The sequence below is a fragment of the Tiliqua scincoides genome, chromosome 8, assembly GCF_035046505.1.
Source record: "Tiliqua scincoides isolate rTilSci1 chromosome 8, rTilSci1.hap2, whole genome shotgun sequence".
NCBI classification, from domain to species: Eukaryota; Metazoa; Chordata; class Lepidosauria; order Squamata; family Scincidae; genus Tiliqua; species Tiliqua scincoides.
The window spans coordinates 16,747,960-17,036,317 of NC_089828.1; the positions used below are offsets into that span (position 1 = coordinate 16,747,960).

Below are 288,358 nucleotides of genomic sequence, written 5' to 3' on the forward strand. Positions count from 1 at the left end.
TCATGCAACAAGGTTACAGCTGGCCACATGGTGTCATCGAAGAGGGCAATGACAACATGAGTTAGTCACTTACAGTTTCTGACAATTGGGGAGGGAGAGTTTTGGTTTGGGGCTCCCATAACAGCTAGAGGATTGCTAGGCAACTGTGGGGTCATCTTGGAGCTATGATTGGCCTGGTCTGGTTAGAGACACAGTAGTGGGTGGGTTGGAGGAAACAAAATATAAAGAAAATATGAATTGGTTTGATGGCGTTTCCCAGCTTTGTTGTTAGTACTTCTTGAGAATTTAAAAAGGAAAGAAAAAGGTTCACAAGCCCTCTCAGGACTGTACCCTTCCATCGCATCCTGGCCCTTTCCATCACACCCTGCCCCCTTCAAGGATTTTTACTTTGCTACGGACCAAATCAGCGGTCTGCATTGTATGGTTATGTTACTTCATAAACGCGTAGCCTGAGTCGTCACAACCTGTTTAAACCAAAGTACTGTAGATGAATTCAAGCGTATTTAGAGCTTTAAACGCAGTCGACCCAACAAACCATTTCGTTGGATTGCTAATGTTGCCTGAAGCCTGTTATGTTCACAGGGACTCTTTTTCTCCCTGCTGCTCCTCAACACCAAAGTTCCGGTTTAGTTGAATCACAGCTCTGTGTGTCATTGGAACTTGAGATCTGTGATTTAACAATGGTTTAGATCAGAAGCCACGAAATGAAACTGGGACCTCATTTATCTACCATATTACCATGTTGCGAACAGGTACCTTTCTCAGTCGAGTCCCAGGAAAACTTAAGGCAGGGTTGCATGTTGTATTATAAATGGTTGCTCTGAATGTCTCAGTATGGCTTGAAAAAGCTTTCAGAATATAGAAACTAATGTACCACCTCAACTAATGATGACTCGGTTGACCCTGGGCTGGAGTTGGACTTGGCCAGCCATTCTTCAGCTTGATTTGCATTTGGACAGGCAATTACAAGAGGTATTGGGAAGAAAGTTCCTTCCCCCCCCCCTTAAAGTTCTAAACGGAGTTGCAGTAGCTGTTTCCCCAAGCCCTCAACTCCCCTGCAAATCCCTTTGGGAGCCCCTAAACAAACTTACCAACTCTAGCAGCAATAGAGGCAGGGAGCAAGGGAGACCTCTTCAGCTTCCTCCCTGGCACAGCACCACTTTTGCTCCTGGGCACTACATTGTGGGCTAATGAAGATGTTATGCTGACTAAGGATGTATCCGATGACATAATAAATGAGGTGGATCACCGCCATTTGTTTGTTATGCTTAATGAGACATGATTAATATGTGATAAAAACAAAGCTCTAACAGTTTTTCCCTTTCAATTTCACTTTTAAGATATCGTGTGATTCATTGCTTGTGGTTTCTGGGGTCATGCTCGAGGTTTCTCCTTAAGTCTGTGCCCTTTTATAAAATGGCACTGTTGCATTCGCTGCATAGGCAGATGAAGGAGATGCCAGTACTTTAGAAGAAATCGCAAAGTAACTCTTAACATCTGTATTTGTTCTACATTTCCCAGCCATCCAGGCACCACCATTTGTTTGTTATGCAAGCAAGCACTGCCATAGCAGCTTTCCAGTCTGCAGAGGAGGAGAAAGAGCAAGAGATAGGGAGAAGAAGAGGGAGGGAGAATTGTGTGGCAGCTGCAGTAGGAGCCACAGCGAAGGCAAATAAAAGGATGCCCCCTTATCAGCGGGGGTTCCTTTCCGGAACTCCTGGAGGATAGCTGAATCCACAGATATGGGTGAATACTTGTTCCCATGGTCTGGACCCTGTGCAGTGCCCCCCTTGCCTCCAGAGGGGCTTCTGAACCCCACCAAGACAGTAGACGTCTGCCTGTGGTGTCGGCAGGCCTCAGAATGGCCGTTTTTGGCCTAAAAACATCACTTCTGGTTTTTGGCCGAATACCAGAAGTGACGTTTTAATGCCCATAAAAGGCATTAGGAGTGCCGAGGAAGCCGCAGGCTTCCTAGCGACTTTTATGGGCGAACATCTGCGGCTTCGGTGGGGCTCAGAAGCCCCTCCGGGGGCGAGGGAAGTGCAGGGAGGGGCTGCCCATATCCACAGATACATGAATCACAGCTCCCCTGTAAGTGGGAATGGAGGAAGGAGCACCCCACTTGCATAATTTTTCTCTACTCAAATTGTAATCCAAGCTAGAGAAGAACTGAGGTAGAGGGAGATGGGCCTGCTTTGGAATATAGTTAGTCATTATGAGTTTGCAAATGCATATTTGGAATTGGGCAATTACAATGCTCAGTGACATCACTAGTCTCGGTTTGCTCCAAGAATATGCCTTCATATCTCCTGTGCACTCAGCCAGTTCATCCCAGGCTTGGTTGGTTGGCAACCTTCAGTCTCGAAAGACTATGGTATAAGCCTACAGCACCCAGTATTCCCAGGCGGTCTCCCATCCAAGTACTAACCAGGCCTGACCCTGCTTAGCTTCCAAGATCAGACAAGATCAGGGTCAGGCTTGGTTAGTAACACACAGAATGCAGGCACAGTCCATCCATGATCCTCCACCCACCTACACTTTGCCTGTGAAAAATCCCAGGTGTTGTATAGATTCTAGCATCTCCATGGGAAAGTGTGATGTTGGTGGGGAAAACTCTTCACCACATTATGTATTCTTTTTTCCTGAATCATTGTGGACAAAGATGTTGTTGAATGGAGCAGTGATAGGAGGCTTTGCTTTTTAATTCCTTATTTGCAGTTCCTGAAACAACAGCAATTTGAACACAACTTTGATGCTATAGTTGTTGCACCAAATTGGAAGGAAGGAGAGCAGCAGCTCACGTAAGTGGTAGATGGACTCTACCACTTACGTGAGTGGTAGTGGTAGTGGTAGTGGTACAGGACTCTATGGCCACAGTCTCATCTGTGCTGATCATGGATAATTTGCTTTGATCACTGCCAATGGCCTGTACCAGCAGCAAGCAGTGTGAAAACTGCCACTGTTTGCATGAGTATAGGATACTATTTATCCTATAAATCCTATCCTGATTTATTTCTTCCACCCCTTACAAACCCCCCCCCCTTCTGGACCAGGGCTGGCCCAAGACCTCCTGGTACCCAAGGTAGCATGCCAAATGCCACCTACCCTTCTCAGCAGCATTCCAGTCACCACATTCACAGTTCTGCCTCCTTCTGCTTCCTGGATTTGCAAAGAAGGGAACAGAGTGGAAGTGTAGAGGAGAAGAGTAACTGGCTAGAGTGTCTCTGACAAGGCACACAGGGTTGTCAGTGTTTACTGTAAGAGTGCAGTTTATTCTACATTTGCCTTTATTATTCTAGACCAGAACAAGATCTTTCCATCAGTTTCCTTTTCTTTCTGCTTTCACTTTTCACTTCCCGTTTACTTTTGATGCAGGGGTCCGGGGCAGACACTACGTCAAGTGTCTAATGGTATGAGTCCTAGATTACTATGCAACAGGGGTGGCCAACCCACACCATGCCATGTGCCACTTTTTAGGCAGAGAATCTTGAGCGTGCCACTCCATCTTAACATCACTTTTAGCGATTACCAAGATGGCTAAATAGAGCTTCCAAGTTCAAGGGCAGTATGATTCCAAGTGGCAGAATGTACATACCAAGAAACACAGGAATGCTGTTGCCTATTTGGGGCTTTCCAAAGACACTTGGCTGACCGCTAATGAGGCCAGAAAGTTGGACTGCATGGACCTTTAGTTTGGTCCAGCAGTCTTGTTCAAAGGTCCATATATGGTGCATTCATTGCCCTGTGCAACCTAGCCCCATCTGCCTGCCTACCTTCTCATCCTCAAAGTTCTTATCTGGGATCTCAATAATGAATGATTTTCCTAAAGATGGTATCTCCACCTGGCTGGGCCACCTGGGCTTTGCTGATCTCATTGGCCATCTCTGTGCTACCCCACTTGGCCCCCACTGTCTTCTACAGCCTGCACCATGCCTCTTCAGCAGTTCACCAATACTGGCCTTCATGGGTAAGCGAGTTAGGGCACAAACCTGTGCATGTCTAATCTAAAGTAAGTCCCATTGGGGCTTACTCCCAGGTAAGCGTGGATAGGATTGCAGCCTTAGTGGAATGGTGCTCACTAGCTTCTGCCCTACTGGCTTTCTCTATTTTCCATCATTCTTTTACTGCCTTTCTCCCCATTCTCCAACCAGAGCAAATCAAGCAGTGGCTGCCCTGAGTGCGCCTATTGTGACATTAGAAACTTGGGGGCATGTTGTGTAAGGAGTAGCAAAGAAATCAAGCAAACTGTAAACTGCTGCAGTGCTTTCTTTGTTCTTATTTAAATGTTTTTAAAAAATATATGGTGACTTTTTGTGTGACACTTAGAAAGTGTCCATGTGTCACCAGCGGCATGCATGCTACAGGTTGGCCACCCTGCCTATACAAACTGAATATTATCTTTAACCAATTATCTTCACTGTGTGAAGAATTAGATCCTTTTGTCCGTTCTCAAAATCCTGCCAATCGGTTTCATCTCAGAATACAACTATTAGTACTAAACTCATGTGTATAGACACACCGAGTCTCTGTTCCAAAAAAGTGATGCATCTCTGCCTACAACTCCCAATGAAGAGAATGACAGAGAAAGGCAGATGTGCTTAAATCCTGTTTAAAGTCAATGAGTCAAATTAGGTGCAACTCAGCTACATTCAATCGATAACAATCACACAAGCACCATATACCTTTTGTAGATCAGGGCCATTCGGTATACATAAATATGCTCAAACACACCCCTTTAAGGGACCGGTGATGTTTATTAGAACAACAAGCAATTAATACTGACTTGGGAAAAGCCCCTAATAAACAGGATGATTCATTTCATTGCTTGTTTCTTTTTGGCTTATCACTTGAGGGAGGAGAGGGTTCGGTTCCAAGCACATTGGGACTGTATACCATTGAACTGGACACATGTGCAAGTACACATGTAATTTTTAATGGTTTTCATTTTCCACTCCAGTTTTTCCAGGTCTAAAGCCAGCCAAGTGGCACGGCCTCTAGGAAGGCCTGTGCCTCTCTGATGAGGAACGAGATGCCCATATTGCTCCCTTGCTAACCAGTAGCAAGCTCAGATGGTTTGGTGAAAACTATACCCGCATTGTTTCCTGCCTGCCGTGTAACTGCGGTAATATGGTCCACCAACGTCTTACCTGTTTTCAGGGCCAGGGTGAGCAGGGGTCAGTAGGGTCTGTTGGCATCTTTTGGCCGCTTTAGTTGGACCTTTAGCCTCTTCATGCCGATCTGGAAGCCGTTCATAGCCTGAATGGCTGCCTGAGCACTAGTTGGATTGTCAAAACTGACGAAACCTGGGATGGGGGAGTGAAGGGAGATTGAATGACAGGGGTGGGAATGGAGAAGGAAGGAGGGAGGAGGGAAGGACAGTTCAGCACCAAGAGCACCAGCAACCAGAGAAAGTTGTTTTTGAGAGCTGCATAATTGTGTTTTCTCAAGTCAGCTCATTTTTTAAGGACACAATAGGCTTCCTCATTTCAGGTGATTATTCTTGAGCTGTAGGAATTATATTTCAAGAGGTTCTGTTGTGGGAAGTTGTGAGTGTGAGGGTGTTCCCTAGCTGTATTGTGTATTATTATGGCCCTTTAGGGAAGAGCAGGTGTAGTAACAGGGCTGGCCCATCCATGAGGCCAGGGTGGTAGTCTCAGACAGTGGCAATCCATGCTAGGGGCATCCCACTATCCCACCTCCCACTCTCTGGATTCAAAAAGGAAAACGGAGCAGAAGAGGATCTAGACCACCACTCTTCTCTCCACCACCCTACGTCTTTACTCCAGTCTTTACTCCATTCATTCTCCTTTTGAGTACAGAAAGCAGAGAGAGAAGCAGTGTGGGTAGACAGTGGTTGGCAACCTTCAGTCTCGAAAGACTATGGTATAAGCCTACAGCACCCAGGATTCCCAGGCGGTCTCCCATCCAAGTACTAATCAGGCCTGACCTTGCTTAGCTTCCGAGATCAGGTGAGATCTGGCATGCGCAGGGTAACAGTTGCTGTGGGTAGAAAGTACGCCACTGGGTAAGACAGTACGCCACTGGGTATGGGGCAGGCACAGCACTTTGGAGGTCTGGCACCAGCCCTATGTTTTAAGTCAGTTCCATGTTCCATTCTATTGTTAGTTATGTCCAGAGAGGAGCATCTAAGTGGTTGCTCCTTATAAACCTAATATGAGGTTCATAAAAGGATGCTTGGCATGGAGAAAGTGGACAGAAGTTTTGTTTTACCTGTCCCAAAACACTAGAAAGGTTGAGTCATCCAGTGAACCTGATTTTCAGGAGATTCGGGAGAGATGTGTGAAGAAGTTCTTTTCTACTAGCGCATAATTTAATTTATGGAATTTGACACCACAAAAATGTGGGGATGGGCTCTGAATCTGATATCTTAAAAGGGGATTAAGCGAAGGAGCTACCACTGGCCATGATGTCTACATATGACTTTCAGTGTATACCTGAATACCGGTTTCTCTGATGCCTCATGGGCTGGATCAGGGTGAACACAGCTCTCACCATGGACAAGCAAGCACCAGCTATCAGGGCTTGTTTGCCCTGATCCTGTGAGCCACACCACTGCCACCTTCAAATCCCCTTTCCCCCTGCCCCAAGCTACTCCAAAATTTACCTTGGGCCAGCAGGAGGGCACCCAATGGCAGCAGTAGTGCTGGCCGTTCCAGACCCTGACAGAACATCTTTTCCCCACTGGGCTGGGACTCCAGGTTCCAGCCTGGACATCTTTGCTCTGCATACCTCTCAGAGCAAGAGGAGGGTCCCTGGGACTTGTAAACCCAGTCAGTACCCAGCAGCAAAAAGACACTCTGCCAGGGGCCTGGCATGCCCCATGAAGTGAAGGGCCATTATGCCACTATGGACATCTTCTTGGTTGCTGCTGCCAAGGTAAGTTTGCAGAAGGTAAGGTAGAGCATTTGTCACTGCTACCTCCACCATCACTGCTGCCTTCCCTCTGTTACTGCTGAGTGTCGATACGTTGGGTGTCAGTATGATCACTTGCAAAGGCTTGGGGTTCATAAGTGTTTTAATGGAACGTGCACAATCTTTGACCCAAGCTCGATTGGGCATGGTGGGTGTTCATCCATTCCTATCTGCAGGAAAGCAACAACAAGAGAAGGACACGTTGGCCTTTATGTCCCTCTACTGGGCTTTCTAGAGATACCTGGCTGGCCACTGTAGAATATAGGATAGTGGACAACGGACCTTTGGTCTAATTCATCAGGGATCTTCTAATGCTCTTATGGATTCTTTCACCTCTAGGCTATGTCTCCAAATGAATTATCACCATTTGGTGGACATCCCACTAAGACATCAAAAAGACTGGGCTACTGCTAAAGAGAATTGACGGGAAGGAGGTCGAGCCCAAGGGAGAGATGCACATTAAATTACTGCAGAGAGGCAAGGACTCTAAAGGATGGAAAGAGGGAAAAAGAAGGGGCCAAGGCAAAGAAAGATGAGTTGTATCCAGACATTGGGGATGTTGTTCATTCATCCATTCATGCACATCCCATCTTCACGGCCACAGTTCAAACAGATGCCTATCATCATGGCAGACGTCTTCCTAGAATGTATTTATTCTGGAATACGTCTGTGGCATTTTTGCCCAGGGCTTGTTTTTCCTTTGCTGACCCACAAAATGTGAGGTCCTAGGCAAGTGCCTAGTCTGGCTGTTGATAAATCTGACCCTGCATTATTCTTTAGATATGCTTACAAATGAATTGTTTAATGCTTTGGTCTAGTAACTTCCCAGGGATAGAAGTTCATTTAATGGACCTATAAATTCCCACTTTTAAAGTTGGACGTTATGTTTGCCTTTGTCCAGTCCACTGGAACCTCACCTGTCATGCATGATTTTTCAAAAATGATTGCTTCGTGGCTCTGAGATCCCTCTGGCATCCCAAGGTGTAATTCATCATGACCTGCTGACTTCCAATCATTCAAGGTAGGCAAATAGTCTTTGAACAGATCTTTTCCTACCTTAACCTTTGCCCCTCTCTCATTGTTTGTATCGATTCTACTAATCATCTGGTCACAATTTATCTTGCTAGTGAAAAACAGAAGCAAGCAGGCACTGAACAACTGAGCTTTCATTCTACTGTGGTTGAATGGCACACCTTTCCTGTTGAACAGTTTTCTTCACTTTCCAGTTGTTTCCAGACCCCCTTCTCACTTTTAAAATAAATTTTCATAGTCATAAAAAGACAGGAAACACACAGTGTCCAGTTTAAGTCCCTTGAGCCTAGATAGAAAAGGATGCAGCCTTATACCAAGACAGAAGACTAACCCATCTCACTTCCTGCTGTCTTGGAACTTGACCACTGCCCAGTTTTGCCTATGATTCATTGGTTCCTTGTTCGTTGCTCCGGAACTCAGCTCCCAGGGTGTACTGTGGGGTGTGGCTATGGGGCTGCTTCATGAAGACTCCTGTGAAAATTTTCCGCTATCAGTGGTTCCCAAGTTGTGCGCCGTGGATGCCACAGTAAACTCACAGGGGTGTTGCAGGGGATGTCCACAACAGCATCTTCATATTGGCTGTCCTGGGTGCCACCATCTTGAATTGCACAAGATCTTGCAAGAATCACGAAAAGATCTTGTGCAATTCAAGATCATGGTGCCTGGGAGAGCTGGGTGATGGCGCTGCCAAGATAGGGTGCCGTGATTGCGGTATGTTTGGGAAGCACTGCACTACATCATTGTTCATCCCTGACTTTTGTAGACCATGCACCTGCTTCTGGTCCACCTGGACTGCCAGCCAGCTCCCTGGAGTCCCTCGACCTGATGTCTGGGAGGCTTACCCTGGCTGAGGCTTACTCCTCTGCATCTTCTAAGCCTGCGTCACTCCATTTTTCAAACCACATCTGCAGGGTTGGATCTCCTTATGTAGTTCCTTATACTTGCCACCCGTAAAAACTTCCCAGCTCCAAGTGTCAAAGATGCTGTCAAGAGATTCCTGAAGTTGTCACACTGAGTACTCACCAAAGCATTTACTTTGGTTGGTGGCACGATCAACAAAGACTTTGGCAGAGATGACGTTGCCAAAAGGCAAGAACATCTGCATGAGCTCTGCATCCCCGAACTCCTGGGGCAGGTGATAAATGAAGAGGTTACAGCCTTCAGGACCTGGGACAACAACAGAAGTGCACACACAAAGAAAAGGACATGTGTTAAGAGGCCCCTCCTGCACCTTTTCCACAACATGCTGCATTCTGGACTCTCATTGCATTCTGCATCTGAATTGTCCTATTCTTTATGATTATTACACTTTATATTTCATTCCTATTTTGGCATTTCACAATTTTTTTCTCTCTCTGTGTTTTATGCCACTTTGAGTGCTCTGTTAATTGGTTGGGGGGGGGGAGTAAAACCAGGATATAGATAACCAACTATAGATAACCAACCATCCAATCCTAACCAACTTTCCAGCACCAAGGCAGCCACAATGCAGCCCTGAAGTAAAGGAACAAATGTTCCCTTACCTTGAGGAGGTCTCCTTGACTGTCCCTCCACTGTAGAATGCAGTGTACACCCCATTGGTACAGCTGCATCAGTGCTGGAACATTGGATAGGATTGAGCCCTAAGTAAAAAACATAAAATATCCACTTCTCTTCCTCTGCTGTTTTCTTTGTATTTCTTTTTTTCAGACTGCAAACCACTTTGGGAAACTATTGCACAGCCCAATCTTATTGTCCCTCCCACCATCACAGCTATGCCAAACTGGCAAATGCTGTATTCCATGGTGGGAGGGCAGGCCAAGAAGCTTCAGTGGGGAAAGGGGATTTTAAATGCCCTGCATAAACCCCTGGACCCACAATGGGTCTCCTTGGACCTGTGCCAGAAGATTGCCAGCGCCAATCCAAGGAGAGAAAAGGGGTTGGAGAGGCTGCTGCTGGAGAGGATAAAAGTCTGTGATGGATCCTCCCTACCATGAGACCTCTCCACCCCTGTTATTCCCCTCCCCGCCTGGTTTCGCCCCCTCCCCACCTCCGTCCACTCTTCTGCCTCTCCTGTTGTCTTACTTACTCCAGCAAGCGGGGACATAGGCGATGGCGAGAAGGCTCAGGCCTTCCCGCTGGTGCTCCTGGCAGTGCGCTAGTCTGCGCACTGTCAGAGTGCCTTTGCTTCCACTGTTGCAGGAGCCTAGCTGCCATTGGGTTGCAAAGTGACAACTGGGCTCTCATTCTTTGAAAAGCACCATGCGCGCAGATAGTGTTATAGAACCAATTAAATAATACCCTCTCCCTTTTAAAGAAAACCATCATTTTGACATCATTGTTAAGGAAACTCATACTGTATACTGCTTTTTAATAAAAAGTAGTTTACACAGCTAAATAAATAAATGCAATCTTTGTAAAGAGGAAAGCAATGTTCAACCCATCTGCTAATTCCATGAAATATAAGAGTTCACTCCAACTGAACATAAATCCAAAAGAATACATAGTTGACTAGCTCAACAATATGAATTACAATAAAATCAGATATCTCTTATTTGATGGAATCAAGATATTGAAATGCAATCTCAGATATAATACAGGGTATCTTATTTCCCAGGAGGTAAAAATATGGCTTCATCATGAGTTAAAGAATTCTGACCAAAATAAAAATGTCTACCCTCCTGGTACAATTGCCATCTCGGTTCCATGCACACAAATCTCTTTAGTGCAGCTCCTTGGAACTCACTGGTGGTACTGCCACCATAATGGCCAGGCTTTAAATAACTTCTACTCACAGTGGGAGGAAACTAAGATCAGCAACCTTTCTTTTCTGACTTTTACCCAGCCCTACTGCCAAAGCAGAGGAGACTTGGCTTACAGGCCAGACGAACAGCTGGAACGAGTACAGTCAACGATGAAGATTGCAAGTATTACAGGGGAAGAGAATCAAACTGCTCAGTCAACAACAAATGGCAGCCCAGAGCAAAACTTAACCCAGCACATTAATGCTCCATAATTTGGAACCTTCTCTTCTCCAAATACATGAAACTGACCTACCACTGTAGCCCAACTCTTTTCCAAGCTGATTTTACTCTGTACTCTTCTTCCTTTTCTAATCCAGGGAACAAGACATTCCATGTCCACCCTGTTTGATCTAGCTAAAGTTTCAGGGTGGAACTACGATGAATGTAAACTCCATATTCCTATTTTCTTTGCAGCGTCCAGGCAAACACAACACATGACATGGTGTCATGAGGTGGTGTGCACTGCTCCCATCCCAATTTCAGTGATGTGAGGGGAAGCAATCCATAGTGAGATAACGTCACAGCAAACACTGGGTTAAACTAGATGTCATAAGAAAGAGTGTGTGTGTGTCAGAGAGAGAGAGAGAGAGAGAGAGAGAGAGAGAGGATCCACTGCTATGTCTCTCAGAAGATCTGGTCCATCCTCACTCTCCTCCTCACCAAGTCCCAAGTCACATTTCAGAAGTATTGATATGTGAGGGGCATAGAGGAAGCGCCACTCAATTTCAGGTCAATTTCACAGGCGAGGATGTGACAGTTCCCCTTCTGCTGTGATGGAGAACCACAGGGAACATGAATGGCAAGTTAATTGTGCTCCATGCCCCTTCGCTTATTAACACATCCCCAATGGCTCTGAATCATTCAGGACCTTCTTCTCACCTACAACGCTGGCTTCGCCTTCCAACCCAGTTCTCTATCTTTCTTTTTCATTATTTCGAGCTCATGCATCAGGCTTTTGTTGCTTTATTTCCATTCTTCCTTTGGTAGGACTTCTTCCACCCTCCTGCCCACCCACATTTATGTATCTTCTAAGCCACTTGCCATCCTGTCAATATTTGCATCTTGGCTTCTAATCATCATCATGTCCCCCATCACCAATTTGCACATTCGCATCTACAGTAACAAGGGGACTTCAATAGACGATTTTTTTTGCATCTGAATATACCTGCAAACACATTGCAGAGACTAGTCAGGCATGTATTCCCCCCCCCCACACACCCGCTGTCAAATCTCTAAGCTGCCATCCTGTATTGTCTGGCATATAGTTCCCCAGTGCCTTGGGAAGCCAGTTGCATTTACATGATAAATACGGATGCGTCACAGGTAGGCAAAGGAATCAGTGGTGGACGATTTCATGTCTGAATTGGCCTTTGAAAGCCCATGAAAACATTGAGTGCATGCCAGTGGATGTGATCTACTTTCTCCTTCTCACTCTATCTATCCATCCACTTAGTTGTCTTTCAATCAGCTTTTTCTCAAAGAGTTCAACGCAGAGGACATCATTTTTTGCATTTATTCACCCGTTATCACTGTGAGGTATAATCAGGCTGAGAGATGATGGCTGGTCACTGAGTAAGCTTCATGGCCAAGGAAAGATTTGAACCCATGTCTCCCTGATCTGAAATCTGAATGAATCCCCTTAACAGCTTATTATTGTTCTTCTGCCGGGAGATGAACATTTTCCAAAGAAGCAGAAATTCTAGCTTAAACAGTGTTTCTTTGCAAAGCCATAGAGAAGTAAAGTCTAACTGAGGCTGCAGTCCTAACCACACTTTCCTGAGAGTAAGCCGCAATGAACAAAATAGGACTTACTTTGGAGTAGACCTGGTTAGGATTGTGCCCAAAGTCTTACATCCTACAAAGTCTAACATCCTGCAGCTTCCATTCTATTCCTGTATGTCCTTCCCACTGTATCCCTCCAAGTTGCCCAATCCCTGCAACCTGTCCAGGGTTCTGAAGATCTTATATCTAAAGCCTCTCGACTCCTATTCTGCCTTGAAAACTTGGCAGAGAGACTCAGAGTTCTAACCTCTCATTCCGTTTGTTGCTGTCCACGTCAGAACACTCTCTGACCTGCATCCTGTGATCTTCCCCATGGGTTCAGTCTTCCCCAGACTGGGCAACCATAGCTACTATTGCCATGTTCTTTGAAGGATCTTCACTAGGTGCTATGAGGAAGTCCCTTTGAAAATTTTAGGCTCTCCCCCCAAAATATATGTATAGTTTGGGAGGTCCTGAGCAAAGCAATCCGTTATTGATCCCGGCAGGATGCAACTCAGCACTCTTTGGAGTTTGCCCTCTCCCAAATGCTGTTCCTTCTCACCTTCTCTCTGCTGCTGGGGAATGATAGGAGCTTGCTGGGGGAAGGCCTGGCTGATTGGTGCATAGGCGGCTGGATATGCTGCTGGAACACAAAAACAGAATGGTCAGGGGACACGTAGCATCCTGTTTGCACTGAGAGCACCATAAACCACCTGGTAACAACATGAGATGCCCAGCCATGAATCCTGAGGCCGATATAACTCTGGAAATGAATGCATCACACAGAAATAGGTGGAGCAGGAGCAGACACTCTCAAATGATCATATACTACATTACAAGTTGGGCATCCCTTATCCAAAATACTTGGGACCAGAAGTGTTTTGGATTTTTCCATATTTTTGAATATTTGCATATACCTAATGAGGTATCACTATCTTGGAGGTGGGGCCAGTCTAAATACAAAAACTTTATGTTTCATATACAGTACACATAGCCTGAAAGTAATTTTATACAATATTTTTTAATAATTTTGTGTATGAAACAAGGTTTGTGCATGAAACACAGTTTGCGATTTTATTTCTTTAGGCCAGTGGTTCCCAAACTGGTGGGTTGTGATCCACCAGCCTGGGAAACATGTAGCTTCGGCCCCTTAAGGGGCAGGGAGGAGAGAAGGCAGAACCACAATCCTCAGGATTGTGCTGGAGAGACGGTATTTTTTAAACTTACCTAAGGGGGTGCTAGCTTCCAGGGTGGTGCGGGGAACCCTGAAGATGCACCTGCAGGCTCCCCAAGCCTCTATAATAGTAAAAAAAACTCAACTGAAAGCCACTTCCAGTTTTTGATAGAGAACAGGAAGTGGCTTTCAATGGCTTGGGGAGTCCTGTAGAGAAAACCCCGCTCCCCCCCAGCAGCAGTGCAATCCTGGGGACTGCATTGCTGCCTTCCCCCCTCCCCTGCACACACTTACAGTGCTCCCAATTCCTTTGTAGGAGTTTGGGAAGCACTGCTTTAGGCAAAAAAAGTTTTTTTAAAAAGTCATGTTGGCATTCAAAAAGTTCTGTAGTTCAGAATATTCTGTAGTTCAGAATTCTAGACAATGGGCAGTCGACCTGTATTATGCGAAAAGTTTAAAAATTGTGACATGAATACTTGGTAACTCAGAAAAAAAACCTCTTCAGTTGCATTAGGTCGAATGGGAAGAGCTCAATATATGAACATATGAAACTGATTTATACCAAGCCAGACCAGCATTTAACTGTACAAGATCTCAGACATATATTTTTCCTGGCACTTTCTGAGAACCTCATTACATAAAGTCTCGAGAGATGTGCAGTGCCCCCCACCCAATGGCCTCCTTCCACAAGCCCTGCCAATGCGTCAGTGTGATCCCTCAACACTTTCCTGAAACATCAATCACTTAATACTCCTAACCATGGCACACAGTCACTTTGCCAAATAACACCCAAAGGGCAGCAGGTCAGCACCAGCGAGGTCCATGTGGCTGCTGAAGCCCAATGTTTGTTGGGTCTCCAGCTGATGCCTTTTCCTCAGCAGAGATCCTCAAAGCAGTTCTTGCTAGGCAAAGCTTTGCAAGCTTGCTGCCTAGCCCCTTTCTCAACCAGGAATTAATTATAGTCTCTCTGTGTGTGTGCATGCGTGTGTGAAGCTTGGAGAAATTTGCTGGCTCTGTGTATAAACCAGGGGTGGTCAAACTGCGACTCATGAGACACTTGAGACTCTTTGATATATAATGTGTGGCTCTTGGAAATATGTTGGCTGAACTTCTTTTGGCATCACTACTCATATAAAAAGGAAAAATAAAGACATTTTCAAGCTTAATCCAGAGTCCACTGGATTAAAACAAACATATATATATATATGCATGCTTAGGAAATGCTTCCTAAGTATTGCAGCTCTTAAACATCTCTCTTGAGGCTCTCAAACATCTGAAGTTCATTGTATGTATGCTCTTATATTAAGCAAGTTTGGCCACCCCTGGTATAACACACACACACACACACATGTGTGTACACACAGAGAGCCTGGAAATGTCTCCAAAATCCTATGTTGAACTAAAAGACCCTACATGCATGCTTTTTTACTGGATATGCGCATGGACTGCATTGGGATTTTCATTCAAGCAAAGCATCACTTCAATCTGGTAGAGACATATCCCACAAACACCTTGTCTGTTCTGACTTTGTATGTACCACAAAAGAGAAAACAGGATTTCCAGAGGGCAAGGAGAGGTGAGATCTTGTCAGATTCCCCATGGCACCCTTTACACAGCTAGCGATTTGCCCACATTCATATCACAAAGATGCCATGAGCAGATGGAAACAAGGAAAGATGTGGGGAAAGAGGGAAAGACAGACAAGGGGCAAGGGATGAGGTGGCAAAGGACAGGCAAAGCAAAGTTTGAGACCTGCATAGTGCTGCATGCCTGCGTAGGCTTGTTGGAGGGGATCTGCCACAGTGGGACTTTGAGCTAGGAAAAGAAGAAAGAAGGAAAAGTAAGTCAACCAGAGGAGAATGGCTTTCAGAGCAGTACAGTCAAATGTTGGTGCTGGGGGTGAACCACTCATGATGTCTCCTGGACTTTCCATTCTGCTTCTGTCGCATCTCTTCTGCTGCTGGGGAGCAATACGTTCCTTTGCTGGCAGCCTGGCTACATGTTACACTCACCACCATGAGAGCAGTCACACCACGTGTGAGCTCTGTCTCTTGGAAACTGTGAAGGCTCACCTACCAACAGGCAGACAAAATGGAAAGAGTCAGAAACACAGCCATGGTGAACTTACCCATCTACACTGTGCTAAGCTACCCATCCACTAAGATCTTCAGCAGTGGTTCTGTTCGGCATGTCATCATTGGCTAAGGCCTGACTGGCAAATACATGGAATAGGGTGGCCCCATCTGCAGGGGGTTTGTGGTACCCCTATTCTCCCATTTTTTAAGAAAGTCCTAAGAAAATTCCTGTTCCCAGGAGGTTTTTGATAGGGGCAAAGTGAAATTGCATGTGTAAAGTCTCTCTGATTGATTTTACTGCCTGAGTATTTCTGGTTATGGCTTTATTGTATTATTTTATATTTCTTTTATCTTTTTTTGTGAGCTGCTTTGATACCTGTGGTTGGAAGGCAGGTAGCAAATTGAAAACAAACCGATCAATCATTAAGGTGCCCACTGGCTTTCCTTCCCTCCCATACCTTATTTCTCTTCTTAGGTGACTAATCAGCTGCTTGAGGAGAGATGAGGGGTAATAAACAGTGAAGAGAGCAAAGTGACCAGCAATCTCTTCTCGACTCTATGTGTGTATTTTCTATCCTCTCCAAATTCTGCAGTGCTGTTGGTGGGGAAGCTGGTCACAATTCTCAGCAGACAAAACTTCTCTCATATGATGAGTGTAACGTGTAGCCAGTTTGCTTGAAAAAGGCCATTGCTAGCTGTCGGGTACCCCTGTGCAAGTCCTGGATCTTAGTTTTTCTATAATGTTAGGCCAGCTATTTTCAGCAGTGTGCCACGGCACATTGGTGTGCCATGAATGGTTCACAGGTGTGCCATGGGAGTTGGAGGGAGGGTCATTTATTAGTAGAGATATTGGAAGATGCCAGTCCCTGCCAGCAATGTGGTACGCCTTGTCAACAGTCCAAAATAAATGGTGTGCCTTGAGAATTTTAGTACCTTCTCAATGTGCGATGAGATAAAAAAGGTTGAAAATCACTGTATTAAGTACTTCTAGCTATCTCCTTGTTTTGCCCCACTTGCCACCATAATCACCACATGTCTGAGACATGTCACAGCCAGCCAAAGGCCATGGAATATTCTCCCTGACACTAGACCTGGCCTTCTTTTTAAGAGATTGTGTGAACACACTGAAGAAGCCAAAGGCACCCTAAGGTCTCACACTGATTAGGGTGGCCAAGGGAAGGAACTTTCAGGAGGCAGATGCACACAACTCTTGAGGCATCATCTCCTGGAGCAAAGACACTGGTGGAGGAGGGGAAGCTGTGAGACATGTATGGAAACCAGATGAGGTCAGAGATATCTATAGCTGTTCTGTGCAGCAACAAACCATTTGGAAAAGACAGGAGAAACTGGGACTGGTGCAGGTTCATGGAGCAGTAAGGCTGCAACTGAGCATGAAACTGGCTGATAAGGACCTACGAGGATGCTGTATACTGAGCCAAAGCCTTGGTACATCCAGTGCATTACCATCTGCTCTGACAGGAAGCAGTTCTCCAGAGTCACAGGCAGAGGGAGGTCTTTCCAAGATCTGCTTCCTGATTTTTCTTTCATTGGAGATGCAAATTGGAAAGGTCAATTCTTCTCTCATAGTCAATAGCAGATGGTTCACACGACACACCTGTAATCAAGGTAATTCCCCCCTCCACTCCTTTCCTCAGTCAAAGACCTACCTGGGTATGGATGGATTCCATTTGTGTAAATAGTTTCTGATGCTGGCTGCCCATTGGTCTGTGGTGGGAGAGGGCTGAATCCATTCACCCCAATGGGTGTGGCTATGCTGGGGACAGGGGCTGTGCTGATCCCTGGAGGTGTGCTTGTACCTGAGCAGGAAGGCAGAGGAGGAAAAGAGAGGAATCAGAAAGGTTAACTTTTGCAATGCTAGTAGATTGCAGCTATAGGAACAGGGCCCCAGTGAGAGAGAGGCACATCTGTAGTCAAACCAACAGCTTAGCAGAATGTTGTACTGATGGCAACCAGAGCACAGGAAGCCCTGAAAGGTTCTCCTGTTACTGGTGTCTGTAATATTACAACAACTGCAGAGTTTGTGAAACTGTTGCCAAGATGATTAATCCTATGGAGCAATGGGTGCGCTACCATGGCACTGGCCTTGATTCAGTATTTGTAGCTTGAGAACTGCAGATATGTAATGAAAGACAGTGGAGGGGAAGCTTGCCTGAGAAAGGAAGAACATGATGCTGTCTTCTTAGCACCAACCCTTCCTCCGGTCCTACAGAATTAAAAGGAGGTGTGAAATTGACAAGACCAAAAACTGTTCTGAGACTGCTCTAGGAATGGGACATGGTGTGTATATATCAGGGGTGCCCAAACCCTGGCCCTGGGGCCACTTGCGGCCCTCGAGGCCTCTTAATGCAGCCCTCAGGGAACCCCCAGTCTCCAATGAGCCTCTGGCCCTTTGGAGATTTGTTGGAGCCCACAATGGCCTGATGCAACTGCTCTCAGCATGAGAGCAACTGTTTGACGTCTTGCATGAGCTGTGGGATGAGGGCTCCCTCCACTGCTTGCTGTTTTACATCTGTGATGCAGCAGTGGCAGTGAAGGAAAGGCCAGACTTGCTTTGTACAAGGCCTTTTATAGGCCTTGATCTGTTGCAAGTCCTTCATTCATTCATATAAGTTCATCTTTAATATATTCATTTATGTAAATTTATTCAAATTTTAAATGTAAATTACTTCTTTTTTCTCCCGGCCCCCAACACAGTGTCAGAGAGATGATGTGGCCCTCCTGCCAAAAACTTTGGACACCCCTGGTATATATGAACACAATCCAAATGGTTGCCTGATCCGGCACTGCACTGGCTCAGGGTATCGCAAATGTGCCGCAAGGAATGTTTGAGGCTATTCATGAGCCAGCACATGAGCACAAAGGCCTGCGCCGGCCCACGTTTGCCTCTATTTTGCTCCCCCTGCCTGGAATGGCTCTGAAGGGGAAGGGGAGGGGCCCCTTGCATGCTGCGATGAGGCTCCCTGCAAAACTTAGTGCTTTGCACCCCCTCTAGCTACACCACTGGTGCATGCATGAACAAGATGTTTTGCAACAGTTGAAGTAGGTATTAGACTTCTACACAGACCCTCTTCCCTACCTTTATTAAAATGCAGAGGAGGTCTTGCAAAGAGCTTCTGACTGATCCGGCGTCTCATCCCTTGCAAAAACTTTTCTTATGAAGAAAAGTTATGGTGCAGAAAGAACCACTTCCAATGAAACTGACACAGTTATAAAGTGGCTACCATGCTATGGAAGGAATCTCTGATACTGGCAGGTTTTCTTTTTCAAAGACAGACTGGTCCAAATTAGTAGATCTGCATGGATCATGCCTGCTTGTCAAGAATTATTCCCTTAATAGCTGGGCTGATCTGCAGCCATCAAGAAAACAGGGATTCATCATCCTGATGACCATAATGCACAAGCCCCCACTGCAAAGTCCAAATCTCCTGGGTCTTCCCATCTCAGGCCCTTGAGCAAACCACAATCGCTGCATGATAAATACCTGATGAGGGTGTCATGGGAGCAGCGACCAACCCGCTCACGTTAAAGGCGGCCATCTGCTGCATCTGGGCGGCTGCGATGGCTGCCATGGGGTTGAGGCAGGTTCCTTGTGCTGCAGCCATTAGCGCTGCCTGCTGCTGCATTATCTTAAGGAAAGAAAGACAGGCGTGGGGAGAGAGAAGGAAAAGAATAGGGGGTGGTGGTGGAAAGAGGAGGCAGCAAAGAGAAGGGAGAAGAGGACGCGGAAGGAAGAAGGAAGGAAGGCGTGAGTTAGTTTTGCCCACATTAGCCAGGTCCCTTCTCAGTCACTGTTAACACTGGGCACAATGTCTCCTAGAATGTAAACAGCAGTCCACAGGGTCCTGATCTAGACAGTGGCCTGGATAGCAGGGAGGGCTTTCACCTTCTCCTTTGCCATGATTCTGATCTGGATTCTTACTTCACTCAGAAACTGCTAATGGTCTATGCAAAACATCCCCAATGGTATCAATAGGGGCCAATTCCTCAGGACAAATAACAGCTGCAATGGGGTGTTGGATCAGGTCGCTGTGCAGCTGCCATTTATATTCGAAAAATCAGGCACGAAAGCTCCAACCATCCAGTAGGCATAACTTCTAGGCTGGCTCTCTCGATGGCCTGGAAATGGGAATAAACTTTGCTGCCACTGACCTCCCTGGCAGTGGTTACAACACATCAGAAGGGAGGGGAAGTTGTCACCCATGTCCTCATCTGCCACCATGTTTCTTGCCTAGTTTCCCAAGGATTGCAAGACTTTGTTCTTGGTAGGGCAGTAGCCTCAGGTGGTGGGTTTTGTGTGGGGTGCCTATATTTGCCCTTCCACCTGCCTCAATCTCTCTTCTGATCTGGGTGTCAAAAAGGCAGAAGACTACAGAACTAAAGAGGAAGTGTGGAAGGAAGAAGAATGGTGGGCTAAAGTGTCCCTGCTGCTCTAGCCCACCACTTTTCTTTCCTCTGCACTTCCTCGTTTTCTCTGCTCCTCTGAGGTGGCGACTGAAGCAGGTGGCCGGCCGGAGCAGGTGCCAGGCCGCAGGGGGACGTCAGAGAGGCCAGTAACGAATGGGGGTGGGACTGCAGCAGCAGCATGCCCCCACTCTGCAGTGCTCTAGGTGTTTCCCAGGCTCTTCGGGGGGGGGGGTGTGGGTGTGTGCTTGTTGCTTACAGCAGTAAACACAGAAAATTGGACCCATCTGTCCTCCTCATCTCTCTTGTACTCTGAAATGGAGCCCCTTTGGAAGCTGGGGAGGGTGTCAGATGCAAGCGTGGGGGTGATGCGGTAACGCAGGGGGGTGATATCACCGTGTCACTCGGCCCTGGGTTTTATTAGGCCCTGGGATGCTTCTGCTCCTGTGTCTTTTTGAATCCAGGGAGAAGGAGGAGGAGCAACAGCAGTAGGGCGTGGCTGCTGTGCCAGGGGGGTGATGGAATTGGTATGTTGCCTCAGGCACCAAAGCTCTTGAGCTAGCCCTGCTCCTTGAATATTAAGAGTTGGAAGGGGTGGTCAAGGCCATTTAGTCCAACCTCCTGCTTGAAACAGGAAAATCTTCTCTAGAGCATGCCCCAAAAGTGCCTGTCAAGCTTCATGTTGGTGTCCTGACCCTTCCCTGGGTGGCCACCTCCCAGTTCCAGGTTTCCTCACTGTCCTGCACAAGCCAGTCATATCTCATTGGTCCCACTGTCTTCCCAGATACTATGAAGTCATATCTTCCTAATTTCACAAGACCAACTGTAGGTTTGCCACCCCTGTTTTCTTTCCTTCCACCTACAATGGGCTGTTCTTGGCCGCCCACCACCACGCCGGCTCCCAGTGGCTAGCCCGTTTTGCTGTAAGCCTCTGACTCAGACGTGCAACCTGAACAGGCAGCATCTCCTACCGCTTGCGTATAAGCCCCGTAGGCTCCAAACTGGATCGTCATCGGATTAAAGATCCCCAGCTGTCCTGCCATCTGATGCATCCGCCGTAAGGTTCGCTCCTTGTCTGTGTCAGCAAACTTCACAACCAGGCTGGATGAAGCTCCCTAGCAGGGGGAGAGAGAGAGAGAGGCAGAAACAGAGAGAGTGGGGCAGAGTGTATCCACTGCTTCTACCTGCAGCAGTGGCAGCTGGTGCATTCCACAGATACCTCCGCACAAAGGGTTAATACTAATGAATACAAAGATTGGGACAGATTTTTTTTCCTCTTGGAGAGTCAGGCATACTTCAGGCCAGTCTCCCCGACCAAAGAGCACACTGACATACAGGTGTCTAAAAGGACTGCTTGAATAATCTTGCTCTGCTGTTGAGATTGAGAAGGGGAGGTGCTCCTCTGCGTGTCTGCTCAAGAGATTGCTAGGTATAGTGGCAGGGCCTTCTTGGTCATGGCACCCAAGCTTTGGAGCTCCTTGCTTTAAGAGGTATGTCTCATTCTGAGAGGCAAGATGGTGTAGTGGTTTGGGAGCTGGAGTTAGGTTCAAATCACCTCTCAGGCATGAAGCTTCCTGCGTAATCTTGGGCCAGACACTATCTTTTGGCCTCACCTACCTCACAGGGTTGTTGTGAGGACAAAAGGAGGACAAAAGGAGGGGAAGAACCATGTACACCTCCTTAGCATTTCAGAAATTAGTGAAGACTGTCCTTTTTTGGCAAGGCATCAAGTTGGATTGATGACCGAAGCCTGCACTTTGAATTTTGCAGCTGTGTTAACGTGATATATTTGTTTTGCACTGGCTTTCAACTACTGTATTGGGTATTTTTTTTTCTTTGTTGAAAACTGTACACCACCTTGGGACCTTTGGCAGAAAAGTGGATATAAATATAAGTAAGTAAAACAAAGGCTGTGAAATGGCCGCGCCATGCCGACCAATATTTGAAACGCGAAAACAAGGATTATCTATTATATTTGTAACCTTTCCACTAAGGAGCTCAAAGCAGTAACACATTTAGGTTCCCCTTTTACCCTCACAATGACCCTGAGAGCAGAGGGGAGATTTGACTCACAGATCAGTTTCTTTCAGTGGCTATTACAGGCCACTGAACCCCACATCTGTAGGGGTTCCTAAAACCGGTGATATGGGCGAACACCTCTCCCCAACTTTTCAGAGCCGAGGGGAACTCAGCTCTGGAACCGGAAGTGACATTTTTAATCACTTATAAGGCATTGGGAAGCCCAGGGAACTCTCGCCTTGGGATAACTGAATTGCAGATAAGGAACCCATGTATAGGGGGGCGGGGCGGGGGGCTCTATTTATTACACCAGTTCTAAACATTAACTGTTCTCTCAAGAGAAATATAGTGGAGGGCCCTTATCTATAAGCTCGGTATCCGTATATTTCTTATAAGGAATTGGGACGCCCAGGCCTCCTAATGCCTCATAAGGCATTTAAAATGCCACTTCCAGTTTCATGGATTTCACTTCCCTCGCATGGATTTAATTATCCATGGAATTTGGTATCTGCAGGGGGTCTTAGAATAGATCTCCTATGGATACCAAGGGCCTACAGAATTTCCTTTTTTAAGCTCTAGGGCTCACTCTGAGCCAAGCAGAGGCTGTAGACTGACATTCTTAGCCTCTGCTGGGCTCAGAGGATCCTCAGGTGGTGAGGGGAGTGGAGCTCCCCTTGTCCGCAGGGTAGGGCTTGGACCAGATCCGTGGATAACTGAATCTGCTGACACAGGATCCACTGATATGGCCCCCCCCCGTATATTACACCAGTTCTAAAAATTAACGGTTCTTTCAAAAGAAACACAGTGGGGGGTGTCCTTATCTGTGGGTTTGGTATCTGCAGATTTGATGACTGAATATCGGTGAATTCCAAGCCAGTGGTTGCAGGTCCTCCAAAGACCTCCTGGATGCAACCAGAAGACACTTCTGGATTGCTCTGGAGACTTCTGTTCGTGTCATAGGTGTTCTCCCCATGCCTCAGAACATCTCCAGATGTTACCAGAAGTCTTGGCGTGAACCCGAAGTGCCTTCCGGTCACATTTGGGAGGTCGTCTGAAAGTCCCCCCCATGGATTTAATTATCTACAGAATTTGGTATCTGCAGGGTGTCCTAGAATGGATTCCCCATGGATACTGAGGGCCCACTATTTATTTCTGTTTGCGACAGACAAAACTTCCTTTAGCTCACTGATGAGTGCGAAGCCCACTGGAAAAAGTTTTGGAGGAAGACTACTTGGAGTCTGAGACTCCAAAAGAGAATTTCTTTAACCCCAGTCACTTTAGATTGACTTGAGGAGATGCAGGAAAGCAAAGCCCTGCTCCTCTGAGTACTTATCCCATCCCTTTGATTTCAGCTGAGTGAGATAATTGTGATTAGCACATACAATAGTTTTTCCTAGCTGGTGCAATTCCTGCCAGTCACACCAGAGCAGAGTTCATCCTCAGCCCAGCCTCCCTGCCAGGAGCAATCTCTGATCAATGCAGGCCTCTTTTATAATCATGGAGATTCCCTGGGCTCTTTTCCCTTTCTCTCACTCTCATTTAGAACTGTGACCTTCATTGTTAATTAAATGGCAGCTTTCTCAAGTCAGTGATTGAATTACCTCCTAACACTTGCCTAGAGAGCACAGCTGCTGATCAGAATAAACGATGGACCTTGTGTTATTTTTACAACAAGTGATTTGATCCCTGAGATTCTGATCCAATCAAAGAGAGGATAAATTAGCTGGTGATTGGATTAAGTAGAAAACACTACCTTGTGGGGGGGGGGGGGAAGGGAGAGGGGGCCTCACCATAGGGTTGCCTATTTTTATGTGCTGTTGATGCCTCCTAAGGTCACTTTTGTAGGCAGCATTTAAAATTTAAAAAAACCACAAAAAAAGAAGGGAAAATGGCAGCCAGGCTACATTCTGGCTGCTGTATCTGAGAGTCTGTCTGCATGATGTTATTTTGAGTTAACAACCCCTGAACTCATTCAGGTAGTCATTAATCTATGAAATTCACTTCCACAAAATGGGATCACTGTCACTACCTTACATGACTTCAGGGGGACAAGTCTATTCATGGCCGCTAGTCAAGATGGCTGTATGTGACCTCCAGGTTCAGAGTATGCCAGGCTCTGAATAACAGCTCAATGCAAGGGAGCAATGGTGGGAGAGGAGTATACCTTCATCCCCTGCTTGTCAGCTTCCCAGAAGCATCTGACTGGCTACAGTGGGAAACAGCAAGCTAGAATAGATGGATCTATTGGCCAGACCCAACAGGGATGTTCTTAATCAGAAGTGGAAGAGAAAGTCATTTCCATAATTGAAATGATAGCAACAGTACATACTTGGGAATAAGGGGGGCTCTTTTTCCTGGGGGAAACAGGAGGGTGATCCAGACTGGAACTGTGGTAGTGATGAGAGGTTAACCTACCCCTCCAAAACTGAGTTCCTGATCCAGGTCCATGTTCTGTGTACCTGCTCTTTGCATTTTAGAAAACTAACACACTGTTTCCACACTGTAATGCAATAGGAGAGTCGTCCGGTTTGGCCTTCAAGATCAGTACTGGCTTTAAAAGCAAGAATGTGATGATGAATGCCTTCTGCTTGGCTCTCTTGCCAAATAAATGGAGGCTTTTTATAGGCCTCCTCCCCATTTGGGCTTTCACTCAGCACTTACCGGCATGGTCTGGCTGCCGTGGAGACTGCTGATAGCTGCTTGGGCCTCTGCATGGCTCCCATATTTGACAAAGGCACATCCTAGAGAGAGAGACAGAGAGACAGACAGACAGACAGACCAATCATCAGAGGCACATAGGAAAATAACCTTGCACATAGGAAAAGCAAGGATGAATCTCCATTCTTGCATTGTCAGTCATGGAATACAAGAGGTGGGCAGGAGGCTGAATGAGCACAGCTCTTTTCCCCACACTGTTAGGCATTCTTGGGGTAGCTCTTGTGTCTTATCCAATCATGTCCCTGATCACTTTTCAGTTTCTAAACATGAATTAAAAAATGACTCAAAATTAAATAGCAAAATACACGTGCAACACAATCCACAATGAATGGAACATGCACAACCAAGTAACTGGGTTTTCCCCATATGACACTAAAATCTCTGCCTTTCACCAATGGCTGCTTCTGGGTATGCTGCAGAGACACGTGAAGCTCTCCCACTGACATGTGCAGATAGGACTTGTTACCCACATTATAAAGAGGCTGAGAGTCAATTCACACTTCCCATTTTGGAACTAAGTACAGGGGGGAAAAAAAATCAAATGACAAAATGCCACATGGAGTTGGCAGTCATGTTCTTTAAACACAGGTAGTTTTGGTAGCCAAATCCAAAATCAGTGGGAAAGTTGCATGAAGAAGATTCATTAATGCAGAAGACTATTTATTAAAAAAAATTATATCCTGCCTTTCCCTCGGTGAGGCAAATGCCCAAGGCAGCTTACAAAGTTTTTCATTAAAGAAAACATAAAACAGTAAAAGTATGCAATAAAAACATACAATAAATAAAAACAGTTGGGGTCAAGGCCAGCTCTAAAGACATAGGTATGAACAGGAACACGTGAGATAATCCTAGATTTTTGGTCCATATTACATGTCACACTGAATCTGTAACTATAGTTAGGATTGTTGTTTACTTAGTAAATAACAGCACTTTGTGTGTGTGTGTGTGTGAGAGAGAGGGGGGGGGCGAGAGAAGGGAAGGGAAGGAGGGAGACAGAATGATCTAAATTGGAAGTGCAACCTGGGAGGAAATAGTTTTTAATTTTGCATGCAGAAGATCTTAGGTTCAAACCCTGTAATCTCCAGGTAGGGAGGCAAAGGGGTGGGTGGCTCTCTGTCTGAAACTCCAGAGAATCACTATCAGTCAATGCTGACAAATCTGAACTCAAGGAACTAATGGTCAAGGAACTAATGAAGCAGAAATCTGCTCCATCTGTTCAACCAATGGGAGCTTTCCTCTTGGAGCAAGGAGCAGCTGCAGGGGAAGGGATGGAGGAATCGGGACTTGGAGCACAAGGGGCAAAGGGTTAAAACTCCGCCCCCTCATGCCATAGCCCCAATCCAAATTGAATCCCCTCCATGGCCTACTGCATAGAAGAACGTCCATCAGCCTAATAACAGGCTCTTATAACAGTTTGGTTCTCCAGTGTGCTTTTGGGGGTCATCCTATCTATCTCCATGCACGAGTTTTGTATCTTCTTGTCATCATTTTGCCTTCTGTGCAAAATAATATAGCTGGTTCAGATACGGCTGCAAAAGCAGTGATTGCTGGTGTGAACCTCACCACAGCCCAAGCGCAGGTCCCTTTCAAGCAAGTGAGCTGTCACTCGGTTTCACTTCCACCGAACCACCCCCTCCTCGCCCACATCTCTCACCTTTACTGGCTCCATCAGGGCCTCTAAGAATGGTGCATTCTTCAATCTGACCAAAGGGCTCAAAGAGTCGCCGGACGTCATCCTCGCTCTGCTGCTTCCCCAGCATGCCCACAAAAAGCTTCCTGTCTTCTAAAAACAAACCAAACCTCATTAGCAAGAACAACGGACAGCCACATGGTGTGCAAAGCAGTATGTTAGAGCTGAAAAGGCAAAGGTTTCAGCAGTATATGGCAGCTCTGACTCTGAGAAGGTCCCTGAGAAGGTCCCTTGAAGGTCCCTCTTACAGCTTTGGTGGGGATCCTAGGTTTGGGGTTGCATAGAGTTACTGCTTCCCCCAAGATTCCTAGGATGTGGTTCTCAGGTGCACTGATAAGGTAGGACGTTCCAATGAATTCAGTGGGACTCAGTTCACATTCTCAAGATGGTGCTGTGCAGCTATATCCCTACATGGGTGAATACAGCAGTTTCTGGTCACCAACAGGGAGCATTAATGGGGTCGGGTGAGAGTGGACCTGTTTTGTCTGATGTGTGTATTGGTTGGTCTGTGGAACTCCTTGCCACAGGATGTGGTGATGGCATCTGGCCTGGATGCCTTTAAAAGGGGATTGGACAAGTTTCTGGAGGAAAAATCCATTACGGGTTACAAGCCATGATGTGTATGTGCAACCTCCTGATTTTAGAAATGGCCTATGTCAGAATGCCAGATGCAAGGGAGGGCACCAGGATGAGGTCTCTTGTTATCTGGTGTGCTCCCTGGGGCATCTGGTGGGCCGCTGTGAGATACAGGAAGCTGGATTAGATGGGCCTATGGCCTGATCCAGTGGGGCTGTCCTTATGTTCTTAAGGAGGAAGACCCACTCTTCGAGCAGGCTGGCCAATTTTTTTTTTTTTTAAATTTTAGGCCATTAAGAACTTGTGGCTGGCAGGTGCTTGATAGGTTCAGCCTTCCTAATCATTGCATCTTCATGTTAGATAAAGCAATACTGGTTGATTTTTTTTTTTTTTACCGTTGTCTAGTTGTCATGGCCAGCTCCAGGTTTGGGGGGCCCTTGGCAGAGTGCTTCCCAATGGGATCTCCTTTGCATTCATGGGCCTCCCTAAAGATACATTGGTGGCAGTAGCAAGAGCAGTGCTCCTGTCAGTAGACGCTGGCCATTCTCCCCCCTCCAACATTTGTCCCCTTGTCCTGAGATAAGCCCCAGCAGCAGCAACGGGTCAACTGACCTCTGCCAGCAATATCCCTGGCGTGAGTCCACCTTGATCTGTGCAGGTGGACTGGGCCTGGGAAGGGGCCCAGGATTTGGTGCGCGCTGCTGCTGATCTTGCCCTCCATCCTGAGCTCGATCTGTCTAGCCTACCCCTTCTCCTTGAATTGGGCCATGAGTGGTTTCCCAAGGGCAGATCCCAGAAAACAGGGACTGTTCCTAGTAAAACAGGGAGAGGAGAAGCATGCGCATTTGCTGAACCACCACACAACACAGCCCTCTCCCCAAATTTGCTCTGACACACAGGCACACACGCGCACAGAGAGAAATGCAAAAGGCAGAGCGGCTCTGGGCGGCAAGCAAGAACGAGAAATGAAGGAAGACAGGAAGGGAGAGAGCAAGTCTGTTAAGTAACCACAGTTGCATGGTTATGATTGACTACCCAAATAACCCACTGTTGCCAGCCCTGCCCAAGGGACATAAATAACTTAAACACGATCAGAGTGATGGTAAATAATGAGCGCTTCATGATTATTGCCGGCATCTGTCTTCGACGGCCCCTGCACCAGCACTGGGCTCTAATGGCGTCTGACAACGGAAATAAGGCCACCTGTCAGAGCACGGCCCGGGAAATAAATAAATAACGGCGAGGCCCGACAGCTGCTTTGTCAGTTCAGACACTGGGAAAATTAGTTAAGGGATCAGGGCTCATATATTGTCTAGTTACACATAAACCATCTCTATTTAAAAGAAGAAACCTGAGCAACCTGGCCTTGTATAGAGCTGTAGGCTTCAGCCTCGCTTAAATTTCCCTGACAGCTCTGTGCTGCACAGGGCAGCCATAAACAGCGCTGTTTTGCCAACTTTTTTCTGTTTTTTTCTCAGGCAAGTGGGCTACAAAGCTTAATCTCAGGCCACCTGGGGGCTACTGCTGGGTTCTGCTCCAGCACCAGATTTTTTCCTCAGTTTTTCCATTCTTGGCACCTGTGATGACACAAGGTCCTGCTTTGTTCCATCACCTTGCTGAGCCTGGGAAATTTCAGATTTTTGATGCATCTGACCAGGAACACCTGGTGGCTTAGGACTTTCTTGGCAAGGTTGAGCTCTTCTCCCAAGCACTTCCATCACTGTAGGCTAGGACATGGGGTATTGCTCCTAGTCAAATTCTTGCTGTTCTGAACAAAGGATTCTGGATCCCCTGGATGGGCAGGACCAGTGAGGTTGGGCTGCCTGATATGACAGAGCTGAAGGAGGTGAGACGAGGTTAGAATACTACTACTATTCAGGTAGTAATCAAGTCCCCATCCATTTGGCTCTAACAACACCATAGTATTGGGTGCTCCCACTGGTATTCCTGGAAGAGGAGCAAAAGCAAAAGGTTTTGCAGCCATGACTGGCTCTGAAGGCAAGGAGGAGGGGCCACTTTACACCAGCAGCCAGACTCCTGAAGAAACTTAGCACTTTGCCCCCCTCCAGGAACACCAGTGGGCGCTCCTAGACTTGGCAATATAGGTTTGCACATCTATGGATCTCTTCCAGCATTACAGTTTTACAACATTGGGATGCAGGCCTGCATCTTAAGAGGAGAGCAAATATAGTGTAAGATGAATAATATATGAAGACACAATGCAATGAAGCAGTATATAAGGGTCCCCCCATGTCTGTGGGGGTTGTGTTCTGATCCCCATACGGAGACGGAAACCACAGATAATGTACTGGCCTCTGTTCTTTCTATTCCTTGGACTGGAAAAAGGAAGAAGGGTACCAAGAGGAAGTGCGTCTTGGTGCTCTAGTTCACCACTTCTCCTCTGCTCCAACCCTCTCTTCCTTTTCTGATCCAGGGAGTGGGAACAGGAGGAGGAGCTGTGGAGGCAAATGAGCAGATGGAGATGGGCACCCTGGCCACTGGTTGCCAGAGGCGAAGGCTTCAATTGGCCTCCAGATGGACCAGTCTTGTGGTCAACACCTGGTTGGGTGAGAACATAGGAACCCCATGCAAGCTGGCCTGACTTGAGCTTCTTGTTGGAAGAAAGGCAGCCTACGAATATAGCAAATCAAAACATCTTATATTTGAAGCTCACCTTTTATCTACCAGGTTTGTGTGACTGAATGGGTCTTAGATCCCCCCCAATAGTGCCTCTCCTACCATAGTATTTTACCTGCCATATGCCTCCTTGCCATGGATCGCTTAAAGCACAGGAGCCCCCAGAAGTTGGCAACATGAACACAAGCAGATGGAATGGGGAAGTGTTGGGGAGAGAGAGTGCTGTCCTCTTGCAAAGGGATTTCGTCTCCTCAGAGCCCGGCTGAGGCAGCTTGCTTGTTCTTGCCTGTCTATTGATTTTTAATCCCTCACCAATTACATTCTGTAAGTGGGTAATTTATTTCCCAGTTCCCTTTGGGACACATGAAGCTTTTGCTGGCACCAGCTGAGTCGTGTTTAATAACTACATCTCTCTTTGAATACACTGTTATTTACCCTGTTCAAGCAACTGGATCCTGGGAATAAAACATCACTGGGTTTAAAACACCAAGCCTCCTGTACATCTTGGCTGGAGAAAGGTCCCTTTGGGAATGGTGGGGTCAGGGAGCAAGGTGTATAGAGAACATTTGGGGTGGGGCTGTGTACCTTGTTAGAAGCTGACAATATGTGGCTTTGATGCAAGCCATCCCTAAGGTCCTTCAACACAGCTTTCACAAAAATTATGGATGAGCATGTTCCCCAAGACTGAGCACCCTTTCTTTTCATGGAAGAGAATTCAAGTTAGGGTCAGATCCAAACCTGCATTAGCAATTCCCTGGGAATCTCAGGTATGTCCCCTTGAGTTCATCACTGGGAGATATGGTGGGGCTGTAGTGCAATGGGAGAGCACAATCATTGCATGAAGATCGTTCCACATTCCATCCCTGGCATCTCCAGGTAGGGCAGGGAAAAATTTATGTCTGAAAACCTGGAGAGTTGATATAAGTCAGTGTTGACAGTATGACAGTACTGAGCTAGATGGATCAGCAGGTCAACTCAGTATAAGGCAGTTTCATATACAGTTGGACCTCGGTATCCACAGGGGATACAATCCCGGACTTGCAGATACAGAGATCCATTGGGGGGGGGGGAGACACGGGACACATAAGACCTCTGGACGTGATAAGAAAGCCAGGGATTTGCTGAGAAACTGGAAGTCTCTCTCAGAGACACATGACATCCCTGTGCCTCAGAGAACTTCAGGAAGTCACCAGAAGGCACTTCTGATCATGTCCGAAGGTCCTCTGTGGGACCTCTAGCTGTGAGTTTGGAACCTGCAGTTGGTCAAAACGGCAGGTTCCAAATCCGCGAATAAGGAGGACCCATTGTTTTAATAGCATGGGCTGAGGTATGTCTGCTCAGACATAAGCACCACTGGACTTACTCCCAGGAAAGCATGCATAGGATTGCACGCTGGTGGTGACCAGACAGACAGCTTTTTCTGTCAAGGACGTCTGACTGCAGCACACTCTCTCATGACTATGTGCCTGCTCTGATATGAGCCAGGTTAAAAGCATTTTATCTGCATGGGATTTCAATAAGTAGTGAAACTGATTTTAGTGCTGCTTCTGAAAGTTTGCTTGTTTGTTATATCACTTATTGTTGAAAGCAGTGTTCTGTGTTTTATTCATTGTATTTCTAATTATTAATTTTATTTTATTTTAATAATGTTTTGATGGTTCTTTTTTGGGTGGGGAAGATACCTTGAGGATTTTGTTTTAATCTATTGGTGGGACATAAACACATTATATAAAAAAACTGCAAATGTCTCTCACCTCTTTAAGCACTCTTTGTTCTTAGTGTGGCAAAACTTTTTTTTGCTATTTTTAGTTAATAGCAATATTTTAGCGCATGCTTATGACTGGGATGGGAACTCTAAAGTGGTGTTTGTGAATGTGAAAATAGAACCTTGTGGGGTTGAGACAGACGAAACATTTTAGAGCAGCAGGGTTGCTCTGAAAGCATCCCCACCACAATCCTTTCAAACATACCTCTGCTCTTTAGAAAACAACATACTGCTAGCTTGAAGCTGGCAGCACACAGTACTGATTGGCTAGCTCCCTGAGATGCCACTAAATCCTTCCTCAATTCCTGGATCAGTGTTGTGCTTTGTTATTAAAGGTTCTCGCTGGAAAAGAAATTACTGTGGAGGCAAACGAAGACTGAAGTGCATATATATTTATGTGGGACTTGCAAAAATATGGACAACCCAATTCAAAGATGTGGAGAAGAGGGAGGGACAAGATTGACAACTGCGCTAGCATTTGATTGGCTGATAGGCATGGTTGTCATTTCAGTTGCAAAGTCAGGATGAAACCAGGCTCACCTGCAACTCAGGGACATGCTGTAAGTTTTCATTTTATATTCCATCTGCTTTCACTCCAGCAGCTATTCTAAATTAATCAATCCAGAATACATTTGATACTAGCTCTTTTTAACTGACTCTGACTGTGGCAGTTCTTCTTAGCAAAAAAGAAAAGAGTGATCTGGGGAGTACTAATGGCTAATGTCTTTCTGTGGTTAGCAGTGGTGTGGCTGAGGACACGCTTATACACAGTTTGCAATGTTCATTGGCCAAAGCTTTATGACTGCTAGAGAGAACCCAATGGCAGCCATTGAAAGCCATCCCCCCCCCCCCAAAAAAAAAACATAACCTCTGACTTTTGTTTTGGTGTGAGGATAGTAATCAGTGACTTGACTCTTCCCTACATGTTCATATGCACTGGGTGAAGAAGTGCTTCCTTTCTAGTATTATATATACAGAATGTCTAAACAAAAACACATTTTAATGAGCTCTGATTCAGATGTATATAGTGGATCTACTGTATCAGCAAATTTGGAACCCACAGATTTCATTATCTGTGGGTCCCCTAACCCATGGGTCAGACCCATATGGACCCTCCGGAGGTATTCTGAAGGCCAGGGATGCTGCATGTGGGGAAGCCCTCCCTGGCCCTCTAAAGGCCTTTTAAAGCATTAAAACATCACTTCCGGTTTTTACAAAAATCTGGAAGTGACCTTCTAAAGCCCCTTCATGTGCGGCCTTCCTGTTTCTCAGAACATCCTTTGGAGACAAGCTGAGCACTGTTTCCCTTGCCTCCAGAGGATTACAGGGTTCCCAAAATCTGCAGATTTCATTATCCATGGGTTTCCTTATCCACGAGGGTTCCTGGAACAGAACCGCCACAGATAATGCAGGAGGCCCTATACTTCATTGTAGCCTGTTTGCATCACTTGAACATGTAGGGGAGCAATATAAGAGATGTCGATATCCCAGTACATACATTGGTGGATGTCTGCAGATCCCTTTGTCACCAATGTTAGCGGTGTATAGATGCCAGTGGGGAACATTTCAAACACTTGGTTTAATTCATTAACTAATTAATTATTTTTAATTAACTAGGTCAAGCAACTGCTTCTGTGGACAACATATGCAGGATGTATGTGAATTACAGCATAATAAATTCGACACTATAAAGTGTGCATAATTTCCTGGAGTCACTTTATACATATGCAATTTTTAAAGTATATTTCTTGCCCTTGTGGTTGTCAAGATGATTTTGGAAAGGTGATGGCAACATTTTACAGCATGGGTCTTTGTGCTAAGGAAGTTGCCCAACCTTGTTCTAATCTAGGCGGAACCATTACTTAAATAAGAATACCCCAGTAATTCCCCTAGAGGGTGCTAGTCAGTCATTGGCTACAATTCCTGTAACTTTTGGAAGACTCAGAATTAACCGTGGACCACTTTAGCTAACTAAACCTGATGTTACTCCCAAGCGGTCAAGGCTAGATAATGAGAGAACATACATATTGATAACCCTTCAATAAAGAAGTTTTATTTAAAAACAAACAGGCAATTAAACAAACATTTTCTGAAAGTTTGAACATGGTTGTTCTGTTTGCATTTAGGGCTGACAGAAACGCACATTGAGGCTCCTGTTGTGAATGTGCGGAGAGCTATCTATTCCAGCTTTCTCTAAGTTCATTACTCCTGTTGTGGCATTGGCTTCCCCTTGGGCCGGCCCAAACACGAGGCTGACTGAGGCAGTTGCCTCAGGTGACATTGGTGGGAGGTGACCACTCCCCGCCTCGACTGCTTGCCTGTATCACTCCTCCACTACTCTCTGGATTCACAGAAGGGGAACAGATCGGAAGAGGAAGTATAGAGGAGAGGAGGTAAGAAAGAGTGACCCCAATACTCTGGCACTCCTTTCTCCTCTTCTCTCATCCACACATTATCTTCTGCTACATTTCTCCATTCTTTTGAGAATTCAAGGAGCAGAGGAAGGCTATGGTAGGCAAGAAGGACATTAGGTAAGGGAGGGCAGCAGTGGCAGTCTGCCTCAGGCAACTTGGACTGGGGAGTCATCAGGGAATCACTGCAGAATAGTCTAACATATTTTCAGGACCCAACACCGGATGCACTGCATTCATTCACATGGCTGCATCAGCGCAGGAAAGCTGGATAGGATTGGACCCTTAGGGCACAATCCTAACCCCTTATCTCAGCGCTTTCCAGCACTGACATAAGGGCAATGCAGCTCTGAGATAAGGGAACAAACATTCCCTTACTTTGAGGAGGCCTCCGTGAGTGACACCCAACTATAGGATGCAGCACAGATCCCACTGGCACCGCTATGCCAGTGCTGGAAAGCACTGACATAAGGGGTTAGGATTGCGTCCTTAGTGAGTAATTAAGTATTAGACTGCATACCTTCCCTAATACTGCACTACCAAAAGTCAGATGACAAGATTAACTTTTTAAAATGAAGACTGAACATTTCATGGGGGAGGGGGCACTTAAGAATTGTATGTGTAAGAACCTAGTTGCATAATTTTAAATTACATTTCTGTCCCAACATCCAAAGAGCTCAGGGTAGTGGACATCAGGGGTTAGCCATGTCAGGTACTAGCCAATAGCCCACCTGGCCAGGTTGACTTCTCTTGAACCCTCTGTCTGGTGCTTGCAGTACTTCCTGGTTGGCAACCTTGGTTGGCAACCTTCAGTCTCGAAAGACTATGGTATAAGCCTACAGCACCTGGTATTCCCAAGCGGTCTCCCATCCAAGTACTAACCAGGCCTGACCCTGCTTAGCTTCCAAGATCAGACAAGATCAGGCATGTGCAGGGTAACAGTTGCTGCAGTACTTCCTAGTGCACCATCAGCACGTGGACAGAGGCACCATGTACAGAGCTTTGATCCAGGGTACCCAGAAACCTGTCACCAGTACTGGCGTACATGGGTCTTCTTCCCCCTTCAGTCCTTACAAGAGCTCTGTTAGGTGGGTTAGGCTGAGAGATAGTGACTGGCCAAGGTCACCCAGAGAGTTCTGTTGCTGGGAGGGGATAAAAACCCAGATCTCCCCGGCCTGAGTCCAAACTCCTAATCACTACCAGACAATGACTCTTTCCATTCTGCAGGTAAGGGGCATATAACTGAATGAAGTTAGAGTCCAGTGGGGTTTAGTATAGGCCTTTGATAGCCCAATCCTATGCATGTCTACTCAGAAGTAAGTTCCATTAGTATCAATGGGGCTTACTCCCAGGAAAGTGTGGATAGGATTGGGCTGACACTCTTGTCTATTCTATCCTGCTTTATTTAAAAAAAAATTACAACTGTACATGGGGGAGGGGGGAGGGTTCCACATGGTCTTCCACTGTAGCACTGCCCAGGGCTAGATCTGCTTAGCCTCAGCAATGGAACTACATCATGTGCCATCAGACCATTTTCCAGGCCCTTCCCCCAGGCGATGCTTAATTGCTCAAATGCTCGCTGCTTTACAAACCATGAAGCACACGCTTTTGCTAATGCAAGTTGATTGCTTGCTTTGAAGATATATTTTCCTTTCCTCTCCTGACAAGCTACTTAGCCCCTGTTTTCATTCCATCTGCTTCACATTCATGGACAGCCGAAATTGACAAGGAAGGAGAAATGGGAAGATCTGGACTTTGGGGAACTGCTGCACATGAAGGAAGATGACCAGCTGCCTTGCCCTATTACTGCAGTTGTCACAGCACTTCAGAACTTCATGCAATTTTCGTGTCTACCACTTATGAAGAGTGTAAAAAGCACATGTGAGAGATCCACAGCCAGGCATCAAAAGAGACAGTTTAAAGTAGACAGTTTACAGCCTTATATAAAAATGCTACTGGCAGCCCAATCCTATGCATGCCTAAGTCAGAAGTAAGTCCCATTATAGTCAATAGGGCTTACTCCCAGGTAAGTGTGGCTAAGACTTTAGCCTAAGCCTAAGTGGTATATAAATTGCAACTGAGCACCCATATAGGCACAGCCCCATTTCTGTATAGCAAAGTGCTGAATCCTCCAAACCTCCAGGGCAGGGGTGTCAAACAGAGGGCTGGAAGTGATGTCATAAAGTAGGAAATGGTGCCATTAATCAGGTCATGATAAGCACTTTTTACTCAGGAATTCATTAGCTGCAAATGGAAAAAGAGAAAGTACACAAATCTTGATCATATTTTCAAGGTATGGGAGAGCCCAATTATTGGGCTGCCCTTTCTGCAGTGACACCTCAGCACAGCTCAGCAGCTGAGAGCAGCTGACGGTGGTGCTGGGAAAGCCCGAGGGCTGGATAAAGAGCTTCCATGGGCTGCATCTAGCCCAGAGGCCTTATGTTTGACATTCCTGCTCCACGGAGTTTCTGCAGTTTCCTGGTGCCAGAGGCAATGTGCCAAAATGCTGTCCCTTTTGCCTTGCCCAATGCCATCAGTTCCCTGGTTTCAGAAAGAGTGAGTGGAATGGAACATAAAAGGAAGCATAAGAGAGGCTGGCTAGAGTATCAGAGACACTCTAGCCAACCACCCTTCTTTTCTCCACACTTCTGTTCCATTTCACTCTTCTGTTCCATTTCACTCTTCTTTTTCTAATCCAGAAAACAGGAGCAAGAGGTGCTATGGTGGTGGGAAAGCATATAACCCCCCATCAATCCACTGCCTGATATAACCATCTTGTGGCCTTGTATATGGGCCAGCCCCATTCAAGGAATCACTTCAAGGCCTTCTAACCCCTTGCCAACATGGGATTCTACGATAGCTGCATTTAATCCTTCTTCAGTGTCCTCCTTTCCCTAGCTCTACCGCACTACCTGCTTGCAGCAGAGCCACGTGGGATCCCTTTGCTCTTAATTAATTAGTTTTTCTTAGATTAAGCAGCCAGGGCCTAGGAACAGGTGCAGGACGACTGTACAGAGTCTAAATTACATATGTGCAGCAGTCTTGAGAGTGAGAGCAATTGAACGGGGCTCACTCCGACTGGGACATGGGCAGCCAAAGGGAACAAAACCTCACCAACTGCAAGCCATTGATATAGTGCTGCTTGTAACAAACACGCAGAGGAAACCAGCACTTCCAACCCCCCTCCCCCCAGTAAACCGAAAAGTGAATCAGAATTATCCAGTAGCCAGAGACTGTTTGCTTTTCCTCCGAGAGACCTGAGGTTGAGTGCACAATCATTTCTCAGGCTCCATTCTGCAATCTATAAAATGGGAATGAGAAAAATCTACCCTGAAGACGTGTTCCAAGAACAAATATGATGTGGGGTGGTCCTTAACCCTTTTACGTTTTGACATGCTTCTGCTGCATGCTCCCTTCTGTCTCTCAGGACTTCTGCTGGCAAGAAGTCTCACAAGAGATGCACTCACCTAGCTGACGTGGTATAAGAGCGGTTGCATAGATGCCACAAAGACACAAAAGCCACTCAACTTGCCTCCTCCACCAGGGAGGTTGCCTCAGACACAGCACCCACACGCCTTTTCTTTCCCCACTGGTGTATCTTGTGTTTGGCACAGGAGGTGGAGCAGCTCATCCATAAATGGGGGGACCAGGCTGAGGCCAATTCCTCGTTGATTCCTGGGGTTTGGCTCTCCACATCTACTGTGCAGGTCTCTGACATTCTGAGACAAGAAACTGGGTCTAACCGCAGGCAGAAGTGAAAGTCACCTGCAGGCAGCCTCAGAGCCATGCTGCTTTGGAGCACAAAGTTCCTCGCACATGGGCTCCAGCCCAGCCCATAATGAGGTCAGATGGAGGAGGCAGGGAAAATACAGTTAGCTTTCCCTACTGCGAAGCTTTCCCTTCTGCCATTTTCTTATTGCGCATAATGCATACAAGTTTCAGAATTCATGGCACAGAGCTTTCCTTCTTGCTTGCTTTCTAGTGCCAACGCACACACAAGAGCGCATGCATTTGTGGGGCACTGTCTTTTCGGTAGCACCTTGACAACCTTGTGGGCCTCCTTGGGAATTCTGCTTTCTGAAAAGCTTCCTTACAACCAAGAAAGCAATGGAGGAGCTACTTTAGTGGACCTGCATCCTTAACATCTAGGGTTTGGACCATCCACGAGAGAGATTGAGGTGGTTACCTCAGACAGCAGATTGGTGGGGAGCACCTGCTGCTGTCCCCCTCTGTTCACCCACTGGCCTCTTCAGCTCCTCATCCTTCCTCCATACGCTAGAGTTGAAGAAGAAGTGGAATGGGACCAAAGAGGAAGTGTGGAGGAGAGTGGTAAGCTAGTGCTTCGTCCACACTTCCTTTTCCACTCTGTTCCCCTCTTCCTTTTTGAATCTATGGTGGAGCTGGGCAGCAGGTGGAGTAGGTACCCCCCCCCCCGTTGATTCACTGCTGAAGGCAACTCAGGGCCCAATCATATGCCAGCTACCAACAGCAGAACGGGTGCGCATGGGGTCGCAAACATGCCATTAAGCATGTTGCAACCCTGCAGAGGATGATGCCACCAACAGTGAGGCGTACATTGGCAGACCTCTGCTGGTACTGGAGTGTTGTCCACGCACCAGGATAAGTGCACTGCAGGGAGGCAGGGAAGTGGGAACAAGGCGGAACGGGGGCAGGGAGGGGGTGTTCCTGGATGGGGGGAGGGTGGCCCCAGGACGGTTCAGGCTCAAAAGGGGGGAGAGGATGGCAGCAAAGGCTGCTGCCACATCCTATCCCCCCTCCCGTGCCTGAAAGTCCTACACAGGCTACACAAATCTGAGCCAGTGATTGAGCTGGTGCAAATCTAGGTAGACCCATAAGGGCTGTCTGGGCCTGACTTAGGGTAAGGGAATCTAAGTTCCCTTACCCCAAGGAGACCTGCGGCTGCCTCCTTGGCCCTGCGTGATACAGCGGTGGTGGCTTCTGTGCCGCTGTACCGTGGGGAGGTAGCCTTGATTGGACTGGGCTGTCCATTGGCTTAATGGCTAGGCAGGCCTGGACTACAGTGCAACCTGCCAGGAACCAGAAGGCTGTGCAACGGAATACAGAGGCTGTTCTGTGAGCTGGCATCTTTGACATCAAACAGCCTCAAGTCCAACAGCAGTGGGACTTCCCAATATGTTTTACCTTTTTATTATTAATTGAATTGTAAGCTACTTTGAGAATCTACCCTGCAGAACATGGGGTTGCAGGTTGGGAATGAGCTGATGGTGAGAATAACCAAGGCAAAAGGTGCAGGTGGAAGCACTAAGGCAAGCCAAGCAGAATCCCAAAAGCTACTTGGTCTGTGGTTTGTAGCATCAGGTTCAGTATGGAAAAAGTATCTTTGCAAGCATACAGAGGTACAGCCCTGCTCCCAAACAAGCCACAAAATACACCCACAGGGGCAACCAGCCAAGCACTGTGTATGCAAAATGAAGAACCACCTACCTCCTCGGCCCTCACTATCCGCTGGCTTCACTTGGATTGGGCGATTCATCTGTTAAACAAACACAGGAACTCTTGGTTAGCGTCTAGCCTGGCAGCACCCTGCAAACCAGCTTAATTATAGCAAGGATAGAATCCTGGGCATTCAGTGCAATTTGGCAATTTGAGGATAGCCAAAAATAAAGGGCGAGTGTCATTGGCCACACTTAGTTCAGGTGAAAGCTATTGTGCAGTATGAAATTATTAATAGTCAATAATATTAATAATAAGAATCATTACCAATCAGGTTATTTGTAAAAAAAAAAAAAGACAATATAAATCACTTTATAATAACAATACTAACAATACTAACAATATATTAGCATGTCTACTGAGAAGTAAGCCCCAGTGAGTTTAATGGGATTTACTTCTAGGTAATTGTGTCTAGGATACCAACCTTAATTGATCTACTTAATTAATCAGCTGCTTTGAATGCTGTCAGGGAGAAAAAGTGGGGTTTACATTTGTAAAACAAAACAAAACAAATACTTCTCCCCAAACTTAGAAGCCTCCAGAAAAAACTTGATGTGATGATCCTTGCAATGGTGTGTCTCAGAGTCAAACTACGCATTATGTTTAATGTGTTATTAGAGGGTGTCACCTGACAGCATATGCTTTTGCCTTGACAATGTGCTCTGTCTCCTTTTGTATTCTGCTTGCTGTGGGACTGCAGAATCATGTCATCTGTGCAATTGCTCCACCAGTCCCACAGGTCTGCCTGCAGTCCAGTAGGTCCACAAATTCCCTCTTATGCTTGATGGGTCTCTCTTTTGTCCCTCCCTACACATCACCTGATTGGCAGCTGTTATTTGCCTATAGCTGTTGTCTTTTTCTCACTGGGCGGTGCTACTATGTTTTTTGAAAAAGAGGATGGATGAACTATACTTCTGAATGCCAGTTGCAGGGCAGCAATAGCAGGAGTCTGCCTTTCTCTCCCACTTGTGGGCTTCCCAGAGGCAAATGCTAGACCACTGGAGGACACAGGATGCTGGATTAGATGGGCCTTTGGCCTCATCCAGCAAGGATCTTCTTATATTAAGACAATGCCTAGGAGACTCTGCGTGGACAGTGAGTGTTTTACAGAGGGACTGGCTGTACCATGCTGGGCTGCCTCAATCTCTCCTTTTCTTTCCTGCAGAAGCTCTCCAGCTGGAAATCTTCCTCTCCAGCTGCCCCATCATGCTCACTTCAGTTGGATAACAGGGGTCTAACCTCCACCACATGTGTCTGGCTCCAGTCAGACATTGGCAACCCAAAAAGTGTCTGCCATTGATACGTTTGTTGGGCTGCACTGGAGAAGGCAGAGCTGGAGGATCAGGTCTGAACTAGGAAAGTTTCCAGCCTGATCCTATGCATGTTTACTCAGAAGAAAGCTCCACTGACTTAAGTGGGGTGTACTCCCAGGTGTCTGCATAGGATTGAAGCTGGACAGAATAACCCAATTGCACTCACTCTGGCATAACTAATAACACGAGAGAGCATTAATGATGTTCCCTCATCAACCCAATGGCTCTGGGCTTCAGCAGATCAGGCAAGCCAGGCAAGTAGAAAAAAGGACTCATCTGCCCGCCTCCTTCATGAACAACCTCTGATGCTGCCACTAATGGTGTGTGTGGGGGGGCGGGGTCATATGTGCATGCAAGTGCATGTGCATGTGTGTAAATAAATGATTCAGAGGAAACACCACTGAACTCCAAGATGCTTGCTACCAAGTAAAGAAGGGCTTGCTCTCAACAAGATGGGATGAGAGTTACAAGATCAAAGTGGTGATATACAGATTTCACTGATGAATGTCGTCCAAGTACCTTGAGGGGTTCCACCACAGAAGTGCAACTGGCTCTTTGGCAATAAACAGAGCAGTAAATCTCACACTGCAACAAGTGTGCTGGGGTAGTTATGAGTGTTAGGAACTCACCAGGACTCACACATTAGTCATCATGCGTGTAGTTTCGTCCTGGGGTCAGGGGAATGAAGAAAAGGATACAGTGGACATATAGTGGATAAAAAGGACATCTCAAAAAGGATATAGTGGAGATGGAAAAGGTGCAAAAGAGAGCAACAAAAATGATTACTGGGCTGGGGCACCTTCCCTATGAGGAAAGGCTACAGCATTTGGGCCTCTTCAGTCTAGAAAAGAGGCGCCTGAGGGGGGACATGATTGAGACATACAAAATCATGCAGGGGATGGACAGAGTGGATAGAGAGATGTTCTTTTCCCTCTCACATAATACCAGAACCAGGGGACATCCACGGAAGCTGAGTGTTGGGAGAGTTAGGACAGACAGAAGAAAATATTTCTTTACCCAGCGTGTAACTAGTTTGTGGAACTCTTTTGCCACAAGAAGTAGTGATGGCATCTTGCCTGGAAGCCTTTAAGAGGGGGTTGGACAAATTTCTGGAGGAGAAGTTCATTACAGGTTACAAGTCATAGTAGGTATGTGAAAGCTCTTAAGTTTTAGAGGCAGGCTGCATCTGATTGCCAGATGCAGGGGAGGGCACCGGGCCGCAGATTGCGTCTGTTGTCTTCTGTGCTCCCTGGGGCATTTGGCGGGCCACTGTGAGATACAGGAAGCTGGAACAGATGGGCCTTTGGCCTGATCCAGCAGGGCTCTTCTTACGTTCTTATGTTCTTAAAACACTGGAGGCTCTTTATTCTTCTTCCCTTAGGAGTGCCTCTAACTGGTTGGGATGTCAAAGCCTGAAAAAGCCCCATTACCCTGCTACCAAGAACAGAAGTTATAGATTCTGTATTGGGAAGGAAATCCTTATATATTTTGGATCGATTTTACTCTAGTTGCCAGGAAAAGCGGTTTTCACTTTTGCTGATAGTTGGAAAAATGCATGTTAGTTTGCTCTAAGGTTCAGTGGCCTTTAGGAGCAGCCTTGTGTGTTTGTGTGCAGCCTTCAAAGTTCTTCAACCTTCTGCATCTGTGGAAGCACTGGAAGTGAAACTGACAAGAGACAATGACAAAACAGACTAGGTATGCCTCACTATTCCAGCTGAGGGCACTCCAGGCAAAGTGTGGAGTTCCAACCAGTCCAAAGCAGCAGGCATGTTCTAATCTACACCTAGGTTGTAAGATACAAAAGAAATTTGGGGGAAGGAATTTGAATCTATGTTCTCTGGCATGAAGAAAGCCCTATGTTATGGAATAAGCACGTACAGTGTTCTGTTCATGCAAACCATTGAACTGGTTGAGTCCTTACTCAGATTTGTGCATATGCAACTTTTGGGGTGATGGAACCATTGGCCTATTCCATCATCCTTTGCTAAATAAGATTACAGTGCTCTTTGGCTGATCCTCAGCTCTTGTGGAATTACCTACGATTGTGGTAAGCTGGCTTGAGATAAATGTGTCCTGGACCAGCAAGCAAGGAGTAACGTGCAATGAGTATATAACCCTCCTGGGCACAATACCAAACAACGGTTGTTCTCAAAGACAGTTCCTCTGCTATGGTGAAAGATGCTGCTTCAACAGCTCCTCAGATGGCTATGTGGGTCTTTCACTGCCTCCCAGGGCCACCTGACCACTCTGCTCCTGCCAATCAGTCCTGCTAATTGATTTGCGTATTAGTAGAAGTTGTTGATGTCATTTGATGGCTATTAAAGTCAATTAAAGCTCCTTCGCCTCATCAGGGTGACAGATGAAAGGATGCTGATGTATCCAATCATTCATTTCTCAACGCCCCCACCTCGCCTGACACAAGCTCTCTCTCACTCAGATATGTACACATGCACACTCATGCAATAGCACAATGGTAGAAATGCTCCCTTGCCGAGGTCTCTGCAGGGCAACTGGGTGCTAGCTCAGAGCAGATGGAGATCTGTAAACCACAGGGCATCTGGACCTGCAAGCCTGGAGTTTCAGGAGTCTGCAAGATGCCAGTTCAGCCCCCAAGAGATGCAGGATTCAGTCATGCATGCAGCCTAAGTTCTCCTGTGGATTTCCAAGTGAGTGAGCGTGTGTGTAAGGAACACTTCTGAGAATGTGGAGGCACATTAATGTGAGGCCACTCAGTTTCTAGGAGTCAGCAAACGTTGGATGTAAAAAGCACGCATATTCTCTAGTGTTAAGATGCGACTCTAAAGCAGACTTCTGTGGAAAGAAGCAAAGGGTCACCGTGCCTGGGAGAAACCGTGACTTGATTCCTTGACAAATCCCCATGGTAGATGAAAGGCATGGTCTGTGGATGGGTGCTTCAGCTTTCCCATGCTAAAATATGAGACTGGACTTAGAGTGAACAGATTTTTGCGTCTTCTACACTCCTCTGTGTCTGAATTGCATATATATCACCTAGAGCGCAATCCTAACCAACTTTCCAGCACTGGCATAGCTGTGCCAGTGGGGCATGTGCTGCATCCTGCAGTTGGGGGGCAGTTACAGAGGCCTCCTCAAGGTTAGGCAATGTCTGTTGCCTTACCTCAAACTTACATTGCCCTTATGTTGGTGCTGGAAAGTAGGTTAGGATTGCACCCCTAGTTGTAGTATTATGCAAAATAGCCATCTTTTCCATATTTGCCTTTTCCAAATCTGTTACTCTGTTTGTTTCTTTAGGACTGCAACATTTTCATTCGTTAATCAGTTAGAGGCCCAATCGTATCCAACTTTCCAGTGCTGATGCAGCCGTACCAATGGGGGGGTGCACTGCATCCTGGCATGAAGGGACAGTCACAGAAGCCTCTTCAAGGTAAGGAAAGATTTGTTCCCTTACTTCAGGGCTGCACTGTGGCTGCATCAGAGCTGGAAAGTTACATAAGATTGGACCCTAGGTTACTCAACTAAAAGCAACTAAAAGGCACCATGTTAGAAGAGGCATGCCTCCACATAGGAGAGAACGCCTCATCTAAAACAGTTGCAAAGTGTACATACACCGCTCAGGAACAGAGAAGGCATTCTTTTAATAAGTAACTGTATGCAAATGTAATCAATTAATCATTCAACTAAAATTCATAAAGTTATTCAGTTAACCCATTTCTGCCAGTCCACAGGTGTACACATTTTATCCCTGTTGCGTATATGCAACACAGGGCAGAAATGCTTTAAGATTTCTCTACTTAGGTGAGCAGCGTTGCCAGTTTGCCAAAAATGGCCTTGTTTCTTAGATAGACGGGTGGCAAGGATCATGTGGGTTGTTGCTGGGCTCTATGCCCTTATTGCTGGTCATTACTCTGGTACCAAATTTCCATCTCTAATTTTTCAGGGGTTGCCAGTCTTGCAACATCATCAGGGCCCATGTATCACATAATCAGGCCCTGCCTCAGAGATCTCAGGGTTTTGGATGCATCTGACCTGACAAACCTACAGATGACTGCCCTACTGATTGTATTTCTGGCTCACTCTTCCCAAACTCATACCCTTATATTAAATCTGCAAACGACTGTATATGACTTCAGTGTTGCATGTATATATCGCAACAGGCATTCCATCCTGTGTGAAACTGGGGGGGGGGGGGATGCCTTTAAAATGGTCCCTGCCAGCTGTACTTTTTATAAGAACCTGTGCTTATAGGTCAGTCCTTATAGGGAGTCCTTAACTCATTAATTTATTGGTCAATTAAACAGCGATGCCTTTTTACAGCACAAATCTGTCAGGACCCACCAGAAGTGATATCATGACTGGAGGTGACATCATCAAGCAGGAATATTTTTAACAATCCTAGGCCACAACCCTACCCACACTTACCCAGGAGTAAGTCCCATTTACTATCATTGTTAAAAGAATATACATAGTAGCTTGTTAAAAGTACAGCAGCATGTTAATTTCCCCAAATGCAGTCACATACCATGGTAGCATCAAGTCTAATATATTAAAAATAAAATATTGAAATGAATGGGGTCCCACCTGAAATGAATGGGGACCCACAGTTTGAGAAACACTGGTCTAATAGATTAACCTACCTGACTAATGGATGAAAGCTTTCGCCCTAATGTGACATAATAAAACATTGGGAAAAAGCAAACATGGAGAAGAAGATTGTTTTGTATGATACTATAGTATCAATGAAATACCTACACAGAGTATCTTAAAAATGCAAAAGGAACATTTCTTTTACCAGTGCAATGTTCATCTTTGGAACTCACTGCTATCGGATATGGGGACTGGTCAATAATATTACTAGGATTAAGAAAACACCGAAAGGTAATTGCTGTGGATGTAATTCTTGCATTTTGTTGTTTGTAATTGGTATTACTATCCATTTTGGGACTGTGAGCACAATCCAAAAAAGGAGATAAGGCATGTTTGTGCTACTGAATGAGGAGGGGGGCCAGCCCCAGCCCTGTGGGGCTTGTGCCAAAGGTAAAATCGAGTGAGGCTGGTGCAGTGATCTGGGGTGGCGGGGATGAGCAGGAAGGAGGTGTTCTTTGGCAGGGGAGGGCAGGTGGACCCAAGGGCAGGCCACAGTTGAGCAGGGAGTGGGGCTGGATCTTGTGCCAGATCCTATCCCTGGTTCCGGGCAGCTTGGACCAGCTCCGGGCTGCTCGGATCTGTACCACCTCTTAAGGTGGCCCAAGTAGCCTCATTGGGGCTGCTGTGGTGTTACCTGGGGTAAGGGAGAAAGAATTCCCTTGCTCCAGGCTTAGCAGGTCTGCAGCCCCAACCTTGCTCTGGATGCTCTAGGGCAGGTTAGGATTGGGTGGTGTATGTGAAAGGCAGCATACCAATGAAATGAATGAACAAATTAGTGAGTGATCACTATCTAAGCATGTATATAGGTACATAAGAGAGGAGATGATTCTTAAAGTATCCTTGTCCAATGTTATTTAGGGACTTTTATAGGTTTGAAAGTTCCAGTCAAACCCCATGATTCTCTGCACACCTTTTTGGAGATTAGTCACAGGAACATAGGAAGCTGTCAGAAAATGAGGTAGTGGAGTTCAGTATCCTAAGCACTGATTGGCAAGTGGCTCTGCAGTGGTTCCAGTATAGCTCTTCCTTATTTAGTCTAGGGACACACAGGAGGACCTGTGTAACACTGTACACAGGAGAACCAAAATCTATTGAGGCCTGGGATGTAAAGAGCACAAGACCTTTACCCAAACTGCTGTTTGGGAGTTCGTTCTGGATGGAGCAAAGTAATGACTGAGCTAGTTGGGACTGAGGTTCTTGGGGTGGGTGGGAAGGAGCACACTGTCTGCTGGTGGTCCCTGATGCTTAAAGATCTCCCCCATCCCCAATCCCATCCCAGCAGACTGGGATGGGCAACCCAACCAAAGGACTGGGAATTGCAAACTTTGCTGTGAACATCTTGTTCGCCGGAGACCAATGACAAATATTTCCTTTCAATTACCCCTGGTTCATAAAGCTAATGTCTCTTCCAGGCGGCGGGCCGTATCTATCATTCCGCGGGCTGCCTCCTCACTACATTAGTTTTATGGCCCTCTGCCTATGATGGGCACCTCGGATCCTGCCAGCGATAAGACTAACAAATTAGTCAAACTGACACTGAGGGGAATTTTTACGAGGCCAGGCTCCAGCCTGTCTCCTTCCAACTTGGCCAGGGAGTGTACAGAGCGGCAAAGGCGGACCACAGGTACTGGAGAACCCAGCTTGGCTCCTCCCCTCATCCCTCACTTAACATCAATCAACTCTTTTGTATTCTGGAGGTGGGGTATATGTTCAGCCCTCTCTGCCCATGAGTGAAGGAGTCCCTTTTTACATACCCAAGTAGCACAAAGAGAGAGAAATTCCTGGGAAGCAGAAGGGAAAGCAATGAATCCATGCAAACCATTATCCACAGGTGAAGGCACGCAAAATATTGCAAGCACCAATGTAAGAATCTGGGGCAAAGAAATGCAAATCTACAGGCAACACACACAGAGTCCGGGAAGGAAAAATGCCACAAACAGTTTCTCTCACAATGAAACCAGAATATACTGTATTATATTTCCCAAATGGCTTCTCTCCAAATGTTTGTTTCTGTGTAACATTTTATCAGGATAGCTCTGAGCTCAAGTGATATAGCTAGGTGAGATACCAGCAGTCTTTCCAGAATAATTCTATTTCCCCCTCAGTGTCCAAGTATTTCAAAAAATAAAAAGCTGTAGGCAATGTTTTTTTCTGTGCCTTGAACATTTTATATTATTATTTAATAATAAATAGCTATCATCATTATCATCACCTGCCATCTCTAGCCAGAAGATGAAGATCAAGCCAAGATCAAGCCAACTTCAGTTCTCCAATATTGGGTATCACTAGGGCCCACCTGCCTGTATGGGATCCACACTCCAGAGGGCGCTCTTCCCCATCATCCACTTTGGTACAACCAGGATAACAGCGTCCATCATGATGCCAATGGCTTTCTTTTTCTTGAATGCCCATGCCAATAGCCCATAACTCCAGTTCTCTCCCTCAGCAAAGCTTTCCCCTGTCTGCAAAGGAGCTGCATCAGCTAGTCCACTCTCAAGGTAGCAGCTGGCAAAAGGCCAAACTGGGAGGCTGGGGGATGGACAGACAAAGTGCCTCTCTGGAACCTTCTCCTGATTCCACAAGAAGAGCACTATGTGGAGATGCAGCTAATGGTTAATCATTAATAATTATTTCTCACTGTGTTTGTTTCTCCAGCTCCTGCACTCCCAGAGGATATTTTCCAAATCCTGTTGACAGAGATTACATTGGCAGCAAGATACAGTCCTTGGGGAGATGAGGCAGCCTGGCAGCCCTAACAAAGCACACAGCATATGAAACCATTGGGAGGACTCAGGTCGGCAATCAGCAGATATAAAGCTATAGTTGACTACTATAGAGAAAGGGCAATGGTCTGTCTAGCCCAGGGCTGTTTGCTCTAGTTGGCAAATCTGAAGAAGTAGTTGGAAGCTCACAGTTCTTGCTTCCACCTCATTTGTATGCACCTTGCCTGTTGAAATTCAGCTGCTGATTTTAGGCTCTACACAGGTGTTGGAAACATAACTGGTTTCTTAACATGGTTCCAGAGGCATCACTAGGGTTTATCTCAACTGGTGCAAGAGCTCATTGTGTCACACACACCCCCATGGACCTCTTCCTGTACCAGACCATACAGAATATATTACAGTATCATACACACAGCCTAAATGCAGTGGCATCACTAGGGTTGGTGCAATCCCCATTAACTTTATTTTAATATATAACAGTACAGGTCATCCAACAAATCAGTAACCAATGAAAAACCAGCGGCCAACTTGATGGCACTCAGACAACTGAATAAGAGTTCCAGTGTTACCTCTGATACAAGGAAATGAAAGCTGACTCATACTAACACCTTACTGGGTCCCTGCGGTGTCATAACAACACCTCATTGGCTCTTGGAACAATCAGGCTGCAATCCTAACCACACTTTCCTGAGAGTAAGCCCCATTGAATAAAACAGGACTTACTTCTGAGTAGACCTGGTTAGGATAGTGCCCTCAGTCTTATTGGCCAGTTTTGAGTTAAGGAATCCACTTCTGACTGGTTATTTGGCTATAACTTTTAACAGAATACAGATTTTTCAATATGGTTTGTTTCATTGTATTCTGCATTAAATTACCCAATCAAAGGATATATAACATGATCGTATTACTGAAGAATATCAAGATGTTCACCATTTTGGCCAGTTGTGATATCACACACACATCACCTGGTGCGGTTTGCACCCCCCTAGTGATGCCACTGTAGGGTTCTAGTCTGGTTCTTGGCAGGGCACTAAGCAAAGGCCTCCAGCAATCTGGACAAGGTCTCACAGAAGCTTTGGTGAAAAAAGTTGTAGTCCACTGCTAGGCCTAGTTCCTGTCTAGTGCTTAAAAAGAGCATTTTAATCCCAGTGACTCTCCTCATCACTGATTTCAGGCAAGTAGGGAAATGGAAAGTAACGCACACCCAATCCCATTCATCACATCTCCATTTCCAGAAAGAGTCTGAAGACCCCCATGACTAGATTCCTAGCACAGCCCCACCACTCTCTCTCTCTCTCTCTCTCTCTCTCTCTCTCCCCTCTGGCCCACCTGCTACATAGTCCTCTGCCGAACCATTCAGCACAAAATTAGATAAACAGCTCTCCAATGAGCTAACAGAGTGTGAAATATTCTCTAAGGCAGACACTATCAATGTGTCCACTGTGTGCCACAACAGTGAAAGTGCAGCGAGGGGCCAGTACAGGATAGCATGGGAATCTGCACTTTGCTTCCTGAAAGTGCTCAAAGAGCACCTGACAGGGACAGAGAGGGATCAACATAAAAAGCTGATTACCCCAGTTGCTTTGCCTGATTTAAAATGTTCTCAATGTTTTCTCTACTTCTCCATGTCTCCTCTGTATCCCAGTGTTTCATTCATACGTTAAGGAATGGAAGTTTCAGCTCGGAGCTCTCCACGTGGCTTTGTAAAACGACACAAGATTCCGAGGCTCCCACAAGTTCTCCCAGCGCTTGAGGCAGGGCGCCAAATGCTGTCCCTGATCTAGTAGTGTACTAGCCACCATCATTCCCCCCCCCCACACACACACCCTGGAGTTGAAAAACAACAGTAGAGCTGAAGAGGAAGTGTGGAGACAGGAGAGGGATAGACTCAGTATAGCTACAGAGGTGGCGGCTCCTGCAATAATTACCGCGCCCCCACCTTGTAACTACACTACTGGATGGACTAAACTCCATCACTCTCCTCTCCTCCACACTTCCTCTTCTAAAGCTGGAAGTGTTGCTTTAGTCATGAAAGCATCCACTACTAATAATGCTCCAGCACCCATAACTCTCCTCCTCCTTCACAACTTTCTCTTTCGCTCCATTCCCGTCTTTACTGTTTGGAGTCCAAAGACTTGCTCAAGACACTACTGAAGGCCGTGAGCTGCGTGTTTTACACCCACCCACACAAAAAAGACATTGCACTCATGCCAGTTCGTATGATAGGCTGGGAATCTGACCTCTCCACCACTTCTTCACTGTACAGCTGGTGCTGGGACTGCTCTGAACAAATATTTTGCTCTTTGGGTTTGCCCTGTAACTCTGTGGACATCTCTTGGTAGGAGAGCAGGTATCTGGGGGAGGTACTGAACTATGAATGATTCTGGTGTTGCATACGTGATGATTTGCACAACTGTATATGTTTGCTTGAATGTGGTGAGTTCTTAAAATATGCTTTATAATCTAAAACAAATCAAGAAAAAAGGATGTTGTTTTTTAAAAACAATAACAGCCCAGAAACATTAGTTAAGTTCACTGGCAGGCAAAAATAATCTACCAGTGCTTTTTAAGAAAACCAATAACTGTGTATCAGCCATTTCTTCAGAGCAATGAGAATAGCCGGAAGGGATAAACACTTTCCTGGAAATTCTTGGTCCAACAATGTATGAATAAAATCCATTTTTGTATAAATTTATCCAATATCTCTTTTTCTTTTGATTTTTTTTATAAAATGTAAGTTTCACCATATATACAGTGCCCCAGACCTGCTTTAGAGCCCAATTCTATACATGTCTACTCTGAAGTAAGCCCCATTATAGTCAATGGAGCTTACTCTCCAATAAAAGTGGATAGGATAGCAGCCTTAAGTAGTCTATCGTTGATGGTAACTTCCAAAATTCAGCTACTGATATTTGTGCTGCTGTTAAAAGGTTTACAGTCAATTCCAGATCATCACTGAAAACTAGATCTTTCACATACCCTAGCACAGTGTTTCTCAAACGCTGGGAATTGGGACTCACTAGGTGGGTTGCAAGCCAATTTCAGGTGGGTCCCCATTCATTTCAATATGTATTTTATTTTTAATATATTACGCTTGATGCTACCATGGTACGTGACTGCAATTGGGGAAATGTGACAGATCTGTACTTTTAACAGGTTCATACATACCACAAGGGCTAGTTATGAGCCCCCTTTGATTGCTACTAGAGTTCCCTCTGAGGTATGTTTAGAGCCCAGACCCCAATCGAACATATTACACAGAGTAAGAGGGTACACCAAGGTGGTGGAACTCTGGACTATTCCATTCCAACTGCAGAAGGTGCGGAGTCACATGTTTGACTCTTTTCCTGTGCAAAAATACTTCCTGCACATTTCAGGTAGTAACCCAGTAGTACATCGGGGAGGGGACTGAGTTAAGCCTTACCACCAGGGTGCTCATTTACTACATGCAGTGAGTTTTGCATGGAGAAGCATTCAAAAATTCAGCCTCTCACCTGCAGCTTGGTGGAATCGTCCAGAATTCTAGCACTCGGCTTACCCCTTCCACACCGCACAATGTGTAGTTTGGGTCCCATTCCTATGCTGGCATAAGGGTATTTTCTTTCTTTTTTTAATACTGATATACATGTGAATCTTGGCACAAATGTATGTCTTATGTTTACCTTGTCTAAATCAGTTTACCAGTGCATGGATTCCACTCCCCCCCCCACGCCACCGTTTTCACAACCCCACCCTGAAGCCCCCCACAATTATTATCGGCTCACAAAGTAAATTGTTCATCTGTGACTGCCTACCCAGTTGCCATGGTTACCCTATCAAGCACACGACACATCTCCACAGCAACGTCGGGGAAGCACTGGCTGTTGCCGGAGCAACCGATATAATTGTGGTGCTTGTAGGATGGGGAGGGAGGGATCAAGTGCAAAAAGCAGGCGACAAAGCATGAAATTGCTCCATGGGTTCGTCAGAGGGAACAATGAAACAGCAAAACAGCCACGTCCCCTTGGTGCGAGCACAATAAAAGCAACTGACACCCCCTTTAATGTGCATGCGTGCACACCGTCGGAGGTCTCCTTGGGGGAAGGGGACATTCATCCTAATGGTGAATCCTAAAGGCGCAGGACCCGCAATGGGGCTACTCGAGTCTGCACCAGCTATTTTGCCTGTGCAGACTTGAGAACCTCTGTGTCTGGTTTTTCAGCCGACACAGAGGATAGAATCTGGTGGAGAAGGCCTCCACTGTTTGCACCCCCTCCTGCCCCAGCCCCTCTCCCCTTTTTGCCCTTCCCCCATCCCGGAATGCCTCCCCCCACACCATACAGCTGCATTGCCGGTCAGCAGTGCCATTTTCAGCCAGCCAGCATCCTTCTGGTGCTGGGCGGACACTCCCTCCTCCCGTGGTATCATAAACGTGCTTTATGGCACATTTACAACACCTAGTGCTGGCGCTGGAGCTCAGCACCAGTGCTACGGGCCCATAAGATTGGGCCCTAAATCTTCATGAATCAAGGAACCCCTCTAAGGTGCACTGTCAGGCTGAGCACGGTCAGTTGACTACAGTCAGCTAACACCTTGACTATTAATCCCACCCCTTTAGGTCAGCTTGCCAGTCTGAATAACTCATCTGAGCAGCAGAGCAGGTTCTGTCGACTCATCTGGTTCTTGACCACACACTGATTATGTCTCTGTCCCTCTAATTGCTTATCTCACTTGGTAGTTGACCCTGGCCTATCCTTAACTGCCTCTGCCCCCTCCCCATCACTGCTTGCCTAAACAGGATCTTCCTACCATGGCTGGTCTCAGTACTTAGCCATAGTGTGACAGAGAATAACACCAAAGAGCAAGCAGCATGCTAGCACAACCTACCATCCTACACACTCTTCCTTCTCCCATGTACATAGCCACATAACCCAATAGCCGTGGTTCCCAAACTGTGGGTCTGGGACCCACCAGTGGGTCATGACCCAATTTTTAGTGGTCCATGAAACTGACAGGGTTAGATTAGGCTATGTGCATCGGAGTTAAAGAAGCTACTATGAGGGGGGAACACTGGTGCCCAATCACCATTATAGCCACAACCCTTGGCATTTATCAATCAGGCAGCAGCCTCTAGGGCCTCTAAAATGTTTGAAAATCACTGTCCTATAGCAAACAAGAAATTTGGAAAACTGTCTAAAGTAGACATTTTTAACCACTGGGCCGTGTGTGACACACTGTGTGCCATGAATGGTCTGCAGGAGTTTGAGGGAGGGTGATACATTAGCAGGACCATTAGGGGATGTAAGCCCTCAGCTGGCAGTGCAGTGTGACTTGTCAATTGTAAAACAAAAAAAACTGATGAAGTGCATTGACAATTTTAGCACATTCTCAATGTGCCATGAGATGAAAAAGATTTAAAATTGGTGGTCTAAAGCAACTGAAACATTCCATTTTAAAATTTGGGTGACTCCCAGTTTTGGAGGAATGCATGCCTGCATCTTAAAGATGGTTGTTGGGCCATTTCGTAATATGGTTTGATTTGGGGCCACCTATTTAAGGGCACCAATTCAATCAGCACAGGTTCAATTTTTGGATACTTCTACTGGGCACAGATCTACACTCAGCAAATGTAATAATAATAATAATAATAATAATAATAAACTTTATTTATATCCCGCCCTTCTCCCCGAAGGGTCCCAGGGTGGCTTACAACATATTAAAAACAGTATAAAAACATAATTTAACCGCAAATAAAAACATATTAAAACACATTAACAGATACCCATAAAAACAGTAGTCAGATAAAAAGTCAGATAAAAAGAGCAAAACGCAGCAAATCATAGAGGAATCAGGCCTGTAAAAATACTAAAAGATATAGAAAAGATGTTAAAAAAGGCCATGAACTCAGAAGGCTTGTTTAAACAAAAAGATCTTCAGGCATCGCCGAAAAGTCTTAAGAGAGGGAGCCATTCTCAAATCAAGAGGAAGGGAGTTCCATAACGTTGGTGCCACTACTGAGAAGGTCCTGTTTCTTGCCGCCGCCCCACATACCTCCTTAGGCGGCGGCACTTGTAAAAAGGCCTTCTCTGATGACCTAAGAGGACAAGCCGGATTGTACTGAAGCAGGTGATCTCTGAGATACCCTGGCCCAGAGCAGTATAGGGCTTTAAAGGTCAAAACCTTTATTGTACTGAATAGTTCTCTGTCAGACCTTGAATCTGGGGCCTTCTGCATGCAAAGTATGTACCTTAGCACTGGGCTATAACCCCATCCCCAGACCACACAGGCCCAGGTTTCCAAGCCTAGAAGATTACAGGAGTTAACCTGCAACAGCTCCCTTATCCTGCCTGTACCAGATGGGAGGCAGAGAGACAGTGGCTTCCCTGGCAATAGAGCAGGGGGCCACATGGTGGCAGGGGGGTCATGTGGTGCCAGGTGACCTGGCACTATGTGGCATCCTGGAGTGCGCAGAAAGCCTACTGAACCTCCAGGGGGCCCTTTAAACAGTATTTCCGGTTTCCTGGAAGTACTGTTTAAAGGGCCCTTTGGAGGCTCAGAAGGCTTTCCAAGTGCTCTGGGACGCCACATGAGGCTCCGAAGCACCCAGATAAACAAGGCGGGGGGTGTCAGCCTCAGCAGTGGGGTACACTCTGCAGTCGTGGCCCTGGGTGGAATGTCTCCCAGGATTGCCACTGCAGAGAGAAAGGCAGCTGAGATAGAGACTATTCTCTGCCCTCGCTTCTCTCTGCTTCTTGCCTTGGACCCCTCTTCCTTCTTGGAAATGCTGGCGTGGATGTGATAAGCGGGGATGCTAATCTTCCTGCCTGGGTGGTTGAAAGCATCTCATTATGTTTCCACACTGTTACAGAAACCTCCAGCCAGAGCCCTGGACTCCACCAGCAGCAGCACAGCAAGCCCTATGATTGGGAAACCTCCCATCTGATGAAACACAGTGGAAACAAATACTTTTTTTCTTCCTGAAGTGGGGAGGGGAGCAGGTGAGGCCCACAGAGTGAGCTGCCAATCACCTTTATGAGTGAAATGGCCTTTGATGGAATCTATTTCCCCAGCCCCAGTGCTATATGCTTAATGTAATAAAACTCCAGTGAGTATGATTTAGAATAACATTTACTGAACAGGCCAATGTCATTTTGATGTGTCTCTCCGCTCTGCTCGCTGGTTATTAAACTCTATTGATTCTCTGGGACTGTCTGATGTTTATAAATGTCAAGTCGCCGTGTGTAAGCTGAACTTTGGGGACTGACTAACCTATGCAAGATGGGGAAACGAAGCTGGGGGGGGAGAGGAGGATGCTGACACTACGGGTAAGGGATACACGTAACAGGATTCCACCCACCCAATTCAGGCAGTGGTGGTCACCAGTTTTCCTGGACTGAAATGCTGCCCACTGCTTACTTACAGGGCCTGCCCATCACCGACTGACACTTGAGGTGGTGGGCTAAATGCCCCCCCTCCCACCTGGTAGTGCATCAACCACTGTCACTGCTCCTCCTCCTCACTGGATTCAAAAAAGCAGAAGAGAACAGAGTGGTGGGCTAGTGTGTTCATTCATTAGTAAGAACATAAGAACATAAGAACAGCCCCACTGGATCAGGCCATAGGCCCATCTAGTCCAGCTTCCTGTATCTCACAGCGGCCCACCAAATGCACCAGGGAGCACACCAGATAACAAGAGACCTCATCCTGGTGCCCTCCCTTGCATCTGGCATTCTGACATAACCCATTTAGTGGACATTCTAGCCCAGGTGTGTAAAACATAAGGCCCGCAGGCCGGATAAGCCCTGTGGAAGCTCTTTATCTAGCCCTCGTGATAATTGGGCTCTCCCAGTGCTGTCTTTTAAGCAGTGCTGCTTCTGATGAGGCTCTGGGAAGGAGAGATGGAAGGAGGCCTCAGAAGGCAAGGAATGCTATGGGGGAAGGAGAAGGTTAAGAGGGGTGAGAGGGGGGACACTGCTGAGACTCTGGGAGAGCCCTATGACCGTGTGGGCTGCCCCTTTAGCAGTGCCACTTCAGCTGAGGTGTCACTTCTCAGAGTACCTCTCAGCTACTAAGCTGTGAAATGATGCCTCAACAGATGTGTCGCTGTTGAAAGGCCAGCCCGTGTGGCAAATGGGCTCTCCCAACATCTTGAAAACATGATCAAGAGTTATGTGTTTTCTCTTCTGTCAATTGCAGCTATATGTGAGAACAAAAGTGATTATTTCTGGCCATCATCTGTTTAAAGACATCACCCCCTGCTTAATTACATCACATCCAGACCTCAGTAGGAGCCATGAATGCTATTTGGCCCCATATATGAAACAAATTTGACACCCCTGCTCTAGCACTTCACTCTCTTCTCCTTGACACTTCCACCCTGTTTCTCTCTCCCTTTTTCAGATTCTTGGAGCAGGAGGAGGAATGGCCAAGCGAGTGGATTGCACCAATCCAGCACCTGAGGAGACTGACCAAGGCAATCCCATAGATATGCTAAGCTTGCTTACTTACTATACATCAATTAAAACTGTTTATTTATGTATTATGCCCTGTTTTCCCATTTGGTGTCTAAGGTGGCTCACAGAAAACAATATCTTAAAATAACTTGGCAACAGCGTCAACAAAACAATATGAAATTAAACTGGAGAGAGGCAGATCTAAAAAAGTAATAAAAAGCCAGCCAGCCTAGAGACTAACCACGGTGAATTCAAAACCTGCCTAGAGAAAGATTTTCACAGTGTGGTGGAAGGCCAGGAGATGAGACGAGCCTCCCGGGAGTACTGTAAGTAACTATGCATGCTATAGGGGTAAGTATACCTTTCTGTGAAAAGCTGAGAAAGAAACTGGGGAGAAACAGTGGTGGTACCAGAACAAGAATACTTGGGGGAGGGGGAGGAATCACAAAAGGGAAATAAATAGAGGGAGAAAAGTCAACATTGGGATCAGAAGGCCGTTTCTGTGCAAAGCTCAAATATATATAAAAGATGCAATGAGTGTTTACAGCAGTAATTGGTGGTGATAGAATCTTCCCAACTTTGCTATACTAATTTAATTCTTGCAGTGGGGGAGCAAACTGTGGTCTCGGTCGAGTCAGAGAAAAACAGAATCAAACCTGCTAATAAAATTCTAGAACAGCAATTTTTAGAGCCTTCTCTATTATTCTGTGAAAGTGGGGAGAGGGGATTGTCAGACCTTACTCTGATGCGGTCTTTGGTCATGTACCCTAGGAAGACACAGACTCAGTGCCTGGCTTCAAAAACAAGCACTGAATGCACAGGTACACAGAGGGTGTGGCCAAGGAAGACATGAGGGCACAGGTGTGTGGTTAGCAAGCATGCTCCTGATGCTCGCCCCTTGCAAACATACGCTAAGTTGCCTTCTAAGGAGTCAGACCATTGGCCAATCTAGCTCAGTGTCTTCTGCTCTGATTGCCAGTGACTCGCCAGGGTTTCAGACCAATGTCTGCCGCAGCCCTGCCTGGCAATATCAAGAATGGAACCTGGGACCTTTTGCATGGAAAGCCAGGCTACAGCCCCATCCCCACTTAAATGTGGGCTGTAATGTATGGAGAGGTATAAACTTATCTGTGTGTGCATATTTGCTGCAACATGGTAGCATAGCTACCCCTCTGGAACTAGTCAGCAGAACACCTTGGGCAGACTTGTTTACCTAATTTTTATCCTGCTTTTCTCCCCAAAAGACACCCAAAGTGGCTTCACTACCCCTCCCTGGCTCTCTTTCTCTTCCAAATCTCCCTTTCCTCCTCAGCCCACTCATGCTTCCCTGTGTTTTCCTTTCCTGTTCTTTCTGTGCCTGTAGCGAAGTATCCAGACATCTCTCACCCAGCACCATCCTCTGAATACCAATGACAGGCTGCTTGACGTTGGCAGGGCAGCTGAGTGCCAGGTCAAAAACACACACCGTCACAGCCATGGCTGTTGGGCCCAAAGGGGCAACGCCTCTCCTTGCGTAGGGAGCCCCCTTCCCAACAACCATGCCTCATCCAGACTGATCCCTGCTGCTTGCCACCCCTGCGGCTGGCTCTGTAGCCTGGGTTGACTGCCTGAGGATCCTGGCAGGGCTAGGCCTGTGATGGATGCGGCTCTGGAGGGCCAGCTGCCAGGCTGGGAGAAATGAGCCCAGGGCTTCCAGAGTAGTTGCCAGGTGTGCCCCCAGGCAGTGCGCTGCCTGTCTGGCCTTTCTTGTCTTAGGCTGCCTGCCAGGCCAGGTTTTTTGGGGGGGGCCTGCACCTGCGGCAGTTGCACCTCTCACGGGCAGACCACCAAGGCAAGGGTGCTGAGCTGCAGGCTACTGCAGCAGCCACCAGCAGAAACCTGGGTGAGGGCACCTCTGGCCCCACCCCGCCCCCTCTGATGTTTGGCAGGGTGGGGCTGTGGCCTGCACCCGGTCAGAGGTCTCTGCTGTAGATCCCAATTGCCGGGCCGCGTACTGCTCCACCACAGCTTGCTGGCGCTTGCTTGGGGATGGCCTCACTGTGACTCGCTCAGGGACCCACCACAGCTGCTCTGTGAATTCCCCACAGGCAGCAGTGGGGGCTGCCTCCTGCCCAGCCCGCTTGGGGTCACCGTTGCAGTTGGCAGTGGGGGCTGGCACCTGTCTTCCCTCTCCCACAGACCCAGGTAAGCTGGGAGAACCCAGACAGCTGGTAAGAAAAAAAAAATCCTCCCGTCCCTGGCAGCAGCACAATCCTGATCCTCGCGACCACATTGTTGCCTTCCCCTGCCTCTTAAAGGGACAGGACTTCCCTGGCTAGAGCATCACAACACCCCATTACAGGAATGGTCAGAGAAAGCAGACCTCCACAAAGTCACATCATAGGTTGAACTGGAATTATGCAGAATGACTGACAGACAGTCCCCATTGTCTGAAGCTGAGGGAGCTATTCCCAGACCTACCTGGAGACACCTTTGGTATGGAAAGTAGAAGAGTGATCTCCACCACTGAAATACAGTGCCTCAGTGGCGTCACTAGGGTTCATGTCACTCACTGCGGGATGCCAACGCATCACCCCAATGCAGTGGGTGGGGCAACACCCCAGGTCGTGGGCGTAGTGATGTACCATCACTCCACCCCCACTGGTTTTTTGGCTGTACCATTTGATAGAACAAAGATAGAACACATTCTGCATGAAATGACGCATTGATTGATATATAACATGATGGTATTATTCCTCCAAATTATGATTTTAGTGATTTTGATCACACACACACACACCCAGGTGTCAACTTACTCACAACTTATTGCAGCAGTTCTCAAACTTTTAGCACTGGGACCCACTTTTTAGAATGACAATCTGTCTAAGACCCACCAGAAGTGATGTCATGGTGGAAGTGACATCATCAGGCAAATTAAAATAAGTATAAATAATTAAAGCAAAACAAATAATTAAATAAGCAGAAGCTAGCCCTGGTCCACCAAGTGAATTTCTTCTGTAGCCTGCCAGCAATAACACCCTCCCTCCAAAACCAATAAGATTTTCAGCCCTACCCAGTGCCCAGTTCAATTGAAGAACTTCTCTGTAAACCAGATCACTGTCAGGATCCACCTGGCTTTGCAAGTCTCGAAAAGGCTCACCATATCAGCTGAAGCCTCTGTTTTGATCCTTTTTAGTAGGGGGGGAGGCTGCCTTCTAGAGCATTTGTGGAGCTCCAGTCCCATTGGATCAGGACCATTCTGGTAGTCTTGCACTCTCCTTCACCTGATCTGCCACACCAGCCAAGGCATGTTTGCTTACTCGCAAGTAAATGCTTAAACCATAAGGCTTAGTTTTGCTTTCCATAAGGCTCAATACATTCATCTGCTTGGAGGGAGGGACTTCCTTTTCAGGTGTTTTAGGGGGCTGCATTCATTGGATCAGGACCATTCTGGTATTGTTGGATTCCTCTCAGCCTGCCCTTTCTGACGGTCTAAGACAAGTTTGCCTATTCATGGGTAATCGCACGATACAGCTCACTTTCACTTTCCATAGGGATCCATGCATTTTTTGTTCTCCAGTTTTTTGGCCATAACTTTTGATAGAAAGGAGATATTTCACTCTGGTTTTTTGCATTGCATTCCGCTTGAAATTCCACATCCAACAGTATATAATATGATGGGGTTACTCCTAACCACCGCGATTTTAGCATGTCACCCCCAGTGCGCGTCACCCGGTGCAGCCTGCACCCCCTGCACCCCCCTAGCGATGCCACTGCAGTGCCTGTCCCTGGTAAATGCTATCCACAGATTGGCCTTTCAAGGCTGCCTTCTTCACACTTTGTGAGCTGCTAATACTGTCAGGGTTCAACTTCCTCCCAGGCTCTTTAAAACTTAAATCTAAAATTTGGGAGGCATTTTAGCACTTGTACACCTGCACCTAAAGACATGCTCAGGAAGGTGAAAGCACTGTGCAATTTGCAGCCTGCTGCTTCTCATATTAAGCTGCTACTAAGATATATTTTGGACTGTTGATCAATGTCTTGTAGGATAAGTATATTTTCCCACCATAACTTTGAACAAAAGGACAAACTCATCTTGCCTTTTAAATCAATGGAGGACAGGGCAGAGTAAATTAATGCAGCAATGAGAATACAGTGGGCAGAGTAAGCAGCTAAAGACGGAGCGTTCAGGAGAGAGCCTTCTTATGAAAATAAGGTTCATAAAAGTGCATCCTTCATCTGTGACATACTGGAGGATGCGTACAACCTCTTTTCTCTCCATAACCCCAGCACTTAGGGACAAACGGCACACGACTTTAATCATATCATTGACCCTGGTACTTGCAAGACATGTCAAGTGGCACACCAGTGCCTAAGGAGGCAAACCAAATGCTATTGCTCTTCCTCCTGCTCCCTGGATTCAAAAAGGAAGAGACAGTGGCGTAGCTAATGATCGTGTAGCCTGGTGCCAAGCTCAAAATGTTGTCCCGGAAGTGATGTCACAACAGGAAGTGACGTCACCTCCGGGCTTTTTAAAAAGTGAAAATTGGGTGGAACCTACCTCCTCCCCCCAGCAGCTCACCACCCACTTGCTCTGCTGCCTCCCACCAATCAGTGGCATAGCTAAGGCATATATCTGCTACCCAGGGTCAAAGAAGATTTTGTAGCCCCCTGCATGATAAAATCAAATTTAATTAAGTAAATAAATAAAAAGCTATTGATTACATGCTGTATCATAACATCTCACTGGCACTCAGAACAATCAGTCTTATAGGTCAGTTTGGAATTAAGCAAGTCCACTTTTTGTTCCACAAGACCAGGGGTCTTCAAACTTTTTGGCCAGAGGGCCGCATCAAATGTCTGGCACGGTTTTGAGGGCCGGAAAAAAAATTTAAATATAGAATTTATATAAATAAATTAGAGGTGAAACTTAGATGTGTGAATAAATGAACGAATGGGCTCATTCATTCAACTTCTCTGGCCCTTGGAACACCCACCAGATGCAACCAGAGCATAGTTCCAGTCATGTTTGGCAAAGTGGGCCAGGGGCTTTCAGGGGACAAGAGGCTGGCCACGGGCCGGTTAGAGGCTCGCCGTGGGCCGCATCTGGCCCCCAGGCTGGGGTTTGGAGACCCCTGCACAAAACAGTTGTGTTTTCATTTTCTGGTTAATTGGCCATAATGTTTGATAGAATACAGATAGTCCAGTGCAATTTGTTTCATTGCATTCTGCATTAAATTAGCTTTCCAACGATATATAACATGATGGTATTATTCATACATACCAAGACTTCCACAATTTTGGTCACTACTATCAAGCTCAGCTTGTTGCACCCCTAAAGCTTGATGCCCAGTGTAACTGCTACCCCCTACACCTCCTTAGCTATGCCACTGGGAAGAGATGAAAGAACAAGAGAAGAGAGTGGTGAGCAAGAGCATCTTTGGAGGGTCAACGGATGCTCTAGCCCACCAATCTTCTCTACTCCACCTCTTTTCTGTTGCTCTCTTGTGAATCCAGACAGTGGGAAAAGGAGCAGCAGCAGAAAACAGAGAGGTCAAAGGGACTAGGTTTGCCAATTTGTCCCCCCCTCCCAAGACACCAAGGGATGCAATCCCCCAGCCCAGTCAATCCCTGACACCACTCTTGGAGACAAGCTGTACTCTTCCCCCATTCCGAGATTGACAGTGCAATCCTAGGCAAGTCTACTCAGATGTAAGTCCCACTGTGTTCAGTATTCAGTGGGTCTTACTCCCAGGAAAGTGTGTATAGCAGTGGTTCCCAAACTTTGGGTCAGGACCTGATTTTTGATGGGTCGCCAAAGGGTGATGGAAAGAGATAACTAATTGCCTGAAGCTCTGAGCTATTCAAAAATAGATAGTGTAGCTGCTAATTACCTTGCAAAGAGCTCAGCTCCTGCAGTTTGCAAGCATGTGTAAATATAGGGAGATAATGAGTCAGGGTTTTTTTCTGGTTATTATTACATATAAATAAATGTTTTATCTGTCTAGATCTCCTTTTTTAAAAAGTCTAGTAAACCTAGGTGGGTTCTGAGAGTGTCATTTTAAAAAGACGGTCCTGGCACTAAAAAGTTTGGGAATCACTGGTGTATAAGACTGCAACCTAAATTTCTACAGACCTCCAGGGAGAGAATTTTTGCTCCCAAGTTTTTGCTGTAGCAGATCTTGTCTAGCAAGGTTAGTAAACAATAATCCCTGACATCTCCCCCAAAAGCAAAATTAGGGAGAGGAATTTCAGGGAAAGATTCCACAAAATCACATTCCCCCCCCCCCCCCGGTAGATATGGATGGTGGGAGCACATGATTGCAGACACAAAAAATTGGAAGAACCATTCTTTACCCTTTCCAAGGGGTTCTGACAGTGCTCTGACCTACGACTGCCAGATTGCTTGAGAAGATGCTCCCAGCCACAACACTCAGTTGTGGACAGTGTGACCAGTGGCCTGTATTCTGGCAAGGGCAGAACAAAGGAAAATTGGTCCCTGAAGACCAAGCCCGTAGGCCTGGATGCTGTTCTCTTCACTGCAGCACTGGAAGCAGCAAGTTTGAGTCATACCTACATGCTTTTTTCCCCCCCATCAGGTTCTTGATCAGAGAGTTACAACTGGCTAACTCTCATGGCCAGTCTCTCCGGCTGATGTATTTAATTCATTCATAATCACCACTCAGCTTCAATGCTAGTCAATGGACAATTTACAATGCAGAAAAATTGACATTTTTAAAAACGTGCGCTCGCTCGACAGGAACACATTTGCATATGCATAGACTAATAAAGCCTTTTGGATTGTTTCTCTCTGCAACTAAATCCCAGATACCTTGTAGGCTGAATCAAAAGTGACTGCTTTGCACACTGTACTGCTCCTTTTCCCACTCACTCACTCACTCACTCACTCTTGAGATTCCACTTTTCAGAGGGCGCACCCCGATCAAACAAGCAGAGCAACTGCCAATTCATCACATGCATTGCTAATGCTGGTCAACTTTGGAAACAAGCAAGCCAACACAGTCTGCAAGGCAAGGTATATGCAAGCAAAATGCACCCAGGTCAAGTGCAAGATGTGTCTCCTTAAAGATCAGCAAAACTTGAAAGAGTCTTGGGCGATGATCTAGACAGAGGCCTATGCCAACACACATGCAAAACAAGCATCTGTCTAGACAGAGCATTTCCACGGGAAAGAACAGCATAGATTTAGGACAAGACTCACTTTTCTTGATTCTGTTCCATCGCACACATTTACATAATTTATCTGGAATATTTGAACAGAATTTGAATATTGTTTCCCCTCCTAGCAGAGAAAATTCCCCAAATAAATAAATAAGTAAATACTACTATAAGTGGTAGTTGTGGATGGCCACAATGGCAGAGAGTTGATGGACTTTGACATGGCTCCAGCAAGGGTCTTGTAAATTCTGAGATTTGGTGACCCTGCTTCTGCTCTGCCCTCTTTCTATGTCTCCCTTGAAAAGTAAGAAGAACTTTGCAACTGAAAGGCTCTTTGATACCAGTGAAAGTAGCAGGACATTGGTACCCCTACAACATAGATAATTTTGCATTTTGGCTTCTGTTTCTTTTAGTTTGTAAGCCATTTTGGCAGAACAGGCAGCACATACATAAAAGAAATAAACCAGAAAGCACTATGTCTGAGTGCAACACTTGCTACAAGTATTGCACTGCAGTCTAATTTGTATTTTTACCCTACCCTTGAAAAGCAGAGCAGCTTGAGTTGGAGTCTGCACTTCAACACAGAATGGTATCCGGAATGGGCACACCAATTATCCTTGCAGTGATTCCAGCTTCAGTGAATCAAGGCTTTGTTCTGCAGGTGTTTTACAGATTTCCCAGCCTTCCTGAAAATGGGTGTGGAGATTGAGCAGGCAGGTTCAGGGGCACATTGACACTTGTTTTTGCAACACAGAATGTGGTCCAACTTCCAGACTGGTATCTTGCTTCTCATGGGACGGGCGCCGCAGCTCAGTGGCAGAACATACGCATCCCTTGTAGAAGGGATGCAACAGGTTCGATCCCTAGCATCCTGACTCAGGGCTAGGAAAAATCTGGTCTGAAATCAGAGGCATCACCAGGGTTTGTGTCAATGGGTGCTAGAGCTCATTGCATCATGATTTGTTTCATTTTGTATTCTGCATTAAAATCAATTGTGCCCAGCCCACAGGTGCACATTTGATCCCTGTTCCATAAATGCAGCACTGGGTGGAAATGGCTTAAATTACCTATCAGATGATATATAACCACTTTTTGTTACATAAGGCGATTGTGATTTCCTTTTCTAGTTATTTGTCCATAACATTTGATAGGATACAGATATTTCAGCATGGCTTATTTCATTGCATTCTGCATAAAATTCCACATTGCATGATATATCACATGATGGCATTATTCAAAAATACCAAGATTTCACAATTTTGGCTAGAAGTGGTGTCACTACCACTACCACCCTCGAGTGTGTCACCTCATGCCGTCTGCACTACCCAAACCCTCCTAGTGAAGCCACTGTCTGAAGCTCTGCAAAGCCATTGCCAGTCAGTTGAGATAACACTGAGCTAGAGTGACCCATGGTCTGCCTCAGTACAAGGGAGATATCGTATTGTGTCGTATTCTGCATTTTGTTCCCCAACCTGAAAACAAATGTGGAGCTTGAGCTGCCATTCACACCTGAAGCACAGAACTTGGTCTTCAACAGGCATACCACATTTTATTTCAATATTTCAGGGCGTAATCATATCCCTTACCATGCTGTAGCATGCAGCAGCACCAATAAAGTGTGCACTGTATGCTTTTGTGGGGGTACAGGACCTGAAGGCAAATGGGAGTTAAGTAAAAAAAATAAATTACTTACCTCCACGTAAGCCCGCAGGAGACCTAAGGGCCTCATCGGACTATTTTGGTGGCATATGTCCAAGGAGAGAAAAGGGGCAGAGAGGTTTGGAAAAAGGTATAAGATCTGGCATGCCTAACTGTCATCAGATCCATCTCTTGCCCCCAGTTCCTCCCATAAAACCTTTCCTCCCCCTCCCTGCTCACAGTCCGCCCCCACTGCTGACTTACCAGCGCCCAGGGATCCTACAGGGCTGCTGCTTTGTGGCTTGCACCACTCACCATTTCTGGCAGCAGCTTGTGAGTCTATGACAGCACATGACTCTATGTTGGGCTACGCTGCAGGAACACAGATTCCAGCAGCCCAATGTTAGGATTGGGCTATCAGTTTTTAAATACATTGTATAATGAGGGCACACTAAGAATACCAAATGGGTGTGTCGAACCAAAAGTCTCATTCAATCAATGATTGATAAATGCGGAACCTCTGAGGTTTCTGGTGCAGGAGATCATGTTCTGTGCTTGTGTGGTGACTTCTCTCTTCTCCCTACACTCAGTCTGCCACCAAATCATGTCGCTTCTCCCTGAACAATTTCACAAAATATGGCCTTTCCTCTCTGCCCCCTCAGCAAAAACGTGAATTCACACTCTGGTCATTTCTCACCTTGACTACTGCAATGTCCTCCTCACTTGTCTTCCATTTGTTCATCTGAAGTCTCCTTACCTCCATCCAGCACTTTGCTGCCAAAATCATTCTCCTTTTTCATTACTCCAAACATGTCACCCCTTTCCTGAAATTCTCTACCTGCTACCTGCAGGTACCTGCTCCCAAATCCAACACAAACTCTTTGCTCTTACCTTCACAGCCCTCCATGGCCATGTCCCCTCCCTACCTCTCAGTTCTCATATCCCACTAGAATCCTACTCCTATCTAATCTCCTAAGGATAGGTACCTGTCCCCCTCATTGTACAAAGCACTATGTACTTTTAACGTCTACATAAAGATAATAGCAATAATAAAGCTAGGCAAGTCTAGATCTGATCGAGACTAGATTTGATTGATCAAACAAATTAATCACCACTTTAAAACAGGGGTGTTTCAGAGCTGTGGCCATTTGTTCTATGGAGCTGTAACATTTTAAAACAAGGAGGGATGTTCTCAAGGTCTTCTGAATGGGGAGGGAGGGAGGCAAATGTTCTTTTATTAAAAACAAACAAACAAAGAAGTGAATGTCTGGCAATTTTGCTGTCCTGATCTTCCCCAGACAGCATACATAATGGTTTCTTCTGGACTCCTGGTCCAAATTAAATAACAGTTCTGCTGGTGAGAAAACGGAAAGCATGTACACTTAGCAAGGATGAAAAGAGCAGCTTTACACAAGCATCAAGGTCCCGCCATCAGAGCATGACGGAGCTGGCTAACACAGATATTGGAGAAGCCCTTGAACAACAAAAGACAGGCAACTGTCCTGCAAAGCAAGAGAATGGCGTGAGATGATCCTTAACACAACCGCACCATGATACCCAAGACACCCTTCCTTGTGCAATCCACAAATCACCCCACAATTGGCTCAGGTGGGCAAGTGCCCGGCACATCTACCTGGCACAACGGCCAAATGATGTCGCCTGTAAAAACTCACAGAATGTTGATGACATAGAGCTTTCTAGTGTTCTTTCACCATGGTAACCCTGCCCCTTTGGCTTCAGCCTATTTGCGTAAGCTGCCTTGTTTGCAGCCCATTGGCTTCCCAAGATGCAACACAGTCAAACACTTTACCTGTTTCCCAAGATGCAATGCCGATTTCAGACCAGTTTCTGGTTCGAAAAGGATGTTAGCTTGGGTTTTGTTTCCTCGCTCCCACCCCTTTCTTCTTTTAAGGCTGCTTTTCTTACTAGGTAGGCTAACTGACATCCCAAAATGACGCCACCACAAAGCTCTTGCCGAGATAGCTTCAGTAACTGTGCAATTTATAAAAGTAAACGTGAGGAAGCTTAAATATGCAGGCTTTGAGGTGGTGATAAATTTCCCAATCCCGACGCGGTAATCTTTACAGGTTTTAAGCTTCTGTGCCTATGAATTTTGAAATGAAAATAAAACAGAGCAAGACTGAGAATGTTGACATATTTGTCTTCTCTTAAATGATCACCCATTTTGAAGAGGGTGATTTTGGAAGAGGTGAGTCCCTTCCTCTGGAACTCCCTGTCACATGAAGTACACCTGGTCTCTTTCCTGCCAGTTTTCAGAGGATGCTGATTACATTTTTTATTTTAGCTAGCTAGTCCCAATTTCTTCAATTCCTGCTCCTTGCAGTTTTTGCTTTTGCATTTTTCTTTGTACTCTCATTTTTTTTTCTATATTATTTTTGTTAGATTATTTTGGGTGTTTTCTGTTTAGGTTTTCTGTTCCAGTTTGATATTGCTTGTGTTTTTAAACTGTTATGAGCCCTCTTGAATCCTTTGGAGAAAGGTGGGTTATAAATCTTTGAAATAAATAATGACGGAAATAGTGATGTTGTCACAAATCACTGGGTTCCAGTGGTATGACTAGGAGGGTGTGGGGCGTACTGGGTAACACGCACAGGGGGTGTGACACCACTACTGGTCAAAATTCTTAAAATCATCGTACTTTCAAATAATACCATCATGTTACATATCATTTGATGCATAATTTCATGCAGAATGAAATGAAATAAATCATGTTGAAATGACTCTGTTCTTTCAAACGTTATAGCCAAAAAACCAGTGTGTGTGTGTGTGTGGGGGGGGAAGATGCATCACCATGCCTACTACCCAGGACATTGTCCTGCCCACTGCATGGGAGGAAGTTCATTTTGGGGGGTGATGCAAACCCTAGTGATGCCACTGCTGGGTCCAAAATGTGCCTTAGTAGGTGACAGTCAATGACCTAGTTTTTACAGATAACAAATCACCCTATTCACAAAAAAATTAGACTCCAGGAAAAGGCTAGGGCAGAAGCTTTCCCTCTGACATACCGTTTCCTATGGGAGGAAATTATTTTTTATGAAGGAATATTCAGTAAAGTGAGTCCCCGTTTGCATACTTAAAAGGTACAGCCCAGAACAGGTCTCCTCCCTCATCTGCTTTTCGTGAGAAATAGCTCAAGCAGTTCTCTATCTTGGATTCCATCTGAAAATGTTGCACACCGTGCACACTGAAGGTCTTCAACAGGTGGGTCAGAATTCAGAAGTGCATTGTGACCCAACCTCAGGTAGTTGTAGCAAAGTTGCCATCGCCATTATGTTTTATAGCTTTGGAAAACAGCTTTGATGAAGCCACCCGCCCCCAAACCTCAGTCTACAAGCTATTGGCCTGCTATCCCCTGCCATGGCACTTCCTCCCTTGCTTCCTCTTTCTTCTCTCCACCTTCATGTGCCACTCATGTGCCTCTCCTTGCAATTGGCTGGGAACAGAAGAAAGAGTGCGATGAAATGTAGCAACACACACCGATTGGTCACCACTGGCTGGGAAAAGGACTGGAACCATGGCCGCTGACCCCTCTGTGTGGTGGGCTCTTGAAAGTGGGTGTTGCAAGATGGGATTGAAGGTGGGTCTACACTGGCAGCGCTCTCCAGGGTTTGAGGCAGCCCTAACTGCAGATGAACCAGAGACTGTTAGCGCACAGGAGGTGATCTACCAACATGCTGTGGTCCACTGCTTTAAAAAAAAAAATTGGGCTTGGAAGCTGTCATTTATAATATTATAACTCCAAAATTAGTAAATCAATAATATAATGCACAGAGAATATTTTGCCCATATGCTAATCTTTGATTTAATGTGGAGATAGTTTAGTCATTATAGCTGCAGCTTGCACATTTCATTCGCCACTGAAATTGCATTGCAAATCAATCCTACCTGCCATCCCATCAAATCCCAGGTAAATTCTAAGTGATGTGTTCACCTGTCGTTTCTGCTACAGTCACGCAGAAGCTTAAGGGGGAGAAAAATATACAAAATCCTAACACACGCCATTTAAACGTTATTACTGAACATAAGTTCCATGCCTTTGCTTTATATTACCTATATCTGGGGAGGCTCAACTTGATTTGTGGAAGTTCAACATGCCGAAGTTTGAGAATCCGCAGACTGATACCTACCTTGACGACTTAAAACAAAGCTGCCGGCAACTATTGCTCACGTCCAAGCCCATTAAAAAGCCAATTCCAACACTTTAAATGGATGCCGTTTAACCTTGGGGGGGCTGCGGCCACATCTCAGTGACTAGCCGGCTGCCTGTTATCGCCCAGTCAAGGTTTCAAGGCAGTTTAAGCTGATGACATAATCATATTCAGCAGGTCAAACATTTCAGCCATCCGCAAATGACCGCAAGTGGACCGTAATCTGCCTGGAGCTCTGCGGATTCGAAGAAGCCTTTTGTCAAGACTGGAGGCCGAAGACTTGCTTAGGTGGCCACAGGGCTTTTTCGGCCGGAACAGGAGAGTGCAAGCTCTCTGCCATGAGGCTTGCACGTGCTTCTGGCTGGGTGCTTGCAGCCTCCTCCCAGACTGGCAAGAGAGTCCTGTATTTTCATGACTGTCCTGGCAGACTGGCTGAGCAGTCTCAGAAATTCTTCTTGGCTGTGTTTCAATAACTCTTTCCTTCCTTTAGTGTATTCAGGACTGACCTGTCTACGAGACTGAAACATGAGACCAAAGTTGCATCAGGTGGTGGATGATGGGTTGGGGGGAGCTGCCGGCTTGCCCACTTCGATTGTTCTCCCTCCTCCCACTCCCTGTATTGGGGAGAGGAGAATGGCATGGAAGAGGAAGCATGAAGGAGAGGAGAGCGCTTCTGATATTCTTGGCCACCACTGTTCTCTCCTCCACACTTCCCGCTCCTCTCTTCCTTTTCAAATTCAAGCATCAGGAGACAGGGTAGAGGTCCAAACAGCTTCTGTGCTGCTGGTTAAGGGGAGGGACATTTGGTGCATCACCTCATACAGAGGTACTGAGTCAACCCCGGTTGCATCTCTCAAACACACACACTCTACACCTACTCAGGGCTATTCCAGGTCTGAGGGGGCTTTGGCAAAGTACTTCCATGGACCCCCTCCAACATGTATGGTGGACCTCAACCCTTCAGGCAAGGCCAGTCCCAGACTGCCAGATGCTTGAGGTGGCATGCCAAATGCCCGATGAAGTGCCAGCCTCTGCTCCTCCCACTCGCCAATGTTCTAGCTCAGCTCTAGCCCTCCCATCCGCATTTCTTCCTCGCTGCCCCTCTCTTCCTTTTCCAATCCAGGGAGCAGAAGGAGAGGAGAGGCAGTGGAGGAAAGTGGGCAGGCAGAGATAAGCAAATCCTACCAATCAGCCATCAGCCAGAGGCTCATTGGAGATTGGGGGCTCCCTGAGGGCCGCATTGAGAAGCCTCAAGGGCCGCAAGTGGCCCCAGGGCCGGGGTTTGGGCACCCCTGGCTTATACCATAGACTTTTGAGACTGAAGGTTGCCAACCTAACCAATCAGCCATCTGAGGTGACAGCTTCAGTTAGCCTCATGAATGGGCCAGCCCTGGACAAAGAGTTCCACATTCTGGAAACTGCCACAAGTAGGTTGTGAAGAGATAAGATGGAATCTTGAGGAACTCCATAAGCTAAAAGTCATGGTGTTGAGCAGAAATCCTCCAGTACTACCTTGGGGAACCCACCCTCCATGAAGGGCCCAAATTATGGAAACTATGCTTCTGCTAGGTGCTCCAGAAGGCCTCTACGACCAATGGTACCAAAAGCCACCAAGACGTCAATCACAGTGGTTCTCAAATGCTTCAGCGTCGGGATCCACTTTTTAGAATGACAATCTGTGGGGGCCCACTGAAAATGATGTCATTAACCAGGAACTGATGTCATGGCTGGAAGGGACACCATCAAGCAGAAATATTTTTAACACCCCCATGCAATCAAATCAAATCAATCAAATTAAGTGTACAATAAGTAAATTAAGTTTACAATAAGTATAAAAATTTATTTCAAATAATGAAGAACCTTCCTAACCCCCTTTCCAGCAGTTGCTGATCTGTTGAAAAAAAAATTCCCCAAATATCCCAAAGATTGCAATCCTATTCACTCTTATCTGGGAGTAAGCCCCATTGGCTATCATTGTTAAAAGCATACACATAATAGCATGTTAAAAGTACAGATCTGTTACATTTCCACAAATGCAGTTACATACCATGGTAGCATTACGTCTAATAGATTTATTTTTAATCTATTGATTAAAATAAAATAGATTTATTTTTAATTCGCACTGAAATGAATGGGGACCCACCTGAAATTGGTTTGCGGCCCACCAAGTGGGTCCCGACTCACAGGTTGAGAAATACTGATCTATCAGAAACATCAGGGACACATTTCCTGTGTCTTGGATTGTCCACCACAGTGACCAAAGCCATTTCAGTCCCTGAACCAGACTGGAAATCAGACTGAAATGGATCAAGAAAAACCATAACACCCAGAAACCTCTGAAGTTGGGTTCCCACCATATGCTTGAGTACTTTCTCCAAAAAAAGTAATGTCCACATAAGACCTATAAGGGCTTCACTAGCAAACATTTTACTCCGGGTGCCTTCAAACTCTTTGCCATCACGCAAGCTCTTACTAGCACTGACATATTGATCGGTCCAGCTATTTTAGCGGGTTTGAGTTTATTCTTAACAAGCCATTTCACTTTGCCTTTTAAATCTCTTGCTACCCACCCCAAATCTTCAGGACCAAGAGGTGCAGTAAATTCAGACCACTGCACAGTCCTGCTGACTGCAAATGTCTGCTGCCTGGCTGGGGCTCAGGAACTCATGCAGATGACTTATGATGCTGCTGTCAAAAGACAGCTAAAGGAGGATGGCTGGAGCAGCAGCACATGCTAGGTCCCTGATTGTGCCTCAGAATGCACAGGGAGTGATGGCTGCATTTGACTCCTAGAGCCAACTGAAAAGCATAATTCTAGTCATGATTGCCTGGTGGGAGTGGAGGCAGCTACATGGAATATCTGGCACCTTGTGGTGTTTGAGAACATCTAGAGTGACCCATGAACACCCACTAACATGCATCCAGTCCTCACCTGCATCCTGCATCGCTGGAGGTCTCCTTGGGGAAAGGGGTCATTTGTCCCTGACCCCAGGATAAGCCCCAGTAGCTGCAATAGGTCAACACGAACTTGTGCCAGCAATATTGCTGGTGCAAATTTATGTTGATCCATGCAGGTGAATTGGGCTCAGGAAGGGGGCTAGGATACTATATGTACTGGTGCCGCTGATCCCCACCCCCTCCTGATCCTGGCCTGCCCTGCCCCTGCACTGGACTTACTTGGTCTGGTGGATGACCCTGCAAGCACTAGCATGGTTGGCTAGAAGTGCTATTGCAAAGCACTTTATGGTGCTTTTGTGACAGCATGGACCAGCGGAATGTGTGTTCCACAGGGTGCACCGGCTCAATAGGGTCAGGCCATTGGTGTCACTCTTGAATGCCTATATCCTGATGAACCTCTGTATCCTGCAGCTATTTGTGAATATCAGGTACATGCAGGTCAGAGGCAAACTGCCATAATGTTCCACCTCCTCCATCCAGGCCATTTGGAGGAGGTGATATAGCATGTCAGCATGTACACTATATGTCGAATGAAGGGGAGGGAAGGGAGGTGGCCCTCCACAACCTGAGTCCCAAGCCCAAACCCTGAGATCTGGCAGCCGTAGGTCCAAGGTCCTGTCCTTTAGTGTACAACACGGAATATTATCTGTGCTGACTCTCCAGCTCCTGTGTCTCACAGAAAGAAATGCCCTTGTCATGCTACCCTGCTCTCCTAACCATGCCTACCACATCACACTGCCTTCTGCCCCCCTGGCTGGCCATGCGCAGTCAGCTGTTGCCCAATGGATGCTGCCATTCGCTCGGGGCACTCTGTTGCGAGGGAAGTGCCGCAGTCAGCTTGCCTCTTTCGATAAATCCACTGCTCTATTAATAGCTGGCTCTGTTAGTGGGGAGCTGGGATTGGGTTGAGGGGAACGGTGGGGAGGGAGGAACGAAACAGGCTGCTTGGACAATTGTGGGCACAAGGCAGAGATGTGATGGGCTGGGCTGAGGGGGGATCAAACTCAGCTGGGAGCAACAGAAGGGAAAATGAAAGAGGAATAGGGCACACCCAGTAGCTGGAAGCGTATTCCTGCTCACAAGCTTTGTCACAGCTAAATGGCAAGAGAGAGCCCCAGGGAAGGACAGGCGACAGAACAGCTATTGACAGCGTTCTAAATGTGGGTGCTGTCCACAAGTGGGCCTGCCCCAAGCCCTGGGATTCCTCAAAAGGGTGCTTCCAGTCCACAGGCCCCGGCAGCATTATTATTTCCAGTAGAGGGCTGGTTGGCTGAGTGGCCTTTGGTTTCACTTGTCTGTTTGGAATTTCATGCATTTGCTTGCAGTTCAATCCCTCTTTGGAAAACGGAGAGCTGGTATGAAATCTGACCCAGCATTCAGAGGCCAATTCTACATTTGAGAGAGGGTGTTGGGCACTGCGGCCAGGGTCAGCCTTAGTAGCTGTGGGGCCCAATGCAAAACGGTTTTGTGCCCCGTCCCATGGGACCTCCCTACTCCCAGGATGAACTGCAGTGATGAGGTCCCAGGCAGTGGCATCACTGCCAACTCCTTGGGGGGAGGGCAATTTCAAGCCAATCAGAACTGGGGGTGGGTGGAAGGGACGGCTGTCCAACAGCAATGCTCCGCTCGCCTGGCTATGTGTTGGCACAGAAGATTCCATGCTGGAGCATCAGCTACAGAGTGATTTGCTGGCTGTGGCTGAGGGCATTCTGCTCGATGGTCCAGTGCAAAATCCCTCCAGGCATGGGGCCCAATTTGGTCAAATTGCCCTAAGGCTGGACCTGACTGGGGCTGAGTTGCAAATCAAGAAGTCCTCACTTGGAATCTCAGCCTGGCTGACTGCCGATGGAGATAATAATATCTTACAGAGTTGTTGCAAGGATTACAACAGGACAAATCAAGAGAAGTGCCTTGAATGCTCAAAATCACTCTGATGCACACATGCTAACTGTGCTTACATTTTTCGTTCAAATACAAGCTCATCAGTATTCAAAAGCACCTACCAAATCTATTAGATACCAAGTCTAATATTTTATTTGATTTCTCCTGAAGACTGAGCTGTTCAACAACAAAAATTGGGGCACACGTTCCAGACAGCATTCTTTGTTTGAATCATGAACCCCAGCTCAGCTCTCCACAGCAGTAGCGGTTGTTGTTGATTTCAAAGAGGCCAAGAAAGAAACACAATAGGACACATTCCTTGAAGACTGAGACACTATAGTAAAAGTTGGTGTGCATGTTCAGGATGACATTCTCTGCTTCAAGTATGAATCACACACTTGACCTTTGGATCTATTTTGAAACAAGACAGGCAAAATCTCATGCCACACAAGATGCTGTCCGCCTTGACAACTGACAGCCCAATCCTATGCATGTCTACTCAGAAGTAAGTCCCATTAGAGTCAATGGAGCTTACTCCAGGAAAGTGTGGATAGGATTGGGCAGTGAAACACTGCAGTGGAGGTTTGTAAGTACTGTACTGTTTGATGGTGGTCCTCAGCTGACTATAGATTACTTATGGGGAGAAGAGGCTGAAAAGTAGGTATGTTAGAATAATGTTGGCCCACTACCTCTCAATGCCAGAGGCAGAGCACTATATGCCACCCTGCCGCCTAGCTGCTTTGAATGCCAGCCACTGTTCCTTCGCCTACTGCTCCCTGGATTTGAAAAGGAAATAGAGAATGGAGCAGAGGAGGAAGTGTGGAGAAGAGGAGTGGTGGGCTAGAGCAGGGGTCTCCAAACTTTTTGGCCAGAGGGCAGCATCAAATATCTGGCGTAGTGTGGAGGGCGTAGTGTGAGAAAAAAAATTCAAATATAAAATTTAAATAAATAAATTAGAGATGGAACTTAGATGAGTGAATAAATGAATGAATGGGCTCCTTCATTCAACCTCTCTGGCCCTCAGAACACCCTCCAGACACAATCAGAGCACAGTTCTGGTCATGTTCAGCTGAGTGGGCCAGAGGCTTTCAGGGGACAAGAGGTTGGCCGCGGGCCGGAAAGAGGCTTGCTGCGGGCTGCATCTGGCCCCCGAGCCGGGGTTTGGAGACCCCTGGGCTAGAGTGTAGGGAGACCAGCGCTTTCCTGGCCTCCACAATTTTGCAGAGGTGAGGAAAGCCTGGCTTCTCACACAATTTATTTTTTAATGCTGGGAAACCGACTATACAACAGCTGTACAAAGAGAAGAAGAAAGGTATAAAAGAAACACAATAGGAGATATTTCTTGAAGACTCTGAATGCCTTGACTTTAAATTCTTTGAATTCCTTGAATACAACAGCTATATAAAGATATGAGCAAGGTACAGCTCTAGGGATGAGTCTATATATAAATATAGCTGAAGGATGCCATTCTTGTAGGACATCCTATATATATACTTGCCATGAGAAATAACCACAGGTTGGACACCCAAACATACCTACACATGAGAACACTTTGCCCAGAGTCAGTCCGGCTTCTTACCTTCAACTTGCATGTCAAAAAATCCACACTTCTGTTCATATGATTGCATAATGGTTTTGCTGCCTAAGACCCCAACTACTCGTTCTCCATCTTCTATATAGTTACCCTTCTTCTATGTAGTTAATTAGGTTAGACCAGCATTTCTCAAATTGTGGGTCGGGACCCACTAGGCGGATTGCGAGCCAGTTTCAGGTGGGTCGCATAGCACTTAGCTCAGCCTTCAATGAAGAAACAGGGCTGAAAATACAGGATTCAGAGCTGCTGGACAAGGCAGGTTCCCAGTGGGAGAGAGGCATTGTGCTTTGCCCTAAATAGGTGGAGACATTGGAAAGGGGGAAGGGTTGGGTGGATAGAGAAGGGTCCAAGTCTGCATTCTGCTTGGACTTTCGAGCTGGAGTGTTTGAATTCTGAGCTATGCAAATTAACAGCGCGACCACACTGTGTAATGGACCTTTGGCTGATTGCAGCTTAGGTTTGAAGTCTAAATTGATATTACCTCTTGCCATGACATCGTTTCCAGGTTAATGACATCACTTCTGGTGATGTCTGATAGACTGTCTCTATCAGGACTGAATCAGGACTGATTCTCTTGATAGACTGTCACATTCTAAAGAGTGGATCCCAGTGCTAATAAGTTTGAGAACCACTGGGTTAGGCTGAGAAATAGTGACTGACCAAGGTCACCCAGGGACTTCCTTGTTTGGTGGAGATGAGAACCAAGAAATTCGCAGTCCAAGCCCAACTTCCTAACCCAGTGATTTTCAACCATTTTCATCTCATGGCACACTGAGAAGGCACAAAAATTGTCAAGGCACACCATTGGTTTTTTGACAATTGACAAGACACACCACATTGACAGCAGGGGCTCGCATTCCCCAGTGGCCCTACTAACAAATGATCCTCCTCCAATCTCCCACGGCACACCTGTAGACCATCTGTGGCACACCAGTGTGCCATGACACAGTGGTTGAAAATGGCTGTCCTAACCACTAACACACAATGGCTCAACTCTTTCAGTTCTGCAGGTAAGGCGTATATAAATGAATGAAGTTCAATTACCCTCCATTCAATTAAGTCCAGTGTGGTTTAGTACAGACCACCACCTCTATCCTGCTTTATTTTTTTTAATTACAATTCTACATGGGGGAGGGGGGAGGGTTCCACCTGGCCTTCCACTGTGGCACTGTCCAGGGCTAGATCTGCTTAGCCTCAGCAATGAAATTGCATCATATGCCATTGGACCATTTTCCAGGCCCTTCCCCCAGGTGATACTTAATTGCTCAAATGCTCGCTGCTTTACAAACCATGAAGCACACGCTTTTGCTAATGCAAGTTGATTGCTTGCTTTGAAGATATATTTTCCTTTCCTTTCTCGACGAGCTATTTAGCCCCTGTTTTCATTCTATCTACTTTGCATTCATGGCTATCCAAAATTGATGAGGAAGTCGCAATTGGCAGGTCTGGACTTCTGTGATTTATAGATCCCCAATGCTGCTGCACCTGAAGGTAGATGATCAGCTTTCTTCCCCAATTACTGCCATTGTCACAACATTTCAGAACTTCATGCAATTTTACTGCCTGCCACTTATGAAGAGCATAAAAACCAAGGAGAGAGATCCACAGCCAGGTGCCAAATAAACGAGTTTAAAGCAGCCAGTTGGCTTGTACAAAAATACTGCCAGGCGTATGCAGGGTACAAATTGCAACTGAGCACCCATAAAAAGCACAGCCCCATTTCTGTTTCGCCTGTTTCTGTTTCACGCTATGTTGGATCTCCCAATCCCCCAGGGGGAGGCTACAGCCTCCCAGTGCCTGAGATAATGCATCAGATGCCTAAGCTTTCTTATTGCCTCTGGTTCAGGTTTCTCCTGGAACTGAAATCTACAGCAATTTTTGAGCCTGACACACAAAGTCTGGGAATGGGTAGGCAAGAGAGCACATTGGCTAGGGCAATGCTGTTTCCTTGTCACTCAGACCCCTTCTGCTATCACGATCCCACCTCAATCCCTGCTGGGACACTGGTCACCTCCACTTAGGAGCGCGGTGGAGGTGACAGTCATGGTTAAGGCAATTGGTTAAGGCAGTGATTTCCCCTCCCCTGTTGACAAGAAAGATTCTGCACATGCTGCTCTGCATGGGGTTCTCAATCTGTGGAGAGAGACAGATGAACCATTCTAGTATGAACCCCGGATAAACCAGATGACAGCAATGGAGAGAAAACACTTGCCAAAACTGGCCAAAAGAGAATGCCAATCCATTCTCTTCCCAACTCATGCCTGCCTCTGCTACAGCAGCAAGATAAGAACGTAAGCAGACCCTGGCTGGCCCAGCCTAAACATCCATCTAGATCAGTGTACTGATTGCAACAAAAGGTCAGCCTGATATCTTACAAAATCTTACTAGCAGGATGTGAATACAGCATCCTTGTCCTGTTGCTTGCATTCAGCACCTGGTCTTATCCTGCTTCTGGATTCGGATAGACTACCTCTGGAGTTGGAGGTTCCATTTAGCTATAGAGTTCCATTTAGGATAGAGTTATCCTAAGTTTTTTAGTCTTTTTTAAAAGCAGAAACGGAGGGCCACGCCCAACAGCAAGCAAGTTATAAGAGAAATAGGAGTTTCCCTGTTGTATTCTTTTAAAAGCTTAAAAAAATGTAACTATTCTGATGGAAAGAAAGAGTAAAAACAACAAACCACAAATCTTGTCAGAGGCAGAAGTTCTACAACCTGATATCCCGATATATGTGCCAATACACAGCATTCATAAGGTGATTTATGTTTGATTATTATTATCGATATAGTACCATCAATATACATGGTGCTTTGCATATCGAGTTAAAAAATAGGTCCCTGTTCCAAGAGGTTTACAAACTAGATATTGATCATGTTCACCGTATCTCTTTTAAAAACTAATGTGAGAGGAGCCAGCCCAAGAACTCCATGCACCTGAAACAGCACAGCAATTGCGCACCCACCTACCTGGCAAAGCGCCAGCTGCTGTCACTCCTCCTCATCTTTGGATTTAAAAAAGGAAGTAGGGCCCCAGAGCAGAAAAAGTGTGGACGAGTGGAGAATGGTGAGCTACAGAGTTTCTGGAGCTCTAGCCCACAATTCTCCTCCACCCTTCCTTTTCCACTCCATTCTCATCCTCCTTTTCAAAGTTGACAAGCAGGAGGAGAAGCAGAGATGAGTGGAGGATGGTAGGGAGGAAAGTGAAGGAGTCTTTCAGGAGCTGCTGTAGCCCGAGTTTGCTTTCATTTAAAAAGTGTGACGACCATGACAGCTATGATTGAAACCTCATGTGAAGGTAAGGAGAGGAAGCCCTTGCTTGGAACCATGGAGCTGACTTGGTACCAGACCTTTACAAGGTGATGCGCTATGTAATGTGCTTTCCTATCCCCAAAAGCAGAATGGGGCAGCTCTCTTGGGGGTCAATATTTGGACAAAGGAAAAGGACCGTCTTCATGTTGATGTTGTAAAGGCAGAGAGCACCAGGATCAATTCAATGCTAGCATCTCTGGTCAGGCTGCTGACTTCCATTACGATGCAAGCCAGATACTGGAGTTACTTAAGGCAGCTTCATAATATATATTTAAAATCAAATGAATTTTTCATTGAGTGTATGTGTGAGAGATGGCATAACTTGACATCTATTATTTATATATATAAAAATATGTAGGTAGAAGGTACAAGAAATAGGGACCAAGGAGTTGTCTGTTCCATTTTTAGTAACCGGTTTTTTAAATAAATATATATATAGGGACCAAGGAGTTGTCTGTTCCATTTTTAAGTAACAGAGAACCCATGCATGTGAAGGAAAGGAAGATGGGAGCAAAAGGGTAGCTGGATGAGGGGGGAAAGCAATTTAAAATGAAAACAGATTTTTTTTAGCATAGGACATGTCCACATCGCTCTCCCCCGCCCTGCTTCTCCCCATAATCACTCATCCTAGACCCCTGTGACTGATGCCCACACACCCAATTCAGACACATAGATTTCTTGTGCTGGCCAATCCCTCTCCTTCCCAGAATTCTCTCTGTTTGCAGCCACACCTTCACTCCTTGGTCCCTATTTCTTGTACCTTCTCCCTACATATGGGAGGAGGGATGTGGGATCTGGATTGCAGCCATATTTGGGGTCTTTTTCAAAGATTGGTGGGGGAAAAAAACCAAAATAGGGAACCCTGCTACTGCTAAATCAGGCCCCTGCCCTTCATTTTGACTCTTAATAGAAGTGGCACCAGCCACACCCACACACAGGGGCCTTCTTCGATGCCAACCGGCCGGCAGAGACACTTGGTTGCTCCCCCTTCCCTGAAGCAGAAGCTGCCAGGTCCCCCCTCCCAATTCCCATCTGGACTGGAAAATATCTGATGGTATATTATATATCACATGCATGCACCTCAGACATAGACAGGCATCCTTTGGCACACTAGGTACAGTCAAGTGGGGGGGGCAAGTTCCCCTTGGCACATCTGAACATCACCCCCCTGTTCTTATAGATACACTCTCCTAGATCTACTGGCCAGCATCTCCCCTCCCCCATGCCAGAAAGCTAGCTCTACCCCAACACATAGCAAAGAGATCTCTTCTCCCCCACCCATAATAACCAATACTCCTGGCTGTGTCAGTCACAGTCCCTCCCCCTCCATTCAGCAGGAGCCCCCAGAGAACCCTGACACATGCGGTGCTGTCCTCAAGCCCTGCTTCAACTGCCCCCCCCCCTAACTGGGCACAGTTCTCTAGGGAGGTGCTGTGCCATCTGGCAGGCCCTATGCCAGGCAACTGGGGGGGGGGTCTCCAGTGGCAGGCGGCTCTGGGGCTGCTCGGAGTTGGGTTGGCCAGCTCAGCTCAGCTTGAATCCAAACAAAGGCCAGAAAAGAGCCAGACAAAGGCAGGGTAGGATGAATGGGATCAGCCTACCTCGATGCAGAGGAACTTGGAGCCGGCTGGCATCCAGATGAGGGGCACCCGGCTGGCAGGGGGGACCATGAGCTGGGGTAGCTGCATGGTCCCCAGCTCCTTTGGCTTCCACGGTCGCTTTTTGGAGCCGGCGAGGTGCAGGCACATAGGCTCAGACACAGACATACATACAGGCACACACACATACACAAAGAGGCACACACTTGCTCACTCACTCTCTCTCTCTCTCTCTCTCTCTCACACACACACATCCAGCTCGCTGTGCTGCTGAATACATCACAGTGTCAGCCACTGGCAGGGATGGGGGATGGGTGGGCGTGGGGAGCAGCTCCCAGCTTTGCCAAGGAAAGTGCAGCTGGCTGCTTGGTGGAAGAAGCCTCTCGCTCCCTCCCTCCCTCCGCAGCCCCATGCCCTGCACTTTCACCCCTTAGCAGCCCCTCCCCAATTGTCAGCAGACCCATTACTGAAGGGAGTCTCATTGCAGGAGGGAGAACTCAAGACACCGAAGCTCCAGTTCCAGCTAGATGCAGAGCACCAGTGGTGGCTCAGGCCTTGAGCAGGCAGGATGTACTTTGCATCCCCTTTCCCACTCCCCACTCCCCCCCCCCATAAAAAAACCCAAATTCTGCACAGAGAAGATTCAAATTCTAGATGCTCTGCTTGGCCCAGACCTCCCCGCTTTTCAGTTTTTGGTTAAGACACTGCCTGGGTGTTTGCAAGCTCTCCTCCAAAACCATGAGGACTAACAACTTGAGTTGGACAAAACACAAAGGCCTCAAAACAAGTTGTTGTTTTTTTCCTGAGGATGTCAATGTCTCTTCCAAAAATTGGCTGCATTTTCACGGTGAACTTGCAGATAGGCAGAAAAACAAAAGAATGCTACCAAAAGTGTCCTGGAAGAAGTATGTCCTCAGCTGATTTTAGGAATCACCGTGGATGACAGGGAAGGAGGCAGGGTTGGATCAAGACCTCCCAGTGCCTGATGAGCACACCAAATTCTACTGCCTCCCTTACACAACCCCTTTCTGCATCAAATGTCAACCCCTCCTTACCTGGCAGCACACATCCTGCTGCCTCTGCAGTCCCCCCCCCTTTCCTGGATTTCAAAAAAAAGGGGGAGGGAATGGAGCAGAGGAAGTGTAGAGGAGAAGAGTATGGATGGGCTAGAACATCTCCAGTATTCTATCCCACCACTCTCCTCTTCTTCTGCTCTGTTCCCCTCGTTTTTTTTCAAATCCGGGGAGTGAGGAGAAAAGGATAAGGCAGGCAGGTGAAAGTGAGCAATGGGTGCCCCCTGCCAGAGGAAACTGCCTCAGTCGGTCTCTGGGTTGAAGGTAGAAGGTTGCCTCTGTGTAGATGGGGGTGGGGGGTGCTTTGCAGATTGAAATAAGCATTTAGGTTTGTGACTGGGAAGACACATGGAACCCCTGAAGTTCCTGGATCCACAGCTTAATGTGCAAACCCTGACCTGTCTATAAAAAGAGGCAGGCTGTTGTGTGCTCAGCACCACCTTCTCTCAGCTATTATTGGTAACAGAGGCATCTGCAGATATTCCCCCATAGATTCACAGGCACACTGACGGCTGTAAACAACCAGTATTAATGTTTCCTGCAAAACGAGAAACGGGAAATGGAACAAGCATTGCCCACCACACACACACACACACACGACGCTTGTCACTTTTCTAGAGTCCACCATCATCTTGACAAGCTAGATTCTCCCTTTTTAGGTTTCTATGGTACTTGCTCCCCCCCCCCCCCGTCATTTAAGTTCTGACAGTGCTAGGTCACATTTGACCCAGGGTTTCAAACACCTTTAAAGGTGTATTCAGTGCCCAGCACTGGAAAAAATAAGACTTAGAAGGTTTGTGGCTTAAGTGGAACTGGAAAAGGTGCAGAAAAGAGACGTCTCCAAAATGATTACTGAGCTGGGGCACCTCTCTTATGAGGAAAGAATACAGCATTTGGGGCTCTTCAGTCTAGAAAAAAGGTGCCTAAGGGGGGGACATGATTGAGGCTGCAAAAATACGCAGGGGATAGATAGAGTGGATAGAGGGATGTTTTTCCCTCTCACACAACATCAGAACCAGGGCACATCCATTAAAATTGAGTGTTGGGAGAGTTAGAACTTTAAAAAAACAACACATTTCTTTACTCAGTATGTAAGTAACCTGTGGAACTCCTTGCCACAGGATGTGGTGATGGCATCTGGCCTATATACCGTTAAAAGGGGATTGGACAAGTTTATGGAGGAAAAGTTCATCACAGGTTACAAGCCATGATGGTTCTAGAACTAGGCTGTTTCTGAATGCCAAATGCAAGGGAGTGGCAACAGGATGCAGGTACATTGCAAACTCCCTGAGATATCTGGTCAGCCACTGTGAGATACAGGAAGTGGGACTAGATGGGTCTTTGGCTTGATCTAGCAGGGCTCTTCTTATGGACCAATGTTCTGACTCTCAGAAGGCAGATTCACATGGCATGAATGGACTCTAAGAAGGCAGATTTACTTGCAAGGGCTTGCAGGTAAAAGAGTACAAGGCAAACTGGCGAGGGATTAGTTTATCATTGGCAGTAAGCCATAATAGCAAACTAGAACCTCTGTGTTTGCTTATGGCAGTCCCAGAGGCATCTGGGTGGCCAGTGTGAGAAGCAAGATGCTGGCCTGGATGGACCAGGGCTGGCTCATCTATAAGGCTGACTCAAATAATTCCCTCAGGCAGCCGGTTGCAGAGGACGCCTGTCTCTTTCCATCCGTTGCCTCCATTGTTCTTCCTCCTGGATTCCAAAAAGAAGGAGGGAAGCAGAAGAGGAAGTGTGGAGGGGAGAAGAGTGGGGGTTAAGCGACTGTGCATTCCTGCTGTCCAGCTAATTGGACCAGAAGGAATCAGGTGATCTGAGGAGCCAGTAGGGCTCCTGCAGGACTTATATAAGAACTTCCACAGGTTTAACTTTCAACCTGAGCTTCTCATTTCACAGAGAAGGCTGAGCACTGCTACTCTGGAATCTGACCCCTGGCATGTTGCTCCCATTCTTGTTGCTTCGAACCATGCTGGGCCATCATTTGGCTCCTTTCCAAAGCAATAAGTCAAAAAAATTTTTTAAGGTAGGGACTAGTAAGCTCAGACCCTACAAGTGCCATAAGTAAATGTGATATCAAATCAGATTGTTTTTCATTGACAACCCTCTCCAACACAACAGTCCATTATCTGATTGCTTTTTATATTTTCTCTGCTATCTGCTCAAACAGGCGTTTGTCAGATGATGTATCAGGGAAAACAATATTCCAGTCTTACCCGCTCTGGGCTCATCCTTTAGGCAGGACACACTGACCTCACAGCCTCAATTCCCCAAATGTAAAATGGATACATTGTGAGAATTTAAAAACTATAAAGCATTTGGTTGAAAACAATTATCCTGGTAAGGTATCACATTTTTAATAATAAGAAACAGGATCAATTTTAAGCCATCCTGTCTTCCCAGCATCCTATTATTACATGAACTGATCTTTTGAGTTGAACAAACAGTGCTTGAGTCTTAGGCCTGATTTAGACATAATGACAAAGCACGGTTTCTGAACTTACAGTGCAATCCTGGGCAAGTCTACTCAGAAGTAAGTTCCACTGAGTCCAATGGGGCTTACATCCAGGAAAGTGTGTATAGGACTGCAGCCTAACTATAGTTAGTTGGAAGGCTCAAACAGCAGCAGGGTGGGGGAAAGACTTGTATGCTGCCCTAACCAACTTCAGAAGGAGGATGGGATGAAAATGTAGTATAATAAAAAGCAGCAAATAAAATATTCTAACTTTACGGCTCGACCTCCATTTGTTGAAATGGTAAGCACAGATGGGAGTAGGTTTAACCTCTGTTTATAGGGTAAGAAAAAAAATCAAAAGAAACAAGTCAGGCTGACAACCACTATTACCCGGACACACTTGGATAGCCTCTTCCCCTTCCTCCCCCCCCAGTGAAAGGCTCAGAGAAATAGCTCCGAGGCTCTTTGAAGTGGAAATAAGATTTCCCCTTCTTTTCAGTACTGTATTTGCATTCTCTCCTGAAAAAATCTATGACTGAGGCAATAGCTGAAAAGGTCCTTCCGGCCACATACCCCATCAGAAGCATCAACACACACAAAAAAGTCATTTAACATCTCAGTGTGATGGCTTTGATTCCAAGAGAAAAGCCCCAAGGCCATTTATTTATTTATTACATTTATAACAACTAATTTTCCCACTCAAAGGTATTCAAGACAGCTCACAAGAATAGAAAAGAAATGATTCATCACTTTTTTTTTTTTATGACCCATTCTTCTCCCACAGAGCAGAAAGTAACATATATGATCCCCCACTCCCAGTTTTATCTTCACCACAACCCTGTAAGGTAAGTCAGGTTAGGATTGAGCAAGATTGCCCATTAAAGGTCTATGAGAAAGTATTTGAGCCTAATTTTGAGCCCAGTGAAAGACGTTGGCCAGTGCACTTAGGACAGACTTCCAACCCCTGAAAAATTGGGCAGAAAATCTGGTACGGGGCAGAGCCTAGCAGCAGGCTTCCAAATGGCCTGAGATTAACCTTTGCCACCTACCCACCTGAGAAAAATAGCAAAAAGTTGGAGAAATAGCATCTTTGGGGCCACTTGGTAACCCTAAATGCTTCACATTGTAATTATTTCCATAAAACATCCTCCTCAACTAAAAGAAGAAAATGCAATCACAACACATATAACTAACATCAAGACCATAAACAATGTAATAACCTGGACTACTAGTGATAAAAAATGCAGCTCTTGCTTCCTTCAGAGGCTGACATGAAATGTATCAAGTCAACCTAGGGAGAGAGTTTCAAAGGCTTGCTGCCCAAACAGAGGAGGCCTTGCTCCTATGCAACTGCAGAAGGAATATCCTGCAGAAATCCTTGCATACTGCAAGCACCCCAATGCTATGAGATAATATGGAAGAAGGGATTCCTCAAGGCAGTGATTTTCAACCTTTTTCATATCACGGAACACTGACAAGGTACTAAAATTACCAAGGCACACATCAGTGTTTTGACAATTGACAAGGTACACCATGCTGTTGGTGGGGGACTCACAGTAGACCCCAAAGGCCCTACTAATAAATGACCCTCCCCTAAACTTCTGCGGCACACCTGCGGACTGTTCACGGCACACCAGTGTGCCATGGCACAATGGTTGAAAATAGGTGCCTTAAGGTATGATGCAAAAATATGCATTGATCATTAGAAAATCTCATATTTCCTGGCTTAGGGACACATTATTTATTATTATTAACAGTATTTATATACCGCTTTTCAACTAAAAGTTCACAGAGCGGTTTACAGAGAAAAATCAAATAACTAAATGGCTCCCTGTCCCAAAAGTGCTCACAATCTAAAAAGATGCAAAAGAATACCAGCAGACAGCCACTAGAACAGACAGTGCTGGGGTGAGGTGGGCCAGTTACTCTCCCCCTGCTAAAAAAAAAAGGAGCAACCACTTGAAAAAGTGCCTCTTACCCAATTAGCAGGGGACATATGATAAGAGCCTAAGAAGAGGCCTGCTGGATCAGGCCCATTGCCCATCTAGCCTGGTGTCCTGTGCCCAGCACGCAGCTAGATGCCTCTGAGAAGATTGCAAGCAAGGTGTGCCCCTCTTCTACCGTTGCTCCTCTGAAATTGGCGTCCAGAGGCAGACTGCCTTTGAATCTGGACATTTCATGTAGCCCTCCTGACAAGCAGCCATTGATGGACTTCCACAATGAATTTATCTAATCTCCATTTCAAGTCATCAATCCAATGGCTTTGTTATATGCTAATCCAAATTGATCTGGAGTAAGCCCATCCAGCACGTGGATTCATAGAGCTGTTAAAGAAAGGCAGCCTGTGCTTTGTTACCTTCTTAAAGCTCAGTCTCAGTGCTATTTAACAGGCTATTTAAATTAGCATACCTAAATAAATTATGAAATGAATGCATTTCAAAGTATTAATTTATGTAAATGAACAGTGGCCATTATTTCCCCACTTCCAGAAATGACAGCCTGAGCACCATCTTGCATCATCTGTCGGGTTCTTGGGTTCGCCTGGTGGCTTGATAGATATGAGTTTTAAATGAATCTTTTGGGCATGACCCAGATTCCATTGGAGGGGGATGGTGCAAAACCAAGGAAGTCAAGAGTGAGTATGGTTAGAGATGGAGAGAAAAAGGCTCATCCATGAGGCTAACTGAGGCAGGTGCCTCAGGCAGCAGATTGTGGAGACCTGACTTCATTCACTCACCTGACCATTGCTCCTCCTCCCTCCTGCTCCCTTGGATGCTCTCACCCAAAGTGTGCTCCTAGGAGCCCTGGGGTTCTCAGAGATGCTTTCAGGGCTTCAAGAACAAACCATAAGTGTCTGCCATTGGTGCTGTGCCGATCAAGCAAGCTGGTGTGCTAGGGCTCCCCGAGATTCCGCACATGCACCAGCGGGGCTCCCTGAGATTCCATTTAGGAGTGTAAAGGGAACTGCTGATCTAGCCCATGGCTCTCTCCTCCTCCACACTACCTTTAACACTTTATTTCCCTCTTTCTTTTCAAATCCAGGGAGTAGAAAGAGAAGGACAGTGGAGGTAGGGACTGACCTATCAACAATTAAGGGGTGACAGCATTTGGTGTGCTGCCTCAGGCACAAGGAGCTGTTGCACCAGCCGCTTTGGAAAGGGAAGGGATAGGCCAACTTAGGAAATCTCCTCCAATATACCTTATATAAATATCTCATGAGTCACGGATAGGAAGACCGCAGTCACAGAGGGCAGCTTGTGTGACAACGAACTTTGGGCTGAGTGATGGCAGGATACAAGGAAGGCAGGCATGAATTCTTTTCTTTTCTACTCTTTCTGTTCCACCCTCTGTTGCTCCTTCAGTCCTGGTTTCTTGTCCTCTGCATGCATGGGCTCCATGCTATATATGGCAAAGGGAGATCTGGATTGTGCCTTTCACTGAATTTTTTGGACAAAAAATGAAAAGGTACCAAGTCACACAATTCCATGCATGCATATTTCATTAAAGGTAACTTGAATTAAAAAGGTACATATCTATGAAATGAGTGCAATCCTAACCCCCAGGTTAGGCCAGCAAAAATAACTTGTGCTGACTTGGGGGTGTCGCAAACGTGCCATAAGGCATGTTTGTGCTGATTTTAGAGTAGGGGGGGCTAGTGCAAGGAGTTGGCATGGCGAGTTTGTTTGTTGTAAGTTTGTTCACACAACCAAGTTCAGCTGACACAGGGATCTGGGGCGCATGGGGAGGGCAGGGAGGAGGCGTTTTGGGGTGGGGGAGGGCAGTCAGCAGGTGTTCCCAGGGGGCGGGTAGGTGGGGAACAGGAGGCGTGGCCAGGATTTGGCGGTTATACCGGATCCTGATCCTGTTCTTGGGCAGCGGAGAGCAGCCTCTGACTGCTCAGTTCTACTCAGATCTGAGCCACCTCCTGAGGTGGTTTAGATGCAAGTAGAATCATTGGGGCCAGTGCAGCATGACATAGGGTAAAGGAAAAGGTTTCTCCTTGGCCCTAAACTTGTGCTGGATGCAGCACAGGCCTGCTGGCCTGTCTGCTCCAGCACAAGTTAGGTTTGCGCTGAACATTACATAAATCTGTTTCCCAGCTTATACACCATAGTTCAGTGTGAGGAGGGACTATAGGTCAATGTTAGATCCCAAGCTTTATACGTAAAAAAAACCCCATTTGCAATCTCTGGCATCTTCTGGTAGAGGAGAAAAAGACCCTGTCTAACATCCCAAAAAGCTGTTGCCAGCAGCTTAGACAATCTGAGCTTGGTGGACCAATAGCAGCAGACAAGTTCATATGACAAAATGCTCTCTGCCATCAGGACATCAGTGTGAGCATAATCCCATTCATTTGTCCAGCTATGGCCCAGCAAAATACATCATCCATACAGTTTCTGCAAACAGGCGTAGCAGATTACTCAGTGTGTAACTTTGGAAAGGTTTGGTACAGAGTCAATTCTATAGTTTCCACACAAGAGCTTCCTCTGCTTATCTCCACATGAGATTTCAGCCATGGCTGTCATGGACGTCACCCTTTTTTCAGTGGACGCAACCTCTGAAATACATTTGTTCCACTTTTCTCCCTGCCATAGAATGACTGGTGCTGGGAGCTCAAGGGATCAGAGTCAAATTTTGGAGGCATTTTTACCTTGCAGACCAGCCATGGAAGAGAAGGGTTCTGGGGCTGTTTCTACCCTCCTCCCCACCAGTGGTGGTGCTGGCCACTGTGCTGCTCCAGAACAAGCCTGGAGGTACTGCCCCCCCCCCCCCACCGATTGTATCACCTTCATAGGTCTTCTGAGGTCTTTCTTTGGAAAACCAGAAAACCAGAATATTTTAAGTATCTCCAGAAAGCCTGAGAAGGCCTGAGAGGGCCTTAAAACATCACTTCTAGTTTCTCTCAAAAAGGGACATTTTAAGGCCCTCAGAAGGCCTCCAGATGGGAAAGCAGTGAGCATGGATGGCCCCCAGGACAGCATGGCAGGGGGACAGGGCTGCCCTCCAGTCGTGCCACCTGGGAGCACTTGCACCTTTGGATCTCACATAGGTACACCACAGATCCCCACCCCGTCATCACCCTGTTCTACCTGCCCCTCTGCACTCCTCCTGCCCCATTCAACCGCCTCCCCCTGCATGGGCTTACTCTCTCTGGCCAATGCCCATGTCTGTGGACGCACCAGTGTGGGAGGCCACTGTGGCCTCTCTACCAGAGAATCCGCTGCACTCATCAGTAATGCTAGTTACACCAGTGGAGGAGGGAGAGAGGACTGGGGCAACAGCATGTAAAGCACATAAAAGTACAAATTAATCAATATCTTTCTAATTCATTTTGTTTTCTTTCCCCCATCCTTTTTGTAATTAGATATAGTTTCTTTTCTTTTTGTAACTGTCACAGCTTGTTTTGTATATGTATTTTGTACTGTGCCTTCGAGCCTGCGCCTGTACTGTACTTTTTCTCACTAGAAGCAAAATAAAAAACAAACAGCATTTGAAATTAGAAAAAAACATTTTCAAATCTTGAAAATATCTATTTGGCACTTAAACACCCCCTATCTTAACAATTATTTGAAAATGCAATCAAGTTAATAGGAACTTGATAAATTCAATACTTTACAGCTGGTTTTTGTATATTTTACAAAAAAACAAACTTAAATCCAACATCATCCATAATGGAAAACTTTGCACAAAAATCATATTACATATGTATTTATTCCTGGTGTTTTTATCCTAGCGTTTGACAAAAATAATCAAGGTAGTTGGTCTATGTCAGGGATGCCTAAACCCCGGCCCGGGGGCCATTTGTGGCCCTCAGGGACCTCCAATCTGGCCTGCGGGGAGCCCCCAGTCTCCAATGAGCCTCTGGCCCTCCAGAGACTTGCTGGAACCCACACTGGCCCTGCGTGACTGCTTTCAGCGTGAGGGTAACTGTTCAAGCTCTTGCATGAGCCGTGGGTCTAGGGCTCCCTCCAATGCTGGCTGTTTCATGGCTGTAATGCTGCAGCAGCAGCAAAGGAAAGGCCGGCCTTGCTTTGTGCAAGGCCTTTTATAGGCCTTGAGCTGTTGTGAGACTTTTATTCATTCATATAAGTTCCATCTCTAATATATTCATTTATGTAAATTTATGTAAGTTTATTCAAATTTGAAATGTAAATTAATTCTTCCCCCCCCCCAGGCCCCTGACGCAGTGTCAGAGAGATGATGTGGCCCTTCGGCCAAGAAGTTTGGACACCCCTGGTGTATGTTTTACAAGCAACTTCAATTTTGGAAAATTTGCTTGGAGACATCCGTCTTGCCTGGTTCAGTCTGAATGCCATGGCTGGCTGGAGACCTCCTAGCATGTGGAGGAGGTGGGTCAAAACGTCACCTTACATTACCCAGTGGTATGCCAACTCCTCCTGCCAGTTCCTTTGCCATTCCTTCTTCCTTTCTCCGTTAGATTCAGAAAGGAAGAGGGGAATGCAACAGAAAAAGTGAGGAGGAGAAGAGAGTGGTGGGTTAGAGCTGCCATTTTCAACCACTGGGCCGTGGCACAATGGTGTGCAGCAAATGGTCTGCAGGTGTGTTGATCTCATCTGATCTCGGAAGTAAGCAGGGCCAGGCCTGGTTAGTACTTGGATGGGAGACCGCCTAGGAATACTGGGTGCTATAGGCTTATACCATAGTCTTTCGAGACTGAAGGTTGCCAACCAACTGTGTCATGGGAGTTTGGGAGAGGGACATTTATTAGTAGGATCAGTAGGGGTGTGAGCCTCCCAGCAGCAGCATGATGTGCCTTGCCAACTGTCAAAAAACTGATGCTGTGCCTTGACAGTTTTAGACATACATTCTCAGTGTGCTGTGAGATGAAAAAGGTTTAAAAAATCACTGGGCTAGAGAGAAACTTCCTCTTCTGCTCCATTCCCCTTTTCCTTTTCAAAGGGAGTGGGAGGAGCAAGGCCAGTGGAAGCAGGTGGGTACCTCCCACCAGCCTGCCACCCAAAGCAACCATTCATCCTTGTAGATGCTTCACGCCTGTTATAGAATAATGACACAAGGTTAGTTGTGATTTCCACTGAATTGTGAGCTAGTTTCATATAGTGGGAATATCTCATCATCAGCCAGAAAGAGCTCCTAGAAGTAGAAGTTGCTCAGCTATGTTCATAGGCAGTTCCCAACCAAATAAGAGTTGCTCTGCTTTGACCCCCTCCCCGGCACCCTCATACAAGCCGGCTAGCCTTCCTTTATGACTATAAGGGGATTGCCACACAGTTTCAGGCCTTCCAGTCCCATTTCCCACTCCTAGCTGACTCTTGGCTTCCTTCTAGGTCCCAGTTTCTGACTTTGCTTCTTCATCCTGGCTCCTGTCTTTCAGTCCTGATGTCTAATAAGAACATAAGAGGGATCAGGCCAAAGGCCCATTTAGTCCAGCTTCCTGTATCTCACAGTGACCCACCAGATGCCTCAGGGAGCAGACCAGATAACAAGAGACTTGCATCCTGGTGCCCTCCCTTGCATCTTGCATTCTGAGGGTAACTCTAGCTTTTTTCCAAGTCCTGATTCCTGAATCTCTTGTGGTTGCTGCCCACAGCCCAACCCTGACAGCAGTGAAGATGGAACGGGTCAGCTGGGCATCTCAGGACAAAAGTAAATCATGCATTCACCATGTGCAACGATGCCTCTAGGATACCACCAAACCTCATACAGTTTAAATCAGGGGTGTCAAACATAACGCCTGTGGATTGGATTTGGCACCCGGAAACTCTTTATTGACCCCCCATGATAACTGGGCTGCCCCAATGTCACCCTTTCAGGAGCACTGCTTCTGCCAAGGCTCTGGGAGGGAGAGATGGAAGGAGGCTGCAAAGGCAAGGAACGCAACAGAGGAAGGGGCAGAGCAAGAGGGGTGAGAGAAGAAGAAACTGCCAAGGTGCTGGGAGAACCCAATTATCATGCAGGCCTCCCTCTCGGCAGTGCCACTTCTGCCAAGGCGTCACTTCACAGACCACCTCTCAGCTGCTGAGCTGTGAAGTGACGTTGCGGCAGAAGCAGCACGTAATAATTTGGCTCCTCCATATCTTGAAAATATGATCAGAATTTTCACATTTTCTCTTCTGTCATTTGCAGCGCATGAGTTTCTGTGTGAGAACAAAGTGCTTATTTCTGGCCATCTGCTTTATGACATCACTTTCTGTTGAATGATGTCACTCCTAGCCCTCAGCAGACACCATGAAAGCTATTCGGCCCACAATATCAAACCGGTTTGACACCCCTGGTCTAAAGGACTTCCCTTTGCTAACTGACCAGAGGTACCTTTGACAGTGGTGGCTATCTTTTATGCAGCAACTGTTTCTGTTTATCCTTCCTAGAGCCTGTTACTGGTGTTTTATTGCGTTAACTTTTTTTTTCAGATTGTGAACCCCTCTGGGATAGATGACTGTCTCCTCATTCCTCTTGCTATGTAAACAGCTCTGAGAACTTTTCTATCTGCAAGTGATTTTAATTTACTCCCAAACAGAATTCTCCTGTCCTATGTCCTGTTAACGCATCACCGTTATACGAGCACAGAGATAACATGGGGATGAGCATGTCACAAATGGGTAGAACAGTGCAATTATATTATCTCTGCTGTTCATGGTGTTGGGAGACCAACAGACTGGCAGTTAGACAGACAGGATAGGACAACTGCACCACCTTTAATATAACCCAGCAGCAAATGCATTCAAGCCACAGAGTGGGACAGCCCCACTCCCTGCTAAAGGCAAATGTCCACCAGATGTGCATTTCTGTGCAGATAATCTATTGGGACAGTCCTGCTTGCTCTTATGTAATCTCTCTGCACTGATATTCAGGGGCTTAAACCTCTTGTTGTAATCATGAGCATCAGTAGCATTTCGGTGGAGGACGGCCAGCCCCACAATTCTTGGTCCAGCATTTCAATGTCTGTTAGAGAGCCCGCCTGCCAGGGCCCAGCATTCCATAGGCCAGGCGGGAGCCCAGATCTACCTGACAGGTAGACTTGGGCTCTGCACTGCCAGGACCATTAGGGAGCCCTGGTCTACCTGACAGGTAGACCTGGGTTCTGCAGTCTTTCCAGCCCTATGCAGCCACCTCCAGGTGGGGGCCCAGGTCTACCTTCTCAGAACACACAGGTCCAGCATTCCAACATCTATTAAAGATCCCGCTCTGCCTCCAGGGCCCAGCAGTCCATAGGCCAGGAAGGAGCTCAGGTCTACCTGATGGGTCTACCGCAGGTCTACCTGATGGAAAGCCCAGGTCCAGCATTCCAACGTCTGTTAGGGAGCCCTCTCCACCTTCCAGGGCCCAGCATTCCATAGGCCAGGTGGGGAGGAAGAGAGACAGAAAAACAATAGTTGACTGATAGTGCCATGATATAATGCAAGGGTCTCCAAACCCCGGCCCGGGGGCCAGATGCGGCCCGAAGCAAGCCTCTTTCTGGCCTGCAACCAACCTCTTGTCCCCTGAAAGCCTCTGGCCCATTCAACTGAATATATGCAGAACTGTGCTCTGATTGTGTCTATAGGGTGTTCTGAGGGCTAGAGAGGTTAACTGAATGAGCCCATTCATTCATTTATTCACTCATCTAAGTTCCATCTCTAATCTATTTATTTAAATTTTATATTTAAAATCTTTTTTCTGCCCACAACACCATGCCAGATATTTGATGCGGCCCTCTGGCCAAAAGGTTTGGAGACCCCTGATATAATGGAATGTGGTGCTGTCACCCTCTGATGTCAACGGTAGGGTGGAGTGATGGAAAGGTGAAAATCTCTGCAGGGAACCCAGGCAGGGGATATAGTAGCCACAGGGCCTGCTGCCTAGCAAGACTCCAAAGATGCAGCCCATCCACCCACATTCTAGAACCTGGATACCAAAAGTCTAATGCAAGGGCATCAAACTTGTTTCATACAGCAGGCCAAATAGCATTCAAGATGCCTGCTGAGGGCTGGGAGTGATGTCATTAGGCAGGAAGTAATGCCATGAAACAGGTCATACCTAGAAATAAGCACTTTTTTTCCTCACTTAGGAACTCATTAGCTGCAAATCACAGAAGAGAAAATACTCAGAATAGCCCATATTTCAGGATATGGGAGAGCCCAATTATCACATGGGCCGCCCTGGCAGGAGTGACAGCTTTGCACAGCTCAGCAGCTGAGAGCCGAAGGGCAGAATTAAAAGCTTCCACAGGCCACATCTGGCCCCTGGGCCTTATGTTTGACACTCCTGGCCAAACTTAGAGTTGATTCTCTAAGACAGCGATTTTCAACCTTTTTCATCCCACAGCACACTGACAAGGTGCTAAAAACACCATCCGGTTTTTTGACAATTGAGAAGGCACACCGTGCTGCTGGTGGGAGGCTCACATCCCCCAATGGCCCTGCTAGTAATAAATGATCCTTTGTCAAACTCTGATGCCCCCTCCCTGGAGACCATTTGCAGCACACCAAAGTGCTGCAGCACACTGATTGAAAATAACTGCTCTAAACACAAAAAGAATAGCGCCAAGGACAGCTGTAAACTCACACAAATTACACATTACTCGAAGCACGGCCTTCGCAATGTGATTTTTTTTTTAAAAGCAGCTGGATATGCTTGGTGGTGGTGTTAAGGGTGGTAAGGGGGGGAAGGAGAGGTAAGATGGTGGTGGTAAGGGGATTTAACCATACCCCTGCCAGACTAGTGTGCAATTGGTGTGTGCACTGGGAAGGGGACCCCTCTCAGTAGTTCTGAGAAAATTTCAGTCCCAGCATTTTGTCCAACTGGTGCATATCTACAGCAATGTGGCAGGCATCAGGAGGGGACTGGGAAGAGGGAGAGATGTCATTCCATTCTCTTGCTGCTGCTGGTGGAGTAAGGGGGTAAGAGGCAGGGGGTAGATGGGAGGAGGGCAGTCTTGAATGCCTTTCCAGCTCGGATTAAAATCTAATCTGGGGAATATTCTATTTGCAGGATGCTGGCCTTGCGTTAAGAGGCATTACAAACCTTGCATTACAAACCTGCCACTTTTGATTTCCAAGCAGAGCTTGGACAATGTTCATCAACATCATTGCTCCTGTGGCAAAGAGTCTTACAGCAATGTGGCCACTGCAGGGCAAAAGCAAGTGCTTACATGCTGAGGCAGCCAAATATGTCGCTCAGCAATTCACCGAGAATAAAGCAAAATACAAAAACGGAAATGGGTGGGCAGGGGGGAACTACCACTCACACAACAGACATTTTCATTGTCCAAATGCACAGAAAATAAGAAACCATTTGCTAAGATCTTAACTCAATGAAGCTAAGAGAGAAACTCACCCTGGATGTCCTGGAAGTCTATTAAATATTGTGCACTGGCAAACAACTGCAAGAGAAGCAAAGCTGGCCTCTGTTCTGTTCATTCTCACTAGCCAATAAAAAGGGTCTATTTCCCCACAAGGAGAGCCAGAAATCATTAGCAGCCTATGGTGGGGTCAGGTCATGTCAAGTGATTTTTGAACTTGGGAGAATTTGATTTGTGTAAAGCAGGGCAGAACATTTTCTTCCTAAAAATTATGCAAGTGAGATTTGACATCCCAACTACCTTTAGATCATTCAATGAAAATACTGCTCTGCCTGACTGCAAGATTGAATGGAAATCCCAGTGATGAAAACACTGATGGGTTGGTTGATACACACATCTAGATGAATTGGTGGAAGATAGTGGCTACGACAGGGGCGGATCCAGTGTTTGCATTGGGGGGAGGGCCATGAGCACTACCTTAACTTCAGAGCCTAGGCCAACCAGGCAGGAAGACCTGGGCTCCCAGATGAACTTTGGCCTCTGTGGCCAAGGTTTGCTGGGTCGGTAGACCTGGGCTCCTGGCTGGATTTGGAGCCCAAATCTACCTGCCAGTGGAGCTGCCTCTTCCAGGTGGGTAGACCTGGGCTCCCAGCCATACTTGGACAGTTCCCCATCCTGGAAGGTGCCCTTCCCTGCTGGTGTGACAGTTTGCGGGGGGCACATACCCATGACTCCCCCTTGGATCTGCCCCTGGGTTAAGACAGCAATCCTATACACCAGCGGTTCCCAAACTTTTTAGTATCAGGGCCCACTTTTTAAAATTTCACATCACCCACCCTGCAGCCCTAATGGCCGATGCCTGATTTATGAAAGTCAAGGGGTGTGGCTATAATTGGGTAGCAATGCTCTCCTCAGAAGCAGTTTGTTTAACCCTTTATGCGCATAACCTAATCTGCCTTGTCAGTTTTACAACCGACTGGTGGATCCTGGAGCTGCAGCTGACCAAGTGTTTTCAATTTTTTCCCCTCTATACTATCCTGAAACCAAGACAATATTCACACCAATCCAGGCAGCAAACAGTTCATGATAAAACAGGATATGTTTACACAATCAATTATCAAATTGCTGTCGTTTTTTAAAAAATTCAACTTACTTTAACCTTTGTTTTATTTACATATTTGAAAAGGTTAATCAGAAAATAGTGACACAGTGGAATCTTAACACAGTGGAATATTAACACAGGGGTTCTTCTGTTTCATAAAATGACTGATCAACCAATCGTGGACTCACTCAGAATTCAATACAAGCACACTGAGACCCTGTCACTAATATAAGCCGGGAGAAAGGCCCCTTAAGATCCAGTCGCCATCCAAGCAGGTCATGTTGGTTTATAATAACAATGTTCTGATCAACAGCTCTAGATATGCCTGCTCAGTTACAAAAAATACCCTGGAGCTCCCTATTTCCTATACCTGTCTTAACTGTGCTTTTAGATATATGAAATGATGATGATGCTGTATATTGAATCAGGTCACTGTTCCCTCTAGCCTGGTCTTTGGCTTACAGCAGGGACTCTCTTTTCCAAACCCTCCTGCCTGCGATTCTTTATAAATGCAGTTGCCAGGGACCTTCTTCATGCAAAATACGTGCTGTACCACAGACCTTGGCTGGTCAGAAGATGTATAGAATAATGTCCTCCTAGTTCTGTTCTGCTTCAGTCATTCCCACCCATTCACATCTCTCTGCGCATAGGATGGAAGACGTTGTGGGATCACCAGTGAGCTAATCTCAAGATTGAGCCTTTCTTTCCACCAATAATAGCATCACAGATGTTTCAGCTTGTCCCTATTTACCCGAAATAGTTCCTTTTTCCTGTCACTATTTAATTACTGTCCCTATTTTGGCCTTTGGGAGGGATGTCTTTTAAAGATATTGTAAGATGCTAGGGCTGTCATTCTTCAGGGTATAGCTCCCTCTCCTGGGTCACTGAAATCTGCAGGCGGAGGAGACCTCATTTTGTCTCTAGGACCACACATGCAAATCTATGCATGCACATGAATCGTAAGGCACCATGAATACTGTCATTTCATACTCTGCAGCCACTGAGGTCTGTTTTGAACTGCTAATCACATACTGTAGACCATTTCTGTTTTACTAGTCATCTGTCTAGACCAGGGGTCTCTAAACTTTTCGGATGAAGGGCCGCATCAAATGTCTGGCACGGTGTTGAGGGCCGAAAAAAATAATTAAATATAAAATGTAAATAAATACATTAGAGATGGAAGATGAATGAATAAATGGGCTCAAATGTCCAGGATTTCTCCAAACACAAACACAGCCCAAAGCACACACTTAAACAGACCTCCATTCCCCGACCCCACAAGCACAATTCTGGTTGTGTTTGGTGAACTGGGCCAGAGGCTCTCAGGGGATCAGAGTTGGCTGTGGGCTGGAAAGAGGTCCGCCATGGGCCGCATCTGGCCCCGGGCCGGGGTTTGGATACCCCTGGTCTAGACTTTGAAATCAGTGAAGTAGACCAATCAGATTTCTAGAAAATACGGAAGGTGATGGCATTTAGAGGGGATTACTGATAACCATTATTGTTTCTTAATGAAAAACCAGACTGAATTCAAAAAGGTAGGCTGCCAATGTTTATACCTGGCGGTTTGGCTGCTATCTTGAAAAAAAATAACTACCATTGTTAAAAGGAGAAAATTGGGAGGAACCCACCTCCTCCCCCTAGCAGCTTACCACCCACTTGCTCTGCTGCCTCCCCCCAGTCAGTGGCATAGCTAAGGCATCTGTCTGCTACCTGGAGTCAAAGAAGATTTTGTAGCTCCCCCTCCATGACAAAATCAGATTTAATTAATTAAGTAAATAAATAAAAAGTTATTGGTTCCATGCTGTATCATCATAACATTTCATTGGCATTCAGAACAATCAGTCTCATAGGTTGGTTTTGAGTTAAGCAAATCCACTTTTTGTTCCATAAAGGTAGTTGTGTTTTCATTGTCTGGTTAACTGGCCATAACTTTTGATAGAATACAGATATTCGTTACATTATATTCTGCATTAAATTACCTTTCCAATGGTATAGAACACGATGGTAATATTCATACATACCAAGATTTTCACAGTTTGGTCACTAGTATCAAGCTCAGCTTGTTGCCCCTCTAAAGCTTGATGCCCGGTGCAGCTGCTACCCCCTGCACCCCCTTAGCCACGCCACTGTCGGTAGACATTTTTGGTGCCATGGGAGTCTTGCGTGCTGGGCAGCTCAGGATTGGGCTGTTATTGGAGAAATGGGAGCGACTGGGTGTTCTTTATTGAAAGGAGTGTGCTGCATTCAAATATCTAGGCTGCCTGATTTAATATGCATGGTTTGACCACCATATTCGAAAATGGCAAACTACTGCAGAGCAAATTATTAATGGAGCATACATCCAGTGGGGCAGAACCTGTGTAATGATGGGGAGGAAACCTAGTTGGTGAAGCTTAGTATGAGAATCCAGCTGTTATATGTTCCAGTTCTCATCTGTGAAATATTGGCAGCTATGGTTTTTGAGGGTATGTATGGAGTAAAAAGCTATAGAATCAATTTGCACTAGCCCGGTTCCAGTCCAGTGGAAAGAAACATAGGAGATTGCATAATACAGACTTAGATCATTGGTGTATGTAACTCAGAATTGTATAAACTGGGTAATATAGACTGATTTCAGGTTACAGGGATTGAACTTGGGACCTTCCACATTCAGAGCAGGTGCTCTACCACTAAGCTCTGGTCCCTTCCCAATTTTTATAGAAAACAGTTCCTCCCCATCCTATAGGCCAGACTTCTACCTACATGTAATTTCCTGTCTTCCTTCTCTGGGACATACAGAGATAGGTCAGATCCTAAGACTCAAAACTCTGATTTAATTTGCTTAGTCCTTCATTGAGCTACTGGCTTGCTGACATGCCTGGACATTGTCCTTGCCCAAAAGATGGTAAGATGGGATGATAGATGCATCCTTCCCAGTGTCTGGCCAGAGGCCTGCCCTGCTATGACGTGGAGAGCTGTTATCATTGATGAGTCAGAGAGAGGCCGTTCAGGATGGACGCACAACCCTAAGCAATGCAGCAGTCCTTGTGAGTCCTTGAGAGCCAAGAAGACTTGGGGCATGAAAACATATCTGGAGCAGTCCAAGGTAGGCAGATATATCAGTTTGAAAATTAAAAGAGAAGGAAAATTTAATACCCCCCCCCCCAAAGCACCTAGCAAAGATCTGTGAGCTTTCAGAACCTGTGCAATGGATCAGGGCCAGCCCAAGACCTCTAAGGCAATGTGCTCCCCATGCTGGCTGAATCACCGCCCCTGCCAATGCCACCTCTGTGTGTTCATGGGCATGCACACAACTTCATGTATGTGGGGGCAGTGTGCATAAATGAGTGGGCACTCCTCTTCCCTTTACTGACAGGGTTCCCAATTGGCCCCATTTCCATTCATAAAACAGAAGTGGTGTGGAGCAGGGAAGCTGCACATTGAACTTCTGGTAAGCAACATGAAGGGAAAGGGGCACCAAAGCACCAAAATTATGCAGGGGATGGACAGAGTGGATAAGGAGATGCTCTTTACACTCTCACATAACACCAGAACCAGGGGACATCCACTAAAATTGAGTGTTGGGAGAGTTAGAACAGACAAGAGAAAATATTTCTTTACTCAGCGTGTGGTTGGTCTGTGGAACTCCTTGCCACAGGATGTGGTGACGGCATCTGGCCTGGATGCCTTTAAAAGGGGATTGGACAAGTTTCTGGAGGAAATATCCATTACGGGGTACAAGCCATGATGTGCATGCGCAACCTCCTGAATTTAGAAATGGGCTATGTCAGAAGGCCAGATGCAAGGGAGGGCACCAGGATGAGGTCTCTTGTTATCTGGTGTGCTCCCTGGGGCATTTGGTGGGCCGCTGTGAGATACAGGAAGCTGGACTAGATGGGCCTATGGCCTGATCCAGAGGGGCTGTTCTTATGTTCTTATGTAAATAAGTGGGGAGAGGTGATCTGGAGCATGGCAAGCTCCCCCCCTTCTTCCAGCAGCACCAGAGACAGAAAAAATACTGCTGTAGTTCCAGATCACTTTCCCCTGCTTACTTGGTGCTTTATAAGCACACTTGGAATCACAGCAAGCTCCGCTCCCCCGCTCCCGGGCTGGCCCAACTGAGTCTGCTGCCTGTCATCACTGCCTTTGCAGGAGGTACACACAACCCCCTCCAAATTCTTTGCCGTGCTCCATCTTTGCATGGGGTCTGGAGAGTTTAAAGAAAACTTAAACTTTAAATGCTGAATTACTATGAAGCAAGGGGAGGGGTTATTGAAGTGCTCTTTCCTTGCATGACACTTGGCTATCTGAGCTAAGAGGCACCTTTTAAATGGTAGCTTTCGTAGATTTACCAAGGTGAGAGCAACTGTCCCTATTCTTTTCCTGTGGCTGTTTGCTGGTGACTCTGTTTCTCACTTTATTATTTCAGATCATGGAAAAATAAAACATAAGGCTCAACAGAAGCCAGATAGTTCGTATTCCACTATATGATAAATAAAAGCCATATTTCAACCAGCCAATCCATCTGATCCTTAAAATAAGAACATCATGAGATATATGTTAATTTCGCAGATACAGCAGTCCCATTTTTTAAATCCAATCTCCTAATCATGGTGGTTCAGATTTTTCCCCCCAATATTTACTCATGCATGCATGTGACTGACAAAATATTTAATATCATCTCCAAATCCAGTTCGATATCATCTTCCATATGCAATAGCAAATTTTTTTGCTTGATTCTTATGATATTGACTATCCAGTAATATCTTTAATTATTTTAAGCACCTCATTCCAAAATTTTATGTACATCTTGATAACCTCCAGAACATATGTAAATAACTCACACTAGATACCCCACATCTCCAGCCAATTCCAAAAGAAATCTTATGCAAATTCTGAAGGTAATCAGGTTTTAGGAACTACTTCAGTTTGGAGAGAAAAATGAAATGATCGCAGTTTCAAATTCTGTTAACCAGCACGTTGTTATTCCATTTGGAGAGATGCTTGCAAAATTTTTGGAGGGGGCACATGTGCCACTGATGTTTCAGCTCTTCCAAAGCAGACACATTATTCTTTTGGTTAAAAATAAAGATTTGAGAGGGGGGAAAAAACAGCATTTGAACAGATTATTAGCAATAGTGTAAGCAGGGGATTTAGCAGAATTTATAATATCTTGTTAAGCATTACAGAGACGTGTAGCCTGATACAAAATAAAAGATAAATAAATAACTGGGAAAAGACAAACTCTTCAACAGCTGAAGATGAATTGAGAAGGATTTTTAACAAAGGTATATTAATATCTTTGATTAATAGGTATCAAAAGGTTGCAGGTATATTAATTTCACTAAATCTTTAAAACACTTTGAACCAATCCTATCCATCCCTCCCACTGGTGCAGCCATGCCAAAAACAGGCAAGCTATATCCAGTCGGGGGGGGGGGGTTCAATCAGGGGGCTTCAGCAGGGAAAGGGGATTTAAATCCCCTTACCCCTGCGTAAGCCTCCTGACATGCAACAGGTCTCTTTGGACCTGCTCTAGCGATTTCTCTTATGCAAGTCCGAGGAGAGAAGGAGCACAGGGAGGTAATTCCTGATGTGGAATGCTAAATGCTGTCCCTTTTACTCAGTGATGTGCCAGCTCCTCTGCCACTCCAATGTTCTAGCTCAGTGTTTCTCAAACTATGAGTCAGGACCCACTAGGTGGATCGCAAGCCAATTTCAGGTGGGTCCCCATCCATTTCAATATTTTATTTTTCATATATTAGACTTGATGCTACCATGGAATGTTACAGCATTTGGGGAAATGTTACAGATATACATAGTAGCCTGTTAAAGGTACATATGTTTTTAACAACAACAGAAAATGGGGCTTACTCCTGGGAACTTGTGGGTACGATTGCAGCCTAGGATTGTTAAAAATTTCCTGCATGATGATGTCACTTCCAGTCATGACATCACTTCTAGTAGGTCCCAACAGATTCCCATTCTAAAACGAGGTTTGAGAACCACTGTTCTAGCTCATAACTCTCCTCTCCTCCACTTTTCCTCTTCCTCTTTGTCCCCCTTGGCCTTTCCCAATGAAAGAAGGAGGAGTGGAGACAAGTAGGCAGATAGAAATTACAGTAGACACTAGCCTATAAGCCGATCTCACAGATAAGTCAGGGGCAGGTTTTGAGTCAAAAATCAAAGAATTTTCCATGACCCTCAGATAAATCAGGGGTTAAACTCAGGGGGGTGTTTAGTTAGTATAGTTAGTTATACTCTAACTATAGAGTATAAAAGTTTTGTTAGGTTTTGTCTAACTATAATTTTGTCTGATTTCACCCAAGGCCAGATTCTGAAAAATAACCTAGCAGTAATTGTTACCTAAGAACTGTACATTAATTCATTAAAAATATAGTAAAAGATAATCTCTCTCTCCCCCCTTCCCTTTCTCATATATATATATATATATATATATATATATATATATATATATATATATATATATATATATATATATATATATGAGGGTCAACATATATCATATAATTTATAACACATAACTGGGAGTGTGCAATTCAGTTTACAGTGGAGAGAAAAGGAATGAGCGTAAGCAAGTGCAGCTACACACAGTTGCAACCTGATTTACTTAGAAGTAGACCCCATTGCTTTCCATGGGAGTTATTCTCAAGTAATGGTGTGCTGAATTACAGCCTTCGACTTTGTTTCAGATGGAAAAGAGGATTACATCCTGGTGTTTAAAAAACCAGACCTCTGAAAAACATTTGAAAAATGGAAGGAGGGTGCAGAAGGGATGGGTGTGATCCTACTAAAGAGAGCAAGGCTTGCTCAATATAAATGGAAGCTTTGAGCCCTGGCTTACTTTATTCTCAGGAGGAGTGAAAAGGTTAACTTTGGCTGCAGCCTCCAGCCTCATTGCCCTGGAGATTAATTGCCCTGCAATTATCTCTGCATTGTCTTCTTGCTCTCTTCTGAACTTCTCCTGGCTTCCATGATCATATGATGTGCCTGAACAGCCCTGACCCCTAGATGACCCGCAGATAAGGTGAGAAGATGATTTACACTTGATACACATAAATTTCTCACCTTATAGGTGAGTATCTACAGTAGTTCCTTCTATCAATCTGTCACCTGAGGCAACAGCTTCAGTTAGCCTCATGGAGGGGCCTTGCTCTGCTTCCCTCTCAAGACTGCTGGTATCTCTTCTTCTTTGAGGACCTTTGAGATAGGAAACCATCTTTTCATTTACATAGTTTGCAGTGTAAACCACTTTGTGACCTTTTTGTTGGAAAGTAGTATATAGATATTTATATTTATAGTATATAAATATCTACCCCTGCTAATTGGGTAAGAGGCACTTTTTCAAGTGGGTGCTCCTCTTTTTAGCAGGGGGAGAGTAACTGGCCCTCCTCACCCCAGCAGTGTCTTTTCTAGTGGCTGTCTGCTGGTGTTCTTTTGCATCTTTTTAGATTGTGAGCCCTTTTGGGACAGGGAGCCATTTAGTTATTTGATTTTTCTCTGTAAACCGCTTTGTGAACTTTTTGTTGAAAAGTGGTATATAAATACTGTTAATAAAATAATAATAATAAAAAGAATAAGAAAAATAACTTTGAGAGAGCAGTTGAGCCACATAATGTTGAGTGAGTAAAACAGAGGGATGGAGTGAGAGGGATTTGACCTACTCAGGTCAATTACAGCTTATAGTAAGTATCCTGGAGGTGGAGATTAAGGTCAAGGAATGGACAGCATGAGGTTGCAAAAACTCTGCTCCCTGTACTATACAGGGAGGTGTCAGAAAGGAGGAAAGGTATCAGCCCACATGTTCCATCTCTGAAGAAACCTCTCCCTCATTGTGCTATATAGCACTAATGGACGATGGTTCAGGGCTCGCTGCCAACCACAAACCATGAACTTCATTGCTATATAATGGTGAGGAGATTCTCCTCCCTGTGAGCTCCATGGTGCTACGATAGCCCTGATCCAGGCTGGCTGAAATCCAGAACAGAAATATTCCTGTTAGGGGGCTGGGAAATTTTGCAATTTTGCTGGTGCCCACTTGTCTCTCTTTGTAATGCAAAAAGGCCTTCTGTAACCTTATTACTTATTTGCTTTTGACATTTTTCCAAGTCCTCGGGGTCAAAAGTTATTGCCATGTTTTCTTGCATAGATACATCCCAGGATTGGCCCCTGAAGATGGACATTCCTGCATCTCTTTCAGCAGCACTTAGCTCCTCAGATCTGGTTGCTAACAAGGTCCCAGGCTCTAGTCCTGGTGGATCTTTTTATTGCTGGAAGACATGGAAGGGTAACTAGAGTTCTCAGATATGCAAGATGAGATGTAGCATCCTGAGCTAAGTATTATCTCTTAACAAATGAGTAGGACCTCTAGTTGAAACCTTCTACTGACATGGTTCAGTAGAAGCAACCAACCATCTTTGCAGTCTATTAAGACAAGTGACTCTCTCCTTTGCCTGGGCTATATAATCCAAGCTGTGGCTGACGATCTCTAGGCAGGGCTTGCAATTGTCATTCTTTTACAATCCCCTACCAACAAGCAAAGGTTTTAACCAGAAGTCAAAGTCTGTCCTGTGAACATTGCCAGCCACAGCAGGCCTTACAACAGTGTTGCACCTGAAGCACAACTAATGCTCTTTCCCCACTTGGTTCTTAGCTCTTTCCCCACTCGGCTCTTAATGGCACTCAGAAATGGAGGGGACGATGTCATCCCCTTTGGAAATTCGCTCCTTGAAGTCGACGCCTTATGTCACTTCATGGTACGGCAAGTCCTATTTTCAACTCATTAGCGTGCCCAAGGTTTGATGCTGTGCCATTTGGCTGGTGCAGGGCTGATTCAGGTTAGCAGCACTGCATCCACATCATCACAAAAAGGATAACAGAGTTAGAAAAGGAACAGAAAAGGGCAAGCAAAGGGATCAGGGGGCTGAATCAGTTCAGGAAAGATGACAAGCTCTGGAGCATTTTCATTTAAAGAAAAGGCAATGACAGTGGGGGACATAACTGAGGTTTATACAATGAGGTGTGGGTGGAGAAAGTGTATCTCTCTCTTGTAATAGTCTCTCTTGTAACAGAATCCCAGGTCATCTAATGAAACCGATGGAGGAAAAAAGAAAAAGGGTATGTCTGTACACAGAGTATTCTTAATTTATGGAATTAACTGCCTCCACATGTGACGATAGTCATTAGATTACATGGCTTTAATTCCAAGAGAATGCCAAGAGATTTAAGGAGGGCAAGGCTATCTGTGGCTACATGCTACCTCTAGGTTCAAAGGCAATATGTTTATGAATACCAGTTTCAGGGGAGCCATGGCAGGAGAGGGCTGTTGCTGCCGAGCTCTCTGTAGGGCTTCCCAGTTGGAATCTGGTTGCCTATTATGGGAAAGAGCATGTTGGTCCAAATGGAGCTCTGGTCTGGTCTGGCCCAGCAGGAATCTTCTTATCTTCATTAATGGTCCAATCTAATCCCCCCCCCCCCAACACCAGAACCAATGCAGTTGCACCAAAAAGGTGCAACCCATATGGGGGAGCAATCCAAAAGAAAACAGGAGGGCAGTGGCAGTCCTGAGGAGGGGCAAACGTCCCAGGCACAATGCCTTTTTGCTCTGTGGGGGTGGCTTTGCTATGCCCACCACAATGGCATCACTGCCACCTCTGGAACCATGCTGCCACTTCTGCCCACCCTCCAGAGTCATTCTGGAAGCAGGCGAAGCCCCACACTGCGCCCACAGGCATTCTGTCAGCCTTCTGAGGCCTCCAGAGCACCCTTAACAGTACTTCTGGTTTTTGTCATAAAACTGGAAGTACTGTTCCGGTGGCCTCAGAAGGCTTTTGGTGCTCCCAGGAATGTTGTGCAAGGCTCTGTACAATGCTGGATTAGTATCCCAAATTCTATACAGCATTCTTGGACCTCAAGGGGGTTTTCAACTCCATTTATAGGAATCTACTCTGGAACAAATGATTAGTATCCCCAAGGACTTGGTGTGTTGCAAGGGAGGAGGCATGTTGTGATCCTGTGTCCCAGGGTGGCACAAGGGACAGGTCCGTAACTATAGGAGGTAAGTAAAAATAACGTTTATTTACCTCCATATAAGCCCTGGGGTTGCCTATGGATCTCCTTGGATGTATGTCACCTATTTTGGTAGCGTACGTCTGAGGATGGAAAAGGGATGGGGAGATTTATGAAAGAGGGGATAAGATCCAGTGTACACCATTGCCACAGGATCCACTTACTCCTGCCTCACCCCTGTCCCATTCCTCCCCCCTCTCTGCCCAAAAATGTTCCTGTTCCTCCTACCATCTGCCCTTACTGCTAGCTGGTACTGGTGGACAGTGTTCACCAGCCTGCACACGCGGCTGCCAGCCTCATTGCGCATGCCACCAGAACATTACTTCTGCCAGCGTCATTGCACTTTTTCCACTTTTGCCAACCTTCCACTAGCAGCACCAGCACATAGATGTGAGCCATTAATTAAGGCTGCAAACCTAAACACACCTACCTGGGAGTAAGCTCCTCAGGGGAAAATGGGGCTTACTTATGAATAAACATGCATAAGATTGTGCTGTAGGTGTATAGGATTCTCAGTTACTCCTAGTACAACTAGGTGATCCTGTAGTAAAAATCTTAACAGCCATCAGTAATTCAGTTTATTTCCCCCTAAAAGACCTTTGCTGGGTCAGAAACAACACTCTCTTTAAAAACCACCTATTGGGAGGATGTTGAGTTTTTATTCTCCAAATCCAATCTGGAGAATTGCTTTCTTATGCAACAGATTTACTTTTACTCAGATGTGATGCGGATTCAGATTGCTTTCCTCATAGAAGTGCTTCAGCTACGAGGAATATTATATTTTCCCAGCTCTTACAATGTAACCTTTTGTTATTGGGAAAATGCAATTCTTTAGCCAGGTATTGCCTCCATGGCTGTTAAGAGTGTTTAGGTGAAATACAGTTATGACCAAGTCACAGGCACCAATTGACCAGTGCCTGTGAAGTCAATCACAACTAGCAAAATATCTTTTTTTTCCAAATGTCCAGACCATTTAACTCACTTTAATTATTTTCTGGCACTACTTTTGAGGAAGACTACATCTCTCCTGGTTTTTAAAATAAAATGAACTATAGTCTCGCATGAAAAAAAATTCTCTACGACTTCATTATGTTGTGGACTGGATACAGTAACATGCTTTTGCTTTGGAATCTTGCCTTGTATGACTGCCCCAAGAGGCGAAAAAGCAGGCGGGCTCTTGAGAAGTCTCTTTAAGTGCTATCCAGGGTTCTGAAAATTAGCTAATTATTTGGGGGTTGATGAGCTCATTATGAAAGTGTTAATATCAGAATTATGTATTTGATACAAAAATGGCAAATAAAAACCCAGGGCAGAAGTCGATCACAATGCTTTGCCAACCACATTGCTTCAATTACCTCTGCCCAATTCAGAGCATAAGAGCTTGTTAAAAGAGAGGGGAAAAAATGATGACGATAATGAATAATTTACATAGCACTATCTGTGTGTATGGCACTTTACATAGAATTAGAAAGCATTTAACTACATATGCATTAGTTACATATGAATGTGCAGATGAGACATGCTGAATCAGACTAACAGCCCAGTCCCAATCAACTTTCCATTGCAGCCACAATGCACTGCCTGAAGTAAGAGAAGTAAGAGAACAAACATTCCCTTGAGTAGCCCTCTGTTACTGCCCCCCCAAAGCAGGATGCCACATACACCCTGTTGGCATAGCTGGAAAGTTAGGGCGCAATCCTAACCCCTTATGTCAGTGCTTTCCAGCACTGGCATAGCGGTGCCAATGGGACATGTGCTGCATCCTGCAGTTGGGTGTCATTCATGGAGTCCTCCTCAAAGTAAGGGAACGTTTGTTCACGTTCCTCAGAGCTACATTGCCCTTATGTTAGTGCTGGAAAGCACTGACATAAGGGGTTAGGATTGTGCCCTTAGTTAGGCTTGAGCTGTAACAGTGCAATCCCAGTAACTAAAATTCAGCGGCACACAGTTTCTAAACACAGAGGTTCTGTATAGCCATTGTGGCCAATAGCCATCGACAGGCCCTTCCTCTGTAAACATGCCGAATCTCCTCTTGAAAGTCATCTAAGCTACCAGCCACCATCACAATTTCTAATTCTATTATTACAGAATTTGTAATTCTGTAAGTTACGAATTACAGAATTGGTAATTCTGTAAATTGATTACACCTGGTGTAAAGAAATATTTTCATTGCTCTGGGCTGATTCCACAGCCTGTCAATTTCACTGGATAACCCTGAATTCTAATATTTTGAAAAACTGTGCAAAATGACTCTTTCCCTGTCTTTTCCCCATACCATGCATCATTTTGTAAACCTCAGAGATTCAACAGCAGGTGACAGCTAATGACATTCCACTGCCCATTCCCCAGATGACCCCAAGAAAGCTACTTTCTAAAAATGACAGGGCGTGCTTTCCGTCATACGAGTTCAGCCAAGGACAGGAGCTGCCTTTACTTATTCGGCAACAGCAACAAACAAGAGATCTAATGAACTTGGGCACTGGCCTGCAATATCTGGAACCCATGGTCCAGAAGGTTGGGCAAAATGAAATTCAGAGACGGACGCTTAAGAATGGGTTATACACAGATACTCACCGCCACCCAGTTCACCTGTAGCGCATAAAAACTGATGACCAGGCAGGAAAAAACTATGAACAGGGAAAGCCACTCGCAGTTGGAATCAATCGTACTGAGCTAGGCAGACCAATGAACTGACTCTGCAGAAAGAAGCTTCATAGGAAGCCCTGCTGCACTTGCCAGATTGTGAAGTACCTCGAAATGGAACTCATTGTGCTGGTTGAAAAGCACTTGCTAATGCTATCTAGCACTGAGGTGGCAAACTTAAGGCCCGTGGGCCAGATACAGAGGCCTTGAAGCTCTTTATCTGGCCCTGATGATAAATGGGCTCTCCCAACAGCACCATCATCTTCTCTCAGCTGCTGAGCTGTGAAGCGACACCTTCACAGAAGCCAAGCTGCTGCTTGGGTGGCTGTGTGATAAGTGGGTACTCCCATATCTTGAAAATATCCTATATCTTGAAAAATGTATTTCCGTATCTTAAAGTATGATCAAAGTTTGCATATTTTCCTCTTTTGTCACTTGCAGCTAAAGAGTTCCTAAGTGGGGGAAAAAGGGCTTATTTTTGGTAATCACCTGCTTAATGATGTCACTTCTTGCTTAATGACATCACTTCCAGCCCCCAGCAGGTGCCCTAAATGCTATTTGGTCCACTGAGTGAAACAAGTTCGACACCCCTGATATCGCACATTGGAAGGGAAGGCCTTAAATAAATTGAAAAGAACAAAGGTTCATTTTTATTCCGTCCACCCCACTTTAAACTCTCCCCACCCCTAGAGAGCTCTACAAGTCTCCTGTTCAGTCTCCTGAGCCAGTCTGAGGCCACAGGACACCCCAGAGGAGCAATGGTTGCAGAGAGGACATCCCAGAGCTAGGCATCCGGGAGGGAAAGACCCCCCCCCCCACACACACACCACCAAGTCTGATTGGGGTCTTGAATAGGATCACTCCTCTTAGGGAAGTTTTATTGCAGCACCCACATGTTCCATTTCCCTGACAGTATACACCAGTATACACCTGCCCTCTCTTCTTGTTGCCCAGTCAGTCAGGCTCCTGAACCTGACCAAATCAGTAAGCCAACCTCCATGCTGGCCCTTCAGAACAAGGAGACTTGCCTCAACCCTTGGCTGCGTGCCTCAAAACACATCACGGCATCCAAAGGTTCTTGCAAAGAGACAGAGGTCCAGCTGTGCACTAAATGGCGTCATCACAGACCCCACTGGGGAGGAGGGCTCCATCGGACAGCTTAGTCTTCTTCACACTTCCTCATGATTCGTGCGGCCTGTCAGGAAACGGCTTCCTCTGTCCCGCCTCCCTTCATTAGCTCCACCGATGCTAACAAGCAACAGTCGTGAATATCAGCAGGGTGGCCTCACTGTAATAACACTGGGCGAGGTCATAAAATCTCCCACTAACTGCGTAGTGGGAGCAGCTGCGTAGGGACGACAGTAGGCATGCAGAGCGCGTTTGAGTTCACAAAGGCAATATTCACATTTCCCCCCTCAACCCTTTGGGCAACTCACTGAGGTCACATTCACACTCAGTGGCAGGCAAATGTTGGCAAATGGCCATGCTGGTCCATTAGAAAAAAATTCAAATGTCATAACAGATGAAGATTTGGATTTGGCAAAAGCCTTCCATGCCTTTATTTGTAGGTGCATGCCTGGACCTCCCTCTCATCACAGCCCTCTCCTCCTTGATCGCCTGGCTTCTTCAAAGCAGAGATGGGAAAGTCTTCTGTTCTCAGTATGCTTACCCAGACAGTCTTGAAGAAGCAGGTGAGCAAGCAGAGAGAGCCACTGCAGTGAAAAAGACCCAGACTGCTCCACACCGTCTTCTCCACTGCATGGCCTCCTCTGGGCTTGCCCTGCTGAGTTTTCAAAACAGGTTGAGAGAACATGAAGGGAGAAGAAGAGGACATCCCAGCTTGCCTGATCAGCCTGCTTTTGAGGAAGCAGGCAGGTGAGCCAGGAAGAGACCATACAGTGGCAGAACCCTCTTTCGTTCACTCTCTTGAAGAAGGCACCATTGGGACAGGAGCACAGAGGCCACCTTCTTCCTCCCCCGACTGCACCACTGAAATTACTTGCTCGAACCAATGGCAGGGGAGGAAGGGGTGGGTTGCCACTGCTCCAATCCTTGTCTTGCCGGCTCTCAGCAATTGAGAAGAGAATCGGAGTGCAGGGAGAAGTGGGGAAGGGCAGGTGTGGGATCAAGGGAAGCAAAAGGCAGGCAGGGGATGCAGTACACATCCTCCAAGGCACTGCTTCCCCTAGCCTGCTGCCACAGTGGGTGTCATGGGTGAGCTGGCCATGGTCATATTTTTATTAGAAGACCAACAACGAGGACATAAGAACAAAAGCAGAGCCCAGTTGAATTAGGCCAAGGGCCATTACTTCGTTGTGACCTGGGCAGCGCAATCCAACCCCTCTAAGCCAGTGCAAGTCTCCCAAGTGTGGTGAACATCCCCTGGCCTAGCAGTGCTGGACCTGTGCCAGGGCAGGGAACATTTGTGCTAGCCTGGGCAGGCTGGCACGGGGGAAGGGGGTAGAGAGGGTGGTGGGAAGGCATATTGGAAGCAGGGAGGGGGCATTTTTGGGTGGGGGAGGATGGCCTTGGGGGGCTCATCAGACCTGGGAGGGGGGTGGGACCAGCCATGGTAGCGCAGACCAGATCCTAAGCCCTGGCCCAATCAGCATTGCACAAATCGCTTGGATTTGCACTGGCAAAATTGCAGGTGCAGATCCTAGTAGTCCCATAGGACAGGCTGGCATGCAAAAGGGGTAAAGGGAATAAAATCCCTTTACTCTGAGTTGCGCTCTAGCCCAGTTCTACCTTGTGCTGAATACAGCACAGGCAACCGGGCCTGTCTGTTCCAGCGCAAGTTTGGATTGCACCCTTAGTTGGTTCTAATCTAGACTCTGTGTCTATTCCCCTTCTCTGCCCCCCCCAACAATTTCAGTCATTCATCAATTCCCCACTTAAACTGCGCCATGTGCATGCAAAATATTCCAAAATTAATACACATAATGCAAAAAGCCTAAAGGTACTTTCCCACTTTCCCCTGGGGGCTGGGGATAAGAATAGGCCCTCAGTTTGGCTGTACTTGTCGTAAGAGGCAACTAAATAGCCACCGGGTAGATGGGACTTGTCAGCCTGGGAAGGCAGCTCATCGGAGAGAAGGAAAACTCTGATCCCAAACCTCCACTGCCTTGTGGCTACATCCAGTTATGGAAAAGGCTTCAGGAGTCAACCTCGAGGCAAAATCCGGAGCCGGAGTCCCTGAGGCAGTTCATGGCTGAACACAGTCACGTTCTGGCAACTCCTGCGACGCCGCTGGAACCAACCGTATTGGCCTCTGCCTTTCCATTGGACCATTTCAGCGACGTGGAGAGGGGGGATTTGCTGCAGGGGTAACAGCCTATCCTCCATACCTACTTTACCCAGGCTTCACGCACTGGAGAGGACACTCTGTTCCAGAACCACCATTCAGAGCGTGACACCATAGTCTTCCGAGACTGAAGGATGCCAACAAAACTTTGCCACTACTTTGTCTAGGATGCAGTCATAACTCAGTCGTTAAGTCTGTTTTGTGGGCTGAAGGGCCCAGGTTCAATCCCTGGTGCCTGCAGGTAGGGCTGGCCAGTATCCCTGTCTGAAATCCTGGAAAGGCATTACCAGGCAGTAGAGGCAGCAACCAGTTAGACTAGTGATTTGTCTGACACAGCCAGATACGTTCATGGCCAAGTCACTGCAACACGTGCTAGTCAACAGGCTTCTGAGTTCACCAGAACTCTTCTTCAGGCTGAACAATAAGGGAGAAAGTGGGGAAAGAAAATGTTGCATGGTGTGAAGACCCAGAAGTTTTGCTTACACAGTGGGACTTTCCTACCGCCTCCGCCATACTGTTGCCCTCACTGTCCCTGAAAATCTACTTCTTAGAGACAGGGACCCTACAGGACAGATGCACTGTGGGTGGCTGCAGCAAGAACCAGTGGCAGCGTCTGCTTACTCCATTCATGCAAGACACTTTTGGGTACAAGCCTCAACCACCTGCTTCCAAGAGGGAGAGAGGTATAAAGATGCAAACTACACTACATTAAACTATTTTGCAGCTAGGCCGGTCTGCGTAATAGGCTTCCTCCAGTCCGCTTCTTGCAAACAGGTGGCTGGGGCTTTTTCAGCCTGCCCACAAACACCTGTTTCTCCCATTCTGTTTTGCTTTACCATTCAGCCTGGTAAACTCCAAAATGTGCTCACTACTTTGTAATGTTTCACTGGGACCTAATTTCACTTTCCTGTTTCTTTAGGGTTTCTCAGAACTTCCTCTACAAACTTGGGTGGGACACTGTGTAATCTGAATTTGTGGCCACAGTGGCATAAGTAGGGTTTGTGTCACCCGGTGTGGGATGCCAGCACATCACCACCACAATGGACCTCCTCCCATGCAGTGAACAGGGCAATGCCCTGGGCGGTGGGCATGGTGAAGCACTATAGTCCCACCCCACTGGTTTTTTGGCTATAATTTTTGATAGAATAGAGATATTTCAATGCTGGTTGTTTCATTGCATTCTGCATGAAATTACACACCAAACAATATATAACATGATGATATTATTCAAAAATAACAAAATTAAAAAAATTTTGGCCAGTAGTGGTGTCACCCCCCTGTGCGCGTCACCCAGTGTGGCCTACACCTCCCGCACCCCCCTAGTGATGCCACTCCATGGCCACATTGACCAAACAGAATCTTTTTTTAAAATTTGCACACACACACACACACACACACGTGTGTGTAAATATATAGATAGAAAGATTCTACTTGGTTAGTGTGTTCAGTTAATGCATTCAGATCACACACACACACACACACACACACACACACAGCATGAGCGGTTTAGTCACTTTCTTCCGCCTTACATTTGTTACCTCTACTTTGCTTGTTTGTGTCACTTCTGAAATGCTCAGGAGACCTTTTCTAACAAAGCTCAGGGAACCACAGAGGACATTTGTATGTTGATTCAAGCCATTCAAATGAGCTACATTTGATGAGGATTAACTTTGCTGCAAATGTTTGCTCCAATTCCAGGCAAACAAGAACTCCGCAGAAGGTGCAATTGTCGATGATGACAGAGGGATTTATGGGGGTGAGAGGGAGGGAGGGCAGGAGAAGTAGCACACTCAAAAGGAGGGGAAAGGTTGGTTTGCATCAGATCAGAAATGTCAATAATGGACAGTGCAAAATCAAGGAAAATATCCCAGTTAGGAAAGCAGACAGGTCAATAGTATTGGACAAAGGGTCTGCCCTTGAGAGCTGGTGCAGCACAGTTGCTAAGAAGCTAGGCCACTGTTTTGTCAAATTCCTAGGCCAAGCTTCGCCTAGAGAACCTACACCCATGTTAAGCTAATTAGCTCCCCAACAATGGCCCTAGTTCTGCACTGCAGCACTGCTGGAACCCACCACCAGGGTAGCTTGCCTGTTCAACCTGCAGAGGTCCTCCTTCCTTCCCTCTCCTGCCAGCAGCTTCTCCAGCCACCACAGCAACACTGTGGTCCTCAGCAGGTCTTGGGCGTAGCAGCCACACACCAGTCTGTCTCCAGCAGTCTCTGGTCCGGTAATCCTCAGAAGTCCATTCACCCATCTGTCCATTAATCAGTAAGTCCATCAGGCAGTCCATTAGTTCCTTAGTCCATTAATCCACCAGTTTAGTTCTCTCTCCTTCCTTCCTCCAAGCTTTCCTCCCTCTACTATCTACACCTTTTTCCTTCCTGCAGGTGCTGCTTTTAACCCTGAGGGCCTTTTTGCCTCCAAGTGGCTGCAGCTGTGCAATCTGGCCCTGGTGTTAACCCCATGCTTGCTTGCCAGAGCAAGGGGCCACTGTTGATACCACACCCTATCTCCTCGAGGAATTTTGTGCATTTCCATTACAGCCACAAATTAGGAATCCCTGGTTCACATCTCACCTCTGCTGCAGATTCACTAGGTGACCTTAGGCAAGTCACTCTCACCCTGAGTTACAGTATGGGAACAATAAAGCCAACCTTACAAGGTTGTTGTAAGGATTCCATCAAGACAATACTTCAACATCTGAAAACACTTAACAAATGTTAAGCATAATTATGTTTGCAGGAGCAATTGCTGAGCCCCCCCTCCACACACTACAGTTCCCAGTTGTAGCCTCTATTCCCTTCTAGTTCCATACACTATATTTCCATTTCACTTTTGTACTTCAAAATAAATAAATAGATCCAAATTCTTTAATTGTCCAGATGCTGAAGACACCAGCAGAGATATGAAGAGCTCAGAAGTGGAGCAGGTCAAATTTGAACTGAATGCTCAAGGCAAATGTTACACCAGGGATGTCAAACTCCTTTCATACAGAAGGCGGAAGTTAGCATTCATATGGCGCCTCCTGAGGGCCAGAAGTTACATCATTAAGCAGGAAGTGACATAATTAAGCAGATGACAGCCAGAAATAAGCTCTTTGTTCTCACATAGAAACTCATTAGCCACAAATGACAGAAGAGAAAATGTGCAAATCTTGTTCATATTTTCAAGATATGAGAGAGCCCAATTATAAGGGGGCTGGATAAATTGCTTCTGGAGGCCACATTCAGCCCATAGATCTTAGCTCTGACACCCCTATGATAGACTTTGAAATTCAGGGTTTTGCTACAATAGCCCTGAAGTAAAGGGGCTATTGGAACGGTAATAAAATCTGCACCTTTCTTGGCTTGATTTCACTATGGACTCTTCTACATCTTGTAACAGTAGTCAAGGAGTTCTGGGTGCCTGGCTTGTGGCCTCATCAGTAACTTTCAAACAACATCTTGCCCTGTTCATGTTATCCCACTTCTTCTAGTGCAGGGGTGCCCAAACCCTGGCCCCGGGGCCACTTGCGGCCCTCGAGGCCTCTCAATGTGGCCCTCAGGGAGCTCCCAGTCTCCAATGAGCCTCTGGCCCTCTGGAGATTTGTTGAAGCCCACACTGGCCCAATGCAACTGCTATCAGCGTGAGGGCGACTGTTTGACCTTGTGAGCTGTGGGATGAGAGCTCCCTCCACTGCTTGCTCTTTCACATCTGTGATGCAGCAGCGGCAGCAAAGGAAAGGCCAGCCTTGCTTGGTGCAAGGCCTTTTATAGGCCTTGAGCTATTGCAAGACCTTCGTTCATTCATATAAGTTCATCTTTAATATATTCATTTATGTAAACTTATGTAGATTTATTCAAATTTTAAAAGTAAATTAATTCTTTTCCCCCCCCCCGGCCCCCGACACAGTGTCAGAGAGCTGATGTGGCCCTCCTGCCAAAATCTTTGGACACCCCTGTTCTAGTGGAATGGCGCAGTAACAGCAGAAGCAGCAGGTAAGACAGACATCTTTAGGAACAGAGTATCAAGACACAGCTGAGCTCCTTCCCCTACTAAGCAAATTGAAATTGGGAAATCTTTATACGTGCCCTGAAATTTAATTTTTTTAATCTGTGATATGGGCAGCCCAATCCTAACTTGCACTGGAACAGGCAAGCCGGTTGGTCTGCGCTGTATCCAGCACAAGTTTCGGGCTGCTTGTGGGTCAGTCCAAGGCAAGAGGAAGCTTTTACCCTGGAGAGAGCCACAGCAGCCCCAATGGGTCTAATCAGATCTGTGCCAACTGAACTGCCCTGGGCTGCCCGGGAACAGAGCTGAAATCCGGCATAAGTGCCAGATCCTGATCCTGCCCCCCACTACCTGCCTGCTCGCCCCCAGCAATGCCTGCTGCTTACCCTCCACCTTCCCTGAAACACCTTCCTCCCACCTCCTCCCCACCCTCCAGACCCATGCGCCAGCCCACCCCCAGACCCATGCGTGGCCGAGCTCGGCCGATACAACTCACCCATCCCTGAGTCCCGCATCAGCGCAGGGAGGTTGGCGCATGTTCGTGAGCCGACCTATCACCTCCCATGTTGGAGCGAAAGTGCTTTACAGCACTTTTGCAACAACCTTGGGCTGGTGCAAGGGACTCGTGTCGGCGCATGAGCACCTTTGGATTGTGCTCTAAGTATACTTAATATAATTGATAATTACATATCACCTTTGAAGACTGAATGAATTTTAATTGGAAATATGAATATTTATTTCTTCAAGAAAAGCAGCATAAATTACTGTTATATATTGAAAAAGTGGCTGCTAGAGGTTTGGAAACAATCAGCCGTTTCCAATGTTTAAGGTGATTGAAAAAGCAACAGAGATGGAAGAAGTGACCAGTACAGTTTTAAATGAGAAGGAAGGATGCTTGCAGATACATTTAACAGAGTATGGCAAAAGTATTGGGGAAATAATCACAGTTGTGAACATGGATATGCAAATCTTGATCATATTTTCCAGATATGGGAAAGCTCCCCTTTCAGCACTGACATCTCAGCAAAGCTCAGCAGCTGAGAGCAGGAGAGCCCAAAGGCCAAATAAAGAACTTCTGGGGGCCACATCCAGCCCACAGGCCTTATGTTTGACACCCTGATCAAAAGTGTAGATTTAGCCAGGGCCAGCTTACAGTCAAATCTCAAGGAGTCAGTGAGCGAGGGGAGGCAAAGAAAGGAAGAGGACAAGGGAGTCTGTCCTGCACCTCTGATGTTCAGAGTGCTGGCTAGCCTGGAATAAAAAATTCCATAAGGCCAGCAACATCTAGGCCGCATCAGCTGACTGCATAGAGCTCAGTATTTCCCCACAGAGGATGCCCTTTCCACAGGGTGTTTGGTTGAAGAGTATGGCTTGCTGGAGGGCTGCGGTGAAGGTGGCATAGGAAAGATGGCAAGACCTGGTTTGAGGTACACACACACACTCCACCCTGGTGCCCTGAAGATCTGGATGCGGAAATATCATGTGCAGCACAATCCTAACCCCCGGGTCACTTGTGCCACCCCAGGGGTATCGTAAACATGCCATAAGGCTGACTTTAGAGTCAGGAAGGCCAGCGCAAGGAGTTGCACTAGCCTCCCCATGCCAGATTCAGGCCCAGCAATGTAAGTTTGGGGTCTGGGGGGGCATGGAGGTGTTTTGGGGCGTGGGAGGGTGGGCGATGGGCTTTCCCAGGGTCAGGAGGCAGGGCCAGGATCTGGCGGTTATGCCAGATCCTGAACCCGTTCCCAGGTGGCCTCTGGCTGCCCTGCTGTACTCAGATTTGCGCCACCTCCTGAGGTGGCTCAGATCTGAGTAGACCTATTGGGGCTAGTGCAGCATTACACGGGGTAAGGGAAACGTTTTCCCCTTTCCTTGGGTTGTGCTGATTCTAGTCCCAAACTTGCCTTGGATGCAGTGCAGGCCCACTGGCACAAGTTAGGAAGCACCCTTAGTTATATGTGATTTTATCTTATACTGATTTGTCTAAATTCTGTAAGGTTTGTAGAACATTGTGGACTTGGTCTTACATTTTGGAAATGTCACATAAATGAAAAGCAAAAGAATAATACAAAGGTAATAATTTTAAAAGAAATGGGACAATCCTGCCATCATACATAATGAAAAAAGCCTGCAATTCAACAAAAATCCTAAGCCAAGGACGCTACAGGCTGCACTTCCGAACCCAGAACAAATATCTTTTCAAATCCCATGACAGCAACTCGCTTGAAGCAGCAACTCATCCATCGCTTATTTGGGTTTCGGGTTGTCAAAAGAGCCTCTGGTGACGTTCCTTATTGTTTCACCAGACCACAAACCGTAGAACGGAAGTTTTGCTGTAAGGTTCATTTGTTAAATGATGAAGCAGAAGCGCTCATCAATGGGGACTTGGACAATCACAGCTGACTATAACCAAGCAAAATTTTCACAATAGAATTACCAGCTGTGATTGAATAAGTTTTCCACGGTGCACTCTCAGTTTGAACCTGAAAATCTATTGACAATTCCTTTCAACATCAATAATAAGGAGCGGAGCCCATTTGCCACAGCCAGGCCAGAGAATCATATCCAGTCCTTCAAATCAAAGTATGAAGAAGTTGGAAGAGGTTTCAAAGTTCATCTGACCTGAACCCTGCTCTGGCAAGATCCCCCAGTTCTAACTCATCTCCAACCAGTGTTTCTGTCATATCCACGAGCAGGCCTGGCCTTCAGCTGATTAGCCTAATTTGACAGAATTTGACTCAGCGCTTTGAGGAGTCCTGCACCGGCAAGGTAAGTGGATCACCTGCTGTTGCAGCCAGGATCTCAGCATTTTTGAGGTGGCAAGGTGAGTAGAGCATCTGCATTTTCAGTCCACCTGACCCTGGGTCCAACTGGCCTCAAATGAGTCTCCCTGAAGCAAATGGCAGTGACTTGCTTTGTCTAAATGCCACTAGCATTTCTCTTGCAGCAGCTGTATGGTTAGTGGGGGGCTGCAGGGAGGACAGGGGCTCCATGGGAATACTCCTCATTTGGCCCTGATGTTCCTGAAGCCAGCCCTGACCATGAGATTATACTTGAACCATTGACTTCAGCAGCCTTCATCCAGAGGTTCTGGGATTAAAAACAAAACTGCAGCTGCTACTCCTTTTCTTTATGCTAACCTTTTTTGAATGGTTGGAAATGGTTCTTGGGTCCCCTCCACAATTTACTTATCTTGCAAAGCAAACACACTCAGAGAAGGCACCAGGAGAAGGCAGGCAGACTTCGAGAAGACATGCATTGGGGCTTGAACCTTGGACCTTCTACATGCACAGTAGTTCCTCTACCCCTGAGCTACAGCCATTGCTCAGCCTCAGCCATTGCTTCTAGCAGGCCATCTTTAGGAGAGCATATACAGCCTTCCATTAAAACCATGCAACGCCCTGGAGTCCACCACATTCACTGCTAGCTGATCTAATTGCAGCATAGCTCTGGGGACAGACACTGCACCTTGTATCCCATTAAAACGTCATTCACCTGTTCCAGCCATTCGATCCTGCGCAGTCACATCATATCCTGCGGTAGCCTTAAGAAACTAATACTACAAGTGCAATTCTCACCACCTCTTTCCCCCCCGCCCTCCCCACTGAGCACACAACTCAAGTGCCAGATTGCTCTGACCTTCCCTTTAATAACATTTGCCAGTGATGTTGACATGAGTGACAGGAAGGCGTTCAGGTGGAGGCTTGGTTATTAGATCTGTGAATATCCACTGAAGTTGCATGGAGCATCTTTATCTGCTGCTATCCCTTCCTCTTTCTCAATAGGAGGGGGAAAAGTCAATTCCTTTCCCCTTTTCCTGCAATATCCTGTGTCAGGACACCAGGCAAATAATAAAGTCCCTGTTTCAGGGAAGAGAGAGACCTGATGTAGAGCAGCACACAGACTGCTAACAAGTTTGCCTGTCTGACACAGGGATGAGAACAGCTGAGCCGCCCGTGACTCAATCTACATCTTCAACCATTGGGCTTATGAACAGAGAAAGCAGCACTGGCTTTCATCAGACTGGCTATCATTAAATTATGCATACATTTCAAATCCTATACATCTTCATTCATCAACTAGGGATGGAAAGATCTCTCTATTTGCATTCCATTCAAAGTTCTCATGGTTTCACTGGATTACCATTCTGCTCTCTTCCATTAAAAATTCCTGGATTTTTTTTAAAAACCACTCAAAATGTAATTCCCCCCCCCCCAAGTATTTTCATGTATTCCCTACCCAAACAGCTGGTGTGATAGGCAGTGGTGTTGCTAGGGGGGTGCAAGGGGTGCGGACTGCACCGGGTGACGCGCAAGAGGGGGGTGATACGCACTGGGAGGGTGACGCGCTAAAATCGCGGTGGTTAGGAGTAATACCATCATGTTATATACCGTTGGATACAGAATTTCGAGCTGAATGCAATGCAAAAAACAGGAGTGAAATATCACCTATCAAAAGTTATTGGCAAAAAGTTGGAAAACCAAAAATGCATGGAGCCCAATGGAAAGTGAAACCAAGCCATATCACATGTTTACTCGTGAGTAGGTGAATGTGCCTTCATCCATCTGAAAGGGCAGGCTGAGAGGAATCCAACAACACCAGAATGGTCCTGATCCAATGAATGTAGCCCCCCAAAAACACCCGAGAAGAAGGTCCCTCCCTCCAAGCTGGCGAATGTATTGAGCCCTATGGAAAGCGAAACTAAGCCACATGGTCATGTTTACTTGTGAGTAAGCAAACGTGCCTTGGCTCCTGGGCAGGTCAGGCAAAGGGAAATATGAGGCCACCAGAATGGTCCTGATTTGATGCAACTGGAGCTCAGCAAATGCTCCAGAAGGCAGCCCCCCCCCCTAAAAAGAATGAAACAGAGGCTTGACAGGGTAAGGTGAATTTTTTTCTGTTTTAGGCTGCAATCCTATCCACACTTTCCTGGGTGTAACCCCCACTGACTATAATGGAACTTACTTCTAAGTAGACAGACATAGGATTGGGCTCTCAGACTTGTAAAGCCTGGTGGGTTCTGATAGTGATATGCTTGAAATATAAGAACTTAAATTGAACTGGGTACTGGATAGGGGTGAAAATCTTACTGATGCTTTTTTGGGGGGGGTGTTATTGAAGGCAGGCTTCAGAGAAAATTCACTTGGTGGAACAGGGCTGGCTTTCCCTTATTTATTTATTTTACTTTAATTTATTTATAATTATTTATTTTAATTTGCTTTATGATGGGTCCTGGACAGATTGTCATTCTAAAAAGTGGGTTCCAGTGCTAAAAGTTCGAGAAGTGCTCCAATAGGGTGTTAGTAAGTTGACACCCGGGGGGGGAGGTGACACCACTAGTGACCAAAATCACTAAAATCACAGTTTGCAAAAATAATACCATCATGTTATATATCAATCAATGTATAATTCCATGCAGAATGCGATGAAACAAACTGCATTGACATATCTTTATTCTATCAAAAGGTATAGCCAAAAAACCAGTGGGGGTGGGGTGATGGTAGATCACCATGCCCACCACCTGGAGTGTTGCCCCGCCCACTGCAGGGGGTGACACGCTGGCCTCCCGCACCAGGTGACGTGAACCCTAGTGACGCCACTGGTGATAGGTTGTAAAGCACACATTTATATATACTCGTATGTTTGTGCCCAAGCATACTGAAACCCAGAATTCATAGGCTTCTCCATATCTTCAAAAAAAAATCTGATCCACCAGGGAGTGGGAGGGAATGCTGTGTTGAAAATGTTGGCAAATGATGATTTTAGTAGCATCCTTATCACCAACATTTCAATTCAGCAACAGAAACTGCAAAATCCTGGTTTTGAGATGTCTCAAAAGCTATCACCCACTGAAAGAAATCGTATGGCCCAATTTTAATAAAACCATGCGCTGGCAGAATGTGCTGCCAGAAAATAGCTGTAAAGTGCTTTGTGGCAGCGAAAAGCAGCCCAAGCACCGACAGGAAGGTCAGAGCGTGCACACTGGCAGATCGACAGAGGCCTGCCGGCAAAGGTAAGTCCACAAGGGTGATGGGGAGGGGGTTGAACGGGACAACTTCACCCCTTATGCCTACCTCCAGCAGCCAAAAGTCCCCCATGGGATGTAGCAAGAGCCACTCCAGCACCACTGCATCACCATATGGGGATTTAGGTAGGATTGGGCTGCCTGTCAGTTGATCATGTGAATGTTAGTCAATCGATTAAAGCTGCATTCATTTATTATTACAAAATAATGGGGGGAGGTGAAGCAAAAGGCATGCCTTCTTTGTTAGGTGATGCACATAGCAGGATGCGTCTTATTTATTTACTTATACAGGTATTTATATACTGCCTTTCTTTGGTCGTCAGATTTCTCCTCAGACTTTAATCAAAGGCGGTTTACATAGGCAGGCTGTTCTAAACCCCCGTAGGGATTTTTACAATTGAATAGTTCTAGTCTTTCATCGAACTCCTCCTTCCAGCTGGATTCCTTCCTGGTCTGGCCTCTCTCTGGCCCTTCGCTTCCCACGCTCCACTTGACGGCAACTCCTCTCTGCCACGGAGGGTCAGCTCATCAGTATATCAGCATGTCGTCAGTTCTCGGGTACTTCCGGTTGTTTCAAACTTGCAGCCTCAGATCTTCAGGCATACAAGGCGGCAGCTCTACCAACTGAGCCAGACCTCCTCCTTATTTGTCTTAGAATAAGGCACAACCAAAGACTAGTACCTGATAGGTATAGGAGACAATTTAATAAGGAAGAATCAATTGCATTTCAATCCATTTCATTTCAAGACAGCTGAAATGGGACTTTTCATCAGGAGGCATGCAAAATACAATTTTGTACACTAAATGTAACTGCTAAAAGACACATGTACAAAAAGGTTAAAGAAACTGTTGTATTTCATAGTATTTTAAGATGGTATATGATGAACATTGATTATATTTAGAATGCATCCTTCTAGTCCCCAGATGAACAACTGTCTGTCTCTCAACACTCTGGGACTGCAACTGAGGTGTTTCTTGTTAAATTGTCTCCTGCATCTATGAGTTCTGTTGCTGCTTGAGGAGCTCCCTGTTACTGTTAGCATCATCTTAGAAGAGGCATTCCCTTCTGAGCTTTAAGATGGTGTCTGCCATCGAAAGATTTTGTAAACACCTGTATTTTAAAAAGTGTGTGTGCAAGTGTGTGTGTGTGTGTGAGAGAGAGAGAGAATCTGTTGTCTGATTAACTGAAGTAGCGTTTTAGTCAATCAAAAGCTTTTAAAAATTGATTAATCTAATTAAATCTCACAGCTCTGATTGTCACCCACCCTGAGCTCTCGGAAGAAGTAGGAAAATCCAAATAGCTCAAATTTTAGTTTAAGTCCCATCCCAAAGCTCCACTTCCAGTGCCAGAGTCTCAATACTGTATGTCAGTATCCTCTGGCACCAGCTGTTTCACCTAAATCCCCTCATTGGTATCTCCCAGACTAGAACAAAACAACCACCAAAATACTAATTTCTGGGGTCATTCTACCTGACCCCATTAAACACTACATACATGGCCAACCAGTGTCGAAGTCCTTGGGTAGGTTCAGAGAAGAAAAAAGAACCAGTTTGCTGTTCTTTAGCACCTACAGAGTTCGTTTTTCTTCCTCTCCCCCAGGCAGGGACATGTTTCTTGTGTCAGGTAAGTAACACAAACTTTTGCAGGTTTATCTTGCACTGTCTTGATAGTGCAGGCAGGGAGCTGTCACTGTATGGCACCAGAAGGTGGGACTCAAACAAGGGCTTCCTCCGATGAGGCCCATTCCTGTATTACTGAGAAGGTCTCTGGCAGTTATTGGTTTGTTTTTTGCAGCACTGCAGTGCCACCCAGACGATGGCCTGGGAGGGTACAACTGCTCACGGACCTGGCCAGGTCAGGTGAACCAACAGGAGGCTCACTTGCCCTCTATCAGTGTTGCTCAGACTTGGCTCCTTATAGTCTGAGCAACTGTCTTGATGAGTAGCCTCACTTTGCCTCATTTTCCTCCAGTACACCATCTTTGAAAACCTGATCATCTGCTAGACCCGACTAGGTGAACAGCCTATGCCCCTGCCCAGAAAACCAACCTGTACACTGTTGTTGGAAGAGATTACCAGTCCATAAGTCCAACTGAGGTGGTTGCCTCAGGTGTGGAAGAATCCTGAGGGGTATCCATCACCTGCCTGTTTCCGTCTATCTCTATAGTGGGGAGGTGATAGCATGGAGAAGAGAGTGGTGGGATGTGATGCTGAGTATATATTCTTCTACATCAGGGGTGCTCAAACTTTCAACTTTAGGGATGTTGGACCTTTAACAAGTGTATAGAAGAGAGAATTTCAGCAGGTGCAGCTTGTCATCTTGCACCTGCTGAAATTCTTTCTATACACTTGTTAAAGGTCCAACATCCCTAAAGTTGAAAGTTTGAGCACCCCTGTTCTACATCATTCCTCTCTTTCCCAAGTTGCATTCCACATTCTGAATTTTCAGTGTTCATTTAAAGCCTCTAAAAAGTGGAACTAAATTTAAAAATTAGAAAGCCTTTCATCCTACATTTGCACATTTTTGGATTTTACCATTTGTACATAATTCACGATAACTGCTGGTATAGCCGAAGCAGAGAACAGTTCACTTCTTGGACCCTGATTTCATTTTCGAAGCGTCACTCACTAATGTAATATCTGTGAACCAGTCACTGTTCACTTTCCAATTGTCAACAACAAAGAAGGTAATGAGTTGGAGCCCCTCATTATTGGCATGGGTGTCCCTGGTCAGCTTTTTCACCCTGATCCATTCCATGCTTGCGGCTTTGGATATGGCAACCTGGTGGCATCTACCATTTAATAAAAGGTGAATAGTAATTGACTAGACAAGAGCCAATAAACTGACGCTCAGTTCAGACAAGACTGAGGTTCTTTTGGTATGGGACTGGAAAGCACTGTCAGAATCTTAAACCCTGCAGGAGGTCAGACTCTAGCTCACTCCTCCCTGCATCATCCTGGAGACCTCAAGCAGAAGACATTGGACTTGCCCTCAACCAGGAACAAAGCGGGGGCGGGGAGCACCAAAACAATAAGACATTGCTGAGCAGCCATGGTTTTATAGCCCTTCCTGTTTAGAGAGATCCAACTGCCAGCCTGGGTAGGTGGGGCCAGCCTGGAAGGTACAGACTTTTACTCTTGTTATCATTTTAGGTTGCAGTTCTGGCAGTTCACCACTGGGGGCAGACACTCATAGAATTTGAAGAGCCCAACCCAAAGCATGTGTACGCAGAAGTAAGTCCCATTAGAGTCAATGGGGCTTAATCCCAGGTAGGTGTGGCTAGTATTGCAGCCCAGTATTGCAGCTCAGTTCTACCAGCCACCATGTGTAACCTTCTCTGCTAGCTGCAATAGAGGAATGTTTTGCCCTTGGAAAGTCCAGCAAATTACGAGCCCCAATTCCCATGCTCAACCAATGTTGTGGGTGATGTTGGCAAAGGGCAGGAGTGGACTCCAGAGGAGGCAAGCAGTAGCAGAGGATGAAGAATACAATTGTCACAAGGTCCTCTAACAATCAATTGAGGTATGAACCATGGCAGCAATCCCTGCTGGTAGGAAATCAATGAACTTTGGCTCTATTATGTAGGACCTCAACACAGGTCTATCCCAATGTACCTCTTGGCTTCTCCACAAAGAAGAGCCATTCTCATTTGAGAGCCAGTCAGTGTTATACCAAAAGAAGAGTAACCTGCAGTGTCTTGAATTCAGCTCACATCTTGAGACCTTGGGCTGCAGGGAGGGAAATCCATCATAATATAACCTATCACAGCCCATCATCATCTAGTTTAGGAGAAACCAATATGTTGCCTTACAACTACCTGGCTGTCACACAGAAACACAGTCACCCTCTGCTACACACAAGCAATAAAAATGTGGCTTAGTACATAGAGTGCTGATGTGAGAACTGGGTTGAAATCGCTAAATGGCCTTAGGAAAGTCATTCAGCCTCAGTTCTCCCTATCTGTAAAATGGAAAGAATGCTTGACCTAATTTAAGAATTTTTCATTTTAAACATTACTACATAAGTAACTGAAATCATACTTATGAAACAGGCTAATGTCTATGCACGTGCATGGTACGCGCACACACATTTCTTTTACTGCTAAGTGCTGCATTTATGTGCAAGAAACTCTACTGCATCTAGAACAGGGGTGCCCAAACCCCGGCCCAGGGGCCACTTGTGGCCCTCAGAGCCCCCAATCAGGCCCTCAGGGAGCCCCCAGTCTCCAATGAGCCTCTGGCCCTCCAGAGACTTGCTGGAGCCCGTGCTGGCCCGAAGCAACTGCTCTCAACATGAGGACAACTGTTCAACCTCTCATCTGAGCTGTGGGATGAGGGCTCCCTCCACTACTTGCTGATTCATATCTGTGATGCGGCAGTGGTAGTGAAGAAAAGGCTTTGTGCAAGGCCTTTTATAGGCCTTGAGCTATTCCAAGACCTTCATTCATTCATATAAGTGCCATCTCTAATATATTCATTTATGTAAATTTATTCAAATATTAAATTGTAAATTAATTCTTTCTTTCCCGGCCCCTGACACAGTGTCAGAGAGATGATGTGGCCCTCCTGCCAAAATGTTTGGACACCCCTGGTCTAGAATATGCATGGTTGGCACACAGAGCCACTATCCATGGTGCTGAACATTTTCACTCACCGACAATACTACAAACTCATAGCAATGGGGCCAAATTACACATGACAGGCACATGATGGGCCTTTGTGTGCTTGTTCCCCCCCATTAAGAGCAACTTCAGGGGGTTAATCCTGATCAGGATCACGATGTCAGAGGGGTTAACACTTTGTCCCAGCTATGAACCTGATTGATATCCTCCCACAGTTGGTATTTGGCCCAGGAAGAAAAACTTCCATTTGTGTCAATGGGAGCTAGACTCATGAGGCAAAAAGCAGCCATGGGTGGTATGATTTGGAACGGGACTGTGATGGGACCAGTTAAAGCCCCCTCCCCCACTGCAATCCTGTCTGGATCAGCCCCTCAATAGTGCTATTTAGGATGGACCACAAACCCACAAAGCTAACAACATGCTTTTCATAACACATTTGTTTATGTATTTTTTCACATTTTTATACCAACCTTCCTCCAAGGAGCTCAGGGTGGTGTACACAGTTCTTCCCCTCCTTTTGTCCTCACAACAACCCTTTAGGATTGCATCAAGTCTAATAAAATTAAAATATTGAAATGAATGGGGACCCACCTGAAATTGGCTCATAACCCACCTAGTGGGCCCTGTCCCACAGTTTGAGAAACACTGCACTACACTATAGTCCCATCATTCCTGAAGTGTAAAGCAGTGAAGTGTAAAGCCCTCCCAAAGTGAAGAAAAGCAGTAACCTGGGGAGGGAGGAATTCCCTTCCACTTCAATGTTTGGTTAGAGTGTTCGTTTCTCTCTTTGGCAAATGCAGCATGGTTACCATCCACTTGTCTGCGCTGCCTGAAGTGAAGAATCAACAGACAATATTCTATTACCCACTATTTGTTTGCCTCCATTCAATCCTCCCCTCCAGAGACCCCTTGCCTGGGTCCTGAACATGAGTGAATACCATTTGGGGATGCTCTAAAAGGGATTTTTCTTCCCCATCTTAGGTAGCATCATTCTCATTAAAACTTTATCACAAAATCCCGAGAAGCTCTTCACTAGCCTGATTTTCCTATAATGGGAATGTGTTCAGATTCAAAACCTTCACATTGAATCCCCTCACTGTGTACCATGATTGCTTGCAGTAATAAAAGCCTGCTGAACAAACATTGCAATGCACACACTATCGCTCAGAGCCTGAAGTCTGCCTGACCCTCATTAGATCTCAAGATCTGACATGTTCCCACCTTGTGTTGGCTTGGCTGAAATTTGCTGGATTCTCTACAACACATACCCATCACTCACTATTGGTAGTCTATGACCTCGAGAGCAGCAGGCAACATAGCCATGGATGTGAACACCGGCCCTGAAAATTTTGTGTTGTTTGTTAGACTCAAACATCACTGTTGAAAAGCAATGAGATGCCAACAGGGCAGGCGTCTCAGCAACCCTAAAGGGCATGCTGTTTTTCCTTCATGCTTACAAGAGCATTTTCATAAGCAAATGCTTCCAGTGGTCACTGCAAAGTTGAATCTGTAAATCCCTGAAAGCTTCCTGATTGACAGAAGCCTGATGGAGCTCTTTGGGAAGACAGTTCAGGGGGCCCTCCTTATCCATGGGTTTGGCATCCATGGATTTCAGTATCTACGGATGCCAAGCCTGCAGCTGGAGGGCCTCAAGAGGACCTCCCAGATGCAATCAGAACTGTTCTGAGACCTTCCAGTGGCAGATATAATTATCCATGGAATTCAGTATCTGTAAAGGGTCCTGGAACAGCTCCCTGTGGATACCAAGGGTCCACTTTATCCAGTGCAGTGTTGTGAGAACTTTGCTAGGAGATTGATTACTAAAAACCACAGCAGGCGTTGCTGGGCTGAACAGTGGTGGAGGATTGTCACCTGCATAGCATTCAATAGCCTTTTGGGAATTCTCCACAGTGGCTTTGTAAGGGCCATTCTGATCCATTCACTCTTGTCATGTTCTCCACCCCAGACACCCCTACGATTCATCACTCCCTCATTCATTTTCCTTGCCAAGAAACTAGGCTTCAACAAAATATTCCAGGCACAGTAACATGCCAGCTATTAGGGCAGAATTTCAGCGTGACAGACACAAAACCCTAATGGCTGCTTTCGCAGGAGAACAGCTACTTCAGGAGAGAAAGAATGATGCACAGCAGAGATGTGGAGGTTGGAGGGGGTGATTCAGCCTATAATGCATTGTTGGGAGTCATGGACCAGGATCTGCCACATTAATTCGTGCACAAATTATAATTTGCCTATTCTAAATCTGGTTAAGTGTTGTAGTGTAAATAAGGGCACCTCCTAGGCTGTAGCAATTGTCAGCTGACCCCTCAGGCCAATCATGACTCACATGGGTCCAGTGGTGTCACTAGGGTTTGCATCACCCAGTGCAGGAGACCAGCGCATCACCTCCATGATGCACCTCTTCCCATGCAGTGTGTGGGGCAACACCCTGGGCGGTGGGCGTGGTGATGCGCCATTGCAATGCCCCACTGGTTTTTTTTGGCTATAATGTTTGATAGAATAGAGATATTTCAATACGGTCTGTTTCATTGCATTCCACATGAAATCACGCATCAAATGTTATATAACATGGCACAATTATTTGAAAGTACCAAGATTTTACAAATTTTGGCCAGTAGTGCCATGCATGCACCAGGTGTGGCTCACACACCCCATAGCAATGCCACTGCATGGGTCTCATACATCAACCTGATCAACTTGTCAGATGTGTCGTAGAAGCAACTGCTACAGACTCCTCTCTCCTATCTTTTCTGGAAGTCAGCTTCTGGACTGGTCCAGTTTTCAGCCCTGTTTCTGATCTGCCTATTTCAGCCCTAATCCTTTTGGTTTGGATCACGCCCTTGTCTCAGTACCCAACAACAGCTCCTTAGGCATAGAGAACAGGCCCCTACTGGTGCTTGACAAAGCTTTTCCCCCCCCTGAGTACTCCCTTTTCACTGCAACTCTGCACAAGCTACTTTTCCTCCATTAGGGTCTTAGCTGTGTGCATGCCCTAGCAAACACATCTGGAATCCCACAGGGGGCTGGCTTGAAGGGTGAGTTGCAGTGGAAAAAGCATGGCCACCTCTTCACTCCATATCTCCTGCCTCAAAGCAACCTTTTCTTCCAACAAATTTGGCCTTTGGGGGTTTACTCCACACATTTCCATGCAGTGTTTTGCTCCGCTCAGAATACAGAATGAAACCTCAACATACTGAAAAGCAGAAACATTCATATACACTATAAATACTGTATTACTTATCTGCATAAATTATTTTAAATACAGAAAAGGGAGCTTTTTTTCCTCCTCCAGATAATGGATTTCTTTGGTTTTTTTCAGAATTTGAAATTCGAGACTCATGTGCTCAAAAGAACCTTCACTGACATGTTCATAGCTATGGATCTTGGATGCACCCACAGGTAGCTATGCTTATGGCAACAAGTTAAAGGAGGAACTCATAGTCTACATCCTTGGCATCAGTGCTCATTCTGAGCTTCATGCCCAGTCCTGATCTTCCCAGCTCCATCTTACAGCCTGAATGCAGAGTATGCCCTCCAGTTCATCGTTGTGAGTTGTACTAAGTGTGCACTGTCCCTTTAAGAGCATCCCGGTCTCCAGCCTGCTGCAGGCCTGTGTTAAGAGTCCTGCTAGGAAGCTGCATATAGGCCCAAATCCTAACCAACTTACCAGCACTGACATAGCTGTGCCAATGGGGCATGTGCTACATCTTGCAGTTGGGTGGCACTCATGGAGGCCTCCTCAAGGTAAGGGCATGTCTGTGCCCTTACCTTGGAACTGCATTGCCCTTACCTGAAAAATTGGTTAGGATTGTGCCCATACTGTTATAAGCAGATCGGTTAAGTTACCAAAACCTGTGCAGAGCCTAAATTTAACAAACAAAATTTTACATGCTAATATTCTCATCTATTACACTGCAGCTCCAACATAAACAGCAGCTATTGTTTATCATTTAGTTTAGACACCTATACCCTGCCTTTCCCCCCACAACAGGGCACCAAGATGGCTAACAATAAAAATAATAAATAACAATATGAATATCATAAAGCAATAAATTAATAACCAGGCAAAAATTCATCAAGACTGAATAAAAGCAATATATACAAGCAGTAACCCTACATTTCATCATAGGTGGCTGCTGTTATTCTCTGGCTACATAGTAAACAATCTAGACCTGCTCTGGCTAGGGTCTTAGAATCTGGACTGCCTTGTTTCCCAATATTGAGGTACAGGAATAAGCAGTCAGAAGGGAGACAAGGGAATTAGGAAAATATTCTACTGAACAGCTTTGCTGCCCCCAGATACTCCGGCATTTGACACACAGAGCTTTTCCCATTTGGCTCAGTGGATCCGAGAGGCTTAGGGAGGCTCTTTGATACAAATGTCAAATTTACATAAACTGACACAAATGGGATGTAAAAATGCACCAGATTATCAGAACCCCAGGGTTTACATCGCAGCTGGGCACGTGGGTGGAATCCTAAAATGAGGGCTCCTATGCAGTCAAAGCAGGATTGGGGAGGGAGGGTTGGCTGGCCGGCTGCAGTGCAGCCTTGCATTGATTGGGTTGTGGGCAGAAGTGCACAGCGTGATGCAACAGGCAAGGCTTTTGTGCAGAGCGGAGCGTACCACTCAGTTATGAATCCATGCTGCCCAGGCCTGTGGAATCAGCCCCACTGATCAGCCCCACTGTTCCTGCAGTTTTACTGTCATCATTCATGATGGTGCACAGTTCTGTTCTGTTGCCTTGACTTTAAATTAACACTAAATTAATAGTGTTAATTTAACACTATTAAATGTTACATTTAATGCTAAGTTTTAGTTTTATTACAGCACAAGCCTAGGCATGTCTACTCAGAAGTAAGTCCCATTGTGTGAAATGGGTTTACTGCTAAGAAACTGTGTATAGGATTTCAGCCTTATTATGTGTGTGTATATACAATAGTAATCCGTGTGTGTATATAATATTGTGTGTGTATTATACAAACACGTGTGCGTTTCGATCCCTCTGAATAAAGAGAAAAGTTTTAATGTGAAAAAGGCAATTAAAGTTTTGTTTTTTTAAATTAGACATAATCAGTAGAGGAGGGGCCTTCAGTTCCAAAGGGACCAATGTACAGGTTGTGTCTCCTTATTTGCTGTTCCAGAACCCCTAGTGGATAAAAAAAAATCAGTGGATAAAAAAACAGTGGAAAAATAGATTTAAAGACCCACTTCCAGGTTTCTTGCCCCTCCATTGCTCCTAATAAGGTTGTGTCTTGACATTCATAGGAGTTTGATTCTGGGACTCCCTGCTGATACCATAAAATGTGTTAAACAAAAGCAATTTTTAAACAATTTAAAAGTGCATCCCTTTACAACTGCGGTTTAAAAACAGCTTTTCTTATTGTTGTAGAGAGAAAGTCAACAACTAGACATGCAAAGGACCCCTTGCCTTTGCCTGGCTTAGCTGAGGAATGGAATGATCACTTGCATTACTGTCTCTCTGCAACAGTAAGAAAAACAGTTTTTTTAAAACTGTGATTTTAAAGAGATGCATTTTCCCCTTCTCCAGGGATCAGCACATTCCTTCTCATTTGCAGTGGCCATTCATGTTGAGTCAGATCCATGTATAAATAATCTGTGTTATAACAAGGTTGGACCTGTATCCCCTTCATGTTCCCCCATGGTCTACCAAACTGTTCAGACAACTGAACCCACGGATAACTCAAGACTGAAGAGAAGACTGAGCTGCAAGAACACACACACACACACACACACACACACACACACACACACACAATGCAAACTGTAGAAATTGTAATAGCAAATACAGCCACATTTTATTATCACAATATAACTGATAACATACAATCAATGAGTTCTAAAGATCAAAGTACTGAAAATATAAATAGATGCACCTACATGTCAAAGTCTTCCATCCAGATGGGGGTGTACAGTTTGCTCAAAAGTTCATTGGTGATAAATTTAGAGAAGATTTGTTTAAAATACAAAGGAATGTCTTCCTTGCATTGATTGATTTTTGCCTCACTTTACACCCACATGGATGATAGACTGTGAAAACTTTGTTATGTGCTCTACGCGTATTTTTGAACACTTGTGTTTCCACTGAATCATATAAATGGGCATCCTTATGTTCCCCACCATTATTTCCCACCAAACAGCAGCTTGGTGCGGTGGGATTTTGATCAGGGAACTTGTGCAAAGGTCCTCCTTTCCCAGTGTCACCCAATCCCATCTGCTGCCCTCCTGTGTGGCTGCCTGTAATTTCTGATTACAGATCTGCTGTCATCTTGTCATCTTCACCTTGTGAAGTTATCACATTGGTTGTAGCAGGACAGTGTGCAATGGAATGTGTGTGAAAGTACAAAACCTTGATACAGACCAGCGCAACACAGATTAGTTATCCTATGAGTGTCACAACCCAGGCCTGAAACAACAACGCTGGTGTAGTGGGTTGCCTTCATTCATTGATTCATTCATTCATATATCACTTTGTGGCCTAGACTGGCTCTCCAAGCAGCTTGCAATTAAAAGCACTTAAAGATAAAGTTATAATAAGAATATATAGGAATAGCTATGACCATCTTCTGGTCCCTTGCATTAGTAGCTTGGAATATATTAAGTAGGTAAACTTCAGGCTTGCATCATCAATTTCATTTTTAACTACAACCCCAGCTCACCAAGCAGAGCCAGTTACAAAATATGTTGACTGAAGGAGCACAGCCAACTGTCTACCATGCCCCACAAGCCATACCGTGAGAAATATATATAACCCCTGCTAACTGCACTTTTTCAAGTGGGTGCTCCTCTTTTTAGCAGGGGAGAGTAACTGGTCCACCTCACCCCAGCAGTGTCTTTTCTAGCGGCTGTCTTCTGGTTTTCTTTTGCATCTTTTTAGATTGTGAGCCCTTTTGGGACAGGGAGCCATGAGTTATTTGCTTTTTCTCTGTAAACCGCTTTGTGAACTTTTAGTTGAAAAGTGGAATATAAATACCGTTAATAAATAATAATAATAATAATAATAATAATAATAATAATAATAATAATAATAATAATAATAGTACAGATTTACATCTGAGTTATTATACTCATTATATTATATTATAGTTATATTATAAAACTCCCATATGTACCAGCAGAGTTGTACAAAGTCTCAGTAAAAGGCCACCAATGAACCTATTTTGAACCAAAGAACCCATTTTACAACTGAGGAACACTGAGGTGATTAGTACATGGCTAGACAGAGCAGCGAAATTTTTTGCTTGCAGTTTTACTTGCTCTTGTTACATTTTTTGAGAGACAGAACACGTGGGTTGATCTACTCTAGATCAAACAGTGGATACCAGTCTATCTTCTTACTACTCCTAATGTAAAGACCCATATGGCCTATATATGGGCATCAAGCCTAAAATAGGCACAAGCCACTGGAAGCTTTGGCAGAACATATGGACTCCAGCAACTGGGACATGTCAGCATTCTCCTCATTCTGGCTGCATCTGATTGAGCTACAAGGCATTCCAAGATTATTCCAGGCAGGGCTTCTCCTTAGGCCCTGAGTATTCCCCTCCCCAACCATCTCCACATCTAGCCAAGGCTTTGTCCTTCCCTACTACTTTTTCTTTTCCTCTTTCCTCCCCTACGAAGCAAAGAAATGCTGGAACAAAGCACGGCTCACTGGCTGCTGCCTCTGCCATCCATTCCCTTATCATCAGGCAAACAGAAAAGCATCGATCGAGTCTCACGAATGGCTAGGACACAGGTCCTAATCTAAGGTGGTTTTCAGCACGGCCCAGCCGTGGCTGTGTTTACACAAAGGAGTTATTTTTAAACTCTATGCTATGTGTGCTTCCACTCCGATGTTTGCCTGCTACTACCAGTTCATAGCAAAATGTTTTTGCAAAGGGCTTAGAACAGAGTCAAGTCGGAATTGTCACTCTTCAAAATTCAGGAAAGAATGCACACACACCCCTCCAAGGGATAACAGGCAAAACAGAAAATGGTTTCCCACCCCAGAGAAAAACAAGCCTTGTACCCATGTCTGGTGCCTCCTCTTTCAACATGACATCATTCAATGGGGCAAAGGCCTTGGATCAGGGGATCAGCCCCCCCCCATATTTTAATAGTTTTTGCAGCCCAGGAAATTGCTTGTTACACAGGACTGAGTAAAGTGGCACCCTCTCTAACTCACTCCGCTTCACTATGAAAGTGGCAGGCAGTTTGCCATCCTCCTTTGCATCCTTGGGAGGAGAAAGATGGAGCGAAAGGATCCCAGGTTGTGAGGCAGGATTAAAGGTGAGCTCTTGGTCTGAAAACGTGGAAGGCCTGGACGAACTGGGATGGTGGCCAATAAATAACAGAGAGCGAAACATAGTGGCTGTCTCAGAGACGGCAATGTGGTGAGGGGCATTTAGGCTGCCAATGCTCAGGGCTAATCTAAATCAGATCACAGAATGTTGTGAATATCAAAGAGCAGTTGACCCTGTTTGGCTTCCCTGGGAAGAAAGCCTTATTTCCCTTCATCGAGGATTTGCCAAATCATGGCCTGAATTGGGAGACCAGGTTTTCTGTCAGAGGTAGAGAATTGCAAATAGAAAAAAGAGACCAAGTGGTTTATTGGGGGGGGGGGGAGAGCACTGTCGTTAATACGGGATCAAATGCCAGGCAAGACCATCCCCCCTTCCTTTCCACCAGGGCTTCCTTTCAATCAGACTTACCACTGACAACTATTGGCTGAGCACTTTGGTGCTTAGGTGGATGAACTTCAAAAAAGGAAAGGAAAAATCAAATTCAGTTTTATACAGAGATTGGAAAACTTGCCTTGGCCACTCGAGGTCTGACCGTGCGCACTGCAGGTCACAATATCTCCTGTTTGGAAGCCTGACAGAGGGCTGGCAGCATTCCACCATTATAGAGGGCTAAATTTTCATTCTGGTTTTGGACAATCGCCTTTTTTTCAAAAAGCCTGGAGTAAGCTAGGCCATTGCTACAAACCACATTGCCAGAGCTCTGGCAATGTGGGCCACTGGCTTCTCCAGCCTGCATCTGATGGAAAATAAACCTGCTCATAATATAACATCCATATACAAATCTATGGTACAGTCACCTTCAGAATACTGTGTACAATTCTCATTGGCACATCTTTAAAAAGGGATACTGTAGAGCTAGACAAGGTACAGAAGGGCAAACAAAATGATCTTGCAGCTAGCATACCTTCCCTGGGAGGTGAGGCTACTACTTTGTTTAGAAAGGAGGTGATTTGCAGCACAAACCAATGCATCTCTACTCAGAAGTAAGTCCCATTTTGTTCAGTGGGGCTTACTCCCAGGAAAGTGTTCAGGGGTGACAGCCTTATAGCCCAATCCTAACTCACTCCCCATGCAGTGATGCAGTGGTGCCAATACGGCTTCTGCTGAATCCCACAGGGGACCTCCTTGGGGTAAGGAAACATCTGCCCCCTTGCTCCGTGGTAAGCCCGTGCAGCTGACATGGGTCAACTTGGACATGTGCCAGCTCTACGGCTGGCACAAGTTTACATTGACCCATGAAGGTGGATTCGGCCCAGGAAGAGGGTTAGGATTTTGCGGGAGTTGCTGCTGCCGACACCACCCCCTTTCCAGGTCTGATCCTCCCTCCTCGCTGCATCATCTCCTCCCCGTTCTGCCCACCCCCTGTCCCATTCTACCCCCTTCCCACCTCTCTCCTGACCCCTGTGCTGCCTTTACTTGCTCTGGAGATTGTCCGGCATCCACCTTTGCACAGGCCCGGCCACATGTCTCTTGTAGAAGCAGCCAAGTTGCACACACTGGTGCGGTCCTATTTGTGACAACTATAAAGCCGTTTACACCTGCAAAATGTGCATTCTGCTGGTGTAAATGACCAATCGGCTTGGGCTGTTAGGTGGCAATCCTCTGCATACTTACCTGGGAACAAGTGCCACTGAACTCAATGGGACTTCTTTCTGAGCAGACATGCATAGGGTTGCATGTAAGGGGCTTATAAAATTATTGAGGCGCATAAAATTATGCATTGTGCAGAGAGAGGAGTGAGAGAAGGAAGCCAATCAGCGCCCCTCGCATTGGTGGTAGATTGGACGGAGGTGGTGTTGGTGGCAGATTCAGGGTGAAAGGTACCCCAAATTTGCTGCCCCCCTCAGACCCCTCACAATTTGCCATTAATGCAACTCATATCAGGTAGCTGCCTGGATGAGCCAGCACTGCCCAAAGGCCATCCAGTTTATGTTCCTGAGCTGTGGCATCAACCACACACAAAACACCTCTCACAGATCAGTTGCTCATGCTGATGAATGAAGAAGTAATGCAAGCCAAAACTCCAAATTCTGGAGCTGGGATGGCCAAATTGTGCAAGATCATCATAAATCAATCAAGTCGCACAAGTCAGATAAATATTTATTACCCTTAAGTTATATTACACTCTTTGATTGATTGGTTGGAAACTTCACCACCTCTTTTATTGTAGAAAATTAAGCCACAGAGGAAGACATTTGCTTGCTTTTGAAATGAAATCTGGAATCTTTGGATAGATGCCTGACGGATTTGATGATTGACTCCCAGTTCCATGAGCTGTTATAAAAACACTGTCATACAGTAAACAAGAATTCCTCTCTCTCTGCTCAAGGCCAGATAATAATGTTCCACAAGCAAAGAATATTGGGAGACCAAAGAATATCGGGAGGCCTTGGGATATAGTTTGTTGGGAATATTGGGAGGTCTGCAGTGGTGGAAATGCTCTGTAGAGATATTAGAGCCTTATAGCACAGTCCTATGCATGTCCTCTCAGAAGTATATTCTAATACGTTCTGTGGTATTTACTACCATGTAAGTATGCATAGGATTGCAGCCTTAGGACCCAATCCTATCCCTTGCCATTGCACCATGGTATAGTGGTGCCAAAACAGCTGGGGAAGCAGCCAGAGGTCTCCTTGGGGAACTTTGGTTCCCTTACCCTGTGTAAAGCCCCAGCAGCCCTGATTAGTCTACTTGAAGCTATTTAGCTGGTGCAGAACTGACGAGACCTGTGTCGGTCACTAAGGCCTGGGGGGGGTAGGATTAGGAGGCAGCCAAGGCTGCCATCACTGCCCCCCTCCAGGGTCTAAACTGCCCCCGGCCCACCCTCCCCCATCTGGTATTGCTCCCTCTGCGCCTTCCCTCTACTCTCCCCCCACCCCAGAATGCCCTCCTGCCACCTGGTGGGGAACTTACAGCCACATGCTTTGGCTGCTTGTTCTGCCAGAAAGGAAACCCAGAGCTGACTGGAGCTGGCTAATGGCGCCTCTTCCCTCCTGGCCACCACATGCATTATAGCGCATTTGCAACTGCTGTTGCAGGGGTAGCACGCAGGCCACTGGCGTTGTCTCAGCATAAGATTGGGCTGCCAATTTTTTAAACCTAGCCTGTTAAACATTTGTGACAGTAAAACCACTTTAAAGTCCAAAATGTCCAGTCCTGGTGGGTTAGAATATGGGGGGGGGAGGGGGAGATCACCTGACCAGCAACCAGGAGGCAGTAAGAAGGGCCATCTACCTGATAGGAGATGACTTCTCTCCTCCTTTGATCTAGACCAGGGGTGCCCAAACCCCAGCCCTGGGGCCACATGCGGCCACCCTAAGGTAAGCCTCCTCAAGGGACTAGAAGAGGCTTACTTTAAAGGCAACCATAGCTCAAAGCACTTCTTGGCAACTGTGTTAATGGATGCCATCTTTTTTTCCACTGCAAGGGTGGCATTGGACAGGGTCTTAGGGCTTGGCCATGGGCCTCAGACTCCCAGCCAGTTCCCCATTTGGCCAACCCCTGATGCGACTGCCATTCTCACTACCCTCCTTTATCTTATTCACTCCATTTTAGTCCAATAGTTAGTAAAAATACATCAAGCCCTGGAAACTCTTCCCTTTGAGATGTGCTCCCAGGGAAACCTCGCCGGGAGGAGCAAGAATCTCCAGGTTTATCAGCCTTGTGCTTCCTTGTCTGGCCATCAGGCTCTCCCTCCCACCTGTTAATTATTGTTTTCGGTGCAGCATCTTTTAAAGCAGCCATTAAGGGGAGATCTGTGAGCGGCGTGTGGAGAAAATTTATGGGCCCCACCATTTACTTAGCCAACCAGCAGCACTATTGATTTTTATTTAGGAGAATAATTAAATATTTATTTTCACTTTGTTAAGCTTGGGAGGTCGAAGCCCACATAAAGCAGAACGGCACAGAAGCTGGAGGAGATCAATGGTTTGTGGCTTTTAAGGAATATTTCAGCTCATCCACACCTCGAAAGGGTGGCCTGACCAAGCCTCCCACACAACCCAGGCAGAACCTCCTTCCTTTTCAGTCCTTCCTCCATAAGAGTGTAAGCAATTGGCTCAAGCAGCAGTAGTGTAGCCAGAGGGGGGTGGTACAGTAAGTAAAGCAGGCGCTGCAATAGACTGTGTAAGCATCCCCTTGCACTCGCTGCTGGAGCCATTTGGTTCGGTGAGCGCCTGCACACTGCTGTTACTGCCTGGAATGGCTCCAACGGTGAGTGGAGGATTGCTTACCCAGAGCATTGCAGCACCTACTGCACTTACCGCACTTCCCACCTCTAGAGCTTCCCACCTCTAGGAAGGGTGTAGTTGAGGAGGATTGGGGTGGTGGTGGAGCGGAGCTCCAGGAGTACCGGAGAGACAGTATGCAACTTACATTATACTTAGGCTGCCATCCTATGCAGTGGGCCCTCCTTACCCACAGATTCGAATATCCACAGATGCTGAGTCCATGGCTGGAGGGCCTCACAAGGCTTGCTAGATGCAACTGAAGGCACTTCTGCTCTGCCAGCACAGCCCACCCTTGCAAATTTCATGATCTGCAGAATTCGGTATCCGTGGGAGAGGCCCTGGAATGGATCTCCCTGGAATGGATACCGAGGGCCCACTGTACTCACTTTCCTGGGAGTAAGTCTTATCGGACACAATGGGACTTACTTCTGAGTAGACATGCTTACACTTGGGCTGTAAGGTACAATCCTAGACACTAATACCAGGGAGTGTCCTGCTGGATATATGGCTCTGGGTGTGGCTTGGAGTGTGTGTGTGTGCCATGACAAGCTCCTGAACGTCAAAATCTACCACTACACTACTGCTCCCCAGTGCAGAGAGTGGCATACAGAGGAGCCTCTGAAGACACCATGTCATACTGGGAGCACAGCATTGGCTAGATACTGCAGCCTAAAGAAAACGTAGCAGTGCCTCTTAACTGTTTCACTGCCCTGCTCCCCAAAAGAGTTTTCTCCCCCACTCCATGCCCTCGTTTAGCTCCTTCTTAAGAGTCAGGCAAGGGACCTCTTTAAAGATTCATGAGCCTGTGTTTCATCGGGGTTGACTTTAACACACGCATTGCCCGATTGATCTATTTTGTGTTATTTCAAATCGCTTCTCAATTTTTAATGGCGTTTGGCAAGCATCGCTGCAGAGATCGCTGGCCCAGCATCCTGACACTTGTGGAAGTTCCCCACATCCATTGGTTGGGGGGGGGGGGAGAGAGAGAGGAAAAGGTCTGTTGGACTTCCCAGCTGAGGAGCCTGTAGGACAGTTCCTGCCAGGGAGTCAAGCCAAACCAGAACCCAAATGCAAAAACTGGTTTAGAGCAGCATTTCTCAAACTGTGGGCCAGGACCCACTAGGTGGGTCATGAACCAATTTCAGGTGGGTCACATAGCACCTAGCTCAGTTGCCATGGGAAATACAAAGCTGCTGGGCAGAAAGGGCTCCCAGAGGGAGAGAGGCATCGTGCTTTGCCCTGACTATGTGGGAAGATGCGATGCTGGAAAGAGGGGAGGGAGAAGGATCCAAGTCTATGTTCTGCTTCAGCTTCCGAGCTGGAATGATTGAATCCCAAGCTATGCAAAATAACAGCATGAGCCTGCTGTGTAATGGAACCTTTGGCTGATCATGGCTAAGGTTTGTGGCCGATATTGATGAAGTCACTTCTGGCCATGACATCACTTCCATGTTAATGACATCACTTCTGGTGGGTCCAGAAGATCATCATTCTAAAAAGTGGGTCCTGGTGCTAAAACGTTTGAGAGCCACTGGTTCAGAGAGTTTGGCTGCCCTGAAACTGAGCTCCTAAACACAAAAAGGGGTAACCCGTTCAAAATAACTGGTTCAAAAATCAGCCGTTCCATTTCAGATGTTTTATTTTTCCGGTTTTTAAAAGTCCTTTTGGTATGTTCTTAAAAAAAGCAAGCAAGCAAACAACACTCAACATTTTAAACATTCCAAAATTATGCTTTTTAGAAGAATAAAGATTTTGTTGTCAGCAGTGGCGTCACTAGGTTTGTGTCACCTGGTGCTGCAGGCCAGCATGTCACCCCTATGATGGACCTTCTCCCATGCAGTAGGCAAGGCAATGCTCTGGGTGGTGGGTGTAGTGATGCACCATTGCCCATTGTGGGTGTAGTGATGCCCCACTGGTTTTTTGGCTGTAACATTTGCTAGAATAGGGTTATTTCAACGCGGTTTGTTTCATTGCATTCTGCATGAAATCACACATCGAATGATATATAACATGATGGTATTATTAAAAACTACCAAGATTTTAAAAATTTTGGCTTATAGGGGTGTCACCCACCTGTGTGCACCCCCAGCACCCCTCCTAACGACGCCATTGGTTGTCAGTTACATAGTTCTCATCATATTCATTTCATAGAGTTAAAATGGGAAGCAAAAAAGTAATGAGAGATCCTCTTGAGGCCAGTGGTTCTCAAACTTTTTAGCGTCTGCTGCCTGATTAATAAATGCCAAGGGGTGTGGCTATAATGTTAATTGGGCAGCAGTGTTCCCCCCAAGTAACAGCTAGTTTAACTCTTGATGCACATAACTTAATCTGCCCTGTCAGTTTCACAAACCACCCAAAATTGGGTCACAACCCACTGAGTCTGAGAACTGTTGCTCTAGCCCAGGGGTCTCTAAATCTTTCAGCCAAAGGGCCACATCAAATATCTGGCACAGTGTCAAGGGCCAGAAAAAAAATTAAATTTAAAAGTTAAATAAATACATTCGTGATGGAACTTAGATGAATGAATAAATGAATGGGCTCAAATGTCCAGCACTTCTCCAAGCACCAACATAGACCAAGAAATAAAGCACACACTAAAATGGACCCCCATTTCCCCATCCCACAAGCACAACTCTGCTTGTGTTTGATCAACTGGGCCAGAGGCTCCCAGGGGATCAGAGGCTGGCTCCGGGCTGGATAGAGGCTTGCCAAGGGCCGCGTCTGGCCCCTGGGCCAGGGTTCGGAGACCCCTGCTCTAGTCCATCCCTCTTCACTCCTCTCCTCCATACTCCCTCTCCCACCCCATTCCCCTCTTCCTTTTTGAATCGGAGCAGGAAGAAGGGGGTAGAAAGAAGTGGAAGGCAAGCACCCCCACTAATCCACCACCTGAGGTGACCACCTCAGCTGATGTCGTGAATGGGTCAGCTTTGCCAGTAAACATACACAGCATCGACCTAGGTGGACCCCATGTTCTAGGTCAATCAAAGGCAGCTTCTTATGTTCTTAAATTAGGGGACTGATCTCTTTCAAAGAGGGAAAAACAATGCGTCTCTGTATAATTAGCATCTCTAATAATTCATTTGGATGCATGCTAATTTAAAATTGTCAATTGCTTAGCATGGAAGTGGTGCTAAAAATACAGGTAGATCATTGAGGGATAAACTACACAATCTGGTTTTTTTTTAAAAAGCAGCAGCTATGGGGTGTTAATTTTCCTTGAATATTTCTAGGGCCTTAAACATGTGCAACGTCTACATTTAATTTTTAATGGTACTCAAGCTCCCCACCCTTGTTGCTACTGTCACAGCACTTGCTCCTCACAGTTACAGAATTTCCCCAGGTTCAGCAGAAGTAAGAACAGTTTATGGCCACTGAGTGGGCGAGGAGTGCTGTGCAACTTTTCCTTGCTGTGGCACAAGACCAGCCATAGAGAAGTTTGACAGAAGACCATGCGGGGAGATGTCAGTAGCTGCTGGGTATAGACTCCATGTACTAAACTCTTGTACTGAGCTACTGGGTTTATATGGTGGACAGGGGGCTATGAAGAGTTCCCTAGTTACTAGAGAGTGGCGCTGGCCATTGGCATTCTCAACAGGAAGATGGACTATCAAGGCACTCTGGGTTTTATTTTCTGGATTTATATCTCGCTCTTCATTAAAAAAAAAACATAACAAGGCAGCTTACAATGAGAATGCTATTTAATAAATATCAGATATATATTGATACGTAAATAAATTTAAAATGCATCTGCACTGAAAATAAAAGCAAGCAGCATTATGGAGCACACAAATACCAATGTCTAATCCGTTCAGCCTGGTGAAAACAGCCTTCCAAAATAGCACAGTCTGCAGCATCTGCTTCAATGTGGAAAGAGAAGGAATCAGCCTGATCTCACTAAGGAGAGAGTTCTGAAGCTCAGGGGACACCACTGAAAAGGCTCTGGTTTTGGTAGCTGCCAACTGAATTTCTAACCAATGGTAGACCAGGGAGTGGAGCCTCCATAGCTGATCATAAGGGATGGGTATGTTCGTATGGGAGCAGGAAGTTCTTAAATTGGAGCCTTGTTTCAGTTATTTAGAGCTTTAAAGGCTAAGCATTTAAATTCAGCCCAGAAGCAGACAGAGAGCCAGTGAAATTGGAAAAGAATTGGTGCAATGTTCTGTCTAGCCAAACTTGCCCCCACCAACATGCTTCTCAAGGCCATGTTTCATACCAGCAGATGCTTCCAAGCGACCTTTTAAGGAAAGGACTGTGTCTTGACAGCCTTCCTTTTTCTTGAATCCGATTCACAGCTTGGTCTGGCGCAGGTCCTGGCTCCCACTGGACCACTGCCTATAACTCAGGCCTGGCAGAGGTGGACAGAAAAAAAAATGCCCATGGGCATGATGTGCCCTTGTTTCAACACACTGCAACTATACTCCCTTCAACGTACAAGGAAATTGCCAAAGGTCTGTTTTCAGTCAATATTCTCATTTTTCAGAAGGGTTGCCCATTCCCAGGTTATACCAGGCCCAGCCTAGGACCTCTTGGTTTTTGAACTGCCATGCCAAATGCCACCTCCTTTATGCAGTGGTATCTCCAGTGCTCCAGCAGATCCAGCACTAGGTCTCCTCCACACATCCTCCCTCTCTCCATTAGTTTCTTTTTTAATCAACGGAGTAGGAGGAATGGTGAAAGTGGACAGAGGAGAGCACCCCCACCAGTCAACTTCCTGACAAGTCAGTCCTGGGTCACTCTCCTGTTTCCCTGTACATGTCCCGTTCCATCGAAAAATGGTGTTGAGGAGGCCACAGAATGTTTCCCATGCAAGATAGCCCGAACTGTCATACCAGAACAAATCACCAATAGCAAGGGATTGTTGGAAGCCTGGATTAAAACACTGGATCACAAGTAGGCAACAGTAGAGATTAAGGTAGCCAAAGCATACACTCCAACTGTTCCCATTTACCAGAGAGAGTTTATATTTATGAACTGCCTCCTACTGAGTCAGGCGTTGGTTCATCTCGCTCAGGACTGTCTTCACTGACTGGCAGCAGTTCTCCAGGGTTTCAGATTAAAGTCTTCCCCAGAGGTGTAGAGGTTCGGGAGTTGGACACAGACCAGGACGATTCAGGTTCAAAGCCCCGCTTGGCAACAAAGCTTCCTGGGTGACCATGGGATAGTCATTATCTCTCAGTCCAACTGCAGACCTGGCCCAGATGCTGCCTGGGGGCACAGACCTGCAAAATGCTGCTGCCCCTGCCCAAAACGTGGCACATTTGGTTTTCTGTGAAAACTGGAAGTGCTGTTTTCAGCATTTTGAAGACCTCAGAAGGGCCTTTGGGCAGCCTCCCCAACCCTTAAAAGGCCTTCTAAGGCCTTGAAAATGGGTCAAAAAATAGGAAAAAGTGGCAGTGGGGAGGGAAGGGTCACAGTGCCACCTCCCAAAGTGACACCCAGGGCATTTGCCCCCCCCAGCCCCCCAGGTATGCCAGTGTCTCAGCCTCACCTATCTCACAGGGTTGTTGTGAGGACAAAAGGAGGAAAAGAACTGTGTATGCTACTTTGAGCTCCTTGGAGGAAGGGCAGTGTGAAAATGTGAAAAAATAAGTAATACTATTTGCCAATGTCAGGGAACTGGGACCTATTTTCTAGCACACACTGCCTGGGAAATCACTGTCCTTAGTTTGCCTGTTGGGTTAAAAAATGTTTTTAGCATGCACACTGCGGTAGCTTCCCTTCCATCCTTGCACTCCATAACTGTCTATCCAGAGAGTAAATGTCTCTGAATGTGTTTAAATTGCAGCTATTCTATAATAAGCACAGTCAGAGCCATGTGAGATTAAACATTCTGTTAAACATTCATAAGTTTTAAAAGACGCAAACCCCTAGAGGGCTGAAAAGCAGGGTATACATTTTTTAAAAAAAAATTAAGAAAACTATTACAATCAGTTTGCAAACTTACCTGAATTGGAAGTTAGCAATGGATGGACTATTGCAAAATAAATACAGCCAAAAGGTAGAAAAAGGTACACTTTCATCAATGTGTAATGGTGAGAGGTGGGAGACTCAGGTTGTGATTTTTGGTGTGAATACAGAGCTGTCTTATAGGATGTCTGTCCCTCTTTTCATCTGTTAAATCAGGGGTCTCCAAACCCCGGCCCGGGGGCCAGATGCAGCCCGCAGCAAACCTCTTTCCGGCCCATGGCCAACCTCTTGTCCCTTGAAAGCCTCTGGCCCACTCAACTGAACATGACCAGAACTGTGCTCTGATTGTGTCTAGAGGGTGTTCCGAGGGCCAGAGAGGTTGAATGAAAGAGCCCATTCATTCATTTATTCACTCATCTAAGATCCATCTCTTAAATTTTTTTCCGGCCCTCCACACCACGCCAGATGTTTGATGCAGCCCTCTGGCCAAAATGTTTGGAGACCCCTGTGTTAAATGTTGGAGTACACACTATGTTGAAGGGAGACATAGTCAAATATCTAAAGGTGTCCACCAACTGAAGATTCTTTAACTGGATTAATAAAGGGGCTTTTCACCAATGAATTAAGCAGGTCAATTTAAATAAATTTGGATTTTAACAAAATCTCAAAATGGATACTTTTATTTAATATATATATATATATATATATATATATATATATATATATATATATATATATATATATATATATATATATGTTTTTAAATGTTTGGCACAACTCCTAGTTCTCATTCCCTGGTGTAGGGGTGTCCAAACTTTTTGGTAGGAGGGCCATATTATCTCTCTGACACTGTGTTGGGAGTCGGGAAGAATTAACATTTAAAATTTGAATAAATTTACATAAATGAAGACATCAGAGACAGAACCTGATGTACTTGGGATATGCTTTCAGCAAACATACAAAACACATGGAGGCATAAATTGATGCACCTGGGACAAACAGGGATGTGCTTTCAGCAAACATACCGACCAAGCCAGAAATAGGGGGGAAGATTTAAATAATGCCCAGCTGGGTAGTTGTGGGCCAGCATGGGCTCCAGCAACTTGTTGGAGACTGGGGGCTCCCTGTGGGCCAGACTGGGGGTCCCCGAGGGCTGCAAATGGCCCACAGTCCGAAGTTTGGGCCTCCCTGCCCTAGTGCAACTAATGGCCAAATCCTATGCTGGCCTCTGCTGCCAGAACAGGCACATGCACTGTCACTAACATACTGTTAAGAGCTCCCTGGTGCTGGTGGAAAGGCTTGCGGCAACTTGCCAGTGCCATTTGGAGACCAGAGCCAGCCAGAGCAGGTAAGCACCCATTGGCCGGTGGGGTGGTGGGGGTAGAATGAAGGGGGGGAGATGTTATGGGTCCCTCATTATCAGGCCTCTGCCATATTCTATTCCCCCTCCTGAGCCTATTCCCTGACACAGGCAGCTCAGATTTCCACCAGCAATATCGCTGGTGGGGATCTGAATAGCCACATCAAGGCCGCTGGGGCCTTACCTGGGGTAAGGGGACAAAGATAAGGAGACCTCCATCAGCCTCTAGTCTCGAACTGGTCACAGCAGAGCCTGCACTGGCCCTGCTGGATCGCAAAGCAGAATTTCAATTAGGATTGGGCTGTAAGCAGTGATGGGGCAGGGAGGAGGGTGAATCAGGCTTGGGACAGGGCAGACTCAGTGGCAGCAGTGGATGCCAAATCCAGCCCCCCTTTCTGGGTCTGATCCTTCTTCAATGTGGACTTGCACCAGCAATCGAACTGGTCCAGGTCCGAGTTGACTATGATGTACAGGTGGTGCCTTGTTATCCAGGCAGGGTTCCATTCCCAGAACCTCCACGAATACTGAAAACCGTGGGAAATGAAACCTGCAGTTTAAGGCACCTTTAGCCCTCGGGAGGCAAGGGAAGCACGCATTAACCTTCAACGCTCCCCAGCACTCAGATCACCTTCCAGAGCCAAGGGAAGCAGAGCAGAGCCTCCGGAGTGTCCAGGTTAAGCCATGTCTGGTTCATCATGGGTCCGGGGGACCCGGGTTGAGTCAGATCTGCGAATGAAAGTATGAAATTCTATGCTTGGGATCATTAGTACTGAGAACAAAACAGCTAATATTATAATGCCGTTGTACAAATCTAAGGTAAGGCCACACCTGGAGTATTGTGGGCCACTGTGAGATACAGGAAGCTGGACTAGATGGGCCTATGGCCTGATCCAGTGGGGCTGTTCTTATGTTCTTATGAAAATCCATGAATAAATAGGCTCAACCTATAACATTATGTCTGAATGAAACCTATGTCTCTGAATTTAGTAAATATACAAAGCAAATATACAAGACAGACAGCTGCTGCATCCATGTGCTGACAATTCCAGGTAAATAAACTGGCATGTCAAATTTCATACATGGCAACAGAATGCTTTTTGCTACACTGAATATATCCATGAAAGGAAAATATCACATTTGATTGATTTTCCCATCACAGTTGTTGAATCAGGCATACAAAGATTACAAAGCAGGTAGAATGTGCTTTGAATTTGGGATTAATAATTACTGTATCTGTTCCACTCCAAAACAACAAAAAATGCATGCCATTCACACACACACACACACACACACACACACACACACACTTTTTTTGTGGGCAAACAAACAATTCCAGCCCAACCCACAGAGAAAATGGTTCCCTTCCTGGATACTTCATTTGTGTCAGGACTCACTTTTGGAATTTTCTTTCAGTACTAGGGATGAGACCTGGAACAGCCCACCATAGCAGAATCAGGCACAGGAACCTCTAGGCAGGAGTGATATTGGCAGCTGCTGAAAGCAGAGGTGGGCAGAGTTCAGGTTTGTGAGATTTGCTTTTTGACTTCGAACCCCCAAGTCAGGGGCAAATACGATGTGATAACTTGGGTGGGGGCAGCAGAAGAGAGAATGCACTAAGAATTAAAGAGCAGAGCGACTCTGTGCACATGCTCAGACCAGGAATTTGTTTTCAGTACAGAATGCACTCAGTCCGTTCACACAAAACTCCACTCCTGGTTTTCCTCTAAGCATTCTTTGTTTCAGCAGCCTAATTTAGAAGAAAAGGGGGGGGGGAGGCCTTTTGGCTGATCTGTTGTTAAACAGTTGCTGATCTACTGCAAATCACCTAGAGATCTATTGGCAGATCCTGATGTACCTTGCTAGCCACCCCCTGGCCTAGTATGGAAGGGGGGGGGTGGTTCAGAAAGCTCCCCAAACCACTTTTAAATGCATTTTCAAATATCAGGAGAAATACATTCTGGCAGCTGCATGGAGACACAGCAGCATTCAATTCATCTACGAGCTATCAATCAGGTAGCCAATGAATTGGTTTTAAAAGGTGTATACAGTTGCTAGCTGGGATTTCAAACACATGAGGCTAGAAACTAGAGACCCCCATGCAATCGGAGCCTCACCCAGGCTCTGGAACATTATTTAATGCCATCTGGGAAGTGTAAGTGAGAGATTTATTTAAGAAGGGGGGAAAAATGAAACTAGGCCAAGTAGTAGAAATATTCACCTTAGTTGCAGTGTATTACATTATATCTGAGTGATTTATTCCACATAGTGTTACATAATCGATACTGCAGTAGTTAACATGCAAACATTCTCCATGCAACCTCTGTGGTTGTTAGGCCCAAAGAACTTGTAAGCCACCCATACTTAAATTGCATGCAGGTTGCTCAGACCTCCTAGAACTTGCTAACCAATGGGTCTGCCCCCAGACTGGAGTGAGATCTCTCTGGGCTTCATGCACCATTCCAGAGCCAGCAGCAGCTCCATTCTTATTCCTCTTGCTGGCAGTGCCATCCAAAAAGGTGGCCCACAGTGCCAAGGAGCAGAGAGAGCTACTGAAAATGCATCATGCCTGCGCAGAGAAGAGCTTATTATAGCTCCTTCTCCCCTCCTGTTGGTTTTGTGCTGGCTCAGACAAGGGGGTCCTGATAGCCCAATGCTCCATTTCCAACAAGGGACAGCCCACAGGCAGGACATAAAAGGTAACCGTTCTCCACTGTTGTTTCCACTCATACTGATATTCTTGGAGGAATACAACCTCTGAAACTCGAGGTTGCATGTAGCTATCATGGCTAATATCTCCTGATGTTCCTATCCCCCACAAAATTTCCTTACAGCAGTGGTTCTCACACTTTTAGCACCGGGACTCACTTTTTAGAATCTGTCAGGACCCGCCGGAAGTGACGTCATGACTGGAAGTGACATCATCAAGCAGGAAAATTTTTAGCAATCCTACCAACACATATCCAGGAGTAAGCCCAAATGACTGTTAAAAGCATATACAGAGTAACCTGTTCAAAGTACAAATATGCAACATTTCCCCAAATGCAGTCACATACCATGGTAGCAACAGATCTAATATACTAAAAATAAAATATTGAAATGAATGGGGACCCAACTGAAATTGATTCGCGACCTACAGTTTGAGAAACACTGCCTGACAGGAATCCTGTATAAAATATGTCTGATTAGGCCATTGGGTTAACTGGACAGTGTTTTCTGCTTTGGAGGGTGGCGGGAGGGGGCTTTGGGGTCTCTCTGCTGCTCAAGATTGTTTTGGCTGCAAATGCTGAGAACTGAACCTGGGACCTTCGGCATGCAGGACATGTGCTCCATAACTTAGCTATACACACACAGGCACGTCCAATCCAGTGCGGCACAGCCCCTCAGGTACCTTCACATGGGGGAATCTGGAAAGCGGCAAAGGGGAACAATTCCCAGCATGGCTCCAAGTACAGCTGCAGATGCTCTCTGCTTGGAGCCCAAGCCTGGGGGGACAGGGAGATGTTTCATTGGTAATTTATGGGCAGTTCTTTCATTCCGCAAAGCAGCCATCTGTCAGCATGCTGCATAAAGTATTGGTAAAGCTGTCAGCTTTTTGCCTCCAAGGCCAACGAACTACTTGCACAGGATCCCCACCCCCCTCACACACACATGCACACACCCCTGTGCTCCTCACCAACAGGCCATTGGGTTGGGCAGCCTAGTGCTGGAATTCAGTGAATTCTGATGGGGAAAAACAATCCAAGAAGGGATAGATGACACTGGCAGATGGGACTACAGAGCTTGCCTCCTTGTTCCACAGTGCACAATCTTTCCTTCTGATGGGTGATGGCTTCTTAGGAATTGGTGAATACTGGAGCAGGAACTTCTTTTTTCCTGCTACTGGACTCAAGGTGGGAGAGCCTTCCTAAAGAGACTGATGGCTACTTCACTCAGCTGGCCAAAAAGAAAGCCAAAAGGGGAGAAATTCTCAAAGCATCTCTCTCTCTCTCTCTCTCTCTCTCTCTCTCTCTCTCTCTCTCTCTGTGTGTGTGTGTGTGAGAGAGAGGGAGGGAGGGAGGGAGGGAGGGGAAGGAGGGGGGAAGAGGGCCATGCTTTGGCCAGGATATGCCTGGGGAAGAACCCCAGAGCAGTGAGTCTAGATAGGGCTCATCAGGGGTTAAGTGAGCACCAAGGTAATAAGTCCAACAGCAGGCCAGAGACTAGGTGGGGCAAGGTCCAATGGAGTTGCTCAGACTGCTGGGCTGCTTTGGGGTGAGGGGTCTAATAAGGCCTAGAGGTGAACCACATTCAGGCTGGGTGAGCTGCCTGCACTTAGCCCAGCACTGCCTGCTAGAGGGTGCTCTTTCGCTAGAATGTTTTGATCTGGTTCACTGAGCAGTGTGGAGAAGGAGGTAAGACATCAGAGACTGGTTGCAGGGATACTGATTTGATACACATGGGCATGCATCAAAACCACACACACACACACACACACACATACACACACACTCATGTTCACAGTGTGACATGCACATATTTAGGCACTGAGAGTCAGTGCAGTTAATGGTCAGGATGTAAAACAAAAACCGGGGAGACTCAGAGTCAAATCCCTGCTCAGCCAAGTGTTTGAGCTCCCAGACCAATCCACCCTGCAAGGTTGCTGGGTGAAAGTAATGGGGGGAAAGAACAATGAAGGCCACCCTGAGCAACTTGGAGGAATGGTGGATAAAAATATAATAAAAACCCAGGTCAATGGATCCACAATGATGCTGCAATCCTAAGCACACTTATTAGAGGGCAAGGCCCGTTGGACACTATGGGGCTTCCTCCAAATGAATTGTATGGGGCTGCACCTGAAACACCAGCAGAAGGCCAATTCAAGATGCAACTGGTCCAATCCCACTCTTCATACAACCACCACAGTCAACTGCCCAACTGCAATGGCACTTGGCTGTGCTCTGCCCTCCCAGAAAACCATTCTGCTAGCTCTGAATGAACCACACATTATAGACTGGAGTGGCCAAAAGCTGCCTGGGTTTTCCCAACAGAGGCGCAACAGACCAAGATATAGAGATGATATGTTTTCACTGAGCCAGCTAGTTTTGCAAAGAGCTGGCATGAAGATCACATTAGGATACTACCTGATGGACTTGTCACCTGCCTACAGGGAACTCATTTCAAACATCCCATTCTCCAGCACAGCTCTTTGCTGGGAAGCTCACTGCATCTCTGTTCCCTGGCACAGGGAGAATGTTTTTTTCCCCTTTCTTCCCAGCTATGCTAATCACTCCCACGCACATGCATAAGGAACAGGGGTCCCATCCAAACCTCTATTGAAATCAGCAGGAGGCTTTGCAAGCCATTCACGTGGATGGGAGATCAGGTCTTGGAGCCGCTGGTGGGAAGGGAATGGATCAGGCGTAGTGCTGAAGAACAGCTCCCCAAGAGACCTCGCAGAGAGAGCCGGGGAGGAGCAAAAGCACAATTACAAGCAACTACTCTCTCTCTCTCTCCCCCCCCTCCCTTCCTCTCCCCACCTCATTATAAGTCCTCTGAAATGGGCCACTCAGAAGGGGCAAACACAAAAGGAGAATGCCATAGCAGGGGACAAGCTAATCAAAGATTTGCGTCTCCTCTCCAGAGTCAATTTCCTGGCAACCAAAGCATGGGGATATTTAATCAAACAGCCGAGCCTTGCTTGAGGACGTCGATCAGAATTTCCAAGGCACAAACTTCACTCATAAACAGTGGAGGCAAAAAAGCTCCTTGGAACAGATGCAGAAAGAATCCACAGCCTCACTGGCTTACATCCACCATCCTTGCTCAAGAGAGGAAGGAGCAGCTTATTACAGTTTTCTCCTCCTGGTACATGCAAGCAGTCATCCCTCATCCCTACCTTTGCTCGTGCATCCCCATCAGCTCCGGACTGGCATACATCGAGCCTGGGTACCAGGCTGCTCTGCCATCATCGTCTTGGCTTTGCACATGCTCACAGTGCACACCCACACTTAAAGGGAATGTGCACAGTCCAGCCAAATCGTCAACACAGCGTTTCAGAAAACATCTTTTTAGGAAGACCACTGAACGGATGCTAAAGGTCAGACGTTGACAGGGGATGACGAATGTAAACAGAGAAATGTACTGCCAACATAGCAGAAGCCACTGTTTTTTTTCATGCAGTGTGAACAGGGATAGCTTCACACACACATCTAGGAAACCTGGTTCATATCCTCATCCAAAAGGTTCAGCCAGGCAGTTCTCTCTCTACTTCACAGGTGTTGGGATAACAGGGAGGCAATCCAATCTGATCCCTTTGGGGAAGGGAAGACTTCAAAACTTTTGGATCTCCCCCAGTCCATACAACTCTCCCACCGTTTCATGCTGTCTCTAAATGGACCACTGGGAACAAAAGGTGGAAAACTAGGAACAAAAGGGGATCAGGGCAAATTATTTTCAGATGCATTCCTAGTCTTGCTTTTGTAAAAACGAAATGCATTTTTTTTTGGTAAAAAATGCACATAAGTCAAGAAACATTTTTGTTTATATTGGCACATTTTTAAAATGAGAAAGGTTATTCTCTTCTTTTTTGTTTATTTTGGTTTTATTTTAGTGGCTAAGAGAGTGAGCTGCGAATCAGGACTGCCCTGGCGTGAATTTCACCTCTGCAATGAAACCACTAGGTGGCCTTAGGCAAGTCACTCACCCTCTTCCTCAGTTCTTCCATCTGCAAAATGGAAATGCAACTCTTTTATCTTACAGGATTGTTGTAAGGTTATGTCAAGGCAATACATGTAAAGCACTTTGTGCACTCAAGACAGCACTAAAAGAATGCTAAATATTTTTATCCAAAAAATGACCTCCTTAAACACACAGCAGGCCCAATCCTATTCAACTTTCTAGTGCCACAACAGCTGCAATGCAGCCCTAAGGTAAGGGAACAAATACTCCCTTACCTCAAGGAGGCCTCTTTCAGCACCCCCCCCCCCACACTGCTGGATACCGTGCATGCCTTGTTGGCATGGCTGCATGAGCGCTGGAAAGTTGGATAGGATTGGGCCCCAAAATTTCTTCTGTGTGCAGATTTTTAAAAACCCCACCCAACACCTGGATTTACTACCACTGAAAACACCATCACTGCTACCCCCTCCAAAAGCTTATCATTTTTAAAATATAAAGAATAATCATATTTTGCAGACCAAATCAAATTAGATGAACCATTTTAAGCCAAATAAATTGCAAGAACCCATGGCCAAAATCACAAGGAGGGAAAGCCTAGGAACAGTCCAAAGGAAGTCCAAGAAGCCACTTCCATCATAGAACTGGGTGCTTCCTGCTAGGCTGTCCAGATTCTCTAGCCCACCACACTCCTGTCCTCCACACTCCTCTCTGTTCCCACTTCCTGTTTCAATTCAGGGAGGTGAAGACACAGTGGTGGTGATTGGTGTGCCCCATAAGAGATGCATGACATCTGGTGAACTGCTTCAGGAACTGGGAAGTCTTGGTTCACCAGCTTGGTTGACAACAGCCATCATGCATACCGAAGTTTACAGGTGTGATTCTTGCTAGTAATTGAACATATTGCTCTTGAATTGTATCAAAATTGTGTGTTTGGGGGGAATAGGATAGACTCTAGCAGTCTATACTAGAAGATTAAAAGTCTACAAGCAAATCTCTAACCTATTCTCATGCAACTCTGAATTTGCATGCCTAGTTCTGGTTGCCATGTTCGTATACATTCTTTTTGTAGTAGCAGTTTCTATATCTCTTCCCCCCCCCCCAATTGTTTGTTTCATGCTAGGACAGGGGTCAGCAACCTGCGTTTCTAGAGCCGCATGCGGCTCTTTCAGCTGTCTGCTGCGGCTCCTCCAGGTGAAAGTGGCAAAGAGTGTGACAGGAGGCACCTGTATTGGGAGTGCAGGCTTCTTCCCTCCGCTCCCTGAGCTCACTGCCCTCCTCTCCCTTCACCCCCACCTGCCCCGCATTGGTTTCCCTTTTCAATTTTGCCGCTCTACAGGCTTAAGGTCCCTGTTTTTCCCTTCCCCAACTCTCCAGCAGGCTCAGCCAATCAGCATCCAGCAGGCTCCTGGCTTTTTCTGTTGGAATGGCTTAGGGCCCTTCACTGGCTGACCACCAGCCAATCCTGAGCCGCCTTCCTCTTCAGCCATTGCAAGCCCTTGCAGCCGGACTTTCCCTGAGCAGGTCCCCACTCAGTGCAAGGAGAGGCTTTTCCTCCACAGCAGAGGAGACATCCTGTGTGTCTACTCAGTAGTAAGCCCCATTACAGTGAATGAAGCTTGCTCCCAGGAAAGGGTGCCTGGGATTGCAGCCGTGGAGCCTGCTCCTATGCGTGTCTACTCAGTTGTAAGCCCCATTACAGAGGATGAAGCTTTCTCCCAGGAAAGGGCGCCTGGGATGGCAGCCTTGAAGCCTGCTCAAGGCCAAGCGTAAGGACGGGTGAGTGGGAGCCCGTCTGTTCCAGGTCTGTTCCAGAGTAAGCCCTGATGTAGTCCCTGGGCTACTCCCAGGAAGGTGTGGAGGGCTGTATCCTCAGCCTCCTCCTGTGCAGGTCTACTCACAAGTAAGCCCTGCTGTAGACAGTGGGGCTTCCTCTCAGGAAGGTGTGGAGGGCTGCAGCCTCAGCCCCCTCCTATGCAGGTCTAGGCTTCCTCCCAGGAAAGTGTGGAGAGGACTGCAGCCTGAGAGCTCAAACCAACTTGTCTGCTCAGAAGTCCCATTGTAGTCAATGGGGCTTACTCCCAGGATAGTGTGGAGAAGGTTGCAGCCTGGGTGAGGGCGGGCAGGCAGGGCAGAAGCTGGCCTGTGGTTCCCCCCCTTCTCCCCCCCTTGCAGGTCTGTTTGATCTTTAAGCCAATGGGGCTTACTCCCAGGATAGTGTGGAGAGAGTTGCAACCTGAGTGAGGGAGGGCAGGCAGGCAGGCAGGGCAGAAGCTGGCCTGTGGCTGGCCCCCCCTTCTTCTCTTCCCCACCTCTGGGGTCTGTGTCCTTTTTTCCTTCCAGCAGGGTGCCTCTGGAAGGTGGGGGAGTTCTTTAGTATCCATGTAAGATAAGCAGATGTCATAACCGCCATATGTATTGGAATCCTGGAAGATCTGGTGAGGAGCTAGATGTGCTGTCAGCAGTGGTCCCTTTAAGGGTAAGGCCTGGGCATCCAGCAGAGTGTGCTGCACAGTTGCAGCCACTTGAAGGCAATAGGGCCCTCAGGGATATAAGGAGCACCTGAGGAAGGCGGTGTGGGTTGTAGAAGGAGTGCAGGTTGGAGGGGAGAGTGACTGGGCTTATTGACTTTGACTTGGATACTCTGACTGATTTGACTGACTTACTTTGGAATCTGACCTTGGACTGTGACTTGGCTTATTGACTTTAGACTCTGCCCTGGATGCTCTGACTGACTTTGTGTCTAATGGACTGCTGGAGACACTGGAGTTTGGTGTGTGGCTGCTGTGCCCAAGACCTGCTGAGGACCCAGGGTCTGCTGTAGTGGTGGGAGGCTGCTGGCAAGAGAGAGGACCTCTGCAGGTTGAACAGGTGAGCTATACTGGAGGTGGGGTCCAGCAGGACTGCAGGGCAGAACCAGGGTCATTTGTTGGGGGAAAGAAGGGGAGCTAATTTGCTTAAAGTGGGCCTAATTCTCCAGGCAGAAAATGGCCTTGGAATCAGGCAAAACACCATAGAGGACCAGGCGTCTGAAAACACAGGACAAGAATGTATGACAAAACTAACTAAAAGCTACAAGAGGGGGCTACATTATAAAAATGGGACCTATAAGAGCATAAAGGTGAAAAAAAAACTATATATGTAGTATTATCTTCATTTTAGACGTCAAAAGGGTTTTGTGGCTCCTGAGGTTTTTTTTCCTCCGGAAAATGGGTCCAAATGGCTCTTTGAGTGTTTAAGGTTGCCGACCCCTGTGCTAGGAAATAGAAAGGAGGGTTGTGGCTTGTGGAACGCTGAAGCAAAGTAAATTTTCAAAGGCCAAAGAACAGAGGACTGTACTGAATGTGCAAACTCTACACATTTTGATTACAGGAGGTGACACTAAAAATGGGAGGAGCCATAACTCAGTGGTAGAGCATCTGCTTAACATATAGAAGGTCCTAGGTTCAATCCTTGGCATCTCCAGGTGGGGCAGAGAACAATGCCTGCCTGCAAATCTGTCACCTGTCAGTATACAGACAATACAGAGTTAGATGAGCCAACAATCGGCCTCTCTGTATAAGGAAGGTTCATGCTCAAATGCTTTCTGTTTTCTAAGAGCTTGTTCCTGTGAAAATGGCCACATTTCTCAGTCCAAGATGGCCTTTTTTGGTCTGCTCAAAAAGAATACGTGCACATACAATCTTGTGAATCAGCCCTGAGACATTAACGTATTGTTAGAATGCATGTGAGATGTTCACAGTGGACATGCTTAGGATTTGTTTTAAGAGCAAGCCACATAGGACTCATTCACAAGACCAATCTGTGCAATGATCAAAGACCTGCTCTATAAGCTCACCAAGTAGGCCAACTTGTGGTTTCGGCTGCCACCCTTCAAGACTAAACTACACCAGATCTCCCCAAAGAGTTTGCTTTCAATAAAAGCAAACATAAACAGAGACTGAAAAGCACTGTGCCAAGTCAAACTGACATACTGTACCAGACCATAGAAACTGCAGTAACCAAACTTCCTTGGCAAGGAAGGGCTCCATGTAAAAATCAGCTGCAGAAGGGTGCAGAAAGAAAGGGATTCACCAACAAATAGAACCAATTCACATATTTTACTCTAGGGAAAAGACGTTTTGTTTTTCTCTGGCCATTATTTTAGGATGGTCCCTTTTGCCATTTCATTAAGATGTTCTCATGGTTTTTCTCTTGCTGGTTCAGGTGTGCCCATTCAGGGCACTTTGCTGCAGGTAGCATTTCAAAAAGTAGCTGCTTGAGTCAGCCAGGCATTAAGCAAGACAAATTCATCATCATCATCTTCATCAACATAATTAAACAAGCATAGAACTTCCATGTTTCTTCTGTTCTTCTCCCTCTCTCTCTCTGCTGTAGTGCTGAGTCACTTCCCAGTTGCTGTTCTCTCAATCTGCGTCTTCCCTGTGCAATTCCCCCCATCTATGTCTTACTTAGTTCCTCTTGCATCAATACAAGTAGCAGCTTTGGGTTCTTCCTGAATTGGGCTACAAGATAGAAAGAGGAACAGCAAGCCCATCCTCAGAAAGAGATGGTGAGATGAGGACACTGGCATTCATTTCCCACTCCGACACCCACAAGGATGTGAAAAACAGCTCCATTACCTTTAGTGCCAGTCCCCTCAGAAGATCTAGATATTGGAGGGGGAACAGAATAGGTAAAATGCATTTCCAGGGGGAGGAGTCAAACTCTGAACTCTGTCCTACATATTAGAGTTCCAAAGAAAAAATGTATTTCACATTCATCCTTCTACCCTAAACATAAATGGAAGAGAATACATGGGGAATGCTCTTTACCATGCATTCCCCAATAAACACAGCCAACAACAGGTATGGGATTAAATGGGCCACTTTATTAAATTACAACAAGCGCAACAAGGCAAAATAGGTAAACAATACGGAACTGAGCCAGGTCTAGTGCCTGCGCGCTAGATCAGGCTCAGTCGTCCCGTCCCCTAATGCCAGCCAGCCAATCAGCTGGCAGCAAAGCCCTGCTGCCGGCTGATAGGGGGGCTAGCCATGGTAATCATTGCTAGCGTGCCCATACAGGCACGCTAGCTGCCTTTATAGGAAATACAAATAACCCACCCTGAGCATGTGAGAAGTATAGTACTGAACCTTTCCTTCAAGTTACCACAGGGGCCTAGCAAGAGAGTGGCAGTGGGGGGGGACTGTTTGCTGGGGGGGGCACTTGACCCCCTCTGGTGCTGCCGAGGCAGGGAGTGCCTGGAGCTCTTAGGAACACAGAACACTGCCCTCTACTGAGTCAGTAATGCACAACCAATAGCCCTCTGTTTTGCTAAAACCCTGCAGCATGAGCTCTTGGTTTCAAGGCTTGAATTACAGGGATGGGGTGAGACAGCTCCATTGAGCCAGTCCCCTCAAAAGATTGCAGGGTGTCCCTGATTTAGCTTAAATTGGGGAGGTCAGGGCCCATCAGCTTGTGGACTTCATTAAGGGGCCCTTTCCTTCCCCACCACCATGCAAGCACTGGGGTGCTATCTAAGCTGCAGTTCCAGCCTGCCTGAGCATCCAGTCAGCAGACCCCCCCAAAGGCCAATCCCAAACTTGCTCCCTAGAGGACACTGCAAAAGTGCCTGCACCCTTGGAACTTGATCCCTGCCTAGCATTGATGGTACCGCTACTTCTGGACTGCCAGATCCTCTGTTGTTGTCTTGGATCCCGACCCTGCCTGGTTTTGACCATATACACAGCTGCCGCTGGCCTCGTTTGCACCTCTGCATCTTGACCCTGCCTGGTTTTCGGCAATGGATCTGCTCCTAGCCTACCTAGACTGATGTTGAATAAAAGGGGATTCACACCCAACACAGCAGAAAAAGGCAGAGGAGACAAGAAGGTGCCGAAAATGGGACTTAAAAAAAATGTCACTGAGAGCCAGCTGAATTTTGCCAAACGCCGTCTCCTGGAGCACCAAGAAAATGCCTTATATATCATGTGGGTTCCCATAAAGTGGAACTAGTCTGGTGAGTCTGCTGCCAGTGACTCCCAAAACCGTGGAAACTGACTGCCTTGTCTTTCCTAAGGCCTGGCAGCTGGTCTGTCTTTACACACGTGGTGCTCTTGTTTGCTTCTGTTCAGGGTGATCACAGGAAAATACTTATGCAGCAGTGGCCGCGGATCCCGTTCTCAGGGAGGCTGGCTCAGTTCCTTGCAAGGAGGCCCAAAGCTCACAGCAGAGTGTGTGCTCAGTGTCCAATGTGCTCTCATCAAGAGAGAATCATCAGTACCAGTTCATGCATCTTGCACGCAGGGACCGAGGCTACTCATGGCGCCAGTGGCCTGAGCCCCTGAACTATGGGGCTGGGCCTCCTACTCAATGCCTCAGGGTTGCTCTGCCAAGAACCCAGTGAGTCACATGAGCCTGCAGGGCACGGACTGTGCCTGGCTGGCTGATGCTTATGGCTCCCTTTGCAGAGCGCAGGCCATGCCTGTGCGTTTCCACGGCAACAGAGGCAGCGCGGGCCTGCACCGTGCATAAGGAATGCCTGTAATTAGATCCACAGCCACAGCTGTCAATCCTCGTTTAACAGCCTCCCATTTAACTCCTGGCTCCAGTAATTAGGGTTTACTAAACAGAATGTCAGGCAATTAGAACAGCAGGTCAATAGCTTTCTGTGTAACCTCTTTTAAGAAAGGATGTAAGCCTCCTCCGGCAAGCTCTATACAAGGGGCAGGGGGCACCCTAAGGTGCCCTGTGGGAGCAAACAACCTAGAAAAGTGAAAGGACCACTGAGCTCCTCTGGGACAGGTTGAATTGCACAGATGGCATTGACCCTTTGCCGTCAGAACTGTGATGGATAAATACCATCAATGCACTGGGTGACCAGCACTCAAGAGCCAATCTGTAGGTTTGGGGCTGAGGGAACATGGTATAGAACAACCATCATAGGACTACTGTATATCACTTCAGAACGCAGGTAGAGAAAATTGCATGACTAAATGCTCTCCTGTGTTTAACAGCACAAAGTAAACTACCCTATCAAGGAAAAGGCCAGAGGCCATCTCCTTGACATGCTAGCTTTCCAAAAACAGGGAGTTTTTCACACAGGGATCAAGGTGGGCCCATTTTAAGGGTGACTGAACCGGGTGACTGAAATGGTAGGCTGACAGAGGGCACCCTTTGCACACCTGCCTTCACCCAATTTTGCTGTTACTCTTCCTCCAGCTCCCTGGACTTGAAAAGGAAGACAGAAACAGAGCAGAAGTGTGGAAGAGAGAAGAGTGGTAGACTAGAGCATCTATGATACTCGAGTTCGCCATTCTCCTCACTGTCACACTCCATCTTCTACTTCATTCTTCTCTTGCTTTTTGAATCCAGAGTGGGAGAAGGAAGATGGGTCTAGGTCTCTAGGAGATAACAGAAGCTGGTGCACCACTAGGTAAGGGGAGTAGCATTTGGTGTGCTGCCTCAGGTGCCAGGGAAACTTGGGCTGACCCTGATGAGAGTTATTCAGTTATAAGAAGTGATTACATCCCAGGTGGTCTCTTTGACATACAATACTTTTTGTAAACATGTCTATAGCAGGGCAAGAGGTCTGGTCTAGAGGGTTGAGCCTCCATTTGCCTGAAGATAACATCCGAAGGTCGCCAGTTCGAGGCCACCGGCACCGTGCCACCTTGAAGCAGCTGACAAGCTGAGCCGAGCTATTCCATCTGCTCTGAGCATGGGAGGATGGAAGCCAGAATGTGCGATCAGATCAAGAAAGAAACATCTGAATGTCGGGGATTTAAATTGCCTGCCTATGTAAACCGCCTTGAATAAAGTCTAAGGAGAAATCTGAGGACCAAGAAAGGCGGTATAGAAATACCTGTATTATTATTATTATAGTGGCTATGAAGCAGGGCTGTGTTCTTGCACCAACCTTGTTTGGGATTTTCTTCGCTGTCCTGCTGAAGCAGGCCTTTGGAACTGCAACAGAAGGCATCTATCTCCGGACCAGATCAGACGGAAAGCTCTTCAACCTCTCCAGACTGAGAGCAAAATCCAAAGTCCAGCTGAAATGTCTGCGTGACTTCCTCTTTGCCGACGATGCAGCTGTCACTACCCACTCTGCCAAAGATCTCCAGCAGCTCATGGATCGTTTTAGCAAGGCCTGCCAAGATTTTGGACTGACAATCAGCCTGAAGAAAACACAGGTCATGGTTCAGGATGTGGACTCACCTCCCTGCATTACAATCTCTGAGCATGAACTGGAGGTTGTCCATGACTTTGTGTACCTTGGCTCAACGATCTCCGACACTCATTCTCTCGATGCCGAGCTAAACAGGCGCATCGGTAAAGCAGCTACCACGTTTTCCAGACTCACAAAGAGAGTCTGGTCCAACAAGAAGCTGACGGAACATACCAAGATCCAGGTCTACAGAGCTTGCGTCCTGAGTACACTTCTGTACTGCAGCGAGTCATGGACTCTTCGCCCACAACAGGAGAGGAAACTGAGCGCTTTCCACATGCGCTGCCTCCGACGCATCCTCGGCATCACCTGGCAGGACAAAGTTCCAAACAACACAGTCCTGGAACGTGCTGGAATCCCTAGCATGTATTCACTGCTGAAACAGAGACGCCTGCGTTGGCTTGGTCATGTCGTGAGAATGGATGATGGCCGGATCCCAAAGGATCTCCTCTATGGAGAACTCGTGCAAGGAAAGCGCCCTACAGGTAGACCACAGCTGCGATACAAGGACATCTGCAAGAGGGATCTGAAGGCCTTAGGGATGGACCTCAACAAGTGGGAAACCCTGGCCTCTGAGCGGCCCGCTTGGAGGCAGGCTGTGCAGCATGGCCTTTCCCAGTTTGAAGAGACACTTTGCCAACAGTCTGAGGCTAAGAGGCAAAGAAGGAAGGCCCATAGCCAGGGAGACAGACCAGGGACAGACTGCACTTGCTCCCGGTGTGGAAGGGATTGTCACTCCCGGATTGGCCTTTTCAGCCACACTAGACGCTGTGCCAGAACCACCTTTCAGAGCGCGATACCATAGTCTTTCGAGACTGAAGGTTGCCAATACAATACAGTGGCTATTGGAATCAAAGCATCATGGAGTTGGAAGTGGCTGACAGTACAATCCTAACTGCGCTCTCGCCCAGCACTGCAGACACTGCGCCACCCCACAAATGCTGCATCCAGGTAAGGATGGTACTGGGTGGCGAAGGGGCACGGGGAGGGTGGCAAGGAGGGGGAGTTTGTGGGTGAGGGGAGGTGGAATGGGAGAAGATTGGGTCTGGGAGGGGGTGGGATCAGCTAAGGGGTGGGATCCACCATATTCTAACTCCCCCTCCCGGCTCTCCTGATGTTAGATCAGGCTTCCCAGGTTTGTGCCAGCTATACAGCTGGTGTGGATCAAAGAAGCCCCAAAGAACAGGCTGCGGCTCAACATGGGGTATAGGGAAAAATATTCTCTTACCCTGAGGAGACCTCCAACCACTTCCTAATCTGCACTGAATAAAGCGCAGGCCATGCAGCCTGTCTGTGCTGGCAACAGTTACACAGGTCTGTACACAGAAAACACAAGTCATGGTTCAGGATGTGGACTCACCTCCCTGCATTACAATCTCTGCACATGAACTGGAGGTTGTCCATGACTTTGTGTACCTTGGCTCAACGATCTCTGACACTCTTTCGATACTGAGCTAAACAAACGCATCGGTAAAGCAGCTACCACGTTTTCCAGACTCACAAAGAGAGTCTGGTCCAACAAGAAGCTGACGGAACATACCAAGATCCAGGTCTACAGAGCTTGCATCCTGAGTACACTTCTGTACTGCAGTGAGTCATGGACTCTCCGCTCACAACAGGAGAGGAAACTGAACGCTTTCCATATGCGCTGCCTCCGATGCATTCTCGGCATCACCTGGTAGGACAAAGTTCCAAACAACACAGTCCTGGAACGTGCTGGATCCCTAGCATGTATGCACTGCTGAAACAGAGACGCCTGCATTGGCTCGGTCATGTTGTCAGAATGGATGATGGCCGGATCCCAAAGGATCTCCTCTATGGAGAACTCGTGCAAGGAAAGCGCCCTATGGGTAGATCACAGCTGCGATACAAGGACATCTGCAAGAGGGATCTGAAGGCCTTAGGAGTGGACCTCAACAAGTGGGAAACCCTGGCCTCTGAGTGGCCTGCTTGGAGGCAGGCTGTGCAGCATGGCCTCTTCCAGTTTGAAGAGACACTTGGCCAACAGATTGAGGCAAAGAGGCAAAGAAGGAAGGCCCATAGCCAGGGAGACAGACCAGGGACAGACTGCACTTGCTCCCAGTGTGGAAGGGATTGTCACTCCTGAATTGGCCTTTTCAGCCACACTAGATGCTGTTCCAGAACCACCTTTCAGAGCACGATACCATAGTCTTTCTACCCTGAGGAGACCTCCAACCACTTCCTAATCTGCACTGAATAAAGCGCAGGCCATGCAGCCGGTCTGTGCTGGCACCAGTTAAGATTGGACTGTCCGAGACCTATCAAGCCCATCTCACTTCAAGCATCTCTGACAGGCTTTTGTGTAACAAGCACCTATTAGCTTGCAATAATAATAATAATAATAATCACACAAACTCAAACTTGGAAAAAAAACTTCAGAATCTGAGTTTTTGAATTGGAGCTATTTTCAAATGTTTTAGAAATTCAGCTTTGTAGGGTAGCTTTGTAAAGTTAGCCTTTTCCCAAGTAACCCGTGACTATAATTTTGAGAAACAGAAGATAAATATTGTCAAAATAAATACCGAGCAACTGAGAATTACAGTCAAAGGTAGGACAGTTTTTTTATTCACATGCAACTATCACTGAATGACCACTTAATCAACTGACAGCCCAATCTTATCCCCCCACCATTGGCAATGGTGCAGCCACCAATGCTGACGGAGCATGTGCTGAAACCAAGGGGGTGCGGGAACAATATTTTTTCCTTACCTCTCTATAGACCTCCTGGTAGCCTATGGGTCTCCTCATGCCAGCTATATAGCTGGCATAATTCTGAGGCACAAAAAGTGGAGGAACAGGTTTGAAAAGAGGGGATAGGATCCTGGTACACACTGGTGCTACTGGGACCCATCTCGTCTGACATGCCCCTTCCACTCCCTGCCCCAAAACTTTCCTGATCCTCCCTTTTCCTGCCTCAACCACCGACTTTCCAAGACCAGTGGGGCCTCTAGGAACCACTCCTGCACATGTTTGTTGGGAAAATTTATATCCTGCCTTTCCCAGATCCAGCCAAATCAAATGCCAAAGGTGGCTTACAAAGCTCTACAGTAAAATGTACAATTTATTTATTTATTTGATTTGTAATTTCATTTGTGATACAATGTATCACAACAATAAGTCAAGTCATTAGAACTGAACAGAACCAAAAAAACCCAACCAAAACATACACCGCAGGGCCATTAGGAGAGGGTGCTGAGCCTCCGTCAGTTCTAGTAGCTTGAAAACGCACAATGGCGTCTCACATTTCACACCACCACAAAGGGCGCTATAATGTTTGAATATATGTTCCAGTAGCACACACTGCCCAATCTGGCAGCCTCCTCCATCACTCCTGCTGCTTCCACCATTCCCTGGATCTGAAAAGGAAGGCAGAGAGGAGAGTAATGGGCTAGAACGTCAGAGATGCTGGAAGAGGCAGACACTGACACAGAAGACTTCCTCTTCCACTTCATTTTCCTTTTTTCTTTTAGAATCCAGGGAGTAGGAAAAGAAACAGCAGTAGCAGAGGAAGGCTGGCACCCCTGTCAATTCACCACCCAAGGCATCAGTTTCAATAGGCCTTGTGGATAGCTGGTCTTGATCCTCAAAGGCCACCTAGAAAATAATTATCTGTTCCTCCAGGGAGCATAATGTCTGAGCAGGACTTTTATCCTGATGTGATGGAGCTCCCAGCATGCTGGGTCAAGTGGCTTATTTGTTCCTCACAATCAACACATGCAAGCCTCATTTGTTCTTTTCTCTAGGCATTAGAAACGGTTCTTGCATGCAGCCAGCAGCTCCTGCTGGCCAACAACCCAGAGTCCTGCCTCCAGATCCTCTGCTGCAGATTGTGTACGCAGAGCCCGGAATCCAAAAGGGACCCCCTTACAAATATAAGGATTCACTGGTTCTACAGAGCTGAGAGACTCTAAGGTCATGCGTCCCCTTTCATCTAGCACCTTGGAGATACCCTGCTACCTCCTCTTCCTGCCACAGGGTGAGCTCCACATCATAGGGGGTGGGAAAAGGCAAGTTGGGACACCGCACAGTTGTCCATTGCAGAGCAAGGGGTTTATTACATATACTAGGTGCATAAATGTATCATTCTTTGAGTCTCTTATTCCTTTGGACCCTCAATTGACCTCACTGGGGCAGCTGCTGGAGTTCTCTCATACAGAGCTCCTCCTGACTGAGGGGTGGATTGCCCAGGATAAAAGGACATACCTACCAGCAGATCTCCTTTAAGGTGAAGGTAAAGGACCTGATGAGCTACAAGGGTGGGGGGCGGGCAATTCCTGCCCATCCCCCAGGGAAATCTCCCACCCAAGGTTTGGGGAGAGCTCATTCTCCTCTCCTTCTACTTGCTCCTTAGGGCCCTAGCTTAGTGGTAGAGCACATGCTTTGCATGCAAAAGGTGTCAGAGTCAAACTCCAGCATCACCTACTAAATGGATCTTGGCCAAGATGACCAAGAAAGACCTCTGCTTGATGTTCTGATGAATCAGTCAGTGTAGACAGTACTTGGCTAGATGAGTCAATGAACTCCCTTGGAATAACTTAGCTATATTGTTTGGTATATATGAACATGAGAACTGTCTTACTATTCCCCCTCTCTTGCCAAAATCAGGGTGGATACATCTCTCAATGGACCATCAACAAGTCAGTTGCTGGTCTTCACCCTGCAAATGTCTGGAAATGTACAAGAAATTTATTCGGACCAAGCTACAAATTTACAAATACCCCTGAGATTTTGAAGAAATCTACTGCCTATAAATCAGGTTAGATCAACCATTAGCCTGACTTGGTATAATAATTACATCTTTAATCATGGAAAAGTTGACACTCCTGCAAAAAAAATGTGTACAGATCACTCTCTAAGGCAGTGTTTATCAAACTGTGGGTTGGGACCCCCTTGGTGGGTCGCAATTTCTGGTGGGTCCCACAGAGTCTCCAATGAAAACATGGGTGGTGGAAAGATAACTAATTACCTCAAGCCCAGAGGTGATTAAAAAACCAGCTAGCTGCCATGCGAAGAGCTGAGCTCTTGCAATTTGCAAGATAGCTGCTAATTGCCCTTAAAATATCTGAGTTCCTCCAGTTTGCAATGAGCTTAGCTCCTGTGGTCTGCAAGCCTGTGTAAATGTAGGGAGATAAATGTGTGGGCATCTTTGATCTGGTGTGTTTTTTCCCCCAGTTTTTCATTCATGACGGGGGAGGGGGCAGGTGAATCCTGGGTCACACAACCAAGCCCCTCAGGTCTTGAGGCTATTCATTAGGGGTGCCTCATTATGAGAAATGGATCAAGTTTTTTGACAAATAAATAAATAAATAAATTCTTTCAATATTACTTTTTAAAAGTCTAGGTAGTCTCGTAAAGTGTCATTTTAAAAAGTGGGTCCTGGTCCTTAAAGTTTGGCAACCATTGCAATAATGCATTGTTGGATATCCTCCAGGAATCCACATATGCACAGAAACAAATAACAAATATAATATAACCAGATTGGTACAAATCACCAATATAATACGTACAACCAGATTAAAATGATACCACTACAAGAAACCCAAATTGATAGATGACATCACTGAGATGGAACAGAATAATTTACCAGTTAGAGGAAAGAAACAAAATGTCTTCCAATGGCCAATTGGTGGCCTACTCGGGGCATGCTGTGGAAAGGGTAATGCTAACCCATTGCCAGTCACTCACTGGAGCCACCCCCACACCCCTGCCAGATGTTGGATGTTTGGGGTTCGCAGTGCTTTGCTCGTCCCAAGACTTCAGGATGGGGCAGATTCTCAGTTGACATGTACGTTGAAATTCTGCAGGTCAAAATCTTTTATTCTTTTGAGTAGTTAAATATGTCTAACAATAAAGAAATATGCAAATGGGATATAAGATGGGGAGTCAATCTTATGCCCCGCATACTACAGCGTGCAGTTGCGTCAACAGAGTGCATGTTTTGGTGGGGGGGCAATCAGATGGCCAGCAAGAGATCTTTTACGCTTGCTGCCCAGTAGGCCGCCTTGTCACCTATGGATCTGCTCAGAGCCACACCAGCTATTTTGTTGGTGTACATTCAAGTAGAGGAAGGCAGCAGGGTGGGTTGAAAAATTGGGAATAGGATCTTGCATGTGCCTTTGCTGCTGAGATTCAACCCCTCAAGCCCATTCCCTGCCCTCCCTGCTCTGAACCTCCCCCAAACTGCCCACAGTCTGCTCCCACCGCCAACTTACCTGGTCTAGTAGAGCATCCAAGTGAGTCTGGCACACATGAGACAATGATGTAGCATGGCTTTCATGCCACTGCAACTGGGCTTTCAGCAGTGGATCATGAGATCTGCTGCCATAGGCCCTTGATAGAATTGGGGCATCCATTTGGATAAGCACAAATGTGATCACACTGGAGAAAAATACCCCAATCTTATTTATGCCTGTGGGCCAGGTCCCAACACCCGCCCATAAGTTCCTTATGAGTTTTACACATAAACAAGTTTTATTTCACTCCATCTACCAGATTTGTGCAGTTTACATTCATTCTATCTACCAGATTTGTGCAGTTTACAATAAGAAACACAATAAAACAAGCATCAGACCCATAAAAATGTCACCAGATCTCAAATGCTATAAACCAGAAAAAACATCTAAAAGCATCAAATCCCATCTGAAGCACAAGTGAACAAGAATGTCTTACAGCACCTGCAAATTACCTGCGCAGCAGATGAATCTCAGGCCTAGTTCTCACAGAGGTGGCAAACAGCCCCAGGGCTGCTGCCCTATACAAGGACCCATGTGTGTGTGCGTACAAAGCCAGGAGAGCCCATGTGAGAATTCTCGGCTGCACGGAGCCCATGTGAGAATTCTGCTTGCCGCTCTTCTTTGTCCTGGAACAAGCAGGTCTTCACTGCTCGTTCCAGCGGTGACAACAGATAGGCAGAGAGAGTTTACCTGAGAGACACCTTACTGAAGCAGCGTGGCATTACCAGTGTGCAAGGAAAGCAACGATTAAATTTATAATTACAAAGCCAGGAAGCAAAGAACAAATTGAGGAGAGCAAAATTAGACCGCACTTTCCGCACTGAGGGGTGCGCAAGGGGAACTGGGGGAATATTCTCACTGCACGAGAATTTGGGTTGCCGCTCCTTTAAGTGAAGTGAAATGGAGTGGAGTTGCACAGGCAGCAGTGCAGACAGCAGTCCCAGCTGTAGCAGTGCGCAACATCAGTTCCACTTCAGCAGTAGAGTGAGCTGTACAGCATACACACCATGGTCTAAAGCACAGTATTTCTTTCTCGATTTCATGGATGCTAAGTCATCAAGTGCATCCTTGTAATTCATTCGCTGAGGCAGGAGGACCCTTGCTTTGCGGAGGCCTGGGGCAAATTCCCCTCCCCCATTGCTCCCCCTTGAGGCAGTTCTAAACAGCGAAAACACTTCAGACCAGTGATTCTCAAACTGTGGGTCACGACCCAGCCTGAGCCAATTTCAGGTGGGTCCCCATTCATTTCGATATTTTATTTCTGATGTATTAGACTTGTTGCTATCATGGTATGCGACTACATTTGGGGAAATGTTACAGATCTCTACTTTTAACAGGCTACTAAGTATACGCTTTTAACAATGATAGTAAATGGGGACTTACTCCTGGGAAAGTGTGGGTAGGATTGCAGCATAGGTTTGTTAAAAAATTTTCCTGCTTGATGATGTCACTTATGGTCGTGACATCACTTCTGGCGGGTCCTGACAGATTCTGATTCTAAAAAGTGGGTCCCGGTGCTAAAAGTTTGAGAACCACTGCTTCAGAATTCAGGTGGGGGAGTCACATGTTTGAATGCTCCTCCATACAAAAACATGTTCTGCACACAGAGAACCAGCACATCAGAAAGAAGGCCAGTTAGAACCCCTTCCTGGTTTTCTATACAGAAGGATTTTTAGAGAGAGAGAGAGAGAGAGAGAGATTCTATCCTGTGAGCCCCTACATGCAACCTGAAGTCATATGGCCCAGATACAATAGCACAGTGAGAAATAGCCCTCGGATTCCAAAGGGCAGGGGCCACTACAAAAAAAGATGCAACTGCTTCCTGAGAACAGAACTTCCCAAACAGAGAGGATCTTACACAGGGTCTCATCTTTTGATTTTAGTAGTACAGGAGATGCTCTATTTTTCCATTGTTATGCAGCCTGTCCCCTTCCCCACACACCAGCTATAGGCCAGGAAGGGACAACTGCTGTGGACATCTATAAATTAAGAGAACTGGCAACTTCTGTCATCTTGGAGAAATAATGAATCATATGATGACAATGGAAAACGAAACCCAGGTAGTAATAATTTGATATTGATGGACATCTGCCTTAGGAGAATGATCATAGATCACAGCTCAGTGGCAGGGCACAGACTTTGCACACAGAAGGTCCCAGTCCCTTGCATATTCTGTTCAAAGGAACTTAGACAGAGCAGGTGGGAAACAGGACTGCTGTTGAGCAGACTACCAATGGCATGACTCGGTTTAATATGCTCCATCTGTTCCTCACTCCTTATTGGCATTTAAAGCTTTCAATCGCTATTACAAAGTTATAAAGATCTATTAATAATACAGTTGTAATAAAACATAATAATGCGACTAAATGGAACCCACCACATGCAAGATGGGACAGATAACATCTGGAAAATCAGAAAGAATAAGGGCCAGCCCAAGACCTCTTGGCATCTGAGGCCGTGGGCAAAGGCCGTCCCCTGACCCAGTGGCATGGGTGACGCCACTTCTCCTCCTCCTTCCAATCCTGGATTTGAAAAGGAAGAGGGGGAGCAAGCAGGATATGCTCTAGCCCAGTGTTTCCCAAAATGCTGTTTCCCAATTGTTGGTGGGTCATGAAACTGAAAAGCTGTCAAGCTGACAAGAAAAACGTATCAAGGCCTATGGAAAGTGAAACTGAGCTGCACATGCATGTTTACTCACAAGTAGCTGGACATGCCTCAGTTCACTTCCAAGGGCAGGGTGAGAGGGATGCAACACCACCAAAATCGTTCCAATCTGATGAATGCAGATCCCAAAAAAACACTCAAGAAGGAAGCCCCCACACGCTAACAAGGAAAATATACTGAGCCCTATGGAAAGCAAAACAGAGCCACACGCACGGGTTTACTCATTAGGCAGATCAGTAGAGGACGTCCCCAGTCCCACGTCCCAGGGCAAAGGTCCACAATGGTGCCCCCCTTGCGGGATTCTGCCGCCCTCCCACATGCAAATCCGCCTCCCCCCTTACTTGGAGGGCATAAAACCTTGCACGGCTCCAGCCTCCTGAAGCTTCCCCGATGTTTTAAACCGTGCTTCTGGAGAACCAGAAGCACAGTTTAAAACCATGTCGAGAGCCTCAGAGAGGCTTTTGCATCATCTTAGAAGCGTGCGAGGCTCCACACCCGGGGCATTTACCTCTTTCATTTAATGGCAGGTCTGCCACTGAGGCAGATGTGCTTCATCTCCCATAGAAGTCCAAGTGAAAGGGAATGCAAGGTCACTAGAATTGTTCTGATCCAATTGTTGAACACAAAGTCAGTGGCATCACTAGGGTTCGTGTCACCCCCCCGTGCAGTGGGCGGGGCAACACCCCAGGTGGTGGGCGTGGTATTGTACCATCACTCCACCCCCACTTGTCTTTTGGCTGTACCTTTTGATAGAACAAAGATAGAACACATTCTGCATGAAATTATGCATTGATTGATATATAACATGATGGTGTTATTCCTCCAAACTGTGATTTTAGTGATTTTGATCACTAGTGGTGTCACACACACACACACACACACACACACACACACCCGGGTGTCAACTTACTAACATCTTATTACAGCAGTTCTCAAACTTTTAGCACTGGGACCCACTTTTTAGAATGACAATCTGTCCAAGACCCACCAGAAGTGATGTCATGGTGGAAGTGACATCACAGGCAAATTAAAATAAATAAGTATAAATAATTAAAACAAATAAATAAGCAGAAGCCAGCCCTGTTCCACCAAGTGAATTTCCTCTGTAGCCTGCCTGCAATAACACCCCCATCCAAAATCAGTGAGGTTTTCAGCCCTACCCAGTGCCCATTTCAATTTAAGAACTTCTGTTTAAACCAGATCACTGTCAGGAACCACCTGGCTTTGCAAGTCTCAAAAAAGTTCACCTTATCAGCTGAAGCCTCTGATCCTTTTTAGTGGGAGGGCAGGCTACATTCTGGAGCATTTGTTGAGCTCCAGTTCCATCAGATCAGGATCATTCTGATGGCTTCACATTCCCCTTTGCCTGGCCTGACCACCAGCCAAGGCATGTTTGCTTACTTGCAAGTAAATGTGACCGTGAGGGTTAGTTTGGCTTTCCATAGGGCTCAATACATTTGTCTGCTTGGAGGGAGGGAATTCCTTCTTGGTGTTTTTTTGGGCTGCATTCATTGGATTCAGGATCAGGATCATTCTGGTGTCACTGGATTCCTCTCAGCCTGCCCTTTACGATGGGTTAAGGCAAAGTCACCTACTCACAAGTAAATGCGCGACACAGCTCGGTTTCCATAGGGCTCCATGCATTTGCTCCAGAAGGTGCCCCTCCATCAGAGCAGAAACGATCAAAACAGAGGCTTGAGTAACTTGTAAGGTGAAACTTTTTTTAATGTAAACCTAGGTGGGTTCTGGCAGAGTATCATTTTAAAAAGTGGGTCCCAGTGCATAAAGTTTGGGAACTTTATGATTGATCGAGCCTCCTCTTCTCCACAACCCCACATGTTCTTCTGTGCCTTCTTCCTTTTTTGTATCTGGGAAGACAGAGATGGAGGAACAGAGGAGGTGTACAGGCAAAAGCAGGAGGGCTTCCCTTGCCAACTCACCCCTCGGGGACACCGTCTCCTTTGTCTCTAACCTATTATGGCTGTGCTGGTTTGGACACCCACACTGTGGAAGGGTCAGGTAGAAGGCTTTTGGAAAGAGCCTCAGCAGAAACATCTGCAGCTGGTTGCCATCTGATTAATCTAGTGACATAGCCACGGGCAGCACAGTGGCAAGTACTGCAAGTATAAGCAGGTCCTCCCACCCACCATCGGAGCCATTCTGGGCAGCAACAGCAAAGTGCAGGTGCGCATCTAACCAAAAGATGTTTCCTGCACATTGTGGTGCCTGTAGTATTTCTTGTGTCAGCCCCCCTTGTAGGTAAACCACTACACTAAGTTAGAGATAAAGGTTCCACAAACTAAACTTTTCTGTTTGACAAACTGCCATAAACGCATCTTAAAAAATAAATTCCCCCCCCCCAATGGAGATAACTTAGAACTCTGGAATTAACACAGAGCACAAAGCCCCCTGAGCAAACATTAGCTTGAAAGGAAGCAGGGCACACTTTACTTGAAGCAACCACAAATTTTGGAGCAAGTTCTCCTGGAGGCATTGCTTAGGACTTCTGTAGCATTAAAATCTCTGTGTTGTTTATAGCACTGATTGATTTACTGTTGTACTTTCCATGTCAGAATTCCGTCTATTATATATTCACTCTGTTGGTCTGTGATATTTATTCGAGTGGACGAGTGTATACAAGTTGCCGAATAAGAATCAAGTATTACATTTGACCCAAAGCAATGATGTGCACCCACACACTTGTAGGCAAACACGCTAATATACACCCGTTCTGCTCCAACTGACAGTTGTCCAAGGGCAGTGAGGATGGAGCATCTGCAAGGAGCTTATGGCTCTCCCCATCCCTGCCAGGAAGAACATGCTGCTCCAAGTGCCAGTGGCCTGAGTACTGTACACTGAGCACTGCAGAGTCAAGGAGCACCTAGCCTCTGCCACTGGCCAGAAGGCTAAGAGCTACTGGAAGGTTTCACCCCCTACCACCCAGGAAGAATACCACAGCAAGGAGAAGGCCTGCTTGCCTCCAGCCACCACCCATCATCAGGAGCGGGAACAGGAAGCTTCCCCCTGCTAAGAAGCACACTCTGCTGAAAGTTACCTAAGTGACTGACTTGTGGTCACAGTCAGAGGGATAAGGGCTGCTGAGCTCCCTCTCTCTCTCTCTTTTTCTGTGTGTGTGCGTCTGTGTCTGTGTGTGTGTGTTTGCTTGTTCTAATTACTATTGCAGCAGTCCACTGTAAGCAGTGGTGTACCAGGGGGGGGTAAGGGGGTCAAATGCTCTGGGTGTTATACCTGCAGGAGTGGCGACACCCTCCTCATCCCCCATTTTGTTCCTCGCCACCCGCACCCCCCACTGCTGAAGTTGCCTTCCTAGTCCCCTTCAGAGGGCTGGGAAAGCCACCAAAAACTGGAAGTTATGTTTAAGGCCTTCTGAGGCCCCCAATGTGGGAGTACTCAACTGGGGGGGGTGTGTGGCGTGCTACAGTCCTGGCCCTGGACACCAGAGGGGCCAGGATCGCCACTGACTGTAAACCATCTTGAGGATTATTTCGATAAAACCCAGAGTACAACTATTCTAAATAAATACATATCCCATGATAGTCGGCGTCATGCATGTTGCATACATGTGTACAGATATTATGTCTGCAAGTTTATCAAGTGATTCAACCAGTAGATGATTGGACTGAAGCTTTCTCACAGTTTAACATTTGCTTCCCTCCCAGTGTATCAGTGGGGCTGTGATTAAAAGCCTCAGTGCCACGTAGATAGTTTCCTTCCTGTGCCAATTGTGATGAAAAACTAGCATACAGGTGGCTTTTCCTTCCCACCTGTATTGAAACAGAGAAGATATTTCGCTTTTCAGGATATAACAATGACTTCTTTCATAGGAAAGAGAATCAGAGACAAGGGAAGTTCAGTACATCATTTGGTTTGAAATTAATGTCTTTAATTCAGGGCCTTCTACAATAGTGAAGGGAATTGAATTTGCTGGTTTTTAAGCCATTTCAGCTACTATATGTAATACAGAATGTCCTATATTCCTATCCTGTTCTAGATACCATCACAGATGTGCTAGTCATACAGAATACAGGCTTTTCAACAGCTTGCAAGGGACTCAGACCACACAGGAGGTGAGGACCACAGATGGCTCTAGGACACAAGAAGCAAGACACATGAAGCACAGCAGGCTTGGATGTTGTCCAGGCAGAGTTATAGTCGAAGAGAAGCAGGGCTCCTGGCCTTCTCCTACAGCAGGATCAGTGACGTAAGTAGGATCACTAAGATGCGAACTTGGAAACTTTTTTCAAAAAACCTCAGCTAATCAGGCTCAGTAAGAGGCAAACTGAAAAATTTCATTAGGGTCATCTATCAAAGTTTAAGCCAGTGGTCTCCAAACCACCGCCTGCTCTGTGCAGGAAAAGCTGTCCGGGCACAGCATGACACTTTCTATTCCATGCTGCAGCCCCTTATCTTTCAAGCCAACCTTCTGAGAAACTTGCACTGGGTCGTCTCTGCCTGGAAATTGGGGTGCAGAGCCTGCTGGGTTGACGGGCAGCAGAAACGGCTGCTCAGAGTGAGATTCTGAGCAGATCGACTTGAGAGATAAGGGGCTGCCATGTGGAACAGAAAGCGCCAAGCCACATCCAGGCAGCTTTTTCAGCACACTGGGTCTGGCCCACAGTCTGCGGTTTGGCAGCTACTGGCCTAAGGACCCAATCCTACCAACTTTCCAGCACAGGTGCAGCTGCAAAGCAGCCTTGAGATAAGGGAACAAATATTTCCATGCCTTGAGGAGGCCTCTGTGATTGCCCCACCACCAAAGGATGTAGCACATGCCCCATTGGCGCAGCTGCACCAGCACTTGAAAATTGGATAGAATTGGGCACTATGCTGTTGTCTTTCCCAAAGCCTGCGTGAGAGACAGCATCCAGTTCATTACATTAAGACTACAATCCTATGCAAATTTAGGAGTTGGGGAGTAAGCTCTACTGAACACAGGGGGACTTACTTCTGAGCAAATATGCTTAGGCTAGCACTCTAACAGCCTAATCCTATCCCCTGCCAGCCCAGAACATGCAACGCCACTGATGGAGCATGTACTACATGCTATGGTGGGGGCAAACAGACAGCCTGGGAGAGATAAAGTAGAAATACCTTTTACCTCCTCTTAGGCCACCTGTCGACAATGGATCTCCTCAGACCTACGCCAGTTATTTTGCTGGTATAAGCCCAAAGAGAGGCAAGGGGTGTCAGGTCAAGAAAACCCGTGAAACACTTCCTACCCTGAGCACAACAAGCACCCCCATTCTTTCACCATTCTGAGAGGCCAAGAACAGTAGAAGGGAAGGTGACCAGACCCTTGTACACCTTAGCACTCCTGAGGGAAAGGAGCATGCATTCACCATCAGAGGTGACAACAGAGTGACTCAGGCAACCAAGCAAATCACTGTGTTGCCATCTCCTCCTCTTATTCTGCATTTCTGCAAATGGGCTTCCTGTGGTGACATGGGGCCTCTGAAGGAGCCCATCTGCAGATGTGGAGGCCAAGAAAGGCAGCAAGGAAGCCACACCCTCAGTTGGGCATGATGCTTCATCCCTGGCCCTCGCAAAGGTGGATACTGGGGAAGTTTCAGAGGTCAGCCAGGTGGACCCTCCTGGTTCTCCATGTGGGTCTTCAGGGAGTACATGACCTGCCTGACCTCTGATGCCACCAATAATAATGGATTAAACCAGCGATTATCAACCTGTGTGGAGTAGCACACTAGCATGACCCGAATAGTCCACAAGAGTGCTGCAGGAGTTTGGGGGAGGGTCATTTATTAGTGGGCCATTGGCAGGTGAGTGCTCCCCACCAGCAGCATGGTATGCCTTGTCAATTATAAAACACACACACACACACACACTCACACACACACACTCACACACACACACACACATTACTGATGGTGTGACTTGACCATTTTAGAACCCTGTCAGTGTGCCATGAGATGAAAAAAAAATTGAAAATGACTGGATTAAATAAATTAGTGGAAATTAAATCTATCGCTAGCTGTAGTAATAATAGCTTTGTGGAACCTCCATGTTCACAGGCAGAATACCCCTGATTCCCAGTTGCTGGGGGGAGGGGAGTAACAGCTGTGCCTTCATGCCCTACTTGTGGGATTCTTGGAGACATTTGATTGGCCACTATGGAAAACAGACTGACAGACTTGATAGATCCTTGGTCCGATCCAGCAGGATCTTCCTGATCCCTTTTGTCAATGAAACTGGGACATTATTTCACCACCAAGATAAACAATGCCTTCCTTTCACAAGCGTGCATTTAAGCTTTGGCAATATGCCACATTTATTTCAGTTTAAGAGATTAATCAATTAATAGTTGGATCGTTCATCAACTCAAAAAAAAAACACAAAACGCAAACGCTTTACGGAGTTTACAGCCCTGACATACAAATCCAGACATACACACTTTCTACCTGGCTTTGGCTCGAAAGGCTAACGACTTTGAAAATAGGACTGACCTACTTGACAAATGGCTGTGCCACTACCATAAAGCTTCTCAGGAGCAACATTCACTATAGGGGCAATGGCTCTTGCATTCTTTCCCCCCCCCCCATGTCTCTGAAAGCACAAGATAACCAGGACCCTGAAAGTGAATTAGTGAGGATGATGCCATAGGAACCCCCACAAGTGACAAACCAGCACTTTGTCAGCAATCAGCCTCTCAGAATTCAAGCACCCATTTATTTATTTGTTTAGTACAAGGCACATGGAAAGTCCTTCCTGAACCTGAGCCATTCCATTATGTAGGTGGAGAAGGTTAGGGCCCCACATGTTAAAAAACAACCACCACCACACATTGCATTTCTGGAAAAAAAAAAAATTACTAAAAAGGCTACTTCAGAACTGTTCATCCAAATGTGCTATTCTTTCTCAGGATCAGAACCTTCTTTGTATAGGGAAGCGTTCAGCTGCACAATTCTCCCACCCACCTTCTGAAGTGGGACAGTCCAGACTTTTATTCCCCTCCCCATCGCACTCCCCACACACAAAAGTATGGACTGGCTCCTGGATTCACAGCTTTTGCTTGGACATGATCTACAGTGCACCTCTGGAGAATTCGGCCCAAACAGTACAGTAGTAAATTGAAATGAGACTTCAGTGAGATGCAGACCTTATCTGATGATGTTTTCCAACAAATAAAGGGGTCTTACAGGGGATTGAGCTCCTGAGAAATCACGTCCTGGGCTTATAGTAATGGCAAATGGCCAAAATATTGGGTTCCACTTGCTCAGAGTTTTTGCCCCCCCCCACACACCCATCCTCTCAAACCACAGGATTTATTTTAAGTCAGGCAAAAGCATATCTCAAAACCAAGAGGTGGGGTCTCTTTCTCTCCTCTTTCAGGCTGTGATTCACATGGTGGGTGTGCTGAAAAGAATTTTTCTTGAGAATGAGAGTGACAGACAGACAGACAGACAGACAGACAGACAGACAGACAGACAGACAGACAATTTGAAATCAGGACTAAAACAATACCAGGTCCCTACTACCCAGAGTGCACAGGCATAGAATTCTGGTATCTTGGTCTGTGAAAAAAGTTGTCCAACTCTACATAATTTCTATTCTGTGTCCAGCTCTGTCAATTTTTACTGACCATAGTTCTAGATTGCCTTTTAAGAAGATTGTCATAAGGTGTTTTACCCCAAAATGAGAGGCACAGCTATAAAACCAACCCAATAAAATGACCAGAAGCAGTGGAAATCACCAGCTCAGTCCTAGATACCTGAAGGAATGAAAGAAGATCCTCACCTGCCTTGAAAAAGATAACAGGGAAGAACACATATGGACATTGTATCAATCTGGGGAAATCACAAAACAGGCCTTGCTTCTGGAAGATGACAGGAAACACACACACACAGCATGGAACCTGGAGCACAACTTCATCTGACAATTTTAAAATCCTAATTGGTTTACACATAAACAGATATAGAAGTATACTGGGAGGAGCCATAGCCTGAGCTGTGTACACTACACCAGGACTTCCCAATTTCTTTCTTTTGCAAGTACCATTTTTGGGAGTACCATTTTTCCAAGCGCCACTTTCTCCAGGGACAGCTGCTTTATACAGGAGTGGATGGAGCACCACACACACCACACCACACATTCCTGCAGCAACGGACAGGTTTTTTCCCCCAGTTACTGCTTCCTCTTGATCTCTCCTCAGCTCTGTGTCCTCCTTGAGCAACCTGCTCCATTTCAAACAGCAATGACCAGGTCATCACACAGTTGCACTTCACTGCCAGTGCACTGCTGACCCGGCCTTACAAACCTTTGGTAGGATTAGACAAGGCAGAGCGGTGCTGTGATTCCCAGGGCACCAGTGGCACTTCACATGCATGCAGATAAATCTACCTGGCCAAGCACACCTTGCTGAAGCATCACCTGTGATACTTGTGCCACAGGCTAAGAGGCCCTGCTCCACACTCTACAAACATCAGAATTCTGCACCAAAATAACCCCAGACAATGTGCTAAGAAAAGCCATGTTCATGGACCTGAACGAATTACACAAACCCAGCAAATTTGCCAAGTTTTGCATATTATTTTGCCATCCTCTAAGTAATGGAAAACCTTAGCCTGGCTGCTAAGCTTTCACCAGGTCAATGCCCATTCAAAAACATATTTGCTGCAGTAAGAGCTAGATGCTTGCTTTTTAAAAAAAATGAAAAGATAAAATGCTGAGATACTCTGGGATCTCAATTCTTTGCCCAATACTACAATTCTCTGCCCAATCTTATACTAATTCTGTATATTTTTCTGTGTATTTTCAAAAATTCAGAATATATACCATCCTGGTCACAGCAATGTGGCACTCTCCATTCTTTAGAGACATGTCAACAGGTTTGATGTCAGCAAATTAAGAGAGAGTTCCCCCCACACCAAGACTCAGGAGAGCTACACTTAGTGGACAGTAATGATCTCTTACTGGCTCTTTACCTTTACAACATGCATGAAGAAAAAGCATGAGAAGTAACACCAAGAGGTGCATAAAAAAAAGGAGAATCCATATCAGAAAGTCATTTTCACCAAAATGGTCAGGGGCTTTGGAGCTAGCCAAGGGGTACTTAAATGATCAGAGCTACAAAAGGGGAGCATAGGATGATCTAGTCACAGGCCTGAATCACCGACCCCAGCCAAGCTAACCCAGTGACCCTGAATGCCTCTGCCTCACTTGATCACAAGCTGCTTCCATTCTACACAAGCATAAGCAGCTGGCGAATCAGGAGTACATTCTTATGCTTTTCTTATGCTGTTATTTGTGGGCAGCCCAATCCCAAACTGTGCTGGCTCAGCCAGGCCACATGCCCCTGCACTGCATCCAATACAGCTTAGGAGCAGGCTGGAGGTCTTCTTGGGCTAAGGAGATATATTTCCCCTTACCCCAAGTAAAGCCCCAGTCACCCCATGGGGCTTCTAGGATCTGTGTCAGCAACATAGCTGGTGCAAACCAAGAAAGCCTGATGCAATACTGGGCAGGCTGGGAGGCAGGATTAGGATACGGCGTGCGCCGCCACCACCGCCAATCCCGCCCCCTCTCCAACAGATCCTCCTTTGTGCTGCCCTCCCCCATCCAGGAACGCCCCCTCCCTGCCTCCAAAATGCCCTCCTGCCACCCTCTCCCAGTATCCGTGCGGCCTGGCACAACCTTACCTGTGTCATCCGGCACAGGGTTCACATGGGTGCTGCTGGGCCAACACGGATGTTTGTGCTGGCCCAGCTGGCTCCTGAGTAGCCACAAACGTGCCTTACAACACATTTGTGATACACTGAGCTGGTGCAGGGATGTCCGCGCAGCTTAGGATTGCGCTGTAATTCTGTTTAAGACATGTCTACACAGAAGCATCCTTCAAGCACAAAAATGTGTTGTCCCTCTACAGGCAAAAACATTGGTTCTAGTATAGGCAAACCCAATGCCGACAACTCCGAGGAGTGTGCCACATGGTGGTGCCATGACCACAGGGCAAACAGAACTCTGGACCAGAGGAAGGTATTTGTTTCACCAGAAAATACCATCACTTACCCCAGGCAATGTCTTCTGCTCATGCAGGGCACTCTGGGCTTTCAGGGCAGAATCCCGGGCACAATACGTAAGAAAGGCACAGCCTGGGGAGAAGAGGAAAAGGAGGTTATAACTGCAGCACATGTTAATCCGAAGCCATTACTTAACCTCACCCACGTTTGCCATGGGCCTTCAGGGTGGACAGTGAAGAACGAAACTATACAGTACAGCAGGATATGCAGAGTACAGAGCCCAGGAAGCTGCTTGGTCTTCAAACAGCTGGAGACTCCCTTCCAGGAGAGCTATGCCTAATGTCAAAGAGATGCGCATAATTTGGCAGCAGGTCAGCAGGCAGCCCAGTGGGATTCAATTTAAGGCAATTGGTGCAGATTAGCAGGGCCTGGTTAATTGGAATCAGCAGGCAGAGACAAACACACTGGGATTAGTGCAAAAGTCCCCAGATTAGCACATCAGATCTTCATCCTGCCACGCTGGGGCGACTGGCAGCATGAGTTTAAGGTAGCAATATGGGGGGCCTCTCCTTTTTTGTTGTGTTGTTGAGGGAGCACATTGTACCAATTCTGTACAAGCCCACTGCTTTTACCAAAGAGCCTAAACTTCTTCCAGAGTCATGCATCTTTGTATACAGGGTTCCATGCAGACACATGTTTTTCTCTCACTCTCTAGTCTGAATAGCAAAACCAGATGTGATGGACAGAAGATTTGTGTGGATTGGGTCAAACTTAAGAAGAAAAGGGTTGCAAAGGTAGCAGATGCTAAACCTTTCTCCTCCACTCTGCAGCTCACAGTCCACATTCTGTACCATGAGATGATGTTCCCACAGTCAGGCTACCCTCTATAGCAGGGGTGGCTAAACCGCACCTTGCAAGCCACTTGTGGCCCTTTGACATATAATGTGCGGCTCTTCGAAATATGTTGGCTGAGCTCCCTTTTTAATATAAAAGGTAAATAAGAAATTTTCAAGCTTTATATATTATTTACCAGACATAAAGTGAGAGTCCACAGGACTAAAACATAAATTTAGTGGTCATGGTGAGCAAATATATTTAAGAATTTAAATACTTCTTAAATATTGTGGCGCTCAAATATCTCTCTTGTGGGTCTCAAACATCTGAAGTTTGTTGCATGTGGTTCTTATGTTGCATGTGGTTCTCAAGTTTGGCCACCCCTGCTCTATAGCCTACTATAGCTATACTATAGTTAGAGGTGGGAGAAAATGATTTTTTCACGGATTTCAGTGTTTTTCAAAGTTAGAAGTGCAGAAAGCGGTGTTATGTATTTTTATTCAAAATTCACGCTATAATTATAAAGTATAACCACTTGAAAAGTGCACTAGGTAGGTGATATAGGTGGTACAGTGTCAGCATATGCAGCCACAGTCATTACCCATGCAAACCCCCCGCCATTAAATAATAAATAAAAACCAAATAAAACAGGTTTATTTTTTTTTTGGAGATTTTGGGGTTTTTGTTTTGTTTTGTTTTTTCAAAAATGAGAAGTGCAGAAAGCAGAATTATGCGTTTTTGGGTGCAATCCTAACCCACTTTCCAGCACTGACATAAGGGCAATGCAGCTCCGAGGTAAGGGAACAAACATTCCCTTGCTTTGAGGAAGCCTCCTTGAGCGCCATCCAACCACAGGATGCAGCACACATCCCTTTAGTGCAGCTATGACCGTACTGGAAAGTTGGTTAGGATTTGGGCCTTTATTTCATTATCGTTTTCTTCCATCTCTAACTACAGTCCAGCATCACACTGCTCTCCTGGGCTACAGTAAAGGCAAGGTAGTTCTGCATTCCTTATCCATGCATCTCTCTTGTTCCTGAAATCAGAACCCATCCCCATCCCCTGCAACCCCTTCTTACTGCATTGTTGCAGTAGATCCAGATTTAAAAACAGATATGCCACTATCTCATCTAATATGACCCAAAAAGAAAGGAGGGTGACAAGCATGTCCTGAAGTCACATGTTCATGAAGATGGCTAACATGAAGATGGCTTGTAGTTACTCAGCTGTTAGGACCCAGATAACATTGGACAGGTGGGCACATAGCAAACTCCCTTCTACTAACCATCTGGCCGAGTATTGTCAACACAAAGTAGAAGCAATTCTCTAGGGTTTCAGGCAGGGTCTTTCCCAGGAAATCCTGCCCCCCACTGAACCTTCTTCATGCAAAACTGAGCTATGGTCCCTGCCCCACTCCTTACGCTTTTACAATCCCCATACAGTTAAGTGGAGACAAATGTCCCCCTCCTTCTTCACTATCCTCTCATTGCTGAACCTCTGGGGCAACTTGATGGAAAGCTTCCTAAGTGGCCTTGGGCCGGTCGCCATCTCTTAACCTAACCTGCCTCACAGGGTTGATGCGAGGACAGAAGACAGGAAGGAACAATGCACACCACCTGAGCTCCTTGGAGGAAGGGCGGTATAAACATGTGAAAAAATAAAGTTATTTTTCAAACACAGAGACCAGTTTTCTTAATGATCATCAATTCATAGAAAAGTAATCCCCTGTGAATTAGAAGAGAAACCTGAATGCAAAATACATTGTTATTTTTCTTTCAGAAATCTAACGTGCAGGACAAAGTTTGTGTGTGAGTGCCCCCCGGAAATGCACTTTACTCCTTCTGTGCCCTCCCCCCAGTATTTCTTTTCTGGTGCCACCACTGTTCTAACAGAACTTTGTGCATTGTTTAGGCTTTAAGGCACGTTCTATGTCACCTGGGTCCTGTCACCAGGCATATAGGAGCCTTGACTCAAAGGCTGAAATCCCTCAATTATCTCAGAAGAGAAGCTTGCCTTCTGGGAGGTTGCCGTCCCATTTTTGCAGGTGATCAGCTGTGACACTACTCTGAGAAACCCCCTCCCCCAGAGGCTAGGTGGGAAGGACCCCAGCACCTCCCCAAACATCTTTGCCTGAGGCCTGCTCTGCTATCTTGTGGTCACCAGGCTAAATCTGTCTTCTTTTCCCAAGCTTTTCATGAATATGAGATATGGAATTGCTTCATTATTTCTAGCTACAACTGCTTTGTAGTTGTCATGTCTATTTTTTGTTCCCTTTTGATCTCTAGATCCATTTGATTTTAAATCTGCTTTTCATATTTTATTCTTGTATTCATACATAACTTTCCTGTGTGAGACACCTTGAAGCACAGGTAGTGACTGGGGTGGGGGTGGGGTCAAGCACCTCCCAAACAAGTAGGTCATCTCCTCACCAGCATCCCATTGTTGAAACCCACCCCCATGGTATCTTGAAAGAAACGTATTTTTACGTACACTTAATGCTTCTCTTTCTTATCCTCAAGCAGTATGTATAAAACACATCGATTCAAAGAGTAGTTTCCCATTGGCTAAAGTCTCTTTATCTTTAAGGTGGGAATGCTGATGTGAACTACATCATTATTTCATCATTCTTTCAGAAATCTAACATGGGGAAAAGTTCCCTTCTCCCCAAAAATGAATCTTGCCTTTTCTGTGCCCCCAATATATCGTTCTAGTATCACTACTCCCTTGAAGACCAGTCAGTGGAAAAATGGAGGTAGAAATAATTTAAAAATCAGCTAAGTGTTATTTTACATACAAACATGAAAACAAACTGTTCATAGATACATCCCCCCCACACACACACACTTCCATTGGAAGAGGGGGGAGAAACACATTCTCAAGACTGTCAATGGTCATGATACCTTATGAAGTAGAAAGCTCTGCCCTGTGAAGCTTACATTCTAAAATGCGGAAGACACATGGAAGACACAACAGAAGAAAGGGAAGGAAATGGAGACAGGGGTAAACAGAGGAAGTATATGCACTTATTTCAGTTACACTTGGGATTGGTTTCAGGAGGGGTCAGGACGACGTGGTTGTGCTAAAGTTTTCACAGAAAAGGTGTGTTCTTTAGGGAAATTTGAAGGGCGGCAGCACCCCCACGTGCTCTAGGAGACAGCTTAACACTGGAGGAGCAACAGGGTGGATTTTTCTGAGGGTGCAGGAGAGTGGCAGGGCTAGAGAAGAAAGGGGAACAGCTAGTGCACCAGCCAATGCTGATAAAATGGACTCCTAGCCTGGCTGCCCACCCGAGAAACCAGGAGCAGGGTGAAAGCCCAGAAACACTCATAAACACTCGCAATCTTATCTAGGTGCCTTTAAGAGGGGATTGGACAAATTTCTGGAAGAAAAGTTCATCATGGGTTACAAGTCAAGGTAGGTATGTGCAAGGTAGAGGTAGGTTACCTCCGACTGCCAGATGCAGGGGAGGGCACCAGGACGCAGGTTGTGTCTGTTGTCTGGTGTGTTCCCTGAAGCATTTGGTGGACCACTGTGAGATACAGGAAGCTGGACTAAATGGGCCTTTGGCCTGATCCAGCGGGGCTCTTCTTAACTGCAGAGAGTATCTGACCCGTCCCTCTAGAACAGGCATGTCTGTTTATCTGGCCAGGGAACCACCCACACTTGAATTCCAGATGGGAGTCAGATGTTGGAATCCTTACAACAACCTTCCAAGGTAGGGGTGTCCAAAGTTTTTGGCAGGAGGGCCACATCATCTCTCTGACACTGTGTCGGAGGCCAGGGAAAGAAAGAATTAATTTACATTTAAAATTTTAATACATTTACATAAGTTTACATAAATGAATATATTAAAGATGAACTGATATGAATGAATGAAGGTCTTGCAATAGCTCAAGGCCTCTAAAAGGCCTTGCAAAAAGCAAGGCTGGCCTTTCCTTTGCTGCCACTACTGCATCACAGACATGAAACAGCAAGCAGTGGAGGAAGCCCTCATCCCACAGCTCACGCAAAAAGGTCAAACAGTTGCCTTCACGCTGAGAGCAGTTGTGTTGGGCCAGTGCAGGCTGCAACAAATCTCTGGCGGGCCAGAGGCTCATTGGAGACTGGGGGCTCCCTGAGGGTCGCATTGAGAGGCCTTGAGGGCCGCATATGGCCCCAGGGCTGGGGTTTGGGTAACCCTGTTCCAAGGCAAGGTGTATATCCCCATTTTGCACCTGGGGAACTAAGGCTGATAGGGACGGGCCTGCCCAAGGGTACCTAGTAGGTTCATTGCAAAGGGGAGATTCAAACCATTGTAGTTTTGATTTGTCACTCGGGCTCTTAGCCACAATGCTATACCAGCTCTCAACTGAAGTTGATCCAGATCATCCTCATCACCCAAGAGGCCCTGGCTAACCAGAAACCGACTGTCCTCTCCACGACTTTGACCAGAAAAGGGAGATTTGATAAAAGCTTGTAATATCCCAGGTCGCAAGAGTTCGTCTTCCACAGAGGTCAAACTACTGATTCTTTCAACACAGCTGATATTGCACTCTGCTCTAGTCAACCATAAATGATGTTTTAATAAAAGGCCCTGTGACCCTTCCCAACTTTTTAGAAGCAGCCAACGCTGGACATGAGACAAGTGAGCAAGCGGTCAACAGCGTGCACTCTGTCCACATGTCAACAACTGAAAGCAAGCCAGCCACACTCTAACAAGAGGAGGCCCTGGATACCTCTTCTCCAGACTCTGTTTCAGCAGTGGTGCCAGAGTCCGATTAGATCTGAGCCATTTTATCCATAAAGAATTCAGCAACGCCAACACACAAAGCAACTGCTGGTTTTCTAAACTCTCCACAGGAAAGGTGCTAGGTTGCAAGAACCCTTTAATCACTCTGGACAACGGACATGATTCTATGGATGAAATGGTGATGCAGAAATAAGGACTTTTGGCTGTCATCACTCTCACAGAATACCCTTCAAGTGTTCTCTAAGCTGCATTCTGTTGCATTTGTTGCAAGTCTCTCCCCCCCCCCCGTTGCACTTCAGTCATTGCCCCAACAGCCTTATCGCTTGTAGCTCCCCAGCAAACCACAGAGGCCTCCATACTGGCAAGGAGGAAAAAGTCTATGATCTATTGCATCAATGACCCAAGCGAGCTTCCTATGTTAGGAGCCAGCTGAGTATTAACAAGACAGCTGGTCAAATCTGTTTTTAAAAATCCCCTAAGGCAGCCTGGAAACCATCTGGATCCATCAGCATTCAAGGTTAGACTATCCTACCTAGTCCATCATTCCTAGCCCTGCAGGGTCAGACCAAAGGACCACCTAACAGCCCAATCCTAAGCTTCCCAGTGCCATGTGGTATAGTGGCACTGAAATGGCTGCTGTTGTATTCTGTGAGGCCAGGGAAGCCACCAGAGGTCTCCTTGGGGTAAGGGGACAATTGTCCCCTTACCTTGAGTAAAGCCCCAGCCCCCACACAATGGGGCTTCTCAAGACTGCACAGACTTGAGAAGCCCATGTCAGGCTTCTGAACCTGACATGGGGGATAGGATCCAATGGAGGAGGCCTCTGCCAGTCCCAGGAGTGTGCAGGGGTGTGCAGGGGGTGTGCAGGAGTGTGCAGGGGGTGCGGGCCGCACCGGGTGACGTGCACGGGGGGGGGTGACGCGCACTGGGGGGTCACACGCTAAAATCGTGGTGGTTAGGAGTAACCCTATCAAATTATATACCGTTGGATGTGGAATTTCGAGCGGAATGAAATACAAAAAATCACTGTGAAATATTTCCTTTCTATCAAAAGTTATGGCCAAAAAACTGGAGAACAAAAAATGCATGGTTGCCTTCTGGTGGGTCTTGGACAGACTGTCATTCTAAAAAGTGGGTCCCAGTGCTAACAGACTGAGAACTGCTGCAATAAGGTGTTAGTAAGTTGACACCCTTGGGGGGGGGGGGTGACACCACTAGTGACCAAAATCACTAAAATCATAATTTGGAAGAATAATACCATCATGTTATATATCAATCAATGTGTAATTTCATGCAGAATGTGTTCTATATTTGTTCCATCAAAAGGTACAGCCTAAAAACCAGTGGGGGTGGAGTGATGGCACATCACCACGCCCACCACCTGGGGTGCTGCCCGGCCCACTACATGGGGGTGACGCGCTGGCATCCTGCACCGGGTGATGCGAACCCTAGTGACGCCACTGGCCAGTCCCACCCCCTTCCCGGGCTGGTCCCACCCCATTCCACCCTTGCTGCCCTCCCCCAATCCAGGAACACCTCCCTCTGTCCCCCTCCCCATGCCCCTATGCCACCTGGCACTTACCTTTGCTCCACCAGCGGCTGGGGGTTCCTCCTTGGTACAGGCCTCCCCACCAGTACCAGATTTTCAAAGGGGGGTGCAACATGCCTTATGGCACATTTGCATCACCCAGCACCAATGCTAAAGCCTGATGGGATTGGGCCCTATGCCCAGTTTCTCAAACTGGTCAACCAGACACTTTGGGGAAGTCCAGAAGCAGGAGATAAAGGCAGCCCTGTCTCCTGCCATTGGCATTCAGAAGTTCCACTGCTTGTGAACCTAGAGGCATATAGCCATCATGCCTAGTAGCCACTAATAGACTTAGGACACAGTCCTAACCCATTTTAGGAGGCCTCCATGAGTGCCATTCAACTTCAGGATGCAGCACATGCTCCATTGGCACAGCTATGTTAGTGCTGGAAAGTTGGTTAGGATTTGGGCCTTATAGGCAGCCTTCCTGTTTTAGCATCTTAAGGGGATTTTTAGCTGAGTATGCTAAGAATCACACCAAAAAGCCAGAACCAGTTCCAGTAAACCACTGGTCTGCATTCATGATCTGGCTTTTGGAAGGTTCCTTGTGGATATAAACACATTAAATGTCTTAGCACAATGTTCATCCAAACATCTTACTCAAAAACAAATCCATATACTACAACCAGATATTGCTGCCTTTTTTTTTTTTTTTTTTAAGATTCAGCTCCACAAGATTGTATTTGAGCAAAACTGTGTGCGTTTGTCTTTTCAGGGCCACAGGTCCCAAGAGTCATTACAAAGAAGCAAAACATGGCATCAGAAACGGTTCTGAGCTAAGCACCCATCCAAGTTGATGGTTGACCTCTTTGGTGATTTGTAGACCCACACAGATTTCTTTGGGGAGGTACCCGCAGGCCAGTGTGTTCAAGGAAAAGAAAGGCAAAACTCACTAACACAACTTGGGGGCTCAGTTAACTGATTCAAAATGAAATCTTGTGCTTCTGACCACTGCATAAAGGCAGGAAAACCCTACAAAAATATGTACAAAGTATGCATAAGTAAATGTACATGTAGCTAGTAATTTGCACCCATAGAAATTCACAGGGAAATATGCACAAGAACCTGTTGCATGCAAAAGTGATGTGCTTTCAAGACCTAGTCATTTCAATCAGAGGATTAAGACCTTGCTTATTTTCTCCCACTGAAATCAAAGTCACTCATCTTGGGTTGGATCATGCCTTATATATGAATGGTAAATTTATGCTCAAATGGCAAAAGAGACAATAACTATAACTGGCTATAATCTCCGATCGCCAGATTCAGAGCTGGATACTGACACTCTGCGTAGTGAGTAGTTCTACTGGATGTTCCTGGGGCTGCCAAGGTGAATGAGTAACACTCTTGGAGGAATCTGCTTCTTTCCTTAGCACACGTTGTGAACTGTGAATCAAAAGCAACCGCAGGAAGACTGTTCAGCGCTGACTCACACTCATCAACCCCTTACTCTCAGATAGAGCTTGGGTGAGGTTTTGTGAGTCTGCAATATTATGAATAAGGTTTGCATGGTTTTGCCTGCCCCGTTCATGTCACAGCTTTGCAAAGCCGCTGTGAAAAAGGATAATGACCTCAGGGGTTGGCCCAATCCCTCCAGGTTGCTGAGTTGATGCCACACCAACTGCTGTTCCCATACCCCACACATCACCTTGCCACAATTCATGCGGATCCCCTTACATTACAGTGCCCCAGCCACTGCCTCTCCTTCTTTCATTCCCTGACTTTGAAAAGCAGCTAGGGGAGAAAGCAGAACAGGAAATAGGGAAGAGAGGGGAGTGGTGATGTTCTAGTCCACCACTCTTCTCTCCTCAGCTCTTCCTTTCCAATCCACAGAGCAGGAGAATGAGGAGTAGTGGGGGAAGCAGGCAGAGGTAGATAGGCAGATGGCAGTAGCTAGTTAGTGCCACCTCTAATCCATTAGGAGACCACCCCAGTCAACCTTGTGAATCCACAAGGCTTGAGTGGCCCAGGCAGAACCTCTGCCTGCACCTAACATTTATGAAAATGAAGACAAGTATGAATATTTGCTAGCCTTTGACTAAATCAAGAACAACAACAATTTTGCAAGGTTCACAGCATATCATCATCATCATTAGTTTTTATCCTCTGGTACTGTTATTTTTTTAATTAGATCCTATATAAAGCTTCCTAAAACACTATTAAAACAGCAGCAAAACAGTTTCCTTTCAAAAATGTAAATATTTAATGAACGAAATTTGACATTGATGCATTTTTAATATTGGCACAATTAAATCTGCTAGATGATTAAGTATTAATAACTCTTAATAAGTGCAACCATCTTGCCTTCAAATAGAACAAAATGAAGAGTGAAGAAATGCAGGCCTGGTAGCCAGCAGCTGACAGACAGACAGACCAACAGCTCCTGGTAATAGCTGTTTGGGTTCATTTAAAACACTCCTAAAACTTCTGTAATCCACTGACTTGCCTTTGTGCAAAACCAAGACACAAAAGACATGTTTTGTGATAGATGAGCAAAATAAAGGAGCACTTTAATTAGATGAATGACATTTAATTGCATCGATCAAGCAATATATTTAAATGAAGAAGGGTGTTTCATTTTCATTCTGGCTTTTACAGTTACAAATACTGTATCTAGTACAGGTTTGAAGAGATTTTTAAAAATATAAATAAGCCACGTGGATAGACTTTGGTATATATGGGGTGGGGGGCAAACATACCCTTATCCTCACATATGGTGCTGGGTAGGATAGTATCTGAAGAGTTAACTAGCTACCTAAGGATTATTGGTCTCTTCAAAACGCTATTTCACAAGAACACTCAGGCAATTGCAGGTTGTCACAAAGCAGCTTCCCAGCACCCTTAAGCCAAATTTGATAGGACTTTCTAGAAACTGAGTGTTCAGCTCAGCTTCTTCCATCAATCCTGAGGTCTGATATTTGGAAACTGTTGTTCATATTTGTTTATCGTGATGGCATTGAACCCTCTGTTTCACTGCTGTTTAGCAAGAGGAATAGACTGCTGCTTGATTGCTTTGGGGGTGGGGGAAAGATCTTCAATGCTCATATTTTTTCCCCACCTGCCCTGTGCCCATCAGCTGGTGCATACATTTCATTCTGAGGCCTGAGAGTTGATACATTTGTTTCTGTAAAGGTGGTTTTCAGGAACATACCTACCTACCTAGGAGATGCTAAAAATTAAGGTAGACTTTGTGCTCACTGCACAAAGTGAGCATTGCACTCTTGGGGGGGGGGGGACTGTTACTATCAAACTCTAGCTTTGTATCCTGAAGAAACTGCTTTTCAAATCAGGCAGTCTGAGAAAAGTTGCAAAAGCAGAGAGGTTTGTGTCTCCTGTTTTGTTGCCAAGACAATGGCTTGCAAAGGCACAGGATCCTGTAAGTCACTCAGATTAAGCTCCTTTGAATACACTGAGGCTTAAGATTGCAATTCTACAACACAGCGATTCTCAAACTTTTTACCACCAGGACCAACTTTTTAGCATGACTATCTGTTGGGACCCCACCAGAAGTGATGTCATTAACCTTGAAGTGATGTCATGGCCAGAAGTGACATCTTCAAGCAGAAAAATTTTTAACACCCCCAATCCGACCAAATCAAATCAATTAAGTAAGTAAATTAAAAGCTTACAATACGTATAAGTTTTAAAAATTATTTAACATAAAGAAGAACCAAACCCTCCTAACCCCTTCCAAGTAGTGGCTGATCTGTTTAAAAATAATTCCCCAAACATCCCAAAGGCTGCAATCCTATCCACATTTACCCATGAGTAAGCCCCATTGACCCGCATTGTTAAAAGAATATGCAGAGTAACATGTTAAAAGTATGTTCCCAAATGCAGTCATGGCAGTCATGACTTTATGGTGGCATAAAGTCTAATACTGTACTGATAAAATACGCATTGAAATGAATGGGAATTCACCTGAAATTGGCTCGCAACCCACCTAACGCGTCCTGACATAAATTTGAGAAATCCTACTATAATATTTACCTAGGAGTCTCACTGACTTCAGTGGAGCTTACTTCTGAGCAGGCAGGTTATACTGTAAGTAAATGTGCACAGAATCAGGTGGTATTACAACACAATTGCATGCATGTACTCAAAAGTAAGTTCAATTGCATTCAACAGGGCTTATAACCCAATCCTATGCATGTCTACTCAAAAGTAAGTCCCATTAGAATAAATCAGGAAAGTGTGGATAGGATTGGGCTGTCCCTCCCAGGAAAGTGTGTATAGGACTGCAGCCTTAAAGAATGAATTGAATTACACATAGCCTTCTGGAACTGAAAAAGGTTTGACAAACACATACTAGGAGTTCTATCTCTGCAGGTAAAACACAAGGAGCAATCTCTGCCTGATGAGTGCCTTTAAAAAAAGCAGAGCTGATATGGTAGAGAACAACCTATTGTATGAAAAATGTGAAGACATCCACCCACAAGCCAACTCAGCTTGCTTTGTCTATTAATTCATCCATCCAGTTTTTGCAAGTTGCATTTTGTAACTGTCACTAGAAATTACAAACAGGACATATTCCCACCACCTACTCACTCTTTCCGTGATACCTGGTTTCTTTCTATCCTTCAATGAAATTAATGCCAATTATTATTGATTATTATTGACATTGATTGTGTCTTATTTGTACAATTCTTATAAACATATGCATCATGTGATGCTTTAGGAACTGTTTCAATGCTTTTCCTCCTAACATGGGAGCAACAAACAGTTGTATTTGTTGGCCAAGCCAATACAAAGAATTCTGAGGAAACACACAAATTAAAGAACTTGATTTTAAAATATATAGTTTTTTTTTGGGGGGGGGGGTTTGCTAATATCTAGACTGGTGGGTTAGGGATTCGGGTGTAGACTCGTTTCCTTGAGATAAAAGGGACCCTCCCCATACACACACCTTACATCTGCTTTTCATCTGACTCAACTTTGCACACAAGCTAACTCAACAAGGGGAGGGGGAAGACAGGCAGCTCTTTTAAGCAACAGAAACATCTCTAGATCCCGTCACTACTGCGGTCTATTTCCTAGTCAGCGTTTATGTACCATCAGCCCCCCCCCACATCCATTCATAAGTAAGCCATTCTCTCTCTCTCTCTCTCTCTCTCTCTCTCACACACACACACACACACACACACACACACACACTTCTCCATCAAACCAAACTTTGCAAGGGGACAAAAGGTCTGCTACAGGCCAGTCACATCAACCCCCTCCTCTGGATCAGAAGATGTCCCTTCTCTTTGTGTTTACAAACCATCTCCGTCACATCCTGTTCACGCACTTATTCTCTCACCAATGCACCTTACGCCAGTTCTCTCTGTCAGGCATGTGCATGGACATGCATGTACACACAGGCATCCACCCAGGCCAACTTTACACATATAGTGCAAAAAATCTACGCATGTTTACTCAAACATAAACATGTGCTCAACAGGGCTTCCTGCTAAGTGTACATAGGATTGCAGCCATAATACCTTAAGTATGAAGGATAGGGGGCTGGGGGGGGGACTTTGCCAGCTGCACTAACCTCCCCCAGATCCAGAAGATGTCTATTTGCTATGTTTAGGAATCGCCTCCCCCTTCCTTTTGCACATGCGTGCACTAATCACACACTCTCTCTCTCTCACCCAGGCACTACATGTGACCCAACTTTATACACATAATTACTCATTACACCTCTCTCTCTCTCTCTCTCTGTGTGTGTGTGTGTGTGTGTGTTGGGGGGAGAGAAAGAGGTGGCCCTGGGAGGCGGGAGGCTTGGCCTTCTCCATAGCTCTCAGATGGTTTGCAGTCTCCTCTCCTGTTTATGAATCAACTTCCCTCCCCTCCCCTACTCCAGTAGCCATCCTCTCTGCACGCTTACCTGGGAGTAAAGCTCCACTGAACTACAGTAAGTAATTCAGTATCTAGCTGTCCAGATAATGTCTGGCTATAGGACTTACTTCTGAGTAGACATGCCTAGGGACTGGGCTTTAATGCCGCCATCCTTGCAACACGCAGATCGGGAGTTAGCCCCTTGGATCTCAGTGGGACTTACTTCCGAGTAACCCTGCCTAGGACAGGGCTCTCTCTCTCTCTCTCTCTCTCTCCTGGATCGCAGTGGGACTTACTTCTGAGTAACCCTGCCTATGATAGGGCTACTTCTCTTTCTCTCTCGTGGATCGCAGTGGGTAAACCTACCTAGGATGGTGCTGCCTCTCTCTCTCTCTCTCTCTCTCTCTCTCTCTCTCTCTCTCTCTCTCTCTCGTGGATCGCAGTGGGACTTCCAAGTAAGTCCCTGCCTATGACAGGGCTATGATAGGGCTGTTTCTCTTTCTCTCTCGTGGATCACAGTGGGACTTGCGTCCGAGTATACCTGCCTAGAATGGTGCTCTCTCTCTCTCTCTCTCTCTCTCTCTCGGATCGCAGTGGGACTTACTTCCGAGTAAACCTCCCTAGGATGGGGCTGCCTCTCTCTCTCTCTCTCTCTCTCTCTCTCTCTCTCTCTCTCTCGTGGATCGCAGTGGAACTTGCTTCCGAGTAACCCTGCCTATGGTGGGGAGTGGGACTTACTTCCAAGTAAACCTCCCTAGGATGGGGCTGCTTCTCCCTCGTGGATCGAGTGGGACTTACTTCCGAGTAACCCTGCCTAGGATGGGGCTGCCTCTCTCTCTCTCTCTCTCTCACTCACACACACACACACACACGCACGCACGCACAGGCACAGGCACAGCAGCAGCAGCTCCTCTCCATCCCTTTGTTGGCCCTCCCTCCCGGCCGGGGGCAGCAGGCGTGGTGGGACCGGAGGGGGAGGGCGGGGAGGGCCGTACCTTTGTGCATGCCGGTGAAGCGGTCCTTGAGCACGGTGAGCTCGTAGATCTTGCCGAATTCCTCGAAGAGGGGCTTCAGGTCGCTCTCCTCCAGGTTGCGCGGGATCTGCCCCACGAAGAGCTTGATGGCATCGTGGTCCTTCATGGCGATGGTGCCCTGGCCGTGCGTCAGCCCATTCATCCTCCCGGAGCTGTTCGTGGTGCTGAAGGCAGCGCTCTCCGCCTGCGGCGGCGGAGGCGGGGGAGGCGGCGGCGGCGGGGGCGGGGGCCCGGGGGGAGGTTGCTGCTGCTGCTGCGCTAGCCCGTTGGCCAGAGTAGCCATGATGTTCCCAGCCGGCTCTGCCCCGCCCCGGCCGCCCCGCCCCGGCTCCTGCCTGCTGCCTGCGGGAGCAGGGGGAGGGGGCTGCCAGCCTAGCCCGGCTCCCCCTCCGCTGCGAGCCCAGCCCCTCCTCCCCTGCCCACCTCCCTGCCCTTACCTTCCCTCGCCTCGCCTCGCCTCGCCTCGCCTGCCCGGGCTCGGCTGGGCTTTGCAAGGCTCGCCTGGGCTTCGCCTCCCTCCTTGCAACCCTCCCTCCCTGGATGCCACCGGGCCCGGTGACGTCAGCCGCCTGGTCCTGGACCACTCTCGCGTGTGATTTGCATAAGGAGCGCGTCTTGGCCAATGGGGGCGCGGGGAAGCGGAGGGGGCGGGGCCGGGCTGCGAGGCATGGGCGCGCGGCCGGCGGGAGAAGAGAGCGCAGAGGGGACCCCGGCGGCTGCTCAGCTGGGTAGCCCCAAGGCTCAGAGCCGCGGAAGGGGAGGGGAGGATGTGAAGTCTTCCGCCGTGGGGGAGGGGAAGGAGAAGGGGAGTAGTAGCCCTCCACCTCATTGCACGGTGTGGAAAGTGGTGGGGGACACTTGCAACTGGAGACCAGGTAGTGTGCTCTTGCAAAGGGAGGCTCCATTGATCAGCCAAGACCCATCAGAGCTTTTTGGCTCCTTTTGCTTGCCAATGAACCACAGCGGAGTAGGCAATGGGGCAACACTTGCAACAGGAGATCTGGTAGTGTGCTCTTGTAAAGAGGGAGGCTCTATTGACCAGGCAAGAGCCATCAGGACTTTTTGGCTCCTTTTGCTTGCCAATGATGGAGGAGGCAGTGGGGGCCACTTGCAACGAGATCCAGTAGTGTGCTCTTAAGAACTTAAGAACAGCCCCACTGGATCAGGCCATAGGATCACAGCGGCCCACCAAATGCCCCAAGGATCACACCAGATAACAAGAGACCTGCATCCTGGTGCCCTCCCTTGCACTGGCATTCTGACATAGCCCATTTCTAAAATCAGGAGGTTGCACATACGCATTATGGCTTGTAACCTGTAATGGATTTTTCCCTCCAGAAACTTGTCCAATCCCCATTTAAAGGCGTCTAGGCCAGATGCCATCACCCCATCCTGTGGCAAGGAGTTCCACAGACCAACCACACGCTGAGTAAAGAAATAACTGCACTTGCAAAGGGAGGCTCTGTTGATCAGCCATCAGAGCTTTGGCCCCTTTTGCTTGCCAATGAACCACGATGGAGGAAGTGATGGGGGCCACTTGCAATCCGGTAGTGTGCTCTTGCAAAGTGAGGCTCTGTTGATCAACCAAGATCCATCAGGCCTTTTTGGCTCCTTTTGCTTGCCAATGAACCACCTAAGGCAGTGGTTCTCAAACTTTTTAGCAGTCAAACTCACTTTTTAGAATGACAGTCTCTTGAGGCCCACCAGTAGTGATGTCAGTAACCTAGAAGTGATGTCATGGCTGGAAATGACATCATCAACTTAGACTTCAAATCTACACCGCAATCAGCCAAAGGTCCCATTACACAGCACACTTGTGCTGTTAATTTGCATAGTTTGGAATTCAGATGTTCCCACCTTAGAAGCTGAAGCAGAACACAAGACATGGATCCTTCTCCCACCACACAGCCCCCTCCCCCTTTCCAGCATCTCATCTTCCCACAGATTCAGGGCAAAACACCATGACTCTCTACTACCTGGAGTCTGCCCTGCCCAGGAGCTCTGTATTCTGTATTTTCAGCTCTGTATTTTCAAAGTCAGCTGGGCTAGGTGCTATGTAACCCATCTGAAATGAGCTTGTGACCCACTTAGTGGGTCCCGACCCACAGTTTGAGAAAGAATGACCTGAGGTAAACTGCTTTGGTTGGCCTCATGGATTGTGCAACCCTGGCCGCTTCATCATGTGCCTTCAGCTCATCATGCCCTGGGAACCTGGGATTTCCCCCATCCAAGTCATGGCACACTGTGTGCAAAAACTTAGCAATTAAACATTTGAAGTGTACATGGGGAAATCAGAGAAGGAACAGATCCCTTTTGTATATGAAATAGTGGTGTTTCATTTCCAAAGTAGTTTCCACCATCTTTCCCCCCCCCCCCCGTCCCTTTTGTACTTTATCTTAAATGCTATATTTCATATGCTTCCATGGTTGAAAAATTGTGACCTGTGGAGTGTTATGGTAGGAGGAGGACACAGACCGTAACAGCTGCCTGGTCTTTTGACACCTGAAATGAAAAATCAACAGGACAGTCCACCCACACAAAACAAGAGTTCTTTTTTAGAGGGCACAGAGGTATAAGGGGGAAAAAATCCAAAACCCACATGACCTTATACCATTATTGTAATACCATTATTGGGACTGTCCAAAGCACCATAAATTTGTGAGCAACAAACTTCTGAGTTCTCCAGATCTCTTCACTATTGGATGTTAAAGAAAGGGCTGTAGGTGCAAATTAAACCTATATAACCTCCTGTGCTCCACCATAAAACCTGCAGGCTCTGGGGTTCTTACACCATTTTTTGTTCTACCCCAGTATCCCAGAGTTGAACCCTGAAATTAAAAAAGCAGATTCTGGGACCAAGGGATGCAAATTAAGTTCTGAGTATTGTATCAACATAGCAGCTTCTCCCTGTGTTTGGTCTTGGTGTCACTCAACCCTGAGTAGGTCTGGAGAGGTGGATTTGCCCAGCACTGCTTTTGAATGGAGCACAAGTGAAGTGAAAAGAAGGATGTTGTGAGTAGGTGGGGGAAGAGCTTGGAAGAACCAATAGGCTACTCCCCAACCAGCATCCCAGTTCAGTGTTTCTCAAGCACCAAACAATCCATCCTTTAAAAGCAATAAAGGTTGTACTGATTGCTTTTGGGGGCCAAGTAGCAATTTTTTTTCACCCTGCTACCCGATTGACTATTGGTTACATTCCCCCCCCCCCACTCCATCTTATTAGTTTATGCTAAGATTGATCACAACTAGCAGGAGCAGAGAGGGCAAGCAAGAGGAGGAGCCAATTAAGTTTGGTGAGAGGCACTGGAGGAGTGAAGGGGGCGTTACCTAACAGACCCTTGAAGCTAGATGCACAAGGGAAACGGAGGGTACCTGGGCACAGCAGGCATCACACTTTCAAAGGCTACGGGCTTGGGGATCATGATGATGAAACAGTCTTGACCATTAATGGGCTGAGTGGTGAAGGGCAGGAACTAATCTTGATCTGGTCCACTGCTTGAGACTTAGGTAGTGTCACCTTGATCCCCTTAGAAGTTGACCTGCACTGCTGTGGGTAGTAGCTTCAGATTTTATACTGCTGCAGATCCCGCTATGTTTTTAATCCAGTCATGGAACCTCATTCCAATATCTTCTTAGCATCTTTCTTTGAATGTGTGGGCAATTGCTCCTCTTCAAACTGTGAACAGCCAGGGAAGGCTGCAGTGATGTAGCTCTAGCAAAGTGACCACTACCAGCAGCATAAGAACATAAGAACAGCCCCACTGGATCAGGCCATAGGCCCATCTAGTCCAGCTTCCTGTATCTCACAGCGGCCCACCAAATGCCCCAGGGAGCACACCAGATAACAAGAGACCTCATCCTGGTGCCCTCCCTTGCATCTGGCCTTCTGACATAGCCCATTTCTAAAATCAGGAGGTTGCACATACACATCATCACTTGTACCCCCTAATGGATTTTTCCTCCAGAAACTTGTCCAATCCCCTTTTAAAGGCATCCGGGCCAGATGCCATCACCACATCCTGTGGCAAGGAGTTTCACAGACCAACCACACGCTGAGTAAAGAAATATTTTCTCTTGTCTGTTCTAACTCTCCCAACACTCAATTTTAGTGGGTGTCCCCTGGTTCTGAATGTACTACTGTGGTGCAGCATAACCAGCTTTGGCCAGGACAAGAAGGAGGCAGTGGGGTGTGGATGATCCTGACATGCAAGTCAAAGACTGGGATACCCTCATGGGATGAAGTCCACATGCGTTGCATTTAAGCCAAGCCATGGTGGGAAGGAGGTGTAGCATCTGGCTGCAAGTCTTGTCTGGGGATGCAATAGGAAGATGTCATATCATTTCATGGGAAGGGGCATAACAACAACAACAACAACAACAACAACAGTATTTATATACCGCTTTTCAACAAAAAGTTCACAAAGCGGTCTACAGAGAAAATCAAATATCTAATGGCTCCCTGTCCCAAAAGGGCTCACAATCTAAAAACTCAGTGACAGAGCATCTGCTTTGCATGCAGAAGGTCCCAGTTTCCATCCTTGCGGTTTCCAGGAAGGGCTGGGAAGGATTCCTCTGTAGAGAACAACTTTCAGTCAATGCAGTCAACACCAGATGGATCAATGGTCTGATCCAGTGTAAGGCAAAAGCTTCCTGTGTTCATAGATGGATGGCCCTGCCAGGCATGTGGATTAGGCTCACAACTCCCTGTGTTGACCATCTTGATACTATTGACTTGTGTGTGTGCTAGGTGTTATCCAGGAAAAGCTGAGGAAGCAAGCCCATGCTTAGTCATTGCAACGTAAAGCTTGCGTAGCTGATACAGTGTGATGCATGGTATATTGTTAATTCTCCATCTATCAGTCAGTCGCATGCTCAAGAGCCTTCTTAATCCAAGTGGATCAGGGTGAAGGATAAATGTTCCCCGTGAATGGCATCTTCTGAGCAATGAATGGGGTAGAGACTGAATAGCTAGATGTAGGATAATGGAATCCAGCACAGTAGAAAAGACTCAGCCAGAGTTTATTTGCGATTAAAGCTTGCAAGTCTTACATAATTGACCTAGTTAACAATTTGTGACCCAAACTCACAAACCATTTTCTTTTTCAAATGTTGGCCAATCACGTTAAATATATGGATGGATCTTGTTCTTTTCTCTTCCTTCGGCTTCAAAGCTCCAAAGGACTTCATGTCACAAAGACCAGGAGGAATTGCTTTTGGCATCTGGAAATCAGGCATGGGCTGTGGTTTCTATGAAGCGATCTCTCTCTCTCTCTCTCTCTCTCTCTCTCTCTCTGTTTACCCAACCTGATGCCCAGTAGACAGCAAGCATTGAAACTGACCCAAACTGAATTCAGTTCAGTGCAGCATGCATGCACAGTTTGGATGATCAGACAAAATTAAATTCAGAGTGTGTTGTCCTCTTCTGGAATATGACACCTTAGCATGTTCACGTACATGCAGATCATACATACATACTGCTACCCACCATTCTGAGCATACATGCTGCTACCCACATTCTCATTATGTGGTTTTTTAAATATAAGTGGCTGTATGAACCTACCAAGCCCTAAATTCATCAGTCCTTGCTCTCTGTCTTGCCCCATTTGCAAATGTGGGAGATGGGGATCAGAGGCAGGATCTTTTCTGTGGTGGCACTGCAGCAGTGGAATCCCTCACCCTTGGGAAGTTCATGTGGCTCCCACAACCTTTGTGCTTATTAAAAAAAAAAAACATGCCCTCAGAACAGTTTTATTCTCTTGACAATCAGGTAGTTGATTTAGTTTAATGACTTGTGTTGACTTCTTAAGATTTCAGCTTGCACCATATTTTAGGCTGCTGTTTATATACTTAAGGGAGCAATCTTAACCAACTTTTCAGCCATGAGGTAAGAGATACACAGCTCCATGGTAAGGGAAAAAATATTCCTTTACCTTGAGGAGGACTCCGTGACTGCCACGCAACTGCAGGATGCAGTACATTCCCCATTGGCACAGCTGTGTCGGTGCTGGAAAACGGGTTAGGATTTGGGCCTTAGTTTCTCATTTTGCGATTTTATTGGGGGGAATTTCTTACTTACTTTGTGTTTTTAAATTTGTGAACTGCTTTGTGCAAACTGATTTTGGTAAAGGTGGTACAGTATGAAAAAAAAAATTATATATATAAATAAACGCCCGGTCTATCCTCCAAGGAGCTTAAGGCCCCACACAAGTGATCTCCATTTATCCTTGCAGCACCCCTGTGAAGTCAATGATGCTATGAGAAAGCAACTGGCTCAAAGTCACGCAGCAAGCTTGAATTCCACTTTCCCACTCCAGCACTCATATACACTATCACAGCATTTCTCAAACTGTGGGTTGGGCAGGGATGGGAAAACCCAGTGTGGCTTGACTCGATCGAGTCAAGTTGCCAAGTCACCACCCCTTGGGACTTGACTTGAAAAAGAGTTCTAACTGGGGCCTTTATTTATTTATTTATTTAGGGATTTATTTAAGGATTTTTACAATTGAATAGTTCTAGTCTTTCATAGAACTCCTCGTTCCAGCTGGATTCCTTCCCAGTCTGGCCTCTCTCTGGCCCTTCACCTCCCACACTCCACTTGACGGCCTCTCTTCCACCGAGGGTCAGCTCATCAGTATATTAACAGTATTTATATACTGCTTTTCAACTAGAAGTTCACAAAGCGGTTTACAGAGAAAAATCAAATAACTAAATGGCTCCCTGTCCCAAAAGGGCTCACAGACTAAAAGATGCAAAAGAATACCAGCAGACAGCCACTAGAACAGACAGTGCTGAGGTGAGGTGGGTCAGTTACTCTCCCCCTGCTAAAAAAAGGAGCACCCACTTGAAAAAGTGCCTCTTACCCAATTAGCAGGGGTATATCAGCGTGTCGTCAGTTTTCAGGTACTTCTGGTTGTTTTGAACTTTACCGAGTCTCTGAGTCACCATTTAGTCACTCTAATGGACTCGTGTTGAGTTGCCCCCCCCCCTTTAAAAGCCTGCCATGGAAAAAACAGGGCTCCTGCTGATCGGTGTCAGGGAAAAGCACCCCATTTATAGCTGCTCTAGGTCTTGCATAGTTGCCGGAGAGGCTCACAGTGGCTGGAAATGGGCAGAAGCTGCATTAAGTCCAGACAGGCCAAGGGTTTCAGGAAAGGCAGAAGCATTCTTTTGCAGTGGATAGCATTGGAATGAAGTGGGTTCCCCCATGACAAGCAGGCAGTTTCTTTGCTAGTAGAACACTGCATTCTTATCCCCACTTGCACCCATTCAGGCCTCACACCCGCATCTCTATAAATACAGGCTCTATGAATAGCAAATGGCAGAGCAAACCTGTGACTGAGGGATTGTGCCATGACCTGATTTAGTGGGAATCCTCCAAATCACAGCTTCACAAAGATTTCTGGGGGGGGGGGGGGGGAGACACACCAGCACTTGGCTTGCAAGAGCACTGAAGAAAACCAGAGGTTCCAAAGAGGGATGTGTGGCAGGCATACCTGGGCGGTTCACCGCAAAGGTTATACTAGGACCATGAATCAGGAAGTGCGCTGCTAACTTGGGACATTCTGTCCCCAGTTTCTATGAAGAAGATTTAATGGTTATGTAAATTGAGTGCAATCACAAGCATTTGTAGACTCCTATGTGTGTGAGCCTTTGCGCGTGAAGACAAAAGTAAATGTGTCTGGTTATATGTTCCTTTCTGTACAGTGCAATGTGGAAATGAAGTTCCTTTCCCACCCATTCCTGTAGTTTCCCAAAAAGTGACCCATTTTATTTGGGGACCCCTGACATCAAGACAAGGCTGGCTCAATGCCTCCTTTGGCTTGAAGGTGTGTGTGGTGATTGGGAGGGAAGCCCTGGTACTGGTGCCTCCCTTCTTTCCCTAGATCTCCCCCTACAACAGGGCAAAACTCCTCTACCACCACTAGTACAAAGCTAGGCACAGAGAGACCATCCTCAAAAGCATCCCTCCCAGTTATGTGGCAAACTCCCACAGTTGTATTGCTGTGACATGTAACCCAGTGGACTAGGGCAAGGTTCTGATTGAGTTCAACCTATCGCAGACAGATAAAGGGTTAAAATGTAAAAAGAGTTTAAAATAAGGGAGGGTGATTACAGTGGCATATCTAGGGTGTGGCAGGTGTGGACTCCTGCCCTATGTGCCCCTTGAAGGGGAGTGCCACTAAGCAGAAAGAATGGGGGCAGCCTAATCAGTAAGCTTCCACCTAATGTTTCAGCGCCTTCGCAATCTGGCTGCCCCCGTTCCTTCTGCTCAAGGGGTGCCCCCTTCAAGTGGAAGCCTCCATAGGAGAAGGAATGGGGGTGGCAGCCAGATCACCAACCCTAACCACCACTGCCTTTTCGTCCGGCAAGTGACAACAAGTGACATAACTACGTCACTGCTCTGGATGCTGGGACCTCTAGGTGCACCACTAGGTGATTGGGTGGTGCAAGGAGAAAAAAGTGCAGCCAGCAGACTTGGGGAATGGCTTGGACATTGGAAGAGCCCAGGTTTGGATCTTGCAGAAATATAAGCAGAAGCATGTAGCAATACAAGCAGGTAATCAGAGGCAAACTTAAATGTGAATTAATATACTAAGGGTCCAAACCTATCCAACTTTCTGGCCCTGATGCAGCCACAACGCAGCCCTGAGGCAAAGGAATAAATGTTCTCTTACCTTAAAGAGGCCTCCATGAGTGTCCCCCACCCCCTACCTCAAGTGCAACACGTACCCGGTCATCATGGCTGCATCGACACTGGAAAGTTGAATAGGATTGGACATGAAGACACCTAAATCTCACTATTCCCTATCTGGTTCTTCTTCCAAGGTCAGCTTGCGGAGCCTGTCTCTGAACCCCAGGAGGCATGTGAGCATGTGGCCACACACAGATGTGATTTCTGAGGGAGCCAAAGCAGAACACACACACATGCATCCATGTGCTTGACCCTAGGAAACCTAGGGGTGATTATGTCACTGGTTCATCTGATTGGATGGAGAGAGGAAACAGATGGGGACAAAGATGGGAGAAAGGGGAGCTCACTGCAGGTGATACCAGATGCTGCAGCTGCCTCTGCACTGCTAGATAAAGAGGGGCTGGTAAGCAGAGGCTGGTGCTTTGCTGCATCAGATGTTCCTGCGCCCTTACCTGACAGTGCTCTAACCACTGCCTCTACTGCTCTTCTTCCTATTCTCTGATTTTGAAAAGAAAGAGTGGAAACTGCAGAAGGCGTGGAGGGGAGGAGAAGGTGGGTTAGAACATCACGGACTTTCTTCCATATTTCCTTGTCAGCTCCAATCTCCTCTTCCTTTTCAATTCCAGGAAGCTGGAGAAGACAAGTGGGTGGCCATCACAATGAGCAGCATGGATGGGCCAGGCCTGGGAGATTGCTTCTCCCACTTCTGTCTTAAAAAAATGTGTAGGGAGCAGTCACGTGGGGAAGGCTCAATCTGGATCAGGACTGCATGGGGTGGGGGAAGCAATTTAACTCTTTCCCCTCACTTCACACAGTTGTGTCAAAAATCAAAAGCTGCCTGTTTGCCTAGAGAGTGATCATTTATAGTAGGGGTGTTTGTGTACATTTGTGTCCCAATCCAAGGCATCTGGGTAAGCCAAATGGCCACCTCCAGGTGATAGCTACACACTGGAGCTCCTGCCATCAACAGTGGTGGCAGCGAATAAACAGAAGGGCATTTAAAAAACAACAACAAAGGGTACAAATGGATGTTCTGAAACTGAACCCCCTGATTCAATCTCCAGCCCATCTGTTCAGGGACAAACGGAACCTAGACACACCCTTCCCATCTATTCCCTGTGTTCTTCACTGAGGTCTTTGTTCAGTTTTCCAACAGATTTAAGCCGTTGCTCCACACGCCAGTTTTTGGTAGGATTCAAGACACACAAGGCAGCCATGCCTTGTGAAATTAACAGGGGTGTGGGATATGCAGTTGTGACATCTCCTATTAGGCTAAGAGAAAGGACAAGAGATTTCCAGACCTCACAGCACTCACAGGAGGTCTCCCGGGCTGCACAATCTTCATCTTCTTTGGCAAGTCTAATAAAAGACATCATAATTACTACATCCAGGTCTCTGACAGCTTTTTACCACTTACACATAATGAAATTTTTCTATATATAAATTCACACACACAGAGAAGGATGAAACCAACTGGTTGCTAAAACTACCAACTGTGATGGAGACAAGAGTGACTTTGGGGATATTGGGGAGCTTGGCAAAGTCAAGTCACTGCAGCTACCAATGGCATGACCTGGTTGGAGAAATTGGGGAACATCTGATGAATAGTTCCACCCACCAGGATTTCTATGGGTATGTGGTCATCATACAATCCCAATGTATTGTCAGGAACAATGGATGCTAGAGTTGGTAATGGAATTGGGTGCAGCTGTCCTGTATTTTGAGATACTGGGATGCCTACTGAATTGTCCCCTGAGCAGTGAAGTTTGTCTACGTTTTGGAGTGAACTCACCTGCTCACTGGCTCCCCTTGATCTGGAAGGCCTATAAGGGCTTCCAGGTCAGGGTGAAACTGCCTAGACAAAATAGCATCCACTATTGCAATACCTGACTTGTTATTCCTAGTTCCTCTTGTTCTCCAGTTGCCTACATACAGTCCAGTACTGAAGGATGCTTTCTGATTCAATAATGGTCCCAGAGTCAGTAGGTACATTATACAACCACCTTCCTGAAGCTAATCGGGTATATCCCTGGTCACTGCCCGGCTGGGTGGCCACTTGGAAACTCCATGTAATCTGTGATGGAAAAAAAAGGTAGGGATGGCCAAATGTAGAAGCAGTGGCTTGGTTTAAGAGATTTGGGGTACTTTTTATTGATAGACAAGATCACCACTCACATGAAGGTTGTAAGAAGTTATGCAGAATTAGAAACATTCTAGACAACATGGTACCTATTTTTGAGGGATGTTCAACCGTATATGAATGAATGAAGGTCTTGCAATAGCTCAAGGCCTATAAAAGGCCTTGCACAAAGCAAGGCTGGCCTTTCCTTTGCTGCCGCTGCTGCATCACAGATGTGAAACAGCAAGCAGTGGAGGAAGCCCTTATCCCACAGCTCACGCGAAAGGTCAAATAGTCGCCCTCACACTGTGAGTAGTTGTGTCTGGCCAGTGCAGGCTCCAACAAATCTCTGGAGGGCCAGAGGCTCATTGGAGACTGGGGCTCCCTGAGGGCTGCATTGAGAGGCTTCGAGGGCTGCATGTGGCCCCAGGGCCGGGGATTGGGCACCCCTGCCCTAGACCATTATAAGATCTTGTTGACCAACTGTATGACGACTGTGTGCATGTCATTAAATGGTTCACTCACTAGCAGTGGTGCAATTGTAAGTTTTTAAGTTCAGGAGCTTGCCAAGATAGCCATAGCCACACCCCATGAAGACATTTTTTTTTTAAAGTTTAAATTTAATCTTCTTCTCCAACTGCTTTGAAACATATTGCACCTCATGTAAAGATCTCACTCTTTTTATCCCAAACTCTTGGAGCAGATTGTAATAGTTTTTAAAACAAATGTTAAAGATTTTTTTAAAAAAATTGATTAAAAACTATATCAAAATAAATAAATTTTAAAAAAAATAAAACTGCAAAAAAAAAAAAAAACTATACCAAATACATATAAAAATTATTTTACAGTACTCACCTTTTTATGTTTACTCAGAAGAAGTGAGTGTCACGACTGCTTCTGGACTCACTCCAAGGTAAATTTTAATAGGATTATAACTTTAACATTACATGAGCTACATAAGTTCACCTCCCAAAGATGATGACCTAGACATGAACATATTCCCCTAGGCAAATTTCTCAGCTTGCTTTCTGCTGAGCATTTGGCTTCTTGGCTAAATTCATTTGTAAAAAGTCAGCATCTGAATGCTCCTGCCAATGATATCACTGCCTACACTATAGGAAAAGTCCTGGAGCTCTGCTCCCTACCCACTCCCCCTCAACTATACCCTGCTCACTAGATGATACTGGTTTAGTCATGTCAAAATGAAATCTGGAGTTTGCTGTTCTTGGCTCTTCTCCTAAGACCTATTAAGAGAAAAGTCCAGCCCATCTGTAAGGCCAACTGAAACTATAGCCTTAGGCAGTAGACTGCTGGGAGTGGGGGGGTGTCCATCTCTGGCTACTTTTCTCCACTGTCTATCCTCTTCTGCAATTCCCTGGAATGAAAAAGTAAGAGAGGGACAGAGAGGAAAAGGAAGTGTGGAGGGGAGGAGACTGTTGAGCCAGAAAATGTTGGATAATGGAACCTGGTACATCACTGGGTAAAGGCAGCAGCATTTTGCATGCTGCCTCAGGCATCAGGAGGTCTTGGGCCAGCCCTGTTGAAGTTTGAAGGGTTTGTGATTATGTAGTCTCTGCATCCTAACTGAGGCTGCAACACTTACCTGGGAGTAAGTCCCATTGACTATAATAGGATCTACTTCTGGGTAGGCATGCATAGGATTGGTTCTGTTTGATGAACTGTTTTCCCTAAAATGTTAGAGGAAACGTTGTGGAACTCCCTTCCCCTTGACTTGAGAATGGCTCCCTCTCTTGAGTTTTTTCGGCAAGGCCTGAAGACCCTGCTCTTTAAACAAGCCTTCTGATTCCATGGCCTTTTAAACACTTTTATATATCTTTTAGTTTCTTTTTTGACAGGCTGGATTACTCTATGATTTGCTGTTTTATGCTCTTTTTATTCTGACTTTATTCTGACTACTGTTTTTATGGCCTCTGTCAATGTGTTTTTAATATGTTTTTATCTGTGTTAAATCATGCTTTTAAAAATTGTTTTTACATGTTGTAAGCCGCCCTGGGTCCCTTTCAGGGAGAAGGGCGGGATACAAATAAAGTTTATTATTATTATTATTATTATTATTATTATTATTATTAGAGCATGGCTTAGGCTGTGTTCAACATATACTGGAAAATTCTATATAAAAATAAAGCTTACAGGGGGGAAAAATCAGGAGAAAATTTTTTAAGGTTTTTTTTTTTTAAGTTAGGCAATCCAATTAGGGAACACCCACATCATACCTGCTTTGGCACACAGTTCCCCTGAAAGTATTGCAAGGCTTCATACTGTTAATAATACCACAATCTAATATTAAAACAAAAGTCCCATTGATTTCAATGAATCATGTAGCATGACCAGGGTTGTCAGGTCGGATTTCTTTCAGAGGCGTGGCTTGGCGATGTCCAGCCCACAAGACCTCCAACCCTTGAAAAATGGGGGGGGAGGATGCAGACATACTTCCTGATTGTTCAATTAGGTTTTCTCCCTATGCTTAGGACTGTAGCCCCAGCCATAAATAACATTTGCTGGATCGCATAGCATGGCACAGCCTCACCCATGCCATGGGTCCTAACCCTCAGTCATCAGCTTTCCTTTGAAATTGCTGGAGCTTAGAAGTCTCACCTCCTACCAAACTAGTTGCTAAAGGAAGTCTGCATTGAGCTCTCACCAGGGTTGCAATGCTAGACATGCTTTCCTGGGAGCAACCCCCATTGAATTTAGTGGGACTTACTTTTGAGCAGGCATGCGCAGGATTGAGCTGTTATTCAACAGCCAAGAAATGAGGCTGGCTAGCTCAGCTGTAGCCTCTTTGCCATTTTTAGAGACCGGGATTCTCATTCTACTGCCATTGTCTACTCACTAGTTTGCATATCAAAGTGAGGGCAGGATGCAAGTCATATCTGGTAGTCAACAGCCTGCAAGCATAGGACTGGCTCATCTGTGAGGGTGGCTGAGATGGTCACCTTAGGCAGCAGATTGGAGGTGGGTACCTGCTGCTGTACCCCTGCTTCCCTCCACTGTTCCTCCTGCTCCTTCTCCCGCTCACAGCATTGGAAAAGGAAAAGGGAGTGGAGTGAAAGAAAAAATATGGAGGAAAGGGGTGTGCCAGGCTAGAGAGAACTGGTCCACCATCCTCCTCTCCTCCGCCCTCCTCTTTCATTTCACCCCCCTCTTCTTTTTCCAATTCAGGGAGTGGGGGAAGCATTAGCAGGCATCTGGGCAGGAGGTGTGGTCTGGGGGTTGAGCTGCCACCTTGCCTGAAGAAGCTAAGCAGGATCAGCTTTGGTCTTGCCTTGGATGGGCAACCAGAAGCTGCTGACAGATCTGACGAAGCTTTGCAGAGGAATGTGGGGGAGTGTGGTATGTAGAAGTGTCAGCTGGCAAGAAATGAATAACATCTTGAGAGCCAGTCTGAGGCCTGATTTGCAGCTACCTGTGGAAGCTTGGAAGGTAAGACCTGTGCAGCCAGGATGATGATTGCACTATGAAGGGAAACTTGGAGAATTGGAGATTTCTATGAGTCTCTCTCTCTCTCTCTCTCTCCCTCTCTCTCTCTCTCTCTCTCATAGACCAACACTTGAAAAATGGGGTTTAAGGTCAGCTTGCCTATGTAAACTATCTTGTGTCTATGAGAAAGGCAGTATAGAAATGCTGTAATAAATTGGGCAAAGGCATGAAAATAAAATGACTTGAGACATATTGATGCCTGTCCTTGCTTGCGATTCAGCCTGTGAAATCAAGGAGACAGAGTCTGGGTTCGTTTGAATCTCCTTCTCCCTGGCTAAACTTCGGCAACAGACCACAGAGAGGACACCACGCCCTTGCTTTCGCCCAGAGGAGCACTGCAAACTGATTATCTTGAGAAGATGGACAGTTGCCAACATTGTACAATACTGCAGGGCCTCGACCTTCCCTGGCGTGGCAGGAATTGTAGTTCGGCCTGTGGCTCAGCTATGGCAACATGACACAGCCAGTTTGTCCAGCTGTGATTTTTCTTCTGGTACAGATTCCGCACGCCCTTCGGGAGCCAAAGAAGTGTACTGTGCCCCCATAGACAGGAGAGAAGCAGGACAAGCGCTTGCCTCCAGCAAAGCCGGTTAGCTCATTAAGTGAATCCAGGCAGTCAATAATTCAATAGGGGAGTTCGAAGACAGCCAAAGGGCCTCTGCCGAGAGTTCTGTCCACAGTATGTGAGAACAGGATTGTCACCCTGTCGTGCCTGGGCCACATTTTGCCACTTGATCTTGCAAAGGGATGGCAGAGATATATTGTGCAAGGTCCCCAGTCACGACAGAGCTTGGCCCCAGATTCGATAGAAAAAGAACCCTGCTGGATCGGACAAAGGGGGGGGCATCAAGTCCAGTGTCTGTCTGCTCCAGGGAGCCCACAAGCAAGCAAGTCTGGCCTGGCCAGCACCCTCCTATGCCTAAGACATGGAAATGCAAGGATGTGCTCCAGTCACTGAGCCTGAGTCACTGAGTCACGAGTCAGCAACCCTGAGATTCAACTCGACTCACGAGTCACAGAGTGCACTGTTACGACTTGACTCATGGAAATTTCAAGTCATTTTGACTTGAGTCCCAAGTCATTTCAAGAAGCAAGTCAAGTCCTTGAGAAAAAAATACATTAAGCCTTCCTCCTCCCCTCAACCGCCCCAGCCCCACCTCCTGGAACTACCATCCTTCCTTCCACCACATCTGCTGCTGCCATCAGTCTGCCATCAGTCTGACGGACAGCTTCTGCATCACCCATGAGGTCTTTTGGTGCAACACAGAAATGACAGGGGAAAAAAAGTAAGCAAGCAAGTGCACAAACACTAAAGAGAATCAGGACTCAAGTCAAATTTGAGTCATGACTCTTTTCTGAATCACTGGCCCTGAGACTCGAGTCGGGTCCAAGTCAGTGCTGTCCATGACTTGAGTTATCATGAACTGCGAAAAAACAGGGTTTTTGCAACTTGAGTCGAGCTGACTTGCATGACCATCCCTGGAGAAATGTACCACTTCTTCCCCTTCACAGGGTATGTGGAACAAGGGAAGGAGGCTGCTTGAAGCTCCTTCACTCCTCCTGTGTCCTCTTTGAAGTCTGTAAGTGGCAGATTGGGGAAATCCAATCTGCCTTCTGCAGGCTCAAAGGAGACATGGGACAAATGAAGCAGTTGCCAGCCCTGTTGCTCACCCTTGAAGCTTCCTAAGGTCAGATTGGAAGCTCTCCAATCTGGGATTAAGGAACAGCAAGGGAGGATGCTGGCATCTTCCTCACTGGCCCCAAACCTCTTACAGATCTGTAAGGGGTGGATTGGGAGCTCCTTGTTTGAACCCTTACAGCTTTTGCAAGGCAGGTAAGGGAAGTGCTGGGGCAGCCGGTCTCATGGGGATGGTGGCCCTTGCTACGTGCTGTAATCTACCACCTTCAGTGACTGCTTTGGTCTCTCTCATGAGTGGGCCAGTTCTACAAGGTGGGTATGAAGACAATAGTTCTCCCACAATACCCCCATCAACTGGTACTGAGAGACACAGAGGAACGTGGAGGATGCACAGTGATGCTTTTCTCTGAGCAAATGCGCATGTGGTATTTTGGTGGACAAAGGAGAAAATTTCCTCTGAAACCCAAGATACTGCTTGATTGACATCTAGCTTCTAGCCAAGGGTTTTAATTCTAGGAATATAGGAAGGTGTCTTCAGCTGAGTCAGGCCAGTGGTCCCTGTAGCTCAGGATTGTCAATATTGTCAACTATACTCACTACTGTCTATACTAACAACTGATAACAGCTCTCCAGATTTTTGGGGGTGGGATTTTTCCCAGCCCTACCTGCAGATATTAGGAAGTGAATGTGGTACTTTCTGCCTGCAAAGCAGGTGCACTACCACTGAGCTAGCGCCCCCCCTTCCTTCAGTTGAGGAAGGAGCTATTCAGGCACTTAGGGACAGTCACCTGAAGATCCTGGCAAAAGGGGTGTGATCACGAATGCGCATTTCTCTATAAATACCACCTTCCCAAAGAGTTAAAGACTAGAATTTGAGCAGCTGTTGAGGGCTCCAGCCAAGGGAAGCAATGGAACTCCATCTTCTTGCCATTGCTCATTTTTAATGGGTTCAATGTTCTGTGCAGGAACATTAAATTCCAAACAAGCCATGCATGGAGGTTCATGGACACGCACATGGGCTGAGCACCTGAGAAACCAGCATGCCTCTCACCCAGCAAAAAGAAAGAAAATGTGGGAGGAGGTCCAGGAGAAGTTGGTACAGAGGCTACAGACCTTGTGGACCACTTGGGGTTATAAATGACTTGGAGAGGGATTATCAGGGTAGGTGCTCTTGCAGGATGTAGATAGGCTGCTTATGGGTTATGTTCACCAAAGATGGGTATGGAAACAGTGGGGCTCTAACTATCGACATAGCATTGAGTTCTATACTGGTTTCCAGCCAGGACAGTAAAAGGTTGTTATACTGTCTTCAAGAATATAGTTCAGGCAGAACCAGTCCTTGGCACAGGCTTCTGTTCCAATACTGTCATGCACCTTTCTACATCCCTTCAGGAAAACTGAAGGCCCAATCCTATACTTACCTAGTACTAGTGCTGAGCCCTAACACTAGGTGCCATAAACATGCTGTAAAGTATCCAGAGGGTAGGGAGTGCTGGCACTGAGCCCATGCCAGTCAGGTGCTAGGCCCAGCACCAGCAGGAGGAGGATGCACCACCACCAGGGGTAAGTGAGACCTCTGGGTGGCAGCATGGCCTCTGGGGGACATGGGGAGTGCGGAATGAGGGCAGGGTGGGGGAGGATCCAGGGCAGGAGAGGGGTAGGACTGGCAGAGCCTGACTAAATAGCTGGCACAGACGTGAGGGGAAGAGGACAAAGACTCCTGATGGCTTCCTGGTACCTGCTGGATATAGCAGTAGCCACCTTGGTGCCAACGCTCCAGCAGGTGCCAGGCAGCATAGGATTGGGCTATGCAACAACTGCCTTTAAAGTCTATTTTTTTACTTTTCTTCCATGGTGGAAACCAAGACCATGTACACAGAGGTCCAAAGCAGTCTCCCACCCATTGACAGTCCTCATTGACAGACCCAGATCTCCTTGGCTTCAGTGAAGTGACAGCATCCAGCCCTCACAGACCATGCCCTGAACCTTTTGGTTTGGAAATGCACCAGGAAGAGCCACAGTCCCAGGCTGGTCCCACACGAGCTGCTTAGTCCAAATTTGCCCCTCCCCCATCCACTCACTTTTGGTGGAGAGTTCAGATGATGTTGTTACCTTATTGCATTCCCCTGTTGTTGTTTTTTAAGTTGTTCTACTGTGGGTTTTTTTTTTCAGACGATGTATAGTGACTTTTATGCTTTACACTGTGTTAGAATGCCAGCCTGCCAAAGCCCTGCCATGTCTGCTGTTACCTTTAAAGTCAACTTAAACAAAAACAATGATTGCTCTCCTTAGCTGGAGCAACTACCACAACTCCCTTGTGTGTGTGTGTGGGGTGGGGGGGGGGGTTTGCAGCTCCATCCTGTGCAACTGAGCTATGGAGAAGCTTGCAAAGCCTGTCAATGCCTTGCAAACCTCCACTTTTATCTTTAGGCAGGAATCTTTCTTTGTCTCCTTGCTTGTGCTCCTTCAGATTGATCCTGGGAATTTTGACACGCTGAGCACGTCGTGGCCATTGTGCCACTATGCCAGGAATAGTGGGCGATGTACGTCCTTTTCCCATATTCTTCATGTGCCCTTATGAGAGCAGCTGGTTATGAGGCTCCCTGTTTTCATGTGGGAAGTTAAAAGAGAAGCTGGTTGGCCCCTTTGCAGTTCCGCAAATCCACAGGTTGTATCGAAATCCAGACGGCGGCAGAACCAAAGTCAAGGTTGGAAAGACAAGTCAAAGCAGGTTATTAAACACAGGCAAATATTACGCGAGTCAGCAACGGTTTATTACAGCAATAGAGAATGAAATATTTAACAAGTTAAAATTTAATAAAACTTAATTGGAAGGGAATTAAAAAATAATGGGTATACGTTCTTAAGAAATAGGAATGCTCAGTCTCACTTCCCTACTTTACTATTTCACAAGCCCCTTGTAAGGCCACAGATCACTCTGTTTATTCATTCGTCTTGCAGCTATAGCTGCCCAGTTCTGATACATTTGGGCTCCACTACCAAGCCACACGGTCATCCTTGCCTACTGGTGACAATCAGCTACTTCCCACGACATGCCAGCCTGCATGCCCAATGTTCAAGGAAGGTCACCACCTTGCTGGTAAAAGCATACAGCAGGCACTCAAGAGGCCTCATCTCGGTTTTGAAGAGCACCAGAGTCAACCTATCCATGAAGCGAAGGGAGGCAGTTGCTCAGGCAACTGGTAGGGGGTTCCCTCCTCCAACTGCCCACCAGCCTGTTTTGCTCTTCCTGCTCCCTGGATTTGACAAGGGTGAAAGGAGCAGAAATGTGGAAGAGGAGGAGATTAGACTAGAGCAGGGGTGTTAAACATAAGGCCTGCAGGCTGGATGTGGCCCCCAGAAGCTCTTTATCTGGTCCCCACTCTAATTGGGATCTCCCAGAGCAACGCTTTCAGCAGCGCCACTTCTGCCAAGGCATCACTTCATAAAGCACCACTCAGTTGCTGAGTGGTGAAGTGACACATCAACAGAAGCAGTACGGCTCAAAGGGTGGCCCATGTGATGACTGATCTCTCTCTTGAAAATATGATCAACATTTTCTCGTGTGTCCAATGAGTTTTTACATGAGAACAAAGCACTTCTTTCTGGTCATCATCTGCTTAATGGCATCATTTCCTGCTTAGTGATGTCACTTCTGGCCCTCAGCAGGCAACATGAATGCTATTCGGCCCATGATATGAAACTAGTTTGACACCCCTGGGCTCGAGAGCCAGAGATGCTTGAGTCCACTACCCTCCTCTTCTCCACATTTCCTTTTCTATTCCATACCACCATGCTTTCTTTCACACTCCCACTCCATACCCCTGAATAGGATTGGGTCATAGAAGTCAGTAACAGACCTGTCCTCCATGAATTTATCCAATCTCTTTTTAACGTCCACATCTTGTGGCAATGAATTCTACAGACTAATTATAGTCAGTGCTTGTTATCCCTTAAGGCAGTTCCCAAATGTATTTGACCGGAGGCTCCCTTGACTGACTGGGCCATTGGCTGCGGCTCCTCATTAGGGCTACAATCTTATACACTGTATAGGCAGAGGGTTTTTTGTGAGGATTCCACAGCTCCCCTGGCTGGTTTCTGCAGCTCCCCGGGGAGCCATGGCTCACAGTTTGGGAGCCATTGCACTAGGCTTAGGTTCCTGGAAACCCTATTGGATGGCAAATTTGCAGATAACGAACCACTGATTCTATGGGGTCAATAGGGTTAGGTGCAAGGGGTACCTTACTTGCCTTCAGAAGAATCCAGCAGAGACCCTCAGGAAGCAGCAGAGTGCAGCAGGAAGTGCCAAAATATCTCTGAATGCTGCAGAGACCTTTCAGAAGCTGCCTTCAGCATGGCACCTGCATCCAGCACAGACCCCTTTGAAATAACCAGTGGAAGCTTTCGCTGGCCATTTTAAAGGGCTCAGCTCTGGTTGCAAGTGCCATTCTGAAGGTCCCAGCAGCATCTGGAAGGTCTCTGCATAGTGGATAAATCCATTACGGGTTACAAGCCATGATGTGTATGTGCTACCTCCTGATTTTAGAAATGGGCTATGTCAGAATGCCAGATGCAAGGGAGGGCACCAGAATGAGATCTCTTGTTATGTGGTGTGCTCCCTGGGGTATTTGGTGGGCCGCTGTGAGATATAGGAAGCTGGACTAGATGGGCCTATGGCCTGATCCAGTGGGCCTGTTCTTATGTTCTTATGTTCTTAAGGAGAGCACAGTGAATAACAAGATAGCGTATTTGCATATAAAGAGAACAGACTATGTACTGTGCAAAGAAGTGCCTCACTTTATCCACCCTAAATCTACTGCCAATCAATTTGCTCAGAGATGACCCCTGGTTCTTCCCAGGTGGCAATATAGTGCTTCACCTGCTTTTTGATGGACGTTAAAAGGCTCAAGAGCCCACTCAGAAAAAAAGTTGGCACCCTATCGCTGGTTCAACGTTGCTTCAGGCGAAGTGAGAACATGATGCTGATGACAGCACAATCATGGCCAAAGAAGAAAAGCATCTCCTCGACTATTCTTTCTTTGGGTCCATCTGCTTTGATATTGATTGCTGAACCAGAGAAGCAGCATTGCAAAGTGTCATGTATAGTAGTTGCTCGGCAACTACATCATCGTGTCGCAACAGTCCCTGTGAAGTGGACATAGCTGCTTCCTTGTCTGGGAAGATAATGCGAGAAAAGGCTAGTCATCCCTCAAACTTCTGTTATACACACACACACACACACACACACACACACACACACACACACACACTTTTTTAAACTGATTCAAAATGAAAATCAAAACATTATTGATTTTCAGAACAAAGCATGGTTTACATAAAAACAGGGGGAAGCAGTGATAATAGCAATTGTTTTTATCTGTTGGAAATTGGTTTGAAGATCTTCCAAGGGCAACCCATCTTGAGGTTACCTGGGGGAATTGCATCATTTGGCTACAATGAAGATGCACTGTTCACCCTTCTCTGTCCACCTGCACATTTTCACCCATCTTTGTCCTTCTTCAGAGGAGGAGGTATGGAGAAGACAAAACTGGTGGGCTAGAGTATCAGAATCTCCATTTCCCTCCTCAAATTTCTCTTCATTCCTTTTCAGATCCAGGGAGTGGGAGGAGGAAGTGGAACAGTCTGTGGAAGTGGAACTGAGGCAACCATCTCAGTTGGTTTCCTGAATTAGTCCAGTTCTGATTAGATGGGCTCTTGATCTGATCCAGCAAAGCCCTTCTTATGCTCCACAATCTTCCAAGCCACCTTGCCAAATGGCGCTGGGGGGAAAAAAATGGAACTTTATCCTGACAAAGATATTTTGATTCATCTCTTAAATCAATTTTGGGGCATAGGGGGAGTATCACAGCCTGTAGCCTTTTTAATTAGCACCAGTACTTTTGCCAACATTTGTGAACATATTTTAAAAAGACCACCACATATGCTCAAAAGAGCCTCTCTTGACCTAACATCCTTTCCACCAAGCTCCATTACCCATTTTATATACGTGTTGAATCTAGACAGGAACTACAGGCCATCTGCTCAAAACTGTATTATTAACTTCAGCACTTAAAGACTTTGCATTTTTCTGCCATATGTATCTGCAGAATCCTCATCCGTTGAATCAATTTCAAAATCCAGTATCGCTATTGACTATAGTTTCCAATCCATGTTCCATGCACTGGTGTACCTGGGGAAGGTCAGGTAGGCAAGTGCACTCGGGCACCCCTTAGCGGGGGCAGCGCTGGGACACCCTCCCCTGCTGCCCTTTTTTCCAACTTCAGTCTCTTTTACTGGGCCTTAGAAGGCCTTCTGAGGGCTGAGGAGGCTCCCAGTGGCCTCCCCATGCCCAAAAGGCCTTCCAGAGGCCTCAGAAGGCCTACTAGGGGCAGGAAGGCTGCACGTTGCCTCTCCAGTCCTCACAAGGTCTACAAATATCACATTCTGTTTTCTTCCAAAACTGGAAGTAATGTTTTTAGACCTCCCGGCCGCATGGGGAGGCGACATTTTGCAGTCACGGCCCTTGGCAGCACAGGGGCTGGGATCGCAATTGGTTCCATGGACCACAAGTGGTCCATGAGACTCTAAGAAGTGGTCTGGGAGGTCTCAGGAAAAAAAGATGATTGCCATCAATCACTTCCAGTGTCTTGCCAAGCAAGTGCTTCCCCACAGACCACCAGAGAAGGTGGAGAATGGATCGCCGACAGTCGCAGCCAGCACTTCAAGCATCTTGCTCAGCAACTACTCTCCAACTGACTACCACATTTAACTGTACTTTTGCGTGCAATGGGGGTAGGGGGGTTGTATGTGGTCCATGAAGATTCCAGTTTTGGCCTCAGTGGTCCACGGGCTCCTAAAGGTTGGGAATCCCTGGTCTATACAGCTATATGGGAGAAGGATCTTGACTGTGCCATTGTATTGGCAACCTTCAGTCTCGAAAGACTATGGTATCGCGCTCTGAAAGGTGGTTCTGGCACAGCATCTAGTGTGGCTGAAAAGGCCAATCTGGGAGTGACAATCCCTTCCACACCGGGAGCAAGTGCAGTCTGTCCCTGGTCTGTCTCCCTGGCTATGGGCCTTCCTTCTTTGCCTCTTAGCCTCAGACTGTTGGCAAAGTGTCTCTTCAAACTGGGAAAGGCCATGCTGCATAGCCTGCCTCCAAGCAGGCCGCTCAGAGGCCAGGGTTTCCCACTTGTTGAGGTCCATCCCTAAGGCCTTCAGATCCCTCTTGCAGATGTCCTTGTATCGCAGCTGTGGTCTACCTGTAGGGTGCTTTCCTTGCATGAGTTCTCCATAGAGGAGATCCTTTGGGATCCGGCCATCATCCATTCTCACGACATGACCAAGCCAACGCAGGCGTCTCTGTTTCAGCAGTGAATACATGCTAGGGATTCCAGCACGTTCCAGGACTGTGTTGTTTGGAACTTTGTCCTGCCAGGTGATGCCGAGGATGCGTCGGAGGCAGCGCATGTGGAAAGCGCTCAGTTTCCTCTCCTGTTGTGAGCGAATAATAATCATAATATTATTATGTGCCATAATAATCATCATAATCATAATCATAATCATAATAAATAACAAACTGCTTTTCAACCAAACAATTGTAAAGCACCTTACATAACAAAACCAAAGAGGAGATGGTTCTCTGCCTCAAAGGAGCTCCCAATCTATAAAACAAGACGAAACTGGTACTAATGAGACACCAGCAAAGAGCCTCTGGAAAAGATGCTATGCTGAGACCTCTGCTCTCTCCCTCCTAAATATAAGGGAGCCAACACTTTGAAAGGTATCTTTTTGGCCAGTATACAGGAGTCAAGAGATCAATTGCTTTTTGTGTGTACTGAACACCTTTTGCTGTGTACTGGAACTCTCAAGAGCCTGGACAAAGCTTTTTGAGCAGAGAAATGGCTGCAACTTTGTGGAAGGAAGCATCTACTCTACCTGAAGGTTCTTGCACTGCACTCTGCATGCAAAAAGATTCGAGATTCAGTTCAATGCTGGTGGTGACAATCTTTCTTTACCCATAAAACAATGCCCCCATAATGGGGGATTGTCAGAAAAAAAGATGGCGGTCATCAGCACAGCTGCAGAAAAGATACCTAAGTCACTGCTGCTCAGACACCCCACAAGGATGTGCAGTAGGCCTACCTTGACAGCAGCTTGGAATGCTTCTTAGTGGCCTCTCTGTCAGCTGCCACCTTCTTTTGTCCTGAGCCCAGAGACTGTCCATCAGCCATGGACCCTCAGCCAGTGCCTGCCCTGGTTGGCAACCTTCAGTCTCGAAAGACTATGGTATAAGCCTACAGCACCCGGTATTCCCAGGCGGTCTCCCATCCAAGTACTAACCAGGCCTGACCCTGCTTAGCTTCCAAGAGTCTAGCCTACCTCATGGGCTTCTTGGAAGGATAAACATAGCAGGAGGTCATGAAGTCTGCCCCAAGCTTCTGGAGGAGTACAGGATTAAAAAGTAATAAAAATACATTTGTGGTGTAGTAGAATGCCCTAAAAGCTCCTTGGAGCCTCTCTCTCTCTCTCTCTCTCTCTCTCCCTGTGCACAGGTGGATGCTGTTTAAGCACGACTGAAAGCCAATATTCAATCAAATGTACATTAAGTGAATGTATGTTTTCCATTTGAATTACAGGAGCAGGAGAAGCCTGGATCCTCCCTGAGAGCAACTGGGAACAAAAACAGCGGCAGATCATTCCGCCGCCAACTCTAGTATGGGGCTCCAGCCAATTGCCATGGCCCAGAAAAGATTGTCAAGAGCCCAGCCAAGGCAGCTTCAGCCTGAGGAGCCAATGGATTTTACAGCCAACTAGAGCTGCATTCTTGAAGAGCCCCAGCTGCAAGCAAGCCATACCCAGAGCCAAGAAGGAAACAGGGGAAGCAAGAGGAAGGCCCCCCTCCCAGCTGGTGGAGATTCTGAGCAAAACTAGCTCTACTGCATAAACCACCATGGTGAGATGGTTTCTTCCTGGGTAATTGCCTCTTTAGCAGCCTCTTGTTGCCAGTTATCCTTACAATCCTAATTAACAAGCAAACAGATAATTAGGAATTTAATTATGAAAACCAGGCTCTCCAGAAATTGCTGGCATCTTTGGAAAAAGCCTGTATGCGTGTGTGTGGCCGCTGATGCATCGCTACCGCTTCCTGAGAAGGGAGGTCTGGTTCCAGAGCGAGGGGAGAAGGCTGTTCTGCTTCCCTTCAGCACATCTCGACAGCAGCTTCCCATTAGAGCCATCACTTTTTTTCCCGGATGGAAAGCCGCATGAGAGCCTACAATGGTTCCCAAACTTACTATTCTTCCACGGTGGTGCCCTGTCATGGCAGCACCATTGTGTGAAATTTCACACAGTCTCTTGAGAATTGAGTTCTTGCGCAATCCTTGTGCAGTCCTAGACTGGCAAGCTGGATTGTTTTTGTCTGCCCTGCCAGTACTACCCAACAAGCTCCATTTTCTCTGTTTCAGTTCAAATATGGCACATAAGAACATAAGAAGAGGCCTGCTGGATTCGGCCAAGGGCCCATCTAGTCCAGCTTCCTGTATCTCACAGTGGCCCACCTGATACCTCAGGGAGCACTCAAGACAGTAAGATATCTGATTTCTGTTGCCACACCCTTGCTTTTAGCATTCAAAGATATGCTACCTCTAAAACTCAGAGGTTGCCTTTAGTAATCAAGGCTTCTAACCTGTGATGCACTTTTCTCCATAAATCTGTCCAATCCCCTTTTAAAGGCGCCTTCTTTTAAAGGCACAAATCATTCTTCTTAACCCCCATCAAACAGGTAGACATACCTTTCAGGTATCTTTTGTTAGACTGGCAGGATGATTGCAGAAACATTTGTTGTTTCCATCAACCAACAGGCTATACTGGAAACGTTTTCAAAATGACTAGAGAGGACCTAATCTGCACTTGACCAAACAGAACAGCATAGGTGTGGTGGAGCACATTTCACAGTGAAAGTTCATTAGAGTCAGCTGACTCCTCCATCACTTTTTGACTGTGGGATGGGGTGGGGGGGAAATTAGCTCTTTGGTACTGCTGGGTTCCAGGAACACTATCAAGAACAAACCCCACTGAGTTCATGGGTAGTCCAATCCTATGCAGAGCTTGGTGACTTTAGTAGGAATTTTCTATTCCAGGGAAAATAGAGAGTCTTGGGCCACCTTGAAGACTAACAGATTTATCATGGCATAAGCTTTCATGGTTCTATTCAGAATTAGGGCTGTTTTGATCCCAGGAAGCATTGGTTGTTCCGAATGGACTTCATTCATTACTCCTGTCTTTGCTGTTTGGCCTCCTTCCACTGCCTGGATCTGAAAAGGAAGAGGGAAATGGGGTTATTAAGGAAGCATGGAGAGCAGTGGGTTAGAATGTAGAGCCTGTCTAGCCCACTACTCTTCTTCTCTCTATGCTTTCTCTGCTGCTATGTTCTCCTCTTCCTATGTCACTCCTGAGCACAGAAGTAGGTAGCTTGGTGCTCTGCTAGGTAAGAGGGTTGTGTTTGGCACACCAGCGCAGGTACTAGGAGGTCTTTGGTTAACGCTGACTTGTTGACACAAAAGTTCTAAATGAATGGGGAGGCAGAATTTCCTTTGCCACTTTGCCACACTGATTCATCCTCACCTAGTCTTGTTCTACAACCCTCTGAAAACAATTTTAGCTTTAATGCTTTCTAACCAACTTATCTGTGACAGAAAGTAAGCACACAGGGTAGTCATTTCAAGGATCTTCCCCTAATCTCCCCTGTCCCAAATCCCTTCTTCAGACTTGAGGTTACATTGACTGCCCTTCAATCTTCTGGTAAGGAGGCTTGTATTATCCAAAATCAAATGTTGCAGCAGAAGTTAATACAAACATATATATTTGTAAGAAGAGTCTGTGTCTGAAGCTGGTGCGGCAGCACAACATGGGCTGAATTGTAGGTATTATTCTGAATAATACTTTATGGATGTCATAGGTGAATATAGTCTGGTGCCCCCTTGTGGCATCCATTTTAATTATATGCCATTCATCTCACCACCCTGCAGGTTTGTAGATTGCAGCAGACTTTTGCATGAGTCATAAATGAGGGATGCAGTGATGGAAATCTAAGAAGAAAACTGGGGATATTTTGCTACAGGACAAGGATTAGAAGCATGGATGGTGGTGCTACTCTACAGGAGCAGTCTCTCTGGAAGACATGCATGGCCAAGAATCTCACTGACATCATAGCAGGGTGTTGGATAAGTTTTTTAGGGTCCACTGGACCAGACTCCCAAGTCTGAGGAGCTAGATGCAAGTTATGGTACCCAGGACAGGCTTGATCCTGAAGATCCAGAAATTCCAAAGATCAAGCTCCAGAAAGAGCAGTCAAAGTATCCTGAAACAGATAATATAATCCATGGCAGAAAAAAAATATCATCCAAGGTGGGTCAAATTGTAAAAGTTACAACCATATGACCAGAGGGCCAGAGGCATGTGACATAATCCAGGATAGGGTTGCCAGTTTGTCCAAAATTACCCTGTTTCTCCAGGTCTTTTCTCCAATGAGCTACTTTTGCCACCACTGGGTCCTGCTCTATATCAGATCTCCTGCTCCCATCATTTTACAAGAGTTGACAGTTGCAACATCACAGATGCCACCTTGTGACATTATTAAATCCCACCCTAGATATTGCTGGTTTGAGGATGCATCCAGCCTGACAACCATCATCCATGGCAAGTCAAGACAGTCTGCAGAGCAGCTACTCTTGGTGCCAAGTTGCTGGTCCAAGTCTGCATGGACTGCTATTTGCATTTGAGAATACAGCTCTTTGGTCCCCAGTTGCACAATCAAAAACTCTCCAGTTTGGCCTTTAGACTTGTCATTTTAATGCACTATTTTTATTTGCCCTTTTGTCTCACTTTTGCTCTTGGCTTTTGTTGCTAACGTAATTTAGTTAACTGCTCTGAGAGGCCATTGTCTGAAGAGTGGGGTTTCAATGTTCTAAATAAAGAGATACATTCAAATAAGTCCCAAAGACTCAATGGACTGGCCATTCATATATATGCCAAGACCGTAATTACAGGGTCACTTCCAGGCCAACACTGCAGACTCGCCTGCCTTCTTTCTGCCTGCTTCTAAAGCCATTCTTTGCACCAGGGGAAGCAAGCAGAACCCCTGGCTGCTGGATGCAATCCTGCAATGTATACCTTGGTGAGTAGCTGACCTGAGTTGCTGGGAAGCCTTGTCCAAGAGAACATATTTATCCCACTTAATTACAGTCCATGGGACTGCACTGGACAGCTGTGCCAAATGTAATCTGTGCCAAGCACTCAAGTCAAGGGACTGTTTGTTTTACTGAATCTTCAAAACCAACAGGCCAATGGAGCAGATGGAACACTTGCTTCCTCTCCCCAGCCAAGTAATGACAGCCCCCGAGGAACTGGCATGGTTTCTGTCTTCAGTGGCCAGACCTCTCCCCCACATCTCCAAAGACAGCAAGACAGGTTTGCTGCTGCCCCTTCCCAAAATCACTGCCGACACTTGTGAGATGGAGCAGGGCTTTCAGACAGACTGGGCAGAAACTGGCTCCTGCCAGTGGACTGAAGGGTCCAGTTCAGCCTCCGTAGTCTCTGGAGCTTGTGCCTGGAACTTCCTTCCATGGTTGTTACAGTGACACAGGCATCTGTTCAATAATGGAAATTGAAACCCTAGGGGCACCAAAGTCTTACAAAGAGCTAAAGAAAAGCCTTCCAGTGCCAGCCTTGGATCATGTGAACTAAATACTGCAGATGAGCAGGTCTCTAGGCATGTACAGAGTACATACCTACCATATCCTCCAATGATGAAACTAGAGATATACTTGTACCACCCCTATTCCAACACCAGGAGCGACTGCCTAAAAACTCTCTCCTGTGTCCCAACACAAACCGCTGTAGGTTGTACTCCATCTATTGAGCACTATAGCCATTTGTGTTGCAGTAGCCTAGCTTGAGTTCATTTAAAATACAGGAGTGTGATTGCGCCCTTAGCCCGTCAGGTGCCACCTTCTTTTGTCCTTGGCCCAGAGACTGCACATGCATTCATTTCCACCAACAAACACGTAAACGCCCCTTAGAGGTTTTAGCTCTAGTTGAGACCTTGGGAAGGAAGCAGAACCTTGAAGAGTGACCATATTAAAGATTCACACCAATAACATAACAAGCCATCACCAAAGAGGATGCCAACATCTGAGTGTGTGTCCATGCGCAACCACAATATCTAAATGACCGAGGATGGAGATTTATCCATCTATCGAGTAGTTTTTGTAAGTACAGGAAGACGTAAGGGAGCATATGTACCCATTCAGTACCTATCCACATGAATGTATGCAGGCCCAGATCGAGATGCCAGAAGGACACTGTTTCTCAAACGGTGGGTCGCGAGCCAATTTCAGGTGGTCCCCATTCATTTCAATATTTTATTTTTAGTATATTAGACTTGATGCCAACATGGTATGTGACTGCATTTGGGGAGATCTGTACTTTGAACAGGCTATGAGGTATATGCTTTTAACAATGAGTGGAGTTTCATCAGTGGAGCTTGCTCCTGGGTAAGTGTGGATAGGATTACAGCCTAGGATTGCAAAAAAATGTTTTCCTGCTTGATGATGTCATTTCTGGCCTTGACATCATTTCCAAGTTAATGGCATCACTTCTGGTGGGTCCTGACAGACTGACATTCTAAACAGTGTGTCCTGGGCTAAAAAGTTCGTGAGAAGGTTGTTTTCTCCCTAAGAAGGGTTTGGCAAAGTTTGGCTGGGTCCACCTGACCTTTCAGCATTTCCAGGAGAGGAACAATGGTTTTATATGGAGAACTGAAATTAATTTATACAGCATGAAGCTCCATTTAATTCACAACTAAACCCAAAGGCAAAACATACTTATCTTTTATCAACTTAGCCTGAGCAGGGAATTATTGATTCCTACTGTTTGTTGCACTAAGAAATACATTTGTCCTTCATTCCACACTTTGGTAATTACTTTTTTAATCTCATTTTTGACATATGAGATTTTGTACAAATATTGTCATCAATTTTCTCCCATTTACACTTTCTGCTTCTTCCTTGTCAGAGTTTGCACATGGCAGGCACATACAAAAATGTGCCACCTGGCTGGTTTTAACCACGCCTAATCCCCTTCCCTTGCCAAAGGGCTTTCTTTCCTCCAGTGAAGCCAGTGTTTTATACTGATAGATTATTCATGTTATTTATAGACGTTAGCGATGTGCAAGTTCTTTATCCTCTCATGTTCCATTCATTTTCACTATTAAACCATAATTTGTTTAGTTACAATATTCATAAAAACTGCATTGCTATCCTTTTGTTTTTCCCTGCTGAGTTTTGCAGGGTCAGTGCTAGAGTCTGCCAGGCCCTGTTCCATGCGTCTTTCTGTGCACCATGGTTGGCATGGTTGGCAACCTTCAGTCTCGAAAGACTATGGTATAAGCCTACAGCTCTGTGCACCATGCCCCAGGTTGATCCAGCCATAGTTTGTCCTCTTCACCCATCTCTGACTTGCCTCTCTCATCCCAGGTCATTCCACCCTGGCCGGTCCTGTGCTTGATGCTCCCCACAGTTTACCAGTTGTTTGGGCTAGGACTAGTGTAATTCCTCCACCTCCCCACCCTGAAATGCTCCAAGGAGGCAATGATCCCACATGGGACATACCAGCTGCACTCTATGGAGGGAAGAGAAGGAAGTGCCTGGGTGGACACTTCTTCCTTTCCTTCCCCAGCCAGCAGAAGACTTGCTCCCAGGAGCTGAGAGAGGGCTCCTGGAAGAACTTCATTGGTCACCACAGTCCTAAAAATGAACTTGTAAAATCTTGAGTCACTAACAGCAACTGTTACCCTGCACATGCCTGATCTTGTGTGATCTCAGAAGCTAAGCAGGGTCAGATGCCTAGAAAAGAGACGCCTGAGGGGGGACATGATTGAGACATACAAAATTATGCAGGGGATGGACAGAGTGGATAGGGAGATGCTCTTTACACTCTCACATAACACCAGAACCAGGGGACATCCACTCAAATTGAGTGTTGGGCGGGTTAGGACAGACAAAAGAAAATATTTCTTTACTCAACATGTGGTTGGTCTGTGGAACTCTACAGAGCCGCAGGTTGCCGACCCCTGGTATAAGCCTACAGCACCAGGTATTCCCAGGCGGTCTCCCATCTAACTAAGTACTAACCAGGTCATAAGAACATAAGAACAGCCCCACTGGATCAGGCCATGGGCCCATCTAGTCCAGCTTCCTGTATCTCACAGCGGCCCACCAAATGCCCCAGGGAGCACACCACATAACAAGAGACCTCATCCTGGTGCCCTCCCTTGCATCTGGCATTCTGACATAACCCATTTCTAAAATTAGGAGGTTGCGCATACACACCATGGCTTGTACCCCGTAATGGATTTTTCCTCCAGAAACTTGTCCAATCCCCTTTTAAAGGCGTCCAGGCTAGACGCTATCACCACATCCTGTGGCAAGGAGTTCTACAGCGGATGAAGCTTACTCCCAGGAAAGGGTGCCTGGGATGGCAGCCTTGGAGCCTGCTCCTATGCGTGTCTACTCAGTTGTAAGCCCCATTACAGCAGATGAAGCTTACTCCCAGGAAAGGGTGCCTGGGATGGCAGCCTTGGAGCCTGCTCAAGGCCAAGCACAAGGACGGGTGAGTGAGAGCCTGCACAGGTCTGTTTGAGAGCAAGCCCCAATGTAGTCCCTGGGCTACTCCCAGGAAGGTGTGGAGGGCTGTAGCTGTAGAGGACCAGGCATCTGAAAACACAGGACAAGAATGTATGACAAAACTAACTAAAAGCTACAAGAGGGGACTACATTATAAAAATGGGACCTATAAGAGTATAAAGGTGAAAAAAAAACTATATATGCAGTATTATCTTCATTTTAGATGTCAAAAAGGTTTTGTGGCTCCTGAGGTTTTTTTTCCTCCGGAAAATGGGTCCAAATGGCTCTTTGAGTGTTTAAGGTTGCCGGCCCCTGGCTTATACCATAGTCTTTCGAGACTGAAGGTTGCCAACCAACCAACATAACTTACACAGAGTGTTTAAAACAACAACAACAACAACAACAACTAGAGTCACAATGCAACTGTTGATGGTCCAAGCTGATTTCTAAGCTGTCACAAATGCCACAGCAATCATGGGGCAGGTAGATCAAGGAGCCATGGAGTTCTATTGAGCAAGCACAGAACCCAGGAGAACCATGCCGGGTTTCCCAGCTTGGGGAAGATTAGGATAGAGCAGCCAAGCCTGCCATTGTCTCCGCCCCCCTTCCAGGCCTGATCCTTCCTTCGCCCAGTTCTGCCCTGGGAGAGGGAGGAAGGTGCCTGGTACAAAGAGGCAACTGCACTTATTTTATTTATTTTTATTTTATTTTTCACATTTTTATTCTGCCCTTCCTCCAAAGAGCTCGGGGCGCTGTAAACAGCTGCTCCCCACCTTTTGTCCTCACAACAACCCTGTGAGGTTGGTGAGGCTGAGAGAAAGTGACTGGCCCAGGGTCACTCAGGAAGCTTCATGGCTGAGGGGGGAGATGTTGCCAGGGACTGGGAGGTCTGGACCAGATTCTGAGGCTCTATCATGCGTCTTCAGACCATGTGTTGGGACCGTGCCCTTGTCATATTGCAGCAGGGTCCTGCAAAGCAGATAAGGCTCCAGAGCTATAGGTAGGAAGATCACGCTTGAAGCCTTAGCAGGTGTATGATTTTGGCACCAACCTGAGCATCTTCTACAGGGTGAGACTGAATTGATTGCACTGGGTTAAATGAAGATCATCCAACTGAAAACAACAAACCCTGAGTGCTCCAAAACTAGAGTCTCTGGACGCTCCAGTGAAAAGGAAGTCACTGCTGCGGGACTTGGCGTTCCCTCCTTGGGTCCCCCCCAATCTATCACAATGGGCCAATCCTTTGCTACAGTAGTTGCTCCATTGTCCTCACACGCACCTGGTCCCTGAAAGCTTCTTAGCCAGTTGATGGCTAGGAAATGGCTGCATCCTCAGCCAAGTCAATCCCAAAGGATGCATTCTCAGGTTGGGCAATTGTTGCAATTAGAGCAGTGTGTGTAATCCCCTGCCTGCTACATTTGTCAGCCACACAGATAGCCACCCAGTGCCGAGTGAAGTCAGATCACATCAGCCGGCCTCCTATCAACCGGTGCCGAATGGAAAGCGCCAGAATCAATAACAGCTTTTGAACAGAACCCAAGATAACATTCCTGTGGTGTGACTTCCTTTGCAACCGAAAGCTGGCACAGCCACAGCAAGGTCATCTTGCAGGTGGGCAGAAAAACTTAAGAGGGCAAATTTTCATCTGGCACAAGGACACAGCTCACTAGATCTGGCTCCAACACAGGACTGGTGATAGGCCAAATGAACTGAGAGCCCTTCTTTCTCCAGCAGACAACAGTGGCATGAGCTCCACTCCCCCATGACCCTGCTGCCTTGCTGCTACTACATACAGAAAGTTCTCACTCACAGGAAAATATAGGATGGATAGTGGGGAAGCAGAGCAGTACAGAAATCCCACAAAATGTCTTGTGCTCCTGCTTTCCTCGTTGGCTTGTGTGTGTGTACATACACTCTCAGCTGGATTCACACAAACACACACACACTGAAAATGATATTTACCTTACTCAGGAGTAAGCCCACTGTGTTCAGTAAGTCTTAGACTGTAATCCTGTCTTACCAGAAAGAAACACCTCTACTTATCAGAAAACATCAGTACTTCTCTTGTCATTAATAAGGTACAGGGCTGTGCCATAGGACTGCTCAGATTGCCAATGATGCACATATGTTCTGTTCTCACCTAAGAGCAAGTGAGATAATGTTAAAGTTATGTCAGCTTTGATCTGCTACACGGGGCCAGCCCAGGCTGCTACACAGGGTGTCCCAGGCAATGCACTCTGCGCTGCCACCACAACTCTTGTATGGCATCTGTCCACTCTAAATGCTTTCATCTTACGTGGTGGTGAACTAGTGGCTGCCTCCACCCTAAGAACATAAGAACATAAAAAGATCCCCACTGGATCAGGCCATAGGCCCATCTAGTCCAGCTTCCTGTATCTCACAGCGGCCCACCAAATGCCCCAGGGAGCACACCAGATAACAAGAGACCTGCATCCTGGTGCCCTCCCTTGCATCTGACATAGCCCATTTCTAAAATCAGGAGGTTGCACATACACATCATGTCTTGTAACCCGTAATGGATTTTTCCTCCAGAAATTTGTCCATTCCCTTTTAAAGGCATCTAGGCCAGATGCCATCACCACATTCTGTGGCAAGGAGTTCCAAAGTCCAACCACACGCAGAGTAAAGAAATATTTTCTTTTGTCTGTCCTAACTCTTCCAACACTCAATTTTAGAATTTGTCTTTCCACTGCTTCCTGGGTTAAAAAAGGAAGCAGGGAATGGAGCAACACACTTCTCTCCTCTCTTCTATGCTTCCTCTTCTGTATCATTCTTTTGCAAATCCAGGGAACGTAAGGAGGAAGAGTGGAAAAACCAGGCAGAGGCAGGTGGATGGATGGAGGTGAGTGATGGATGCACCCTGGCACACCATCGCCTGAACCAACTGTCTCAGTTGACCTTGTGGATGGGTCAGCCCTGCTAGTACACCTTCTGCATGCTGTATTTATTTCCTCTTCAGCCACCTGTCCTCCTCCAGTTTAAAAGCCAGGAGGAGGAGAGTGGCTTGTGTTCTTTTGGTTAATGATATGCTAGAAGGACATAATCGTCTTACAACAGGTTATCATTGATAGTTCAAAATAGGTATCTCAGCAGCTGCATGAAAGGCAATCATGTGTAAAGCACATATGCTGCATGTGAAAGGTCCTAGGTTTGGCACCTCCTGGAAGGATAGTTAAAAAAAATTCCTTCTGAGTCCTTGGAGAGCCTTGGAGAGTCCTGAGTCCTGCTAGCCTGTGTTGATAATACTGACCTAGATGGCCCAAAGGTCTGCAGCAAAGGCAGCTTCCTATGGTGTGTTAACATAGCACCTTAGTGTTCATGCACATGTATTGACAATAAAGACAATGCATCCATTCTCTACTCTGAGAATCAACTTCTAGAGCCATGGAGATGAAGCCTAAACAAGGGCATTTCACACTAAAAATTTTAAAAAAAAAAATTAACAAGGAATCTCCAGAAGGACAAAACAAGGCCTGATTTATCTGAGAGATGGGCTTTAAAAGGACTACCTTGGTAAACAGTGACAGGTAGAGCTTATCATATAGCCAGTATGTTATTAGTCTGTGGAACTCCTTGCCACAGGATGTGGTGATGGCGCCTGGCCTAGATGCCTTTAAAAGAGAATTGGACAGATTTCTGGACGAAAATTCCATCACATGTTACAAGCCGTGATGGGTATGTGCAACTTCTGGGTTTTTGAAAGTAGGTTACCTCTGAATGCCAGGTACAAGGGAGTAGCACCAGGATGCAGGTATCTTGGTGTCTTATGTGCTCCCTGAGGCATCTGGTGGGCCACTGTGAGATACAGGATGCTGGACTAGATGGGCCTTTGGCCTGATCCAGTGGGGCTCTTCTTATGTTCTTACCAGAACTTCAGTTGATGGACATAAAGATTGTATGGAGGTATTAGAGAACAAAATCAAATAGCTATAGTCTGATAATAAGATCAACCAAAATGACACACCTTTGTGACTACAGTCAACTTTGGGGTTCTACAGAACACTCAATTAGGCCGGATATTAAGCAAAGCAAAGCAAAGCAAAGCACAGAGAGAGAGAGAGAGAGAGAAAGAGAGAGAGAGAGAGAGAGAGAGAGAGAGAGAGAGAGACCTGGGCATGGTGCTGTAACTGCAAAGACTGTAATGTCTAACAATCTTAAGCCATTTCTGCCCAACGTTGAACAGGGATTGAACAGGGATATACGCAACAGGGATTGAATGTGTACACCTGTGGGCTGGGCAGAAATGGGTTAAACTGGATTGTAGGAGAAGTTACAGAACACTTGAATTGATTAGCCTACCTGGTACTAGACCCTGATTTCAGAATGCAGTTGATAATTACTGTTCCCCCCATTTAAAAAAAAAAAAAAGATAAAAGCTAGCAGTTACTCTGTTCTATCTTGAGTACTAATTGAAGCACGTAGTTCCTTGTAAGCCTGATTAGAAAGCAATACCTAATAAAGGTCTTACCAATCTGTAGGATTTGGATGTAAATTGAGGGGTAAGCAAAGGGACGATGCAGGCTGAAAAGTACGCTTTGCAAATGCAACCAATCCCAAGAGTTCGTACTCAGAAGCTTTCCTGTAGCAGTCTTGTGCCTGTCTCACTGTCTTTTATGTCTAGCTAGTCACTGTTAGCGCAAGGAGCCAGGGTTACGGTCACTGGATAAGAACTGTGTGCACATTTATGGGTATGATCCATTGCACGGCCAGCCATTCCACCCCACACTCTATAATCCTGCCTGGCTGCGATTTTATCTCTAACCCAAATGTCTTTGCACACGCCTCATTGGACAGTCAACCACAGCCAAATTTGCTGCCTTTAAAAAGCAATTTTTAAGTTATTTAAGCGCAAAAGAAAGACATTTGAAATTAATGGCTTCCCTGGCAGCTGACCTTTCTCCATGCCTGGCGAACTCCAACATGGACGAATGGTAAGCACAGATCAAACTTTTGGGGAAGCGTTCAGTAATGTCAAAGGCATACAAGGAGCCCCTGGGAGAGCCATCTATAGGCACAGGCCTCCTGAGGAGGGGGCCACAGCACACATACACAGGGACTGATAGCCAAGCTGAAGCTCTGACACTTCAGTGAAAGGTTTGCTCAATTGGACTGAGAAAAAAAACAACAAACAAGCCCTTGGAGAGGGATTGCTATGAGGGGCATGTTGGACAAGGCCAAGTAAGTTTTTCTGTAGGAACTTGAACTAAACCAAAAACTCAGTCCAAAAATCAGTTCAGAGAGGTCTTGCAGTGAACCAAAACTGAACCACTAAATGCAAAAACGGGTAACTGGTTTAAAATAATAGCCCATCAAATAACCTGCCTATGTGAACCTCCTTGGATCTGTAAAACTTCCACTTATTGTGAGAGTCACTGAGAAAGGCGCTATAGAAATCCTGTATCATCATCATCATCAATCAGGCTCTTGGCTTTTAATAGTGTGATGAGTTTTATTTTACCATATTTGCCTTGTAAACACCTTGGGAAAAGAGACAAAGTTTAAGTTAAGTGCTTATCATTGCATTTATTGCATGCTGATAGTGCAATGAAAGGTATTGTTTATTGCATGCTGATAGTGCAATGAAAGGTATTATTCCACATGAAATTATCCAAACCAGTTCAAAAGTGCCCCAACTGGTTTCCAAAACACTGTTTTAGTGTCTGAACAAGAAGTGAACCACAGAGTTAGAAAAGACTGATGAAAATGAAGCATTTTTAATTGTTTTTTTAATGGTTTCACTCTCTGCTTTTCTGGGTGTCTGGCTATCTTTTCCACCCAGGTCAAACATTTCTTCTGTACAGAGAAAGATCATAGCTGCGTCAATGGGACATGTGCTGTGTCCTGCAGTTGGGTGGCAGTCACGGAGGCCTCCTCAAGGTAAGAGAACATTTGTTCCCTTATCTCGGAGTAGCATTGCCTTTACTTCAGTGCTGGAAAGTTGGTTAGGATTGGGCCCTTAATTACAGAACTCCAAGCCCTGTAGCTTTAAGTTAGCAGCAAATTTCTCAGACCAAACATGGCTGATCCAATACCTCCTAGCAGCTTAGGTGGCACAACTCCATCTGACCCAATGGCATACCAGTTGTTGCCACTTTTCCTCCACCTCCCTGGATTTGAAAATTAAGAAGAGATCAGAGTGGAAGAGGAAGTGTGGAAGAGAGTGGTGGGAAAGTGATATGCTCTAGTCTAGCTCACCACTCTCTTCTCCTCTCCTCTCCTTCATGCTTCCTCTTCCGCTCTTTTCCTCTGTTCCTTTTAAAACCCAGGGAGTGGGAGGGGAGAAATGGAGGAGACAGGTGGATGAAGCAGAGTGGCAACCTCCCCACCAATTCAGTGCCTCAAACGATTGCCTCAGGTGGCCTCATGGATGGGCCAGCCCTAAAACCAAATATCACTGAGTGACAATCCTGCAGTTTGTACATGCCACTGAATATTGGTTTCTCTTCTGATTTGTGTGAGTTACATTTTCTTTCCCTGCAGCAAATTGCACAGGAAGAAGGTTGCTCTTTCCCTCTTCAGGGTTTTGCCTTTGTCATGCTGTGCTTTACCACTTGACTATGAATGTGGACCTATAGAACTAAATTTGAATGGCACAAAGAAGAGTGGAGGGGGAAGCTGAGTGTGTGGGTATGTGAGTGTTAAACAAAAAACAACCTGACAGAGTTGCAAGATTGAAATTAGAAAAGAAAAAGAACAAGAACAGACTTCTCACTTGTCGTATGTATTCTGTGAGTCCAGTGGAACTGTAGTGTTTTAAAATCCTAAAGGCGATCGGGAGTTCTGAAAAATGACATGCCTCGGAAATCCAGGATTACCTTTAAAATAGGATCAATCCATCTGGTTCTCCCAGTACAACGGAGGACGAGCATCTCAGGGGAACCAAGTCAACTTTGAAGAACGAAGGAGTCCCAAAGAGATGGCAGATGCCCACGGAAGAAGGAAAGGGCTATCGAAAATGATGAAAGGAAAATAAGGCATCCCATGCTATTTCATGGGATGTATGTTCTGTGTATGCTTGCATTCATTTGTAGCTGCACCTATGTGCAAGCATAGATGTTGTATAATAGGGGAAAGTGTCTAACAGCTCACTTTGCTGCAAGGCAGTTAAGTATTTTGCATCTGTCACCTTCCCTTGACTCAAACCAGCCTGGAAACAGCAGGCACAGACCCAAGATTCCATTCACAGCAACAGGAGCAGCACACCAGTTGCATGTCTCCATGGTAACCACCAATGAGAGCCCTCCTAGCTGCTGCATCTGATGGATACCAGGCCACCTGTAGCCTGTCTAGTCAATTCGTTGAGCTTTTCCTTTTACAACCTGAGCTTATCGACTTTGCTCACAGGTAAGTTCCATTGATTTCAATGGGCTTTTACTTTCAAGTACTTGTGCTTCAGAGTGCAGCCTTGGAGACAAAACAGTTTCCTTCTGCAACCATCTAACCCACGGTGTTTCTCAAACCGTGGGTCAGGACCCACTAGGTGGGTCACGAGCCAATTTCAGGTGGGTCCCCATTCATTTTAATTTTAATATATTAGACTTGATGCTCCCATGGTATGTGACTACATTTGGGGAAATGTTACAGACCTCTTACTTTTAACAGGCTAATATGTATATTCCTTTAACAATGATAGTAAATGGGACTTACTCTTGGGTAACTGTGGATAGGATTGCTAGGATTGTTAAAAATTTTCCTGCTTGATGATGTCACTTCCGATCATGACATCACTTCTGGTGGGTTCCGACAGATTCTCATTCTAAAACGTGGGTCCCAGTGCTAAATGTGTTAGAAACACTGGTCTGACCTGTCACTTCTGCAACCCATCAATTTATTTTGTAAATGTGATGTGAGGTTCTGTGCTTGTTATTGTCTTTTGCCACAGCCATGGTGGCAGCAGGAATGAAGCCTCTGACTCCTATTGGCTGCTGCTGGACTGATGTGGTGTCATTGAATCTTCTCAAAAAACATTCCCTTAGCTGAGGGGAGTTAGCCTTAGGGCACAATCCAAGCCCTGAAATTGAATTTCAGGGACCAGGGGGCCGAGCCAGGATCTGGCCTTGTGCTGGATCCTAATCCCGGTCCCAGGTAGCCTGGAGTAACTCCAGGTTGCTCAGATTTGCGCCACCTCAAGAGGTGGTGCAGATCCAAGTAGCCCCATTTGGGCTGATGTGACTTTACCCAGGGTAAGGGGAATCCTCTTGCCCCTGGCTGAGCCACAACCAGCCCCAATCCTTCTCTGGACATGGGGCAGGCCAGCCGGCCCCCCTCCCCCAGCTCCAGTGCAGGATAGGATTGGGCTGCCCAAATATTTGTGACATGTCAAACTGTGAGTTGAAGACCACAGTCAGCTGAAAACCCTCAGACAGGCTCAGAGACAAGAAGAACTGTGCTAGGAAGATAAGACTTGAGGGGAAGCTTACAGGGAGGATGAAGGGAAGCTATGGGGCACACAGTCCAGAGGCAGAGCAAATGAAGGTAGGGGGAAAGGTTCAGAGGAATAGGAAATTGAGGGAGGTATGGTCATATGAGGTAGAAGTCTGAGGAAAAGGATGGCAGAGGAGACAAGAGAAAAGAGGGGGGGTTAATGAAAGAGGCAGCTGATCAAATCCTATGTAGGGTCTAAAGACAAATAAGTGAATGCTGAGGGCAGGATGGATAGATGAGGAATGCTGAGCAGGCAGGAGTCTGATTTAACAGGACCAGTCCATTCATGCCAAAGGAAGTGTCATCTCAGCAAACTGGTAGAAATGCCCACCTCTGTCCACTTGCCAACCTCCACTACCTTTCTTCTTAATATTCCCTGGATTCAAAAAAGGAACACAGCGATGTAAGAAGCGTGGAGAAGATGAAAGTGATGGACTACAGCAGTGGTTCCCAAACTTTCATTCATGGTGCCACCATTGTGCAAGACCACATGCAATGATTCTCACACAATTTTGGCCTGGCCAGGAAGGCGAGGCCATATGGTGCACCTGTGAGTGTGCCATGATGCACAATTTGGGAACCACTGGGCTAGAGCACTAGAGACCAATGCTCTAGCTACCCTGCCATGCCCCTCTCCTTCATGCTTCCTCTTCGCACCAGTATCAGAGATACTCTAGCCCAGCGATTTTCAACCTTTTCCATCTCATGGCACACTGACGAGGCACGAAAATTGTCAAGGCACACCATCAGGTTTTTGGCAATTGACAAGGCACACCATGGTGCCAGTGGGGGGCTCACATCCCCCATTGGCCCTACTAATAAATGACCTTCTCCCAAATTCCTGTGGCACACCTCTGGACCACTTGTGGCATACCAGTGTGCCAAGGCACAATGATTGAACATGGCTGCTCTAGCCACTACACCATACTTCCCCATCCACTCTATTCCCCTCTTCCTAGTAGTAGTAGTAGTAGTAGTAGTAGTAGTAGTAGTAGTAGTAGTAGTGAATCAGGCAGCCAGCTGACTTCATGCATGGATTAGTCCTGTAAGCTCAGATGAGCTCTCCTGCACTTGAATGGAACAGCAAGGGAACACAAAGTCTGTGTAAAGGGCAACAAAACTTTAAAAGTACACAGAATAATGCAGGCAGGGGAAGTTGTGCCACTTCTCCCTCATGATATTACAGCACTAGCCAATATGTGCTCATGATGATTTTACTTCTCACAGCAGTCATGACTGCAGTAGATGCAATAGTTGGAGGGGGGGATTGGTCACATTTCCCTAGTGACAAACTACTGTGCTATGAATGCTAGGAAAATGTGATTTCTCATAATAGAACCACTAACTTACAGAAAAGTCTAAATTGTACAGAACAAGAGAGGAACAATTTTTAAAATGTTGAGCAAGAATTCTGAAAAAATTACCTAGCAACTGTTACCCTGCACATGCCTGATCTCGTCTGATCTTGGAAGCTAAGCAGGGTCAGGCCTGGTTAGTACTTAGATGGGAGACTGCCTGGGAGTACTGGGTGCTGTAGGCTTATACCATAGTCTTTCGAGACTGAAGGATGCCAACCAACCTTAGCATATTGGGGGTTTATGGCTGGATTTTGGCATCATTTTGTTTAGATATGTCTAAACAGCGATGATAGGTTTTTCAGGCTGAAAAATAAAAAATCCTTTGTACTGCAGAAGAGTTTTGGAGCTGTGTATGATGGGGGTATGAGGGGCACCTTGATAGAAGCTGTGCATGGAGATGCATTTTTGTGTGCCTACTTTTGCTTATACGTAAATGTTGCAGAAGAGAAAGTGTAGCTTACACTTGGAGGGCCTCACAAATAAGGTTCAGCACAAGCGGGGCCAGCACTTTCATGAGGTCACCTAAGGATGGGAAATTGGTGGAGGGGGGTACACCCACCTCCACCTACCCACTCCCGTCACTGTTCCTCCTCCTCTTGCATCCTGGATTTAAAAGGGAAGAAGGAAATGGAGCAGAACAGGAAGCATGGAAGAGAGATGGGCTAGAGAGCGTCCAGTATACTCTAGCTCACCACTCTCCTCCACATTTTTACTCCACACCCACCCACTTTTTGATCCAAGAAACAGAAGAGGGCAGGAAGTCTGGTCTAGAGGGTAGAGCCTCCATTTGCCTGAAGATTAACATCCACAAGGTCGCCAGTTCGAGGCCACCGGCACCGTGCGACCTTGAAGCAGCTGGCAAGCTGCAGCTGAGCTGTTCCATCTGCTCGGAGCGTGGGAGGATGGAGGCCAGAATGTTAAAACCAGATCGGAGTGTAACATCTTGAATGTGGTGGTTCTTGAAAGAGAGAACCTTCTTTCAATTTGTAAAAATCCCTGCGTGGATTTAATAAGCCTGCCTGTGTAAACCGCCTTGAATAAAGTCTTGAATAAAGACCAAGAAAGGCGGTATATAAATACTGTATATTATTATTATATTATTAAGAGGAGTGGTGGAGCTTGCAGCTAGCACACCACCAGGTAAGGGGGCAATATTTGGCATGCTGTCTCAGGTGTCAGATATCTGGGACCAACTGTAAACTTTCAAGCAGCAAAAGAATTAGAAACAGTATCAGGGGTTTCCCCTCTCCCTGCAATTAGGGCCAACCATTTTAAAGACATGTTCTCATTTTAATTCAATTCTCTGGAGGTCATGAGCTGCCACTTCTGCCCAGCACCACAACACATGGATCTAACTGTGTCACATGCGCACAAACCATGCAGAAAGACAAAACTGTACTTTCTTTATTACATGGGGATAGGGTGTGGAGCTACCACAATGGGTCACAGCTGTTACTTTTTACATTTATATCCCACCTTTATTCCATCTTGGAATTCAAGGAGGCATTCATGGGGTTTCCAGATGGTTACATATTTGGGCACCAATCAGACTTGGACCCAGGGCTGCCCCCTTGTAAGGCCAACTGAGGCTATAGCCTCAGGCTGCTGTTTAGCAGGTGTGTCTACCTTAGCCCACTTGCATAAGAACATAAGAACAGCCCCACTGGATCAGGCCATAGGCCCATCTAGTCCAGCTTCCTGTATCTCACAGCGGCCCACCAAATGCACCAGGGAGCACACCAGTTAACAAGAGACCTGCATCCTGGTGCCTCCCTTGCATCTGGCATTCTGACATAGCCCATTTCTAAAATCAGGAGGTTGCACATACACATCATGGCTTGTAACCCGTAATGGATTTTTCCTCCAGAAACTTGTCCAATCCCCTTTTAAAGGCATCCAGGCCAGATGCCGTCACCACATCCTGTGGCAAGGAGTTCCACAGACCGACCACACGCTGAGTAAAGAAATATTTTCTTTTGTCTGTTCTAACTCTCCCAACACTCAATTTTAGTGGATGTCCCCTGGTTCTGGTGTTATGTGAGAGTGTAAAGAGCATCTCTCTATCCACTCTGTCCATCCCCTGCATAATTTTGTATGTCTCAATCATGTCCCCCCTCAGGCGCCTCTTTTCTAGGCTGAAGAGGCCCAAATGCCATAACCTTTCCTCATAAGGAAGGTGCCCCAGCCCAGTAATCATCTTAGTCGCTCTCTTTTGCACCTTTTCCATTTCCACTATGTCCACTTAGTCCACTTGCATGCTTCCATCACTTCTCCTTCCACACCCTACACCAATTGCTGCCCATTCTTACCTGATGGTGCACCAGTCAATACATCTCCTCCTCCTCCAGCTCCTTGGATTTGAAAAGGAAGAGGAAATGTCAAGGAGATGAGAGTGATGGGAAAGTTAGATGGTCTAGCACACTGCTTTCGGCTCTGTCTCCCTCTAACTTTTCCAACCCAGGGAGTGGGAGAAGTAGAGGCTGGCACATCATCAGGTAAGGGAAGGAAGTGGCATTTGGCACACCCCTTCAGGTGCCAGGAGTTTTGGGTCAACCTTGTATAGCTTCAGCAAGGTGACTGGATCATGTGTCCTCAGACTTGTGCCCCTAGGCTTGGACAAGTACAGTACCAAGGAAACTCTACTTTTTATAATGGTTGGCAACCTTCAGTCTCGAAAGACTATGGTATAAGCCTACAGCACCTGGTATTCCCAAGAGGTCTCCTATCCAAGTACTAACCAGGCCTGACCCTGCTTAGCTTCCGAGATCAGACAAGATCAGGCATGCGCAAGGTAACAGTTGCTACTTTTTATAATAATTTTACTTGATCTTCTGCACAACTCAGAAAGTCAACCACAGAAGCGCAAACTCTCTTGCTGGCTTTCTACCGCCTCTTTGCCAAAGTCGGCCACTGTTTTCCTTCAAGATGGGTTTGTTTCCATGGAAAGAGCACATACCAATGGTGTAACAGTGCCATCTGGTGATTCAGGCTGCAAAGAACCCCTTGACCACTTCCGAAGCAATTGGTTTGACAACTCACTGTTGGAGCCCATTGACAAAAATATCCTTGATGGAGAGCTGTCTCATGCTCTCCTCCACGGCTGGGGAAGTTGCCCCCCACTCAGAGGCACAGGAAGGGTGCTCAGATTCAGCCCTGACAGTGGAGGACTGACTCATAGTTTGCATTGCAGTGGAGAACCCCAGTTTATAATTAATAAATGCATTAGCGGAGCAGAGAGGGGCACTTTAAATTGATGTATGGTTATGGATTTTATGCCATGGTTACAAAGATATGGATTCGCTTTCCCAGGGGGCTGTTAAGAGCTATAAACAAGCAGCCCGGCAAAATCTTATTAAACATCATTTCAGTTCACTTAGAATACAGCCCCCGATGGGGCAATTGGACAACTTGGCTGTTTTCACTGTTTTATACCCATTGAATGAACCACAGGGCATTGTGCCATTGGCAGCAAATCATCAAGTGGAGTAACTGGCAGGGTAGGGAAGATGTGTTGCTATGCAACAGCCAATCTAACAAAAGGAAGCTTCCAAAATAAGAATGGAAGAGCATTGTTTTAAGTGGAGAGGTAGCCGAGGGGGAAAGGCTGCTTTGGAAATATGAAATCCCTCTTCTCCGTTGCCCTTTAACAACAATTCATCTGTTTGCATTGAACATGGGACTAGTCAAAAAGTGGATAAAGATCCGTACGGTGGATTTTTTCTTTATATCCACTCTCATTTTCTCAGATTCTTTTTACCCCTCTGAAAATGTGAAGTTTTGCCATTTTGAAAAATGTGATGTGTCCTTGGTGTTCCAGATGGAAAGCAAAACCCAGGGAGAGCTCGACAGAAAGAGGAGGAAAACTTGAAGTCCCTTTTCTGCATTTAAAGGGGAAGGGGCCAACTGGACTTTAAGAGCTGCCACATATCAGGTCACGCATAAGAGCTGGTACAATGGCTAAGAGCAGAGATGGGAACTCGAACTTGAGTTGCGAAAATGCATGTTTTTTGCTAACTCATGGACTTGTGAGTTGCACGCATGGAAAACACTTGAGTCAGGGGCCCCCTGACTCGACCCCCAACCCCATGCATGCAGACTCGAGTCTCCCTGTGCCTGGAAGTGCTTACTGCTTACTGTTCTTGTGGCATGAAAAACCTTGTGGGGCCAGCATTCAGACCGGGCAAGCAGCAGGGAAATTCCAACTGGGAGGCAGGGAAGGGTTAATGTTTCCTTCTCCTCCTTTTGCATGAGAAGGAGAAGGAGGGAGGTGGAAGAAAGCTCTTCCCCCCTCCCCGTCTCTGATAGGAAGGAAGGTACCAATGATCATTGGACAAGGATGGGTGTTCTGACATTTTCTTTGGCTGAGGTAGGTAGGAGGAGGAGCCAAAGGGGGTTCTTACCTTATGAGTGCTGGAGAAGCTCAGGGAGGGGGAGGAGACAGGGAAGGGGGGAGGAGGCAGTTTGTAGCAATCATGCTTTCCAAATGCATGACTCCTTTTGGCTCCATTGTTACTTGGGTGGAGGAAGCCTCATTAAATGACCAGCTACAGTGGGACTACTTCTGAGTAGAACTGCCAAGGATTGGGTCATCCTGGTAAGCCTCCCAGCTGCTGCACATGACCCTCCTCCCTCTTGCTGCTTCTTTCCCTGCTCTCTCGCACTCCCTCCCACCCCCTCCCATCCTGTTTACAAATGGGCAGGGACAGCAGGGGAGAGTTTAAAGTAAACTCAGACACACACACACAGAGCCCAGCAGCAGCCCCTTTTTTCCACAGCTGGGTTTTTAAAGGGGACAACTTGACTTGAGTCTTTTAGAGTTATGAAAGTGTGACTCGGCAATTCAGAAAATGCCCGTTATGACTCTTTTTTGAGTCTAGTTGCAGGGGGTGGTGACTCTAGACTCAACTCGAGTCGCACCACACTGGGTTTTCCCATCCCTGGCTAAGAGATAGGCTACAATCCTATACACACTTTCCTGGGAGTAAGCCCCATTGACAACAATGGAACTGATGTCTGAATAGACAGGCATAGGATTGTGCTGTGAGCTGTAACTCAGGGCTTTGCCAACTCAAATCTCCCTCTGCCACGAACTCACCAGGTATGACAGCTGCTCTTGCTCAGCCTTGTTCCCATTCAGCAATGGTTCCCAAACTGTGTGCCATGGCTTCTTGGGGAGCCACAGAAACCTGCTAGGGGAGCCACAGAATCCTCACAAAACACCTACTGCCCTATACAATATATAGGATTGTCATCCTAATGGGGAGCCATGGCCAATGGCCCAGTAGGTCAAGGGAGTCGCCAGTCAAAAAGGTTTGGGACGCCCTGTCATACAGGGTTGTTGTTTATTGCAATACGTCTTAGGGCAAAATTTGGAGAAGTCCACTAGTCAATTTCATTTCTGATAGATTCACTTTGTCAGCATGCCAATTTCACAACCCACCGAGAACTGGGTTGTGTGTGACCCACAGTTTGGGAACCACTGCACTAGCTCCTTGCACAGCAGAACAGTCTTATAGGTAGATATTCCATTGCTCTAAAGTGGTCCAGGTAAGACTTGTTTTGTTTGCTTTGTGGGAGAAAAATGCCCTGATTCTTACAGGTACAATGTAAAGCAGGCATGCGCTGGAATGAATTAACATGTGCAAATAAGCAAGGGCCTTTTCATAGAGCTGTCGTCCTTGCTAAAGTGAAAGGAAATAAGCCCCCCTGAATTGCTTTCTGCAAACAGATTCTTCTTCTCTACAAGGAAGAACCTGTCGCTGCAGAGATGGGAGGAAAGGGTGTAATTACTCCCAAATCAGCTGCCTTCTCCATGTTGTGCATTAAGCATCAGATGTTCCTTAATGAAGCCTCCATCTATTTTTAAGCACCTGGGCCCTCAGTGATTCACACTCTGTGTGTTCGCACATTATCCAGACAAGCCCTACATGAGAAATACAAATTAAGAAGAGACATTCTTGAAGGTAGCCAGCGTGTGATGAAGTTGGGGGTGGAGTGGAGAGAGAGAAAGAGGTTGCTGAGCCAAACAGCAAAGCAGCTTGAACATGCTAGACTGCTGCACACTGCACCGTGTGTGGATGTGCATATTTAGCAGTCACCATCTGGAACAGAACTGCTCCTTCTCCAAGTTCGGCAAGCAGTGCAGCGTGGAGCAGAGTAATGAGTGCCAGCCAGATTAGGCCTGCAAGGGAATTTCACATTTCAGGCAGGCCTGGGAGTGGGGGGACAAGGTCTTATCAACCAGAACAAGAAGAAACAAAGAAGAGAATTTGCTTCACGGGTTACAAGTCATGGTAAGTATGTGCAGGCTCCTGGTTTTAGAGGTCAGCTGCCTCTGATTGCCAGATGCAGGGGAGGGCACCAGGCAGCAGGTTGTGTCTGTTGTCTGTGTGCTCCCTGAAGCATTTGGTGGGCCACTGTGAGATACAGGAAGCTGTACTACATGGGCCTTTGGCCTGACTCAGTGGGGCTCTTCTTATGTTCTTCTTCTACTGCTTGCTGGATTTGAAAAGGAAGAGGGGAATGGAACAGATGAGGAAGTGTGGAGGAGAGGAGAGTGGTAGGCTAGAGTTTCTTTGATGCGCTAGCAGCTAAAGCATTGAAGAAACTCTAGCTTACCACTTTCTTCTCCTCCATTAACCTTTTATTGTGGTTTTCTGTGCTTGCTGCCTCCCAAGATACATTCAGTGGTAGGAAGCCGAATTTCCAAATAGTTCTCCACGATGATCGCTGTACTGGGAACTACAATTCCCAAGGAGCAATATGGCAAGGCAACACTTGTGTATCCCCATCACTGCACATGTACCAACCTTATCTGCTGGAGGAGAACTTTGGGAAGATGGATGAGTTTCCTACTGAACACCCTCCAAGACAATTCATAATGATCAAGCCAATCCCAAACTGAGCCAAAGGGAGTGCCCTGTTGCTGTCAGTCATTTTGAGCAGAACCCTCAGTAGCTCCAAATACCTGCATCTGAACAGGTAAAGAGGCTGCAATAGCTAAGAGCCACCTTTGATGTTCCCCTTGACTAGTGGTGGTTTCTGCTCTATAGCTCAAAGGGGGAAGGCATTTCCCTGATACTATTCATGATAGATAGAACAATGCTTTGGAAGAGAAAGGACTCAAAGCATAAGGCTGAATTGTTTAAAATTGCCCTGGAACAAAGAGTCTGCAGAATTTAAACACGGTCAGGCACATTTTTGGGGTGGAATACATTAAGCAAGGAAAGACAAACTCCTCTGTATTTATTGTTCCTCACACAGCTGCTTTTAAAAACAACAACACAGTACAGTGTTGCATTGTTATGTAGCTTTATCACAAAGCTACATATACTGTTATGTACATCCCCCCTTCTTTGCAAGAAGTATTACCTCCTGGGATGATGTACAGTGCTGGTTGTGGTGGCTGCTGCTGGTGCTCAGCTCACCACCCCAGTATGGGGCTTCTTGTTGGCAACCTTCAGTCTCGGAAGACTCTGGTATCGCACTCTGAATGGTGGTTCTGGAACAGCGTCTAGTGTGGCTGAAAAGGCCGATTCGGGAGCGACAATCCCTTCCACACCTGGAGCAAGTGCAGTCTGTCCCTGGTCTGTCTCCCTGGCTATGGGCCTTCCTTCTTTGCCTCTTTGCCTTAGACTGTTGGCCAAGTGTCTCTTCAAACTGTAAAGTTTGGCCAAAAGGATCAAACTGCCCTAATGCCAGCCCTGGTTAAAGGTATAGGAGTCCTGCAGGAATAAAGGTGGAAACCCATGTCAAAGCTCATCTCTCAGAACAGTGTAAAAACCCACTAAGTCAGAGCTCTTATGAAATTCAAAGATAAATCCTTATGGCACTCAGAGCTGACCCAATGGCTCCTGGTGCCTCAGTGGCAAGTTAGTGCCCACCACATCTTATTCAGTGGTATGTCGGATGTTAATCTTACAGCCCAATCCTTCCTAAATCCCTGCTAGGCGATGCGCTTGCACTGCTGCAGCTTTTGCTGCACCCTGTAGGCGATCTTTTGGCTGCTGAAGGTCTCCTTAGGGTAAAGGGACATTTGCCCCCTTGCCCTGGGGTAAGCCCTAGTTCAGTGGTACTCACACATTTTGCACCAGGACCCACTTTTTAGAATAAGAATCTATCAGGACCCACTGGAAGTTATGTCAAGACCGGAAATGACATCATCAAATAGGAAAATTTGTTACAATCCTGGGCTGCAATCCTACCCATGTTTACCCAGGAGTAAGTCCCATTTACTGTCATTGTTAAAAGAATATACATAGTAGCTTGTTCAAAGTACAGGTCTGTCACACTTTCCCAAATGCAGTCACATACCATGGAAGCATCAAGTCTAATATATTAAAAATAAAATATTGACATGAATGGGAACCCACCTGAAATTGGCTTGCAGCCCACCTAGTGGGTCCTGACCCATAGTTTGAGAAACACTGCCCTTGTAGCCATTATGGTTCAACTTGAACCTGCACCAGCGATATCAACCAATGCCATAGGAACTATTAATGGTTTCCTGCCCAAGACATGACTGTCCTAAACATTTAAGTAAAGCGCTTTATCACAGGCTGAATCTATAGTTCCATGCTCTGGCAGTGACTAGAGAAGTTATCTGCAGCAGGTCTGGGAGCCTCAAAGATAACTAGAGACATTATCTGTGCAGCAGGTCTTGGATAACTTCTTGATTTGCTGTGCAAGAATGATGCGACAGAGCCTGCCCCCAATTAAGCGCTCTGCTTGAAACACACTGGACACTTGCTTCTTGGACAGGAAGCCATTAATACTTCTACCTGTGATTGCTGTTCTTCTGAAAGTGTACTCTGCGTCAGAGGAACACTGGGAATTGTAGTTTGGTGAACAGGGCTAAGAACTACCCACACCATATTTTGACATCTCCTTCCTCAAAAGGCTTGCTTGCACATATGGTGCTTGCTTTTTCATGCTCTGCTCTTCCCTGGGTACAGACATGAGGTGCCAGTTTTCTAAGAATGAACCAGTTACAGCAAGTTTTTGGTGTTTCCCCAAACTACTAAAGTTAATCTGAGACCTTTTTGGGTATGATAGTGGACTCCACCCTGATACCAAATTCCCTCTTGTTTTTCAAAGATTGGGAATATTGTTATACCATCACGTCTCACCTTATGATATCATCAAGCCCTGTCTCCAAAATTTCAAAAAAAAATTTTAGGTATCTAACTGGCAACCCTCACCCAGACCAATAACCTGAAATGTGTCAGGTGAACATAAAGGGGTGAAAAATCATTGCTGAATAACCAGATTATAAAGTATACAAGCAGCTTAATAGATTTAAAGTTATTTAATACTGAAAGGTTATATTGTTAATATTGAAAGGTTCTATTATTCATGATCCCCAAAAGCCAAGGTCCTACCTTTTTATTTACTGGGTTAGGTTGAATCAGTTGTTCTGGAGCCCTTAGCAGCAAAAATTTGGATTACTATGAATAAGAAACCCAATATGTTCAGTGGCTGTTTCTGAATGGTTCAAAATGAATTGGGATTACACTTTGTTTAATCAGGTTAACATATTTTTTTCCAGAATATCTTCCAGAAAACAGAGAAATTTCTTGAAAAATGGTCCCTGGTTGGTATAAGGAATAAGAATAAGAAGAATATCAAAAACAGTGAGCTATTTTGGAATATCAAAGATAAAACTCAGCCATCAGCAGATGTGGCTTGTTCCTCCCCTAATCCAATCATCTACTCTTCTCACCTGCTGTAATAAACATGCTGCCAGGTGTGCCTCTCAGCAGAGGTGGATAGATAGCAGGAGAAATGCCTAATCTTTGGCTGAAGTGGGTAATTTAAAGGTAGAATATAGTCCTCCAGGTGCAACCTGGCAACCCTACCCAGGAAAGTAAGCAAAAAAAAATCTATACACTTGGGTGAAACCATGATAGTTTACATTGATTTAAAATCCACCTCCGTTTGGTGTATAAATGTTCTTAATCTACATCTTTTTGATTTTCAAATGTTTGCCAATATTGGATGCAACATAGGTTGCCAAAACTGAAGCTCCTCTTTTAACAGTTTGATCAGCACCAGTTCTTAGCAGGTGCTGATCAAGCTTAAGGAACATAAGAAGAGCCCTGCTGGATCAGGCCAAAGGCCCATCTAGTCCAGCTTCCTGCATCTCACAGTGGCCCACCAGATGTCTCAGGGAGCACACAAGACAACAAGAGACCTGCATCCTGGTGCCTTCCCTTCACCCGGCATTCTGCGGTAGCCTTCTAAAACCAGGAGGCTGCACATACCCACCATACCTTATAACCTGTAATGGACTTTTCCTCCAGAAATCTGTCCAATCCCCTCTTAAAGTATCTAGGCCTGATGCCACCTCCACATCCTGTGTCAAGGAGTTCCACAGACTAATCATACACTGGGTAAAGAAATGTATTTTCTTGTGTCTGTTCTAACTCTCCCAACACTCAATTTGAGTGAATATTCCCTGATTTTGGTGTTGTGAGAAGGAAAAGAACATCCCTGTACCCACTCTGCCCACCCCCTAGATAATTTTGTAGGTCTCAATCATGCCCCCCCCACGCCTTTTTTCTAGTCTCTTTGCCCTGAATGGAGAAAATGGGAGGAAGTAGGGGAAGGGAGGATACAGCATGAGGAAGGGGAATGAAAGGGGCCCCACTCTAAAGAGGAGGCCTTCTCACCCTCCCACCTCCCCCTAACAAAAATTCTCCCCAACAGCTGAGGTAAGGATGTCAGACAGTGCCAGCCCCCATTTACCTCACGCAGATTTCTACAAATGATAATGCTGCTAAAAGCATAAGGGCAGGGATTTTCTGGTAAGTTGGCAACCGCTATCAGAAAAACTCACTTGGAGGTATGTCTTTCTTGCCACCTCACTCCCATCCCCCCCAAAATGGTATTTTGCTGTTGTATGTCTGGAAAGTGTCTTCATGTCCAACCTACCACATTTAGCTGGTTATAGGGAAGGCACAGAGGGAACTAGCACAAACTAGAAGGAATAAACGAGGCAAACAAAGGGGATAAGAAAAGATGTGTATACCTGATCATAAATACCACCTAGTAATTGCCACCCTGCCGCTTTATGGGAGCAATCTGGGTTAATAATTAAATCCCCAGCAGGGATCACATGTCACAATGGGTAAACACCAGATAAATGACTGCAGTCTTAAAGGTCAACAGCAGGAGAACTTGCCCTTGTTAGCTTAATGGTAATGTAGAGCTCTTCAGAAAGGCAAGGCAAAGGCTCTGGCCAAGAGGAAGAACAAAGGGGGAGCAGTTACTTACTTCCTGCATCCTGATCATCAAAGAGCAGAGAGATCTGCAGATCCCAGGTCTTGCTTAGACTCCTGCATCTCCTCCATTTACAGTATTGGGAGCCAGTTGCCTCCATCTTTGTGCAAAGAAGAACCTAAGCTTCAAATGCTGCTATTTTTAGGTTCCAAATCAGTCACTATCCTGATTTTGGCCTCTTGACAGGTCTGGTCCAAGTCAGAACAGTACCTGACATGGGGAGGGCACCAGGATGAGGTCTCTTGTTATCTGGTGTGCTCCCTGGGGCATTTGGTGGGCTGCTGTGAGATACAGGAAGCTGGACTAGATGGGCCTATGGCCTGATCCAATGGGGCTGTTCTTATGTACCTGAGGCTGCACTGAAATTCTGCACCCCCTTTGTCTGTTTATTGGCCTGTGTGTTGGCACATGGCCACTGCCACGTTCTCCATACTGGCCAGATTCCCTCTACCTAGCAAATTTAGAAGAACTGGCAGCAAAGGAGACAGCTGTGACAACACCCTCCTACTCTAGCTCCACTGCCCCTTTTATTTTCTAATATTCAAAATGGGAGGAGGAGGAGGAGCATTGGAGCTGAGCAGGCAGGAAGGGATGGGTACCACCACCCCCCATCAATACACAGCCCAAGCCAATTGCCTCCATCAGCCTCATGAATGGGCTGGCCCTGGTGGCATGATGGAAGTTTGTCAGTTCACAGACTGCTGAGGCTCATTTTCAATGCTAAATAACAGGCTGTTGGACAGTTATTGTATGTCCTTTTTTTTTAAAACTGCATCTTTAACACAAAGAACAAATATTGCAAAGCAAATGAAAGCAGCATACAGAACTTGGAGTAAGCATGTAGCCATGTATCCGTGGCAGGCATGGTAGGGCTTCCTTGGTAGAAGAAGAGGCTTCTGTTAGCCTCAGAAAGAGCCAAGGTAGTGACTAGGACCAGGGGATCTAGGTTCAAATGCTTGCTGAGTGTCATGAATATGTACAGTTTAGGCCTAGTAGCATTGCAAAGCCTGAACCACAGTAACCCAGTAACACAGAAGGGGCTTGCAGTCCTAGCTGCAAGGATTTACAATTCAATGGAAGGTGATTATGTAGCACCTAGGCAGCAGGAAAGACGCCCATCAAGGATGGAATGCAGCTGTAGATGGGGGGGGGGGAAAGAGCTGAGAGGGCGAGCTTCCAGCCCACTTCTGGAGGACAGAGTCTTTTGGCTGTTGGTCTTTGTCTCTTGGTGAGGTAGGTGGTGGGTGCACATCCTGCCCCACCAGGACCATGTGGCCATAGGTAACTGGCCTGAGGATCTACAGAAGAAGCTGACCCAGGTGAGAGTCAGAGAATAATAGAGTTAGCCAGTTAGCTTTGTTGTTTTATGCTGATATGTTTCCTAGAAGTTTTTATGCCTCTAGCATTTGCTGCCTTTTGTAACTTTTTGTAACCCTATGTACTTAATAAAGTAAAAATCTTTTTTAACATGTTGGTTCATTGTCTGCTGGGGACAAAGGTTCAGAATCCTGCCTAGCCGTTCAGCAAGCTACCAAAAATCCTCATTGTGGACTAGTAACTTGAGGACTGAGACTGTAAGTAAAGAAAGTGCTCAGTGCCTACAAGGGATATAGTTAAGCCTAGAGGGTCTCAGTATCCCTGGACTGAGACACTGGCTCTTACAGGGTGGTAGCAGTACCACCGAACAGGAATCTTTGAGGGCTCTAGGGTTCAGAACCAACAACTCTGAGCACCCAAAACCCTGGGAGTGTGAGACCAAGTATACGACACTGAGCACCCATCACTGGGTGACCATGAAGCAACCACCTTCTCTCAGCTTAACTAACCTTGCAGGGCTGTTGTGGAGGGTCATATAAGCCACCCTGACCTCTTGGGTATGGGGAGAAGGAGAAGCTAAAAATAAAAACACTGCCATTATTTTTTGCTTCAAGAGCTTTTGCCTACTGAACAGCTTCCTCCGCTAACAACATCCTTAATTTTCTCAGACCTCATTTAAGCACCCAGCCATGCTCACTGTTACAATAGCTCAAGGAGAAGGTAGCATTTGAAAGCCATTTACAATTCAGAACCATTTAACTAAAGGGTTCCTGTTCTAAAGAGAGAGACTCTTGTTCTTTCCATGGAAGCTGTTGTCATATCAAATGTTTTAAAAGTTGTTTTCCAAAAGAAGATTCTTCTCCCAGTGGGGTGGGCCCGATCTCACGATTGGCTCCTGCTGGAACGAGGAAAGACCACTTTCCTACAGCCCGTTGCTGGAGCTGCTGTTGGAAGCTGCTGTTGAATTAACGTACTGTTGGAAGAGGCTGGGACGCCCCTGATTCCACCCTTTTTGTCATGATGTTCCATCCATCAACCACCAAAGACCAGAACTATGCAATCCAGATTGCAGTTTGCCTCAAGCAGAGAGCAGGTGCATGCTGGAAAGGTACGGGACTTCCAAGACGCAAATGACTCATGTGGGTAAGCCAAGCTGCGCACAGCAGGGGAAGGCAATGCCAAGGCGGTTTTGTAACCCTGATGAGCCATCATAGGCCTAATGACACGTGTAGGAAGCTGCTGGAGGTGGAAGGGTTTCAGCAGCAGGTAATAACAAGGAAGCTAAAGCACGGTTCTGCCACTGCAGTGATTTTAATTTTAATTAATTTTTTTTTAAAAAAGGATTCCTAGGCACCTTGAAAGGCAGCTAACAGAGCAGTACAATCAGGGCATCCTATTCATGAGGTCATTTGGGAACGGTTGGCTCAGGTGGGGGATTTCTGGTGACACCCACCTCCATCTGCCCACCCATTTCCACTGCTCTTCCTCCTCCCCTCTCCTTGAAAGAGAGGAACAGAGAGGAAGAAGAGTGGAGGAGAGTAGTGGCCTAGAGTGTCAGAGCAGAGGCTTTTTTTGCAATGCTACCTGAAGATGCATGCCAAAAATATCGCTTTTGTTACTTGGCTAGATGTGGGTCAGATCTGGGCTTTGGAAAAAGCCACCCCTCCCAAAAGTGGTGCTTAGCATTCTGCCGTGGCGCTGTTACTTATACCCTCTTCCCATACACGTATGTAGTTCAAACTGACTTTGTCTGGTTTTAGATCTGGGCAGCCCCTGCCCCCCCATCTGAGAAAAGGAGAGAGTCTTACTGGATCCCAAGAAGGGAAAAGGCTCCTCTAAGGTTGATTAAATTTGGGTGCTTGATATCTGACAAAAGGATAGCCAGCAAGAACAAAGTCCTGCCTGAATGTTAAATTGCAATTGTCCAACTGGGTTGTTCTTTTCAGACTCTTGGCCAAGAAATCTCCCAACCTGAGACCCACCCTGCCACGCGTATTGTTCAGCATCCAAACTAGAGGGCTAGAGCTGCCTTCTCCAAGATTTTTGCACTAATGTGGGCTAGCTACATTCATTTCCCTTGCTTTCCTGATGCCTTGAGGAGTTTTTCAATTACCACTGAGCGGTAGCCAGAGCCAAATCAATAGCATCGTTAATAGTATGTGCTGTGAACTGCAAAGCAGCACTGCTACAACATGTACTGGTCCATGCCAATCCAGTGTCAATCAGCACAACAAGATTATAGGATATAGGTTAAGGCATTGGGAAGGATCAGTAATTTTTTATCACACTTTTAGCTCATGTTTACTAACAGGAGTCAATAGCAGAGCCAATTAGGTGCATTGTATAGCAGGGTCACCAGCCTGCTTGGTCTTGCTGACATGGTTTAAAGTCCCCCATGTAATCCTTTACCTTACACTACTGGTTTATGGGGACCAGGTGTGCTTCCACAGTGGATGGAACTATAGCAGGATTAAAACAGGTTCTACACACTATTGAATATAGTGCTTTTACATTAAATTTATTAATTAATAAATAATTAATGAAAAGCTCCTCTCCTGCAGGAACAGAAATTAACTTGGGGCAATTCACAAAGAGGTCATTCAAGGGGTGAATGAAAGTACCCAACTACTATCTATTGAAGCAATAAAATGGACTGGACCTGCAAAGAGGAATGGGCTTAATTCAGAGGCACAGGAGTCTTAAAAACACTAATAGTGCTTTGTCCACACCACAATTAAAGTTCATTACACCCCCCCATTCCACCCCAAAATCTTCACAAATGAAATCTGAAAAAAGAGGTAAGGGTGTGCAGAAAAGATCTTGAGATTGTTCCTTCTATTGTTTTATTCATTACTTTTGTTTCAGAGCCAATGTCATTGTTGCTAGTTCTGTGCTATTCTTCTGTTTGAGGTTGGTTTTAAATGTGTTTTTGCTTTTTGATTGCTATAAGCTGTTTCTTGTCCTGGAAGTAGCAACAAAAATAGTTGAGTTGAAGGACACTCTTCCAGATCTTGAACTGTAAGAGGCCAGACAGGGTCCCAATTCATTTGGCTACTGCTCTTGGATGACTAGAGAAGGAATGTGATTTAGGCTACAATTTGGTGGAATCAGGAGGAGGGGCTCGTGGATTTCATTATGGGCCTCCCCTCTTTCCCTCCATAATTCAAGCTCTGTGTGTCCATTTGCCTTGTCTGGTGCTCTCTACTCCCTTTCTCCATGTTTGGTACTGGCACCAAGTTGCTGGATGCTCTGAGGCAATGCCCTGAACCGCCCTCACAAGCTTACTGGCAGTGCATTGCCGTGGCTGAAAATATCTCTATCCATCCTTCTCATTGTCAAATAGGGGCAGAATCTGCAGTGGTTGACACAAACCAGGGGGGAGGGAGAGAACATCAGGAGGTTGGCCCAACAGGGTAGGTCCTCTAATCAGCATGGGCCCTGGAGCAGTACTTGGCCTGGGTGACCTCCAAGTCATCCCTGCTCTGGTGTACCAGTGACATGCCGTCAGGGGAGGCAGAGTTTCACAAGAACCAACAAGTTAAAAAAAAAAAAAAAAAGCCCAGGGACCCAACAAGTAAAAAGAAAAGGTTCCTTGCCTTTCCACTTTGCTCCTTTCTTCTCCAGCACAGTCGGTGAGTTAAGCAGCACACCCATACCCATTATAATACACAGGGAAGCAGCCAGCTGCTGTTCTGCTGCAATCCTAGCTGGCTTCCAATGAAAAAAGGGTAAGGTGCCTATGTCAGCAATCTCTGGGGAGGCAACAGGAAGAGTTGCCTCCATTTGGTTTAAAAAAAAAAGTCATGACATAAAAAGGGACCCTGCACAATGAACCGGCTCTCTCTAAAGCACCTGGAGAGGCAATTTTCCAGTTGCCTCAGGGGGCATGTCACTGAGCTCTCCCTTGCTCCAAGTGGGGGAAGAAGAAGCAAGTTTTTATTTATTTATTTATTTCTGAAGAGGTGGGGAGTGTGTGTGTGTTTTTCAAGGAAGGTACTGAGAGAGACTGAGCTTATGGGAGGGGAGTGAGTGAGTGTATTCATTGATTGTGCTTCCCCAGGCCAGGACCTCACTGCCCATCACTGCTATGCACTTAACAGTAGCAGGATCACTAGAAATGCATTGTGTGGTTCTTCACAGCAGGAGGGGATAGGCTGCAAATGACCGCTTGTCACATGGCTGTTACAAGCATATGGCTTCATACAAGCTGGGTACGAAGGTGGCAAGTCTGTTCAGAGAGCAGAGGCTTCTTGTTCATACTCCCATCTCTGTCTATAGCAGCCTTCCATAGTTACAGACCTCTAGAGTGCCAGGTATTCTCCCCCCCCCCCCTTTTAGACAAGACACTTAGCCAAGGGCCCTGGAAATCCAATTTCTGCCTGTCAAACTCAGCCAAATGACCATCAGTTAAGAGTTAATGGGCTTTGGATGAGTACAGGGGTATTGACAGGTTGTTTGTGTCTCTTTAAAAGCTAGCTAATGAATTGGATTGTGGGTATTGATCCTGCATTTCCTCTTTGCACCTGTTATCCCTCTGTTCTTCATTATAGGTCTGTCCAGCTTCATTAAAACCTGCTACTCGTTTAATCTTTGCAGTAGGTGGCAGGGCTGGGAACTATCTTCATTCGGAGCCTGACAGACAGGCAGCCTTCAGCAGGCCAGCCTGAGGCAATGGCGGGCTCAGTGGTGCTTCTGCCAAGTTAGCAACTCTTCTGTCCAACAAAGAGGGACGGACAGCTTTTAAAAAAAGTCTCTCTTTCTACAGCACTTCCCAGTGCAGATGCCACAGGTCAAACATATATGAACCTATAATTTAAATACAGAAGCATGAGTCCATTGTCAGGGCTGACTCAAAACCTCTTGGCATCCGAGGCACCACCAAATGCTGCCCACACCTTGGCTAATGGCATGGCACCAGCCACTGACACTGTTCCTCCTCTTCCCTGGCTTGGAAAAGAAAAGAAGGAAATGGAGCAGAAGAGGAAGTGTGTAGGAGAGCGTGGGCAATGCTTAAGAACGTAAGAACAGCCCCACTGGATCAGGACATAGGCCCATCTAGTCCAGCTTCCTGTATCTCACAGCAGCCCACCAAATGCCCCAGGGAGCACACCAGATAACAAGAGCCTTGCATTGGCATTCTGACATAGCCCATTTCTAAAATCAGGAGGTTGCACATACCCATTATGGCTTATAACCTGTAATGGATTTTTCCTCCAGAAACTTGTCCAATCCCCTTTTAAAGGCATCCAGGCCAGATGCCATCACCACATCCTGTGGCAAGGAGTTCCACAGACCAACCACACGCTGAGTAAAGAAATATTTTCTTTTGTCTGTCCTAACTCTCTCAACACTCAATTTTAGTGGATGTCCCCTGGTTCTGGTGTTATGTGAGAGTGTAAAGAGCGTCTCTCTATCCACTTTGTCCTTCCCATGCATAATTTTGTATGTCTCAGTCATGTCCCCCCTCAGGCGTCTCTTTTCTAGAGACCCAAATGCCATAGCCTTTCCTCATAAGGAAGGTGCCCCAGCCCCGTAATCATCTTAGTCGCTCTCTTTTGCACCTTTTCCATTTCCACTATATCCTTTTTGAGATGTGGCAACCAGAACTGGACACAAAACTCTAGGTGTGGCCCTACCATAGATTTGTACAACAGCATTATAATATTAGCTGTTTTGTTCTTAATACCTTTTCTAATGATCCCAAGCATAGAATTAGCCCTCTTCACTGCTGCCGCGCATTGGGTCGACACTTTCATCGACTTGTCCACCACCACCCCAAGATCTCTCTCCTGATCTGTCACAGACAGCTCAGAACCCATTAGCCTATATGTGAAGTTTTGATTTTTTGCCCCAATGTGCATGACTTTACACTTACTGACATTGAAGTGCATCTGCCATTTTGCTGCCCATTCTGCCAGTTTGGAGAGATCCTTCTGGAGCTCCTCACAATCACTTCTGGTCTTCACCACTCGGAAAAGTTTGGTGTCATCTGCAAACTTAGCCACCTCACTGCTCAACCCTGTCTCCAGGTCATTTATGAAGAGGTTGAAGAGCACCAGTCCCAGGACAGATCCTTGGGGCACACCGCTTTTCACCTCTCTGCATTGTGAAAATTGCCCATTGACACCCACTCTCTGTTTCCTGGCCTCCAACCAGTTCTCAATCCAGGAGAGGACCTGCCCTCTAATTTGCTGACTGTGGAGTTTTTTCTGTAGCCTTTGGTAAGGGACTATCGAACACCTTCTGAAAGTCCAGATATATAATGTCCACAGGTTCTCCCACATCCACATGCCTGTTGACCTTTTCGAAGAATTGTAAAAGGTTTGTGAGGCAAGACTTACCCTTACAGAAGCCATGCTGACTCTCCCTCAGCAAGGCCTGTATGTGTTTGGAGATTCTATCTTTGATTAGGCATTCCACCATCTTACCCGGTATAGATGTTAGGCTGACCGGCCTATAGTTTCCCGGGTCCCCCCTCTTTCCCTTTTTAAAGATCCGCGTGACATTTGCTATCCTCCAATCCTCTGGCACTGTGGCTGTTTTGAGGGACAAGTTGCATATTTTAGTCAAGAGATCAGCAACTTTATTCTTCAATTCCTTAATAACTCGTGGGTGGATGCCATCAGGGCCAGGTGACTTATTGATCTTTAATTTATCAATGAGGTCTGAAACATCTCTTTCAACCTCTATCTGACTTAATTCCTTGCTCAGGAGGGGCCATTCGGGCAGCGGTATCTGCCTGAGGTCTTCTGCCATGAAGACAGATGCAAAGAACTCATTTAATTTCTCTGCCATCTCTACGTCTCCTTTTATCTCCCCTTTCCCTCCCTCACCATCCAGAGGGCCAACTGCTTCTCTGGCAGGTTTCCTGCTTCTAACATATTTGAAGAAGCTTTTATTATTCCCCTTAATGCTGCTATGTGTTCCTCATAGTCTCTCTTGGCCTCCTGTATCACCTTCTTACTTTTCTTTTGCCACAGTTTATGTTCCTTTTTATTCTCCTCATTAGGGCAAGACTTCCATTTACTTGCCCTTTACAGCGTCTCTAACTTGGCTGGTTAGCCATTCGGGCACCCTCCTGGACTTAGTCGAGCCCTTCTTCCTTTGCGGTATACACTTCCACTGGGCCTCTATTACTGTTGTTTTAAGCAGCCTCCATGCACTCTGGAGAGATTGGATTCTTTTAACCTTCCCTTTCAACCTCCTTCTAACCAGTCTCCTCATTTGAGGGAAGTTTGCTCATCGGAAGTCAAGGGTTTTTGTGAGAGAATTGCCCGGTATTCTTCCCCCGACGTGCATGTCGGAACGGATTGCAGCATGATCACTGTTCCCCAACGGCTCCGTAACATTGACATCTCTAACCAGGTCCTGAGTACCGCACTGGAGATCCACAGCTGCATTTCATCAGCTTGATAAGGCGCCATTCTGTCTGCAAAGGTGCTCCATTCCAATGGGTTGTAATTCTTGTTGTCTGTCCTTTCTGACCAGCAGAGGAGAGACAACAATCTTTGTGTTTGTTTACTCACATTCTTGCAGCTAGGAACTGCTAGCAACTTCTCCATTACTGACTTAGTTTGGTTCAGGCTCCACATGTTAACCAAGGCCTAACATGTACATATTCACGACACACACCTGTGGACCATTCACAGCACACCAACAAGCCATGGCACAGTGATTGAAAATTGCTGCCCTAAGGGGTCTGTGCTTGTTTGCCCAGGGTTCTACCTGGGCCCTAAGTCAAAAAGGGGACCAAGGAGCCGAAGGAGGGGACCCAGAAGTTTCCCGGAGACTTACATTTTCTGATTTCACCCAGACTCACTACTAGTGTGGGATGCTGGGGGTGCTATTGTGGGTGCATAGTGGCCACAGCTGCTGCATACCATATGCACAATGCTGAGGAATGCATGCTTAAGACATGGACTAGCAACCAGACCCACTTTGAGAAGGTTCTGTCCTCAAAAGTTTCTGATTGGATAGTCTAAATAAATATGAAGTCACCTCAGTACTATTAGCATAAGAAGTATAATAATGAGGCCCAAAGGGTGTGCCTGGTCCCTTCTTGGACAGAGGTTTTGGGTGCTCCATTGTTCAACAGGGGCATCTGGCCTCACAGGTAGCCTGGAGCTAAAAGATCTACAAGAAGCTGACCCAGGTGAGAGATAGAGATTAATAGAGATAGCCAGCTAGCTTTGTTATTTTATTGCTGATATGTTTCCTAGATGTTTATGCCTCTAGCATTTGCTGCCTTATGTAACTTATGTAACCTTATGTACTTAATAAACTAAAATCTATTTTACTAAGTTGTTTCATTGTCTGTTGGGGACAAAGGTTCAGAATCCTGCCTAGCCGTTCAGCAAGCTACCAAGTGCTCATTGAGGTCTAGTAACTTGAGGACTGAAGCTTTAAGTGGAGAAAGCGCTCAGTGCCTGCAAGGGTTAAGCCTTGAGAGTCTCAGTGTCCCTGGACTGAGGCACTGGCACATACAGGGTGGTGGCAGTACTACTGAACAGTGGGCCTTGAGGGCTTTAGGGTTCAAGAACCAAGAACTCTGAGCACCCCAAACCCGCCCTAAGTTTGCGACAGTGTGCCATGTGAATTTAGGGAAGGGTCATATGTGAGCATCCAGCTGGCAGTGTGGTGTGTGCCTTGTTAATTATCAAAAAACTGATGGTGTGTCCTGACAATTTTAGTGTTTTGTCAGTGTGCCATGAGATGAAAAAGACTGAAAATTGCTGCTTTAAAGGGAACACTGACAGAGCATGATATTAGATGCTCTTTCCCATTTCAGGGCTAGATGGATGAGTGGATTGACTCTACATATTGTAGCTTCATAGATTTCACCAACATGCCTTCCACACAAAGTTTAAGCAAGGGAAGATTTTGCTAGTAAGGAAATAAAATGGGGGGGGGGAGGAGTTTCAGCAGCTCCATTGTTGCATTGCAAGAGGTTGCTAATGGCACAGGGTCTCATAAGTTGGCAACTTCATTCCCAAGGAGGAGCAACTCCATCAGTACTGCATGGAGGTACAAGGTTTGGGAACCCCTCAAATTTGGCAGGTAGAATCAGCACCAGGTTACAGGGGGTTGTGGAGCAAAGTTCTGCATTAGGGTACCCTAATGCACCCCCTGTTAGCATGTTGGGTGCTCCCATTGCCTCTGGTTCTGGGGTTGATGGGTTGACCTGGAAGTACAGACCCTCTGAAGGGCATGGCCGAACCCTGCCGCCACCCATTAGTAGGCACAGAGGACAAAGCCTTGACTTTTAAAAGCATCAATCGCTGAACAAAATGACAGGGATAGTGCAAAATATTTGCCTGCAAACAACAGATTTTTTTTTTTTTTAAAGGCATAAAGGCTTCTGTGCATGAACAAATCAGAACCTAAATGGCTAGGAAGCTGGAGATACACCCTCCAATTTACTCATCAATACTTTGACTTTTATTATTGACTGTCACAACAAGCGGCTGTCTCCAGTTCCAGCTCCTTGTGTTGGTCAAAGCGGAAAGGTTCAGAGTACACAGGAAAAAAAAATTGAGTGCTAACTTGAAAGCAGAAGAACTAAGGCTGCTCTTTTCTGGATAAATCAATCTGGGGCAGATATTCAGACCAAGCCTGCCCTTAGACTTCTCGCTTGAAGTGGGTTGCAGGGAGAGGCAGCAGCACAGAGGAATGTGCTTCTGAGAGCTTTTAAAAAAATACTCTAATTGCACATATACTTTAACCAACCCATCATGAAAATACAAAAGGAGGACTGCTCACAGAAACTAGAATCAAGTTGCACAGTATGAGCCCAGTAAATTGGTATAGGGCAAGGCAGTAGTGATGGAACCTCCCTGCCCCTCCCTCGAGGCCACAGAAGGTGCAAAGTGCATCTTAAGGGGGGGTGGGGAAGAAGCTTTGTTAAAATTTCTGAAAGAAAACAGTATATTTCACATTTAACACCCTAAACATAAATGCATAGGTGAAAGTGAATCAATGGGAGCTGTTTATGTTTTTATATATGTATGAGAGAGAATGTTTTTCTCATGTCAGTGGACTGATAATAAACAAAAACACTTTGAAAGGCACGCACTTTTCATATCAATCAATCACAGGGGTGGTTACTTCAGGTGGTTACTGAAGCTGGCGGTAAGGAGCCCACCTTTATCTACCGCATGTGGCTTCTTCTTTGCCTGCTCCCAGGAATCAAAAAGAGCACAGACCACACAGCTGAGGAAGCATAGGAAGGAGAGCAGAGTAGACGCTCTAGCCCACCACTCTCCTGTCCTCCACATTTCCTCTTTGGCTCCATTCCCCTCTTCATTTTGGAATCCAAAGAAGCAGGAGGGTGAGAGAGGCAGAAGCAGCAACTGGTGTGCTGTGGGAGGAGGGGAGGGTGGCATTTGGTGCGAGAAAGGCACAGTGCAAGGGGTGCATTCGGTGGCAGCATTTGGAGCACAATCTAGGCACCGGCAGCTCTTAGGCCAACCCTGGACACAAAGGCTGCAATCCTAACCTCACTTTCCTGGGAGTAAGTCCCATTGAACACAATAGGACTTACTTCTGAGTAGACCTGGTTAGGATTGTGCCCAAAGATTCTAATTTGCAATCAAGTGTAAGGAGCAGAAAAGGGAGAGATTCTGAACTAAGAGGATATGTGCCCCATTTTTTCAGTTAGTTCTTCCTCTGGCTACAGAGTTTAATGTTCCCTTACCCCATTACACATGTACGTACATGCGTGGGGGGGGGGGCTTCAATGCCAGGTTAATAAGTAGAAAGCAGCGCTCCAAGTCACACATCCCTCTAAACCATTTTCTGCAAGTTGTTCAGCATAACAGGTTGAAAGCAACCTTGCCGTGTGGCCATGGCAACCAGCTCCTGGCACAGACGCAGCACCTGTCTAACCTGTCTTCCCCACCTCTTCCTCTCTCTCCAGTTCTGCCCATGCGCCTTCCAGCACTCCAAACATGGCAAGAGCTGTATCGCAGCAACCACCATAGCAACCAGGAGAGTCCCTGCTAGCCCAACTGGCCAACAGTTGCTAAGAAGCCAACTTGACCTTCCCTCCTTCGCTTGACTGCAAATACCCTCCAGGGGTGAGAGCGCATGGTGCCCAGGCAGAGTGGACACCCTTTGGGGTAAGGGTTGAGGGTCCTGACCCACATACACCAGGAGAAGCTCTTCTATGTTCCTGTTCTCATCTCTGTACAGTAGGAGGCATTTTTCCTGCCGGATAAGGATCAATGCATGATACAGGGAAACAATTCGTGAACCAATGTGAAAAGCATACGTGAGCCACCCCTTCACGGTGACTAGGAACTGGGCAGCAGACTGACACAAGCTCTGCTTTGTGCCTCCAGCTGCAGTGGTGGGCAGCGACAGCTTGCCCACTGCCAAATTAGCTTTCCCAGCTGGATGCCCATTAGGGAGCCTTATGGGGAGGCAGTGGGAAGCAAGCAGGAGCAGTGCTGCCTCCTAGGAGTATCAGGAGACAAGACATGTGGGAACTGTCAAACAGCATTAAGAACTTAAGGAGAGCCCTGCTGGATTAGGCCAGATGCCCATCGAGTCAGGCTTCCTGTATCTCATCGTGGCCCATCAGATGTCTCAGGGACCACACAACAAGATACAGTACCTGTATCCTGTTGCCACTCGTTTTATCTGGAATTCAGAGGCAGCCTACTTCTAGAACCAGCACATACCCATCATGGTTTGTAAGCTGTGACAGACTTTTCCTCCATAAATTTGTCCAATCCCTTTTAAAGGCATCCAGACCAGATGCCATCAACACTTCCTGTTGCATCAATGCAGCACATCCTGTGTGTGATTACACACTAGCTAAAGAAATATTTTCTTAGGTCCTCACTTTCTTACCACTGGGCGGGAATAACTGCCACTGATCCCCCACAGTTCCCCAGTAAGCATCCCCTTGGGCTCTGGTTTACAGGGCAGCACTGGAAAGCAGCAGCAGCCACTGCCAACTCCTTGCTGCCCTGCGGGTTTGGTAGGTGTAAGTGTAGGCAAGGGCCCCCCATCACACATCCTACCCAGCCCCACCAGTAGAGCCATCTCCCAGCTTAGAATGAAGGCAACTCAGAATCAACCCCAAGGAGGAAAAAAAAAGTTACATAACTTCAGGCAAACAGTAGTGATGTGGCTGTGCAATGATGTCCATTTAGTAATAAAAGTGAACACTGATGCAAGTTGAAATAATATGGAATGACACACAACCTAACGGTGCAGGAGCCTTGGTGAATCAGGACCAAACGTTTCTCTAATCCAGCATCCTTCTTTCTGGTTCTGGGCAGTCAGATGCTTCAGTGGTTAGATGAATAGCCCTCCCCTGCCACCACCACCCTGGTATATGGTGGTGTCCTGCTTCTGAACATAGAGGTGTCAGTTGGTCATCCTGGCCAATAATCATTAATAAACTTCTCCCCCATTAACATTTCTCTAACTCCCTTTTTTTAAAGTCAAGCCAGTGAACTCCAGAAGTTACGGAATGCAGAACATGCACAATTGGTGTGCTGTTGAACACCCACACCCTCCAACACTTGCTGCTGAGGTTAGGACTGAGGGAGGCAGTGGTGGCTCATGTATTCAGCTGTGTGATTAGGCTCCAATTGTTGTTATTTGCTTCCAAGGCTGGTGCACACTCCCCAAGACAACAGCAGTTATTTGCCCTCCCACTGCCTCATCACTTATTGTCTAGAAATAGAAGTGTCTCAACACCACAGTTTCTAGCAGACGATCTACACACCCTGTGCTCTCCCCTTTTCTCTACATCTGACATTGCTACTGGTGACTAACCTCCAGCTGCGACTTTTGGCCCCTCCCATCACTGTGGGGGATCCTGCCACACACCAGAAGTAGAATTCAAGCAAAATAAAACCTGTTTTATTCCTACGTCCTCTGCAGGCCCCGAACCTAAAAGCAGACCTGCAAGCACCGTCATAGCATAACTATAGCTAGAAGTGTTTGTTTCCAGTGAGTATGACAGGAGTGAGGAGTAAGACAGGAGACTAAGAGTGCAATTCTAATGGCCCAAGAGTGTTGCAAAATTGCCACGAAGCACTTTTGCTCCACTCAGGAGTTAGGCCGGCGCACAGACATGTGCCAGCCGCTCCACAGCGCCACGGGCCCTGGAAGATGGGTGTGTTGCGACAGCCCAGCTTGGCAGATGCAGGGGTCTGGGAGGGCATGGAGAGGGCGAGAAGGTGTTACAGGGTGGGGGGAGGGTGGGTGTCGAGTGTTCCAGGGGGCGGGTGGGGAGTGGGAGGTGGGGACCCAGCAGTTATGTCGGATCCTGACCCCCATTCCCAGGTGGCACGGAGCAGCCTCTGGCTGCTCCAGTCTGCACCAGCTCCTGAGGTGGCTCAGATCCAGGTAGACCCATTGGGACTGCTACAGCATGGCACAGGGTAAGGGGAAGTGATTCCTCTTGCCTCAAGCTGCACTGCTTCCAGCCCCAAACTTGCCCTGGCCTGCCTATTCCACAGCAAGTTAGGATTGGGCTGCAAGTCTTACTGAACAAAATGGGTCTACTTCTGAGTAAAATAAACACTGTTTTCAGTGTCAAGCACCTCTAGCTATAAGCAAAGGCTAAGCTGCAAGAGCAGCCTCACTGGAAAGAGCTCAGACACTGTAAGGTCAATAGGGATGTGAGTTCAAATTGCACCATGTGGAAGGACCACCTTCCAAAAATCTGGCCAATGTCAGCCAGAACCTGCTCACTTTTACTTGTAAGCCTATTTATCCAGGACTAATTCAGTGTTGGTGCATCTATAAGGCCAACTGGATAGTCACATCAGGTGACAGTAAGTAGATGGGAATGTCCTTTCTTCTCTTTCTCTTGCTCCCTGGATTTGAAAAAGAGGTAAACAGAGCAGCAAAGAAGTTGAATATGCTGACACTCATCTCTCCTTCACACTTCCTCTTCTGCTCCATTCCCTTTCTTTTTCAAAGCCAGGAAGTGGGAGAGGAAGAAGAGCAGCAGCAACAATAGCTGGCACACCGGGGAGGGGGAAAGAGGGGCAACATATGGTGTGGCAAGACACTGCACAAGGTGCCAGGAGATATGCCCTGGGAGCCCAAAGTGGTCCAAATTCAGATGGGTGTTTGGGTTTAATGCATCGAAACCCAGATGCGAATTAGCAAGAACTAGGCCAGGCAAACTGGTGATTGCATTTGTGTGTAACCAAAACACAGACAATCACTGTGATAAAGGTAGAAATTCTGAACACTCAGGCATTTGGCAGATGTTTTGCCCATTCATTCCCAGAGGCTTGGATAGTTCCTCCAACTGGCAGAGCCCTGAGCAGGGCTTGATATTACTAAGCAAGACTAGTATGTAGGCAGTCACTGTTTCCATGCTACTCAGTTGTAGCTGAAATGGTTGGTTGGCAACCTTCAGTCTCGAAAGACTATGGTATAAGCCTACAGCACCCGGTATTCCCAGGCAGTCTCCCATCCAAGTACTAACCAAGCCTGACCCTGCTTAGCTTCCAAAATCAGATGAGATCGGGCATGTGACATCTCTGAATAATCTTTTTTTGGTAGAAAGTTGGCAATTTTGAAAAGAGAAAGCAGTAAAAAATACTTCACAAAAGGTTCCCAGCAAGATGTCATCATTAAAACCAACTATCAACACCAATGAATGTGACTGCCCCATTGAAACACATTAAGGGGAGGAGTTGATTTACATTGCATGACAAAGTGACAGCAACTTTTAAGAGCAGGAAGGCAGAACCATAAAAATTTCTCCAGAGGGGTGGGGCATACCCAGAGCACCACTGCCACCTGCTGGCAGGAGAGCCAAACCACCAGCCAGTTGAAGCCAATGTTTGAATAATTAATTAAAGGATGTTCCTCTCTGCAGCAATATAGAGGGGAAAAAATAAGGCACAAGTACACCCCAACCTTCATTCTGATTTAATTCACTTATATTCAAGAGAAGGAGGTACAATGGACACTTATTCCAATCTGGGGCTGCCATATGTAGCACCCCACTGTTGCTCTTTGGCTTTGAAGCATAGAAGTAGCAGCTGTCAGAGCAAACTCAGCTATTTGCATCGGTAACCCTCTCCAGTGTGGGTAAGTTTCCTGTGCTCCCTTTGCAAAATGCTTTTCATTGCATGCATCATTTGCACAGGGCCTGTGTCAAGCAAGCCTCTCATTTGCAGTTCAAAGTCCCAGAATTGCATTCACAGTGCAAGGGATGTCTGATACCCTTGAGAGCCCCTGCCAGGCAGGGCTGGCAATACTGTACTGGATGGACCCCAGAGGTCCAACTCAGCAGAAGGCAGATTCATAGAACCTTTGTTTAAACAGGTAAGCTAGTTTTGTAACAATGCTGCTTGCCTCTGGCAAGGAAAAATGGCCTCTAGACAAACTGCAGCAATGCTTTATAGGTAGAGTTAGGAGAAAATGGTTTTATTTTTTCATGGATTTTGGCATTTTCCAACATTAGGAGTGCAGAAAGCAGTTATGTGTGTTTAGTCAAAATTAACATTATCACTTTAAAAGCATACTAGGTGGGTAATATAGGTGGCATAGTGCCACAGACACAGTTAATACCCAAGTACTCCCCCCCCCCATTAAATATGAAATAAAAACCAAACCGTGGTTTTTTTGTGGTTTTTTTTGCAGATTTGGAGTTTTTTGTTTTGGTTTACAAAACTGAGAAGCGCAGAAGGCAGTGTTATGTGTTTTTATTTTGTTATCACCGTTTTCTCCCACCATTTATAGGCTTGAGTTTTTTAAGCTGCAAAAAGAAAATGTAAGCTAAAATAAATTTTGTGGACCAGTCACCACTATCTTTGTGTAGAGGGCAAAGAATTTTAATAGGGAGAAGAAAGAAGGTGCTACAGGTGGACACACAAAAAGATGACTTCTACCAAGTTAGATCCTTAGTCCATACTGTCTACGTGGACTGAAAGCAGCTCTCCACAATTCCAGACAGGAGTCTCTCCCAGAACTACCTGGAGATGTTTTCAGGAATGGAATCTGGGACCCCTTACATGCAGGGTAGGTGCTCTTCCATCTTCCAGAAGGAGCCCTTCTGATGATCTGCAGAGACTTCAGTACATAGTAACTGGTGACACAGTCCAGGATCCATACTCTTGCCTTTAGAAGATTGAATCAGGGGCTGGCTAATGGCAAACAAGGACCAATCCACCTTTTATTAAGAAGGTCACACATTAGATCAAATGACAGACAATTCCAGAGAAGGAAAAACAGAAAAAACCAAAAGGCACCCCTTTATTTGTGTAAGACAGTGGTTCTCTTATCCCAGAAGGTCTCTAAGATTGTTCTATTACAAGAAAAGGCTTCAGCTGTCTAAAAGAGAATGACAGGGTCCACAAAGGAAGCACTGTAGCATAGTACTGTCCTGGTGGCCATCTTCCCTCTATCCTGACAGTGGTTCTCAACCAGTGGGTCACAACCCAATTTTTGGTGGTTAACAAAATTGACTAGTTGTGCATCAAGGGTTAAACAACCTGCTACTCAGAGGGGGGAGCACTGCTGCCCAATCACTATTATAGATACAGGGCCTTGAGCAACTGGTAAAATGAAATTTTTTGTTTAGGTGGGTTCCGACGCTAAAAAGTTTAAGAACCACTGGTGTAAGAGAATGATAGCTACTGAGCTGTGACAACAGATAGCATATGAAGATTCAGAAGAAAAAGACAAATGATTAAAAACATTCCAACAAAGGTAATTGGTCTCTCTCTTGATTCCTTAATGCAGCCTCTTTGGCATTTGCAAAAAAAATATACAAGTACAGCGCTGAAAAGTCCTTTCATCATCTGGGACTACTGAACTGAGATTTTAAAAAATATATTTTGTGAAAAATAGGAAAAAGGCTTGCACTTTTTTCCCCATTTAAAAAAACCCAGAAGCAACAATGGATTGATTTTGCTGCAGCACTGCAAATCACTTCGAATTTCCGAGACACGTAGTAGTGATGCAGGTACATGAAACTAAAGAGCAACCAGACACCCTGGTCAAAATGCAGTGTAATCGTAGTCGCAGTATCCTGTGAATAGTGGCTCTGCCCGGATTCCTCGCCTGCAACAGAGAAGGAACATAATACACAATATCAGGGGGAAGATAATACTTAAGCAGTCTAACAAAAACTTTTCCAAGTTTGTATTTTCTTTGGTCTGTTCTAACTCTCCTGACACTCAGTTTTAGTGGATGTCCCCTAGTTCTGGTGTTGTGTGAGAGGGAAAAGAACTTCCCTATATCTACTCTAGCCATCCCCTGCATAATTTTGTATGTCTCAATCATTTCCCCCCCCCCCCTTGTGCTCTCTATATGTATCTCTATCAAGAGAGCACAACCTGTGTGCTTTGGTGCAGTGAATGAGAAAAATCAGTCTGTGTCTTGTTGAAGTTCATAATCTAAATGGGGTGTGGGTGTATGTGTGTAAATTATGATAACACAAATGCCATTTTATACTCAGCTACAGTTCACAGCCACATTCTGTCCTTTTGTAGCCTCTCAGTGGTACCAGCCAAACACAGTCATGCATCATAAGAACATAAGAACAGCCCCACTGGATCAGGCCATAGGCCCATCTAGTCCAGCTTCCTGTATCTCACAGCGGCCCACCAAATGCCCCAGGGAGCACACCAGATAACAAGAGACCTCATCCTGGTGCTCTCCCCTACATCTGGCATTCTGACTTAACCCATTCCTAAAATCAGGAGGTTGCGCATACACATCATGGCTTGTACCCCATAATGGATTTTTCCTCCAGAAACTCGTCCAATCCCCTTTTAAAGGCGTCTAGGCTTGACGCCAGCACCACATCCTGTGGCAAGGAGTTCCACAGACCGACCACGCGCTGAGTAAAGAAATATTTTCTTTTGTCTGTCCTAACCCGCCCAACACTCAATTTTAGTGGATGTCCCCTGGTTCTGGTATTAGGTGAGAGTGTAAAGAGCATCTCCCTATCCACTCTGTCCATCCCCTGCATAATTTTGTATGTCTCAATCATGTCCCCCCTCAAGCGTCTCTTTTCTAGGCTGAAGAGGCCCAAACGCCGTTGCCTTTCCTCATAAGGAAGGTGCCCCAGCCCCGTAATCATCTTAGTCGCTCTCTTTTGCACCTTTTCCATTTCCACTATGTCTTTTTTGAGATGCGGCGACCAGAACTGGACACAATACTCCAGGTGTGGCCTTACCATCGATTTGTACAACGGCATTATAATACTAACCGTTTTGTTCTCAATACCCTTCCTAATGATCCCAAGCATAGACTTGGCCTTCTTCACTGCCACCGCACATTGGGTCGACACTTTCATCGACCTGTCCACCACCACCCCAAGATCTCTCTCCTGATCTGTCACAGACAGCTCAGAACCCATCAGCCTATATCTAAAGTTTTGATTTTTTGCCCCAATGTGCATGACTTTACACTTACTGACATTGAAGCGCATCTGCCATTTTGCTGCCCATTCTGCCAGTCTGGAGAGCCTACATCACATGTAGGTTCAACCCAAGAACCGCAGGGGGAGAAGGAGCTACCAGAAGGCACAGAAGGAGACCTCACCTGAGCAACGTGCATCGGAAATCTGCCAACCTTGCATATGCATCTTGCGTATTTCTGACCGTCTCATTGCTCCATAGTCTTTCTGCTACAGCCCCAGCTCTGGGCCTCGAGGAAACAAAAAGTACCACTACATATTAATTCCTGCAAGGAGCAGCTGAAAAAGTGTTACTTTCCTAGCTAGGACAAAACACATATGCATCACAGCCTTGGAATAAGCTCTCTCGCTGGGCAAGAAATGCAAAATGCCCCCCAGAGTATGATAACACATGACCCACGTCAAACAATGCCTTGTTGCATGCAAGGGGTATCTCCATAAACATAGCGGAGTGTCCACAGCTCTGTAAATGTAGCTGAGTATACGCAGATTACTCCAAAATGATGCATCCTAGACTTAAATTCTGGAGCGCATATGCTAGTGCTATTCTAGTGTGTCAATAACTGAAAATATATGAGCCAGACCCACACCACAGAAGGCAGTTCCATATGTCAAAAGGGATATCATCTAGCCAAATTGGCCCACTGGTCCATCCAGCAGCTGATGGACCAGAGTCAGCTGAAGATCTTACCAGAGTCTTGGGGTTAAGTTAGTCACATCCACGTATTCGCCCCACATGCAGGCCTCCCCACCAATCACAAGAGCTTTCTGCTCTGGGGTGCCTATAAGAGAAACACAGTCAAAGGCTTATTGCAGTAATCTAACTGGTTGGACAGGATGCCATCTCTGCAGGAAAATTTAAAAATAAGAAGACTGACTACAGTTTTAGAAATTCTCAAAGTAAAAATCTACAAGCAAGGTGCATGTAGGCAATCTGCATGTTCATGAATGGACACAAATTGTTTGATACCTACAAGTCCATTTAAAATGTATCTTGTATTATATTTACAGCATAATCCTATCTTGCACTGGAATAGGCAGGCCAGGATGCCTGCGCTATATCCAGTGCAAGATTGGGGCCAGAAGTGGCTCAGCCAGAGGTAAGGGGAAACTATGCCACCATGGCCCCAATGGGTCTCCTTGGACTTGCACCACCTCAGGAAGTAGCACAAGTGCAAGGAAAACAGAGCGGCTTCAAGACTCTCTGCATTGCTCGGGAACTGGGGATGGGATGCACCATAACAGCCAGGTCCCAGTCCCAGCCCCACCTCCCGTTCCTGCCCATCCGCCACTGGGACCGCCCTCCCCCGGCCTGCCTCCTCCCTGCCCTCCCCAGACCCCAGTTGATTCATACCTAGTAGAAAGCACTTTGAACTGGTTATGAACAGACGCCTTTCATGCAGAATACAGGATCACACTCTTTGGCTTGCATTGAACATAAGAACATAACAGCCCTGCTGGATCAGGCCCATCTAGTCCAGCTTCCTGTATCTCACAATGGCACACCAGATGCCCATGGAAGCACACAAAACAAGACCTGCGTCCTCATGCCCTCCCTTGCACTGCAATGCTAACAAATGCATATAATCATTTTACTTGATAAGAAAAAAATTATACTGTATAACTTTTTAAGAAAACCATTTAGAGCTTTAAAAAAAATATCCAAAGTACATACAAGAGGATAACAAAAATGTGAAAACAGCTGAATGCCTGAATACAGAGCCGCTTATGTTGAACCAGTTACAGCTTTGTGTTTAGAGATTTGGTTCCAGTTCAAGGAAATCAAGAAGTTTTTGGTCCAATTTCATTTCCGGTTCATTTAAAAAAACTTCTCTAAACAAATTTTTTGGGTTCAGGTGCAGTTCAGGACAGAAGGAAAGCTATTTCGCTAAGTCATTGGAACAGGCCAAGCAATCTAGCGCTGTTCCCATGAATTACAGTACAATCACCACAATGGGGTGTGGGAAAAACTATTCATAGAGAATGCAATAGCTTTGCTTGGACTTTTAAAAAATCCACAGGGAAGCAGCATGACAGAGCCAGCTGCTAAGGCCAGTGTACAGATGCCCAGTGTTTTAAATGACCAAGTCTGGCTGGCCAAAAGTCATGTGAAACTTCTCAGGCCATTTCTTATGCCAACCTCTCTGACTTGTTGCACCCAGGGTTCCAGGAAGGGCAAATGAATCAAGAACATACCTTCAAAGGCCAGAGGTTCCACTAGGTAAACTGGCATCCAGTCTTGTCCATAAGTTATGTGGTTAAGATACCAGGGAGCAGAGAGCAGGGCCCGGTAACCTGCTTTGGTGACTTGGGCCATCTCTTTCTGGTACAGCCCAGCACTGTCTTTCCATACATGGATGATGGTATCTGGCTTCAGCTGAGTAACAGAGAACAACAAATCAGAGACTGGAGCCCAGGGAAGAGTCCTGCTCCTTACCAGTCAGCAGTGCAGGGGTGCTCAATGAGTGAAAGGCTACAGTACTGCAAAGAGTCATGGTCTACAGTAGCTAGACATACAGGTTACTAGGAATGGACCCATCCCTCCAACTCTGCCAGCCAATCATATGTATGTTACTGCTGTGAGCTAAGCACATGAAGTCAGCCCATTGGTCCAGCTAGGTCAGTACTGTCTACGCTGACTGGCAGCAGTTCTCCAGGGTTTAAGATTTCCCAGCCCTACCTAGAAATGCCAGCGATTGGATCTAGCATCTTGACCCTTCTCCAAATAATGCTCATACGAAACCCTCAAAACATGAGGACTAGAAAAGTTATTTCTTTTTAATTGATCAATATTTTGTCACCACCTCTCTTTCCAGAGGACTTCCTGCTCAGGGTGAGGTACAAGAAAAGCCGGTACAGAATATAACCAGAGCAACTAGTAAACAGAACAATTATGACATACAAGAGAGTCAAGAGTTCATTTCAAAGCCCAGGAGTCCAGGTAGAGAGCAGAGATTAATGATAATAGAGATTTATGGTACACAATTCAAGAATACAAGATTCACTTGCTCAGCAGTCTTGGGAATGCATACAGTCAGGGTTGGTCAATTACCTCCTAAGTCTTCATAATAATAATTAAGGCTGCAAGACAAATGCCCCCCAACCCCACGTCATATCTTATTGTGCCACCTCCCCCTTACTTAGCAGCACACCAGCCACTGCCTCTCCTTCCACTTTTTCTATTAGAAAAGGACAAAGGTCATGGAGGGCGAGAGGAAGTGTGGATGACAGTAAAGTATGGAGATGCTCTAGCCCACCACTCTCCTCTCCACTACTGCTTTCCTCCTTTTTGAATCCAGGAAGTTCACTTCAACGAGTGTTGTGGACAGGATGGTCCTGAACAAGCAGCCTTCCTACATTCTGGGCTTTCTTCCATAACTTCTATCTAGCTACTACTGGTGGGGGAAAGGGAATTAAGCAGAAGGAAAGAATTTACACTGTGACATGCAAGAAGCAGTTCCAAGGACTGGAAAAAACACATATGCCATGGGTGAAGACCTTGAAATCTCCCAAGAAAGAGTGATCCTCACCTCCACTGCATTATCAAGAACTTCCTGCCACATCACATACTCCTTGTCAAAGGAAGAGACTATATCCAGCAGCCTGGAGCAAAGAGAGGAGAATGGCTGATGAAAAGGGAGCGTTGTTCATCCTACCCATCTTCCAGCTGCACGAAAATGCTCTTTCTGTATCTTCACTCAAACCACTAAGAACCACTAAGAATATTTTCTAACATGGGTGCCATGAAGTGTGTGGGTGATGGGGGGGTCAGTAGAAGGTTTTGGCTCAACATGAGCAGACTCAGTTCCATGCATAGCCCAGACAAAGAACCAAAAGGATCAAGAGAATGGATCATCTTCCATATATAGAAAGCTACAATGCCCAAGGCATTTTAATTTAGAAAAGAGGTAACTAAGTGGGAAGGGCACATCACATATTAAGAGGCCTATCTCATTATGCATGATGTGAGCGAGGGAGAGGTTTTTCTCCTTCTCTCACACTAGAACCAGATGAAATGGTTTGGTAGGAAATCAGGACAGACACCATGTTATTGATCTATACCAGGGATCTCCAAACTTTTTGGTCAGAGGGCCGCATCAAATATCTGACGTGGTGTTGAGGACCAGAAAAAAAATTTAAATATAAAATTTAAATAAATAAGAGATGGAACTTGGATCAGTGAATAAATGAATGAATGGGCTCATTCATTCAACCTCTTGGGCCCTCAGAACACCCTCCAGACACAACCAGAGCACAGTTTTGGTCATGTACAGTTGACTGGGCCAAAGGCTTTCAGGGGACAAGAGGCTGGCTGTGGGACAGATAGAGGCTTGTTGCGGGCTGCATCTGGCCCTTGGGTTGAGGTTTGCAGACCCCCGATCTATACAATTCACTGCTACCACCAGTGACGGCCACTAGCTTAGTTTCAGATGCAGACTAGACCGTTCATGGAGGAGGACATTTGTCCTTGACAGAGAAAGGGCTACTTGTCATGACGGCTATCCACTACCTCCAGGTTCAGAGGCTATAAATCCCTGAATACCTGCTGCTGGAAAGCAACAGCAGAAGAAAGCCATTTGCTTACACATCTTGCTTGTGGGCTACCTGGGAGTATCTGATTGGCCACTGTGGAAAAACGGGATGCTGGGCTGGATGAATCTTTGGTCTGATCCAGCTTCTGTTCTTATAACAACAAATGAACAGAACAGTTTTTCCAAGACATTTAGGGACCTTGTGGGAGTTCAGCCAATTCCCACCAACTCTGCAAGTAAGGAATAAAATCATATTTCCTTGGAAAGGTCACAAAGGCTAATAACAAAAGGAAAACTAGATTAGACAAGCCTTCTTGGAACAGCAACAACAGCCGCTAACCACAAGTCTCTGGAGGCCCAATAAGAGAAACATCAACTGGAGGTCTGGGATGATCTTCAATATTGCAGGTATCCTCCACAGCTACTGCTGTATGCAAGGCCCAGAAAATAAGACCTCTTACCTCTGAATGTAGAGAGACTCCAGCTTGGTGTAGTCTTGGCCGAACCCCATTGTCTCCATGAATGTCTGGATCTCTGGATTAGATTTCCTAAATGCAAGAGAAGCCCCAGATCAGAACTTATGCAATGCACAAGGCACTGCAAAAGAATGGCCTCTTTCCAAGGCCAAACAGAGCTAGAAATAAAATTAACCTTCTATTCTACACCCAAGTGGTCTGTGTGGCTGCAGTCGCCATAAAATTACACAAAGTACAAGCCCTCATTTAAAAAACAAAAATTAAGAGGTTGATTCTAGCCTTCAAGATAACATAGAAAAATCAGAAAATACAAGAATATCTATTAAGCATTGAACAGAGGAACTAGTTAATAAACAAATATTTATACCCTGCCTTTCTGTTATTAAAACTCAAGATGGCTTAAAAATATATATAAAAACTCAACCACAAGCATGAAAAATAGGAGCATTGAAGACAATGAGCCACTTTTCACTATATATCTCCAAAGCAGGTCAGCCCAAAATTCCAACAGCAAATGAAAAATTTCAGCACAGATTAAGAAAAAAAAAAAATCCATGCACAGACAAAACACACAAAAACAGAAGGGAACAATTAATGGTCTTGCCCTCAAAAGAGCCAACAGAACAGTAAGAGAATGATTCAATTAGAAGTAGATAGAAAGCTATGAATTTAGCACCCATATGACAACAGCATCAGCACTTAATTGGGCAGGGCATTCCTCACTTGGGGCTCGCTTGGGGGGGGAAGGATTTTCAGTGATTTTAGTGACAGGTAGAGAATCCTTTAGACTCACTACATCTCCTAAGTCTGTCTTCCATAATTCTCTGTCTAGTGATGTTGGTCCGTACTATAATAACCCACATAAGAATAGCTCTGCTAGATCAGGCCAAAGGCCTATCTAGTCCAGCTTCCTATATCTCACAGTAGCCCACCAGATGCCTCAGGGAGCACACAAGACAACAACAGACTTGTGCCTTGGTGCCCTCCCTTGCACCTGGCATTCTGAGCCTACTTCTGAAATCAGGAGGTTGCACATACCCATGACGGCTTGCAACCTATGATGGACTTTTCTTCTAGAAATTTGTCCAATTCCCTTTTAAAGGTATCCAAGCCAGATACCATCATCACATCCTGTGGCAAGGTGTTCCACAGATTAACTACATGCTGGGTCAAGAAATATTTTCTTTTGCCTGGTTCTAACTCTCCCAACAGTCAATTTTAGTGGATGTCCCCTGGTTCTGGTGCTGTGTGAGAGGGAAAAGAACATCCCCCTATCCAGAACTATGCATTCTTTGCCAGTCTCCCCCAATACTTCTTTGGAACTGAACTTACAAGCAGTAAGTGGAGAGACAGCTGAAAAGTTCGTCCCAATCCTATACATTTTCTAGTAGCAGGAACAGTTTCCCTTTCCTTAAAAGCCACGTTTCAGCTTTTTTGCTTACACTGGCACTTCCTGAGGAAGGGGAGGAGGGAGATGAAGGGCAGCCAAAATTTCAAATACATTAGCAAGATGGGAGAGTCATTTTATCAACAGTGCACTCCTATCTTCATCCTCAACTGGTGCAGCAGCTGCTGTGCAGGCCGAAGGTACTGCGAATGTGCTGTAAAGCATGTTTGCAGCACCCAGACAGTAGGCTGCATTGGCAGGGAAGCCTTCACTACCCTACTGACACCATACCCAGACCCTGGGTTACCAGTGTAAGCAGGCAAGGTACCTAGGTAAGGGTATAGGGAAGGTGGTGAGAGGGGATTCCAGAGATGGGGGGAGTTTCGGGGGGGGGGAGAGCAAGATTGGCAGAGGCCTCCCAGCATTACACCAGGCTTCCTGGATCTGAGTAGCCCCATAGGACAGGTTGGGGCATTACTTGGGGCAAGGGAAATGCATCCCGTTACCCTAAGGAGTCCTCCAGTTGTCTCCTCACCGGCACTGAATGCAGCGCAGGCCATGCAGCCTGGCTGCACCAGCATAGGTTAGGATTGGGCTGCCCAAGTCCTGAGTTTTATGTGCCTAGGTTTACTGGCATGGCAGATGAAATGGATTTAAAAGGTGGGCTTAAATTCATGGTAACAAAGCTATTCACATGCAACAAGGCTATTGTCTTGGAAAGTCAGAAGCTAACAAAAAATGGAACCCATTCCTTCCTTTGCCCTCATCCCTTCCCTCCAGATCACTCCTGCAAAACAAGACCAACCAGCATGTGAAGTCAACCTCATCTCCTCCCAGGTGAACGTAGGAGTCTGGGAATACAGAACTAACTTCTGCAAAAAACTTGGTCATGAACTGGTACGTTGTGTTGAGGATGGGATTGACTGGCCCGTAGGATCCAGAGGGCTTTGGACCCCTGTAGCATGGAGTCAACAAGCCTGGTGCACCTTGGAGGGGGAGAGAAGAAGAAAGGCAGATTTGGGTTTAGGGTTGCAGCCTCTGTAAATAGAAGATCAAGCCTAAGGTAACAAAGGGTACCTGGATCCTGCAGATCATTCACAACCAAAGGTATGGAAGGAGAGAGCAACCTGCAAAAACCTGGAATGATGCTCTGATGGAAGGGGTTGTATCACCTGCTTTGCATGCAGAAGAGCACATATTCAACCCCTGATATCTCCAGGTAGGGCTAGGAAAGATATCTGAAAGCCCTGAGGGTCACACCACTCAGTGTGGGCTCAATCCTAACCCACTTTCCAGCACAGATATAAGGGCAATGCAACTCTGAGGTAAGGCAACAAATATTCCATTACTTTGAGGAGACCATCGTGACTGCCCCTCAACGGCAGGATGCAGCATATTCCCCACTGGCACAGGTGTCAATGGTGGAAAGTTGGTTAGGATTGGGCCCTGTAGCGAATACTGAACTAGATGGACCAATGGTCTGACTATAAAGGAGCTTCATATCTTCAGGCTCAGCTTTCAGAAAGGCAGAAAATTGAAGGTCTTCAGTTTCAGATCAGCTAACAGTGGCAATGATCTGCCCTGGACTTGCAAAATCATACAGTTTCTCATTTCTGCGGTACTAAAATGCTTTTTTTTTTAAAGGATATCTCTTAAGAATCAAAGTCATAAACCAGAAAGTTGCAGGTTCAGTCCTTGTTCCCAGGTAGTACAATTTACAAGATTCCCCTCTTCCCCCTCCTGTAATTAACCCACAAAATCCAAAAGTGTGCGAAGTGCTCCACATTTGAAGGGCTTCCAGCTCAAAGCTATGAGCCAAGTTAGACAGCCAGACAATCTGATGTGGGGGAAAATGCATTCCTGCAGTGGTGTTGCTGGGTGGGGGGTGCAGCCTGCACAGAGTGATGTGCACGGGGGGGGGGGGGGGATGACAGCCCTACTGGCCAAAATTTTTTAAATCTTGGTATTTTCAAATAATACCATCATGTCATATATCATTCAATGTGTAATTTCATGCAGAATTCAATTAAACAAACCACACTGAAATATCTCTATTCTATCAAAAGTTGTAACAAAAATAGCAGGAGGAGGAGGTACATCATCACGCACACTGCCCAGGCTGTTGCCCCACCCACTGCATGGAAGGAAGTCCATCACGGGGCGACACGCTGGCTGCCCGCATCAGGTGACGCAAACCCTATTGAAACCACTGCATTCCCGTTTCCCCATAATTGGGTAAGCAGGTGCCAAGAATCAAAGACCACCCCCCATCTATGAAATTCCTCAGAATGAAAACGTGATTGTGCGCAAGCCTGTCCCACCTAATATCGCAAGAGCTTAAGATTTCAATCGTGAATACAGCACACCAACACTTGGCAGGTCTCCTTCAACTGTGGACACAACCCTAACCAGGCCTACTCATAAGTAAGTCCTATTTTGTTCAATGGGGCTTACTCTCAGGAAAGTGTGGTGAGGATTGCAACCTGTGTCTCTTTCCCAGCTTTCAACTCAGGATTCCCTTCAGCTCAAGGAACTGCTGAGCACACCTTCTACGGATGGCCACAGGCAAGCTCTTACCTGGTCCCCAAGAGAGGGTGTGGCCAGGAGTGTCAAATTCAGGAATGACCCTGATCCCACGCAGTCGGGCATATTCAATCACCACCTTCACATCAGTAGCTGTGTACACGTGGGTGGCAGGATTGTACGCCCCCTGAGAAGGTGCAAAGTCACAATCATACACAGACCCAACAGTATTATTTATTTATTCACATTTTTATACCTCCAAGGAAAAAAGGTGGTATACACAGTTCCTTCCCTCCTTTTGTCCTCACAGTAGCCCTGTGAGGTTGCTGAGGCTGAGAGACAGTGACTGGTCCAAGGTCACCCAGGAAGCTTCATAGCTCAGCAGGGATTTGAACCTGGATCTTCCAGGTCTAAGTCCAACTCCCAAACATCTATTTATTTACAATAGTAATATCCCGCTTTTCTCCCCAAGGGGACCCAAGGTAGTGTTCAAAAAGTAAAAACAATCATACTCTGCTCCTAAAAAACCACAAAACTTTAAAACATTAAAAATAACCATAAAACCTAATTTACATCTACAGAGTCAACAGCAACACCTATAAAGGACAAGCCTGAAAATCCAGATATTAATTAAAAAGGCCAAGACTCAGAAAGCTTGCCTGAATAAAGGTCTTTAGGCCTCACCGGAAGGTCCGTAAGGAGGGAGCAGTTTGTAGCTCAAGGAGGGAATTCCAAAGAGTTGGTGCCACTACTGAGAAGGCCCTATTTCTTGTTGCTGCCCCCCACACCACCCTAGGTGGTGGCACTTGTAAAAGGACCTTCTCTGATGACCTGGGAAAATAGGCCGGATTGTACAGAAGTAGACTGTACGCTACCTCACTACCAAGGCTTAGTTCAACTAAGGTGGTAAACCTGTTTCATCTGCATTGGTTTTTCACCATTCACATGGTGAAATGCTCCTTCACACAAAAAAGGGGAGGCAGTACTTGGCATGCCGTTTCAGATCTTGGGCTACTTACAGAAGTCTGAAGCTGTACAAAGCAGACACATGCTTAGCATCTCAGTGAGAAGTAGGCCAGAGAGATAGATTTACAGTAAGAGATTATAGGTAACCAGGATACAGAGACAAAGAGTGCACTTAAGTTACGAAAAAATGAATTTCCAAGAGCAATGGAAATTCTGAACACTCAGCATGTGGCCAAATTTTTACTCATTTGTTTTCAGAACTAATTGTAAATGGGGGGGGGGGGGCAGGCATGCAAGCAAAATGTTGTTTTCTTCTCTAGAACTTCTTCAATTCAAAAATGAGAGCTTTTAAAAAAAAAGAGGAAGAAGAAAACGGGAGGGGGAGTTTATGCCTTTCAAAAAAGTAGTGACTGCAAAATATCTGACAGAACTAAAATCAAAGCTATGATTTTAACTGTAATAACAAGTATTGTATTATGACCTCTGCAGCTTTTGGGACTACCAGTTTGACAGTCTACTCCTGCCTTGGAGGTTCAGAGGCGATGCACACCTACCTTTAGGGTGAGATCTGGAAAGAGAAGGCTCTCGTATGGAAAGGATGGATCATCCACTATGTGCCAGTGAAACACATTGAATTTGTTGTAAGCCATGGCATCCTAGGTAACCAGAGAGGAGTAGAAAGTCATTCTTACCCCATACATGAGAAATTTAACTAGTAACAGCTGTGGATGGCACTCTTGAGCAGCAGCTCAGATTGCCCAAGATTCAAAAACAAGAGGGTCAAGCTCAGTCCACCCTGGCAATTGCTACAAGCATAACATGCTACCCTCTCTGCCATGCTCTTAACTGCACATGCATACTTCTCCCCAGTCCTGGGCTTCATCCACTTAATGAGTCACAGAATATTGTTTGTAAATATGTGAGCTGGAATCTCTCTATATAAAATACATTTCACATTCATATTTTTCCTGGGAGGAGGGGGAACAAACCACCCATCCCTGACAATGCATAGCCAATTTCAAAGAAGCTAAAGTCACAGAAAGTCCAGGTGAAGGCTCTCAACAGTAGCTGACAGGAGAGGCCATAACTCAGCAACAGAGCACTTGCTTTGCATGCAGAAGGCCACCAGTCCAATCTCCCAAATTTCATGGTAGGGAAGACCATAATCTCAAATCCAGTAGAGTCACTGCCAGTAGTGCACACCATTAAACAACTGAGTCAGACTATTGGACTATCTAGTACTGTCTACACTCTGACTGACTACAGCTTCCTAAGGCAGTGTCTTTCAAACTGTGGGTAGAGACCCAATAAGTGGGTCGTGAGCCAATTTCAAGAGGATCTCCATTCATTTCAATATTTTAGTTTTAATATATTAGACTTGATGCTACTAGGGCATGTGACTTCATTCGGGGAAATGTTACAGATCTCTACTTTGAATAAGCTACTATGTATATGCTTATAACAATGACAGTCAATGGGACTGACTTACTCCTGGGTAAGTGTGGGTAGGATTGCAGCCTAGGATGGTCAATTTGGCTTACTCCTGGGTAAGCATAGGTAGGACTGTCCAAACTCTTCCTACTTGATGATGTCACTTCCCGTCATGACATCACTTCTGGTGCGTCCCAACAGATTCTCATTCTAAAAAGTGAGTCCTAGTGCTAAAAGCTTGAGAGCCACTGCCCTAAGGTGTCATGCAAATCTCTCTCTTCACTACCAGGAGATTGAACCCAGGACCTTCTGCGTACAAAACAGGTGCTCTAGCACTGAGCTACAGATTTCCTTAGCCAGACCAAAGTGCTCATATTGCCATTTGCTGATGTTATTACAGTCACTACATTCAGAATAAAAAACCAAAGTACAGTGCACAAATCAGTTTCCAGTTGTGGTTTCAGATACTAATCTGCCAGTTACTCAAAAACCATCGCTTCTGAAGCACTTCCAGGAGTGTTCTGGCCCGGGGTGGTGGTGGTGGAAGGAACCTAACATTTGTTATAGCATAAAGCTTTCACAGGTCAGAACCCATAGTGCCAAATGCACAAAGTGGCTCACTAAATGAATTGATGTATATTGTTTGAACAGTGCAAGAGATTGCATAGCACTTTGACAAACCTACAGCCGAGCACAGACGCAGAATCCAAATCAAATGAATCCAGGATGGATCAGCACTTCATTCTACATGACCTAAGTATCATCCCTTGAATACGGTTTGACTTGGAACATTCTACAAGAGCCACTCCCTACTCTTTGTCCTCATTCCAATGGTTAGTATGAGATTATCTTGTGATACAAAAATATCTGACAGCAACAAGGGGAGTGCCAGGGATGGGCAACTAGACACAGCAATCAAACTTTTTTTTCCCCCCTTGGAATGGAAACTAGAAGGATTTTTGCTGGGCAGCAGAGGCAATACACCTTTTGCAAGCAGAACCTTCCACGCACCGGTCATTCGAAGCCATAAGTATTTCCTCCCTGTTTTAATCCCTCCTGCCTTTTTATTTAGGTTAAATTGGGATTAGTTTGAAGAGATTGCAGAAGAGAAAATGGGTGCTTGCACTAGCCCCACAGAAGAGGCAACCCTGGCTGGTTTGGGGAGTTGCTGCAATTAATTCTCTCCTGCCTACAGAGCCAGAGTTCACCTACCAGGAGGTGAACACATCCCTTATATGTTTAGTTTCTAGGCTGGTTCATGCATGTATGCACATAGTACAATTATTCATTACTTGATGAGCTGCTGCTTAATGTGTGGACCATTTGAACGGAACAACACTGGGTTGAAAAATTAGCTTCCCTTCACATTTGTCTTGGGACCCAACCCAGGACCATCAACAGGGCCTCCGAGAGGAATTTTATCAGGAGATGCAAAAGTTTCTTTTGGACCCCTGCCCTTTTCCATGGGATCATAATTTCTACAAATTATTTCTACAAATTTATGACATATAAAACAATGTAGGTTACGCAAAAGTGAATCTTCAAACAATATATGCAAAATTTTCTGAGATCCCAGGAAACTTCGGCTTCCCTTCTTTGGCTCCCAGACCCCCCTTTTGACCCTGGGCCCAGGTACGATGTACTCTCTGCATCTCCTCTCATAGGCCCTGGTGAGATCAGAAAATGTAAGTTTCTAGGAAATTTGGGGGCTCCTCCTTTGGCTCCTGGGCCCCTTTTTGACCCTGGGGAAACTAGGCACAATTTACCTCCTGTACCACCCTCTCCGGGCCCTGACCATCAAGAAGGCTTACCACAAGTTTCATTTTAAAAAAAACAAACAGAATAAAAGACACAGACTTTTAGTGCTGCTCAACAGCTGCAACCAATTTGTTAGCTTCAACTACTTGAGTGCTGTGTGACCAGACAACAATGCAGCTCATGTCATATGTAGAAGTTAATTATCAAGGGCAGTGGTTCTCACACATTTAGCACTGGGACCCACTTTTAGAATGAGAATCTGTCAGGACCAACCGGAAGTGACATCATCAGGCAGGAAAATTTTAACAATCCTAGGCTGAAATCTTACCCACACTTACCCAGGTGTAACTCTCATTTACTATCATTGTTAAAATATACATAGTAGCTTGTTAAAAGTACAGGTCTGTAACAGTTCCCCAAATGCAATCACATACCATGGTAGCCTCAAGTCTAAGATATTAAAAATAAAATATTGAAATGAATAGGGACTCGCCACCTGAAATTGGTTTGCAACCAACCTAGTGGATCCTGACCCACAGTTTGAGAAACACTGATTGAGGGAAAAGGGGAGTGTGTTTAATAGCAAATCCATAGGAGCCAATTTCTTTCCAAAGACAGTAAGTTTCTAGTCTTTACTATTGCAAAAGACACAAAAACAAGGAGGCCCAGTATTTGCTCATTTTCTGCTTTCCACAAAGCTCCTTTACCAATCTCAGTTGCCATCTGCCCATTTTCAGTACAGAATTTTAGAAGAAGTCTACAAAACTGAGCTTGTCAGGTTGTTGGGTATGCCTGCCAATCAAGTGCTTTAAGGAGGTCAGCAACACCTCACTGATTCTGCAGAGGGTCCAGCAAGATCCGTAAGGCAAGACTGCTTCTCAAGGTACCTTCACATACCAGTGTCTGTAGAATGGCTATCAAGGGCAGGTAATGGCGAGATGTGTCAAGCAGCAGACCCCGGTGAGGAAAGCGGGGGAAGTCAAAAACATCTGTCTTGTTTACGTAGAGCTGTGTATGGAAGGAGCAGGAACAACATGGAACATGATCAGTGGAAGATTCAACAGTATGGCGTGGAATTTACACTTAGTCTAAAATACTGTAATGCTCAGCCACAAAATTCAGTCCCCTGCATTTAGCATATATACTCACAGTTCCATCATCCTGTCTCCAAGCAAGCTGGCTGAAGGTTTCTAATCCTGTAGAACAAGCCCAAAGCCTAATTAATGCGAAGTAAAAAATAAAAATGCACTTGAAACTATGGGAAGGGGCACTGATCAAATGACACCTCACCTCTGAGAGCACCCCAGATGGAATCCGCAGCCAGAAGCATCTGCTCATCAGAAATAGCCAGCTTATCTGAAATAGCATCATGGGAAAAGAACCATTTTGAGTCAGAACTTTTAACCTTGCATCTCTCAGCCCTTGGCCAATTGCATAGAAACCCCTCACTCCCACTGCAACACACAGCTAACCTGACCTAGGCCCACCACATTTTTGAGTGATTGCCCCTACTCATTTGCCCTCCTTCTCTTGAGCGTTTCAATGGATTCTTCGCAACACTATGTCTGGATAGTTCCAAATGGCTTCATATCAAAGTGTCTTTCAATGCAAATACAGTCCTTTTCTGCAGATTGAGTGTCCACAGATGCAGAGTCCATAACTAGAGGGCCTCAGACATCCTCCCAGAAATGACCGGAAGTCACTTCCGGTTTGATCGGGCAACTTCCAGTTGCGTCCAGAGAGGTTCCAAGGCACAGGGAGGCTGCAAGCGGACTAGAAGTGACTTCCAGTCAGATCCTGGAAGTTTTCTGAGGAGGCCAGGAGGCTACACGCAACCTTTTGAAGGCCAAGCACAGCCCCCAGGTAAGGAACAGTGGTGCTACTGTGCCCCCCCCCGATTTCATTATCTGCAGAATTCTATATCCATAGGGGGCACCCTGGAATGGATCCCACTCAGATACCAAGGGCCCACTGTATATCACATGAGACCATATGAAGCTGTTTTCCACTGGTGCATCCAAATCAGAATTGTCTACCTGGACTGGCAGTGGCTCACCCAAGTTTCAGACACGGGTCTTTCTCACGCTTACCTGGAGATGCTGCCAGCAACTAAACCGGGCACTTTCTACTGCCAGTTCATGACTTCTCCCCACTCTCATTCCTAACTATATGCAGAAGCATCAGCATGACAATTAGAGCCCAATTTATAACCTTCACTTTTGCCATCCTAGATTAGAATTCAATCATAAAAAAACAGGCACGGGTAACCACATTGGATTACAGCCTATTTCAGAAACAGCGTAAGAGTTGGAAGACCATTCTGAGTGATCCTTCACTGTGCAGGCTTCCATTCCCCAGATGATAAGACTCCTCCAGAGTTGGCAGAACCACTTGCTCTCTGGCAAGCACGCAGAGCAGGCTCTGAAAAAGCAAACAACCCACCCAGAATCCCTGCATCCAGCGAGTTCAGGGCTTGTCTGCATCCCCCTCCAGTGCACAAATGCAGCGCTTGAGTGCAACTGCTCCCAAAATAGTTACCCATATATACCACTGATAGAAAGGTCTCTTACAGTTCTCAGGAGAGTCCATGGAGGGATAGTCATCGCACCCTTGTTCGGTGACAGAGACCAGCAGCACATCACACAACGGTACCTTGGAGCGGCCATTCTCTACAACACACAAATGGAAGTAACACAACTCACTTTGGATGGGTTTATGGGGCCAGCCCAAGTCCTATCAGCACCTGAGGGAATGTGCCAAATGCTGTTCTGCCTTCTCTTACTCCCTGGATTCAGAAAAGTGTGGAGGAGAGAAACAGAGGGGTAGCTAGAGTGTCCACAATGCATGTTCCCTTCTCTTCCTCTTTGAACCGGGGAATGAAAGGAAAAATAGCAAAGAAGGTGAATTCTCCCCCCCCCCCCACGCCAACAATATGTAACCCAAGGCTCTGTCGAATCACTTTTAGGCATATCTTATACCAGCAGACTTTGATCCTCTAATAGCAAAAGTGATCTTTAGCCACAACCTGGGAATCTAGTTTTAACAAATATGTTGCAATACAACCTTTGTGGTTTTTTTGTTTTACCTTCTCTCTCTCTTTCCCTCTCTCTGGGCATTTCTACACAGCAGAAATACTGGTTTAAATCATTCTTTCTCCTTCTGAAATTTGAAAAATGTAGATCTGAGAGTTCAGATAATTGTCTACATTGCTACCAATCTATAATCCCCAGAAGGGTTTTTGGGGAGGTGGGAGTGGGGAGCTATGGTGGTTCGTTGGCAGTCGTTGGCAACCTTCAGTTTCGAAAGACTATGGTATCGCGCTCTGAAAGGTGGTTCTGGCACAGCGTCTAGTGTGGCTGAAAAGGCCAATTCGGGAGTGACAATCCCTTCCACACTGGGAGAAAGTGTAGTCTGTCCCTGGTCTGTCTCCCTGGCTATGGGCCTTCCTTCTTTGCCTCTTTGCCTCAGGCTGTTGGCCAAGTGTCTCTTCAAACTGGGAAAGGCCATGCTGCACAGCCTGCCTCCAAGCGGGCCGCTCAGAGGCCAGGGTTTCCCACTTGTTGAGGTCCACTCCTAAGGCCTTCAGATCCCTCTTGCAGATGTCCTTGTATCGCAGCTGTGGTCTACCTGTAGGGCGCTTTCCTTGCACGAGTTCTCCATAGAGATCCTTTGGGATCCGGCCATCATCCATTCTCACGACATGACCAAGCCAACGCAGGCGTCTCTGTTTCAGCAGTGCATACATGCTAGGGATTCCAGCACGTTCCAGGACTGTGTTGCTTGGAACACTGGTTGTTTGGAACCAGTGTGTGGTGTTGTTTGGAACACAGTGTTGGAACACAGTGTTTGGAACACTGAGTGTATGGTGTTGTTTGGAACACAGTGTTGGAACACAGTGTTTGGAACACTGAGTGTATGGTGTTGTTTGGAACACAGTGTTGGAACACAGTGTATGGTTCCAGTGTATGTAAATCAGCAGAAAAGCGGCATAAATTTGTACAGGGCAGATACGGCTATGGGGCATGTCTCAGGACACATGATGCTTCAGTCACACATCTGAAAGCATTTATCTGGTTAGTACCTAGATGAATGGCTGCCATCTTGAGTTTTATGATGGAAGAAAGGTACAATATAAACAAATAAAATACATTCACTTTCCTCCTTTTCCCCCATCCCCTTTAAAAAAACAACTAGGTTGATACTGGTGTGGCTCTCACTTAGGTGAGGCTATCACCTGCTTATAGGTCTCCACTGGATGAAGGTCAATGTCTGACATCACCCCAAACATCAAAAGGTGTCTTTAAGAAGTCCAGATTTGCTAATAATAATAAATACAAGTTATTTCTTGCTAGCTTTTTTTTTGTTTGTTTTTTGGTCTAGTGATTTGTGCTAGATTATAATCTTTAAAAGTGGGTCCCGGTGCTAAAAATTTTGGGAAGCACTATAGTATGGAAAAGTTGCTGTGCAAGAATGCCTTGTGCAGAAGGAAAATTTGGTTGATATGACTTTAGTTATGCAGCTGACTACTGAGTCAGAACACTGGTCCATCTAGCTAAGCAGTTATAGCTGCATTTGCCCACATTTCCCCTTTGGTACTCTTATCAGTCGCCGTCGCCCCCATGTTTCCCAATGGTAGCTTTAGATTATGGCCTCCTTGGGGGGTGGCAGCCATTTTTGTCCATACCATTTGGTGAAGATAAGGATGTCACTGTTTATATAATGAACAGTTTGTTATGGAGAAGAGTGCATTTTCATTGCAGAATAAGTTCTGGGCAACAGAAAGAAAATGCCAACACTTCCTCTTATGCAAGAGCTGCTCTGTGTATTAACAAAGCGGCCTGACTCTCAGTTCTGTATATAAGAGTGATTCAAGCTGCAGTCCTAAACACAAGCCATCTGAAGGCTAAACAGGATTGCCTCCCGACTGTAGGACTGCCCCATTGCTAAACCTCAGTGAAAGAAGGGTACATGCATTTGCTACTTTAATTTCAGCTGAAAGAGAATTAATTATTCTCTATAAGATCTTCCCTACTGGATCAGGCCAAAGGCCTATCTAGTTCAGCTTCCTGCATATCAGAGTGGTCCACCATATGCCTCAGGGAGCACACAAGAAATAAGAGATCTGTATGCTGGTGCCCTCACTTGCACCTGGCATTTTGAGACACCCAACTTCTAAAACCAGGAGGTTGCACATGCCCTATAAACAGGGCAAGGCACAAAACTTGTCCTTGTTTCCAGTTAACAATGCTCAGAATAAAAGACAAGAATGTGTCTCTGGGCATGTACAGAGTGCATTCCCCCATCTGCTGAACTGCTAAATGCAATCAATCTTCTAACAGAAATAAAGGCAAAGGGTGGAGACTTCCAAGCAGTTTTAGACTACAAGAATCCTAGGCACACTTGCCTGGCAGCAAACCCCATTGACTGTAACAGGACTTACTTCTGAGTAGACATGCCTAGGCTTGGACTCAGACTACAACCCTATCCACACTTGCCTGGGAGTAAGACCAACTGACCACAATAGAATTTACTTCTAAGGAGAGTTCTGTTCGGATTGGGCTCTTAATCCTCAGCCCCTTTCCTTTCTGGTTTTCGAGCCCAATCCTATGCATGTCTACTCAGAAGTAAATCCCATTACAGACAATGGGTTTTGCTCTCAGGAAAGTGTGCATAAGATTGCAGTCTTGGAGTCCAACCATACGCACGTCTACTAAGAAGCAAGCCCCATTACAGTCTATGGGGTTACTCCACATAGTGGGGATAGGACTGCACCCTTAGAGCCCAATCCTATGTATGCATACTCAGAAATAAGTTCCATTACAGTCAATGGGGTTTACTCCCAGGAAAGTGGGGACAGGATTGCAGCCTTAGAGCCCAATCCTGTGGGTGTCTAACTCAGAACTCAGTCCCATTCTAGTCAATAGGGCTTACTCTCAGGTAAGTGTGGCTAGGATTGCAGCCTTACAGCCCACTCCTATGCATGTCTACTCGGTAGCAAGTCCATTTCTCGTCAGTACGGCTTACTCCCAGGAAAGTGGGGTCAGGATTACAGCCTTACAGTCCAATCCTGTGGGTGCCTACTCAGAAGTAAGCCCATTCTAGGCAGCGGGGCTTACTCCCAGGTAAGGGGGACAGGAGTGCAGCCTCACGCGTCTCCCTGACCTGCGTGCCTGCCTCCGAGAGGGAAGAGCAGCTTCCAGTAGCGCCGGAACGCCTCGTCCAACACCGCGCAGCCCGGACCCACCGCCGAGGAGTTGGCGTAGTCGAAGCGGAACCGGGTGGTGCTCAAGCTGCAGCCCCCTTCCGCAGCCACGCTCAGGTACTGCGGCTGGGGCCACACGGCGGCTCCCGAGCCCGCACACAGCACGAGCACCAGCCCGGCCAGCAGTGCCCCCATCGCTGCGAGAGGGACCATCCCGGCGCGCACAGGTTCATAAACTGCAGCCCGGGCTCGGGTCATGTGACAAGCAGCGTGACAATTGCTAAGGCTCGTCACGTGGGAAAGCCTGTCCAGACATGGCTTTCTAGTGGGGGGGGGTTTGGACTGTACCATTCCAAATTACTGGGGGAGGGGAACATGATTGGGACACAAAACTACGCAGGGGGTGGAGAGAGGGGTGTTCTTTTCCCTCTCACACAACACCAGGAGCAAGGGAAGACCAAAGGGAATACATCCCTTTAACTGGCAGGTCATTACTCTGTGGAACTCCCTGCCACAGAATGTGGTGATGGCATCTGGCCTACATGCCTTGAGATGCAGAGAGCCGATGGAGGGGTGTTCTTTTCTCTCTCACACAACAACAGAAGCGGGGGACAGCCACTCAAACTGGGAAAGTTAGAACAAACCAAAGGAAATACATTTCTTTGCCCTGCAGGTTATTAGTCTGTGAAACTCCCTGCCACATGATGTGCTGATGGCATCTGGCCTACAAGCCTTGAGATGGAGAGAGCAGATAGAGGGGTGTTCTTTTCTCTCTCACACACAACAACAGAAGCAGGGGACAGCCACTCAAACTGGGAAAATTAGAACAAACCAAAGGAAATACATTTCTTTGCCCTGCAGGTCATTAGTCTGTGGCACTCCCTGCCACAGGATGTGCTGATGGCATCTGGCCTATATGACTTGAGATGGGGAGAGTGGATGGAGGGGTTGGCTCCATAGTGCTAGAGTCCATATTCATGCAGGAGCCTACCCCTGGATCCAGCCAACTCTAAGGCAGTGAGCACCTTCTGCTGGATTGGGGCCCAATCCTATCCAACTTTCCAGCCCCAGTGCAGCCACAATGCAGCGCTGAGGTAAGGGAACAAATGTTCCCATAGCCTGAGGAGGCCTCTGTGAATGCCTCCCCACCACAAGATGCAGTGCACACTCCATTGGCACAGCTGCACCTGCACTGAAAATTGGGTAGGACTGGGCCCACTGTTTCCTACTACCATCTGGCAATGCAGGGCCCATGTGGGTGCCTACTGAGAAGCTGTAAGGGAGCAGGGGAGCAGCAGATTCCACCCCCCCCCCCTGCCATTTTACAAATCACGCTGTGTCTTCTCCTTACCATGGCCTGGAAAGCTAGAACCTCCCAAAGCAAAGGGTGTGTGCATCATTGAGAATCTGTCATGGGACTTAGGACTTTTGTCTTAAGACTCCCCAATATTTGATTCTTCTGTTAATTTCACCTGCACTACATATACAGTAGAACAAGATGGTAGAATGGACAACACCAGTTTAGTCTTCTAGTGGGAGAAACCGTTTTTTGAATGCTTTGCCTAAGTAATACCGTTCTGCAGGTAAATTCCAGCCGCTCAGGGAGAAATGTTCTGATTC

At 46.3% G+C, this 288,358-nt stretch overlaps 2 protein-coding genes and 1 pseudogene across 20 annotated transcripts; all 3 read right to left on the bottom strand.

The window, feature by feature from the left end:
- Positions 1-5,175: 5,175 nt before the first annotated feature.
- Positions 5,176-195,171, bottom strand: CELF6 (CUGBP Elav-like family member 6). Of its 19 annotated transcripts, none has more exons than XM_066635184.1 (13): positions 194,976-195,120; positions 181,059-181,141; positions 39,463-39,511; positions 26,572-26,697; positions 24,861-24,940; positions 21,152-21,295; positions 19,261-19,405; positions 17,426-17,575; positions 15,436-15,498; positions 13,031-13,152; positions 10,076-10,091; positions 8,989-9,132; positions 5,176-5,303 (listed from the first exon to the last, which is right to left on the bottom strand). In XM_066635184.1, the coding sequence occupies exons 1-13, from the start codon at positions 195,118-195,120 to the stop codon at positions 5,176-5,178; spliced, it is 1,395 nt and encodes a 464-aa protein (XP_066491281.1). The 19 variants fall into 19 exon arrangements, with proteins under 19 accessions (XP_066491281.1, XP_066491282.1, XP_066491280.1 ...); XM_066635185.1 differs by having other exon boundaries at positions 13,031-13,149; positions 26,572-26,700; XM_066635183.1 differs by having other exon boundaries at positions 26,572-26,700.
- LOC136659634 (5S ribosomal RNA) lies at positions 34,830-34,949 on the bottom strand (annotated as a pseudogene).
- A 70,011-nt stretch (positions 195,172-265,182) lies between the features above and the next one.
- On the bottom strand, positions 265,183-286,970 carry HEXA (hexosaminidase subunit alpha). The gene is made up of 14 exons (XM_066635082.1): positions 286,699-286,970; positions 283,107-283,205; positions 281,827-281,892; positions 281,686-281,732; positions 281,434-281,544; positions 277,902-278,003; positions 276,436-276,568; positions 274,664-274,844; positions 272,457-272,543; positions 270,994-271,066; positions 269,660-269,840; positions 268,155-268,245; positions 267,589-267,693; positions 265,183-266,100 (listed from the first exon to the last, which is right to left on the bottom strand). The coding sequence occupies exons 1-14, from the start codon at positions 286,949-286,951 to the stop codon at positions 266,037-266,039; spliced, it is 1,593 nt and encodes a 530-aa protein (XP_066491179.1). The 5' UTR covers positions 286,952-286,970; the 3' UTR covers positions 265,183-266,036.
- Positions 286,971-288,358: the final 1,388 nt, after the last annotated feature.

Coding starts and splice junctions, on each gene's coding strand:
- CELF6 (XM_066635183.1), bottom strand. CDS start 195,120: ATGAAGGACCACGATGCCATCAAGCTCTTCGTGGGGCAGATCCCGCGC. Junction 26,701..39,462: donor GGATAGTGAGGGCCGAGGAG/GTAGGTGGTTCT, acceptor GTTTGTTTTTAG/AAGACAGGAAGCTTTTTGTG. Junction 21,296..24,860: donor ACGGCAGCCAGACCATGCCG/GTAAGTGCTGAG, acceptor TCCCCCTGCTAG/GGAGCTTCATCCAGCCTGGT.
- HEXA (XM_066635082.1), bottom strand. CDS start 286,951: ATGGTCCCTCTCGCAGCGATGGGGGCACTGCTGGCCGGGCTGGTGCTC. Junction 276,569..277,901: donor TTCCAGATCTCACCCTAAAG/GTAGGTGTGCAT, acceptor GCACCTTCTCAG/GGGGCGTACAATCCTGCCAC. Junction 271,067..272,456: donor GAGTCTCTCTACATTCAGAG/GTAAGAGGTCTT, acceptor TCTTTGCTCCAG/GCTGCTGGATATAGTCTCTT.